Raw genomic sequence first — 278,981 nt, 5'->3', positions numbered from 1 at the left:
CAGGACATGTTTTTCATGACCATGATGGAAAGCCTTGTATCTATCAGAGGGATTTTAAATGATAAAATATTAAAGAAACAGCTTATTTTCACTTTCAAAGACATGCACAATAACAATAAACAAAGCATTGCCTAGTGGAAACTGATTCCTCCTTAATAACCTATTTATATATCACTTATCTGTTGCACATTATCCACTTAAAGTGCAAAATGAGGTTACAGTCTTTGTTAACATTCTAATTAAATTATTCCAGGAACATAACTGGTTCAGCATTTTTGGAGTATCTTTCCAAATTTGATATCTGCTTACATTTGAACTCAGGACATCAACTTCCAGGAAGCTATCCTACAGGAATACTTGCACAAACACATAATAAAGATCTAAGTGTTTGTTCAAGTATGTCTGTTGCGGCATTGTGTGGAAAAGAGCAAAAGAAATGGGGGCAACTTGATTGCCAGTTAACAGGGGACTGGTTAAAAAGAATGAGGTGGGTATTAATGCCCTTGTTTCAGAAAACCTCCAAGGCTATCATCTAGTGAAAACACAGCCATCAAACCACACAGCACAATGACATGTATGTTTTAAAATATACTATCTATATCTATTTATACTTATAGATATGTCTATACCTATATCTGCATCTATGTCTTTATCTACATATATGTGTATCTTGTGTCCATATCAAATCCATAGCTATAGCTATCTACAATATCTACATTTACATCTGTCTATAGCTATAGTGACCTTGAATAATGTGGGTTTGAACTGCACAGGTCCACATGTCCACAGAATTTTTTCAGTGAGTACTATAAGTGTATCTTCTGTTTCTTATAATTTTTTTAAGTAATGTTTTCTCTAGCTTACTTTCTTTAAGTCTACAGTATATGATACACAAAACATACAAAATATGTTAAACAACTATTTATGTTACCAGTAAGATTTCCAGTCAACAGCAGGCTATTAGTAGTTAAGTTTAGGGGAGTCAAAAGTCACGTGTGGACTTTCGACATGTGGAGTGTCAGTGCTCCTAATCCCCACATTGTTCAAGGTTTAACAGTATATCTATCTATGTCTATATCTATATCTATATTAATGTACAAGAGAACCTTGGTTCTTGAACTTAATCCATTTCAGAATGTTGCTCAAGACGTGATTTGTTAAAAAAATTGAATCATACTCATACTTGCACATTCTCTCCTTTGCCACCTGAGAGCTGTGTGGCTGAACATACAGATATCAGCAAGAAAGCATGTCAGGTTGAGAACCGAAGTTTTATTCAACAACCAAGACATTTTTCCCATGAACAACTTGGTTGAGAAACAAATTGTGCAAGATGGGAGATGTTCAAGAAATAACGTTTGACTGGAATTGTCTCAAATATTATCAAGAAACAAAGTGGAGGGGAACTTTCACTTTTGACTCTGAGCATTTCTGTTACTGGAGTTTTTCACATACTTGCACGTTACTAATGTGATCCTGAGCCCCATCATATGTCAAGGGAGGAAGTGTTTCTTCCTGCCCCACGGTCTCCCAGCCATGATCGCGCCCAGGAATGTCAGTCCTGGCAGGGGTCACAGGAGGAAGAGAAGCAGGGGTGTGGGAGTGGACTATGGAGGAGCGTATACAGCACACCCTGCCCTGAGGCCACAGCTGCCCCACAGCTCAGGGGCAGTTCCAGCCTCCCAGGAAGGACAGCACTGACCTTCCCTGCTCTTGAAAGGAGGCTTCCTGAAAACGGAGCTGCAGTGTCCCTTGGGCCCCGGGAAGTGGTAGCAGAGCACCTGAGGATGGTTCCCTCAGCAGCTGAGTCAGAGCTGGATCAGAAAAATGCCACATTAACTTGAGTGAGCCCAAAACTAAGGACCAGAGAGAAACAAGCGTACCTCAGGCTGGAAAGGTGGTGGCACACTATCAGGACCCACAATGTGTGGGATCACAGCAGCCCCACTCTTAGAACTTAGACATAAGTTAGGGAGAAGGGCCAGCAGGGACCCCACAGACACAGGTGATGGTCTACTAGCCAACAAGCTGAGGGCTAAATACAGGCATGAAATGACCTCCTGCACACCAGAGGTAGTGATCGGAGGTCTTTCCACTGCACGGTGCATACATGCACACACAGAGGCACATGTGACTTATCTCAGAAGCAGACTCTGAAAAGGGAATTCACATGCAAGTTGCTTATGGGGGTTAGGACTTCAATGTCTTTTGGGAGGCACACAAGTTAACTCACAACATCCCCCCAGCACTTCCAGCCATGCACAGGCCAGCAAAGAAAGCCTTATCCTGGAACAAAGGGGACATGGAGAGGGATATCTCTACAGCCTCTGAGCCTATAATGTGTATTCTCCTGGCTGCTCTTCCAATGCAGAGCAAATTAGTTAAAGCTGAAACAGCCATCAGTCCCTGAAGCATGACTAAAAGATTAAGAGTCATGCCTCAAAACCAAAAACCAGGTGTTCATTGGAACCATGACTCTGGCCTGCTCAGCTGCCAAGCGGTTATTGGTGCAGATGAGCAGCCACATGATGGGAAATGCCTCCTAATGGCCCTTCAAATCATTTCATTAAAAATTGCAGTGATGTTTATGGCTGAATCTGAGTCGTGCTGGGAAGGCTATTAGGTTAATCAAAATACGAGGACATCTCACCATCTACTCTTAATTAACAAATTAGGTCCCACTGCTGACTCAGCAGAACATAGAGCTGGCCAATGACTCTGGGGGCAGCCAGAATGCTCAGGGCACCCTTCCATCACTGATAGCCAATCAGAACTTAAAGGAGGACCTCAGTGCTGGCAGTAGGATTATTCTCACTGTAAGCAAATTGGAAGAGCTCCAAGACAGCTCTTTAACCGCCAAAATATCTGCCATACTGTAATATTTATTTATCTGTCTTCCCAATGCAGAAATGTAAGCTCCACAAGGCGACCACCCATCCTAGTTTGCACAGGACTGAGCAGTGTCCTATGACAATGGAACGTCAGTGCTAAAACCAAGACAGTCCTGGGCATGACAGCACAGACTTGGTCTGTTTGGTTCATGGATGTATTCCCAGGGATAATTCAATCCCTGACACAGAGCAGATATTAAATAAATATTAATTAAATGGAAACATGAGGGAGCTGGCCAAGATGGAGGCATAGGTAGATATGTTTTGCTTCCTCACACAACCAAAAGAAGGAGAACAACAACAAGTTTAAAAACAAAAAACAACCAGAACTGCCAGAAAGTCAAACTGTATTGAAGTCCAAAAACCAAGGAATTAAAAAAGAAATATTCATCCAGGCTGGTAGGAGGGGCATAGATGGGCAGCCAGGGCACAGAGGGAATGGCAAGGTGACTGACAGGGTGGACAAGTCGGTGACTGGTGGATCAGGCAGTCCCACATTTGTGTGCAGATAAACCGGGAGAAACAACTGGGGAATGAGGCAGACCATGCAACCGAGGGTTCCAGCATGGGAAATTAAATCCTCAAAACCTCTGGCTGTAAAAACCTATGGGGTTTGTGGTGGTGGGAGAACTCCCTGTCTCACAGGAGCATCCATTGGAGAGACCTATGAGGTCCTGGAATGTACACAAACCCACCCACCCGGGAATCAGCACCAGAAGGGCTCAATTTGCTTGTGGGTAGCAGGGGAAGTGACTGAAAGCCAGCTGAGAGCTGAGCAAGCAGCACTGTTCCCTCTCTGATCTCTCCCCTACATACAGTGCCACAATGCAGGGATGTGGGTTGCACCACTCTGACAAATACCTAAGTCTCCACCCTTTACAACATAACAGGTGCACCAAGACAGAGAAAAATGACCCAAATAAAAGAGCAGATCAAAACTCCATAAAAAGAACTAAGTGACAAGGAGCTAGTCAACCTATCAGATGCAGAGTTCAAAACACTGGTAATCAGGATGCTCACAGAAATTATTGAGTATGAAAGCAAAATAGAGAAAGAAGTGAAGGCTATATAAAGTGAAATAAAGAAAAATATACAGGGAACCAACAGTGAAGGGAAGGAAACCAGGACTCGAATGAACCACTTGGAACAAAAGGAAAAAATAAACATCCAACTAGAACAGAATGAAGAAACAAGAATTCAAAAAAATGAGGAGAGGCTGAGGAACCAGTGGGACAACTTCTAACATTCCAACATCCAAATCATAGGGGTGCTAGAAGGAGAAAAGGAAGACCAAGAAATGGAAAACTTCTTTGAAAAAATAACAAAGGAGAACTTCCCCAATCTGGAAAAGGAAAGAGACTTCTAGGAAGTCCAGAAAGCTCACAGAGTCCCAAAGAAGTTGGACCCAAGGAGAAAGACATCAAGACACATCAAAATTAAATTACCCAGGATTGACAATAAGAAGGGAATCTTAAAAGCAGCAAGAGAAAAGGAGACAGTTACCTACAAAGGAGTGCCCATGAGACTATCAGCTGACTTCTCAAAAGAAACCTTGCAGTACAAGAAGGGGCTGGGAAGAAGTATTTAAAGTCATGAAAGGCAAGGACCTACATCCAAGATTACTCTATCCAGCAAAGCTATCGTTTAGAATGGAAGGGCAGATAAAGTGCTTCTCAGATAAGGTCAAGCTAAAGGAGTTGACCATCATGAAGCCCTATTATATGAAACATTAAAGGGACTTATCTAAAAGAAAGAAAAAGATCAAAAATATGAACAGTAAAATGACAACGAAAGCTCACAATCAACAACTGAACCTAAAAAAACAAAAAGCAAAAACAAACTAAGCAAACAACTAGAACAGGAACAGAATCACAGAAATAGAGATCACATGGAGGGTTATCAGCAAGGAGGGGGAGGGAGGAGAATGGGGGGAAAAGTACAGGGAATAGGAAGCATAATTGGTAGGCACAAAATAGACAAGAGGAGGTTAACAATAGTATAGGAAATGGAGAAGCCAAAGAACCTACATGTACCACCCATGGACATGCACTAAGGGGTGGGGGGGAGGTGGAGATACTAGTAGGAGGGGGGGATACAGAACAAAGGGGGATAAAGGGGAGAAAAAAGAAAATGGGACAACTGTAACAGCATAGGCAATAAAATATACTTTAAAAATAAACATGAATGAACAAAAGAATTAGTGAGAATATAGATGAAGAAATAAGTAAATAAATGAGTTTGTTTCTCTCTCCAGTCCCAGAAGGTAACTAATTCAAACAGCCTGGAGTATATTCTTCCATGTTTTGCTTTATGCACACACACACAAATGAGTACACACATAATACAGAGGCTCTTTATCCTCAAAAAAAAAAAATGATGTCACAGGCATGAACCAGCAATTTGCTTTTTCATTTAACAACATACAGCCCATCTCTTGGATCAATAAATATAGATCTATCTAATTCTTTTTAACGGTTCATGTTATTCCATAATACTGAATGTGCCGTAGTTCATTATTCACCTTTGGTAAAATTATGTTTCCCAATATTTCCAGGGCAAACAATGCAACACTAAATATCTTTGCACACATATCCTAATATGCTGGTCCTTTTGTTTGTATCAGTATAGATCCCTAAACATCAAGGGGACTGTGATCTTCAACTTAAACAGACAGGGCTGACCTGTGCTAAAACAAAGCAGAAAGGATACGCTAGCCTGTCCCAGCAAAGCTGTCAGGTAAGAAATCCAGTAGGTAAGCATCTCAGATGCCCACTTCCCCAGCTCTCTCCCAGACATGAGTATACCTAAGTAATTACTTATTCCCTGGGGATACAAAGAAAACTATGTGAGATTTTCCTGTTCTGGAAAACCCCACAGTCCAAGAAAAGGGAAAGGGGCGCTATTGTACGCTGCACCCCCGCTGGATGCCAGATATCGTTCTAGGTCCATCATTTATTCTACCTTTAAATAATTCTGCAAGAGAGGAAAGATTACCTTAATTCTACAAAAGAGGAACTGTGGGTCAGAGAAGTGACTAGCCTTGCCCATGGTCAAACAGCTAGTAAGTGATAAAGCTGGGATTTAATCTTGGGTCCAGCTCCCCCCAAAACCACTTTCCACCACACCAGTGGGCTTGACTTTGGCTCTGTAGGAATCACCTGGGTAGCTCCAAAAACCCACAGATGCCGGTCCTGACCCCAGGGAGCCTGATGTAACCGGTCTAGGGATGGCCAGGCCCCTCATCAGGGCTTCAAAAAGCCAAGTCATTATGCAGCGTTCCAATGTGCAGCCAAGATTAAAAACAGCTATAGGACACCAGTGAGTCTCCCACCTGAGTATACATCAAAATCACCTGGAGAGCTTGTAAGAGAGAGGCCCATTGCTGGCCCCAAAGGCAGTGTTGGATTCAGGGGGCCTTGGCTGGGGCCCCAGAATGTGCATTTTTAAGCAGCTCCCAGTGATCCGGATACTGCAGGTCTGAGGTTCATGCTTTGCAACACTGCCCTACACCGTGGACCTGTAATGTTTCTTTCTGTGTCCCAGGTTGGGGCAAGGAGAATCACGGAGTAGAGCACGTTCATTAAGACAAATGCAGATAGCCACTGGAGGCAGTCTGACAGTCTTGCTTCACAGCTTCTTGAGGTTTTAAAGGCTAAAAGATTGTCATTTGTGGGCCCCCGGCACCCAAGCCCAGCCCCATCTGACAATTTTTTTCTGCCTGGCCTTTGTCATGTACTTAAAGGGTCTGTCTTTAATTAAAGAAAGCCCTAGGGGCTCTTCCCCCATTAATCCCTCTATAAACACAACGTACGAACCTAGAGGAGTGATAAAGGGAACACACTAAACCTCCAGGATGACAACCACCTGCAACATGGGCTGCATTTTCATTTTATTCCATTTCTGGAGAAAGGGGACTGCTACTCCCGAGTTCCCAGCTGCTGCCAGCTAGCTCCGGCAGCTCATGCCATGCCATTCTCTGAAAAAAATTGCCTACATTCAATGGGCAGAACAGACACTTGGAGGTCATCTGGGTCATCTCCCGGAATCTCCCATCTCCTGGCAGGGTACAGCCCACACGATTTCCAGACTGCAGACACCGCGAGGAAAGTGGTCCCTCGGCTCCCTCTGCTGGCGAAGTTGGGAATGGCTGAGAAGCCTGTGCGGCCAGAATCAGAATTTCCAAGGTCTCTGTCCCTTACTTGGGGTGGGCAGTTCTCCCTGCCTCCTCTTGTAAGATGCAAATTCCCCTGGATGGGGCTTCAGTCTTTCCAAAGCTACCTTGAGTACCTGCAACATACCTACATGTTCATATGCATATTCCTACCTAATTTCCACAATTGTATCTCTGAGAGATACATAGACAATCAGTATCTCAGTAATTGAAAAGCCTAAAATATTTACTCTGTTTCTTTCCAGAAAAAGTGTGCCAATCCCTGATCTACCAGAAAAAAAAAAGGAGTTAAGAGAGAAGTGGTTATAGCTGAGCAGCTACCATATGTCAGTTTCTGTGTGAGGCACTCTACACACTTGATCTCTTTCATCTCCAGGACAGCCCTATAGGCTGCCCTTCATGCCCACATGTTACAGGTGAGGAAACTGAAGCGCAGGGAGGTCAATCAACTTACCCAAGACCACAAATCTAAGAGGTGGCAGTGCTGGGTTCACACTCAGGTCTGTCTGACTTTAAAACTCACATTTATCCTATTCCCCTAGGCTTCTTAAACCACAATCTAAGCATCTATTCCCACTTCACAGAGGAGAAATCTGTGGCTCCTACAGGTTAAGTGACTTGTCCTCAAGGGCTCTCAGCTAGTGAATGATGGAGGAGACACTTGAACCCTGACATCTGACTGCAAATACAGTGTTCCTTCCTAGACTGAGTCTCCTAACATTTGATTGGGAATCAGTTCATCAGATGAATTCTCTATAATAATAAAATGCTGGAAGATAATAGTAAATTCCAAGAGGGAAGGAAGTGGTAGATCTAATGTTTTTCTGTGGGGATTACTCCTGCCAGCCCCAGAATGGTGGCTCTTCTACAAGTGTATAGCTGCTGTACCAATCCTCCAGTACAGTGGTTTGTAAATTCTCTTGTATGGAAAGCACCAAGGACTGACGGGAGGCTGGGTGAGAAAAAGAATGTCGGAATAGTGGAACCAGGCAGCTCCTCCCATTGCTTCAATCAACTGGAACAATGCTGCCTTTCTGACTTACCGTACTTTGCTGTGTATAATGCGCACCCACGGTTCTGTGCACATTATACATAGGATTATTATACCCATGGTATGTAATCATTATACCCATGTATAATGCACATCCTTATTTTTCCTTCAAAAATCTGGGCAAAAAACACTCATTATACACGGCAAAATACAGTATCGAACTGTCAGATGAGGTTTCATTTGGAAAAGACATCAGGTAGTTAAGGAAGGAAACCTTGGAAACAACCACAGGGATGAGTGCTAAATCATTGGGAGCTGGCCCCGAGGTCCTGGGGCAGAGTGGGAGTGCACATTAGTCTCCTAGGGGCTGGGGGGCTCCAACAGCAGAAATTTATCTTTGTGGTTCCAGAGGCTGGAGGACTGAGATCAAGGTATTGACATGTTGACTTCCTCTGAGGTTTCTCTCCTTGGCTTGCAGATGACCATCTTCACATTTACAATGTGTTCTCCCTCTATGTGTATCTATGTCCAAATTTACTCCTTTTATAAGGACACCAGTCATATTGGATTAGGGCCCACACCAAAGACCTCATTTTAACCTAATCACCTCTTTAAAGACCCCATCTCCAAATACTGTCATACTCTGAGGTGCTAAGTGTTAGGACTTCAGCATATGAAGGGAGGAGGTATGACACAGTTTAACCCATGACAGTGTTAGGGCAAGTGTGTCACCTGACTCCTCTGTCCTACGGGGTCCACCTTAAGGGACAGGAGGGATTGCAAGGAGGTCCCAGAGTCCACTAAGAGGGGCTGGCTGATAATGGCTAGAGCTGGGCCCAACATGGCTGAGTGAGATCCTCCCAACCTACCAGGTGCCCAGACTTCAGTGAATAGGATGTATTTCTGCAGTCACCAGGGTAATGGGAAAGAAGTAGGGTGGTGGGGAAGGTCCTGAGGACTTTACTCAAAAGTGATCTCATCCCCACCTGCCCCTCCCCAAGCCCCTCCATACTCGGTGAGTTATTGAAACTCGCCCCCCACTGTGGGCTGTGCAGAGGCAAGTATTTGTCTTCATGAAGGGCTTTTCAAGATCACCTGTCTATTGATTCCCTGTAAATTATTCTTCATTTCAGTTAGTCAAGAATCAAATCAGTGATTTAAAATATAAGGAAGCAAAAACACCCAATCAGAACAAGAAGGAAAAAAATCCGAAAAAAATGAGGATAATTTAAGGAGCCTCTGAGACAACTTGAAGCACACCAACATTTGCATCATAGGAGTACCAAAAGGATGAGAGAACAAGAAATCAAAAACCTATTTTAAAAAATAATAACAGAAAACTTCCCTAATTTTGTGAAGAAAATAGACATACAAGTCAGGGAAGCACAGAGAGTCTTAAACAAGATGAACCCAAAGAGGCCCACACCAAGACACATCATAATTAAAATGCCAAAGGTTAAAGATAAAGAGAATCTTAAAAGCAGCAAGAGAAAAGAAGTTAGTCACCTACAAGGGAGCGCCCATAAGACTGTCAACTGAGGGACTTCTTGTCAAGATGGAGGCATAGGTAGGCATGCTTCGCCTCCTCACACAACCAGAGAATTACATCTACAGTTCAAAAAGAAAAACAACCAGAATTGTCAGAAAATTGAGTTGTATGGAAGTCCGGCAACCAAGAACTTAAAGAAGCCACGTTCATCCAGATGGGTAGGAGGGGAGGAGTCATGGAGATGGGCAGAGAGGCCTGAAGACGTGGTGTGGTGTGAAGGGGTGGCAGTACCAGGATAAGTAGTCCCACACTCATGTGTGGTGACTAAAAATCGGGAGGGATACCTTGGGAGAGAGCAATCCCAGTCTGAGGCCAGACCACACAGCCCAGAGTTCCAGCACTGGGAAGAAAGATACCCTTACTCTCAGGCTATGAAAACCAGTGGTGGATGCGATGTGGAGGAAACTCCGGGATTTTCAGGAGAGTCCATTTAAAGGACTCATGAACTTAGAACATACGCAAACCCACCCACTCTGGGATTTACCACCAGGCCAACAGCTGGAAAGACACCAGTGATGTACAGGAAGTGGGTGAAGTGAATGAAAATAGGGCAAGTGCTGGGCAAACCTCCAGAAGCCAGGCAGTGGCACTGTCCCCTCTCTGAGCCCTCCCCTCACACACAACCACAAAGCGGTGAAGCAAGTTGCCCCACTCTGGTGAACACCTGAGGCTCTGCCCCACACAATTTACAGGTGCCTTTTCTAAAACAGGGAGACAAAGTAGCTCTTGTACTACACAGGAACAAACACACAGAGGCCGCCAAATTGACAAGACAAAGAAATATGTCCCAAATGAAAGAACAGAACAAAACCCCAGAAAAAGAACTAAACGAAATGGAGACAACCAACCTATCAGATGCAGAGTTCAAAACACTGGTGATCAAGATGCTCAAAGAACTTACTGAATGCAACAAAAGCATAAGGCAAGAAATGAAGGTTAAACCAAGTGAAATAAAGAAAAATCTACAGGGAGCCAACAGTGGAGAGGATGAAGCTGAGAATCAAATCAACCATTTGGAACACAAGGAAGGAAAAAGCATTCAATCAGAAGAGCAGGAAGGTAAAAGAATGCAAAAAAAAAAGAAAAAAGAAAAAGGAAGGAAAAAAAAACCAGAATAGACTTAGGAACCTCTGGGATATGTTTAAACATCCCAACATCTGAATCATAGGGGTACCAGAAGGAGAAGAGGAAGAGCAAAAGATTGAAAATTTATCTGGAAAAATAATGAAAGAAAACTTCTCTAATTTGGCAAAGGAAATAGACATAAAAGTCCAGGAAGGACTGAGAGTACCAAACAAGTTGGACCCAAAGAGGACCACACCAAGACACATCATAACTAAAATAGCAAAGATTAAAGATAAAGAGAGAATCTTAAAAGCAGCAAGAGGAAAGCAGAGAGTTACCTACAAAGAAGTCCCCATAAGACTGTCAGCTGATTTTCCAAAAGAAACTTTGCAGGCAAGAAGAGACTGGCAAGAAGTATTGAAATTGATGAAAAGCAAGGACCTACAAATTAGATTACTCTATCCAGCAAAGCGATCATTTAGAACGGAAGGGCAGATAAAGTGCTTCCCAGACAAAGTAAAGCTAAAGGAATTCATCATTACCAAGCCATTATTACATGAAATGTTAAAGGGACTTAACTGAGAAAAAGAAGATCAAAACGATGAACATTAAAAGGGCAACAAATTCACAACTATCAACAACTGAATCTAAAAAAACAAACTAAGCAAACAACCAGAACAGAAACAGAATCATAGATATGTAGATCATTTGGAAGGTTATCAGCTGGGAGGGGGAGGGGGGAAATAGGGAAAGTTTTGATGGTTGTCAGATGGGATAAGTAGAGGGATGCATGAAAAAGGTGAAGAGATTAAGTACAAATTGGTTGTTATAGAATAGCCATAGGGATGTAAAGTACAGCAAAGTGAATATAGTATCCAAATATTATATCATATATGCATGACCCATGGACATGGACAATGGTGTGGAGATTGCCAGAGGGAGTAGAGGATCTGGGTGCAAGAGGGCAAAGGGAGAAAACTTGGGACAACTGTAATAGCATAGACAATAAAATAAAAATTTTTTAAAAAAGAGAAGATTACCTGTCTATGCACCCTCCCTCCCCCCACCCCTGTCACCCTCCAGGTTGGGGGGCAGTACCTCTGCAGCACTGCAGGGATCAGGCCTTGAGCACAGTGGTCTTCAACCTTAACTGATTTAATTGAAGAAATCCCCCACCACCCCAGCTCCAGATCTGAGCAGAAAATTGCCTTCTCACAGAGAACATTCTGGCACCAGATTTTGCCCAGCTGTCCAAGCGCTTGCGCGCTCTCTTGCACTCTCTCTGTCTCTCTGTCATCACAAGCAAGAGCCACATAAAAAAATGTCCCCAGCTCTCTGGCTGGATTCCCCTCCTAGCCCTGGACCCCTCCTCCAATGAGCAGTCACCTCTCAGTCCTCAGGCTTCCATCGCTGGGTCTGCACACCACTGGATCTGGATGGCCCTTCTGGCAAAATATCTCATCAGGACCCTTTGTCCTGAGAGGTCACCAAGAAGATTGGTGTGGGGATCAGGAAGAGATGGGAGCTGTAGTGGGTTGAAGTGTCCCTCCAAAATTCACATCCACCTGGAACCTCAAAATGTGCCCTGATTTTGTAATAGCATCTTTAATGCAATAGTTAAGATGAAGCCATACTGAATTGAGAAAGGGGACTGAATCCAAGGACTGGTGTCTTCATAAAAAGGAAATTTGGACACAGACACATAGGGAGATGGAGTGAGGTAGCTACAAGCCAAGTGAAACCAATGGTCCTTATGACTTTGATTAAATTCAGTTTTAAATCCTAGCTCTATAACTCATACCTCTCTAAATATATGCCCCTCAGAGATCCAGGCTTTCCCCCGCATAATCAGCAACTTCCAGACAGCAGAAGACAGGAACCCAGACCTGATTAACAGTCACATGGTTGGGACTTCTGGAAGGCTAAAGGTAACATATTGGCCTAAGCTATGTTTCAGCTCCTGAACCCTAAGATAGAACAACCCCCTACTACTTTCCCATGAGATGGGACAGAGGAATGCCAGAGAAGACCTCAGAACTGTTCTCAAGACATAAAGGAATTATTTACCTCACTTCCAAGCAATCAGCTCCCAGCACAACCCTGCATCGCCAACCCACAATGTCTTGTGATTTTGCCCTATATAATCTGTAATGTACACACCATCAAGGAGTCAGATCTTAAGCATTAGCTCCACACCTCTCGCTTGGCCAATTCAGTAGTTAACTATTTGTCATTCCATACTGCAAACTGTTGCTTGTGCGTCTCTTTGGGCCAGTGAGCACAGGCAGACAGACTCAAAACACTGGAGTCCCAGTAACACAAGGAGTGCTTAGGATTGCCAGCACCAACCAAAATTCAGGAGAGAGGCAGGGAACAAATTCTCCCTCAGAGCCTACAGAGGGAATAAACCCTGTAGACACCTTGATTTCAGACTTCTAACCTCCAGAACTGTGAGAGAATTAATTCCTGTTGTTTTAACCTTCTCCATTTGTGGTCTTTTGTTAGAGTTGCCCTGGGAAGCTGATACTGAGCCCAAGCATGGGGTCCAATAAGAACACCCCAAACAGAGTTAAAACAAAGCTGACCTCAGATTTCTGACAACCAAGGGGAACGAAACAGCTGGCCTAACAGGTACCAAGTAAGAGATACCAGGAAACACACACACACACACACACACACACACACACACACACACACACTTTACAGGAGTCCAGATGTCCAAATGTAGGGTACCTCAAAAGGATGTAGGAACTGGGAAATTTGCATGGGAGAGCCAGACACTGCCATACTTAACCTCAGTGTCTTCTTCCTGAAATGGGGTGTGAGTGGATGGAAGGCAGGCCAGTGTGTACATGATGACCACACTGCAAGGATGAGGTAAGGCACCACTCTGGGGCAGGGAAGGGGAGAAAGCAGGGAAGGGATTGGAGGACTGTGTCAGGGTTTCATCCAGTGTTATTCTAGGACAGAGCTAAGACTGGAGCCTCCTGCTCCCATAGTGCCACGCCAGCCCATCTTTAAATTCCCAGCTGTTCTGTTACTGTTCATAGCATGTGGACACTTCATCAGTAGAATTTACCTTAAGGATTTTAATAAAAAGGGTGTCTTCTGTGAACTCCAACTGATACCTCTTAAACAGAAAGTTCATGAGTTAGTCTTTCTTCCCCAGTTAATTCCATAGAAAATAGTATCAAGTGCAATTGCTGAAAATTCCATATTCCTGTCCTTCTAGAGGAAGCTTTCAGAAGGAACATAATGGTGTATGCTTGAATGAGAGCCACACCTGTGATTAGAAAAATTCCAGGTCCACTTCCAGTCAAGATGGCAGCACAGGTAAACACAGCTCACCTCATCGCACAGCCACATCAAAATTACAACTATAAAAAAACCATCACTTAGAACTATCAGAAATTGGGTAGAATGAAAGTCTGACAACTATGGAATTAAAGAAACCACATCCATCCAGACTGGTAAGAGGGGCACAGATGCAGAACAGGCTGATCTCACATCCACATGTGGTGGATAAAAATTTGGGAGGGATGTCTTGGGAGGGAAAATTTGGGAGAGAAGAGTCCTAGCCCCACACCAAGCCCCCAGGCCTGGGTTCCAGTGCCAGGAAGATAAGTCCCCATAACTTCTGGCTGCAAAAATCAGCAGGAATTGAGTTAGTGGAAGAAACTTCTTGAGTCCCAAGTAGTTCCTCTTAAAGAATCCACACAGATACTTACTAAGGCTCACTGCCTCTGAGCTCTAGCACTGGGGTAGCAGCCTGAAAGACATCAGTAGTATACAGGGAGGAAACAAAATGTCTGACTCAAGGCAGAAGCTAGGGGAAGCTTTCTCCCAGAAAAATAGGCAAGCATAGGCCATTGTCCCTTTTCTGAACCCCCCCCCCTACAGAGCCACAGAACTGGCTGGCAGGTTCTATATCTGAGACTCCATCAATGTGGCTATCAATGTTTGCCCCACCCAGGAGATCCCCTGAGATTCCATCCCACCCAAATTATGGCCCACCCAAGATATGAATGCTTCAAGATATGAATGAGCTTGTCTTGGCTCATGCTTCACAACTTCCTAAATCCTATCAAACAAGCAACAACTAGCTTCAGTAAGTCCCCAGCCCCCGTACCTCTTGCTGAGTGGCCCCAGGCCCAGCACTAGCAGCAGCCAGGCTAGATTCACAGCTTGGCTTCACCTGGGAATCTCCAAGCCTAGCACAAACACCAGCCATCTCATATTGCTTTACAGCTCAGGCAGGGTGGCCTCAGGAAGAACACAGGTGGGGGGCAGGTATTGGCCTGCACAACTTGGGGAACCCCAGAGCTTGTACAGACCACATTGGAGCACCACCACCCTGCCCCTGCACAGCTGATCCTCCACAGAAGGCAGAGCTTCATGATCAGTGGTCACAGCCAGTCCTTACAGCTGACTGGCCTGGGTAAATCCCTCCCATTGACTTTCCAACAGCATCTAAGACTCAACTACAAGAGGAGGGTGTACTCAGCCCACACAAAGGGTGCACCTCAAGTACACAGCTTGGGTGATAGAGGTGGCTATGCCACTAGACCCTGCAGGACACCTACTACACTAGGCCATGCCACCAAGACAGGGAATCATAGCAGCTCTACTGAATACATGGAAACAAACACAGGGAGGCTACCAAAACGAGAAGACAAAGAAACATGGCCCAAATGAAAGAACAGATCAAAACTCCAGAAAAAGAACAGAACAAAATGGAGATAAACAATCTATCAGATCTCAGAGTTTAAAACACTGTTTGTAAGGATGTTCAAGAAACTTAGTGAGGACCTCAACAGCATAAAAAAGATCCAGTCAGAAATGAAGGATACAATAATTGAAATAAAGAACAATTTACAAGGAAACAGTAGTAGAGTGGATGAAGCCAAGAATCAAATCAATGATTTGAGACATAAGGAAGCAAAAACAAAAACAAAAACACAACCATTCAGAACAATAAGAACAAAAAAGAATCAAAAAAAAAATGAGGATAGTATAAGCAGCCTCTGGGACAACTTGAAGAGGCCCAACATTTACATCGTAGGGGTGCCAGAAGGAGAAGAACGAGAGCAAGAAACTGAAAATCTATTTGAAAAAAATAATGAAAGAACACTTCTCTAATTTGGTGAAGGAAATAGACATGCAAATCCAAGAAGCACTGAGAGCCCCAAACAACCCAAAGAGGCCCACTCCAAGACACATTATAATTAAAATGCCACAAGTTAAAGATAGAGAATCTTTAAGAGCAGCAAGAGCAAAGCAGTTTGTTACTTACAGGGGAGTTCCCATTAGACTGTCAGTTGACTTCTCAAAACAAACTTTGCAGGCTAGAAAGGATTGGCAAGAAATATTCAAAATCATGAGAAGCAAAGACCTATAGCCAAGATTGCTCTACCCAGCAAAGCTATCATTTAGACTCAAAGGGCAGATAAAGAGCTTCCCAGACAAGAAAAACCTAAAGGAGCTCATCATCACCAAACTATTATTGTAAGAAATGTTAAAGGGACTTATTTAAGAAGAAGATCAAAACGATGAACAATAAAATGGCAAAAAATACATATCTATCAACAATTGTATCTAAAAAACAAACTACGAGGACAGGGACAGAATCACAGATATGGACAGTGTTTTGATGATTGCCATATGGGAGGGGGATATTGGGTAGTGGGTGAAGAGTGAGAGGATTAAGAAGTACAAATAGGTAGTTACAGAAAAGCCATGGGGATGTAAAGTACACTGTAGGAAATGGAGCAGCGAAAGAACTTATACACATGACCCATGGACGCAAACGATGATGGGGGGATTGCTTGAGGGGGTGGGGTTGCTGGGTGGAGAGGAACAAAAGGGGAAAATTGAGACAACTGTAATAGCATAATCAATAAAGTATAACTTTTTAAAAAAGAAACATTTCTAAACAAGCAGGGGACAGCCAGTCTGTGGAGGTGTTGAGCTGGACCATACTGATCATAGCAGAAGCATCAGTTATGCATCAAATGCCCACTGCACATGGGGAACATGTGGTGCACTTCCTGCACATAACTTCTAATCCTCAGTCCACAGCCCAGCGGGGTGAAGGGCATGGTCCACCTGCAGCAGGCCGTCAGGGGTTACGTCTTGTAGGCAGAACTTAAAACAAGAATAAATTCCATGACAAGCTGAACTGCTTTTTAGTTATCACTATGGAAACCACACAATCCTCTTCCCTAAAAATATCTTTCATTGGTTTAAGTTCTAAACAGTTGCTGATTTGACTTGAGTTTTAATAATACAGAACTTCAAGTCAGCACCTTTGTATTACTTATCTTTTAGTAAATATCGTATCCTACACGGAAGTGCATTCTGAGAACACCCAGCAACACAGCATTTGTTTTGAGAGTAAATTCCTAGATGCCTGGGCATCATTCACGCTCCCTCTGGGTGCAGTTTGAGTGTCCAACAGTGCATGGGTGGTTAGTGTCTCTGAGTGCGGATGGCAGAGTCAACATAGACAAGGAGGGTGCAGTGATAAGGACACAGAACTTGAGTTACTGCCATTCTGTCACTCTGTCAGCACACTAAATCTTGGAATGTAGTTTACAGGTTAGGTCAGTGACATGGTGGGACCTGTAATTTCACACATGAAACAGTTATTGAATACCATCTTTAAAAATAGCACATAATGCTTCTTTTAGTCACTAATCATTTGTTTGAAAACAAAAGAACAAAACAAGACATTCATGACTGTTAGGGACTGTCAACCACAGGTCTGGTTGTTGGCATAAATTCAGCACCAAAAGGAATCCTCAATTTGGGGTGCAGTGAAGAACAAAACTTTATTCAGTGCAAAACAGCTCAATTGTGATAGGCAGCCCTAGGATCAGGACCCTCTCAAGGTAGACAGTTCCGCTCCCACAAGACATCTTCAGTATTTCAGCTCAGCTGGGAAAAGTCTTCAGTCTTCAATGGAAAGGAAAGGTGTACTCCCAGCAACAGATGGGAGATGGCTTATACAGACAGAAATCCCCACCCCTGGTCCCCGATCGATCCATCCTCATGTAAATGAGGACTCCGAATCCTTGCAGAATGATTGGTCCCAAGGCACTTTCCTGATTGGTCAGAATTAGGCTACACTGATTGGTCAGAGAGATGTTGGAGGGGGAATATAGCTGCTCACCTCTGATTGGATGGGGCAAGCCTCAGTCCTATCCTATTGATTGAAATAGGATTCCAGGAACTCCTTTATAAGGGCTTGCTCAGGTGGCAGAAACAGTGCAGGCTGGCAGTTCGGTGCAGAGGCAGATAGCTCAGTGCTGGCTTCTCCCTGAAGTGCAACTTCCATGAGATGCCCCTGTATAGAAATGGCTCCTAGGCTTTGCTGTTTTAAAATTTGAGCTCAGGTTACCACCAGGAGCCCTTCTTAGTCAGTATGTTCCTTCTCAGCATTCACTTGACAATCACAGATCATTCAGTGGTAGAGAAAATAAGGTGCTAATGTAATTAACACCACTGAATTGTACTCTTAAAAATGGTCAAGGCATGGTGCATTTTATGTGATATATATTTTACCACAAATTTTCAAATGAATGTTATATGGAAAAAAACATCAAATTGTACTTTCAATGGGTTTAGTATATGGTATGTGAGTTATATCTATCTGAAAAAAGCTATGAAAAGGAAGATCCATTGTGGGTGTCATATAAGATATATATGCCACTGGGTGGTGTTATCCCTATTTTATAGAAGAGGAAACAGAGGCTCAGAGAGGTGAAGTGGCTTGCCCAAGATCACACAGCTGTTCAAAGGCAGAGTCTGCTTTTCCAGGTCAGGTCTGTGGGTCCCCACTCTGCCCTTCTGCATCCTTCAGCTCCTGCTGTGGCCCCCTCCCTCCGTTGCTCTGGGAAAGGAGAGAACAGACAGAAGACCTTCACAGTGGGGCGGTGGGGGGGAGGGGAGTTGCTGGTTGGGGCAGTACTTCACAGTTCACCTGGAGAAGAAAGCTTGGGTCAAATGTGGGGATTTACAGAGAGGAAGGTGACTGTGCTTTGGAAATACTGTCATTAGTGAGAGTGTGGATGTCCTGGACAGAGAGCAGGCCACACTCACATTTCCGGGCAGCAAAGCTCACCTGATAGCTTAGAATTTAGATGTGACTGACCCCAGCCACATCAGCTCCCTGAGTAGGACACAGCCAAACCACAAGTGTCCCCTGAATTCTCACGGGTGGAGGCCAGGGATGCTGTTAAATATCCTACAATGCATAGGTCGGTCCCCCACAACAAAGAAATATCCAGCCTAATGAAAATATTGCTGAAGTGGAGACGGAAACAACATAGAGAATGACACACAGACACAGACACAGACACAGGAACTGGCATCATATAAAGCAAACAAAACCAGGAAGGAACTCAGGGGTAGGGGAGAAGAGTAGGGGAGGAGGGGTAAGAGGAAGGGGTAGGAGGAAGGAAGGATAGAGAGGAGAAATGGGGAAAAGGGATGGGGAGAAAAAATGGAAAAGGGCCCTGGCTGGTGTGGCTCAGTGGACTGAGTGCCAGACTACTAATCAAAAGGTTGCCAGTTCAATCCCTAGTCAGGGCACATGCCTGGGTCGCAGGCCAGGTCCCCAGTTGGAGGCATGCAAGAGACAACCAATTGATGTATTTCTCACACACATCCATGTTTCTCTCCTCTTTCTCCCTCCCTCCCCCTCTCTCTAAAAATAAATAAATAATTCTTGTAAAAAAACAAAAATGGAGAAGTGGGATGGGGGAGGATGGGGAAGGAAAGGGAAGAGAGAGTGGGTAGGAGAAAGGAGGGAGAGGAGGGAGGATGGGAGAGGAGAGCTAAGGGAGGAGAGATGGAGAGAGAGGGGAGGCAAAAAGCCCAGTTGGAGGCCCCATCTGATTCAAGTCCCAAATTTAATAGACTAACATTTTAAAGATTTGAATAATAATAAAAATGCCTGAGCTTTGAAAGGATATATTATCTGTATCATCCCAAAGTCTGGCAGAGTTCTACCTGGGGTCTGCAGGAAAAGATAAATGAACCCATTCAGCCACCAGTGGGGATAGGAGAAAAAGGGACCCAGGCAAAGTGTGGGCTTCAATCACCCTTAAGAAAAAAAATTTTTTAATCATTTCTAATAAGCAAGCCACTGGATGTTGAAAGGGTATATTTGTTCTGCTTCCAAAGACTTTCACAGTATGTTTCGGGTCGCAAATTAAGCAGACCACATACACCCTCAGAGACCCCCTAGAAAGCTCATTTGCAAACCCCCAACAGTCTCCAGGTGCAGGGCTGAGCTCTTTGAGGCCTGAACTATTCCCAAAAGCCAGCATAGTTCCTGGGACAAAGGCAGTGCCCAGAAAAAAAATGTGGAATGTATCCAATGCTAAACTTGACCTCTTTGCAAGGCCTAAGTCCTTCCAGCACCCTCTGACCCTCTCTGTCTTCACCTCCTCCTCTCTCCACTGCCCTGATCTTCTCCAGCTACACTGGTTCAGTGCTAAGCCTCAAATCTACCAGGATCACTGCTGCCCCAGGGCCTTTGCACTGTCCCTGCCATCATGTCTCACTCCCTCCTCCCCTTCAGGTCTTGTTCAAATGCCCCTTTATAAAATTGCTACTTCCTCTCTTTCCCTTTCCATGTCTTTCCCATTCTCTCTGTTTTTTTCCTATAAAATTCACATCCTTCCAACTTGCTAAATAATTCCCTTATTAATTTGTCTGATATTTATCTCTAGATAGATTCCTGTAGTAAAGGATCACAATAAATATTTGCTGAATAAATGAATGGTCTATAAGCCTCACAATGAGTCTCTATGATGAGTAATAGCATTCCCTCCATTTAACAATGGGAGACTGGGACTTAGATACCTGAAGCAAGTCAGTCACCCAAGACTGCACATCCAAGAAGTAAAGAAGCCAGGATTCTAACACGGGCGTGCCTGACTGCAAGTCTAAGCGCCTCCATGCCCGGGCTGGGCAGAGACTGCAGGACAAGGGTCACCACAGACCCTTGAAGAATGGCCCTGAAATGGACAACAATCAACTAACCCTTTGTGGACAGTCACTGAGTGGCAGGCACAGCACTAAGCACCTTATGTACATCCCCTCTTCTAATCCTATGAGGTAGGTGCCATTTGCAGCACTATTTTACACATGAGGAAACTGAGACACAGAGAGGTCATGTGACTTGAGTTCAAGAGCTAGATTCCCACTCAGGCAGGTGGCCCTGAATGTGTCCTTCTCAAGCACGAGGATGTGCAGCCTCCCAGGCAAAATCCCCAGAGTCCTGTTAGGTCCCCCCAAGTCCAGGGGACTGTAAGCAGGTTCCTTGTCCTCAGCCTTCTCACCTGGAATGGGAGCCACCTGGACTGGTTCAAAGGTCCTTCAAAGATTCCCACACTAAACACTTCCAAAGATTCATGTGCAACTGTCAACTCTCCTTTCACATCGCTGAATACTGAACTCTGGAGAAACACGAGGTGGATCATGGAAAGTCAGAGGGAGCTGGGTAGGAGCCCTGGCTAGCCACACACTTGTAGAAACTCCTGTGAGGAGGGTGGATGATTTGGATTAAATTGGGCCCCCCTCCAAAAAGATGTTAAGCCCTAACTCCCAGGACCTCAGAATATGACCATATTTGGAGATAGGGCCTATACAGAGGCAATCACGCTAAAATGAGGCCATTAGGGTGAGCCCTAATCCCACAGGGCTGGTGTCCTTATAAAAAGAAGAAATTTGAACATAAAGATGTGCACAAAGAGAAAACCATTGTAAAGACACAGGGAAAAGACAGCCATCTACCTACAAGCCAAGGAATGCCTCAGGAGACCAGAAGCTAGGCAAGGGACATGAACCAGATTCTCCCTCACTTCCCTCCAAAGGAAAAAGCCCTGTTGGCACCTTGAATTGTGGGAATAAATTTCTGTTGTGTCAGCCACCCAATTTGTAGTGCTTTGTTGCAGCAGCCCCAGCAAACTAGTACAGTGAATTACCAAACAACTTTGGGGTTCTGAGGAAAGTGAAGGAGAGAAGTGGCCAGCAAGAGCTTTCATGATGAAATCGTATCAATTCCAACAGCCAACTCAGTTCTTGATCCATGAGGCAGGGTACTTTTCCTCATTTGAACTTCAGTTCTACTCTTGAATCCTGACTGGATAAACTTTTCTCAGAAATTCTCTTGGTTTTTATTCCTTGATCCACCCAAACCCTCAAAGGTCTCCCAACAAGGCACAGGATGAGGTGTCTAATCATAACTCCTTAGATTTTATTTTTGCCCAAACCCAAGGCATGCTTTAGTAACAACCAAAAATTGTTTTCATGAATAGGAATAAAAGGACTCAGTGTCTATCTTTCAGGGAAAGGCAGCTAAAACCTTGATACAAATTAGCCTAAAAAATAATCAGATGTAAATCAAGAATAAGGGGTACTTTTTACTTAACTTTAAAAAAATAAAACATGGTTATCTCAATAAATGAAGCTAATGATTCTCCTGGATCCTAGGACTCAAACTACATTTATAAATGTATAATTCAGCTACTATTTGGTTTAAGTGGACCTGTTGGGCTAGCTGGGGACATATTATCATTTTACTATTTTCTACAGAGGAAATATTTTCCAATTTATGTATCAAACAACTCAATAGGTTTTTAATACAAGACCCATTTTTAAGTTGGAACTACCTGTACAATAGTTTCTCCATAGTTCTACCAAAAAAAATTTCCTTACTGTAAAATCAAGTTAACATGTAAAGTACAGCTTCACATCATAATAAAAAATATTAGTACTTACTGTTTCTTTTAAATTGTATCAATGTAGAATAGTATTAAGCACTATCTTCCCCCCAGATGTTATTGCTTATATTTTTTAACTTTTGTGTTTTTTTAAAACCTTAAAGATTAGTGTTCAATGTCTCTTTCCTTTCATTCATTGATAATAAACCCTGTAACAATTTTCCTTCTTCAGTTTCACTGTCTTTGTTCTTTTTCCCTTAGGATTCCTTAGGAATGGAAGCTTGCATTCTTCAGACTGCCAACGTTTTGCAGAATCAGAGAGCTTGAAAACTAAATGAGGTCTTAGAAACTATTGCATCAACAAATGTTAATTGGATATTGAATATTTGATAAATGGACCATCCAAACGATACAAAGCACGAAGTTGGACTGGGGCCCTTGACTCCTGGAAATCATTCCAACATGTTTTTTTCAAATGGAAAAAGCCAAGGAGAAGAATGCACCTGAATTGTTTTGAAAGGCTGAGTTTCAAATGTAGAACAATTGAGCTTGTGTTTATAAACACAGCCATTTAAAAGAATGTATGACTTATTTTCCACTTAAAATACCATGCTAATTTGTAAGACTGAGCTTTGTCAGCTAGAATTAGTAAACAGGAGAGCAAAAGGCTCAAATGAAATCATTTCTAGTTGAATTCGTTATTTATGATAATACTGTTTTCTTTTTCTGTAACTGTTTGGAACAAAAAAGTAAGTTGTTAACACAATCTTGGTAACTCTTCTTTGCAGAAGGACTCCCCTCTAGAATTCTCATTGGGGATGAGGGACACTTATTATAATCAGATGCTAGAGAAGCTACTAAGAAGCAGCTCACTTTTACTAAGTGTTTATAATGTGCTAGCTCTTGTAATAAACAAACTGTACTCAGTATCTCATTTAATCTTCTCAATAAATGTATGAGGTCATGCATTTATTAGAACTAAGTTACAAGTGAACAGAGACCCAAAATTACAGTGGCCTAAATAAGATGGAAGTTTACTTTTTGGTGACATAAAAATCTGATACAAAGTGTTCCAGGGCTGGTGTGGCAACTCCCTGGTGGCAGGGTAACAGCTTTGTTCTGTCGACTGAACTATCCCCTATGCCCTTCGTCCTCCAGTCCTCATGTGCCACATAACTGCTCCATCCACAGCCATTACACCTGCGACCCAGCTCAGGAGGAGGAGGAGGGAGAAGGGAAACACTCCCCAGAAGTTTCCCACACCACTTTTACCTATGTCTCATTGGTCAGAACTTGGTCACGTGGCTATACATAGCTGCAAGGGAGGTTGAGAAATAGAGTCATTTGTAGCCATATGCCCCAGCCAAAACTCAGGGGAGAAAGGATCTTTAGGGATAATGATCAGCCTTTGCCACAGGAAAGATTCTATTGGTAATCCTCTTTTACAAATGAGAAAACTTGGAAGATAGTAACTCAACCAAAGTATTAACAGGTGATGAACTAGGACTTTAAAAATCCTATTTTCTGATATTTTTTTCTCATGCACTTTGCATCAGTAAGGTATTAGTTATTAACTACTGCATGTTGCGCAAAAGAGAGAAATTATACAAAAACAGTACATGTAGAATTTTACTCTTTTACACTCAAATCCGTGCTTATTTTATCAAATAGCAATGTTTAACAGTACAGCTATCTCTGTGACAGAGAATAGTGTGCAGACTAACTGAAAATAAGGCTTCCCTCTTCTCCAGGGAATGTGGGCAAATGGGCCAGCCCTGCTCAGGCCCAGAGGGTTTGTGGACAGATAATGAGCCTCCTCCCCCATCCAGGGTTCACTGTGGCTTTGGTTGCAGCACTGTATGCCCTTCACAGAAATTAACCCAACGTGGATTTGCAGACCTAAACATAAAGTGTAAAATTATAGAATTCCTAGAAGGTAACAAAGGAGAAACCTAGACAGATGACCTTGGGTATACCAATGACTTTTTAAATACAATACCAAAGGCACAATCCATGAAAGAAATCAGTGATAAGCTGGACTTAATTAAAATTAAAAACCTCTGCTCTGTGAAAGACAATGTGAAGAGAATTCAAAGATAAGCCACAGACTGGGAGAAAATGTTTGCAAAAGATACATGCAATAAAGGACTGTTACCAAAATATACAAACAACTCTCAAAACTCAACAATAAGGAACAAACAACCTGATTAAAAAATGGACCAACGACCTTGACACTTTACCAAAAAAGATATAAAGATGGCAAATAGTCTTCTGGCCAAGGTGATAGTGTAGGTAGATACACTTTGCCTCCTCGCACAACCAAAAGAAGGACAACAACAAATTTAAAAACAAAAAATAACCAGAACTGCCTGAAAATCAAACTGTATGGAAGCCTGCTAACCAAGGAGTTAAAGAAGAAACATTATTCCACACCGGTAGGAGGGGCAGAGACAGGCAGCCAGGATGGAGAGCTGGAGGACTCAGTGGGCAAGGCGGCAGCTGGCAGACAGGACGTTCCCATATTTGCGTGCAGATAAATCAGAGAAACAGCTGGGGAGTGAGACAGACCATGCAATCCAGGGTTCCAGTGTGGGAAAAGAAAGCCTCAAAACCTCTGGAAGTAAAAACCTGTGGGAGCTGAAGTGGCAGGAGAAAGTCCCAGCCTCACAGGAGAGTCCATTGGAGAGGTCCACAGGGTCCAAGAACATACAAAAACGCACCCACCTAGGAATCAGCACCAGAAGGGCCCAATTAACTTGTGAGTGGGGGGGAAGTGACTGAAAGCTGGCTGGGAACTGAGCAAGCAGCACTGTCCCCTCTCGGATCCCTCCCACACAGAGTCACAACTCAGAGACCTGGGTTGCCCCACCCTGGCAAATACCTAAGGCTCCACCTCCTCCAATATAACGGGTGCACTGAGACAAAGAAATATGGCCCAAAAGAAACAATAGATCAAAGTTCCAAAAATAGATCTAAGAAGTGAACAGACAGCCAACCTATCAGATGCACAGTTCTAAACACTGGTAATCTGGATGCTCACTGAATTGGTTGGGTATGGTTGCAAAATGGAAGGAAAAAGCGAAGGCTATACAAAGTGAAATAAAAAAATATACGGGGAACCAACAGTGAAGGGAAGGAAACTGGGACTCAAATCAACAATTTGGAGAAGGAAGAGATAAACATTCAACCAAAACAGAATGAAGAAACAAGAATCCAAAAAAAAATGAGAAGCTTAGGAACCTCTGGGACAACTTTAAACATTCCAACATCCAAATCACAGGAGTACCAGAAGGAGAAGAGAAAGAGCAAGAAATTGAAAACTTCTTTGAAAAAATAATGAAGGAGAACTTCCCCAATCTGGCAAAGGAAATAAGACTTCCAGGAGATCGAGGAAGCTCAGAGTCCCAAAGAAGTTGGACCCAAGGAAGCACACACTAAGGCACATCATAATTAAGTTACCCAAGATTAAAGATAAGGAAGGAATCTTAAAAGCAGCAAGAGAAAAGGAGACAGTTACCTACAATGGAGTTCCCATAAGATTATCAGCTGATTTCTCAAAAGAAACCTTGCAGGCAAGAAGGGGCTGACAAGGAGTTTTCAAAGTCATGAAAAGAAAGGGCATACATCCATGATTCCTCTATCTAGCAAAGCTCTCATTTAGAATGGAAGGGCAGATAAAGTGCTTCCCAGAGAAGGTCAAGTTAAAGGAGTTCATCATCACTAAGCCGTTATTATATGAAATGTTAAAGGGACTTAGATATCTAAGAAAAAGATCAAAAACTATGAACAGTAAAGCAGGGGCAGGAGGAAGAATGGGGGGAAAAGTACAGGGAATAAGTAGCATAAATAGTAGGTACAAAATAGACAGGGAGAGGTTAAGAATAGTATAGGAAATGGAGAAGCCAAAGAACCTACATGTATGACCCATGGACATGAACTAAGGCGGGGCGGGGGGGTGATGCTGGGGGAGGTGATGGTGTAAGGTGGAAGGGAGTAAAGGGGAGGAAAAAATGGGACAACTGTCATAGCATAATCAATAAAATATGTATTCAAAAATAAAATTAAAAAATAAAAATGATGGCAAATAAGCCCATGAAAAGATGCTCCACAGTACAGGTCATCAGGAAATGCAAATCAAAACAGTGAGGTACCACTACACACCAATTAGAATGGCCAATAACCAAAACACTGACATTAGGTACTGGTGCGGATGTGAAGTAACAGAAACCCTTATTCATTGCTGGTGGGAATGCAAAAAGGTGCAGCCACTTTGGAAGACAGTCTGGCAGTTTTTTATGAAACTAAATATACCCCTACCATATATCCCAGCAATCTGGTTCCTTGGTATTTCTCGAAGGAGCTAAACACTATGTCCCCACAAAAACATGCTCATGGATGATTCCAAGAGCTTTAGTCATAAACTTTAGTACATTCAGACAAGAGAATATTACTTAGCACTAAAGAGAAATGACCTATTAAACCATGAGAACATATGGAGGACCCTTACTGCATATAACTAAGTGAAAGAAGCCAGTCTGAAAAGGCTACATACTGGGTGCTTCCAACTATATGGCATTCTAGAAAAGGTAAAAGTTTGGAGACTGTAGAAACATCAGTGACTGCCAGGGATTGTGGCAGAGGGAGGAATGAATAGGTGGAACACAAAGGACAACAAAAATACTCTGTATGAAACTGCAGTGATGGGTACATGTTACTAACATGTGTCCAAACCCACAGAATGTGCATCACCAAGAGCGAACCCTAATATAACCTATGGACTTTGGGTGATAATAATGTGTCGCTGCAGATTCACCAATTGTAACAAATGTACCACTGTGGTGGGGGACGCGGATAATGGGGGAGGCTGGGTACGTGTGGAAGCAGGAGTATATGAACAACCTCTGCATCTCCTCACAATTTTGCTAAAATTTGTCCCTAAAACTGCTCTTTAAAAAGTCTTTACAGTCAAGGAGCCTCCTAAAATTTACCTATGTGTATGTTCCTAGGAAGAAGGTCAAAGGCTCTGTGCCAAGTCCCCACTCGCATTAAATTATAACTCTGAGCTGTCTGGGTCAAAGCTCTCAAATGCCAACAGGCATCAGAATCACCTGGGGAGCATGGTGAAATTCTAGATATTCAGCAGCCCTGTTCCCCCCAGCCAGGTCTGATTCAGGGGGCTTGGGGTGGGTCCTGGATCTTTTATTTTTTTTTAATTGAGAATACATTTATTAAAGCTGGGAACCGTGAAACTAGGAAGGACTTTGGAAAGCCCCAAGAGCAGACAGCCAAGGTGGGCCTGCTGTCAGCTCACCGGAGAGTCAGAGAAAAGGGGGCCTTGGAGACAGGTTTGGGGGGTTAGCCCAGGATGAGCTGTTGCTGACCACTGCTCCCGTGGCTGTAAGTCTCCTGGGGACCCTTAGAGTTTAGGAGATGCAGGCCTGAGGCGAAGGAAGAGGAGAAAAAGGGAGGTACCTGTGGGCATGCTCCCCAGAGGGAGAGTGTGTCCTGGATCTTTATTAAGTCTCCTATGAGCTGCCAGTGATGCAGGTTCAAAGATCACATTTTAAGAAATACTGCCCCACAGGTTTCTTGATACAAGGCTTGTTGAAGGGTATTCCTAGTGTTGATGTTCTCAGGGTCTTCCAGAAAACAAGCGGCCCTCCCCAGGGCTGGAACCCTGCCTCAGAGGCTGCAAGGACGGCTGCCCTGTGGGCCAGAAGCCTCTAGATGGCAGTGCCCACCCAGAAACAGAGGCAGCAGAAGGCCCTGGGAGGAAGTGGGGGGTGGTCCAATCCCCCACCCTGCCCCAACTGGCTCACACAGTGGAACACTCAGACACACTCAGAGTGATGCACGCACGGACAACGAACAAATGATCATTGGAAAGTTTGAAATTCTTAATCATGATAATAGATAACACTTATTGAAGACTTACTGCTTAACACTATTCTATCCAAATTAGGATTATGCTGTATATATTTTTCATATTCTGAGCATTTTCTCATTTCTTGTAAACTTCTTCAAAAGCATGCTGTACGAAGGCTTCATAATTTCCCACCTAATGAAACTTATGTTTTTAATCAGTCTCTTACCATGGGGTTTTATATTCTTTCTTTCTGTCTTTTATGCCAAACAATACTACATTTCATATTGTTACATAAGAATCAGCTTCCCCAACTCTGATCATTCCCTTCTTGGTGTTAATGTTTAGAAATGGACTTCACACAATCAAAAGTTAGGACCATCTTTAAAGATGTTACTATACATAGCCAACTTATCAAAATATTTTAGCAGTTTGCCCTCTCAGAAACAGCATGTGCAAAGATATATCATCTCAGACTTTCCGATACAAAGGTATCCACTTCTCTTTTCAAAATTGTATTCAAAACACAGTATCCCTCTCAACAGGCCAATGCTGTGGGTTCGATCCCCAGTTAGGGCACATACAAGAATCAACCAATGAAAGCATATATAAGTGGAACATCAAATCGATGTCTCTCTCTAAAAAATCAATCAATAAAATTTTTTTAAAACAAAAACCAGCCTTGGCTGGTGTGGCTCAGCGGATTGAATGCCAGCCTGAGAACCAAAGGGTCGCCAGTTCAATTCCCAGGCAGGGTACATGCCTTGGTTGCAGACCAGTTCCCCGGTAGGGGGCATACTAGAGGCAACCACACATTGATGTTTCCCTTTCCCTCCCTTCCCCTCTCTCTAGAAATATTTTTTTCTAAAGAAAAACACAGTATCTCTTCTGAAAATCTGAATTTCACAAAGTTGAAACTTTTATTCATATATTGATTTGTCATTTGTATTTCTGCTTATGAAATCTCCCTGTTCATATCTTTTCTCCTTTTTGGCATATTTGGCATATTTTTGGTATGTGTGTATAGTAGAAAGCAAATTTGTCATACTCCCTTTTTCCTTTCAGTTTTATTTATTTTGAAGTTTAAATTTATACTCATAATCAAGCTTTTATTTTAAAATATTTTATATTAAAATATTACCTTTATGCTTATATATAGTTAAATATTCACATATATTTCTGTCCAACTTTTAATAATTTGTTTTACATTTAACTCTTTAATCTGGGAACTATTTTTTTTCACCAAGTAGTCAATTTTCCTAATACCACTTGTTGACTAATCCATCCCTTCCCTGCCATTTTGTGCTATTTCTTGGTGGAATATACTGTTATACTGTTGGTGCTAATGCCTAACTTTTAATTATTGCTGCTTTATAATGTTTTAATTTCTAACTTTTATTTCAAAATTTCCTTTCTATTATCAGTGAATTCTTTCAGTTTAATCTAAATACTTCTGATTCATTTCCAAATATTCCTTTGGACTTTTATTAGAACTGTAAATTCAAATACAAGTTAATTTTGAAAGAATCAACAATTATGTGTGGAGAGAAAAAATGGGTACTTGGCAGACATCATTGGAGGCTGTATAAACTGGCCTTTTAGGAAGATAAGTAGACAGTCTCTATCAAACTCCTAAATGCATGTATGCTTTGACCCAGAATTCCCACTTCTTGGTATCTAGAAATCTCACACATATATTGGGTTGGGCAAAAAGTTCAAGTGTTTTTTTTCCATAAAGTAAAACACACATCATTTTCACCACTTTATTGATTTGGATATTTTGAGTATGTTGGCTATCTTCTGCCTGGTACACCGTTGATTGTTCTCAGTTAATGTCTGGATTTGCTTGCTATCAAATTCAACTGGTCTACCCCACCATGGAGCGTTGTCCAGAGAAAAATCTGCACAAACTACTTTTGACACATTTGACCAGTCACAGCACCTTCTCCATACACTGCAAAAGTCTTTTTTTTTTTTTTTGCATTTCAGTTGCATTTTAACTTTCTTGAAATAATAAAGCATAATAATATGCCAAAAATATTGTATATTTTCTTCCATCTTCATATTAAAATGGCTATACAGAAATTCACCAATTTTGTTAAGTTTTTTTTAATGTCTGCTGATCTGACAGCTGTCACAGTATGACCTAACAAAATTGTTTCGAATGAAGTTAAAAACAACTAAGTGTTACCAGAGCCATCTTATGGGGGGGAAAAACCTTTTTGGCCAACCCAATACAAAAAAGATGTTCACTGCACGACTTTTTGCAATAGACAACACAGAAATAACATCACAGAGATCATCTAATAAACTGTGGCATAACCAAATCAGAAATCCTAGCAGCAGGCTGGTCCACATGTACAGAGAAGGAGATGCTCAGTTTAATGTGAAATGAAGAAAAGCAAACTGCTAAACAAATGCGTAGAGTATGATTCCATCTTCTTCTTCTTTTTTTTTTTTTTTTAATTATACAAAATGATCTAGTCCTGGCCAGGTGGCTCAATTGGTTGGAGTATTGTCCTGTACACCAAAAGATTGTGTTCAATCCCTAGTCAGGGCACATACTTCGGTCACAGGTTCCATTCCTGGTCTGGGCACATAAGGGAGGCAACTGATTGATGTTTCTCTCACCCCCTTTACCCTTTCCTCTCTCTAAAATCAATAAACATATCCTTGGGTGAGGATTTTAAAACAGAAAGAAAGAAAGAAAATGGTCAGCAAATGGTTTCTGTTACAGATCAGATAGTAAATATTTTGGGCTTTGTGAACCATAAGGTCTCTGCTGCTGTCAATATGTAAACAAATGAGTGTAAATGAACTTTATTTACAAAACCAGGCAGTGGGCTGAATTTGGTCCTCAAGCTGTAGTTTGCTGACTCCTGGTCCGGAGAGAAAATTACCAAAATTGTATCAGAGGTTGCTTCTGCAAAAGAACCAGAATTGGTGCTTGGGGACAGAAGGGTCTATTATTAACTCTGTTATAGGTACAGATGCTTCCATATGGTATTTATCTACCTTATTGTTAAATAAACATTTATATAATGCCTATTATATGACAAATGTTATTCTAACTTTATAAATATTAATTAAATTCATTTCAGCCTTATAACAACTTGAAATACAAACTATCATTATCCACATCTTACAGATGAGGAAACTGAGGCACAGAAAGGCTGTAAGTAGATTTGCTTGAGGTCACAAAACTCATCAGTGGTGGAGCCAGGATGCAAATCCAGCAGCCTATGTGCAGAGGCCACACATCAGCATTATTTTTAGTCCTGCCATTTTTTTAAAAATAGGGTGCTTTAATATTCTAAGCCCTCCACTTTAATAAAAAAAAAAAATTCTATTTTTATACTAAAGAAAAAGCATGAGTGGAAAAAGAAGCCATCTTCTCTTTTTATGCTGAGACTACAAAACACCGCCATTGAACTGAAATGAACAGAAAGCAAAGTTAAAACACATAAATGATGCTGAATATCACACTTCCCAGAGGATCAAAAGTTCCAGGGAAACAAGGATGGTGCCTTGATCAGGAAATCAAAGTTACACAGAAGAGAGTCCAGTTTTAGAGAGATGAAGTCCCAAGTTTGAGTCCCAGCTGGGCACCTCCAGACAAGTCACCCAGCCTCTCTGAGCAACAGCTTCTCCATTGGCAAAATAGGCACATATACACAAGCCTCAGGGTCTGCTGTAACCATGCAATGAGATTTGCATGCAAAGCACTCAAGAGCCAGTTGAGAAACAGACATTACATAAATTCCTGCACAATTGGAGGACTTCCTGTTTTGTCACCCAGAGAAGCCAGAGCCTGCTCTGCCCACAGCCATGGTTTTGTCTCCTGCCAAAGGCTAAGGGAAGGATTATAGCCACAACAGAGGCCTAAAAAGGGACTTCTGAGGCAAAGCTCTGATGGGCAAGCCCAAGGCACCACCAGAACTCCATCTGATACCGTCTGGGAATGGAGGAAGTTGGGGGTGGGGTCTAAACTCTGAGAGTAACTATCTGCAAGTTATAGTTCACTGATTCCTGTGTACCCAACCCAGGAGACCCCAAATTCCGGATCGGCAAGGGCCCATTTTAGAGGTGGGTAAGGTGAGGCCCAGAAAGCTGCATCACTGGTTCTGAAGGAACCTGGAAAAGCAGCCACCCATTCTTCTAGCTGTTCTGACTCAAGAGATGTCAAAGCCAGCCCCATAGAATGTGCTGGTTGGGCCAACAGGGTCTTTTTGAACACAAGAAATTAGGTGTCATCCTTAAGTGGATGTGCATTCTGCAGTTCACTGTCATGTTAGGGCTGCCAGCTTCAGTCATGTATCTGACCCCACCAGCACCTCAGTGTGCCACCCACCCCCCACCCCCATCCCTCACAGGGAGTTTTCATAATCAGTCTGAGGTATTTGTTATCCAATTTGACAGAAGCAGCTAAGGCCCAGGCCAGGCAGTGAATTCAAGACTAAAGAATAAGGCCCAGCAATGTGGGTCCTCCCAAAATGGCCCACCAACTGCATTGGGCATGGGGGAAAAGGTGTTCCTTAGGGCAAGAGGACTGCAGGATCTGGCATAAGACGCCCTGGGTTCAAACCTAGGCCCATCCATCAACACCCCAATCTGTACCAGGAGCCCTGCCCCACAGCAAGCCCTGCCCTGGGATAACTGTCCCTTTAAGGCTTTGGTGGGCAGGTCCAGCCATTTCCATGGCACTGACTCTGACACATTTCTGTCTTCCAAATGCCAGGCCCAAACAGGAAGTGAGTCAGCACAGGAGAATGTGTGGCTCACAGCCTTAGACAGGCTCTCAAGGCCAAACATAGGGCTCCCTGTGGGTGTCAGGCCTTTGTGGGGTGCTCGATTGGTTTGTAGGTGGAGGAACAAAAATTTCAGCATCTACTTGCATCACTAGCTGCTGTGCAACTAGAAAAAGTCTCAAACTCAATTCAAGTTCACCTGAGTTGACCAGGTCAAACATGGTCATGTGGGCTCCTTTGGGTCACTGGCCAGGCCAGGCCCCCAAACAAGAGGTTGCTGCACACACACTCAAGCCAGCTAAATAAATTAGTCTCACAACCCTAAGGCAGTTACTTTTGTCATCCTTACTTTTCAGATGAGCAAACAGGCTCAGAGTAAGGTAACTTGCCCTAGGTCCTACTACCCACCCTCCCCAATCCTCTTGAATTTGAAGCCACAAATCTGGTTTCAGATCCTGGTGTGGCCACCTCCTCAACCTTTCAGTGCCTTGTTCTCATCTGTAAAATAAGATCTCCTCATCCCTTCAAGAATTATTTACTGGATATCAACTTGGTGACAGGCACAAAGGCAGATTATAAAGAGTGAACACCACACAGACTCCAGGAAGGTTAATCAAAAGCACACCAGTAAATAAAATCACAAGACGTAATGAAAAACAAAAAAACAGAGAGAAAAACGCAGGAGGGGATGGTCCAAGGAGACACGGAAGACAAACCAAAAGTGGCTCTAGCCAGGTGGTTCAGTTGCTTGGAGCATCATCCCTAACACCAAAAGGTTATGGGTTTGATCCCCAGTCGGGGCACACATATGGGAGGAAACCAAGTTTCTCTCTCTGCCTCTTTTTCTCTCCAAAATCAATATACACATCCTCCTCAGGTAATGACTTAAAAAAATTAAAAAGTGAACAGCCTTTTCAAAAAATGTGCAGAAGGGCATCCCGGGAGTTCATAAACCAAGAATTTCAGTATCTATAAAACTTACAGCTGTAGTAAATGTTAACAAGGAACCTCTGGAGGTTTCAGTAGGGTGGCCCCCCCGCCCCAGACCCTGCAGGGTCACACCCAGGAAAGGAAATCCTCATTTCTGGCACCCACTTAGAATACCAGCTGCGGTGACAGCAGACATGGCCCAGGCCCTAGTCCTCCCCAGCCTCGGACAGCACCAGCTCCACACTCAGGGGCCTCCTGCCTTCAGGGGGCCTCGTCCACTGCTAGGTTGTGAGCCTCTGCAAGGATGTAAACAATTGGCCGGTGACTCTGCTGGCAGTTCCACATGCCCAGGGATGCACTGCTCCCGCTTCCATGGCCACAAGTCCACTGCATGGTGGACACAGAGTCTGGAGTCTGTTTACTTAGATTTTATTTATTTGTAGACGGGGGACAGGAAGGAAGGAAACTTCGATGTGTGAGAGAAACATCCATCAGCTGCCTCTCACACGCCCCCTCTACTGGGAACCTGGCCCAGGAACCCAGGCATGTGCTCTGACTGGGAATTAAACTGGCGACCTTTTGGTCAGCAGGCCAGCACTCAATCCACTGAGGCACACCAGCCAGAGCAGCAGTCGCTTTAAAACAGAATTTCACTGGGCTACTCTCATCGCCCAGATATCCCAGGCACCTTAGAGGATCCCACCTGTTGTCCTCATGTTGCATGTGGCTGTGAGCTGTCTGGAACAGACCTTGCTGGTGCAGGGAACGCCACCAAGACCATTCCTGGTGACATTCCCCACACCTCAGCACACTACTCCCCCAGAGCACTCTCCTTTTGCCTGGGGACAGCCTCCAATGTGAGTCACCACTTACCAGCCTTGGGACAATTGTACAACCACTTCAACTCCCCCTTAGAAAAATGGAGAGAATACTATCTTGTAGCCACTTCCTTGTAGCTAGGATTAAGAATTTAGTGCTTGCCCTGGCCAGTGCAGCTCAGTGGATTGTAGTGTTGTCCTGTAACCAAAAGGTTTGTTTTCATCCCAGGTCCGGATGCAAACAGGAGGCAACCAATCGATGTTTCTCTCTTCCTCTCGCTCTAGAAAACAGTGTAAAACCCTCAGGTAAGGATAATTAAAAAATATATATATATATGTAGCATTCAACCTTGAGCCAGGTGCCATTAGGCATTACCTCATTCCATCCTCAGAAACAACCCCCTTTACATATGAGGATACTGAGGCAGTGGCTAAAGAACTTGCCAGGATGCGTTAGTGACACCCTAATGATGAGGCTCTACGACCTCCAAGGACAGCAGCAGTGAAGGAACCACAGGAGCCCATGGCATGTCCAGCCCCACACAGGGCAGCAGCCACAAAGCCAGGCACCTGAAACATAAATCTGGTCCTCTGGTAAATGGAGACAACAGTACCTACCTGACAGCAGGATGAGCTCTCAGAATCCTTAGACCTTCATGACAATATTCATTACATAATAAAAGATGCACATTTGTATAGGCTGGTCAAGGAAAGACCTCGAACTTTTAACTGAAAACAAAGGTGCAATTCACGGTGTACATGGCTCCTTTTGTAGATTTTCATGAAAAAATGTAGGTCTGTAAGTAGTTTTGAAGTGCACCCAGTTAACTCTCGTCAAGGCAGGGAGATGTGGGTGGGTCTGTGGGGATGTGGGTGGGTTACACATTGCTCTGATCTTTTGGAATTGCTCCTCCTCGTAACAGGATTCCAAGTGGAGTTAATGCAGGGACCAATATGCTCCAGAACCAAGGATCTTCCCGTTTTCTGCTGGGTCCTCAAACTCAACCTTGGCCCCACGCCCCTTGCAGCAGCCAGCCACACATCTCCAGGCTCACCTGCGTACACGGCATCCTCCTCGAGAAGAGACTGCTCAGAAACACTTTTCACCCTGAACCCGTTGGAACAATTTCCCCCAAAGTGCATGTATTTATCATCAATGTAACTTTTTAAAGGCAAACAGGTAATTTTTTAAATGTAAAAAAGTGGTAGAACTTAGGAGCCATTTTTTATTCTTTAACTGGCCTTTGGGAAAAAAACAAACAATAACCCTGTCTCCACGCCCAGACCTTTGGATTTAGTACGTGTAAATAGGAAGTCCGTGAATCTGTATTCTAACCCTTTATTCCACAGTGACAGCCCCACCAAATGCTGACTCTTCTGGTGAGTCAAGATTCACCACACCCTGGGGCCTTGTGGGTATGCGTCCTCCTGCCAAGCCTAAAACATGTTGGCCACTGCCATGTTCCCTAATCAGGAGCCTGAAAACACACTGCCCCGTGTCCTGGTCACATCAATTTCCTCAAAACCTGAGGAAATGAAAGGCAGATGGGCACGCAGCCCAAGGTGAGGGGCACAGGCCCCCGACAGCACCAGCTGCCCTCAGCCTGAGGGCCATCCCAGAACCACTGGCCATCAGCCCAGGAAAAATCTGGAAAGGAGTCAAGGCAACATTCCCCTCAGGTTGCTCTGCAGAATGCACTGAATGTCCTTGGACAGTGGATCTCTACTGGCGGAGCTGGAAAAAAGCTGGTGCCTGGTCCCACCGCAAGAAGCCCCAAAGTTTGTCTGGGCACATTCTGATTCGGTGCATATAAGTTGAGAACACAGAACGGGAGGGGAGCCCAGTGCAGGACCCAGGAGAGCTCCCGTCACATTTTTGAGAAGGGAATTTTATCTAGCCAATGAGGTGACAGTTAATGACTGACATTAGTGTTTACCATGTGCCAGCCATCATCACAGGCATCTATCATCTCAGACCTCCCCTACACCTCACCGGCCCCTAAAAGACCTACTCTTATAACCATCATACCCTTCTTTTCTCTGACAGACTGATGGCCCACAAAGGAAAATAGGGACTTCTCATGGAAACTGAAAAAAAATTTCTTCAAGCCACCTTTTCTCGACTCATTCAAGAATGTCCATGTACCTACTCCGAGCTGGATGCTGCCATCCAGAGAGCCACATTTTCAAACTGGTTGTGGAATCAATGCAATAGTTAACACACAGCATACTGTTCAATGGAACAAGAACCGATCAAGGGCAGTGCACCAGACACAGTAAGAATGGCTCTCTACGGCTTGCTTTTCTTACATACGTTGGGTGTCTCTCTTTCCACATGAGGTCTTTACAGGAGGTATCTCTGTGGATTACAGTCCAAAACATTTGAAAACAGAGATGGGCAAACCTTAATATACAGAATATAGTTGTGTTAGCAAACAAGTCTGTGTTTATGTTAACCTAAGCAGCTTCAAACAGCAAATCAGAACTACTTCGCAGTTACCAATTTCTAGATGCACCTTGAAATCAACACTGCCATTGTGGTTGACAGTCACCTTGGGAGAAGAGATGGGGAAAAGCCACCCACCTCTCCCCATGGCACTGAAGTAACAATTTGGGAGGTGTTCCCTCTCACCCCAAGGAATTCAGTTCTGGCAACACCGCTCCTGAGGAGTATCAATGGTCTGAAAATACTTCCTCCCATCTCAAAGTTGCAGTGGCACATACCCTAGTGGATTTATTGAGAAAGCCATCCAGATTATGAATCCACTTGGAATCCTCCCCCCACCCCCGTGCTGACCGCAGCCCACGGAACCCAGGGGTGGCAGGCTGACCCAAGCACTGCCAATCCTCCTTTTGCAGCCTTTTGAGCCATGTTTGCTCTTGAAGATGGATAACAGCAACCCCTGAAGCTCTCAAAGGAAGCTCCATAAATGATTGGAGACCTGAACACTTTCAGCAGCTCAGAAAACACACCTGCCAGACCTATAAGGAAGGAATGCCACAGCCCTCACTAACGCGTGCACTTGTGCTGTATGTAACAGAGGGCTGCACCAAAGTCCCTGTAGCACATAGCAAAAAACATGTCAATTTGGGTTCCAAAAACATGGCTCCCTGACCTGAGGATTAAGTACCTATGAAGTTAGACTGCCTGCACTTGGTGGTCTGTGGCAGCTCCTTGGCATTCAATTCAACCTGTCTCAAAAATAGGATCTCACTCCCATGTGGACAAGTCTTCACAGCACAGAAATGTCACTATGTTTGGTACCTAACCCCACTCTGGTTTCAAAGAGCACCAAAACAAGTTGAAATCAGCCTATTTTCAAGACTGGAGTTTCGAAGTTCCCATCTCCCAGAATAACTTACATCACTAAAGTGTATTATCTACCATTAACTCCTAAATTACCACCAATCAACCAGCATATTTTAAAGGCTACACACTTGACCGATAAAACAGAAAATGATTTGGAGGGTTACTCTCCAAAACTATTATTTTTACCTTTGGAGAGGGTGAAGCTGGAGGACATTACAAGGCTTTCAGACTACTTATCTGTCACTACAAAAATGTGTTATTTTCTTCAATGGAACATTTTTTTTAAACTACCAGCCATTCCATTCCAGAGTCCTCAGGGGCTCCACTGATGGGAGGCAGACTACAAACACAGATATAAATTATCCGTGGAATTCAAGTCACTAAGCTCTGTGTCATTTTTTTCAATTATACCTATTTACCAGATGCCAAAACTGAGCCCAGAGAGGCCCAGGTTCCAACATGTAGGAAGTAGTGGAGTCAGCATTCAAATGCACATAATTTCAAGCAGATTCTTGTGATAGGGCGAAAAGCAAATGAAAATGGTAAGCTCACTTCTGCCTGCAAGTAGTAGATAGCCAACACTGGCTAAGACATAGGGGAAAAGATACTCTTGTCACCATGTTCATAGTGCTAACCACTCCTTGCAGAAGGTACTTTGTTAGGACCCACCAATATTTAAAATAGTCCTTTGGCCTTTCCCAGTAGCTCAGTCGGCAGGAGCGTCATCCAGTACACCAAAAGGCTGGCAGTTCAATTTCCGGTCAGGGCACATGCCTGGGTTGCGGGTTCAATCTTCACTCATATGAGAGGCAACCAATCAACATTTCTCTCTCACATCAGTGTTTTTCTCCCTCTAAAATCAATAAACATTTTTTTTCTAAACTGTGTACTTGGCATACGTTCTAAATATGAATTCCTTTGAACAAACAATTTTACCTGCAGAAATTCACCCTATAGAAATTTAAAGAACTAGAATATTCACTACTGCACTATTATGAAAAACTGATTCCCATAAAGGTCCACCCATACGTGGCATATTACTTGGTCATAAAACATCAACATATATACTCTGATGCAGAAAGACTTGTATTCACTGAAAGCTATTATGTGGTTTCATTTTTGCAGTTTTAGATGTTCTTTAAGGAATGCCATACAAATAAAATGAGGGACCATTGAAAACTTAGAATAGCACCAATGAAACTTCCCAGTTTTGCTGAGGGCTACCAATTTGTGTTGAACCTGTAAAATCCTCTCATGTCTTAGGCTGCTATCTGCTGAACTTGACAGAGAACATGCACATCCCATCACAGGAAAACCCTGGATCTCACTACGTCAAATGCATCAGTCCAACACAGAATAGCCCAAATACCCTATCCGCTAAAACCATCACACACCCCAGAAACATTCCAGTGTGGAGCTCGGAAGCTAGCCTTAGGTGGTAAAGTCATCTGAACTAAATCCAAAGTTGTAGTAGCTTTCAAAGGGGATGAGGAGCAGGGCATAGGTGGGCAGGCATTATAAACATCCTATCAGGACACTCTTTTTTTAATGAATCTTAATTTCTTTTAACTTCAATAAACAAGGTTTTTTCTGACCTTGTTTGGAGGAACCTTCCAAATCACTACATTCCAAGAGGATAAAATATCTTCCTGAAGACTTCCAACCTCATCACTGGACACCTAAGTAATCAACCTAACAAAGTGACAGTTGTATGAACTAAAATGCAATGAAATTAATTCACTAACGTAGTCACTACATCTCTCAAAAAATCTAGGCAGTAATCATGCCAAAAATTTTATGATTTGTTCATATTTTTCTAAAATTAACTGTGCCATCCCTGTCCCCAACTAATGGCCCCCATTTCCAATCATCTCTTGGCATTTTGCATCTTCGCTGCACTGAGGATGGTTGACCTCCTGGTCGGCCCTCAGCCATCCCCTACTACACAGGAAGCTAGCCAGCTTTCACTGCGGGGTAAGGTTCAAAGCCACAATACTCAAGATTAATGAGTTGCAATAGCCCTTAGGCGGAAAAAAATGTAGAAGGCTAGTTCTTTTTTAAAAGCCTGGACTTCTTTTGATTACAAGTTATTCAGGTGTGATGACCAAAACAAAACTGCAGACAAGCCCCATAGTTTTTTGGTTTTTATAATTATTTATTCATTGAATGATTTAAGGTGTGTACCACTACTCCAGTTGGGAAAACCACATTGAAGTATTTGACTGTAGGACTTTAGATTCAGCCAAATATTTTCCATTAATTTTGCTCTGTAAAATATCAGACATTATAATTAAGTTTTTAATGCTTCAGCCATGCTCAGAACAACTGCAGTATAAGGATGACTTCAATCCACTCATGCCAAGTTAGGATAACAGGAACAGAACTAATGAGCTATGATGTCTAAAAGAATCGGAGATCTACCTTAAGATGAAAAGAGGTTCTGTTCCCCAAAAGCAAAGTGTTAAGTTTTAAAATTCAGCCTACGTTGTTCTCGAGACTCAAAAAGGAAAAAAAAATCATTATTTAAAAAAAGTACCACACAAATACACAATCTTCCATGATTTGTTTTTGCATCTAAAATGGTACAAAGGTTCAGAAATCTAGCAGTCAGAACTAACTTTTCCTAAGAGAAATCATTTCCCTTTCTAATCTTAGGTCTCAGGGTTAATCTTGTGCTCAGGTGGTACAAGGGAGACAACAGGAAGGGGGTTACAGGTGATTAAATGCAATGGAAAAAAGTAACAAATGCTAAAGTTTTCAAAAAGTTTAATGGAGCCAGTAAGGCATATAAATTGTGTTCTGGCAGACAGTAAGACCTGCTTTCTCTTACCAAGGAAAATGGCACATGTTTTATTTACCAAAATTTGACAATTGAGAGTAAAGGGTACTGAGATTAAGCATCAGAGCACCAACTAAAACGAAAACAACCCCCCAAAATTGCCGCTCAACTTGGAAAGAGGAACTAGAACCAAGGTATAAAGGGGAGATTAAATATGTGTTCCTCAATCCCAAAAAATCCTTTAGGAGTAGGAGCTCTGGCCACTTGTGAGCAACATATTACACCACCAAACCCCAATTCCAGAATCTAAATTTACGACGACAGAAAAACACAGGTAACTCCAACTGCATTTCTTAGTATAGTCCAAAGTGCAGCTTGAAAGTATTCGTAATACAGAGGAGGCTTGTCCATTTCAGATAAAATGATAGACTGCTGGAATTCTTCCTGCTATAATATTCAAATAAAAATGATCCACTTTTGCCAAAATTTAGAAATACCTCACCTTTCATTCCTAGTTTTAGTATGATGACTTTAAATAAAGGTTTTATATATAATGATTGCAGAACTTTAGTTCACACATTTCTAACATTCTATTCACATCCCACCCAGTCAATGAATATTATGGCTAACTTAGCAAAGTTTCTTCACATAAAGGTATTATTAAATGGCTGAGGAAACTGCAAACTTTAACAAAGTGCTGTGAGTAAATTACTGGAAAAACCCTTACATTGGATTTGCAATGGTCTTTTAAGGATAAAAATAGGAAGTAACTGATACTGGACTACAAATTTGCAAGGAAACATTTTTCACTGTCCTACTTGATATATAATATGATAGAATAAATTACAGTACCTGGCAGGCTGACATCAGTTCTTCATCTAAAAAAAGACTACCATTCAGTTCAAGATATTAAAAATGAAGATGAAACATGCTCTAAAACATAGTAGCTACAAGAGGTCTTATATTTACCCAAAAGAGGAATATAGTGGAAATTTTTATTTAGGTCTACCTAACATCAAGAGAACCTCCATGCGATTCCATCTTTTCCAGAATGAGAATCCAAACTGTGTTTTTTAAGAGAGGGATTGGAGAGCTGGGTTTTGCTGTTTAAGTTGTAATCACATTATAAGCAGATAAAGATCTTTTCTTACCTGCCACCCATTCCAATGGAAACTGCACAAAGTAGGGCACTCATGAAAGTGTAAAAAACAGAACAGAAAGACTGGAATACCTACCCTCCCACCATCCATCTCCCTCGCATGAATACCAAACCACAGAGGAAGCCCACTCTCAAAGTTGATGACCTCTCTACTTTAGGTCACCTTGAGTACAGTCTACGTTTACATTTACCATAAGGATAGTACCCTGCACGGGAAGCAGTACTTGTCTTTAAAACTGGAGTTTAAAGCCTACAGGGTTAATCTGGGGGCGATTTAATAATATTGCTACTTTTAGAGCACTAACACACACAAAGTGAATCCAATAAAGTTCTTTGTATTGATTCAATATTAAGTATTAATTGCATGACCATCATAGCACCTCTTTACATCACACAATCACCAGAATTAGCAACTGCTTTGAAAACTAGAAACAGGGCACAGTTCAATAATTAGAAGTTGCACACTGTTACTATATAGAAACCAGGTGCATGATACAGTGCTGCTGTGCAAAAAATGGAAGCCTGCAGATTTGACAAGGAAGCCAAATCATGTTTTAGACAATTTTAGGAACCTGGCAATACTGTTGAAGCAAAATACTCAACACAGCAGGAAATTTTTTTAAAAAAGCATTCTATAACCAAATAAACATCTGATATTTCCTTTCCCTTTGAGAATAAATACAGTTAAGGTCACTTTTAGCCTTGGAACGGATATATGTTTGCCTATGATGATCTTGCTAACAACTACACAATATCTGATGTCCTCTGCTAGGATTATAGTTTTAAGAAAGCCATAGTTACAAGAGGCATCTACTGTAAATACCTAGAACTTCCATTTATGGCAACCACTATAGAATTCACTTGTCTTAAACAGTGAACAAGGGAAGATGGCCTCATGTTTCCTTTGCAATAATAGTATATGTTGAGGATCAAGTGGCTTTCAAGCAGCATGGTGGGTGTGAAAATGTTTTCAGTTTAGATCATTCTGTTGCGTTTATGGGTTGGTGAGTCTGTAATGACATCGCCACACTGGGCTGAGGTACGCTTTCTAGTTCCACCATTGTCCAAGTGGAGTGCCATTTCTTCTGATATGAAAGTGTTCAAATCGACATCATGGAGTCCATTTCTCCTTCGACTAGCATTCGATCCACTGCTTACATGTGTAGGAGAGCCTGGGGTACTCGAACGCACGCTTATACTAGCCATTGCACCACTAAGACCTAGGAAGAAGAAAAAAGGTTTTAGAGTTGCTCAATTATTCCACCCTTTTGAAAGCAATCCACTTTACTTTCAATGTTGCCATAGTGTCAAAGGATGTCTATTTTCTTTGTAAGGGGCCCCCAGGGAGCAGTTAAGCTTTATTCTGGAAAGAGGAATCGTCTGACTTTGACATATGAGATGCTTTATTGGTGACACTACTTACTTTTACATTATTGGGCAAGCACCATGCTAGGTGTACAAACATAGTGAAATACTCCCATCTACTTCTTAGCCAAGTATGGTATGCAATTTATAGCTGAAAACAGAAGGCGCTTCTTTCAAACAACTTTGGTTATCAAAAGTCACTGTCCTGACAGATCCCTCTGATGTGTCTGTGGGTCTAGATGACTGTGGGTGTGTGCTCACATGAATATAGGAGAACAGGCAATCATTTCCAGGCCTGAATGGGCTTGTTCCACATCCCCTCTAGATAAGGTGGCTTTGTAATTTACCACCCAAAACAGTACTCTATCAAACCCCAAAAAAAGCATCACTACTATAAATTATGCTGGGACATCAAGTACAAAATGAATCTGCCTTAGACAAAATTGGGCTGCCTGATCACCCAAGGTCTGGACTGTTTGGTAGCCCCGTCCCCCTTAGAACTACCTAACTCATTATCATCTATAATCCTTTAGAGAAGGGAGTAGGGCAAGGGTGACATAAAAAATCCTGCTGCTTTGCTTGCACAGTTAAGTTAGTAAATCCAGAAAAGACCCAGCATACATGGTTGAACATTCAATTCCTTACACTCTTGAACAGGTAAGAAGGCAAACATGTCCCCACTCCTAAATGTTCAGGATAAACCTGTAAAAGGAATGAGTGAGGCAGGGAAAGAAACCGTAACACTGAATTTAAAAACCTAACATCACTGACAGTGGATTTTCCTTCTCATGAATTTCCCCTTATGCTATTCTGGCCTCACACAGGGATTTTATTGTTGCTTGATTGAATTTATATAGCATGATCTAGTATAATCAGTGTTTCCAAAGAACAGGATTTTAAAATAAGCTTCGAGGTTGGTTTCATAGGGGCCCATTCTTTCTAATTGTATGCTCTGTAAACATGATTTAAATGTGAACATTAAGTTGAAAAAGAATTCTGCTTTCTACATATCAAATCTATTAAATTCCCTTTGACACTGTTCTTGCTCTACAAATACTCTGAACATTCTCAAACCCACAGCCTCAACCCATATGCTGATCACATTCTGCAGCCCACACCTCCCTTCTCAACTGCTCTAACCAACCTGTCCCCTTAAGGCTTCCCTGTAGAAGATACATCTACCCTTCCCACTGATGGCCAGAGAAAAGCTGATCATGTCCCTTTTAAGCTCTAAACACCTTTCCCAAAGCTAGCACCTATTTAAAAAATAAAATACGAACACTAATATTGGAGTACTTCCTGCGTCCAGCACATTAAATACTTTTCAATGTCATTCTCAAAATAACCCTATGACATCTGCGTTACCTCCATTTTGTAGATGAAAAATCAAGATTAAGTAAGCCACCCAAGGTCACACAGCTAGTTAAGAGCTGGGACTCAAACTCAAGCAGATTCTAGCCACCATCCCTCCCCTTGAAGTTTAAATTATTTAACATGGAAGCGGCTTTAGAGTCTAAGGCCTGGCCTGCCTTAGGCCCCATTTCTTTGAACAGTTACTCTCCCTTCCTGCCTTTTTCACACCCCCCAAAGGCTGAATCATGACTACCTGTATCAGACAATTTCCAGTTCCTTAAAATGGCTGGCCCTGTGCCTCCCTTCTAACATCTGCTCCCCACTGATTCCTCCAGCACCTCCTCCCCTGATTCCTTCTTTCCTGGTTCTCCTACCTCTCCTGTTTAGTCTCTTGCTGGCTCCTCTTCCCTCCTGCTTCAAACTCTCCGCTCCTTCCTTTGTGGATTTTGCGTGTGTCTCTTCTGCCCAACAGGTTGGTATCACCCAGGCCGAGAGCCTTGACCCCTTCGCTTACCCATCTTTTTCCAAATCAGAAGCAGGTATTTCTGAGCTCAAGATCCTATCCATTTTTCTAACTTCCTGGACATCTCAAATTTAACATTTTCAAAAAGAACTGGGCAATCCTTCCCTTTACCACAGATTTATTAAAAATAAATTTTAAAAAGGGAAAAGAGTTTCTAACTGCCTACCGGACATCCAAACTTAACATTTTCATAAAGAACTGCACTCCTCCTTCCCAGACCCAAACAGGTTTATTAAAAATAAATAAAAAGGAAAGCAGCACCTAGAGCTCATTTTTCTGTAATAGTAGAGTATAATCATTAGACTCTTCCTAAACAATCTTTTCATCTCTACCTAATGAATTTAATATGGTTCTGGCATATGGATTCATTGAATTCTGGGAAAAAAAGAAAAAGTAGGAATAATGCTTCAAAGTCCTATCCAGTATTTTGAAAACCACTGAAATCCAAAGTTGTTAATGTTTATTCACCTAACACCAGAAAATAAACTCAGGTAGCTCCCTTCACATAAAGCTTTGCCATCAAGTTAGCAATGCAGTTTATTCCCAAGTTGCTGGTTGGTTGTTTTTTTTAAAGTTCTTCACCAAGTCTGTAAATCCCTTGAGAAAGCTGCGCCTTCCTTTCTAATCTCAAAGCTCGCAACATACTAAAAGGTATCCACATACTTTAAACAGTAGCATTTTCATACATGTTTCATAATTTGAACCTTCAGCAATAAACTGGACTACTTCAATAATTAAACTCAGGATGCCCTTTATTATTTGAAACAATCAAAAAAAAAGAAAAGAAAAAGAAAACACACCTCATGAAACCCCACCCCAATGCCCTTCGTAAGGTAGGAGGTTCCACAACAGTAAGTTTTAACACCTAAGGACAACACCCAAGGCTCATAGGTCACTCCATCAGAAGTGAACAGGCACACCAACTGCCATTCTCCATGAAAAAGATGAGTAAACATCAGTTTGAATTTGAAAATTCCCCAGTAACTTCTGTAAAATCACAATCTTTTTTGTTGGATGTATGACGTGGGGTTTAGTTTGCAGCTAAAGTAAAATCACAATGTGCAACATTATCTATGTATTACCTACTCTCAGCAGGGAGGTTTCTTTTCAAAGTTTAACTATCTCATCTTCCCCAAAAAGACTTTTCAAGTTTAAAAAAAAATTGATTAACAACCAAAAAATATGTGTATTTTAAACAGCCCAAATTTTATTTAATAAACCAATGACAGCTACTAGAAGATGCTTTAGGAAACCTTACTAAGCCACATGAACAATCAGGCCTATACAAGTACAGAGAATCTAAACATGCTTCAGAACTGAAAATGAAGTTGTACAGCCAGGGGCATACAACTTAATTTCTACCAAAAACACACTTTTTCAAAAGGGCTATGCGAATATCCATTGACAAAAGCAGTAGAACAAGTAGTATGATTAGACAGAAAAGTCTCAGTTGCTTAATACAAGATAAATTTTATCAGTTTTAAAGTTTCTGCATCCATTTTAAATGATTAGTGAAAGAGTGAGGAAAAAAGATTAGGAGAATTTAATCATACTTCGAACGAAAAAAGCTCTTACTGGAGCTAAAACAAAGTTACAAGTCCAGGTTATAAGAATCTAGGTTACACAGTAAATTGTTAAAAAGTAGCACAAAACTATTATTTTCATACCAAGTTCATGCTTATAGTAAGAAAATCCTGTTTTAAGAATTATTACGTGATTCCAGCTTACCAACACACAGTCAAGTCACATACAGGCAAAGAAAGAGCACATGTAGAACCAATCCACTTCCTTCCTCCACACAGCAGCCCCTTGACCTGAAAGCCACATCTACCCTCTCTACTACTTGCTTTCCACTTCTGCTGCCCACCCCACCCTCCACCCCAGCCCCACCCCCACCCCAGCCCTTTGAGAACAGAGGGCTATCTCTGGAGAAAGCAGATTGTCCTTATTGTTGACCCAATCAGCACAGGTTCAGGACCGGCCCCTGCAGATCTGCTCCACCAGTTTTCTTATCTCCAGTAGAAAGGTGGGATTTGAAATCCACACAACTTGAATCAAGTGATTAACATCCTGCCTAAACCCTAAGAAACTGGTATTCTTACATTTGAAATGAATTGCACTATTCAAATGGACAACCCTCCTTTTTCAAGAAGTTGTGTTCTGAGGTTTTTAATCAAGAAGCACTTGTGTGTAAATGTGGTGCTTTAAATGTATGGGGGCGGGGGGGTGTTCAATCACTGAAAAAGCAATTCTACTAGAAGATTTTGGTAATTTGAAGTAGATACCACTCCCCACCCCAATCTGTAAATTGTAATACTGAACTTTTATTGAAGTAAAGCACACTAAATCAAACCAATTACAAAGATACATGTGTCAAACCAAGAAAACATTTTCAGTTATTGCTCACAGCCCAAAATGCTTTCAATTTTTCAAAGACAGTTTTAATGCCATGGGAAAAATGCTCACGTTAAAATGAAAAAAGCAAGATACAGTACCATATATGCAGTATGATCTCCACTATAAAATAACTTTAACATTTGTACATTGAAAAAAAAAGTCTGGAAGAAAACTCACCAAACATTTAACTGCAGTTGTCTTTGTGTACTTGGACAAGATACTGAATTTTTACTTTTAGGAAATTTTCAAATTTTCCAAGAAATTAGTATTTATAAATCAGAAAACTAGTAAAAAAAAAAAATTAAAACTTAAATGTTAAACTCCATCATACCTACCAATGGATTTTTAAGTAAGTACCAGGTGAGTAAACTGGCTTTGAGACATGGCTATGCTACACGGACTCTTTATCACATCAATGAAAAAAAAGCCCAACAAAATTTTATTGCAAGTTCAAAACAATTTTGTATTATTCATGTTGGAAGCTTCAGGTAAGTCCTTCACCACCCCCAGAAAGCTCAGTAGCTAACATAAAATCTCAAAATTTTTCCATCAAAAATTTCAATGCTGTTTTAAATTGTTTTAATTGTTCTTGTTCTCAGAAGCTGGTCACAACAATGGGCATAATTTAGAAATTCCAGCCTTCAGAGGACTTTTACTTAAAGAATATTGTTGGAAATAATCAACTTTAAGCAATTAAGAAATGAAACTGCTTTGGTGCATTAATTACATCCTAATTTCAAGTTTTTAAAACATTTTACTGTTAAAATAACTCGATAGTTCTGTCATTCAGGAAGATGCAGATCACAACATTCAAGCATCTATCAAGATTCTACTTGTTCCACACTCTGTGCTTGCTAGGAATGTGGGCAAGAGAAAAAGATGAGATTTTGAAAGATGGATGGAAAGAAATGCCCCACAAGTCAGTTTCCATTAGTCCTCTGCAACAGAGAATTCAAAGGAGTTTCTTTTGTAACATACCATCAGTTTAAGAACATTCAACCTGATTTTTACGTTAAATTGTCAAAATGTGTCTAAATATTTAACTTTGTAAGTGGAAGGGATAAAGATAGGGAACGCACAGAGAAAAAAGAACCAAGCACAATTACTTAAAGTTCTTAAATGTACTAGGATTTCAACTAAGAAATTTTACCAGGAAGATTTGTTCTCACCAAAATTTACTAACTTCTACTATCACTCTAGTGCACCCAGGCCAAAGAGTAACAAAATGACAAAACAAGAGCTGCAAAAAATCTGTGCTCAAAGGACAAAGAAAATCCTATTGTCGCTCAAGATTCACGGTTCTCCATAAACTCTAGGGGAAGGTGGTTATCAGTTGAACCTGGTGAGTATGACAAATTAGGAACTTGCCTTACACTTTTTCTAAGTAAAATTTCTGTCTGAAGATGATTTCAAACGATTGCATTTTTATTATAAGGCCCTACGCCCAGTTCCTCCAGATCCAAGAAGTTGTATAAGGATCTCCACACAGCCCAAAGACTTTGCTAGGCAAAAAAAAAAAGGGGGGGGGGGCCAGAAATGGAGCCTATTAATTACTAAGGCAATAGCGCTGTCCCTCAATCTGATTGCCTGGGTTTATAAACTTCACACTGTCTAATGTAATTCTATTAAGCTAGAAACTCCCTTGACATTATTTGATTCACCTTTGTATCACCTGCTCCTACCACTAGCCTCTAACAGAGTACTTGGTATTTACTGTGTTCAGTAAATGTTGGGCAACAGGAAAGGGTACAAAATGGTAATATAGACTTTATTTTTAAATGACTATACCTTCAGCAGAAGGATTTTAATTGCAGAAGTCAGAATTTATAACACCCTATCCACTTAAAAAAATTTTTTTAACAGAGGGTTTTCAAAACAAAAAAACCACAAGACTTTAGACTTCATTCAGTAGTTGTTTTAACTGACAAGGTTCTTCCTTTAAAAATAAAATTTCTTTCTGGGAATTCTCCGCTCTCTCATTAAAGCTTAGACTAGTTATGTTTGCCTAAGTCCCTTTCAGCACGTACACAGGTAATGCAGTAGCTGTCTTTTTGAATGTGTTTCAAACACGAAACTTAAAATTAAGCAAGGTGTCAGTAACATTAATGATTCCCACCAGACACCAGACCCTATGTGCTAGAGGCCTCTAAGTCTGAACTAATGAATTTTACAGAGGGTCATTCCAGACCTGGTAGGGTTAGTTCCTATCACAGCAGTCAAAGAGTCTGTCAAAATGACTTTTGGAACTAAAAAACAGTCTGATTTTTCTGGAACTGTATGACCCCCGCCCAGAAACCTACAAAGACCACCTACGAGATGATTTGAGAGCGAGGTTTTGAATGAAATTGTCAAATGAGTGCAGTCTGACTTGGCATGCTGCGTCTTAGTCTTCCATCCAGGTCTCCATCTTCCCCTCCATGATCACATGTTCCATTCTTACTCTGGACCCTTTCACCTAAATCTCCATGACAACACACAGAACTGAGAACGAAGATAACAGATCTCAAACTAAGGCTTTTCCAAACACAGCAGCACTAATTTGGGCCACTAAAAATCTCTCCATACAGTAGAAAGACACTAGCCTCACTGGTTTATAACAACAGGAAACAAGCTCAAGATCTCTGAAGTAGTATCACCAGTTAATAGTAAGTTTTAAGTTATCCCTCTCCTTCTGGAGCAATTTGTGCAATTTTAAAAAAATTTCCTTCCCTAAAAAGGGAAGGAAAACAGTATATTCAAAGGCCACTGGAGCTCCTGGTCTATTTTGCATCCAGGGGCAAAGAGAGCACTCATAGGACTTAAAACTAACCAGAAGAATAGGTACTTTGTGTAGTTTCTCATTTACTATGTCACCTTATAAACAAAGTGTTATCACCTTTCACAGAGGAGACTGCCTTGGCAAGGCAAACCATCTTGCCCAAGGTCATACTGGGAAAGCAACCTATGTACAAAGCTTAAAATGCTCTTCTTACTATAGTAAGGCAGAAATACAGCAGATCATAAGACACTCATCTTCAAGCCTACTTATCCACTTTCCTTCATGGGAAGAACACCAGAAAGATACAAAACTCATGTATTCTCTGATGTCTTCAGAGAAGAAAAATAAGCCTGGAAACCTATAGCATCCCACCGCCAGCCCTACCAAGGGATGGTGGTAGAGAAGTCCCAAATGTACAAACATAGAGGCACAGCGGTTAAGAGCATGCATTCAGAAGCCAGACAAATCTAGAATATCTATTCTGCTACTATCTCTTCCACTTTAGCCAAATAAGCCTTTCTTCATTGATAAAATGGCAGTGACCCAACATTAAGTTTCAGGATTAAAGTGGACCCTCCTTAGCAGGGTGCCAACACCAAGTAAACACTAAAATAGTTCTTATTGTGAATTATCCTGAGGCCCCACTCCAAGTCTCAGTTGTTCTAATTTAGGTTTACTCTGAAGCACTCTCAAGGTATACCCATTACAGTATACCCTTATTGTAGTCATGCAGGGATCTGCATCCTAAACTGTATCTAAAGGTTCCCTGCCCAAACTGTGTTGCATCAAGTCACTTAATAGACCTCTGAACCAATGTTAAGTTCAGAATACATCTACGCCAGGTTCTGTTAAAGCCAGAATCTGTAAGATAAGGTTCCTGCCCTAATGTAGCCCCAGCCGTGAAAACAATTTAAACTGGAAAAGACAATGTACAGTTCAGGGAAGGAATGAGAAAAATGAAAAAAAATGAAAGAAAGCTTCGTCAGAGAAGGGGCTTTTAATCAATCTGAAAGAATAAACAGGCAGAGTGAAAAACCTTAGAAAAGAGAATGGGAATAGTCAATAGACAGTACAGCCAAGATACCCAACCCAAGGTTGAGAGGAAGTCATAAGGGTCTTGCTGCCCTGGCTGGTGTGGCTCAGTGGACTGAGCACTGGCCGATGAACCAAAAGGTCGCTGGTTCAATTCCCAGTGTAGGGCACAAGCCTCGGGTGCAGGCCAGGTCCCCAGTAGGGGGCACATGAAATGCAACCACACATTGATGACTCTCCCTTTCTCCCTCCCTTGCCTTCTCTAAAAATAAATACAATTTTTTTTTTAAAAAAAAAAAAAAGGGAGGTCTTGCAATGCCAAACTGAGTTCTGACCTCACCCTATATGCCATAGGGAAACAAAGGTTATTTTCAGTGAAGTGAAGAAATCAGTAAGATTACTCCACTGGCGCCAGGAAACAGGGACTGGCAAATGGGTCAACTCAGGACTGGGAAACAAGAGCAGGAAGATTATCCCTAGAGCCCAGGGCTCACCTCCAGAAAGCCTTCTCTGAACCCACAGCCAGGCTGCACTATGAAATGTTCCTTTCTGCACCCAAAACATCTTAAACATGACGCTGACGATATTAAATTATTATACAAGTATGTGTCAGCCTCAAAAGAAAAAAAAAACATTCATTTATACGTTCCCAGAGATTGCATAGAATCTGCCATGTCCATGTCTGCTATATGGTTAAATGAAGGGAAAAAAGTTTGCTATAGTTGGGGCTAGGAGGAGTCGTCCAGTTTGAAATCTGTGAGACAAATGGGTGTGGGACACCCGGTAGAGATGTCCGCCAAAGACAATGGGACCACACATATTTGACAGGAGAGAGGTGGAATCTAGAAGTACAAATTTTAGGAATTAATACTAAGGTGGCTTTTGAAGTGTTTTCAAGTTAGTGGAAGAGCCTAAGAATAGAAGAAAAAGAAAAGTTCTACAAGAGAAAGGATGTCTAGAAAAAGGATTATGAGAAAAGCAGAGAACCACAAAAGGTGCAGATGATTTTGTTCTGAAATCTATTTACATAAAAATGAGGTGACAGGTATCAATTCAGCGCTCAGTAAATTTCTGATAATGTTCTTAAGACAAGGACCAAAAAGTTAAGGATGGAAATCAATTTAGCATATGCTTATGTTTGACTTCTCTGAGTTTAATATCCAGATAATCAGATCTCATGGACAGAAAATTAAATACCAAAATAAAGCAATGGATTATATTTGTTAAGCCTTAATAACCCTGAGCTGACATTTCTTTATTGAAACTGTCTGATAATCATTAACTGATGTCCTTTTGATTGAAACTGTGAACTTTAAGAGTAAAGCTGATGAGGGTATATTGATCAGAGGATCTTATAACCACTATCACATCCCTCACTGTCTACATGAACTATTCTTCAAGTATCTCACCTCTTTATCATTTTTCTATATTTTATACCTAAAATAAAGGGCATATTTTAGGTATATTTGGGCATGTTTGATGCAGGTGAGAATTTAGAAGCTGATAAAAAACTATAAAGGTAATTTTCCTCTTATAAAACAGACAACATAAAATGTAATAGGAAAATAAATCAACGTAACCTCCTACACTCATGTTTGCTTTGATTATAAAACTCAAGTAGTCTACCTCAATATACCAATTCTTTTCCTATGTCCCCTCTTGCACTCCTAAACTTCATGACTTTAAACTCTTCCTCCAATGGAGAACTCCAATAACTTCAATTTGACCACAGATTTCATATATTTGGCTAAGCCAATTGTATGCCACACCAAATCCTGACAAGTATGTGCCCTAATTAAGATGTTTCGAAATACATTTTAAAACATCTGAACAATTTTCACTTCAATTTACTATTCAATAAAATAGATCATGAGGGCACCTTGTTACAAAGTTAGTCATTAAGCTGCATTACAATTTAGTTAACAATGCCCTACCATTAAAAATCAATCCAATTACTTTAAACACTCAAATCAAGCATTTCCAATACACTGATGTTCTATAAAACCACTACAGCACAAAACTCAGTGTAATTTATGTGTCTGTATACTCCTTCAAGGGGCCCTATTCACCACAACACATGTAATTTTTAACTACATGATTTTGGTGTATGAACCCTAGGAATAAGAGTACACAGAGTCTCCAATATATTCTCAATTGGCCACTACTTGGTAAATTTATTGAAGGGAAAGATTATTTTTCTACACAGCTTTGTAAGTAAACTTATTTAAACCCTCACAATTTAAACATAAATAAAATTATAGAATCCTTTCCTAAAATTACATCATCGTTGAAACTCCCGAAGTTCAGGAAAATAAATCACAAGTTGAAGATTCAATTTAAGAAAATGTATGGGGAGGTGGAGGATATCTTAGTTATTTGGGAGAGGGGCTGGCTAGCCCTTTGTACAACTGGGCAGAAACTAGGTTTACAGTTGTGAGTACATGAAACAGAGTTTTTTCTTGTATTATTATTTATTTGAAACAGTTTATCCTTTTATTATTATTTCCCACACAAACAACTGTAAACCTACTTTGCCCACCCATGTATACAACTGCATTAAAATTTAAAATGAGTGGCATTTGTTTCTTAAAACTATTTTCTAAAACCACAGTGTAGCATAATACAGAAAAAGACACTTTAACAAGAGAAGTATGGAATGAGTCATAAATCCACTTAATAAAAGCAGAATACTTAGAACAACTACATCAAATACCACCATGCATTAAAATTAATCTGACAAACTATGTGTACTTCTAGTACACACAGTAAAATTTTCCAAATTTAATGATAAAAGATGTGAAACTCTTTAATTCAACAGGAAGAGATCAACCTGTTTTTCTGCCTGAGTTTTAAAAGTTCTGATGGCATAACTGCTCTTCCATATTAGAAAACAGCAAGCAGTCTTGCTACTGCATCCATACATTATGGAGTTTTTTGTAATAAATGTTTTTGTATTTTTAACTTATCATAAAGTCACAATCAGGAGGGGGAAAAAAAACTAACACTTTTTCAAACCCCATGTTCTGGTTTGAAGGTAAAGAATCAAAGTTTGCCAGACAGAACAATAATCTATATATAAGCATTAAGGTTGCAAGGATATAGAAGCCCTTTGTGTACCTTTCCACTGTTTTTATTACAAGGTTACTTTGCTTTAGATAACCTACACTGTGGCCCAAATGTTAACTTTTAACAGGACTCATGACCTAACTCACTAAATCACTTCTATATACTTAAGTCACTGGCACAATCTATGTTTTCACCTTGGCTTCAACCAAGTCTTATTTTGTTGTTTTATTTTTATAGCAGTATAAAACGATGTCCTATAGAAGTATTTCTCCGAGTTCTATTTGAAAGTCTGTATTAGAGAAGAACAAGCAACAACAGACTTTTGACTACATACTCCAGGTTTCTCCAGTAATACTCACACCCCTCAGCCAAGAATGCCTTTTTATGGCAGGTCTGGCCTGGGGAGATGGTGATAGACCTGTTCTTTGACAGTCCTGACTATCAAAACAAGGACCTAAGGGACAAAGGAAAGTCGATTATTCTTCTCTATGTCCACTCCCACTGGGTCATCAACTCTCACCCTCTACAGGCACATGCAGTAACTTAGGGTGTCAAAGGGAGTTCCCCTGAGAGCGAGCCCAGCAATTACCTGCCTTATTTGCCTGTCACTGACCAGGCTCCTCCAGGCAATCATTAATGTGGTAGAAGTCTTAAAACACAAGAACTTCCTCTTTGACTCAGAAGAGTAAGAAAACAGGTACAATATGAGTAAAGCAATAAATTCTAATCAACGCTGCAAAAGACTGTGTTACTGTAAAATCAGTAAGCTCAAACTAACTTTCTGAAAACATTTTTTAGAATGGGCTATCTAACATTCAAAAATTGTCCATATACGTTCTTAGCTTACATTCTATTTAAACATTTCTAGAGCAAATAGTTACTAGAATAGACAAAAAACAGACAATATATCTGGACCTAAACCTAAATGTGAAAATGGATCCACAGGCACACTCTTAACCATTTTCCAAAGAAATATGTTTAAACGGCTTTACCATGCAGAGCTATGGCTTCCCGGAAGGGTTGCAAATCAGTCTCTACAGATGAGCTAGTTTCCGTTGAAGTAGCTCGGTTAGGGGACACTACAGTCAGTCTTGGGGGAGCTCTAGAGTTTCGTGGTGGAGGAACTTTCCCACACAGAAAGCTGATCAAATCTTCTCTACGAATAGTTCTTCTGCGCTTTTTAACCCAAGCCAACACATCCTTATTGCGTCGCTGATAGCCAATCTGAATTCCAATATCAAAACTTCGCTGATGGGTATCCACGCTTTCTGTAAGGAAAAAAAGAATAAGAAAATGATACATGATGATCAGTAGAACCATGCTACATTTTCTTCTAAATAAAAATCATTTTACTAGTTAACCAAAGTATCGTTTTCTAAGTCAATTAGTAACCAGAGTATTTCGTTCATGTTTCAAATGTTACACATGACACTTAATCAACATGTTCTAAATTCAGTTAACACATCACATAATTTTAGAGCTTATGTTCTTTTTTAAAAACATAAATTTTTTATGTTCTTAAAATTTTAAAGAGACTTTACTGTTAGCCAAATTTCCATGTTTAAAGTGCTATTATTCCCTTAGAAAGCTTGTTATAATAATCCAACTAACTTGTTTAATAATGCTAACAATGGGTAAATTATTAAATGTTTATTATTACTATGTATACTCAGCTTCACTTGAGAAAAAGTAATACCATTATCTTGAGAGCAGTACTACTGTCCCCTTACTGCATATGAGGAAGCAGGTATTGAGCACTGAGTAACTTCACTAAAGTCACAAAATACATACAAGAGCTAGAGTTTTGCTCATATCTGTGATTCTTATCTACTAAGCTGTACTGCTCTCCTTCAGAAAACAGCGAATTCTCAATAGAAACATCACATCATTTAACAGGTGACTAAATATTTTGTTTGACTCAAGCCACGCTCACCAGCAGTATTCACCATGTTATTTCGGAGATGCAATCCTACTGACAGGTTCAGCACTGATCGGGGGGAACACAACTGAAGTAGCAAACATTTTAGAAATAAGGGAAAATTCTGATTTCCACAAAACCTAACAGCACAGTGGAAACAAAAGAAACTTCACTTGTTTCCCTAGGTACATTTTCATTCTTCTTCCAGTTCCCAACAGTTTTCCATAACTCATAATCATTCCAACCCCAAAGGATCTTGCCTTAAAATCTTTGGCCTCACAGTTTCCATGTAGATACTTCCTCCATATATACTGAACCTGAGTTTTCAGTGAAACGATCCCTGCCCTTTAGTGGTTTTATACAGTTGAAATTTAAGTCACTAATTTTTTCATAAGATTTTATTTATTTATTTTTAAACAGAGAAGGGATGGAGAACAAGATAGAGAAAAACATCTATTGGTTGCCTCTTACCCATGCCCCAACTGGGGACCAAACCTGCAACCCAAACATGTGCTCCAACCAGAAATCAATAAGGGACATTTTGTTTTGCCAGACGGCACCCAACCAACTGAGCTACGCTGGTCAGAGCTACAATTTATTTTTAGGTGAGCTGCTAAACCAGAAGAAAATCATAAGTGTATCTTTAACAAAATTAAAGACAGTTCCTTTCTCCCAGACCTTTTGTAAAAGCAGTCATTCTTGTGTAACGAAGAATCATCTATTACTTTTTCTGGCCTTGAATTTTTTAAAAATTCCTTGTCTGCTACAAAAGTAGATGCGGAAAGGAGGAGCAATGATCAATGAAGAGTTGTGTCCCAAAAAGAAAAACAAGAATCCAGACATCATTGGATCCAAAGCTGTATAAATCTGTATTATTTAAAAAGATGGCAGAGGGCAACACAAGCAGAACATTATTACAAGACCCATTGCTTAGGAGATGATCAGACCTTATTACTAAAAAATTAAAAAAAGAAAAATGGAAGTTGTCCATGGAAGCACTCAAAAATATTAAACTCCATCACAATGTTAAAAAAAAAATTATTCTGATTTTATAGATATAATAAGCAGCTCAGAAATATAGTAATTTCTCCAGTATCTCATTACCAGAATAGCCAAGTTATGTGAATCAATGTCTTCTGATTTCTCATTTCACATAAACAAAGGAAGCATGAACTCTATTTTAAATGTAAAATGCATGTAAGAGGACAATACAGCACTTTTTCACCTCTCAGTCTAAAGGCTTAGGATGAAGCTAGTCTTAGACGCGTAGCTATACTCTAAGGTCACCTTGTCAAGCTATATCTAGACCTTAAATGATCTGAAGAACTGGAAGTATTATAAAAGAAATCAAGCCATCATGAAAACTAAGTCCATCCCACAGGACTGACCATGGGAAAGGACAAGGGTAAAAATGTATGAACCTAGAAGCAACCAGGTTTCTACTAACCAGCCCTACACCCAAAAAGAACTGTTGTAGTCAAGCTCATGACTGGAGAAAAATGACTAAAAAAAAATTTCATTTTTCAAGAAACAAATAGAGGAAGGCTCAGTACTAGAAATATACTACAGAGGGAAAGAAGTTGAAATCATGAAAGGATACAAGAAACAAGCCTGAAGCAGGCTTGGAAATGTACCTGGCAAACCAGAAAGCAAAAAAAGAAAAGCTAAACCTGATACAAACATCGAGTCAAAGGTAAGAAGCTCCCTGAGGTGGTGTTTTAAAGAAACTGACAATCCAGGGAATGAAGAGCTTGGCAAAATTTAGTTTTCTTCTAATTGAGGGCACAAGGAAGTCACAAAAGTTACATCTGCAAGAGGCTGATGATTTAACCAGGTGTTTCAACAAAGTTGGAACACTCAATAGTCACTGATTTAAATGAAAGACAGCTACATAATTAGTTGTGACCCTCTTTTACATTGTATGCAACTGACCAATCATTTCACCTCAAAAATTCTGCACAAGTCTCAGTATCAGAACCAATCAAAGGCACCCTAAAAATTGACATGTTGTGAACATTCACATCCTAGAAGGTACAGTAGAAGAAAAGCAGATATAACATTTAAGGTCTTCAGATACATGCTTTTGCACTGCCTGGGCTTAACTTGGTTTTATACCATTAACAGCATATCGTGAAAGCCAAATGCAATTACTTTAACACCCAGATTAATCCAATCTCAGTTATTCCACTATAGAGAAAAATCTCATGTTAATACTAAACCATTTAAAATATAGTCCTATGTTTAGGACTTTAACACTTTGAATACACCTGAACCCTGACAAGAGACCCAAATTCTAGAAGTGCAACACAAACAGTAGGGGACAGTCTGGGGCCCAACACTATCTTACTGATACCAAAGTCACTGTGGAAAAGGGCCATAAATTTGAAGGTTAGGCACACTCCAAAGGCATCACAAAATGTCAATCTAACTGTTAATAATACATTCATTTCCTCACACAAGAAACACTGGTTCTTGCCAGTCACAGTAGACATCCCACGTTTTATATTTTTTAAAAATGTTTTTATGTAAGTAGCTGAAATTTAATCCACGAGATTTTTAAAAGCTGAATCATCTCACCACTGGCAGGGGACACTTGGCAAATAATCATTTCTGAGGTCAAGACCAAATGCAAAATTTGGTCTTGATAGACAATTAATCAGATTTCACTTATAGTTTTTCTGATACTCACAAATCTCGTATGAATCAGCCAGAGCAAGTATCCCAATTTCATAAACAAGGAACTTTTTAAAACTGAGGTTCAAAGGGCCTTACCCAAGACTATGTAAGTGGCAGTTCCTTCTACACAAGGCATTTCTTCCTGAACAAGAGGAAGTCAGTTCCCATTCTCTTAAAGAGGATCTACGAACCAGAAGAGCACACCACTACATCAAATAAACACTTCTAAAGAATACTACTGACTACAAAACATTTGAACTTAAAAACTGAACCTGTATTAACCAACCACTTTGTCACAAGGAGGAATATATATATTTTAAATGTTCCATTAGAAACAAAGATCTGAGTCAGTGAAAATAAAATGGTTTCCCAACTGTTTTGAGCAATAACTATGTATTCCCTAATGAGATAGTATCTACTAGGCAGTAACTTCTAGCTACTTACTTACTTAATCTTCGCCTTCCACATAAAACAAAGGACAAGAACCAAGGAAGAATCATTGCAGCCACAATAGCCTGGCATCCAATCCTCCTTCCTTTCCTAAAAGGTCCTTCACGTTTTTGTTTGGACAGCTCTGGGGGAAGCTGCTGCTGTGCATTTGTTCAAGGGGTGGAACATGTGCTTTAGTCCTAAATTAATCTGCACCACCCCAAACATAACTATGATACCAGTTCTGTGCTATCATGTGACCCAATTCTGGCCAAGAGACTGTAGACATCATTTGTTAGTAGTTTTTTTTGGGGGGGGGGGGGCCTTTCTCAGCTCTTCTAAGTTTCACATCTACCAACATACTGAAATTAGCCTGAACACAAAGCTCCCACATGTGAGCAGACAAGGGTGGAGAGCTGTAGAGCCAGGGAGCCTGAGCCACTGAATTCAGTCAACCTCACCCTCACCTGCAAGTTAGTGAAGAGCCAATCCATGTCCATACCATTGAAGCCAGCCTAACTTGTAATTTTCTGGTATCTGCAGCTAAAAACATCCTTTTTACAGAGCAGTTACAAACTGGAAAATTATTATCTTGTATAAAAAGTTAGAGACAAAATCTTAAAACAGTATTAGGAATAATTAAAGCTACTACTGCTCCTTACAAGTTTAATACAACTTAAGATAATATGGATCACAATTAGAAATCCTAAGACATCTTATGCAGTGTCAAAATTCAGTAATAGTTTTTTGCAACAAGGGGAGTCACAAAGGAACTCTAGAAGTTTTAAGGAGGTGAACCCCTCAATATGTCTCCAAGTAGCAAATGCTTTGTCTCATTCACCACTTGGCCCACAAATTTTCAGTATGTTCAGTTCACTTTCAGCTTATGTAAAGGTCCAAAATGGCCCCATGAAGTGAGACAGTGTTATTATAAACAGAATATGGCACCAACGTATCTCAAAAATAAGGACTTATATGCGTAACTATTTTTCTCACATGAAAATTTTATTTACGTTTAGCCCTTTTAGGAGGAAACGAAGAAGGAAAGTACATACCACAAAGCTTATTCCAACACAAGAAAAAAGTTAGACCAAAAAAAAAAAAAAATCACTAGAATTAACTTTCCTTAGTCTTAAGTACTGCCCACAGACATAAACATCTGAAAATAAAACTTGACCACCAAGAGTCAACCCTAACACTCACCATATGCCGGTACTAAACTAAAAGCTTGTACTAAGTTATAAATACCAATCCCCCCTTACAGTTAAGAAAATAAAAGAGAAGAGTGGTGGTGGGGGGAAGAAAAAAAATCTTGCTCCATTATCTGTCTTAAAGCTTAAGCAGGACCTTAAAGCTATGTAGTAACAACCTAAATTCTAAACTCAGGTATTTCAGCACTGGTCTCCATCAGGATGTTGGCTTTCTGCAAGCACTATTCGAATACAGACGTGCCCTGGGGCAAATGCTGTACACTGGGAGACCAGAAACATGATTAATATAAATCTTTAACGTAAACAATACGAAGAGAAAGCTCTCAACAGATGATAGAACCCAGTATGCACCTGAAGTTTCAGAAGCACTTTTAAAATGTGAAGGGACAAACGAGGCACAGCATTAAAAAAAGGACTTAAAAGAGAAAAACGTTAACAAGCTGAGAGAAACAACATTAAAAAAAATATCCTGTGGCTCTACAGGATAGAACCAAACACTGGCTCACAGGGGCTGCTGAGGAGCTAGGGCACAAGCACCTACCTCAGTCTGATCATGTGAGGCTCCCTAGGACAGCCTGTCCTAAAGGACAACGAATCCAACCTCTCTACTGAACAAGCAGCCCCCCAAGCAAGAGGAATTTGAATTAGATAAGGAGAATAGGAAGGCCTTGTCCTAGAGGAGAACCAGTCCAACTCTCTACTAAGCAAGTAGCCATAAGCAGGAGGAATTTGAAATTAGATGAGAATATGTACTTTCTAAATGAAGAATCAAGAAATGGAGACTGGAAATCTGTCAGCCAAGGAAATGTGGGAGGTACCTGGTAGATTTAAGAAGCAAACCCAGGCTTGGCCAAATATTTCCCAGGTAAGCATCAATCTGGGCTAGATTAAAATGACCTTTTCACTCTCTTCTTTAGTTGCAGACATCACAAATGTACTAATCTAAGCAAGAGAGACACAACATGACTGAATATTGAACATCACCCTCTTTAGAGTTATCAAATCAACACAGAAACAAGAACCAGCAATCAGGATTTTTCTTCCTCTTTCCAAAAAAAGAGGTCAAAGTCTGCCTCTACTTTGTTAGATGCAAGAACCACTCACTTCATTTGATTGAGTTCTGTTCACACTGAGGGGATACTCCAACATACTCTCCTCCAAATCCTTCCAGCTACAGTCCTACTCAACCAAATGAATGTTCAATTTTTCAGAAGGCCACAGGCGATCAAAAGTCTAAGCTTATACCTCAATTCTGACCATCCAATGTGCTCATTTTAAAGACTATGAAGAGGTTGGTGAATGGGCCAGGCTATACCCAGGCGGCAAAATGAGCCATTTTTAGCTTGTTATATTAAGTGCTTAATTATACAAAATACAGGAGCACTGCCTGCTTAAAGGGATGCCCCCCAAATATTTCTCCCTGTAAATTATATTTAAGTATTAATCATAACTGTGAACGTTCTGATTGAAATTTATCACCACTTAACGCTGCATACACTTTTGACACTGCCTTGCCAATTTTACTGGTTCTATTTAAGGTATCCAATTATTCCTGTGTTCTCTGAAGACCACACCCTGAAAAGAATTATTTAACTACAGAAGACTATGGATACTCTCCTTAAATCAGATAAAAAAAATAATATTGCCACACTACCCAATTCCAAAAAGCAGTTGTTTGTCTATTCTATCAGGTAAACATGCTTTTAACAAAAATAAAATACAAAATAAGAGTAGTTCAATCTAACAATCCAGCATTTGCAGTGATGCAATAACCTCATGCGATGTTCAAAAAAACAAACAACTGAATGTCTCTCATTAAGTTTCCTGAACAAAGCAGGCCAGTAAATTACAAGCAGAATTTTCAAATCAAGTAATCAAATTAAAGATTTCAAAGTTCGACTCCTGGGTCCATCTTCTTATACAAAGAATTAATTAGCACTAAAGAAAACTGCCAGCTTTAGTCCCAAAGGAATAACAATCCTGTACACAACAGCACCAGAAACTGACCAAAAAGCCAGAGCACATTCCTATTTTTGTATGACCTAGGCAAAGAGCCTGGCATATAGAAGGCACTAAAAATGTGCTGCCTTACCCTTTAAGCAAACAGCAATACAACAAGCACATGGCTAATCCGTGGTACTACCATACAACAGAATGCTACTCAGCAAAAGGAAAAAAAAGGCACTGAGCTATTTATTAATTCATGCAATGTGAACTAAATGGATCACTTTTAGAAACATTATAGGAAAGTGAAAAAAGCCAGACCCAAAAGGCTACATACTGTAAGATTCTATTTATGATATTATGGAACTGGGAAAAACCATATATACAGCAACCATATCAGTAGTTACTAAGGGCTAGAATGGGGAGATATGATTTAATAGCACATACTTGTCAAACTCAAGCTTACTTACATCTTAAAAGGATAACTTTACTGCATGTAAGTTATACTCCAAGAAATATGATTTTTTTTTAAAAGAGTTCTATGTTTTATTTCAAAATTCCCTGTCTGGATGAAACCAAGAGCCATTGCAGAGAATATTCAAGACCCTCAAAAGCACTGATGGATGTTAAAGCAAACTACTCCCGAGTCAAATTTTAAGGAACTCGGCCACAGAAAATCAAAGCTTACCACTGGGGCACCATTTAAGTATGTTTCCCCTTTCTTGGTACGCCTGGACCATTAGTTCCTCATTGCTTAAAATTAACATTCTACTCACCAGTTTCAGTTTATGTATCAAATTACCATCCCCCCAAAACTGCAAATTCTAACCAAGAAATTTCACAGTAAGAATATTTTTCCTATAGAATGCTACCATCATTTAAAAATTCTTACACAAAAATAAGAATCTAAAACTCAAGTCACTCCACAGCTTATTTTGATAATTTTGAAATGCACAAATTCCACTACTTTTATCAGCAGCTCCCAAAAGTTTGAAAGCATTTGATTTTAATATAGTTATTAATACAAATTCAAATCTTTTTTCCATAGACACCTTGCCACAGCACCGCCCCCCCCCCCGTCTCGCAAATCAAACCCAAATTTCCAAACCTTCAAAATCAGTATGGAACAAAATCTTAACCCACTGTCACTAAGAGAGTACAATATGCAAGGATGTCTCCTTAACATATCTTCATGTCATCACAGAAGGGGGAAATTAACTCCAGAAAGGCACTACCATGAAAGACAACTCTGTAATTCACACTTAGATCACAGATTTCCTGCCAGCAATGTGCAAGCAGATATAAGGTAGTTTTTAAGACAAATATTTGAAGCTGCTAGGGAAGAGCAGCACATTAACGTGGGCACAGATTATTCCAATTAGCTACTTTTCCACGCACTTTAGTGCTCTCAACTATCATGCTCTAAATTGCCTCTCCCAAGATTCTTTTCCACGAAGTTCTTGCAAGTCTCCCCGCCCCCCATCTCACTATGACACAAAACCATAAATTCTCTTCCCTCGCTGTCTTTTCCAGAAAGAAGCTCCTTCTACCCAGTCTCAGTTCAGGGCTTCTGGACGTCGGCACTAATGACATTTGGGGCGTGGACCTGAAAGAACGATCTTGGGCGGTACAAGATATTCAGATCCCCCTCTCCGTAATGACATTCAAAAATGCCCCCGAGATACTGCTAAATGTACCCGGAAGAGAGAGGGGTCAAAATCGCCTCCAGCTGAAAATCACCGATCTAGTTAGCTAGGCCACCACCGGAGTCCAAGTTGAAAATATTTAGGATTAGTGATTGAATTCAAGAACAGAAAACACTCGGGCAACCTGGGTCCAGATAAAGATGACCAATACAACTAGAACGCGAGACTTAAAACCCTGACGCAGGGTGCCCTTCCCCTTAATCGGCAATGCAGCAAGGTTATCCTTACCTTTGTAGAGGTTGGTGACGGCGGTGGCTGCGTTTTGGAAGGGGACCCAGAGAGAAAGTCCTGGCTGCTGACACACTCGGTCTGAAAGAGTGGTGTAAAAAAAAAAAGAAATTTTATTTGGGCGTCAATCACTCCGGAACGGCCATATTAGGTTTCGCCATTTTGTTCAAGGGTTTCGGGAATCTCAGAGACTGGGAAGGCGGCAAGAAAGGGGTCGCGGAAGGGTGGAAGGGGCACCGCGGGGCTCGGAAGCGCAGAACGAGACCGAGCTGCAGCAAGGGAGGTGCCCCCTCTCAGTCCCCGCCCCGAAGCCGGCTTCGGGCACAATAGGGACGGCCCTGCCGCCTCCTATCGCCATTTTGTGACTAGGGGCTCCTCCCCTGCCCTCCTCGGCCTGGGGGCGCCTGGCAGCCGGGCCTGAGGAGCGGACTAACTCCTCCGGGCCAGGTCCCAAAAGAGGACATTCCCCGCGCCGACCCCGGGCCTCCCCCGAGATCCGGGTTTCTGCGCCGCCATCTTGTGAGGAAAGGGCGGCGGGGCGGCGGCCGGAGCCGGGCAGCCGCCCCGGGGCGCTCGGCCGAGGGTCAGGCCCGAGGCGGCGGCAGCAAGATGGCGGCGGCGGCCCTCACCTTTGTAGAGCTGGGCCACGGCTGTGGCCGAATTCTGGAAGAGGTGCCACAGCTTCTGCTGCTTGTGCTCGGGCTGCGCCGCGGCCGCCGCCTCCTCCTGCAGCTCCGGGGGTAGCTGCTCGTCCTGCTCGGCCTCGGCCAGGCACTGCCGCTCCCACTTGGAGAACCAGTGCTCGGGCCCGTGTTCCTGTATCTCCGCTTCACCCTCTTCCTTCCGCTCCTCCATTCTCCGCGGCCTCCCGCGGCCTCGCCGCCGCCGCCGCCGCGTCCTCCTCAGGCTAGTCTCCCGCGGGAGCGTCGTCGTCGAGCGGCCTGGCAGCGGGGCCCAGCGGCCGGCGGCGCTCCTCGCGGCGGCCCAGGCCTCCTGCTGCCCGACGGCCTGCGAGCCCCGCCCCGCAGCCCTGCGCAGCCCGGGACGACCCCCGCCCCGGGCCTCCCCACCCCTGGGCCCCGCCTAAGTTCGCTGCGGGCCAGATGACCGCAGCCGCCCCTAGCCTCTAAGGTCCGAGCCTGTCTACCGCCGCCCCATGGCGCCGCGGCCCTCCCCACCTAGGACCGCTACCGCTGACTACCGATCCGGCCCCACAACCTTGACACCGCCACCGAGCCCACACCGAAAACTGAAGAATGTCGCTGCCGCCGCCGCCGTCGACGCCTCTGCGGCTGCTGGTCCCCGCCCTCCCCCGCCCACATGCTGACTGAGGAAGCACCGCCCACTCGCGTTCAACTCTCCTGTCTCATTGCGGCACCTCTGCTCTAAGAGGTCTCATTGGTCTGGTCTGACCGTTTCCGCGTACCGGTGTCTGGATATTGCACTGTAATTGGTTCCTCGGCCTGTCTACCTGACATAACCAATGGGCGGGGTAAAAGGGAGTGAATGTCAGGAAGGATGAAGTCGTAAAAAAGGGGGAGGGGCGGACAGTGGTTGCAGCCAGCCAACCAACCACCCCCCAAAATAAGTGCGCATGCGCACTTGCCGGCGGCCCCTCCGCCCGGGCTGGCCCCAGGAGTCACGTGACTCGACCTAGCCCCTTTACCCCGGACAGGCTCTTCCGGTGCTTCCAGCCCCCAGAAGACGGGAAATCAATCCCTGCCTCAGCGCCGCTGGGATGGAGTGGGGTGGCGGGTGACCGTCTGCTTTATTCGGTTCCTTGGGCTACAAAAAAGAGGAGGAAGAGTGGGGAAACTGAGTATCACTAACTTGAGTACAAGTGTGCTTCTGTTTATTAGTGTCCCATTTCTTAGATGGACAAATTGAGTCTCAGAGCCAAAAGAAAATCTTTTAGGTTGCAGGCCAGTGGGTCCTTCCTGTGGCCTGCGGGCGGTCCGGACACACGGCTTGTCACAGGCAGCGCTTTGGAGGGGCTCTGCGCCCCTCCCCCGGCAGACACCCCAGTGCCCTGTGAGGACACCGTCTCTGGACTAGACCGCAGCTGCCGCCCAGCCAGCCCGCAAAACCGAGAATAAATTGGAACGGGAGAGGGTGTTGAGGCCTGGACACGTTTGCGCCTTCGCGAGTGCGGCAGCCCCCGCACCTGTCCCTAAATGCACACTCCTGGGCCACGTGCGGCTGCCTGCGTCACGCGCCAGCCTCCGCCTCCTCCTGCCGGAACCTGTGTGGCTAAACCGAGTGGGAGGCCCCGCTTCCAGGGGAAAGTTGTGTGCCGGCCTCTTTTAACCCGCCGTGTGCCGTCGCCCTGTAACCCCTGCCCAGATGGGGTCTGTGCGTCCGCTGCGAGCCAAGTGCGGGCCTGCGCGCGGAAGAGAGCCACCGGTCAGGGGCTTTCCCTGGACCTTAGGTTCTGGGAAGGAAACATCCCGTAAATGAGCGACGACCGCACAGAGGCAAAACTGGCCCTCTACATTGCACTCTGGCGGTGGGTCCCTGAGCCACTGGGGGCTTGGAGAAGTCGGCGTAGAGCACCAACTCCCACTAGCTGCCCGATTATGTTCCTACAAATTTGGCTTTAAAGCCATCACGTCTGGAATAAAATCTACCTCACCAAAACCGAAAAGTCCCTGTACGATTTGACCCCACCTCCTTTTTCCTGTTGCCAGCCTCTGCTCACCTTCTGCGGCTCAGCCACAGGCCTTTCTGTTCTCCTGGGACACTGGGCTCTTTCATGCCTCAGGTCCTTTGCCCTAGCAGTTCCCCCCTCTCCGGAATCTCTTAATTCTTTCTCCTCCTCCTCCGTGTTCAATCCTCAGGGCTCTGCCCGTAAGCAGAGAGCCCTTGTCAGACCAACTTCTTTAAAGTAGTGTTCTCCCCACTCTCTTCTATTGCCCGTTTTGTTTTGTTTTGTTTTGTTTTGTTTCGTACCCCGTATCATTCCGAACGATCTGCTATTGCTATGTTTATTTATTTATGCTCCTCTCACTGAAAAGCACGTTCTTAGAGCAGGAGCGTTAGCAATCTTGTCCCTGGTTGAATCTGAAAACAAGTAGGATTTAGAAAGAAAGGGGAGGGGGGTGGAGGGGGAGTGGGAGTGGGCGGGCCTTGGCTGGTGCAGTCTGTGGATTCTGCGCCAGCCTGCGGACAGAGAGGTCGCAGGCTCGGTTCCCAGTCGGGGCACATCCCTGGCTTGTGGGCCTGGTCCCGGCTGGGGGTGTGTGAGACGGAACCGATGATGTGTCTCTGTCTCTCGCACATTGATGTTTCTCTCCCTGTCTTTCTCCCCGCCGTCTGTCTCTCTAAAGTAAATAAATGAAATCTCTTTTGAAAAAAAGAAAAAGTGGGAAATAGAGGCTATGTTGGAAAGAACGTGCCAGGCAGAAGTAGAGGATACTAGGGAACCCTAAATTCATCAGGCCTAACAAAGTGGGAAGGTGCAGCAGGCAGGAAACTTTGTCCACCCAGTATTAGAGGTACATAGCCTAGGGGCTACCTATTTTTACAGGTACTACAGAAACACAATTTATTCTATACCATGAAAAAATTTTTTCAATGATTAGAAGAAATCTGAAAATCTTCTGTTACATTTAGTTGTATTTATAGCAAAAAAAAGATTAATCTGCATGCACATTAATATATTTTCTGTAAGAAAAGATTTTTCTGAGACCTGCCAAGGTTTTCAATATGTGTGTGTGTGTGTGACTCTCATACGCAAGGGTAGGAGATAACTCTGGAGACCAAGCTACTGGCAGATGGTCCTCTTTTTTTTTTCTTCATTCTAAACTGCACTTTGTAAGACCTAAGAAACACTATTACATATCAACATTTGGCAGGTGCTTATGGCCAGCCTGCAAGGCAGCGTGTATTAAATGCCATGAGGACATAAAGTCACATTAGCAGGGAAGATAAAAGAGTACTTCCCATTGATAGGAATATGGGAGGGCTTTCCAGGGGAAGAAGCATTTTTTTCTCACTGGGCATTGAAAGCACAGACAAGGCTCCTGGAAGGAAGAGGCAAAGGGACACAGAGACTCAAAGGCTCAGGAGTGGAAAAAGCTTAAAGAGCCCAGAATTATCTGGTTTGACTGAATTACATTTTCTTTCCTTCTGGTGATGAGATGGTGCCATCTCATTTGGCTTTCTAAATAATTGTACACATGCTTCCTAAATGAGTAAACTTGAGCAAATTACTAAGGTTCCCTGAGCATCATAAATGGAGTTGATGACAGAAACTCATAGCATTTGCTCTCAGGATTAAATGAGAATAAGTGCGGAAAGAAGGGAGTACCATACCAGTACATAAAATCACTCAATAAAGACTAGCATTCAAGACATCTGAGAAAGTGCTCCCCTAAAAAAAAAAAAAAAAAAAAAAAGTTGGCCTGTATTTCAAAAATCATGGCACTTGTCACCATAAAAAGTTATTATAATACTATTGACTGTATTCCCTGTGCAGGACATTACATCCTCATGATTTATGTTCTTTTATAACTGGAAGTTTGTGCGCCTGGCACCCCTTCACCTTTTCACCCATCCCCCTACAACCCTACCCTCTGGCAGCTATCAGTTTATTCTCTGGGTCTATAAAACTATTTCTGTCTTGTTTTGTTTGTTCCTTAGTTTTTTTGTATTTTGGTGGGGGGTTGTTGTTGTTCCATGTAAGTGAGATAACGCAGTATTTGTCTTTCTCTGTCTGACCCATTTCTCTCTCTCATATCCTAATACTCCCTAGGTCCATCTGTGCTGTCACAAATGGCTAGAGTCATTATGTTGTACACCTGAAACTAATATAATATTGGTATATCAACTATATTTTTAAAAAGGAGCAAAACAAAATCATAGTAATTTTCAAATATATCCTCATGGTGTGAGGAACATTGGAAAGAATTTGTAACTGAGAAAGCAGAACTGGTTTGGAATTCTGCCTAATTACTCTATGTTTGAATTCAGTCACTGTTTAATTTCTCTTAGCTTTAAGCTCATCATCTGGAATGTATTGACAATGATATCTGCTTGCCTCTGCTAGGAATTTGTTCTAAGAATCAATTTAGGTAATCCATTTGAAAGCATACTCTAGGCTACAAAGCAGTGCCTGCAGTCTTAGTTGACTTTGTTAACAGAAGGCATTGCCAAAGAGTTACTCTCAGAAATCCAAAACTTAACCCTGGCTGGTGTGGCTCAGTGGATTGAGTGCCAGCCTGCAAACTGAAGGGTCACCAGTTCAATTTCCAGCCAGGACACATGTGTGGGTTGTGAGCCAGATACCCAGTATGAGGGCATAAGAGGCAACCACACATTGGTATATCTCTTGCTCTCTTTCTCTCTCCCTCTCTCTCTAAAAATAAATAAAAGTCATTTTTTTAATCAAGTCTTTAAAATAAAAGAAATAAAAAATCCAAAAGATGTAAATTATAGGAGGCAGTGTGCAGAAAAGAATGAAATTAAATGAATCTTTTTTTATTGCCAAAAAAGATATAACTTAGGCCACATCATTCCAGTTAATTTATAGATTTCTTAGTGTTTCTGAATCATATTAGCAAATATATTTACAATGAAGAAGCCATAATTCTGTATTAAAAGATTGACTGAAGAGTGAAAAGGGAACGTGCTCCTTAATTAGCCTCCAACCGTGGAATCGGGAGGCCTGTATGAAAATATAAATATATCTTTCAGCTAAGATCTGGAAACTTTTCATCCATTTAACATCACTAGGGCCTGATGGCTCAAGAAAAATGGATTAATATGTCCTTTCATTTTTACGCTTCCAGACTTTTCAATATGTATATGTAAATACTTCAATACAAAAAATCTATTACACAGCTTATTGTGAAACCTACCTTTTATTTTCCATTTTACAATATATCTAGGACATCTTTTCCATGTCAACAATATAGTGGCCTCATTCCTTCTTATTAAAAGTCACATAGCATCCCAGGGTATGGGCACATCTAATGCATTTAACAGTTCTCTACTAAAGGGTATTTAGGTTATCTTCTGTGTTTTAATAGTATAATATATACTCATCATTCTTGTATATTCATTTTGCATACTTGTTCAATTCCTTTGTATGGATTTCACAAAGTAGAATCAGTTGGTGAAAGTACTGTATTTTTCTGTATTCACTAGTTTCATTATTATTACTGCAAAAGTACTCCATGTTTCAGATGAAGAATTCCAATTTTACAGAACAATATAAAGGGGAAAGTAAAAATCATTCTACTGACCTCATTCCAGATCTTCCTCAATCCTGTTTCCAAGAAATAACTTGTAATTTTTGGAAGCGTGTCCATGTTTAGGTCACATGTGTTACATGTGTAACTGTATACATGTATTTCCCCCAGTTAAGGAAATAAAAAGGTGATCATTTTATTTGTACTATTATACAAATTCACTGCTCTTAACATAATTTGAACATCTTTCCATGTCAGGATATAAATTATTTTAAAATATTGTGAAATACTTTATGGATTGATTATAAAGAGATTCCCTATTGATGGAATTTAGGTCATGCCAGTCTTTGCTGTAAACAATGCTGTAATGAACATCCTTGCATGTGTATACATGTATATGTATGCAAATATATATCCTCAGAAATAGTATTTTGGGATCAAAGGTAGATAATTCAAGTGTTTTATGAGACTTTTAAAACACCCTTCAGAAAAGCAAAGCAATGGGCACTGCCTCTAATCAACAAGTGTGCTATTTTTCCACACTTGTTAGTAGTGAGTTATTATAAAAATACTTTGTACTTTGCTGATCAAGTGAAAAAAGGATGTCTCCTTGTGTTGTACTTTGATTAGTCCAGCTTCCCAGGCTGTCATGTTTGATGGAGGCAGGGGAGGGGGGTATGGTTTTTCATTTTCTTGTCTTGCAAAATTTTTTTAGTTAGGCACTTGCTTTTTACTTTATAGCTTCTGAGTTTTGCAACCAGGCTTAGAAAGGCTTTCCACACTCCAAGATTATTTGTTAACATAATTGAATTAAAATCATCTTTTTCCTCACCTATTTGACCACTGAACTGAAATGTCAAGAGAATACATGCTGCCAATAGCTTTTTTATGATAATGCATGCATTCATCATAGCAAAATGGACTCAAAGATTAATTATGGCCAGGAAAGATCAAAGTTAGAATCAAGGACATGAGTCAAAAAAGAAAAATGAAGACAGTAAAATAATATTGTAAGTACAAAAAAGCAATACAAAGAACAAGACAAAATAAAACATCTCTTAAGATTCAGCAGCATACAAATCAGTATGCATGTTTAAATAAGAACAATGGTTTTATTTTTGTTTTGTATTTTAATACATTACCTGTCCAAGTTTAGGACCAATGTTGACATATTAAGTGCACCCTTGAGTCAAGTCCTGCATTTCACTTCTGTGTCAGTGGAATACAAGTAGGCCAGTTCTGCCCATTTAGGTTTTAGCAGAGGAAAGAGCACTATTTATCCATGTTGCTGCCTTCAGGCGCAGCATCAGCAGTTACACACTGCTTTATCTTTAATAGTCCACATCTTTCTAAGTACTTATTGGTAATTTATCTTCCTTCTAGCCATTCAATTCCTGTGCCCATTTTTTAATTGGGTTGTCTTTGTATTACTGAGTTATCTAATTTCTTTATGTATTCTAGATACCAGTCCCTTATCAGATATATGATTTGCAAATATGTTCTCCCATTCTGTGAGTTGTCTTTTCACTTTATTAATGGCATCCTTGAAGGCGCAAAAGGTAGAAATTTTGATATAGTACAATTTATCTTTTTTTTTTTTTTTTTTTTTTTTTTTTTGCTGCTGATGCTTACATACCATTTGATTCACCATTCTGCCTAAATTTTAGAAAACAATTTTGTAACAAAAATGCAAAGAGCATCTTTTAAAAAAAACAGGGAAAAAACATTGCTTAAATCTACTAGTGTTGCTATCTGAAAGAGAAAACAATCATGATTATCATTTAGTAAGCATCAGGCACAGAGTTAAGTGACTTAGATCAGTGGTTCTCAACTGGGGGCAATTTTATCTAATAGAGGACATTTGGTAATGTCTGGAGATATTTGGTTGTCATAACTGAGGGGGAAGACAGTGCTGCTAGAATCTAGTGGGTAGAGTCCAGGGATACTGCTAAACATCCTACAATGCACGGGACAACTCCACAACAAAGGATTATCTGGCCCAAATGTCACTAGTGCTGAAGTTGAGAAACCCTGATCTATATTCACCGATTTTAAGATGAGAAGACCAAGGCTTAGAGAGGTTAAATAACATGTAAAACCACAAGGTCTGTAGGTGAGACACCCAGGATTGAAGCTCTGGCAGTCTACCTCCAGAATCCCCACCCCTTGCTGAAGCAAGGAGAGCAGGAAGGAGATAACTTTGTGAGAAGTTCTCTTGGAGAGGAAAAATACCCAAGTGTTACCACTGAAAAGTGCCATGTACCTAGTCCATAGTCTGATCCTTCAGTGAACTGCGAGGGTGGAATGAACAATGAGGAGTAGCTAACCTAAAGCTGGGGAGGATGCTTTCCTCTAGAAAATTCTCCCAAAGGCAGGAGAATGGGCTTCATAATAGCCTAATTATGGTTCTAGAATATGTGAATTGTTGCTCCTCAGAATTATTTGGGGCTTTTTAGGAATATTGGTCCATGAGGCCCACTCAAAGCTATGGAATCTAGTCCCCAGGAGTGGGGGTCCAGAATTCGTATTTTCAAAGTCCTCTGTTTTGTCAAGTGCAATACTCATGTAATTACTACATCATGGGATGGCTAAGTCTATTTTCAGATGTCCTGGAATCAAGTATGATTTTTTTCCTCTAGCCCGGGGAAATCCACTTGATGATGATGATAATGATTATTTTATTATTATTATTATTATTATTATTATTGTTATTATCATCCTCACCCAAGGGCATGCTTATTGATTTCAGAGAGAGGGGAAGGGAGGAAGGGAGAGGGGGGAGAGAGAGAGAGAGAAAGAGAGAAAAGAACATCAATGTGAGGAGAAACATCAATCGGTTGCTTCTCATGCATGCCCAGACTGGGAATCGAACCCACCACCCTGGCATGTACCCTGACCAGGAATCAAACCTACAACCTTTCGGTTTACAGGCCTATGCTCCAACCAACTGAGCCATACCAGCCAGGGCCCACTTAATTATTTTAATCAGAAATAAGAAACTTCAGGAAACCTAGAGGCAGAAACCAGCCAAGGAATAGCTCTCTCCATTTATTTCCTCTCATAATATGGAATGTTCAGTATATTAATTATCTGTGTAACAAACCAAACTAAATGGTATAAAAGAGTAATAAACAAAAATAAAAATTCAGAAGCAGCTCAGAGGAGTGTTCTGACATAGGGGGTCCCTCATGAGATTGTAATCAAGTTGTTGACCAGGCCTGCAGTCATCTGAAGTCTTGGCTGAGGCTGGAGCATCCACTTCCAAGATAGCACCCTCACATGGCTGGCAAGTTAAAATGCTGGCTCTTAGTGAGCGTGCTCAGGTCCTCCACAGGCTATTTAAATGTTCTCAAGATATGGCAGCTGGCTTCCTTTAGAGTGAGTGAGCTGAGAGACAATACCAGGCAGAAGCTGTCCTTTTTATGACCTCAGAAGTCATATAGCATCATTAGACCACATTCTATTTCTTAGAAGCAAGGCACCAAGTCTGGGCCACATTCAAAGGGAGGGGAATCAGGCCCCATCTTTTGAAGGGAGGAATGTCCTAGAATTTGGGAACATATTTTAAAACCACCACATCTAGATCTTACCAATGCTGCATTCAGCTCTCTATTGAAGGTGAAATTCTTTGACTGTCCATACAGCCCTAGACTTTAAAGGTGTCATGGCTTGCCTGGAGATGAAGGTAGACTCAGAGGGCCCATCACTCACATTCCATAGCCATCTTGTACAGTGACAACTAGGTGACTGTTCTGGCAAGTGTGGGAGCAAGTGGGGAAAGAGATGTATTCTTACCTCTTTTTACTTCCTTTCCTGGGGCAGAAATGGCAAGCTCATGACTGAACCCAGTCAAAACTCTCTTACCTCATTTGGTAAACTGAAGGACATGTTTCTCTCTAAACTCTATTTAAGTAAAAGCACAGCAAACAAGGTTAAATTTTAAAAAATGAGATTTTTAGCAGAAATTGGAAGGCTTATATGTTCTTATATCCTTGTTATAAAATGCCACTTACCTTGGGCAAGTAAATTCTACCTGCCTTAAAAAACAATAGAAAATGTCGCTATCTGTTATCTATGAGACAGAAAAAAGCTTTTGCCCAGAAGGGTCAAAGAATTTAAGATCTCATGGGAGAAGTTTTCCTAAGAGTTTGTCAAAACTGAGCATATAATGAAATATTATACACATACCAGAGTTGCCTAGGCCCCTTCCCCATATCCATTCCACAAGTATTCTTTTTAAATTTTTTACATTATTTTAAATAATATTTTTTCCATTACCAATTATTCCCCTATACCCTCTTCCACCTCCACCTTACCCCCAATCCATCCACAAGTATTCTTTACTAACAGAGCCTAACTTGTATTCAAGTGGGCAATGGTCCCAGCTTAAGGACTACATTTCCCAGCCTACTTTGCAACTGAGAGAGGATGATGAAATAAAAAGAGGAAGTCGTTGGGTGGGGCTTCCAGGAAAGCTATTTAAAGGGAACTGACTTGGCTTGCCCTGTTGCTCTTGCTACTTCCTTCTTCCTGTTGCCTGGAACACAAACAAAGTAGCAAGAGCTATAGCAGCCATCTTTGACCATGAAGTAACCTTGAGGAAGGAAGCCATATGCTAAGGACAGTGGAGCAAAAAGGAGGAAGTCTCTGATGAATTTGTGGACATTTCTGCGCTACTTCTAGACCTTTTTTTTTTTAAGCAGAGGAAAAAAACCTCTAGTTTATATAAGCAACTCTGGTCAGGTCTCTGTACCAACAGCTGAACACAATTCATTAGTCGTTATATAATGTAATGCTTATGGTAATTTGCACAGTGCTAAATAAATGCAATACTCTGTAGTTTGGGGAGATTTGAGGCTTTTTTTCTTCTTAATTTGTGCTTTCACTTTGCTTTTACCTACTGTTTATGCAACAATGGGTAATCCTCAGCCTGGAACTATAGCTGCAAGTTGCTGCGGGTTATCAGATAGTACTCAGGTTAAAAATGTGATCTCTCATTCTGACTGTCATCAGAGGGGTGAATCACAGGCAATTAAATGCAATTTCAGAAAGACTGCCCATGGCCTTCCCAACTTGGCGCAAATCTGTCAGTGGTCCTTAGCCTGGTTTGGAGGCACACTTCAGCACAATAGTGATATGACTATGAAAGTCATCTCGTGGTGAACTGTTTCTTAGGTCCCCTTCTTCTGACTGCTAAATGATTCCTTGATTTTCCTGAAAACTGTTTTAAAAGTGGCACAGCTCTGAAAACAAAAAAGCTCAGGTCTGTTTGCCAATGCAGGTGTCGCAAGAAAACAAGCTTCTCATTGAGGCAAGATGTCTGCACAGTAGAGTCAACCACTGATTGCGGCCTGCATCCTGAAACAGCAGTAATGCAGACCCTTGTATTCCATCCACTACTCTGTGATTCTCACACAAATCACCTGAGAATCATGTTCAAATGCAGCCTGGTTCTGTAGGTCTGCTCTGGTACCTGAGAGTCTGCATTTCTAACAAGCTCCCAGCAATGCCCAGGCTGCTGGTCCACAGACTGTATCTTGAGTAAAGGTACTTTCTGGCTGTTCTCACAATGCAGGTCCTAGTCGCTGTCAGGCTCTTCTTGTCATCCAGGTTTCCGTTTAATAGTCACTTCCTTTGAGCAGCCCTCCCTCCCTGACCAGCCAGGCCAATCAGACCCTCATCACTTTCTACCACCTCACCCAGATTTCTCTTCATGGTGCTTACCAATCTTGGGATGAACAAGACATATTCATTTTCTCACTTGCTTGTCCATACCTCTTCACTAGAGTCTTCCATAAGGGCAGAGGACATGTCTACCTCCTGCCCTGTTTATCTCTACATCTCCAGTCCCTAAAACAGTCCCTGGCATATAGTAGACACTTAATAAATACCTTCAACCTCTTTTCAGCCAGAATATTCTTCCAGAGATGAGATGATTGCCCTTAGGTATCTCAAGACTTGAAAAAATGTTTATTTTCTGATGAAAAAATTACCGTGTCTACTATGAAAAATATTTTTAAAATACTTAGGTTGGGTCCTCCACAAGCAGAATCTGAAACAAGGATCAGAGAGCAGGTAGTTGATTTGGGAATCGACCCCAGGACAGAGAAGGGCAGCAGAGAAGGAGAGGAGCCAATTCAGGGTATATTAATGGTCAGGTTACTACTATTGACAGCTGGGGTTCAATCCCTCCGAGGACCTCCAGGTGTGAGGAACCTTGGACCCTGTCCATCACTGGTTGAGACTGGGTCGTTGGTGGTAATATCCCAGCATTTCCAGCCACCTCATGAGCAGGTTGAGCACACTTCTGCAGCCAGAGCAAGGCCTCAGCCAAACCATCACAGGTGCTAACAGAGGAATGACATTCACAGGCATGATGAATGCCAAGGAGATACTAGCAGGCACCAATGGGGTCTGCCGCACAGTGTCTACCAAGAAGAGAAGCTTACTCTCTCTCTGGGACCTCCTGCCACCACTACAAGCCTAGGTCACCAAGATCAACTCCTAGAACCCTTGTTTTGGGGACCACCGTCAACCCATACATTTTCCAGCCTATGCGCAAACTAGAACAAAGTATACCTTCCTCAAATTATTTTTATTATTGAAATGTAATACACACACCATTCAATCCACTGTTTTATAGGTCACTGGTTTTAGTATATTCATTATTTTGTGCAACTAGCACCACTATCTAATTCCAGAACATCTTTATGACCCTTATAAGAAGCCCCATGCCCATTAGCAGTCACTGCCCGTTCCCCCTACCTCCACCCTCTTGGAACCACTAATCTACTTTCTGCCTATGGATCTGGTATTCTGGATATTTCATAGAAATGAAATCATAAAACATGTAACCTTTTGTGTCTGACTTCTTTCATTGATCATGTTTCCAAAGTTTATATATGTTGTAACATATATCAGTACTTCATTCTTTATGGCTGAAAAATATTCCATTATTATCCATTCATCCATCAATGGATATTTGGGTTGTTCCACCTTGGGGGCTATGATGAATAAGGCTGCTGTGAGTGTTTGTGTACAGGTTTTTGTGTGAACATATGTGTCTAATACTCTTGATCATGTCAAATGATTTTTTCCAACTATTCTATCTACTTTACTGTGGCCGTGTGGGCAGCAGTCTTGGCTGGGGGTCAAATATACCCTCACTTTTACATACTTGAAGGCATCCTAGGTCTTATATATCTCACCAGCATTCTCAATACCCCGTGCCATCTCCTCCAGGTGAAACAACCGTATCAGTTTCAGCACTAGGGTTGGAGGGAGCAGAATTGGGCCTCTGAGAAAGGAGGAGCTCATCTGTGTATATAACAGGACCACATGTCTGTGTGCTCTCCAGAGTGTATACATGACCGCCAGTCCATGAGGTTTTTTTAAATTAATTAATTTATTTTTAGAGAGCGGGGAAGGGAAGAAGAGAGGGAGAGAAACATCAATGTGTGGTTGCCTCTCACGTGCCCCCCACCTGGCCCACAACCCGGGCATGTGCCCTGACTGGGAATTGAACTGGTGACCCTTTGGTTCACAGGCCAGGGCTCAGTCCACTGAGCCACACCAGCCGGGCCATGGGGTTTTTAATGGAGGTTATTCTCCCGCTGCCTCCCCAGCAGAGGTTGGACTCAAAAGCCCAAAACCTCCCAGCCCACCTACACTCTTTATGCAAGTTCATATGTGTCTATGATGTAAATGGGCACCCCCAGATGCACTGCCTTCATGCAGCTCAGAACCCAAACACGTACACTATATGTCCCCCATGTCCCCAATATTTATGTGAATGATTCCCCCACTTCCACCACTGTTGTCATAAGATTCCCCCACTTCCACCACTGTCATCAGCTGATTCTCTCAGACAGGAATCTGGAATTTGGATAGAGACCAGAAATTGGAAACCACATCATATTAATGGCCATGTCATTCCATTCTTTCTTGGAGGACATAAACTAGACAAGAAGCCATCCCTTCAAATTCATTTGTTGTTAAGCTGAAGCTTAATGGTTTCTAATATATGCACAATCCCATTGCGCTACCATTAACATTTTAGCATTTTTCCTTCCAGCCTTTTGTTTTGTTTTATTTATTTTTTTTAGAGAGAGGGGAAGGAAGGGAGAAAGAGAGGGAGGGATGCATCAATGTGTGAGAGAAGCACAGATTGGTTGCTTCTCACACGCTCTCAGCTGAAGACCTGGCCTGCAACCCAGATATGTGCCCTGGCTGGGAATCGAACTGGCAACCTTTCAGTTCACAGGCCTGCATTCAGTCCACTGAGCCACACCATCCAGGGCCTTCCAGCTTTTTTTATTAATATAATTCTTTCCAGTGGTGTGCAGCAGTTAGCTCTTATGGACTTGGCTATCCAACTGCGTACACTTGCCCAACTCCTCCTTCAGTGACATCACGAGAGAGCTTGAAATCAGCCACAATGGGAGTCTTTACACCATGAAATTGGCAGTTGCTACAAATGAGGGATTTTATTTTCAGAGAGTTGGTTATTAAACATTTACCAGCACAGCACTGATTTTAATTCCAAGGCATCAGTTTTACCCATTCGCCTGTCCACCAACTATATAATGTTCTCCTAAAGTATACTGAGAGCTTACATCCCAGGAAATGAAAACAGACAACATATAAGTAAACATAGAAATAAGCAAGATAAAGTATGTGATAAAATATGAAGAAAATTAAATGGAACAGCTGACAGGTTGAATATATTCCTTTTATCCTTTTTGTTTTTTTCATACCATATGAGGAACAATTTCCCAAGTTTTAAAAACGTCTAAGGAGTATTCTTCTTAATTGCTGTATAATATTTATTCCCTGTGAGAATATTATTCTAATGTCTTTAAGAATTCCCTTTTAGTTCCGGGTTTCTCAACCTTGGCACTATTGACATTAGGGATCAAAAATTTTTTGTTGGGGGCTGTCCTATTATGGTAGGACATCCCTGGCTTCTACCCACTCTATGCCAGTTGCAATTCCCCACCACACACACCAGCTACGACAACCAAAATGTCTCAAGATTTGTCCCCTTGCGGGGGAGGGGCGCAAAAATCACATTGATTGAAGATCACTGCCGTGGTTGAACTTTAAATTGGGGCTTCCAATTGGGAAGTGGGTCTTAGAGTGTGGCCCATGGACCAGCGGCATCAGCACCAGCTGGAAACTTGTTAGAAATGAAAATTCTCAGGCACCCCTCCAGCTACATGAAATCAGAATCTCTAGGGGTAGGACCAGGCAATCTGTGTTTCAACAAGCCATCCAGGGGATTCTGAGGCAAACCCAAGTTTAATAGGGGGCTGAGGATAAAGGTTTCAGAAATCAAAAAAGTGTCTGTGCGTGGGTGGCATCCTGCAAGGCCTGGTTGTGGTTACATCATAGTGATGTTTTCCCCTCTGGCTGATCCATGGCTGGGGTAGGTGATTAGTGCAAATTAGTTGAGTTCAGGTGTACTTTTGACTTAAGTACTGCCTTTCAGCTCAGGATTACCAAACACCACTTATTTTTACCCCAGGGAAGCTCTGGAAGGCTAGAGGGCCAGAAAGAAAGTTAAAAATAGAAAGCAAATGGATCGTCTGACTCTAGGCTCTAACCACCATTGCACATAAACTTCAGTTCTTTAAATAAGAGCATTTTGGTCTTTTTAGAAACTGAAGAACCACAAAATGCATGGTCCAGCCAGTATGTGCCACTGGCAGTTACCTCTCATTCTTGTAACCATCTGGTACTTCAGGTTACCATAAATTCAGTTCACAAATACGGGTTCACACATTTTTATTCCTTGGTTCCTAAATAAGGGCTTATCTTTGCCTACCACTGGAAAAAAAGAACTTCTGATCTAGTGATTCTCGATTGTGGCAGCACTGCTTTATTCTGGGGGTTTTTGTAAAGGGAGTTAGGGGCTAAGCTGTCACAATAACTGGGGCCTCCGGTATTTATTTAGTGGGTTAGTGCCAGGGCTGTAAAATGTCCTATAGAATGCTTGTGGGAATGTAAAATGCTGCAGTCACTTTAAAAACTAACTCAAGAGTATTTTTTTTTATTAAGGTAAAATTGGTATATAATGTAATGTAAGTTTCAGGTGTACAATATTATAATTTGACAATTGTATACATTGCAAAGTGATCACCCCCTGAAGTCTAGTTACCATCAGCCATGATACAATAGATTCCCTTAACCCCTTTTGCCCACTGTGCCCAATGGTGTTGTTTCCCTCTGATAACCACCAATTTATTCTCTGTATGAATTTGTATTGTTTTGTTTATATTTCACATATGAGTGAAATCACATGACATTATCTTTCTCCATCTCACTTATTCCACTTAGCAAAATACCCTCAAGTTCCATTCATGTTGTCACTAATGGGAAGATTTCATTCTTTTTTTTATAGCTAGGTATTATTCCATTGAATATTAATGCATATACCACATCTTTCTCCATTCATCCATTGATGGACACTAAGGTTGTTTTAATATCTTGGCTATTGCAAATAATGCTGCAATGATCATAGGGGTGCGTATATCTTTTGAATTAGAGTTTTTGTGTTTTGGGGATAAACCCCCAGAAGTTAAAATTCCACATACACTTAGGTTAAGACATAGCCATTCCATTCCCATGTAATTACCAAAGAGAAAAGAAAGCCATATTTATGCATAAATGTTCATTTCAGCTCTACCTGTAATGGTCCAAAACTGAAAGCAATCTGAATGCCCATCACCAGGTGAACAGACAGCCTGCAGAACGTCAATAAGATGGGATGAACTATTGGGACACAACACGACATGGATGGATGAATCTCAATGTAATTATGCTGAGTGAAAGAAGCTAGACCTCACCGCCCCCTCAAAAAAAAGTACTTTCTGATTCATTCCCTTTACATAAAATGACAGAAAATGCAAACTAATCTATAGTCACAGAAAATAGATCAAAGGTTGCGTGGGGTGAGGGGGAAAGCACAGATTACAAGCAGGGCTGGCTGTTGTAATCCCCTTTGGGAAAGAAAACAGTTTGGGTAATAGTTATGTTAATTAACTCTCCTTGGGGTAGTTCGCAACCTGGCAGCTGGCTTCTTTCAGCACAGGGAGAGAAAGAGGACACCCCAGACAAAAGCCACTGTATTTTATAACTTACTCTTGGATGTGGAGTCCATCATTTGCTGTATTCTGTTCATTTGAGGCAAGTCGGTAAATCCTGCTCACACACAAAGACGTGAATAAGGAGAGACGTGGATTTTAGGGAGTCCCGTAGGGGCTGCCCACTACATTTAAACGGATGCAAACATGATGGGAATTCATGTGCTGGTTCTACCCCTCTGCCCAAACCAGGGCACATTAACCATAGCCTGGTAGATCAGAACCATTTTACAAGGCCATTTTCTTTTCTTATTAAAAAATTAGCACCATCGCTCCCTCCCCACAGGCCATAAGAGCAGATGATGCTGATACTGTTGGCAGAGGGTGTTTCTGTGGTTTTTCCCAGCACCTGCAGCATCTAGCTTGTTAGGAAAGAGCCAGGGATGAAAGATGTAAGAGGTAGAGCCCTGGGTCCTCTGAACAAACTGGTTATTTTATCAAAACATCCATCACTGTGCTGTGCTTGTCAGGATAGGTTTATGCTACTGTGAATGAGCAAGCAACAATAACAGTAACAAACACATCTAACTGGCAAAATATCACAAAAGTCTATTGCTTGCTCAGGCAAAGCTGGCTCTGGGTCCAGGTGACCCTTCAGTGCTGCTGTCCACTACAGGATGACATGTGGTGACTCAGAGATCCAGGCAGCTTCTGTCTTGTGACTCAACCCTCTCTACAACAGGCCTCCTCCACAAAGGGGAAGATGAGCCTGGAGAACCTTGCAGAGGCTTTTTGCTGCCTCAGACAGGAAATGACCATTCCTTCTGATCATTGTTCATTGGCCAGAGCTAATCATAAGACCCTACCTAACTCAAGAGGACTGGGATGGATCTCTCTACACAGCCAAGAAGAAAAAGAGAACTAGACATTGAAGAAAGTGCGAATTTTAACTATATATGGCAAGGAGTTATGCAGACCCCAATATTAGGAGTTAAGCCTCCTTATCTACACATTAATGTTGCAAAGCTGAGCTCCTCAAAATTAATAACATTTTAATAAAAGGTATCCCTGTCCCATATATGATTCCACATGTTTTCATATTGATGGTAAATCTTTTGTGTGTATTAAGTCATTTGATCTTGACAAGTCCCCAATAAAGGTGGTATTTTTATTCTTATTTTAAAGATGAAAAATTGAGACACAAAGAGGCACCTAGTATCCGTTTCTACCCACAGAACGTTTCTGACAGCAAATGTGTGGAGGTTTTTCCAATACCAACCAAATCCCCAATTCGCTGGACATCAACAGCGATTCAATTCTGACACTAACTACCTAGAATTATGGTCAGACCCCACAGATTAAAAGCTGTCCTACAAGACTACACTCACTTCAGATGCCAATCCCAAGCCCAGGCCTCCTGTACTGTTGCCAAACAAATGGACCCATGGTGGAGGTTCCCAGATGCTATTACCAAAACAACGACACCCTCCTTCCCCGGGATCCTTTGCCTGACAGCCTTGGAATTATGCCTCTGAATGGCAGAGTTGGGTGAAAAGGAAAGGAACTGTTTATTCAAAAGTTATACAGGTTTGATTAATGGCTAAATGTCACCCTTAAACCTCAAAATCCCTTTAAAACAATCACCAGCACACACACCGTCCTGCCTTCCCCCCTTTGTCCAATTAGGCCAGTCAGGCCTGTCAGGGGTACCGTCCTTTGGAAGAAAAAGAACAGAAGTCCGGGGCTCAGCTGGGCAGGCCTCCCGTGGGTCTCAGCACCATCCACTGCGTCGCCACGATCTCCAGCTTTTAATCCATAACCATGTGGCACCTTCTCATGGCCCACTAGCAAGAGTCCTTTCTCCCCTCTTTCTTCCCGCGTGGTCTTCACACTGTTCCCCAGAGTCTGTGTCTCTTTGTCTCTCCTGCAGGCCCCTGTCTCTCTCCTCTCTGTCCCAGTTACATTCTGTATTAAGTCTTTTTTAACCTCTCTGATTAGCTTTCGTGATAGGCAAAATAACCCTTTTTGCAAATGAGGAATGAAGCTATCCTGTTATTGACATGCAAAATGACTCTCATTGGCCCTGTTCAAAGCTCCCATCCCCATGGCGGCCTGCCCTGGGGTGGGGAGAATATATTTTTCTTGGATGCCCCAATCTCTGGACCCCGTTACAAATACCCTTTAGGGGGGCCCTGGCTGTGCCCCGTTACAGTACTTCTGACTGACTGGCTATATATCAGGGGTTCCCTCACCTACCTCCTCATATTGCTCTGGGCTCACAGAACTCAAGAAACAATCTACTTACCATTACAGTTTTATTACAAAGGATACAACTCAGGAAGAGCCAGACGGAAGAGATGTACAGGATAAGGTATAAGGGGAGATGGGCTCCAACCTCCCATGTATATCCAGATACCTTCATATGTTTACCAATCCAGTGCCTCCACGTACTTACCAACCCAAAAGCTCATTTAATGTTCCTCAAGAGTTGCTTTAGAATTTAATCTCTAGCTCCACTCTTTTTTGTCTCCAAAGGTCTATGCTTGGGGCTAAAAGTTCCAACCACTTTGTCTTCCTGGTGACCAGCTCCATCCTGAGGCTATCTAGGTGCTCTACCCCAGCTCCTCTCATTGGTATAAACTCAGATGCAATTGTTATGAAAGACAGAAAACCCTTCTGTCACTCAGTAAATTCCAAGGGTTTTTGGAGATCAGTATATTTCTTATTATAGAGTAGTCACCCCTACCATGGTTTCACTCTCTGTCATTTCACTTACTCATTGTGTACTGTGGTCCAAATATATTAAAAAGAAAATTCCAGAAATAAGTAATTCATAAAGTTTTAAATTGCACACTATTCTGAGTATCTCACTTCATCTCATATCATCACAAGAAGGGTGAGAACAGTACAATATATTTTGAGAGCGAGAGAGCACATTCACATAACTTTTATTACAGTATACTGTTATAAGTTTACTATTTTATTATTGTTTTTGTAAATCTTTTACTGAGCCTAATTTATAAATTAAACTTTATCATACGTAGGTACATATAGGAAAAAAACAGTATACATAAGGTTCAGTACTATCTGCGGTTTTAGGCATCCACTGGAGATCTTGAAAAGTATCCTCCATGGACAAGGAGGGCTACTGTAATACAAAGGTTAAACAACTCATCCAAGGTCATGTGCTATCTATCCTCTGACCATCCCTCCAGACCCTCTCTGCACCGTCTCTCTGCTCTCAGCCCCAGGAAGCTGACCTGCATGGCCCACATCAACAGGCCATGATTCCCTGTTGTTTCTGGTAGCTTCAGCCAATGGGTAGCCCAAGAATGGGAACAGAAGGAGAAAGAGACATGAATTGGGGTATTTATTGCCCCCGCTGCTTACCTGTGGGGTTGCAGCAGGTTGGTCTGTGTCAGGATCTAAGTTAAGCCCTCTCTCCATAAGGCTACCCTTCCTGAGTTCTAGCGACCAATCCCTCTCTTCACCCTTTACAATACAGGAGTGGTAACTCAGAGGCCATGGGCCTCAGCATGCCACCTGATCTCTTGTATTGCACTCTCTGCAAAGCACCCAATTTGAATGGCCATTTCTTTGGTGTAGGGACAATGGCTGGTACAAATAATAAAAACTAGAGCTGGGCTTAGCCTAACATAATAAGGCAGTTATTTGTTAGATTTCTTTCTAAAGCTCACATTAATGGCTAAACACACAGAAATCACTTCATTTAATATAGTAAATAAAAAACAACTTTTAGTCCTGGCTGGTGTGGCTCAGTGGATTGAGCTCTGGCCTGCGAATCACAGGGTCGTTGATTCAATTCCCAGTCAGGGCACATGCCTGGGTTGCAGGCCAGGTCCCTGGTGGGGTTTTGTGAAAGGCAACCACACATTGATGTTTCTGTCCTTCTCTTTCTCCCTCCCTTCCCCTCTCTCAATAAATAAATAAGTAAAATCTTTAAAAAAAACTTTTAAAATGAAAACTAATTTTTTCTTATCACACAATCAAAACATATTAATTATGAGGAAATTCAAATAAATAGAAAAAAGCAATCAAACTATTGGCCTCTCACCTGAAGAACAAATGTAACATTTTCATAAATATCTTTCTATTATTTTTTGTATGCAAATGCATATATGTCTAATTGCTCTACAAAATTTGAATTTCTGTATAATCATTTTTTAATAATTTGTTCCTACTTAATAAATTGTGATACTCTTTTCTTGTCTTTACATTTTTTTAAATGGTTGTTTAGCAATAGATTGTGGGATTGTATCCATTTTAAAGCTAATTTCTATTTGGACTCAGGTTATTTTCAGTTTTTATTTCCTACAAATAATTCTATAATAAATTGGATTTTTGTTTTCTGGTTTTGGCCAAATATTTGTGTACATATTTATTTTCTTCATATAAACTTCTAAATATAGAATTGATGGAAACAGGTGGCCTATTCCAAGGCTTTGGATGTGAATCGCATCACCAGATTTCCTCCCATCTTTACCCTTAGTGCAGACAGCCTATGAAATGTTTGTTTCTCTACATCCTCACCAACACTGGATATTAAATATTTGTTTAAAAATCTCTGCAAATCACTGCACTGTGACATTTTTTATGTAATTAAATGTCCTCTATCTGAGAAAATAAAAGGTCTTTACTTAAAATATGAATCCATCTCTGGCTGGTATGGCTCAGTGGATTGCACACTGGCCTTGAAACCAAAAGTTCACTGGTTTGATTCCCAGTCAGGGCACATGCCTGGGTGGCAGGAGATTGATGTATCGCTCACACATTGATATTTCTCTCCCTCCCTTTCTCTCTCCCTTCCCCTCTGTCCAAGAGTAAATAAATAAAATCTTTAAACAAATAAAGCATGAGTCCAAATCAACTAAGTTCAAACTAAGCTTCTCTATTTTAACAATATGGTCAAAATGAAGAGGAAATCGATGCTACTATCTATTGAAATCGGGGCACTTTAACAGTGGAGAAACCCGACAGACACTACCTCTGCCAGATGATCAAAGTCCACATCAAGAGTGAGAATTTACCCTCTTCGTGGCTCTCAGTTGGGTGTCATCTGAAAAACCAAAAGGCTGTGCATTGGATTCCTGGTCAGGTACAAGCCTGGGTGGTGTGTTCAGTCTCCAGTTGGGGAGTGGATAAAAAGCAACTGATCACTGTATCTCTCCCTCTCTACCTGTCTTCCCCCCTCTCTAAAATCAATAAGCATGTCCTCCGGTGAGGATAAAAAAAAAGAGTGAGAAATCATTTTAGTAGCATACACTCTCTATATGGGTGACTTCACCTCCATAGTCTCCCTCCCCAAATCCATAACCTCAGTTTAATCATGAGAAACACATCAGACAGATCCCAGTTGAAAAGCATTCTACAAAATACCCAAGCAGTGCTCCTTGAAACGACAAAGAAAATCTTGATGGATAATAGTCAAAAGTGGCTATTTAAACAATTTAAAAAAATATAAAGACAGGAAAAGAATATCACAATTTATTAAGTAGGAACAAATTATTAAAAAGTGAGTATACAGAAATTTAAATTTTGTAGAGCAATTAGACATATATGTATTTGCATACAAAAAATAATGGAAGGATATTTATGAAAATGTTACATTTGTTCTTCAGGTGAGAGGCCAATAGTTTGATTGCTTTTTTCTATTTATTTGAAAAAATAAATGAGCAGGTAAACTAAATTGTCTATTCATTCAATGGAATATTATTTAGCCATAAAAAGGAACGAAATTCTCATAGTTGCTACAATGTGGGTGAACCTTGAGAACATTATGCTCAGAGAAAGAAATGAGATATAAAAGACCACAATTTTTGTGATTCCATTTCTGTGAAATGTCTAGAATAGGCAAATCCATAAAAACAGAAAGTAAATTAGTGGTTGCCAGGAAATAGAAGGAGGGGAGAATGGGGAGTGACTGCTATATGAGTATGTGGTTTCTTACGGAGGTGAAGAAAATGTTATGGATTTAGATACCAGAATTTTTGAATGTACTAAAATCCACTGAATTGTAGACTCCTTTTTTAAAGATTTTATTTATTTCTTTTTAGAGAGCAGGAAAGGGAGGGAGAAAGAGAGGGAGAGAAACATCAGTGTGTGGTTGCTTCTATCGCAACACCCTCCACCAGGGACCTGGCCTGCAACCCAGGCATGTGCCCTGACTGAGAATCAAACTGGCGACCCTTTGGTTTGCAGGTCAGCACTCAGTCCACTGAGCCATACTAGCCAGGGTGAACTGTATGCATTAAAAGGGTAGATATTATAACATGTAAATTATATCTCAATTTAAAAATGAAAAACAGCCTTGGTCAGGTAACTCAGTTTGTTAGAGTGTCGTGCTAATATCCCAGGGTTGTGGTTCGATCCCCAGTCAGGGCACATACAGGAATCAACCAATGAATCCATAAATAAGTGGAACAACACATTGCTGTCTCTCTCTGTCTCTCTCTGTCTCTCTCTCTCTCTCTCTCTCTCTCTGTCTCCCCCCTTTCTCTCTCTCTCTCTTAAATCAATAAATTTAAAAAATTCTGTTAGCATTAGGTGATAGCAAAAATAAAATAAAATTAAAAAAACGAAAAAAGTCTCAGAAACTGTCACAGCCAACAGGAATCTAAGGAGACATGACACCTAAATTTAATGTGATGTCCTGGATGGGATTCTGGGACAGAAAAAGTGCATTCAGTAACACATAAGGAAATCTGAACAAAGTATTTACTGTTAATGATGATATATCAATATTGGTTAATTAATTGTGACAAATATAATAATAATGTAAGATGTTTATAAAAATACCAGAAAATCATAAGAGAATGTAGATGTGGGGTATGTAGGAAACCCCTGTGTATATTGTCTTTGCAACTCTTTTGTATATCTAAAATATTGTTCTAGAACAGAAAGTCAATCAAAAAAACAATCCAGGTACACCCAATAATGATAATTTGGGCCACTTACAAAAAGCACAAGAGTTCTGGCCTCTGGCTGTAAGGACACGCAAGCTATTCTGATTTTGTCACCAGGAAAACTGCCCGTTTGGAAACCAAGCCCATCTGTGGCATGCCGGGTCACCAGGGAAGCTGTTGGGTGAGGTGAGGATAAACACCAGTGATTCTATTCTCAGTAAGTGGCCCTCACCACTAACCATCCTTCCTTCTCCTTCAGTTTGTCTGTATCATGCCTGAGCCTGAATTATGCTGTCCAGCTAAGTCCTGATTCTGGGAGACTTTTGCTGCTGAAAAATATGAGGAGATGTCAGTGGAATTCCCTGGAGAAAAAATCTTATTTTTTTTAAAAACAGGTGCCTAACTTAAATATTAATGCCAATGCTTGTGACCAAGGAAATCAGATGATGCAAAGCTAAGCAAGAGCGTTGGACTGTCAAATGACATGGGACTTCAGGTGACATCCAGGACACTGGTTTACAAGTGTGCACTACTCGTCCACAGCCCTGAGGAGGTGCTCTTGAAGAAAAACTTAGGAGAGTGACACATTAAATAAAAAAATAACCATCCCAAACTTGGGAGTTAGAGTCGTGTGAAAGGTTGTATGGAATTATATTTGAAGAGCCCCAAACATGTGGGAAAACAGGATAGTGGATGTCATACCTGCGAACATTCTTAGAAATCATTTAAATTCACTAAAATTATATTTTAACAATAAAAATAGCAATGGGTAACTTTTTTGCATGTGTAGCAATGTTATGTTTGTTCCCCTTTTTAAAAAAGATTTTATTTATTTTTAGACAGAGGGGAAGGGAGGGAGAAAGAAAGGGGGAGAAATATCAATGTGTGGATGCCTCTCAAGCACCCCTAATAGGGACCTGGCCCACAACCCAGGCATGTGCCCTGACTGGGAATCAAACCTGTGACCCTTTGGTTCACAAGTCAGTGCTCAATCCACTGAGCCATGCAAGACATGGTGTTTGTCCCCTCTTTAAAAGAAATCCTGTGACCCCTCTCTCCACAAAACCATAGAGGTTGAGTACTGAATCAGTCTGGATACAACACTTGGAGAGGCCTGACCCAAACTAATTCAAAAAAGGAGAGCGCCAAAGAGCAAAATTCTTGGCTTTTAAGAGTTTCTAAGCAGTCTTTTGAAATTCATGGCAGAGATAATAATCTTGGAAGCCAAGGCTTTTGATTTGGGAGATTTGCAAAAGAAAGGTTTTTTTTCCTAAGGTCTCTACACTTTGGTTTTGAGTAACAAAATTTTGGGTTCATGGGAAAATATATTTGCCAATGATACCTCAAACAAGGGTTTGATCTCCAAAATATATAAAGAACTCACACGCCTCCACTCCAGGAAGACAAACAATCCAATTAAAAAGTGGGCAAAGGACCTGAAGAGACACTTCTCCAAGGAGGACATACACAGGGCCCAGAGACATTAAAGGATGCTCATCATCACTACCCATCAGAGAGATGCAAATTAAAACAACAATGAGACACCACTTCAGATGGGTCAGAATGGCCATCATAAACAAATCAACAAACAATGAGTGCTGGCGAGGTTGTGGAGAAAAGGGAACCCTAGTGCACTGTTGGTGGGAATGCAGACTGGTGCAGCCACTGTGGAAAACAGTGTGGAATTTCCTCAAAAAGCTAAAAATGGAACTGCCTTTTGACCCAGCAATTCCACTGCTGGGATTATACCCTAAAAATCCCAAAACACCAATTCAAAAGAACTCACATACCACTATGTTCATAGTAGCACAATTTACAATAGCCAAGTGCTGGAAGCAACTTAAGTGCCCATCAATACATGAGTGGATCAAAAAACTATGGTACATTTACACAATGGAATACTATGCAGCAGAAAGAATGAAAGAGCTACTATCCTTCATGACAGCATGGATGGAACTGGAGAGCAGTATGCTAAGCAAAATAAGCCAGAGGGCGAAAGACAAATACCATAGGATCTCACCTATAAGTGGAACCTAATCAACCAAAGAAACAAGCAAGAAAAAATATAACCAGCAACATTGAAAGAAAAAACAAACCAACAATAAAGGGAGGGAAGGATGGAGGGAAGTAATGAGGAAAAGAAGGGGACAGGTCAAATCAAGGAACATGTATAAAGGACCCATGGACGAAGCCGAAGTGCGGAAGGATTGAGGGTGGGGCGGGGGAAAGTGGTGGCGGGAAAATAGAGACAAATGTATATGAACAATAAAAAAAAAAGATTAAAAAAATTTGTGTTCAAAAGCAAATTCCTGAAGGAATATTTCAATAAGGTTTATGCCACAACAGACAATACATCTGCTGGGTAAACTGAAGAAAAGTCAGATTATCCCACCCCTGAGGCTAAAAAAATTTTCAAAATAAAAGAAAAAACCTGGGGAGGAAGAATTTAAAATTCCAGGAGGCTGGGGAGTGGGTGAAACTCTGCACCATGAGCTGATGAATTGTCAACATTGTGTTCATATTCTGTTCTCCCTTCTTTTGTATATTTTTGGAAGTTTTCCATAATAAAAATTTTGCTCGTGTTAGTTCTATTGTGGAAGCTGGGAGAACAGCAAGAAGTGGTTTCTGGACTGGGTGGCGGTGGGAGGGGGGCGGGGGGGGTCAGGGGAGGGGCTGTGATGAAAAGGACAGAGGAGCCTGGAGAGAGGCAGATGGATTCAAAATATATCTGGTGGTAACCACTGGATTATTTCAACATCTCATGCCTAAATCCCCATGCATTTTCCCTCTTCCTTCACTTTGAGAACTTAGTATACTCGGCACTTGGCTCTTGGAGAGAGAAGATGGGTTGGGAGAAGAGAAATACTGGGTTAGCCCTGGCTCGTGTGGCTCAGTTGGTTGGAACATCATCCCATAAATCAAAAGACTGGGGGCTCAATTCCTACTCATAGCACATACCTAGGTTTCGGGTCTGATTCCCGATCAGGGTGCATATGGGAGGCAATCAATCGATGTTTCTCTCTCTGTCTCTCCTCTCCTTCCTCTCTCTCTAAAATCAATAAAAATATTTTATTTATTAAGATTTTATTTATTTTTTTAGAGGAGGGAAGGGAAGGAGAAAGAAAGGGAGAGAAACATCAATGTGTGGTTGCATCTCACGTGCCCCCCACTGGGGCCCTGGCCTGCAACCCAAGCAGGTGCCCTACACTGAGAATCAAACTGGTGACTCTTTGGTTTGCAGGCTGGTGCTCAGTCCACTGAGCCACACCAGCTAGGGCTAAAATCAATAAAAATATATATTTTTTAATTCTTTAAGAGAAATATTGGGTTAGCCACTGGAGTGGGTTGCTGAGAAGGGTCTCCATCTAGACCATCTTACCTGGATACCATCTACAGCCTGAGGAACTTCAGAAATATTGTACTTGCTACAATGCGGATGAACTTCAAAAGCTATAATGAGTGGAAGAAGCCAGAAAGGCTCCCAAATTCTCTGACATTGCACGTCCTTCTATCTGTTCATTCAACAAACATTTGTTGAGGATTTGCTGTCTGTCAGCAAGGCCCCAGTGAGGTGATGAGCAGAGATATGGAGATGAAGCAGAGTAAATCCTTGCCCTGGAGTCTAGGCAGTATGGGAGAAGGGCCAGAACTTTGGAGCCAGATCCTGGACTAAAATACTGGCTTGGTCTGTAATTAGGAATGCCACATTTAGAAAAAAAAAAGTATGTGAGATAGATCTATATATCAATATATATCTATATATATCACCCACTTAAATTTGAATTTCAGATAAAGTGTGAATACTTTTTTTAGTATAAGTATGTTCCATGCCATGTTTTGTTGTATTTAATCTAGAACCTTACAGGTAATTGCTATGTGACCTTGGATATATCACTCAACCTCTCTGATCTCAGATTCCTTGTGTTCAGAATGGGATTGCTTTGGGGATAAAAGAGCGTGTTTATATAAAGTACTTGGAGTGATGCTGTGCCTCCTAACTGGTCCATTTCCATAGACAATCCACTCCAAAGTGTGCTCCATGCAGTAGCTGGCGTAGAGGTAACTTTAAAAAAAATCAGCATAGACCACTGCCTGTTAAAAACTGAGGTTTCCATGACTCCTAGACTAAAGCCCAGATGCTTCTTAGCCCTCTTGCTTCTTTAATATTTTTTTTTCTTGAGAGAGAGATAGAGAAAGAGAAAGGAAGGGAGAGAGAGCAATATAGTGAGTGATTTGTTGTTTCACCCGTTTATACATTCACTGGTTGACTCTTGTATGTGCCAACCAGGGATGGAACCCACAATTTTGGTCATTGGGACGATGTTACAAGCAATTGAGCTACTTGACCAGGGCTGTCTCTTTCAATTTTACACTCAACACACATGGTCTCCCTCATCCCAGCTTTGGGAACTGATTCCAGGAAGCGCTGAAAGGGAGTGAAAAGAGAGAAATAATGAAGAAACGGTAAGTAGAGAGTACCCTGGGGCTCCCCTGAGAGACTGTGTGGAGTACAGGTCTGAGGAGCCCCAAAGCAGGGTGCAGCGCCTGGAGGCATTTATCCAAAGATTTTATTTATTTTTTAGAGAGAGGGGGGAAGGGAGGGAGAAAAAAAGAGAGGGAGAGAAACATCAATACGTGGTTGCCTCTCTCGCAACACCCTCCACCAGGAACCTGGTCTGCAACTCAGGCATGTGCCCTGACCAGGAATTGAACCAGTGACCCTTCCACTGAGCCACACCAGCCAGGACTATTCCACCAACTTCTATCCTCACTGGCTGGGGGTAGCTCTCAGGACTTCCACTCCCTCACATTTTCAGGGTAAGCCTGTTTGCTTGAGCCGAAGAGCTCCCCTAGGTGGAGAGGAGGAGAGATGCAGGTCAAGTTGGGAAACACTGAGAGAAGTGGAAACTGTCTTCCTTGCCGCTATACAGGTGAGGTCAGGTGAGCAAGGGGATACGGATGGCATTAATAGCCTATGGGACCCTTGTGTGCGTTCATGATGCTGGATCCATGCCAGGCAAAGCTTTAAGTGCTTCACAAATATCAATCCACTGAATCCTCATGAGAGCCCCATGAAACAAGTATTGTTATTATTTCTGTTTTACAGATGGAGAAATTGAGGCATTACCCAGCAAATAACTTGCACAACAGCATACAGCAAGTCAGTGGCAGGGCAGGATTCAAACCCAGAAAGTCTATGCGTGTCACTGCCATCTACTACTCTTGCCCACTCTGTTTTGCTTCTTTTCTTTCATACTTTCCATACATACTGAGCACCAACTCTACCTGGCTGTTTTCTTTCCCTAGTTCCAGTCTCAACTTGGAGATCACTTCCTCCAAGAAGAATCCCATGATCATTTATCAAGAGTAGACCCCTCCTGCTACTATCTGTGGCAGAGTTCTATTAGTTTTCCTCATAGCACTTAACAGTTTGTAATTATTTTATGTGTAGCTTTACTTATCTATCATCTGTCTCCACCAATAGTCTGTAAGCTTATGAGGACAGAGGCCCATCTGTCTTGTTCATGATCACATCCCCAGTTCTTGTCTCAGAGCCTGGCTCAGACTAAGAGCTTAATAAATATTAAAAGCACCTGGAGCGTAGTTAAATAATTAAATAAATGAATCCAACAAACAAAACATACTGATGTCATGTTTGTATAGGCCTGACATACACAAATTATACTGTTTTCCAAATATCGATTAATGAAGCCTCTGGCATTTCCCTGAGGGGTTGGCGGGTGCTTCCATGTGGATGATCCAAGACACAAATAGAGGGAAATGATTTATTCTGGGTCACTGATGACTCAGTGTCTGGGAATAGAAACACACTCCAAAACCTTTGCTCTAATTAGTCAAGGTAATTATTAGGCACCATAATTAGGCATGAATGACCTCAGCCAGGCTGTTTGTAACCTCTAGAATTTAATACCTGTACTAATTTTGCTTTAATGAATGTATTTGTTGTGCCTTGGCACTCCCAAACGGTTGTTGCTTTTTCTGAGCAATCAAACATTTGTCAGAGACTGGGGAGGGAGAGGAATGAGGAGTTACTGCATAGCTGGTACAGAGTTTTCTTTGGGAGTACTGAAAATGTCTTGGAACTAGATAGCGGTGATGGTTGCACAACATTGTGAGTGTACTAATTGTCACTAAACTGTTCATTTAAAAATGGTTAATATACACTTTATGTTATGTGAATTTCACCTCAATGAAAAATATATAATATTTCACACACCCTACTTCCTTCCTCACTACACTGTATCTGGGGACCCTGTGTGGGAGTTGCCTTGCAACTTCTCCAGCGAGGGAAGGTCCTTTCAGTCCTAAAAATCATGTGGCACTTACTTCCTAAACTGCAAAGAAGGGGATTCATATTTATTTGTTGAGCCCTACTATGTGTCAGGCCCTATGCTAGACACTTAATAGGAACTGTCACCATCAGCCCCCTTGACCCTGTCTTTCTTCACCCATTAAATTTTTTTTCACTGTGTTTATTACCAATTGTCATTACATTATATGTAGCTATTTGTTCATTTTTGGGTTTTCTCACTAAAATATAAGCTTTGTGGGGGCAGAGATTTTGTTTGATTAGTTTACTACCATATCCCATGTGTATGGCATGCAGGAGACGTTCAATAAATACTGATTAGGCGAAGGAACCTAGCAAAATAGCTATTAGCATCTCCAGGATACAGGTGGGGAAATGTGGGCTCAGTGATTTGCTGAAGTCCCGTGGTTACTAAGTAGCAGGCACTAAATTTGAATTCTAGGTCTATCTGGGGGCACAGCCCAAACTGCAGGGAGCTTCCCTTCGCCTACTCCCTCTGCCCTTCTGGAATGAGTGAGAAGTCTGAAAATCAAAGAAAAGAAGGCAATGATGACTCATCACCTTTGACTAAGAAGTCAAAGCTGAGGGAAATCATGACCCAAAGCTGAGTCATCATTTCCGCTTTCCTCTATGATGACTTGTTCCCTCCTCCAGCTCTTGGCCTCCTTCGCTGGGTTGAGGCCAGGGGTGATGACAGGGGCTCCACAGAGTCCAGGCTCCTTTCTCATCCCAACTCTGTCCTCTTGGCTGGGATGGTCTGACCCAGATGAAACCCCAGATGTGGGCAGGCCAGCAGTCCCCAGAGAGTCATGCAGATCCAGATGCAAGAATTGAGGCCGTTGCAAGGTCTGAATGCTGGCAGTGGTTAAAACTTGAGGAGCTCTCCTGCTATGAGGTTTTCTTGGCTGAACAGCACCAGCAGTAACCTCGTGTATACCTGCCTTATTTCAAACACTAACTAAATCTAACATTTAAAAAAAAGAACACAAGCTTTACCATCAGGAAGAGAGGGCATCATTACTTGTACATAGGTCTTTGGACACTCAAAGCTTGTATTTCTAGGGATTTTTAGAAATGACAATTTAAACCTTTGAGAAATATTGGTTTGACTTTCTACCCAAAAGGATGTCCCAGTTTACACCCTATCTTCCGTGTAGGAGCACCCAATCCTCACACTCTTGCCAACATTGAGTTAACCTAAAAATAAAAGGCCTTTCAAAGTGAGAGGTAACCAGCATTTATTTGAGATCAATAAGAATCGCTATTCAGGAAACTTGGATTCAGGCAGAAGCCAAAATAGTGTTCCCATTAGAAGACAAAGGCAATGTGTATTTATGAGAAAGGGAAGGGAAACAATTACATCAGTAGAAGGAAGGCATTTCTATTGGTGCAGATAATAACAGAGTAATACTAATTCTAAACAATGTTTTAATTTTCAGTCCAGTAGTCAAAAACTGCTTTCTTGTTATCTTTGCAAACAGGTTTTTTTGGGAAACAAGGTTGCTTAGGCCCAATCCAAAGGTTATTTCGCCCTGTTTTAACATTCCACAGGCTTGAGACATCGCAAGATGTGCAAAGCCATTTCTTTGAGATGGCAGCCCTGGCTCCATTTTAAAGTGGTTCTGTTTATATTATTATTTATAACTGGATGTATATTGCCACTGGATGGGGGAGGTGGGAGAGTTATATCTCATTCGATGTTTTACTTTGAATTTCCCAGATTACCAATGTGCTCAAACATTTTTTCAAATGTTTATAATGACCATTTCTACATTATCCTCTGTGAATGACCTGTGAGATTCTATTAGGGCTGTGGATATTGAAGTTGTATCCTCAGTGCACCCCAATCCCACCCTGTAATGGCTGCTTATGTTCCCAGTCCCCTCCCCTTTCCTGTGATAACAGTGCCTGTGTCCCCCTGGTCACCAATCTCTTGTGTAGTCAAATTCACAGCCTTTGACTTAAAGGGAGCCAACAGGTTCACCCCACTGCCCAGGCCATAGTGACTGGCTTAGGGCAGAGCCATGACCCAAGAACGACCAGCCAAAGAAAGCAAGCCTCCATTCCTCGATTCCTTTAGTGCTACTGAGCAGAGAAACTCTGTATTCCTCTGCATTTGGTTCAGAACCTGCATTTGATATGAAGAACCTGCAGTTGCCAGGAATCCCCAAGAAGAGCCGGAAAATGGAGATACCACCAAGAATGCATAGCTGAGGAACGCAGTGTTATCTGAGCCCCTGATCCAGCCTCATCCAAAGTCAAACTACATACACTAGAACTTTCATTTGTAAAAGTGAATACATTTCTTTGCTTTAATGATTATTATTTTTAAATACCTTAAGTTGAGATTTGGGGGATTTTTGTTTTTGTTTTTAAATTTCCCACCTTGCATGAGTTCTAATTAATCCACATGCTGAGAATGAACAAGACAGATTCACATTCAGGCCAACCTGGCTCTCCAGCCTGCAGGGGCATGGATGTGCCTCTAGGCCTGTCCAGAAGTTAAATGCCATATTTTTTTTAATGCTAAACAAGATGGAAGGCATGAGCCCCATTGTTTTGGAGGGGAGCAATTTAAGCATAGAAAAGATGATGTCTGGCCTAGCAGATACTTAGAGACCTTCTTTTATTTTTTATATTTTTCTTTTCTAAGAGGAACCTTTGGGATCTGGGTGAACAGCCTGGGTGACAGGAATGAAAAGATGTTCTTATTACTTTGTGTTTGAAGCCGGTTTTCTCACATGGGTGAGGGGGCGTGATAAGGATAAGTGGGCAGGTGGCTTTACATTGTGAAGAGGCACAGCTGTCACCAAGAGGGTTTTGCACACTTGGTGAACAATTGTCTTTGGATTCTGATTTTTCTTTTCCAAATAAAAAGGACTAGTAAGGGGTCCCCAGGCTGGGAGAGAGGAGGCTGCTAACTGCTGATAACACTGGGGTTTTACCAGATAACAAGGGGGGGAGGGTGGAAGTGAGTGGACAAAGCTTGGGATTCCAAGTTTCCAACCCTGACTCCCTAACTTTCCAGCTGCCCCAGTTGCAATGACTGCCACACAAAGTATGCCCAAACTTAGTGCCATAAAATAACAGTTTATTATGCTTGCGGTTACTGTGGGCCAGGAATTAAGACAAAGCACAACAACCATGATGCTGCTCTTTGTCGTCTGGGGCCCCAGCTGGGAGACTTGAAGGCCACGGGCTGGATCATCTGAAAGCTCCCTCAGTCACAGCTGGACCTCAGGTTCTCTCCACATGGGTCTGTCCACACGGTTGGTTTGGGCTTCCTCACAGCATGGTGGCTGGGTTCCAAGGCCAAGCATCCTGAAAGAGAGAGGCAGCTGGAGGCTGCAGCACCAGTCATGACCTACTTTTGGAAATTACCTAGCATCACTTTTTCCATATCCTATTAATTGAGGCAGTCACAAGGTCCTGCCTAAGTTCATATGGAGAAAAAAATAGATTTTGCTTCTTGATAGGGAGTGACAAAGTCCTGGAAAGGCTCATGGGGCTAGAAATATTGCTGTGACCATTTTTGGAAATTACAACCTGCCATGCTAACTGGATGAGTTACCAGCCAAGTTGTTTTACCTCTCTGAGCCTCAGTTTCCTCATCAGTAAAATAGGATAATTACAGTGCCTACAATTTAGAGAGAATCAAATGAAATAATTTATGTAAAGTACTTAGCATAGTACCTGCAACATGGCCAAGTATTCAGTGAAATTAGAAGTTATTGTTAGTAATAGTTATTATTGAACAATGAGATATCTTGGTAGGTAGGTTGAATTGTGTCCCTGGCCCAGGAAAAATGTGTTCAGGTCTTGACTCCTTGTACCTGTGAATGTGACCTTATTTGGAAATTGGGTCTTTGCAGATGTAAATAAGATGTAAATTAAGAATAGGTTTTACTGGATTAAGGTGGACCCTAAATCCAATCACCAATATCATAAAAAGAGACACAGATGCACGCAGGGAGAAGGCCCTGGGACAAGGGGAGCAGCAATTAGAGTGATGCATGTACAAGCTGAAGAATTCCAAGGATTGCTGGCAACCCCCAGAAGCCAGGAAGAGGCAAGGAAGGACCCTTCCCAAGAGCCCTTAGAGTGAGCATTGCCCTGTGGACACCTTCATTTCAGACTTCAGTCATTCAGAACCACGCGAGAATAAATTTCTATTGTTTGGAGCCACTCAGTTCATGGTGCTTTGTTACAGCAGCCCGAGGGAACAGATAAGCAGGGTTTGCTTGGAAGCTAGGAGGATGAGTTCTAATCCCAGAGCTGCCTCTGATTAGACAAGTGATGTTGTCTTCCCTTCCTCTGGCTGAGCCTGTTTCCTCATCCGTAAAATGAGAGGTGGAGTCTGGATTTGCTGGTTTCTCAAGTCCTTCCCTCTCAGGGATGCTTATATATACACATGTAACAAAACTTCAAAATCCATTGTCTCCTCAATGTTCAGGGGCTGACACATCATTATGAAGCTGATCTTTTCAGCTTTGGACCCCGAGGGTGGTTCCCAATCCCTACTTCACAGTTTTTCACCACTAACTCTGTTTTCTGGTTTAAAAATGTTATTTTCAAATTATTATGACAAAAATAAGAATTACACTTAAAACAAACCAAAAAATATCAGAGTATACATTTAGAAGTACAGTCCTGCTATTGTCAAAAAGCCAATCCCACTCTAATGTGATAAACACCGTTAATACTTTGGTATATCTTCTTCTGTATATTTCTCTAAACATGTTCAATAACTTGTGTGTGCCCAGTACGTGTTCTACAGAAATGAAAGTCCGCACAGTGTGTGTTTTTCAACATCGAGCTCATGCTATACACACTCTTTTACCACTTATCTTGTTTCAGTGAACATATCTGGAAGATCAGATGAAGGCTGACCCCAGGGCCACTGTGTAACAGACCTCCAGAGGGCATCTGTGAAAAGAACACAATGTGAACTGGTTGGAGAGGAAGCATCGCAAGAAACACCAAGGCCATGAAGATTCAGCACTGTGGACAGGGACACGACTCTCCCTTGTGCCCAGACCCAAAATGTCCATTGTTGGCCCTAAGTTATTTGTGTGTCTGGTAGTTTTGAAGATGACTGACATATAGATAGCCTTCAGGGAGCTCGCAGTCATGGGAGAGAGAGCTATGTGGTTGAGTAATAACTTAATAATGAATGACATATGTGGATTATATTCTTATTCAAGAAAAAATAATAGCAGTAAGATAAACACTAACATCTATTGTGTGCACTGTGCCAAGCACTTTGTATGCATTATCTTGGTTAATCCTCAAACCATACAATGATGGAGATAATCTTATAATCCTATTTCACAGATGAAGAAACTGAAGCTCAGAGAGGTGAATCAACAGGGATGAATGGTCATGTCCTTACAAGTACACATGTTGCCATCAAGGGAGAACTCTACACATGGTATTTAGGTAACAAATGCCTGTGACCAGGTATTACATTCAGCCAACTGGCCTTGGGGGCTAAAACACCTTTACAACAGATTTGTTTTGTTGTTTGGCTCTTTATTTATTCATGTCACAATAAGGAACTGATGTGAAACTCACTCCGCTTCTACTTACTGCAGCACAGGGACAATAAACACGTACCTCTTGGCATGACATGGCTATATGTATGTCCTAGAGGGCCAGGGCCACATCTTGTATGGGCTTTGTGTCTATGGAAGCATCTAGAATAGGACTGGGCACATGTCCTTTCTCATTTACTTCCAGAGATGACCTCTGCTGTCTTCCTCTCGCCCCCTGCTGTCTGCTTTGCATACTACAGCCAGTGTCATTTTTAAGAAATGCACACCTGATCCTCCTTAGACACCGCTTGGATGTCTGCCTAGCCCATCGTTCCCAGGGTGCAGTCAAACCCCTCCCTTACCACCTGCCTTTCAGGCCTCCTTTACCACTGTATCTCACTGTTTTGCTCTTACAATATGCACTTTACACTGTGGTGATGCCAGCCTGCTTTGGACACTCTCACGCCACCACAGGTCAACCTCGTCAAGCCCGCCTATCCCCCAAGAGAGTGGCAATCTCCACAGGAAAGAGGTTTGCTTTCTGTGGCTCCTGGTAGGTCTCCCAGCCAATCTCACTGAGAACCCTTTGTCATAATCACCATCTCCATCAACCATAGTAACACATTACTCTGCAGATGCCTTCCCAGACCTGCAAATTATCCTCAAACAGCTTTGAAACACAGTCTTGCTTCCTCTGCAGAGCTAGGAGGCCTCATGGCTCTGGACACCCTAGCCTTGCATCCCACCTTCCTTTTTCTTCTCCCTTTTGCAAAAGTGTCTTCCAACCCATTTCTCCATATCAACCAAATCCTTGGAGACCTCAGGCCAGGGCCTGCAGAGTGTGTGCAAAGAGCTGAGCTCAAGTCATAAGGTGGAGAGAACGGCAGCAGCCACTGCCAGCTCTCCCCAACCTAAGCGTGAAAACAAGAAGTGGGCCAGAATCACAACCATGTGCACTCTGGCCATTAGGGTTGCTATAATTAAAATACCAGCCCTGGCCAGTGTGGCTCAGTTGGTTGGAGGGTCATCCCTTAGCCAAATGGTTGTGGGTTTGATTTCTAGACAGGGGACATACCTAGGTTGCGATTTGATCCCCCATCTGGGCACTTATGATCCCTGGTCCGGCGCTTACGGGAGGCAACCAATTGATGCTTCTCTTTCACGTCTCCCTCTCTCTCCTTTCCTCCCTCTTTAAAAGCAAAGAGAAAAATTTCCTAGGTGAGGTTTTAAAGAAAAAATACCACACACTGGGTGGCTTCAGCAACAAACACTGATTTTTCACAGTTCCAGAGGCTGGGAAGTCCAAGATCAAGGCGCTAGTAGATCTCAGGTCTAATAAGACCCTACTTCCCTGATTTGTAGGTGGCCATCTTCCAGTTGTGACCTCAGGTGGTGGGAGGGGAGTTCTAACCCTCGGGTCCTAAGCAGCTCCCAAAGGTCCGCTTCCTTAAACCACCACCTTGGGGAGTAGAATTTCAACATATGAACTGTGGGTGGAGAACACACAAACATTCAGTTCCTAACAACCACCTTGGAGAGACTTGTGTGTCTTTGTGAAAGACAAAGTCTTGGTTTCCTGAAGGGATGTGTTAAACTTTGTTGTCAAAGAGCTATAGGTGAGTACTTCACATCATTAGTCATTGGGGAACTGCAAATCAAAACCACAGCGAGACAGCCACTAGGATGTATATTTTTAAAAAGGAAAAAAAGTAAACATTGGTGAGGGTGTGGAGAAATTGGAGTCCTCATGAATTGCTGGTGGGAATGTAAAACAGCACATCTGCAGTGGAATCAATTTGGTAGTTCCTCGAAATGTTAAAAAGAATTACCATGTGGCCCAGGAATTCCACTCATAGGTGTATATCCAAAATAATTGAAAACAAATACATGAATGTGCGTGTTTATAGTATCATTATTTACAATAAGCAAAAGATGGAAACAGACCAAAAGTCCAAAAACACACGAATGAATAAACAAAGCAAGCTGTACCCTCATAATGAAATATTGTTCTGCCACAAAAAGGAATGAAGTTCTGATACATTCTGCAATGTGGATGTCCTCGAAAACCTTATGCTAAATGAAATAAGCTTGACACAAAAGGCCACAAACTGTATGATTTTATTTATATAAAATATTCAGAATAGCTAATGTCATGAACACAAAATGCGTATTTGTGGTTACCAGAAATTAGGGGTGAGGGGGGATGGGGAGAAACTGCTTAATGGGTAGGTTTCTTTTTGAGGTGATTAAAATGTTCTGGAATTCAACAGATGTGATGGTTGTGCAACATTGAAAATGCACTGAATACCATTGAATTGTTCACTTTAAGATGGTTAATTTTGTTATGTGAATTTCACATGAATAAAAAACAAAAACAAAAAGAGAGAGAGAACTGTGGTTTTAAGTGCAGTTAAACTTGGGCCTCAGGATAGGGCAAAACCCCTTCACCCTGCCCCACCCTGGTGACCCTGTACCCCCTGCAAAACAGCTCTCTACACTCACAGCCATATCCAGATTGTCACTGCCCAATGGGAGAAGGACACACACTGCACATGTAAGTGTAAATCAGAAGCCATATTTTTAAAAAGAAGAAAAATGTGAAGTTAATGTCAATATTTTATCTAACCCAAATATCCAAAATATTATCATTTCAACATATTTTTAAATAGTGACATATTTGACGTTCCTTTTTTGCATATCAAGTCTTAAAATCCTATATTTTGCACCATTGGCACATCTCAATTCAGAGAATCCCCACATTTTAGGGGTACATTAGCCACATGTGGCTAGTGGCTGCCATATGGGTAGCACAGCTCCAGAACACTAGTCCTCAGTCGGAAGTTGTCACCCAGAGGAACATTTGGGAAATTTGACGGGCCCTCTTGTTTTCCACAATTGCTGGAGAGCTACTGGCATTGAGTAGGCAATAGCTGGGGATGCTAAATGTCCTGCAATGCATAGTGCTACAAAATGAATTGCCCCATGTTCCCATGCAACTGCTGAATCTCCCATGGTACCTTCATGAAGGTGATAAAAAAGTTTGAACCTACCTCTATTTTATGTATAATCACAAAGTATATGTTAATATTTTGTTATACACTGAGTATTCAAGGAAGTTAGCTACCATGTACATCCTGAGAAGATCATGTTTTGTTTTGTCTGGAATTTTACTGAGAGTCATCTACCCTCTTAATAATTCACATCTCCAAATGTGATATTCAAGTAGCTACAAAACACACCCCTGTCAGTTTGCGTGTCTAGCATCTAACTGCTTCTTTAAGTCTTCTAGAGTAGTAGTTAAGGTTGGAGGGAAGTCAAAATTTATACTCAGAATTTTGACTTCATGCCCCTAATGCCCATGTGAATTATTTGTTCAAAGACCAACCTGCAGTTGTGCTAAAAAGCATTTACTTATAAAAATGCATGTTATTTTTATTATAAATGGCTCTCTTATTTTTCTTTAAAAAAATACAGTTGGGGCATTGCATTCACTTTTATAAATTATATATGGAGACTACATTTTCCATGAATTTTCATTCAGTACAGTAAAGTGAGGTTATGAAGTATTTGTATTAAAAAGGAGCTTTGTGCCCTGTCTGAGTAGCTCATTTGGTTAGAGCACTGTCCCGATACATCAGGGTTACGGGTTCGATCTGTGGTCAGGGCACATACAAGAATCAACCAAGGTATGCATAAATAAGTGGAGAAACAAATCAATGTTTCCCTCTCTCTCTCTCTCTAATAAATAAATTTAAAAATTAAAAATTAACATAAAATAGCCCTGGCTGGGTTGTTCAGTTGGTTGGAACATCGTCGCATACACCGAAAGGTTGTAGGTTGGATTCCCGGTCAGGGCACATACCTAGACTACAGGTTCAATCCCTGGTCAAGGCACAAGCAGGAGGCAACTGATCAGTGTTTCCCTCATATCAATGTCTCTCTCTATCTCTCTCTTTTCTCTCTCCCCCTTCATCTCTCTCTAAAAATCAATAAACATATATTTGGGTGAGGGTTAAAAACAACAATAATAAATATAAAAGAAAAGAAAAGAATAAAAGGGAGCTTTGGGTCTGATGAGCTGTGCACATGATCCAGACTCTGGCCCAGCCCAGCTCTCGTGTTGGCTATGAGGGACTCTAACTGTCTTTTCACTACGTGGGTTTTCTAGGGTGTCTACTGATGGCACGCTTTGACTATATGTCCCAAACCCTAAATGATCTGGAAAAAGTTGTCAGAATTAGATCAGGAAGGGCATTGAATGCCATCCTAAGGGCTTTGAACTTAATCCCAAAGGCAGCAGGAAGCCATTGCAGGATTACTATTTGTTCTTTGTTTATTTCAAAGCTCCCATGCCGAAAGTAGCTTTTCAATTTTCCCCATTTTCAATAAAATCGTAATTGAGAAATAATTTTAGATTTAAAGGAGGTCACAAAAATATACCAGAGAGACAAATAGAAAAAAATTAAAAATAAATAAAAATAATATATATACCAGAGTTCCCATATACCTTTTACCCAGCTTCCCTTAGTCATTACATCTTACATAAATGAATATAGTCCATTACCAAAACAAAGAAATTAATTTGCTTTAGTGCTAGTCACTAAACTACAAACATCATTTACTTTTACCAGTTTTTACATGCATTCTGTGTGTGTGGGTGTGTGTGTGTGTGTGTGTGAGAGAGAGAGAGAGAGAGAAAGAGAGAGAGAGTCTAGGAAATTTTATCACAGGTGTATAGATTCATGTAACTGCCACCACAGTCAGGATACGTAACTGTTCCATCAATACAATGTGTGTTTGTTTTTAACAACTGTGAACTTCACTGGTATAAAGCTAATTGAGAATTACTTGGGAGGTATTCACCATGGATCATTATATAGATTATACAGACAAGGAAAGGGAAAAATGACAGGACACTTCCCTTTTTATTTCCTTTTAACTGCAATGTTAGTCAGAAGTATTTTTAAAGGGTTAAGAATACTGTTTTCATATTTTTTTTGGTATCTAAAGTTTCATTCACTGCTCACTAATAATAACCTTGTTCCAATAAAGTTCCTTGTCTTTACCAAAGGATTTCAAACTGGAAACCAAATTATGGAAGACGGTGTGACATATCCCCTTGCTGTATCTTCTAAAAAATGAATCATAAGAATAATCTTTGAAATAAATTTGATAATGATTTAGCACCTAGAGTAGTGAATTTCAGTCTTGACTGCACATTAGAAACACAACATTGAAAATATCCTTTTTTTAAAAAAATCCCTATGTCTTGCCCCTAATTTAGACCAATGAAATAAAATCTTTTGGGATAGGACCCAGGCATCAGCGTTTTTATTAAACTGTTAATGTTGAGATTATTTTAGATTTATAGAGCACTTGTAAAAACAGTCCAGAGTTCCTGCTTACCCCTCACCTGCTTCCTTTAAGGTTAACACCTTGCATGATGATAGGGCAAGGACTAAAACCAGAAATTAACATTGGTACAATACTATTATCTAAATTACAAGTTTTGTTTGGATCCCACCAGGTTTTCTATCAATGTGTTTTTTTTTCTATTCCAGGATCCAATCTGAGGTCCCACATTGCATTTAGTCATCCTGTCTCCTTTGTCTCTTCTTGAGTGTGATGGTTTCTCAGTCTCTCCTTGTCACTTGGCTTGACACTGTGGAGAGTACTCCTCAGGTTTTTGTAGTATTTCTCAATCTCATGATTAGATTGAGTTTATGAATTTGAGGTATGAACATCACAGAAGTAACGCTCTGTCCTTCTCAATGTATTGTATCAGGGGTGCATGCTGTCAATGTATCTTTTATCGATGATGTAAACTCCAATCACTTAATTAAGTTGGTGTTTGCTAAGTTTCTCCACTATGTGAAGTTATCATTTTTCCCTATTCTCTACTCTGAGTGTTACCTAGCAATGTTTTTCTTATTCTTCAATTTGCAAATCTTAAGACCCTTGAATAAAACTGTCATTTAATTCTAAAAAACAAAAACAAACAAACATACAAAAAGACTATACTGTTCCCCTCCATCTTTTGCCCAGCAATTTTAGCATCCATCAGTGGATCTTGCCTATAGGACTTATTTCTCTTTCTTTTTGTATAGATGTAGATTCGAACACAAACCATCTCCGTCTTTGTGTTCTTTCATGCTGTGACCTTTGACCAACCTCACTTTCTAGTGAATGATTGTCTGTGTTCCGTAAAATGTAACTATAAATACTTTTGTTAATAGTGGCCAGGATAACAACTAAGATGAAGAGCAAATTGGTGACAGTACCGACCCCTAGTGTTACTGCATTCTTTTCCCTTTGTCTTGTCAATCATTAGTACCTGAGTTTTACTATTTTCTAAAGGTGCAGTAATAGGAATCATTAGCAGAGAATAATTTGCACAAAACTCCTGGTCTGATCTTCCATTAAGTAAATTACTCTATAATAAATTCTATTATAGTCTATTAAGTTGCCTGCTTTGTCTTTTGGCCTGAAGATATCTTCTTATTACTGTGGCCATTACACCTTCGCCCCACTGTTGAATACCCTCATTTGTTCTCCATTTATTAATTGGCATTCTTCAGTATGAAAGAGCATTATTTACTTACATGTATGCAATTTTGGGCATTTATTTTAGCCTATGGATTACAATCCAAGACTGTCATTATTCCCAGATTGTTCAAGCGTTGGCCGTTGGGTGCCCTTTCAGACTGGCACTCCTGCCCTTTCAACAAGTCCCCATCCTTTTCTGAGCACATTCTTACTTTTTGACACCACATGGTACTCCAGGCTCCTCTTGTGTGTTCTCTGCTGCAGCCCTGGAATTCCACTGAAAGTTGAAAGTGGAGGAATGACATGATTGGATATGTGTTGCAGAAAGATTGCTCTGGCTGCAGTGTTGAGGCTAGTGAGCGAGAGAGAGGAAAAATGTGGCAATCTGCCAGGAGTTTGCAGCACACTGTGCAATTAAATATAATAACAGCCCCAATGGGAGCAGTGACCCAGGAAATGGAGGAGACATGTGTATGAGAGATTGCAAATGCATACTGATCAGATTTGACAATGGATGAAGGAATATGGAAGAAGGGTAGGTCAAAGGTGAGTTAACTGTTGAGTTGGGTTGACTAGAAGGCAGGTGCTGTCATTTGAATTCAAGGACCACTTATGGAGCACCCACTGTGTGTCAGATTGTAGATGCCAGGTGCTGGGGATACAGAGGTCTCTTCTCCAGGGAGTTCTCAGTGTGGTAGTTGCTATGACATAAGGAAGCACAGGGACAAGTAGGAGCACAGATAAGGGAGGTAGCAGCCGGTCTCCAAAGTCATCATAGCTTCTGGCACATCCTTTTAGGAATTTGCTCTGCCTCTGCAAGCTTTAACAAATTAATGGTCTTCCTCTAAAATATCATAGGAGTTTGATCATTCTATGCATATGGTTCGGCAACATGGCATTCTTTTAAAAACATTTTTTTAATCCTCACCCAAAGATATGTTTTATTGATTTTAGAGAGAAGGGGGGAGAGAGAAAAACATTGATGTGAGAGAGATACATCAATTGGTTTCTTCCTTTATGTGCCCTGACTGGGAATTGAACATACAGCCTAGGTGTGTGTGACTTGACAGAGGATCAACCCACCTTTTATTTGTTTGTTTGTTTGTTTTTAAATTATATTTTGATTATTCTATTACAGCTGCCCCAATTTTTCTCCCTTTGCCCTCCTCCACCCAGCCCCCTTGTCCTCAGGCAATCCCCACCCCATTGTCTATGTCCATGGGTCATGCAGATATAGGGCCTGGCATAAGTAATGCCCCCCTCTTTTAATTACAAAATCATAAGCATATAATTCTGTAACATAACACTATCACACTCAAGCACACCATATGACATTTTAGGTGAAATGTTCAAATTAAAACTGTAAATTATTTCACCCATATTATTACCCTACAAACCACATTCAAGCAGGCCTTACTTCTGCCAGACCTGTAGGTTCTTTGGCTGCTCTGTTTCTTATGCTGTACTTTACATCCCCATTGGTTAGTCTATAACTACCAATTTGTACTTCTTAATCCCTTTTCCTTTTCTACCCAGCCCTCCCAATCCCCTCCTATCTGGCAACCATCAAAATGTTCCCTGTATCTATGATTCTGTTTCCATTCTGCTTGTTTGTTTATTTGTTTGTTAGATTCAATTGTTGATAGATGTGTATTTGTTGCCATTTTATTGTTCATATTTTTTATTTTCTTCTTTTCTTCTTAAAGAAGACCCTTTAACATGCCATGTAGTGCTGGTTTGGTGGTGATGCACCCCTTCAGTTTTTTCTTGTCTGGGAAGCTCTTCATCCATCCTTTGATTCTAAATGATAGCTTTGCTGGGTAGAGTAATATTGGTTGTACATCCTTTCTTTTCATCACTTTGAATATTTTTTGCCTCTCCCTTCTAGCCTATGAAATTTTTTTAAAGAAATCAGCTGCTTTTAATAGCCGCTCTTTAATTTTAACCTTTGGCATTTTAATTAGGATGCGTCTTGGCATGGGCCTCTTTGATTTTACCTTGGTTGGGCTTCTCTGCACCTCCTGGACTTGTATGTCTATTTCCTTCACTGCCTGAGGGACGTTTTCTTTCATTATTTTTTCAAATATATTTCCAATTTCTTGCTCTCTCTCTTCTCCCCATTAATGCAAAGTTGTCCCAGAGGCTCCTTATACTATCCTCATTTTGTTGGATTCTTTTTTCTTCTTGCTGTTTTAATGGTTGTTTTTTGTTTCCTTATATTCCAAATTGCTGATTTGATTCTTAGCTTCATGAACTCTACTGTTGATTCCCTGTAAATTGTTCTTCATTTCAGTTAGTGTGTTCTTCATTTCTAACTGGTTCTTTTTTATGGTTCCATGTCCTTTCTTATGCTGTTGAAGCTCTCTCTGAATTCATCTGCTCTTCACCTAAGTTCATTGATCATCCTTATAACCAGTGTTTTGAACTGTATGTTTGCATGTAGTAGCCCGCTTGTCTCCCTTTTGTTTAGTTCTTTTTCTATAGTTTTGTTTTTTCTTTCATTTGGACCATGTTTCTTTGTCTCCTCATTTTAGCAGCCTCCCTGTGTTTGTTTCTCTGTATTTGGGTAGAGCTGCTGTGTCTCCCAAGCTTAGTAGAGTGGCCTAAGTTAGTAGTTGTCCTGCAGGGCCCAGTGCCACAGCCCAAGCTGGGTACCTGAGGTGCACCTACCATGTGAGCTGTGTACACCTTCTTATTGTAGTTGAGCCTTGATTGCTCTAGGCACATCAGAGGTCAGCCACTGCCTATGTTCTGTCCAGGGTCACACAGCTTAAGCTACAAAGTGATCTGCAGCTGGCTGCTAATTGTGTTGGGCTTGGAGGTGCCCAGGTGAGGCCAAGCTGTGAACCAAGGCTCGCTGCTGCTAGTGCTGGTTCTGGAGCAACTTAAAGGTATGGAGCTTGCTGAAGCCAGGTGCTTCTTGTTTGAGAGAATTTAGGAAAATCTGAAGCATAGGCCTAAACAAGCCATTTGTGTATGTTAAAGCCACTGGAAACGACTTGGATTTGCCTGCTCGTTAGGTGGATCAGGGCCTCAGAGAATCACTAGGGTGGGGCAAGCAGTGTGAGCCAGGTTGATGGAGTCTATGATATGGAGCCCACCTGCAGGATTTGTGGCTCTGTCTATGGGTAAAGAGGTTGCTCAGAAAAGGAATGGTAGTCTCTGCCAGCATCTTCGTCTGGGAGAAAGCCGCCCCCCTTCTCTCGCCCTGATGCCAGGCAATTTAGTTCCTCTCCATATGTCTCTGATGTCTTTCAATCTGCTGCCCCTGTGCTGGAGCTCAGAGGGAGTGAGTCTCAGTAAGTCTGTGGTGGGCACTTTAAAAGGAACTTCCAGGGATTCTAGCAGTTACTGTCTTCTAAAGCCTTGGTCTCCACTGGTTTTTACAGCCAGAATTTATGGAGTCTTATCTTCCTGGCACTAAAACCTTGGACTTTGGGACCTATTAACCCACAGATTTTTGATGTATGAAGCCACACTCCAACCAACTGAGTCACCTGGCCTGGGCTGCAACATAGTATTCTAACTTAGTGTATCTTGGAGATGGTTTGATTCAGAGATATTATCTGCTTCACTGTTTATAAAGGGAGCACGGCAATTCAACCATAGTACGAATGTCTTCTGATTTATATATATAGCAAGTCCCCTACTCGTGGATTTGTACATTACGTCCAATTTTTTGGTATGACATTGTCTCAGGAACATTCAAGCAACCGTTGGACCAGGGCATGAGAAGTGAACTACTGAGTCACAGGAGAGTCTTGTTTTGACCTTTGACATACATTGCCAGTTTGCGCTGCAAAATGACTGTGCCCAATGACACTCTTCTTCCAACAGAAAATGTAGATGCCCCTTTCCCTATAACCCTCCCACCATAGTACACCATTATCAAACTTTTTCATCCTCATCAATCAAATAGGTAGAATATATCATCTTGTCATAATTTATCTTTTTAAATGATGTATTGTTACTTTTATAATAAAAATGCATGTCCTTATAAACAAATATTATTTAAATAAGTAACACTTAGAAGGTGGATACAGGGAAAAGCATCTTTTCTCCAGATCTAAGATGAAAATAGATTCATCCAGGACCAGAGCCCCCAGTGGAAATGCCACCTTCCAAGAACAGGATTCTCAACTCTGGAGTACATTAGGTTCACTTGGGTCTCAGAAGGCTTTGTCCCTGCTCCGCCAGATTCTGGAAGAGAGCCACTTGAGAGATCCCCAAGGCTCCTCTTCACCACCAGAGGACACCTGTCTAGTGTCTTGATTCCTAGAAGCTTGGCAGACCAAACAAACTTCCCAAGAAGTCAGAAAGCCATTTCAGGTCCCGGGATCCAGACATGATTTTGTCCTCAATGTACATTATAGCTTCCTGCATCTGGTAAAGACATTCCTAATACCTGAGAATTCCTGCCTCCACAGGAGGTAATGTACTGGCTTCTGAGCTAGGTGTGGAATAGAGCCCATAAGGGGAAGGGAATTATTCCCAGTAGGGGCAAAGATGCATCCAAAGAGTTGTTACTGGAATCAACCCCAATTCTAATGAAGATTTTTTACCTAATCACACTACACATAAGACAGTGTAATATACAGTCATAAGAGTGCTGTAGTAGCCAGCTTCCACAATGGCTCCCAATGATTCTCACCTCCTAATATTCATGACTTGTATAGTCCCCTCTCACAATGGAAAGAGCTAACTTGTGTGCCTAACAGGATATTAAGGAAATTACAGTGTGTGAATTCATATAGACATTACAGCTTCTGTATAGCTGTCTTTTGAGTCACTTTCTCTGAGGGGAATCCAGCTGCATATACGAGGACACTCAAGTAGCCCTCTGGAGAGGGCCATGTGGTGAGGAACTGCCGCTCCTGCCAAGAGCCACCACTAACTTGCCAGGCACGTGGGATCCACCTGAGAAAAGGATCCACCAGCCCAAGTCAAGTCTTTAGATGACTGTGACCACAGCCAACATCTGGACTACAACTTCATGAGAAACCCTGAGCTAGAACCACCCAGCTAAGCCCATTTTAGATTTCTGACCTACAGAAACTGTGAGATAATAACTATTGTTTTGAGCCACTAAATTTGGGGTTATTTGTTACACAGTTAATACACGTGCCTACCTCATAGTTTTGTGAAAATCAATATTGTATGTAAGGGTTTAGCATAGTGCCCTATGTAAGTGTTTATGTGTAGAAATAAACATAATATATAGACATGCACAGAGACCACAGACTAATAGAGACCCCTGGGACAGTGGCAGAGTGACAAAGACCATCATAATGTCTTGAGGGAAGGCCTCGCTACTGTGGCTCAGTTGTTTGAAGCATTAGCCCATACACCAAAAGTTTGGGGGTTCAATCCTGTTCAGGGCACATACCTAGGTTGTGGGTTTGATCCCTGGTTGGGACATGTATAAGAGACAACCAATCAATGTTTCTCCTTCCCATTAATGTTTCACTCTCTCTTTCCCTTCCTCTCTCTAAAATCAATAAACATATTTTTAAAATGTCTTGAGCGGTGAAAAGTACAGTGGCTATTGCCCAGAGTTCAGAGAGATAACTCAGGGAATTAAAGGAAAGAGAAGAGCAAACTGGTGGCCTGAAATCAGAATTTAGCTAAGAAATGTCTTTTTTCTTTGGCCAACAAAATGTTTTATTTAAAAAAAATCAGTCACCATGTAAAACTCAAGAATTGTTTTGACATCAAATTCCACATTTCCAGTTTCTCTTCAAAATTCCTAAGATGTGGCAACATTGTGCCCACATCTCACCTAGCAACAAGTAGCTGGAATTCACTAGTAACCGCCCCTTTAGAATGGGATTCTAGTTCACCACAATCACCATTCTTCCTACTGCCCATTTCTCACTCCCCCCACAAAGTAAGGCTGAATCCAAACCCAATTATTATTTGAACATTTGAGTTACTGTTTTTCTTTCAGCCAAGCAATGTTCCTCAGTACCTGTTTCCCAATCAAAAATGAGAAAGAAAGTTAGATGGCAAGGGTTTTTGGCATTTGAAAAATAACCCCAAGTGCTGTATTATGTAAAGAAAGATTACTCAAGTTTCCTTGGCATTTACCTCATAGTTATGTGAACTTACCTTTTTGAACTTTAGATTCTTGCAAACACTTGTCAGAAGCTGACAAGATGAGGAAGGAGGGAGCTGGGTATGGGGAAGAATGGAGTGCACAGGAGTACCTAAAACCCAATTTGCATCATCACTACAATCTCAAATGTTGGCAAATGAAAGAGCTCTGGGAGGCTATGAGGAACAGCAGATGGACAAATTGCTGTTCTCTTCAAATTCCCAAACAGAGCCAGCATTCTTGGCATGCATGGAATCATATGAGACCATAAAAGGAATTTCTCAGCCGTGTGAATTAAAATGTGACTACTTGATTCAGTGCATTTCCCTCCTCTCCAATAAGAAATTATGTGTTAATAAGAATTATTGAATTGAAAGATTTTCTTTTTTAAAATAGGAGGAAAGAGGAAATAAGGATGAGGTTAATCACTTATCTGAGCACTTAGTTAATGTGTTGTGTGTTTCTGGGAAGCTTTTGTTTTCAAAAATCTAAAAGCACATTATGTGAACAAATGGCTGATTTCAGATCTGGAGCAGGAAATGTACAAAGTGAAGGGGCAGCTTTCAAAGGCTTCTAGGGTCATATCAATAGTCTCAGGTGCCAAGTTCAACAGTCTCCCACAGGCCAAGAGGGTATCATTTGAGTATTGATAAGGATAACTGAAATGGGTTGAAACATAGCAAATATATTTATATTTATTTTATTTTATTGTTTCTAAATGTCATTTTATTTTCTTCTATTTTTAAAGTACAATTTATTGATTATGTTATTACAGTTGTCTCAATTTTTTTCTCCCCTTTATTTCCCTCCACCCTGCACCATCCCCCTCCCATCAGCATTTCCCCACCTTAGTTCATGTCCATGGCTCATACATATAAGTTCTTTAGCTTCTCTATTTCCTATACTATTCTTAACCCTGTCTATTTTGTACCTACCATTTATGCTTCTTATTCCCTATACCTGTTCCTCCATTCATCCCCCTCCCCACTGATAATCCTCTATGTGATCTCCATTTCTGTGATTCTGTTCCTGTTCTAGTTATTTGCTTAGTTTGTTTTTGTTTTTTAGGTTCCGTTGTTGATAGTTGTGAGTTTATTGTCATTTTACTGTTCATAGTTTTGATCTTCTTCTTTTTCTTAGATAAGTCCTTTTAACATTTCATATAATAAGGCTTGGTGATGGTGAACTCCTTTAACTTGACCTTATCTGGGAAGCATTTTATCTGCCCTTCCATTCTAAATGACAGCCTTGATGGATAGAGTAATTTTGGATGTAGGTCCTTGCCTTTCATGACTTTGAATACTTCTTTCCAGTCCCTTCCTGACTGTATGTTTTCTTTTGAGAAATCAGATGACAGTCTTATGGGAACTCCTTTGTAGGTAACTGTCTCCTTTTCTCTTGTTGCTTTTAAGATTCTCTCCTTATCTTTAATCTTGAATAATGTAATTATGATGTGCCTTGGTGTGTGCTTCCTTGGATCCAATTTTTTGGGGACTGTGAGCTTCCTGGACTTCCTGGAAGTCTATTTCTCTTGCCAGATTGGGGAAGTACTCCTTCGTTATTGTTTTAAAGAAGTTTCCCATTTTTTGCTCTTCCTCTTTTCCTTCTGGCACCCCCATGATTCGGATGTTGGAATGTTTAAAGTTGCCCTAGATGTTCCTAAAACTTTCCTTGATTTTTTGAATTCCTGTTTTCTTCATTCTGTTCTGGCTGAATGTTTATTTCTTCCTTCTGCTCCAAATTATTGATTTAAGTCCTGGTTTCCTTCCCTCCACTGTTGGTTCCCTGTGTATTTTTCTTTATTTCACTTTGCATAGCCTTCACTGTTTCCTCTATTTTGTGACCATACTCAGCCATTTTTGTGAGCATCCTGATTACCAATGTTTTGAACTCTGCACCTGATATTGGCTATCTCTTTGTCATTTAGTTCTTTTTCTGGAGTTTTGATCTGTTCTTTCATTTGGGCCATATTTCTTTGTCTCAGGGCACCAGCCTGAATAAATGTTTCTTCTTAGGTCCTTGGTTGTCAGGTTTCCATACCATTCAATTTTCTGGCAGTTATGGTTGTTTTCTGTTTTTAAATTTGTTGTTGTCCTTCTTTTGGTTGTGTGAGGAGGCAAAGTGTATCTACCTACACCTCCATCTTGACAGGACGTCCCTATTTTATTTATTTTTAGAGAGAGGGAAAAGGAGGTAGTGAAAGAGAGAGAGAAACATCAGCATGCAAGAGAAACATCAATGAATTGCCTCTTGTACGTCCCCAACCAGAGACCTGACCCGCAGCTCACTACCTGGAATCTAACTGGTAACTTCTCACTCTGTGGGAGGGTGTCCAACCCACTGAGCATGACAGTTAGGGCCATAACACATATATTTAAATGCATAAAACCATAATCATACTTTTTTAAAAAGCCTCACCTTGAAGAATGCTAACTAACCAACTCATTATTTTGAAAACTGACCAATACATTTTTTTAAACATCGTATTTTTTTTATTTTCAGAGGTAGGGTAGGGGAGAGAGAAAGAGGGGGAGAGAAACATTGATGTGCAAGAGAAACATCAATCTGTTGCCTCTCACACAACTGGGCCCACAACCCAGGCATGTGCCCTGAAAGGGAATCGAACAAGCAACCTTTCGGTTCTCAGGTCAGCACTCAATTCACTGAGCCATACCAGCCAGGTCCCAACTCATTATTTGGAAAATTGGTAAATCAAGGGAAAGAAACAAGAATTTGTTCTGCCTTTCTTCTCTGATGGTACCTGAAGATAATCAGAAAACATCGAAACAGAATGTCACCAGTTTTACAACGTTTAATGAATTAGAGGTCAAGGTAATGAATGGCAACCAACATGACAAAAATAGAGACAATGTGAGATTGTGTGGTTCTAGATAGAAATATAAATGCCACCCAGATGAAGCAGTCTTGCCAAAAAATGGAACTATTTTGATCAAGCCATTAGATCTACAGATTGTGAGAGAGCCTTGCACATATTACATTACTACAAGCTTTATCATACATATTAGATCTTAAGTGCCAAGTTAACAGAAGTACAAGGAAGAGAGGAATATATATGAAATGACATAACTGCAGATGCAGTCAGCAAAATCTTACAAAGAAAGGGAAGTAGGGAATGAATACTAAAAGTGACTTAGTCACATCAGCCCGTTGTAATGTATGGATTTTATTTGTATCTTGAGCCAAACAAACAGTAACAGTCTGAAAAATTTGAACATGACTAAGTATTTTATTTTTCACTATTATTTTTTAAATTCATTAGCCATTTCTAATAGTTTTTTTTTAAGGATTTTCTTTATTTTTTAGAGAGATGGGAAGGCAGTTGGGGGAGAAAGAGAGAGAAACACCAGTGTGAGCAAGAAACATTGATCAGTTGCTTCTTGCGCACTCCCAACTGGGGACCTGGCCTGTAACCCAGGCATGTGCCCTGGTCAGAAATTGAACCATCAACCTTTCAGTTCACATGCCAGTGCTCAACTCATGAGCCACATTAGCCAGGGCATGACTGAGTATTTTATTGTATTGAGAATTTTTTTTAGATTTTATTTATTTATTTTTAGAGAGGGGAAAGGGGAGAAAAAGAGCAATGTAGGTATGTGCCCTGACTAGGAATTGAACCAGTGACCCTTTGGTTCGCAGGCTGGTGCTCAATCCACTGAGCCACACCAGCCAGGGCTGTATTGAGAAATTTCTATTAAAATTATTACATATGATGATGGTATTGTGACTATGATCTTTAAAAAGAGTCCTTATATGTTTGAGGTCCATTCTGAAGTATTTATGAATGAAGTAATGAAGTATCAAATTAATCTGTTGGGAGCAAGAAGTGGGTGGGGTAGAGATGACACAAGGCTGGCCATGAATTGACAGTGGTTCAAGCTGGGTGCTGTGCACATGGTGGGGTCATTATACTATTCAATTTTGGCATATGTTTGAAATTTTCCTAAAGAAAATTTAAAAACTGTGTATGTGGGAAGGGAGAGGATGTGTAAAACTAGTTGCTAGGATATGTAGGCATTACCTCTGGAAAGCTAGAGAGTTGGTAACAATGTTGACATCTGGGGTGAGGAATTAGGGGGAGAGAGGAGAAAGAGGGAACCTTTTCACTATATCCTCTTTTGTATCTGTTAGGCAGACAAATGTCTAAACTAAAAAATTAAATGGATTTACTACTAAGTCAGACTGCTCGAGGCAGAAGGAGAAAGAAGGGTGTTGCTTAGATCCAAAGAGCAGAAAAAGACAGTTTGGACTGAGGAGAGGAGAAAGACAAGTGACAACAGCAGTGATTTGTGGGTCTTGGGGTCGAGAGCTGGAGCTGGATGCAAGATGGTGGAGAGAGATCTGCTGGGTGGTGCATCTCAACAAAAACACACCGCAGAACCTTCCTTCCCCATTTCACAGGGGAGGAAGCAAAGGCTCACAGAGGTGAAGTGACTTGCAAAAAAACAGCAGAGCTACAATTGAACCCAGGCTTCCTGGAGCCCCAAGCAGAATATAGAAGCAGCAGAGAATTCTAGACCCTTAGAAGCCATGTAAACCCAGAGAGTGGATCCATGGCAACCCATGTGGATCAGGGACAGAGGGACACTTTGGCACTGTGCAGAACTCCAGGACCACAGCATAACCATGGAGAAAAAGGGGCAGGTGTCCCAGGCAGGATGAGGGTTGGGATGAGCCTGAGCTCTAGAAAACTAAGAAAGTGATATTTTTGCACACCTGCATTTCCCTATACTATTGTAATGGGCCCTGGAATCAGTCCAGCCTAAGAGTCCATCTCTCTGTGGCTCCATTTCCTAGTCTGTAAATGGGATTAACAAGGATCCACTTCCTAACATCACTGAGAAAATTTAAAGATATAGTACATATAAAATATTTAGTCTTGGCTGGTGTTACTCAGTGGATTGAGTGCCAGCCTGAGAACTGAGAGGTCACCTGTTCGATTCCTTGTCATGGCACACAGCTGGGTTGCAGACTGGATCCCCAACTGGGAGTAAACAGGAGGCAACCAATCGATGCTTCTCTCACACATCAATGTTTCTCTCCCTCTCTCCCTCCCTTCTCCTCTCTCTGAAAATAAATAAATAAAATCTTTCGAAAAATATTTAGCACACTAGATGAAAGCGTATGAAGAGAGACCTATTTTAGATAGGGAGTTTGTCAGAGAAGATGTCTCTGAAAAGGGTACTTATCTTGAGGTATGAAGAGTAAGTAGGTGTTAGCCAGGGAATGAGAGGAGTGTTAGTTAGGATACTGGTTTGGATGCTATAGATGTAAACAATAATGTAATCGAAGCCACTTTTGAATGGAGCTGGAGATGCCATGCCAGAGGAACTGCCCTGCTTGTCTTATATCTCAAACCTTAGAATGTTAAAAACTGGGCAAAAGGCCCTGGCCAGGTAGCTCGGTTGGTTAGAGCATTGTCCTGACATGCCAAGGGTGCAGGTTCAATCTTCAGTCAGAAACAACCAATGAATGGCATAAATAAGTGGAACAGCAAATCGATGTTTCTCTCTCTCAATCTCTCCAATCAATAAATTTAAAAAAAAAAAAAAGGCAAAATAACCTTTGGACTGGGCCTAAGGCAACACTATTGCAATGAACTGTTTACAAAGATAACAAGAAAGTGGTAATTATGACTATTGGACTGATGACTACTAGACTGAAAATTAAAAACATTGTTTAGAATTAGCATCACTATGTCAGCTTATTTGCACCAATAGAAATGCCTTCTTTCTACTGATATAAATTGTCCCCCTTCTCCTCATAAATATCCATTGCCTTTGTCTCCTAATGGGAAACCTATTTGGGTCTTTTCATTTTTAAGTTAACATAACAAAGGTCAAACCAGCAGAAGGTAAAACCAGATACAAGTTTACTTTTCTCCTATTTAAGTCACCTCAGTCCAGGGCTGTTGCCACAGCTCCTCAGGGTCAGGGATCCAGATTGTTCCTCATAGTCCAAAATGGCTGGTTTATCACCTGTATCACACAATCACTCTGGCCAGCAGGAAAGAAAAATGAAGCGCATGCTTCTTTCCTTTAAGGCCATGACTTAGAAATTGGACCTATCACATGGCTCACATTCATTAGCCAGAATTTAATCAAGTGAGAAATACAGTCTTCCTCTAACTGTGCTTAATTCAATCACAGGGATCTAGTACTAAAGGAATAAGACGTGAAGGGGTGTTAAGGGACAGTTAGCAATCTCTGCCACCATCAATGGAAGACCATTCTAGACCGACGGATCTGTATGTGCACACAAAGCCCTTCAGAGCAAATGATACTGAAGCTGGGTATTAAAGCTTGATTAGGAGGGAGCTAGTCAAAGGCGGCAGCCTGGGTAGAAGCATGGGGACCGGAGAGATGCCAGTTTCTGGGGACATGAAGTCCAGGGTGGCTGAAGAATTAAGAGTAAGAAGAGAAGTCTCTGGAGAGGATGCAGCTGCCCCATCCTTCCATGTCACAGGTAAAGGTCAGAGAGGCTAAGAAACTTGGCCAGAGTCACAGCCTGATTCTGTGACGTTGGGTGAAGTGAGGACTCAGCTGGTGAAGTCAGGACTCCAAGCCAGGTTTACAGGATGCTTACAGTTTTAAAGTTATTATTCGCTCAGCAGAATTTTTGGTTTTACTCTTTTTCTCTGCATTAAATCGCACCCCAGATTTCCTGAACACGTTGCCCAGGCATCCGTTTTTTATTTGTTTTTAAGCTCCCGGGATAATTCATGTGCAGGAAGGATAGAGAACAACTGGGTGCGACCATCTTCCTCTATCCCAGAGCATGTTCTGGTGACCTTAAGTTCCTTACTCCTACTGCCTAGGTGGGTGCTATTTTATCAGACGAGGAATGCAGTATGACAAAGCAGAAGGAGGCCTGGGTGATTTATTCCCACGTCTCTGCATCCCACAAGCAAGAAAAGCAGCTAAGAGTATTCTCTCTCTGCTTCCCCTTCCCCCGCCCCCACGCCCATCCCCATTATCACTCCCACCAGGTGAGAAGCCAGAGCCAGGTCTGGCTGGAGGCGGAGCGGGGTGGAGGCGGTGCAGGCAGGCAGCTGCTGGGGCTGCCTCTTCCCCCAGCGAGCACCAATCCTGACTCCCAAAGTGGCCCAGCTCCTACTCCCTCCCAACCCTCCGGCAGCCGCGGCCCGCGCCTTACAGGTAGAGCCCCTCCCTCCGCCGCTCCCTACACCCTCTTTCCGTGGAGCAGACCCGGCCGACCCCGGCCGACCCCAGCCGGCCCCAGCCGGCCCTGAGCAGGCAAGCGGGGAAGCGAGCGGATTGAATGCTGGAAGAACGAGCAGGAACGGGCTCCTGCCTGCTGTGTGCTGTGGGTGAATTCTGCATCCTAAGGAACGAAGTTGGCCCCATGGGCATTTCTCCTCTGGAGTCACCTTTTCCATCAACATCCAGATAAGGATGTATCCATCTCTGGCAAGGGACTCCCACCTCACTTTTAAGGTTTAACAGGCTGCAGTCTGCTTTTTCAGGAGCTGGTGGCTCCTGTGCCTGCGGCCCCTTCTCACTCACCCAGGGACCCCGTCTCCCTGTCTTCATGGCCACATTACACCGTAAACCCAAGGTGATTGTGTGAAGCAAGAATATTCCCCTGGCTATGGGAGTGTTGAGGGGGGCGGGGGTAAGAGAAACCTCACATTCATCGTTACAGAGGCCCCCTAAACAGTTGACAGTTGCTCACTTCTGTGTTAGCCAGGAGTCTTCTGGTTACAAGTGAGTGAAACCCATCTAAACCGGCCTAAGCTAAAACGGGAAGTGATTGATTCACATAATTGAAAAGTCAAAGGGGGAGATTTCAGGTCTGGCTGGATCTAACACCAAGCGAGGCTTGGCGTCTTTCCTCTCCAGTCTCCTCTCTTTCTCTCTCTCACTTTGTGCTTTCTCTAACTACCTTCCTCCTCCCTCCTCCTATCTTTCTCTTCCTCTCCCTTCCAAACCTTCCACCCCTTCTTCTACCCTCTAGATGTTAATTGCTCACACACATCCCATTTGTGACAAAGCTAAATGTATCCAAACATTGCCAAAATGTGTGTGTGAATCACCCTTCCCTCCCCCCTCATTTCAGAGCTACTAGCCTAAAGGGAGAAACTTGGGATATAATTATGGGTTGGAGCAGCTCCGGAGGAAAGGGAGCTTAGGGGTCCTGAATCTAGATTTCTCTGAAGATAAGATTCCTTCTGTCCCATTTTTTAGCTCATTTGGGGAGAGCCTATATGAAATCATCTCTTCCTAGTCCCTGAAGCTTTCTGGGTCTCTGTCATTGTTGTTTGTTTATATTTTAATGCTGTGAGAAGTTAAAACATGGGACAAAAATGACAAGATTTTTTTCAAGGTCAAGTAAACCTGTCTTAGGAGCAGGGTTTGATTGTCTTGTCACATCTGCATCAAATTATTGGCTTTTAAAGATGCATTAAATTGTCCCTTTGATCTAATAATTGCCTTTTGCTGGGGTGATGCCTCCCTGCTGGAACCAAAAGCCACTGTTAACTTCTACAGCTTAATGAAAAAATGTGATTTTCTCAGAACTGATGTATAAGACATGATACTCACCCAGACTTGGTTCTAATTTGACTGTTTTCTTCCCAGAGTTTGGAGAATAATATCTGGCTCTCCTTCTGAACTTAGTCTCTTACATCTAAGAACAAAAAGCCTATTCTCTGTTTCCCTTTTCATCCAGATTCCTGGAAACAACCAAATGTAAGTGCAGTAACTTTCAAATGCATTGACTATCTTTGTCAGCGGCTCCTGGTGCAATTATTCTGTTTTCCTTTTCCGTGGTTAGGGGCAACTCTGTGGTAGGCAGTTAGACATGAGGCCAGGTACAGAATCTCACCCGGGTGGAAAAGACCCAGGTGTCTAGCCCCCTGGGTAACCTTTTCTTCCATGACTGTGGCTTTTCGCTAGTCATTTGCCAGAACCCTTGGAATGGGGACAAGAGGCCAAAGAGTGGCCTCATGCAACTCCTCTGTGGGCCCTTGTACGACCATCCCCTGAAGCATTAACCCCTATAGATAACATCTGGGCCTCAGTTGTGTTTCAGCTCCAGACCCAAAAAAGCAGCAAAACCAGACAGAAGACAGACAATGCTACAGCTGACCTCAGGACCAGCTGCAATAGCTAATGACCCCTGCTCTGGCACTGACCAATCAGTGGAGACCTGAAAAAAGACACACCTGGAAAACTGATGAATAGTCTATTGAGACCCTGCCCTGAGACCTCCCCTAAAATCCTTGCCCTTAAAAATGCTTAGGACAGAGGAACCCAGCAGTTATCCCTCCACAGAAAGGAGCACACAGGCCTGAGCCTTTCCCTGCCCCTCCCCTCCCCTCCCCTCCCCTCCCCTCCCCTCCCCTCCCCTCCCCCTCCCCCTCCCCCTCCCCCTCCTCCTCCCCCAACCCAAGCACTTGCTCCAAGTGCCCTTCTTTTGCTTCTGTAACTTGTTTTCTAAGCTCACACCCAGCTGGCTCATTTTTCCTACCTCTATGACTTTCTAAATAAACTTTCTTATAGTTTGAGTCTTGGTTCTGAATTCTTTCTTAGCCAGAACTCAAGAACTGAGGTTGTTGAATCAAGGTCCAGTCTGACCCCACTGGTCTAACAGCTGATGCTGTTTGCGCTGCCACCAAAACTCTTTTTTTTCTTTGTCTTAACATTATTGCTTGCTCTGGACCATAATATCTCAGGAAGAAATCTCTGAATTTTGGCAAAGTGAGGAAATAAATACCTGAATTGTTGGATTTTAAGCTGAATCATATGCAACTGACTTTTTGTGGATCAAAAGTGACTGAATATTAACAACTTTGTATGCTACAACCTAGTATTTATTGGGACCTGGAAAGGCCACAGAAAGAACAATGCTCTCAGCTTCCAGACACAGGAGGTCAGAGGTATCATTAGGTTAGAGATGGTCCCCAAATCCTAGCAATGCCTGATGTAAAACTGCAGCTACCAGTAGCAGCCAGTTCAGTTGTGTCCCTATTGGACCTAGGTATCAGTGGTTGCTTAGGGGCAGGGAGGAAAGAGTGGGAGGGACACAAAAGGACACACAACTTTTGAGAGTGATGGAGATGTTTACTATTTTGATTGTGGTGATGGCTTTATAAGTGTAAATATGTGTCAAAACTCAAAATCAAATTGTACACTTAAAATGTGTGCCCATTATATGTCAATTGTTAAAAAAAAGTTATAACATATTCTGAACTGCTTCAGTCAAAGTATATGTATTAATTTTTTTTTTCTAATCATCACACCCGAGAACACATTAATTGATTTTAGAGAGAGGAAGGGAAAGAGTGAGAGAGTCAAAGAGAGAGAAACATCAGTGTGAGAGAGAAACATTGATCAGTTGCCTCTCACATGCACCCTGGCCAGGGAGCAAACCTGCAACCTAGGTATGGGCCCTGATCAGGAACTAACCTGCAACCTTTTGGTGTATGGAATGGCACTCCAACCAACTGAGCACCCAGCCAAAGCTGTATTACTTTTTAATTATAAAATGATTTTGTCACACCTATCAGGATGGCCACCATCAAAAGAACAGGAAATAACAAGTGTTAACAAGGATATGGAGAAGTTGGAACCTTTGTGCACTGTTGATAGGAATGTAAAATGGTATAGCTGCTATGGAAAACAGTATGGCAGTGCCTCAAAAAATTAAAAATAGAATTACCATATGATCCAGCAACCTCACTTCTGTGTATATACCCAAAAGAATTGAAAGCAGTATCTCCAAAAGATATTTGCCCACTCATGTTTATCACAGCATTATTCACAGTAGCCAAGAGATGGAAGAACACATGTGTCCATGGACAGATGAGTGGATAAAGAAAATACGGTATACACATACAGTGGAATATTAGGCAGCCTTAAAAAAGAAGGAAATCTGTTGCCCTGGTTGATGTGGCTCAGTGGATTGACTGCCAGCCTGTGAACCAAAGCATTGCTGGTTTGATTCCCAGTCAGGGCACATCCCTGGACTGTGGGCTGGGTAGGGGGTGCTTGAGAGACAACCACACATTGATGTTTCTTTCCCTCTTTCCCTCACTTCCCCTCTCTCTAAAAAACATATAAAATCTTTTAAAACAGAGAAGGAAATCTGTCATATGCTACCATATGGATGAACTGTGAAGACATTATACCAAGTTAAATAGGCCAGTCAGAAAAGAACAAATACTAGATTATTCCACTTACATGAATATATGAATATTTCCAGGGCCAGCAAGAAATGAGCTATCAAGCCATGAGAAAACATGGAAGAACCTTAAATGCATATTACTAAGTGAAAGAAATCTGTCTGAAAAGACTCCATACTGTATAATTCAAACTATATGACATTCTGGAAAAGGCAAAACTATGGAGACAATAAAAAAAATCAGTGGCTGTTGGGATTAGTGGAGAGGGATAAATAGAGGATTTGGGGGGCAGTGGAAATACTCTGTATGATACCATAATGATGTACACATGTCCTTATACACTTCTTCAACCAATAGAATGAACAACACTAAAAGTGAACTGTTATGTAAACTACGGACTCTGGGTGATAATGATTTGTCAAAGTTGGTTCATCTATTGTAACAAATGTGCCAATTGGGTGGGGGATGTTGACAATGGAGGAGGCTGTGCATGCATGGAGGCAGTAGGTACACCTTCCCTCAATTTTGCTGTGAACCTTAAACTGCTCTAAAAAATTTTTTAAAAAAATGAGAACACATGATTCTTTTTACAGCTATTTGATAAGGCCCTGGACACCTGTGTTATACAGCACCATTGTTCTTTTAAAAAGGGATGTCTGGTGGGGGCCATCCGTTCTTCTGAGCTGTGTCTTCTGTTTAATCGGTAGTGAAGGAACAGGTGAGTCTGACTTTTCAGTGCCATCTGGGACCCAGCTTCCTAATTTCCGCTGACCTGCGAAGAAGTAGCTCCTTTCTTCTCATGGCCACTAGAGGGAGCAAGGACCCGGAGCAGCTTCTGGACTTCTGAGGAACCCAGACAGCTGGGGTCAGGGCTGTGTCTGGTGATTCAGCATAGAAGGCCCTCCCCGCTCTTTGGGAGAAGGAACAGCAGGCTCTCTGAAGTCCCAGGGCTGCAAGTAAATGAATACCCCTATATCAGAGCATCTGTTGGCATCTGGGGCAGCAGTGTCAGAAGGCCCTGAGGAACAGCCCCAGAGGGTCTTTGCTCCTCAGTTTTGCATTTCTGAGCTTTGACTCCAGGAGCCACCCCAGGGCAGTGTGAACCCTCCCAGCCCCTCTCCAGAGTGTCTGGCTGTGTCTGAGAGCACACAGGTACATTACAGGCTAGAATAACCCTGTAATGGATCAGGCTGCGCTTCCTGTGCTAGTCTTGGTTTTCATTTACTGTAAGTAATCCTGTTTCTCTGATGAGACTTGAGAGCAAGAGTAGGTAAAACGCTGGATCAGAGCTATGAGTTCGCTGAAACCAAATCAGCAGGAGCCAATGGCACCAAAGCAGCGACTGAGACCAACCTAGGCCTCTGAATTTTATCTAGCGAGCCTTGAGGAGAGGTTGCATTGGGAAGTACAAAGGACCTGGGGATCCAGAGTTGGACAGACAGGTCCAAACCCAGTTCTGCTATCTACCAGCAGGTCTAGTTATATTCCTTCAGGGCCTCCATTTCTTCATCTCAAAAGTGGGAAGGATATTCAGGAAAGTATTATAAGCCAATGGTTCCCTAGCACCCACCATAGTAGGGCCTTAACTCATGGTAGCTAAAATTGGACAGTAGCTTAAAACAACCATGTTATTATCCTCCAGTCCTATGGATGGACTGAGCTATTCCACAGCTGACATAGCTTGGGGCCTCTCGTGCTATTGCAGTCTGATGGGCTGAGGTCATCTGGAGGCTAAACTGGGACAGTGGGAAGACTGGGCCCCTCTCCACTCCAAGCTGCCTCAGGGTCTCTCCACACGGGCCTCTCCAGCAGGACTGCTGAGCTGTACATACTGCATCTTGGGACTCCCGAAAGTGCTCAAGGGGACCTTCCCAGTCTTCCTGATGCTTTGGTCTGGACTGACACCACTCATCTGTCATCATCCATTGGTAAGTCCCAGGCAGCACAGACTCAGTTAGAGTGGGAGGTGTATACCCCAGAGAGCGAACACTGGGAATGAGGCTCACAGGGGACCATTATTAGGGACTAGACACCAACATGGTGAATTCGTGTCCTATTGCTGCTTTGACAAAGTGCTGCAAACTTAATGTCTGAAAATAACATGCACTTATTCTCTTGGAGGAAAAAAGTCCAAAATAGGTCTCACTGGGCTAAAGTCACAGTGAGCCTGACTTGCATTTCTTTCCAGAGGCTCTAAGAGGGGATCCTTTTCCTTGCCTTTTCTGGCTTCTAAAGACCACTCACATTCCTTGAATTGTGGCTTTTCCCCATCTTCAAACCACGTTACTTCAACTTCTGCTTCCATGGTCACAGCTCCTTTTTCTTATGTGATGCTCCTTCCTCCTCTTATAAAGATCCTTGTGATTACATTGGATCTACCTGGATAATACAGCATAATCTCCCCATCTCAAGGTCACATGATTAACAACCCTAATTTTATCTGCACCTTAATTCCACCTTGCCATGTAACACAATGTCCTCACAGGTTCCAGGCATGAGGACATGGACATCTTTGGGGGACATTATGCTGCAGGTAGGAAGAAAGACACTTTATTGATTTTACTACATTTCTTCCCAAAACATTCTTAGAGAATAGATTTATTGTGAATGATATTTCAGGACAAATGTTCCTCATGCTCTTACACTCCCTTTTTTTTTTTCATTCAACAAACATTGCCTGACTCTCAAGCCCCTGTGCTAGAGATTGTAAAAAAACAGATGAACAAAACACCATCCCTGTCTTCAAGAAGTTAATAATTGTGGCTCCCCCCACCCCACCAGAAACCATTCCCTTTCTTCTTGCTCACAGAATTTTGTACGGACTAAAACAGACCCAACTCCAGGGCATGAATCATGACTTGTTTGAGCCAAAGGTGGAACACTATGGCTCACAGATCAAGTCCAGCCTGCCACTCATCCTTGTAAATCAAGTTTTCAGGTCTTATTGAAATACAGCCACACTCATTCATGACAGTATTATCTATGCCCACTTTTGCACTATAAAGGCAGAGCTGAGTAGTTGTGAGAAAGACTATAGCCCACAAAACCAAGAACATATACAATCTGGCCCTTTGTAGAAAAATTGTCTGACCCCTGGTTTAAGTCTGTGATGCTTCACACAGGCTGAATCATTTGGGGAAACTCTCCTTTTAGAAAAACCAAGCCCCTGGGCCCTACTCCTAGAACTTGTAACTATGAGTGGGCTCTGGGCTACCCAGGTGATTCTGTTGGGCAGCTAAAATTGAGAACCACTCATCGGAGACAATCATGGCAATTCTGTTCCCCTTTAATAGGTTTGACTTGGAGAAAAGATAGGATGAGAACCAACTCTGGCCAATGAACCATAATGGGAAGTCTCCTCTGGGGTGGAGGGGAGGGGTGCTGGTTCTGGCAAAGCTTTCCCCCACCCTTATAAAAAGACAAGCATGAGGAAGAAGTGGCTCTATTTGTCACGTTCTCTCCCTTCCGGCTATAGATGCTGTTGGCTAAGAGTTTGATTTTTGGAGTCGTGGCAGCTGTCTTTTGACCATCAGGGTATGAGCTGGAAGTTGAAAAGCCGCAATAATGAGGCTGGTGGAGAAGAAGAATGGCAAAAGCCTGGATCCTGGATAGCTGTCAGACCAACTCTGAATGGCCTTCCTCTGCACTTCCTTTTTTTTTAAGAGTAGATTTTTTTTTTAAAGATTTTATTTATTTATTTTTTTACAGAGGGGAAGGGAGGGAGAAAGAGAGGGAGAGAAACATCAGTCTGTGGTTGCCTCTCACATGCCCCCTACTGGGGACCTTGCTTGCATGTGCCCCAGACTGGGAATCTAACCAGTGACCCTTTCGTTCACAGGCTGGCACTCAATCCGCTGAGCCACACCAACCAGGGCTGTACTTCTTGTTAAATAACTACATCCTTATGATCTGAGCCCCCACTGATGGGGTTTGCTATAACTTGCAGCTAAATATATTCATAAATGACACAACATTCGGATGGAGAGACAAAAAGAAAAGCTACAATTACAATTGAGTGGGTGTAGTGAGTTGAATGGTGGCCTCCCAAAAGATACATCCACATCTGAATCTCCAGAACCTGTGAATGTGGAATTATTTGGAAATAGGGTTTTTACACATGCTATTAAATTAAGGATCTGGAGATGTGATCGTCCTGGATTTTCCAAGTGGGCCTTAAATCCAATGCCAAGTGTCCTTATAATTGAAAGAAAAGGAGACACAAAGTGGTAAAGGCCATGTAAAGACAGAGGTAGAGCCTGGAGTGATGCAGCCACAAGCCCTTATGCCATGTCAGAAGTTGCCAGAAGCTAGAAGAGGCAAGGAACAAATTCTTTCCTATAGTGCTCAGAGGGAACACAGCTTTACCAGGTTTCAGATTTCTGGCTTCCAGAGCTGTAAGAAAATAAATTTCTATTGTTTTAAACCACTCAGTTTGTGGTAATTTGTTACAGCAACCACAGGAAACTAATATAGTGGGTAAATATTACAGTGCAGCTATGAAGAGGACAAGGCATAGAACTCAACCAGGAAGAAATTAGGTTACCTTTCCATGCACAGTTTATTCTTAAACTCATCTGTTTCTCCACCAAGTATTTAGTGAACTGCTGCTCTGGCCTAACAATGAGACTGACACAGAGGATGTGGCATTGAACAAGAGAGTCATTCCTTCGTTCATTCTTTTTTTTCTTTTAAATTTAAATCATTTTTTATTTTTCAATTACAGTTGATATACAATATTATATTAGTTTCAGGTATACACTCCAGCGATTAGACATTACATTACTTCCTAAGTGGTCATTCTGATAGATCTCCTACCCATCTGATCTGACACCACACATAGTTATTAGACTATTATTAACTATATTACCCATGCTGTACTTTACATCCCCATGGTTATTCTGTAATAACCAATTTTTACTTTTTAATCCCTTCACCTTTTCACCCATCTCCCCAACCCCCTTCCATCTGGCAACCATGAAAATGTTCTCTGAATCTATGAGTCTGTTTCTGTTTTGCTTTTCATTTATTTTGTTTTTTAGATTCAATTGTTGATAGATATGTATTTATTGCCATTTTGTTGTTTATATTTTTATTTTTCTTATATTTTTAAACTCTTCTTAAAGAAGACTCTTTAGTATTTCATGTAATACTTGTTTGGTGGTGATGAACTTCTTTAGGTTTTTCTTTTCTGGGAAACTCTTTATCTATCCTTGGATTCTAAATGATAGCTTTGCTGGGTAGAGCGATCTTGGTTGTAGGTTTTTGCATTTCATCACTTTGAATATTTCTTGCCAGTCCCTTCTAGCCTGCAGAGTTTCTGTTGAGAAGTCAACTGACAGTTTCGCAGGAGCTCCCTTTTAAGTAACTGATTGCTTTTCTCTTGCTGCTTTTAAGATTCTCTCTCTATCTTTAACCTTTGCATTTTAATTAAGATGTGTCTTGTTATGGGCCTCTTTGGGTTCATCTTGTTTGGGACTCTCTGTGCTTCCTGGACTTGTATGTCTATTTCCTCCACCAAATTAGGAAAGTTTTCTGCCATAATTTTTTGAAGTAGGTTTTCAATTTCCCGCTCTCTCTCTTCTCTTCTCTTCTCTTCTCTTCTCTTCTCTTCTCTTCCAGAACCCCCATGATGCAAATTTTGGTATGCTTGAAGTTGTCTCAGAGGCTCCGTACTATCATCATTTTTTTTTTCCCAATTCTTTTCTCTTCTTGCTGTTCTGATTGGGTGTTTTTTGCTTCCTTATATTCCAAACTGCTGATTTGACTCTCAGCTTCACCTACTCTACTGTTGATTCTCTGTAAGCTATTCTTTATTTCAGTGAGTATATCCTTCATTTATGACTGGTTCTTTTGTATGGTTTCCATGTCCTTTTATATGCTGTTGAAGTTCTAAGTTCATTGAACATGTCTAGAACCATTGTTTTGAACTCTGTATCATCTGGTAGACTGCTTGCCTCTATTTTATTTAGTTCTTTTTCTGGAGTTTTGTTCTATTCTTTCATTTGGGACATGTTTCTTTGTCTCCTCATTTTGGCAGCCTCTCTGTTTGTATGTATTAGGTAGAGCTTCTACATCTCCCGGGCTTAGTAGAGTGGTCTTATGTAGTAGGTGATCTGTGGGGTCTAGAAGCACAGCCTCCCTGATCACCCTAGCTGGGCACTCCAGGTGCACCCCCCCCCCATGTGGGCTGCGTGCATCCTCCTGTTGCAGTTGAGACTTGATTGCTGTTGTCTCATCAATGGGAGAGATTCACCACCAGGCTGTTTAAATGCAAGGACTGGTTGTGAACCACTGACCACTGACTTCCAACCACGATAGAGGATCAGCTGTGCAGAGTCCCACCCCACAGAGCAGGACTTAACTTCAGCAAGACTCTGATGCCTGCTGAGTCCACCCCTTGAGTGTGTTGCTTTTTTGAAAGTGGTTGCTGGTGCTTCAGTGTGGACTGAAGCTTTCCACAGTGTGCACTGTCTCTGGGACCTCTTGAAAAGTACAGGCCACAGTCAGCTGCTGCCTGTGTTCTGCTTGGGGCGATATGGCATGAGCTACAAAGCAATCTGCAGATGGTTACTACTTGTGCTGGGCTTGGAGGTGCCCAGGCAAAGCCAATCTGAATCAAGGCTGGCTGCTGCTAGTGCCAGGCCTGGGGACATTTAGCAAGAGGTATGGGGTAACCTGAGGCCAGATGCTGCTTATTTGAGAGATTTTAGGAAACTCTAAAGCAGGAACCAAGACAGGCTATTTATATGGGAATTCCACTGGAAACAGCTTGGGTGGGCCTACAAATTGGGTGGAGCAGGGATTTAGGGAATCACCAGGGCAGGGCAAACAGTGTAAGCCAGGTTGATGGAGACTTATATGGCACTGCCTGCCAGCTCTGTGTGTGTTGTAGAAGGGGGATCATCAGGAAAGGAACCATGGCTCTGCCAGTGCCAGCACTCTTCTCTGAGAGAAAACTGCCTCCTAGCTCTTGCCCTGATACCAGATGATTCAGTTCCTGCCCATATGTCCCTTGTGCTTTTTGAGATGCTTCCCCAGCACTGGAGCTCAGAGGGAGAGAGTCCCAGTAAGTCCTTGTATGGGCCCTTTAGGAGGAACACTTGGGAATCCAGAAGCCCTCCATCTCACTCAGCCATAATTCCTGCTGGTTTTTACAGCTAGAAGTTATGGGGACTTCTCTTCCTGGTACTGGAAGCTTGAACTGGGGATCCTGGTATGGGACTGGGACCACTGACTCCTTAGGAGGTACTTCCACAGCTGAGATAAGCTTCATGATTTTTATCTGCCACACGTGGATATAAAATCAGCCCAATGTGCATCTCCACCCCTCCACCAGCCTCAATGTGGCTTCATCTTTATTTTTATAAAGATTTTATTTATTTTCACAGAGAAGGGGAGGGAGGGAGAAAGAAAGAAACATCAATGAGCAGGAGGAACATTGATAGGTTGCCTCTTGTAATGGCCCGCAACCCAGGCATGTGCCCTGACCCGGAATCAAACCAGCAACCTTTTGGTTCTCAGGTTTGTGCTCAATCTACTGAGCCATGCCAGCCAGGACATGGGTTTTTCTTTATATCTCTAGCTGTAAGACTTCCATTGAGTTACATTTCAGGCAGTTCTGAATGATGGTCATTCTGTAGTTTAGTTGAAATTTATTTTTCGTATCCTTACCAAGGACATTTTCCTTGCTTTTTAGACACACACACACACACACACACACACACACACACACACACACTGATGTGTGAGAGAGAAACGTCAATTGGTTACACACTGACTGGGGGTTGGGCCCACAACCTAGGTCTGTGCCCTGACTGGGGATCAAACCCACAACCCTTCAATTTATGGGACTATGCTCCAACCGACTGAGCCACACCAGCCAGGGCTAGTTGGAATTTTGATGTGGTTGTGGGATGATGCTAGTACCACATTTACCTATGCCACCATCTTGACTGGAAGTCCCCTCGAGTCCCCATTTCTGAATTCAGAGAGGAAGACAGAATGTTAAACAAGCAATTATAACACCATGGTGAGTACTATAATAAGGGGCGTTGGAACTACACAGAGGGATATCCAGTCTCTGGTAGTCAGGGAATGCTTCCTGGAGGAGGTGTCATTTGCACTGATAAATGACCAAGTAAAAGTCAATCAGCACAAAGTATGCTCTCAGATGGTACTCCTTTTCTTCCTTCATGTTGTGTTTATGTTTGGCTTTGACATATGAAAAAGAATGCTACAGGTGGACCAGACACAAATTTAAACCACAACAAAACAGAGATTCCTCTGAAAGCACAAAGCAAGTGCTGGATGTACCCAGAGTGCTCAGCTTCACCAGGACTAGCCTGAGATTCAGGGGAATCTGAGTTCAAGTCCCAACCCTGCCTGACACTCAGATGTGGCACTGGGGTTCAACTCTCTGAACCCCAGTTCCTTTTTTATTATTCCTTTTTGAACCCGTCCCTGTCCTCCAGGTCTAGATACAGACATTGGATTTCATTCGATGCAGACCAATATCATCAAGGCTAATACCTTGGTTTTACAGAGGAGGAAACAGACCTAGGGAGAGGAGCAGCTTGCCGTTAGTGGTGGGCTTGGGAACTTAAGCATCCTGCCTTTTAGTACAAAGCTCATCCGCAATCATTTGTCTCTTTCCCATGAAGAGGGAGTCCAGTGGGCTCAGGATCTGACAGGAGGTGGCATGTTTTTGGATCTTTCTATCAAACTATGGCAACTTGTAGAGAGACCAGATTCCTCTTGAGACATCTGCCTAAAAAGGCACTGACAAATATTGAAAATGGCAAAAATGATGGACCAGCCATAGTAGGGAATACCATCATTTAAAAAGCTGATGTGGCACAAGATGTTTACGATATATCTTTTAAAATAAAGTATATTTAGATATGCAGAGAAATTACAAAGGTAGTACAGGAAGTTTCCATATACCTGTATTCAGTATTCCTGATTGTTATCTAAATCAGTATAATGCACTTGTTACAGTTAATGAACAAATATTGATACATTATGACTAACTAAAATTCATTCTTTATTCAGATTTTCTTAGTTTTTACCTTATATCTTTTTTCTGTTACATGGTCCTATCCAGGGTACCACATTATTCATCATATCTCCTTAGGCTGCTCTTGACTGTGACGAGTTTCTCACACTTTCCTTGTTTTTGATGACAGTTTTCAGAAGCACTAGTCAGGTATTTATAGAATGTCTTTCATTGGAGTTTGTCAAATGTTTTCCTCAGGATGAGCCTGGGGTAATAAACTTGGAGAGTGGTAACACATATGAGTTACCATTCTCATCACATCAAATCAAGGATGCATATTGTCAGCATGAATCTCAATGTTGATGTTGACCTTGATGATGACATGGATAAGGTCATCAGGTTTCTCCACTGCCCATGATTTTGATTTTGTCCATGATATTTTTTGGTCCAACTTTATTGAGATGTAATTGTCCATAATATTTATATGAATGAAAAACACTAGTTTCAAAAATAAGTGAAAAGTATAGACAGTTAAAAAAAAATAGCTGTAGCAAACATGTTATTCTTTACCTGGCCAGCACTGATTCTCCTTTCTTCTGGTAACACCTTCACCCAGTTCCCTTTAGGGAATGACCAGTATGACCAGCCCTTTATTCTTTTTTTTTTTTTTAAGATTTTATTTATTTATTTTTAGAGGGGGCGAGAGAGAGAAAGAGACAGAAACATCAATGTGTGGTTGCTTCTTGTACACCCTCTTCTGGGGACCTGGCCTGCAACCCAGGCATGTGCCCTGACTGGGAATCAAACCAGCAGCCCCTTGCTTTGTATGCTGACACTCAGTCCACCGAGCCACACCAGCCAGGGCCACCAGTCCTTCATTCTTAGCTGATGGGGTTTATGACTGGCTGATCCTATTCCTAGATGTCTGAGGTGGGCACATGACCCAACTTAAATAATCAGAGAAGCCAATCCTTTGGATCATTACTAGTTCAGAGGGTAAACATGTGACTCTAGCGTATCCAATGAGCATCAGCTCTAGAAAGAAAAATTGTCTATCTGCTAGCATTACTAAGCTGGTAGGATTTGAGCTTGGAGAACCAACCGGAGGAAAGCTGAAATGAGAAACAGAAATAGATTCCAGATTCCTGAAACATTATTTGAGCAATCACATCCAACCATGCTTGAAGCCAGTGTAGCTAGTGTTCTGCTCCTACTTTATTTTATTTTTATTTTTGTGTAGGGGAGAGGGCAAACACAGTTCCCCACTACCACACATTATGCAGTCAGGTTTCCCACATTTGGGGGAATCACAAGTGTCAGCACATCCAGAGTGCAATGGACAAGCCTCGCCCTGGGAAAACCACCTTCCTGATCATGGTATCTCCCCTGCTCCTATTTTAACAAATATTTTTACTATGATTTCTTTGGTTCTCTACTTATATCTATCATTATTATATATCTACATTTAATTTATATGTCTATTATCATCTATGTATTGCTGAATCATATCATCTGAGACTTACTCTGATTAAACACTCTGTCCCTAAATACTTTAGTGTTTATTTCCTAAGAATAAGGACATTATACTATGTAACTACAACACAATTGTCGTATTTAAGAAATTTAACAGCTCTGGCTGGTGTGGCTCAGTGGATTAAGCGCCAGCCTGTGAACTGAAGGTTGCTGATTGGATTCCTGGTCAGGTCACACACCTGGGTTGTGGGCCAGGCCCCCAGATGTGGGTGCATTAGAGGCAACTGATTGGGATATTTCTCTTGCACATCAACATTTCTCTCCCTCTCTTTCTCCTTCCCTTCCCCTCTCTATAAAAATAAATAAATAAAATCTTTTAAACTATTTTAAAAAGGGTATTATAGAAAAAAAAGAAATTTAACATTAACACCATACTATTTTCTGTGTATAGCCCATGTGCAAATTGCCTCAGTTGTGCTAATAATGTCCTTCTTGGCTCCAATTCAGGATCATGCATTGCACTCAGTTGTTGGATCTCTTTAGCCTTCTTCAACCTAAAACTGTTCTCCAAATTGTATTGCCCTTTATGAATGACATTGATGTTTTTTTTCCCGGACAGTCATTTTACAGAATATCTCAATTTGGATTTGTAAAATTATTTCCTCTTGACTGGATTCTGGTTAAGTATTTTTGTTGAGAATACTTCCTAGGTGATGCTGTGTCCCTCTCAGTTCCTTCACCAAGAGAAGGCATTTGGTGTTGGTTTTTCTCATCATTAGTGATGCTAAATTTGGCCATTTATATAAGGTAGCATTGTCCAGATTTACCCCTTGTAAAGGCACCTGATATCATTTGTAGTTAATAAGTAATCTGTGGGGTGATACTTTGGGACTGTGGACACCCCAGTCCTCCAAACACACAGGATTTTATTTTATTTTTTAATCATATTTTATTGATTATGCTATTACAGTTGTTCTGATGTTTTCCCCCTTTGCTCCTCTCCACCCAGCAAACCCCACTCCCTCAGGCAATCTCCCACCATTGTTCATGCCCATGGATCATCCATATAAGTTCTTTGGCTACTCCCTTTCCTATACTGTATTTTACATCCTAATGGCTATTCTGTAATGACTTATTTGTACTTCTTAATCTCCTCATCTCTTCACCCATTCCCCCACACCCTCCTCCCATCTGGCAACCATCAAAACACTCTCTGTATCCATGATTCTATCTCTGTTCTTCTTGTTTGCTTAGTTTGTTTTTTAGATTTAATTGTTGATAGATATGTATTTTTTGCCATTTTATTGTTTGCAGTTTTGACCTTATTCCTTTTCTTAAATAAGTCCCTTTAACATTTCATATAATAATGGTTTGGTGATGATGAACTCCTTCAGTTCTTTCTTGTCTGAGAAGCTCCTTATCTGCCCTTTGATTCTAAACGATAATTTTGCTGGGTAGAGCAATCTTGGCTGTAGGTCCCTGCTTTTCATGACTTTGAATATTTCTTGCCCATCTCTTCTAGCCCACAAAGTTTCTTTTGAGAAATCAGCAGGCAGTCTCATGGGAACTCCCCTGTATGTAACTAACTTCTTTTCTCTTGTTGCTTTTAAGATTCTCCCTTTATCTTTAACCTTTGGCATTTTAATTATGGTGTGTTTTGGAGTGGGCCTCTTTGCATCCAACTTGTTTGGGACTCTCAGTTCTTCCTGGACTCTCATGTCTATTTCCTTCACCAAATTAGGGAACTTTTCACTATATTTTGAAATAGATTTCCAATTTCTTGCTTCTTCTCTCCTCCTCCAGGCACCCCTTTGAGGCAAATGTTGGACCTCTTGAAGGTGTCCTAGAGGCTGCTTATAATTTCCTCATCTTTTTGGATTTTTCTTCCTTGCTGTTGTTCTGGTTGGCCGTTTTTTGCTTCCTTATGTTCCGAATCATTGATTCAATTCTTGGCTTCATCCACTCCATTGTTGTTTCCCTGTAAATTGTTCTTCAGTTATTGTATCTTTTGTTTCTGACTGGATATTTTTTATGCTGTTGAGGTCCTCATTAAGTTCCTTGAGCATCCTTATAACCAGTGTTTTGAACTCTACATCTGACAGATTGCTTATCTTCATTTTGCTTAGCTCTTTTTCTGGAGTTTTGATCTGTTCTTTCATCTGGGCCATATCTCTTTGTCTCCTCATCTTGGCAGCCTCGCTGAAAACACACAGCATTTTAAAAAGTGAGTTTGAATTGGGTGTCTATCACTTGCTACCAGAAGCACCATCATCATTATACTATGTACCAGTTATTGAAATTCACCCTTTTTACCTGTTCTGTGAAAATGGATCTGGGCCCTTTAAATATTTTTTTTTCCCTGTGCCAGATGATGCTGAATATTTGCCAGTAGGGGCACTAGAGAGACATTTCAGGGAGAAAAGATTTTACTTCCTGGTTCCATCTGCTCACTGTGTAGGCTCTTGGAGTATGCCTGAATGTTTCTAGTGTCCAGTTCCTCCAGTGTCTAGCAGCATCCAACAGCCATCACCTGTGCCTAGCACACTCCTCAAGTCATTTTGTAGTAAAGTGCCTCTAGCTCCTGTAGCACTTGCAGCCTCTCCTGTGCCAGGCCCCTATCCTGCTCCACAGCCAGCAGGACCCAGTGGCCAGCAGCTTCCCTCACCACTCTTCCCTGGGTAGTTTTTCAACAGCATTCACTGTAGCTCCTGCACTTCACCCAGTTCTTCTAGTGCCTGCCTCCTGCAGCATACATGGCTTTCCCAGAGCCAGTTCCTTTGACATGGGCTGTTTCTCTCGTACTGGTCACCTGCAGTACATGGTGGCTAGCAGTACCCCATGGCCATCAACTTCCCCTCATAATCCCTTGTTTGATTTTTTGTAATCAAGAGCTTCCAGAGAGACACCTTCCTGTGATCAGTTTTCCCCAGCACCCTAGAGAGCAGATTTCCAGAAAGTTCCAGAAGGTAGATTTCCAGAAAGGTCTACAGCCTCACCAAATTCTGTATCTCAGCTCTGGGGGGCGGAGGGACACCACCTGGGGTGTTGTATCTCATCCCTGGAAGCCAATACCTCCTTATTTCAATCACCTATTGTAATTAATAATTCTTCATATTATTCTTGCCCTGTTCTAATTGTCATATGGTTTCTCTCTCCTGGCTTAACCCAAACTTATACACAGAGTTGCGTGTATGTGTACTAAACTGAACTACCTGCCTGCACTATGTTTCTGCCATCTGAGCCAGCCCTTAAAAAGGAGTTCCTGGAATTCTTTTTCGACCAGTAGGACTGAAGCTTTCCCCAGCCAATCAGAGCTGCACAGCTCCAGCCAATCAGAGTGGCTCTATTTTGACCAATCAGAGCAGTGCCTTTGACACCAAACTGAAAATACGGAGTCCTCATTTGCATGAAAATAGACCAATCAGGGATTAGAGGCAGGACTTCTGTCTACATAAGCTAGCTCCTCCTCTGGTTCTGATAACACATTTTACCTTTCCACTTAAGACTGCATTTACCCTGAAGATATCTCATCAGAGCACAGTGGAGCAGACCAGCACAGGCCAGGGCAGACGGGCACAGAACAGAGCAGACCATAGTATACCAGCATGGAGCAGAGCAGAGCTATCCATCCAGAGAGGGACTTGGCCCAGGGCTATCTCACAGCCATGCTGTATTACAAATGAGCTGTTCCACATCTGTGCTATTTTTATAGCCATGCTCTATCACAATTCAGTTGTTTTTTTTAAGTGTATTTTATTGATTATGCATTTACAGTTGTCCCATTCTTTTTTTCTCCCTTTTTTCCTCCTCTGATCGGTACACCCCCTTTCCCTCCAACATTCCCTGCCTTAGTTCATGTCTACGAGTCATACATATAAGTTCTTTGGCTTCTCTGTTTCCTATACTATTCTTAACCTCCCCCTGTCTATTTTGTACCTACCAGTTATGCTTCTTATTCCCTGTATCTTTTCCCTCATTCTCCCCTCTCCTCCTCTGTGCTGATATCTCTCCATGATTCTGTTCCTGGTCTAGTTGTTTGCTTAGTTTGTTTTTGTTTTAGGTTCAATTGTTGATAGTGGTGAGTTTGTTGTCATTTTACTGATCATAGTTTTTATCTTCTTATTTTTCTTAAGATAATTTAATATTTCATATAATAAGGGCTTGGTGATGATGACCTGTTTTACCTTTATCTTGTTTGGGAAGCACTTTATCTGCCCTTCCATTCTAAATGATAGCTTTGCTGGATAAAGTAATCTTGGATATAGGTCCTTACCTTTCGTGACTTTGAATACTTCTTTCCAGTCCCTTCCTGCCTGTAAGTTTTCTTTTGAGAAATCAGCTTATAGTCTTATGGGAACCCATTTGTAAGTAACTCTCTACTTTTCTCTTGTAGCTTTTAAGATTCTCTCCTTATCTTTAACCTTGGGTAATTTAATTATGATGTGTCTTGGTGTGTTCCTCTTTGGGTCCAACTTGTTTGGGATTCTCTGAGCTCCCTGGACTTGCATGTGTATTTCCTTCATCAGAATGGGGAAGTTTCCTTTCATTATTTTTTCATATAAGCTTTCTATTCCTTGATATTCCTCTTTTCCTTCTGGCACCCCTGTGATTTGGATGTTGGAATGTTTAAAGTTGTCCCAGAGGTTCCTAAAACTCCCCTCAATTTTTTGAATTCTTGTTTCTTCATTCTGTTCCAGTGAATGTTTATTTCTTCCTTCTGTTCCAAATCATCGATTTGAGTCCTGGTTTCCTTCTCTTCACTGTTGGTTCCCTGTACATTTTTCTTTATTTCACTTTACATAGCCTTTACTTCTTTCTCTATTTTGCAGCCATACTCAATCATTTCTGTGAGCATCCTGATTATCAGTGTTTTGAACTCTGCTATCTCCTCGTCACTTAGTTCTTTTTCTGGAGTTTTGATCTGTTCTTTCATTTGGGCCATATTTCTTTGTCTCAGCTCACCTGTTAGATTGTAAGGGGTGGAGCCTTAGGTATTTGCTAGGTGGGGCAATCCATTTCAGTGCTGGTTGTCGCACTGCATGTGGGAGAGGGGTTAGAGAGGGAACAATGCTGCTTGCTAGCTTGCTTGGCTCTCATCCCATTTGCTGTCACTTACCTCACTTCCCACAAGCAGATTGTGTCCTTTCAGGTTCTGATTCCTGCGTGGGTGGGTTTATGTACGTTCTAGGTCACCATGGGCTCCTCCAACTCCACTCTCCTGTGAAGGTGGGAGTTTTTCCCACTGCCACAATCCCCACAGGTTTTTACAGCCAGAGGTTTTGAAGCTTTAGTTTCCCACACTGGAAGCCTGAGTTTTGTGGTCTACCTCGCTCCCCAGTTGTTCCTCTGGGCTTATCTGCATGCCGACTCTGCTGTCCTCACCTTATGGTCTGCCAGCTACCACCTTATTTTGCATCCTTGCTGCCCTGGCTTTCCTTCTCTGTCCCTCCTACCAATGTGGATGAATGTTTCTTCTTTAACTCCTTGGTTGTCGGACTTCCATGGAGTTCAATTTTCTGGCAGTCCTGGTTGTTTCTTTGTTTATAAGTTGATTGTTCCCTTCTTTTGCTTGTGGGAGGAGGCAAAGTATATCTACTGACACCTCCATCTTGGCCAAAACTCTCACAGTTCAACTATTTTGTATTGAATGAAGTTTCCTTCTTCACTGCATCTCAAATTAGGGATTTTTGATGGTGTCAGATTTGCACCAACAACCATCAGCTGGCATTCCGTGGCACCCAACATAGGGCTTTGAAGTGATGGCTCAATCTGACTCCATGCTAAAACCAACTGGTCTGGCACCTTCACAAGCCTCTTGTGCTAGAGTTGTCATCCCAGTGGCACTTGAGGACCTCAGGTAAGTCCCCTCAGATCCAAGACCTCCCACACTTGTGGTTGAGGTCTTGGAGACTTTATTTGGTTTAGGTAGGGGACCTACAGAGGAGTTTTCATCAATTGCAATTGGCACTTCAGGGAGGGCTTTCCTTTGTTGCATTACGTATCTGGAAGCGGTATCCTCTTTGTTGGGACTAAGCCATGCCTATAAGGTTTGTGAGGGCATTCACACTAAGGGTCATGGGGTAGGGGTGGGATGGGCAGGCACCACCTATACGGAGGAGTGCAAAGCATGTAACCCATGCTCTAAATTTTCACATGATTATCAACCACCATTTGAGACCTTGGCTGATTTCCATACACCAAAATTATGGTCCAGAGAATTGTAATTGGTTAGGCCTCTGGACAAAAACCACATGAGATTTGTTGGCTAAGATGGGGTTCTTTTGCAACCCCAAAACTTGTTTATCAGCATGTTCAGTGAGAACAAAGAAAATACTGTTCTTCCCAGAAATGGTGGGAAGCTTTCAAAAACAACAACAAAAAACTGGTACCTTGAGAACTCTAAATGAAATCAAGAGGCTACTATTGCCTCCCTTAGGAAAAATTATTCTAAGTTAGGTAAATGTCTTGATAAATTAAAAATGAAGCCACTCATGAAACTAGAACAAAAGGGGGATCATTAGAAAACTTTTCCTCTGTCACTTGTGCTTGTGATTTGAAAACAAGGTTTACTAAAACAACCCCAGAAGACCCCTCATTTTCCAGCCCCATATGCTTGCCTATCACCCTGCCTACCGTCTACCTTTTTCCCTTCCCCATCTTTGTCTCCAGATGGGCAGCAGCCATCTGATGCTCAGGCTTTGCATCTGGAGTTATATTTCAATCTTCTCCCAAGAAAATATGCCCCTTTTGGGGGAGTCCATTCCCTTTACTTTTGGATCCATAAATTTTTTTTGAGTTTGGTATTATTATGCTGCCTGTCTGTTTATGTGTGTCTATGTATGCACATAATAGATAAGGTGTGTTTCTACTGCTGGATGGCATTGCCAAAAGTTGATTTGTAAGTCCTGGCTGGGTAGTTCAGTTGGTTAGAGCAGCATCTCAACATGCCAAGGTTGTGGGTTCAATTCACAGTCAGGGTACATACAAGAATCAATCAAAGAATGCATAAATAAGCAGAGCAACAAATGAATGTCTCTCTATCCTCCTTCTTCTCTTTCTAAAATCAATAAATTAAAAAAAAATTAAATTTAAGTAAAAAATGTTTTAAATGGACTTGTAAATTCAAATTTAAGACTTTATTCAATTAGCTTAAAATAAATGAATGCCCATATAAATTGAAGAAATAACAGAAACTAATGCAATTGCGTTTAAAGTCATGTGATCTAGGATTAATCTTTAGTAAATATAAACTAGCGCAAGGATGCTGGTTTAACTAGGGACACACAGTTGTCCAGTGCCCTTTAGCTTTGGAGCTAACAGACCAGGTGGAAATCCAGGGTATAAGGTAGAGAACTTGATGATTCATTTTGCAAAGTTAGAGGAATACAAGATGCCTCAGTTTGGGATCCCAGCACTTGTGATAGAGGCTGATTAGGATGTTATCGTGAGTAAAAATGATTGCATAGAGAAAATAAGATGTATATTTGGTAAAAGAAGGTATGAGGAATGGAAATACATTTTTATTAAAAGAAAAGTAATTTTGTCCTAAAGCAAATGATTGTCCTACAATAAGAAAAGAAAAAGGACAAAACATGAAAAGTTTACAAAAGTTGCAAAAAATTTGTGTATGTTACAGAAAGTTCATAGAAAAGTTATCTTGGAAAAAAATTTATGTACGGTCCAACTAAGACTGGAACCGATTTATTTACCTTCAAGTATGCTGATACAGAATTGGAATTTAGGTTTCTCTTTGTTAAAAGGACATAAGTGGGTTTTTTTTCTATTCTATTGGTATGTCCTTAATAGAAATTATAAAGGGAAAGTAAGTATGGACCCTGCATCATCAGGTCCTTGACTGTTTAGGCAAACCAAACCTTAATGTAATTGCTTGTAAAGTTTTTTTTTAAAAAACTGAATGATTACATGCATGAGTAAAATAAGGGAACTTCTCCTTACAAAGAGGGGAAATTAAATGTGGTCTATCTGATGTTTGGAAGGTGGATTTCAATCCAATTACCTCCCTCCCCACCCCACCCCCATATAAAAATGTATTAATTATGATCCACATGTATTCTCATTGGGTAGACGCATTCCTATGTCCAAGGGCTACAGCCACAGTATTTACTAAAATACTTCTAGAAAAGATTTTTCCTGCTTGGAAACTCCCCACGGAGTCTCATAAAGAAAGGAGAACCCATTTTACTAGACAAATTCTATACCAGGTATGCAAAACTTGACTGATATTGTAGTATTCCCATTGCAATTATCATCTCCAGTCCTCTGGTGGTATAAAACAAACTGACAAGGTAAGTACAATTTAATTGGTAAAATTTGTTGAATCTTTTAATCTGCCTTGGCCTAAGGCCTTTTCTTTGATATCATTTAACTTAAGACCTTTTTTTTTTGAAAATCAAGATGGCAGAAAAGTGAGTGGAAGTCACATTGACCTCCTCCCAGGACCAATCTGGAATTCCAACTAAATTGTAGAGAAATCACCTGGAACAAACAACTGAACAATAATGAGAGAGAAGCCTTATAACCTCGGACAGACAGAAGAATGGCTTTAGTACAACCTAACTGATAAGGAGTGCAGTAGAGACTCAAGAAGGTGGGTGGGCGCCCATGGGTGGCAGCACCAGAAGGACATTGAAATGGCCAGTTAGATCCCCCTGAGAAGAACAGGGTCTAAACCATAAGCAGGGATCTCCATCCTACAGCACCAGAGTCCAAAAAGTACACAGATAACAGCCAGCTGCAAAAAGAAGTAGGGTTGCTCTCTGCCAGAGATAGGCAGCTGGAGACCCCAAGAGCCTTTCTGACACCAACACATAAATTTTTATTTGCAACCACTTACCCTAGGCTCTGACAAAGTGGGGGCAGAATGGGCTAGAGAGGCCTGAGGAAAGATTGAGGAAGGAGGCTTTGGGGAGACAACTGAGAGAATAGTCAGTGCGATCCCAGTGCTGACTCCTCCCCCATACAGCAGCAGCCATCTGGCTCAGGCAGACCACTCCCCTGAGTGGCAGCAGCCATGAGAGGACCTAATAACTATGCTCCCAGGAAGGACTCCACCTTGCCCTGTGATGTCTAAGCCTGACTGCTGAGTGTAGAATGACTAGATTAACAACCGAAGGAGACAGTCACAGACAGTAGATTCCTGGAAGTCTCGAACAGACTGCTGAAGGTCACACAGGGACAACATCTGACATCATCAGAGGCAGATCCAGAAAGAAAAAACAGCGGTGTCCTACTACAGAAGTTCACACCACAAAGTCAGGAAATGAAGACAGATCAATTTAAGAAGCAGAAGCCAAAAATAAGAGTCTCACAAATAATGGGAAGACAAAGAAACATCCTCACTCAAAGAGAAAAGAGGAATCCCCAGAAAGGGAACTAAATGAAATAGAGGCAAGTAAACTAACAGATACGGAGTTCAAAACAATGGTTCTAAGGAAGCTCAATGAGCTCAGTGAACTCAGAGAGAATTACCAAAAACTACAGGGAAACTATGAGAAACTTACTGCAAATTATATCAGCATAAAAAAGGACATAGAAACTATCAATATGAGACAAGAGGAAATGAAAAGCACAGTTTCTGAACTGAAGAGCACAGTACAAGGAATCAAAAGCAGGCTAGATGAAGCAGAGGAATGAATCAGTGAGCTGGAGGATAAGGTAGAAAAAAGCTCCCAGAAAGAGCAAGAAAATGAAAAAAAACTAAAAAAGAATGAAGAGGCATTGAGGGAAATGCAGGACAACCTGAAACGTAATAATATCTGTATAATAGGGATACCAGATGAAGAAGAGGAGGAAGGGATAGAGATCCTGTTTGAAAAAGTAATGATGGAAAACTTCCCTAATTGGAGGAGAGAAAAAGTCACACAAGTCCAGGAAGTGCAAAGGGTCCCATTCAAGAGGAACCCAATGAGGCCCACTCCAAGACACATCCCAATTAAAATGGCAAATATCAAAGACAAACAGAGAATCCTAAATGCAGCAAGGGAGAAAGAGGTAGTAACATATAAGGGAGCCCTGGTACAGCTAGCAGCTGACTTCTCAACGGAAACACTACAAGCCAGAAGGGAATGGCAAGAAATAATCCAAGTAATGAAAAGCAAAGGCCTGCAACCGAGACTGTTCTACCTAGCAAGGCTCTCGGTTAAAATGGAAGGCAAAATAAGGAGTTTCTCAGACAAAAGAAGGGTAAAAGAATACACTTCTTCCAAATCAGCATTGCAAATATACTTAAGGGACTGCTTTAAGAAGATGAAGAAAAAGATTCTATGAATACCCAGTCCCTTTCACAGTCACCAATACTTGATATTACCAATATTTTTAATAGTTATTTATCTGATTGTGACAATGTTGTATTATTTTAATTGTTCCTTTGTTGTGTGTTGAAACTAAACCTGTTTTTGTATATTTCTTGCCTATTTCTATTATTTTTTTAAAAGCTTTAAATGACTTTTTGGTATTCTTTATCCATTTTTTAACTAAATGTTTGTAGAATTTTTTCCCTAAAAAAAATAAAACAAAAAAACTACTAACTCTTGTTTAGATGTGCTGCAAATGTTTTTCCTATTCTATTGCTTTTCCTTTAACTTTTTTTATATGCATATTACTGTATAGTCTTAAATGTTTAATATAGTCATATTGTGAATATTTTACTTTATAGCTTCTGGGTTTGAATATTTTACTTCAGGGTAAGAAAAATATTATTTTGTATTTTCTCCTGAAACTCCTTAGATTTTACATATTGATTTTTAACTCACCTGAGTATTTTTTGTATAATGTGTGAAGTAGGACTCTATATTTGTTTTTTTTCAAGTAAAAATGGTTCATGCACCTTATTTGTTGAATAAGCCTTATATTTCCCATTGATTTGAAATATCAGTTTAATCATGTATTACATTGTTAGATTGATATGTACGTTTGTTTCTAGAATGCTCATTTTATTTCTTTGATCTACTTGATTATTTCTGTGCTGGTGTCATCTTGTTTTAATTGTTGAGACTTTATAATGGATTTAAAATTTTTAATATTTTATAATGGATCTCGGCATTTAAAAAATAAATAAATAAAATCAATCTGCATTTAAGAAAAAAAGAAAGAAGGAATGCCTACCTTTAGCGACAACATGGATAGAACTGGAAAATATTATGCTAAGTGAAATAAGCCAGTTGGTGAAAGAAAATACCATATGATCTCATTTATAAGTGGAATCTATTCAACAAAATAAAACTAATGAATAAAATAAACGTCAGGCATGGAAACATGGAGCAGACTGAAAGTGACAAGAGGGGATAGGGAAGAAGGACACTGGTGGAAAGAAGGAGAAGGGACTAGACAAAGAACATGCATGAATGACCCATGGACATGGACAATAGTGTGGGAATTGACTGTGGGAGCGGGGGGGTGGGAGTGCGATGGATGGAGGAGGGCAAAGGGGAAAAATTGAGACAACTGTAATAGAATAAACATGATTTAAAAATATAAATAAAAAAAGACTTTTTTTGTATACATCAATTGTCTCCTTCTAAAATTGTTACTGGAAGACCTATCCTGTGAGGCTAGATCAGGGAATGTGCGAACCTGTGTAATTAAGGAGACCTTCTAATTTATTGCAAGGAACTTATAGAGGCTCTTGAAATTAATGCAAGCGCACAGAGCAATCTTCACTGCAAGCTCCCAGGAGATAAAGGCTCAAAACATCATGGCTTACAAGCGGGATACATGGTCTATCAAAAAAGATATCTTCCACAAGGACTCACTCCAGCCTCTCTGGAAAGGGACCCTGAAGTTGCAAGGTTAAAAAGGTATTGATACATGAATTTATGTTTTCCAGTTTAAAAGGCTTTCACATTTACACTACATTCGCCTGATTGAATGCTACAGCCTATAGGAGATCTTAAATTAAAGTTATCCAGAATAGAAAACCACTCAGACAAAAAACAGATGGTACTGAAAACATGGCTTTCCCCAGGATCTGTGACTTGGCCAGTGAAGTCAACTTCCACTATGTATAACTCTTATGTTTATGTCATGGTTGGATACCATTTATTTTTTGGATATTTTAACAACTGCTCTCTCAACAAGCTGGTCACCTTCCCTGCATTTCCCTGTCTGAACTGAAACACTAAAGATGTCTCTCTGGAGCAGACTGGGGCAAAGCAGTGAGGATTAGAGCAGACCAGGGCTGACTCACAACCATGCTGCATTACAGCTGAACTGTTCTGCCCCGAATAAAGTTTCCTCTTTCACCAAGCCCCAATTGGGGATTCCTGTTGACATTGAATTGCCACCAATGACTGACCATCAGTTGACACTGGGATAGGCACAGAGCCAAGGAGTGGAGACCTGGGTGGGCTAGGTAATCAGGAAGGACAGTGTGGAGGAGATGACTTTCCAATAGGGCCTCAAGGAAGGAGCTGAGAGAATCAAAGAGAGCTTGCTGGGGTAGGGAGGAGACAAGTGCAAGTGTGATAGAGTGTGGCTGAAATCCAGAGCTCTGGAATCAAACAGTCTTGGGTAATTTCCGTAGCCCCAACTCTAAAATGGGCATAATAATATAGTGCTGTTAGAATTTTGTGAATTTGAAATAGCACGATCAACCAAATATTAATGAAACTTGCTCAGTGCAAATTACTTGAAATAATTTGAAATATTATTCCTCCTGAAATATAAGTGCATCAGAAATCTTGAAATTTCCAAAGGTACTAGATATGAGGAATTTGAGGTTCAGGATATTGAATATGATTTGATGATCCCTGCTACATGTATGTTTTTTTGGTAGATGGAAACAGTTGCCAATTTGAGTCCAGCTTGGTGGGAAGTGATATAAATTTAAAATTACACCAAGTCTTTAGTAATGAATCCTAGACATAAAAAGTTCTCCATCCTGTCCCTGCTCCATGGGACTGTTGAGATAACTAAATGAGACTGTGTTTAGGACAGTTAAAGTCCAGGGCCAAATTCTCCATTAGAAACTATAGGCACAGAGCCGGGGTGCCCTGATATTTTTAGGGGCCCATGGAAATATTTTAATGTATTTTATTATCAGAAGAAAATAAAATTGTCTTTGTACTAATACAGTCATAAAATATAATATCTTTCTCTTGGAGGAAGGACCCACAGAAGTCATAGTGTAGTCTGACCCAGAATAAGCCTCAATAAATATAAGTTGTTTTATCTTCCTCCTTATTGTTGCTGATATTGGCAAGAATGGGCCACTCCTCCTTAGGGTGTGGTCATCAGACCAGACTAGCCAGATGAAAGAATAAATACAGCCAAAGTAATAACAGGGACCATCAGTCCTAAGTGATGAGTGATGAGTGTACACACCCTGCTTTATGCTAAAGGCAATCATTGTCTTGCCTTATCCTCCCAAAGTCCTTATGAGGTGGGTATTATTAACCCCATTCTACAGATGAGGAAATGGAAGCCATAGCAGTCTAGTAATTTGCCCAGGATCACAGAATTAGTAAGAGAGAAGGCAGGATTTGAGTCTAGGTCTCTGGGATGCCACAGCCAAATACTCTATATGCTGAGTGGTGATACTAATCAGAAAAGAGAGAAATCCTCAAATGACTGTCATGGGGATTGGATTTTTATCATAAGATTCCAACACTGGGAGGTTTTTGGAAAGGAGCTACGTGGCTTTTAGAGAGACACATTTGGAAGTGGTGCTTGAGTAACAGGGTTCAGAGGATATTCCCCAAGAACCTTGGCTTGGGGGATAGGGAAAACAGAGGACGGCCATTGAGAGGTACTTTGCATATCTATGGCAATTTGGCTAGCTTAATAGTTAAGTTAAAAAGCTGTGCCGCGCCTAGGGCCAGGGAGATGGGTGTGACTTTAACTCAGGATGTAGTGGGGGAGTTTACAGAGCCTGTGTGAGAGCCAGGGAGGTGTTTTGCCCTGGCTCACTGGGCCTTATCTGCCCTGACTGATAATGGCAGCTAGAAAAAGGCAGAAGATACAGGGACCTGACAGATGTAACCCAATGTAGGATGAGTTGTAAATGGGCTCCAACCTGAAGTTCTGAGCTGGGATTTAAGCTAGGCATGACAGCCATGAGGCTTGCTAACTCTCTCTCTCTCTCTCTCTCTCTCTCTCTCTCTCTCTCTCTCAGCCATGTGGTTTGGGAAGGAGTAGGGGGTCTGGAAGGGTCCCCACCAGCCGGCCATGAGGTTTGTTGTTTGATGTGTAAGGAGGTGCCACACAGTTTTGGATTAAGAGCTGGAGAACACGGTGCTATGGCTGATGGTGCTGGGAATTGTGGAACATACCCAGCTGAGCACGGATTACTGGGAGATGCCAGGAAATGCTGAACTCTGACCGAGAACGCTGAGCCACCGACTCCTGCTTTTTGGTTTTTGGTTTTTTTTTTTCTGAAAGACGGTACCTGTGACTGGCATATTCTGAAGCTGGCCTGATTTGGCAAAAGGGAGACAGAAGTATGTGAGTGTTTGTGGGTATTTTAAAAGGAGTGGGACTTAATGGCAGAAGTCTGCCATCATTCTAGATCTGTATAACTTTTAAATAAACAATTCCTTTCATTTTCACCAGGCTCTGGCTTTGGGAGATGCGCTTTTCTTGGCGGCAGGCAATCGGACCCCTCACAACTGTTTCAGAACCTCATAGGCTGGGGTTCTGTAACACTTGGGGTCTCAGGGGATTGTCATAATTCCAGGAACATTACAAGAGTTTTCTAAGATTGGTGAAGGGCCCTAGACATGCAAAAGTAGGATTCATTCTTTCTGGAAACTGTCCACCTGAGGCACACTGTGGTTTAGTATTACAGGGAAGTAAGAGGTGCCGCCAGCCCAACCACCTACTCAGCAGTCAATCAATTGGGTAACTCTACTTTAATACTCTGACTTTGTGGTGGGCAAAATGCTATCAACCTCACTCATTACCTATATGATGTATCTTCTAGAAATGATTTGGCTTTAACAAATATTGATATTTGAACAAAAATTTAATGTATACCTGTTTTGTGCCAGGAACTGTGTCAGGTAATGGGACACAGAATTTAAAAGACTGTCAAGTCTTCACCCTCTCAGAGCTTACGTTAAAAGGAGAGACTGTGTCCCAAAGGAAACAGATAACTAAATAACAGATTGTGACCGGTGCTCGGAAATAAAGAGAAGGCTGCATACAGGGGATGGAGCAGAGATGACTGGTTGTCTTCACCATCTCTCTACTTTTGAAGCCATAGATCTCCTAATTTGTAGCTGGGTGCACAGCCATGCAGCATTTCCTAGGCTCCCTTGCTGCAGGCATGGCCATGTGACCAAGTCCTGGCCAATGGGAAGGAAGCTGAAGTGGTGTGTGCAATTTACAGGTAGTGTTCTGAAAAAGGGGTGGATCCTTTAGCTGGGAAGGGGGCTGTTGCAGCACCCTTCCTAACCATGCAATGAAGGCCTTGCACAGCACAGCAATAAGTAGAAGGTGCATGGTGTTCCAGACACATTGAAACCCCATCCCAGCCTTGCATAGCCCACTTTCAGACATTTAGGTGACAGAGAAATACCTGTGATTACAACTCACCAAAGGTGAGGGTCTCTCACCTTGGCCAGTGGAAGTCAGTTCTAAAGCACATTTCTCTATTTAGCATAGTGAGTAATTTACAGTTGGAACCCCATTAGCTATGTGACTTTGAACAGGTTGCTTAAACTCTCCATGTCTCAGTTTCCTCACCTGCTAAATGGGAGTAAGTGTAACTATTTACAAGAATAAATGCAGGTGAGTTCCTTAGACAGTACCTGGTGGGTAGTAGACATTTAACAAGTATTGTTATTATTACCATCATCATCATCATCATCATCATCATCATCATCACTGGTATTCTTAATATTGTCATCAGTTGCATTGCAGAAATGGGGGTGGTAGGGCATAGATGCTCAAGTTAATCCTCATACTGGTGTGATTAAGAAATTAGTATGGAAGTCAGAGAGACCCAGATCAGCCACTTACTAGTAGAGTGACTCATTTATATTACATAACATGTTTGAGTTCAGTTTTCTCAAATGAAAATGAAGTTAAATATCTACATGCATCAGCCAGATGTTTTTAGCTATAAGGAACAAAAAGTTATATCAACCATAAGAAAATATATCATCTCACTTAGCAAAAAGCCCAGTGGCAGGGTGGCCTTCCGTAATGGCTAATCCAAAAGCTGAATCTGGTCGTCAAGGACCTGGAAACTTTCTTCCTCTCTATCTGCTTGAATTTCTTTGGTGGTTACTAGATGGCTTCTGTCTTCTCAGTGGTAATTAAGGCCACATGTCTTATTGTTCATATCCATTGAGCAATAGAGAGTCCCCAGTCCCCCTTCCTTCCATCATGGAATAAAATTCCTTTCAGTATAATTGATTCAATTTAAGTCTCATACCCACTCACGGACTGAAAACCCATTCACAAGGTAATGTCTAAAGCTGATTGGCTTAGGCCTGGATTCCTGAACCAATTACAGGCAGGAAAATGGAGTTACCAACTTTAGCCAGATATAGACCAAGGAGAGCCCACCCTTGCAGCTGAGGATGGAGTTGGACTGCCCTCAGCCCCATGGGTTACATGCATTTCTGGATTTCAAGAAAATACAGACTGGATACTAAGCAGCAGATCAACAGTGTCCCACCCCCCTCCAGACTGTCTCCCATTGTGATCAAAAAGATTACATAAGAAAATGTCTTTAAAACACTTAGCACAATGGCTCGCACCTATTATTAAGCTTACCTATGTTGTTAGTGGGAACTGAATTGAGTACAGAGAACCACTAACTGGTTTCCAAAAGAGAGAGAACTCACAGAATTGTGTTTTTCTTTTCTTTACTTTTTTTTTTTGCAGAGGGGAGGTGGTGATACAGTTAAAAAAGAAAGAGTACAAATATTCTTAACCATTTGCCAGCTACCAGGTGCCCTGTAGACAGACTTCAGAGATGAATGTAGTCATGAGTCAGTGTGTGATCTTATCTGATACAATATCCAGAGAAAAAGTACTAGATGCAAACAAGTAAACTTACTGATCTTAACTGGGTGCAAACAGAGGTGTCTTAAAAGTGAGGGTCATGCAACTTGAGTTGGGAGCCCTATCTTATTCTTTCCTAAGCCCTGGGAGGGGACCTAGTAATTTTTATGTTTTAGGTGTTTTATTTTAAGTCATATGTCCCCCTTCGATGCATTAGATCAGGGGTCAGCAAACTATAGCTCTTGGGCAAATATGGCCTGCTGTTTGTTTCCTACTAATTTTACAATTGAAATTAGACTTTTTCCTTTTTACTTGAGAAAGGCTATTCCATATCACATAAACTTGAGGCCCCACAAAATGTGACTTTCTCATTTGAGTGAAATCCCAAACCTAAAGAGTTTGGCTAGAAGGTAATTGATAAATTGTTGGGTGAAATCCACTGGGAACTTCAGAGGTAATAGCTTTCTCTTTTTCCTTTGCTCTCTCTTTCTCTGTTCTGTGAGTTGCTGCTTGGCTTTCTTTGCATGGGTAGTCTCTCCAGGTAGCAGAAACAATGACCTCTGGTGCCTTTAGATCCCCCCCTCTCCCCATTTCAGCTGCTCATTAGACCTTTTGCATCCCGACATCTATTAATCCTAGAGAAGATTCTGACTGGCCCAGTGTGGATCACATGCCTATTTCATATGCCAATCCAGTGGCCCAGGGGATGAACTACTCTAACCAAACTAAACCACTTGGAGAGAAGAAAGGAAGGGATAACACATGAAGTTCTCCCAGAGGAAGTGGAGAAAGGGAGGTGGAAATAAACAATGGTTAATTACATAGCAATGTCAGACAAGGACTGCAACCCTTTGCTCCATCCCCATCATGGGTATGTGCCCAGACAGAGAACATGTTATTTATTTATTTTCAGAGAGAGGAGAAGGGAGGAAGGAAGAAAGGGAGAGAAACATCGATGTGTGAGAGAAACATCAATCACTAGTCTTTCGGAAACCCCCAACTGGGGATCTGGCCAGCAACCCAGGCATGTGCCCTGACCAAATCAAACTGGCGATCTTTCGGTTCGCAGGCTGGTGCTCAATCCACTGAACCACACCAGCCAGGGTGAGAGGAGACATTTTCACTTACACAAGGTTAACCTATATTTGCACAGTAGGTCAATCAGTATTATGAAATCACGGGCCTGATATTAAAAAAATCTTACCCCACATGCCAGGGAAAGGAGAAAGAGCCACATTTACCACGTTGCTGGCTATTAACTCAAAATCCTGGGCCTTATGGCCTAGGAAAACAGGAAAGGCCTGGAGTCAGGTTGTTTAGCAAGACTCTTTTAGGGCTCATTGAAGGAATTTCTTTTAATATACCACAGAGGCTTCTCCTTATAGAAGCCACTGTCGTACCAGAGCTGCTTTCCTAGAATGGCTGTGGTTCAGGTGAGGGGGAGGTAGGTAAATTCTCATCCATCAACCACAGAGACTCAAACATCATTATTCATCACAGCTTCCAGGGACACCAGCAACACCACACCCCTTCGGATGGTATAATCCGAATCTCACCTCCCTGGGGTGTTTGGCAAAATTGTCTTCCTGTCAGCCCAGGGGAATGATGGCTGTAACCAAATGCTTCCTGGGTTGGGAGGAGCCTGCTGAAGCAGGAATGCAGCTACTTTAAGAAAAGGGGAGGGCTCACTATAAGGACGTGTAGCTGCTTGCTGAACCTCAGGAGGGTCCAGAATTGGAAAGCCATCCGAAATAAGGACTTGATTTGCATTTCAGGAGCCTCTTGGCTTTGTTTCTGTCTTCATGTTGGATTCATTCTCTCTTCAGCCTGACGTCCTCTGCTTCTGGATTACCCCAAGGACTGCGGCATCTCCAGAGCTCAGTCCTGGCCACACAGTGTCCTTCTCTCTCTGTCTGTGTGGTGTGGTAGAGGATATATGGAGGCCGTGGGTGGTTAAGCAGTTTCCTCACTACACAAGGGCCCCTGAGCATCATGCCCAGCGTTCACGCTCTGGGCCAGTATTAGTTTCTTATGGCTGCTATAAAAAAGTGACAAAAACTTAGTGGCTTCAACAACACAAATGTATTTTGTTACAACTCTGGTGGTCAGAATTCTCCCAGGGGGACCTCATAAAGCTAATAAGAAGCTTTCATCAGGGCCATATCTTTCTTGAGGCTCTAGAGGAGAACCTGTTTTCATGCCTTTTCCGGCTTCTCTAAGGGGTTATACACATTCCTTGGCTCATGCCCACCCTTCCATTTTTCAAAGCCAGTGAAGGCTGGCCAAATATTTCTCACCATTTCGTATCCCTGGTCTTGACTCTTCCACCTCCCTCTTCCTTCTTTTAAGAAGCTTGTGATTATCTTCGTTTTACCTGGATAATCTAGGATACCAACCCCTATTTTAAGGTCAGCTGATTAGCAACCTAAATTCCCCCATGCTATGTAAAATAGCGTATCCACAGGTTCCAGGATTCGGATGTGGACTCTTTTGAGGAGGTCATGATCCTGCCCACTATAGTGCTTCTCTTAGGAAGTCATAACAGGGGCAGCTACACATCAGCTCTCATTCTGTCTGTTTCAGAGAAAGAAGAGGTTGTGTCTTCTCTCTCTGCCATGAACCACCCTGTCATACATAGTACATGTGGCCATCACAAATTGTAGGGGACAAAAATAGGTATGATCTCCCTGAGACATCTCTGACTTCTGCAGAGGCGAGAGGGGACCACCAGGTAGTGATCCTGCTGCCCATATTATCTTTCCACTCAGGCCAACCTGATCTCTCTGTCTGAACATATATAGCAGTAATATCTACCCTCTTCTAGGTGGCGCCATGCTGAAAACAAACCGAATGCCTTTTGGATCCAAACTCCAAAAGGTCCTGACCACCCCAGCTCCGTGCATCAAATTCCTAACCAATTCAATCTCCACCAACATTCAACAGCATCCTAGGAGTTGAAGGGGTGTCTGAAAGAGGTCTCTGTCATGGCTGGAGCAAAAGACAAATGAGGTCTCAATGACAAATCTATGTATGCTCTGGGAAATATTTTCCCAGGGGTGCCCGCACTTGCTGTTCATCTTGCATGTTGGAACTTGCCACCTGTTCAAGGTCTCTGGTGTATGAAGGAGGCATAGCATGGCAGTTTCGCACGCAGACAGCCTTGAGTTCAAACACCAGCTCTGCTTTTTATCAGATGGGTGACTTTGGACAGGTTATCTGTTTCCTCCTTTGAAAAATAAAGATGATAATTATAGTGCTGTCTCCTGGATGTGTTGTGAGGATAAAAATGCAAATGTAGATGCAATGTTACGCAAATTTGCCTAGTAGATCCTGAATAAATGTTTGCTCTGGCTTTTACCATTATCTCAAGAGGAGTGATAGGAAATTAAGAGCTCAGACATTTTCTAGACCTAATTGATTCCATCTAAATGTGAATAAAGAGAGAAGAATTCACACCCAGCTTAGCTATCCCCATTGGAAATAAAAATAGCATTTTATATTCCTAGGATTTCCCAAAGAGTGATCCAACACCAGCTCTATCGGAGTCATTTTGGGGGGGTCTGGGGAGGTGGGAAGGTGTCTGGTAGGAGGGCTGGTGGAAACTAGATGTCCAAGCCCCAGCCCAGCCTGATCTATGGTGGAACTGAGGAATCTGTATTTTAACACTCTCCAGGGATCTTGTGCTCACTGACTTTGAAAACTGCTCTCTCTTTGTAGAGAACCTCAGCAGGGAGAAGAAAATTACAGTCCATATTAGGGATGTCGTGAGCATCTCGGCATAAGGTCAGGGTTTGGGGCATGCTGTCCTGTTTCCTTTCTCCTCTCAGCTGTGTGCCACCCCTCCAGTAGCAGATGTGCCCAGAGGAAGATGAGTGCGGGGTCTGCTGGGTCTGAATCAGCTGCCATCGTGCTCACATCAGGATTAAATGGGTGCTTAGTTGTTTCTACTCCAGCAGCTCAGCCCATCAAAGTCTCAGCTGGTCCCTCAGGCCCCTGGTGAATGAATGGAAGAATTTGAAGACAAGACATGAGCAAAGCCCATGCACAAGACATGTGAATGTGCTTCTGTCTTGGAAGTGAAATAGGACAGATATCTGACTTCCAAGGACAGAGAGGACCAGGCAGAACATCCACTCACTCCTCCAATGCACATTTCTTGAATGTCTGCTCTGTGCTGCCGTACGGAGACAGAGAAGGGTGGAGGAGACCCACACCTTCCCTCTGCCCCACCCTCACCACCCCAGGCCCTGCCTGGTCTTATTCTATTCTAAGTGGCTTCCAAGGTAAAAACACAACACAGGACATTTTCTCACATCTTGTCTTTAAATTCGTTCATTCATTCATTAAATAGTCTTTGAGCCCCAATTTTGTGCAGGCTCTGGAGAGGTGGCAAGGAGGCTGAGGAAGCTCTTTCTGCTTTGTGGAACTGACAGAGTGGGAGATTAATTACCTGAACAAATTATTATTATTGTTATCTTGGACTTTCTGAATAGAGGTGAGTTGATCTTTCTCAGTCTGTGGCACAATGTCAGAATCTGAAAGAGATGTCCTAGAAGCGCAGGGCTTCCAGCTCTGTCAGTGTACTCATGACAGTAGCGTCCAAAGCTCAGGTTCCCTGTGTGGCTTCCTTCCACCTGAGAATAACTCCAGGGACTATCATCGGCGTCTCCACTTCCCAGAATCCAAAGGCTTAGGCGCCAAGAGGCCTTCCCCAATGGTAGCGGGGCTGGTGGTCAGTGATACCAGGGCATCTGACTCTTAGTTTCTATGGCTCCTCCTTAGGACCACCATCTCTGAAAGCACCCCCTCTGCCACTCTCTTCCTTCCACCTGCCTTGTTTCTCTTCCTGGCACTCAAAGATACAGTCACTTCTTGTCCGTCTCTTCTATGAGAAAATAAGGCCAAAGGAATGCTTGTAGATGAATCATCTCCTGCTGGTGGCATCATGTACACAGCTGAAAATAATTGGATTTAGAAAGAAATGAGTTCAACTGACTTTGGTTAGCCTGTAAACCCTCTCAGTTCCAGGAGCTCGCCTATTTCTGGAATGGGTTGCTAGATTTGTTTGGCTCATACTCTTGTTCCCAGTGTCCAGCACAGTGTCAGACACATATGAATGTTAAGTAAACACTTGCTGAAGAAATTAATGAATGAATCCACATTGTCCTCTCTCCTTCCCGCCTGCCTGTCCTCCTTCCTTCCTTCCTGATGCCCATGCTTTAAGTCCCCCCAGATGTCATGTAGTTTTACAGCACCTTGGGTAACAAACTGAAAGTGACATGAAGCTCAAAATAGTGGGTTCGAAAGATATATTTAAAAAATTTTTCTTTGAAATAATGTGCAAAGCACTGTTTTGTATTTATTTTTCTATCACATGCTTTTTTCAGCTTTTTTTGTATCCTTACTGTACAAAACTGGTACATATTTAATATATACATTTTGATGAGTTTATATATTTATACCCCTGATACCATTGCCACAATCAAGGCAATAAACATATTCATCATCCCCCAAAGATTTCTTGTGTCCCTCTGCTCCTCTCTCTCTCTCTCTCTCTCTCTCTCTTTCTTTCAGCAAGAACGCTTAACTGGAGATCAACCCTCTTAATTTTTTTTTTATTGAATTGAGAGAGAGAGACTGATTTTCTTTGTTTGTCTTACTTATTTATACACTCATTGGTTGATTCTTGTATGTGCCCTGACTGGGGATCAAACCTACCACCTTGGTGTATCTTGGGACAATGCTCCAACCAACTGAGCTACTCAGCTAGAGCCTACCCTCTTAACAAATTTTTAAGTGCAAACACCATGTTTAACTACAGGCTCTATGTTGTACAGCAGATCTCTAGAATTTACTTATCTTATAGTCAGAACAAAGCAAGAGGTGAGAATAATCAGTTATTTGTGGGGGTGGGGAGGTTGAGAGAGGGTATAGAGAGTAAGGTCTCTAGGGAAGACATCAAAAAGAGTAGAAGTCTGAGAAAGAAACAGAAAAAATGACAAGGATTCCACCTGCAGGCCATAGAAATGACCAGAACAAAGGTGTACAAGTATGAGAACAGCAGAGGGCCTATGGTAGCTAGGTGTGAGGGATTTTAGAGGGAGTAGCAATTTGTCAGGCCACAACATCCTTTAAAAATAAATAAAAAGAAAAAAGATCGCCCTGGCCAGTGTGGCTCAGTTGGTTGGGCATCATCCTGCAAACCAAAGGGTCACAGGTTCAATCCCGGTCAGAGCACATGCCTGGGTTGCCAGTTCAGTCCCCGGTCAGGGCACCATACAAAGAGCAACCCAGTCAATGTTTCTACCCTTTCTCCCTCCTTACCCCTCTCTCCAAATAAATTAATAAATAAATTTCCCCCATTAGTTTAATTAATTAATTAATTAATTTCCGAGTACCATTTAGTCCCTTTATACCCTCCCCCACTTCACTACTACAATCACCACACTATTGCCCGTGTCCTTGTGTCCTTGAGTCCTTCTTTCTTTTTGCTTAATCCCTCCATCCCCCCACCTCTCCCCAACCTTTGCTGTCATCCTGCTCTCCATCTATGAGTCTGTCTCTATTCTGCTTGTTAGTTCAGTTTGTTCATTAGATTCCACATATATGTGAAATCATATCATATTTGTCTTTCTCTGACTGGTTTATTTCACTTAGCATGTTCTCAAGGTCCATCCATACTGTCACACAAAGGGTAAAATTTTCTTATTTTTTATAGCCAAGTAGTATTCCATTGTGTAAATCTCCCATGTTTTACCTACTCATCTACTAATGGACACTTGGGCTGCTTCCATATCTTGATGATTGTAAATAACGTTGCAATTAATATAGGGGTGGTTATGTTCTTTTGAATTAGTGTTTTGGGTTCCTTCATATAGGATTCCTTCCCAGAAGTGGGATTGCTGGGTCAAAAGACAGATCAATTTTTAATTTTTTGAGGTATCTCCACATTGCTTTCCACAGTGACTGTACGTATCCACATTCCTACCAACTGTGCAAAAGAAATAAATATTTTTTAACGAATGAAAAGATTTTTATTTATCAGAGAGAGGGGAAGGGAGAGAGGGAGAAAGGGAGAAAAACAGTGATTAGTTGTCTCTCATGTGCGTCCAAACCAGAGACTGACCCTGCAGCCCAGGAATGTGTCCTGACCAGGAATTGAACCCACGACAATTTGGGTTTCTGGGATGATGCCCAACCAACAGAGACCCGCCAGTCAGGGCCATAGCATGCTTTTGTAAGTAGTTATTATTCAAATAGCCGCATGCATATATAACTAATAGTTATATCTGCAGCAGATTTTATACATCAACATTGGAAGTGCTTTATTTTTTAATTTATTGAGGTATAATTTACATGACAAAATCAACCCATTCAAAGTGTACAATTCAATGATTTTTAGAAAGTTTATAGAGTTGGGAAACCATCATTATAATCTAATTTTAGAACCTATCACTCTAAAATGATACATTGGGTCCGTTTACAGCTAATCCCCTTCACTCCACCAGCCCCAGGCAACCATTAATCCACTTTCTGTCTTTATGCATTTGTTTAATCGGAACCTTTCATAGAAATGAAATTCTATAATGTGTGGCCTTTTACATCTGGCTTCTTTCACTTAGCATCATGTTTTCAAGCTTCACACATATTGTAGCTGATATCAAAACTTTATTCTTTTTTTACAGCTGAATAATATTCTATTGTATGATAGACCCTGTTTTATTCCATTCACTAGCTGATAGACATTCTATTGCATCCAGTGTTTGGCTATTATGAACAATGTAGCAACAAGTGTTTGTGCACAAGTCTGTCAGGTTGTATATTTTCATTTCTTTTGGGTAGATACCTAAGAGTGGAGTGACTGGTTGTACGGTAAATTTATGCTTGTTAAGAAACCGCACTTTTACATACACACACAAAGAAAAAAGAAGCAGCAGCAGCAGCAGCAGCAAATATTGTTTTAAAAGAGGTTTTAGTTTTGTTTTGTTTCTTGGTTTTTTTTTTTTAAAGATGTAGAGGGTATCTTGTCTCAAGGCCTCACAGCTAGATTGTGGTGGAATCATGACTTGTCGCCCTCATATCAAATTCATGGTGCTACTATGGTCATTAATAGACATGTGCAAAGCAGTAAAAATGACTTGCTGGAGAGGCAAATTCCCAGCTGAAGGTGAACAATGTAACCAACGATCTGCCTTTTGTTTTCCGCTCTGGTAATGTAAACAGTGTCCTACTTGTGATCTACTTAGTGCCGCATTATTTTTGCATTTTTAGATTATTTATTTATTTATGTATTTTTAAAAGATTTTATTTATTTTTAAAGAGAGAGTAAGGGAGGGAGAAAGAGAGGGAGAGAAACATCAATGTATGGTTACCTCTTGCATGCCCTGTACTGGGGATCTGGCCTACAACCCAGGCATGTGCCCTACACTGGGAATTGAACCAGCAACCCTTTGGTTTGCAGACCAGCACTCAGTCCACTGAGTCTCATCAGCCAGGGAAGATTTTTTATTGGTTTTACTGTTTAAAATGGCTTCCAAGCCAACTACTGTGAATAACAAGAATGGACTTACATACAGTACAATGCACTAATCTTGACTGTACTGCTTGATAATTTTCACATACATACACATCTCACAATCACTATGCAGACCCACACCAACTAATAGAACATTTCCAGCACCCAAAAGTTCTCTCATGCCCCATCCAAAACAGCACACTCCCATCAGATGGTCACTGTGATGCTGAGTTCTAGCACCATTGATTAGTTTTGCCTCTTCTTGTATTTCATGTAAGTAGGATCATACATGTTTGTGAGAGTCATTCATGTTGTTGCATGTGTCAATAATCAGTTCTTTTTTTATTTCTGCAGAGTTTTTCATTGTATGATTATACTTCAAGTAATTTAGCCAAATGATCAATGTTTCTCTTTCACATTGATGTATCTCTTCTTCTAAAATAATAAAACATATCCTAGGGTGAGGATTAAAAAGAATTATAAGGATATTATCTAAAGTGGGCCGATTCGGTAGCCACCAAGGTAAAAGGCAGAAGCCAACAGTAGGCCCCAGTTAAGAGCTAAATCTTCAGAGAATGAAAGAGAAGATGAAATGCACATGTGTAAATAGCAGACATTTATTTTGACTATAGCTTAATTTATTCTAACTATCTATTTATCTATCCCTTTAGCAAGGTGTCATAGTGAATATTTGGAGTGAAAGTTCTAATGCGGAAGTTTTTGCACCATATTTCAAAAAAAAGGCAAGGCTTCAAAATTTCTTTAGAGTAGTAGTCTCATTGGTTGTTTTGTTCTGGAGCCACGCCTTAAGTAAACCTTTAAATGCAAATGAAGCAAGGATTTCAGACCCTCCTTTTGGACCCACTGCGAGAGGGCCTATAAAAGGTTGAGGGTTGTGAAGCTGAGGAACAGATCCCTTTCCTTTCCTTGCTAGGTCCCTCTTAATGGGTGGAGGGCTTGCTGTAAGGCTCCAGACAACTTGATTTCATGAGATTCACCCAGCAGTCAAGGCTACCTGGGAAACAGATGCCTGAGCGCAGGTTTAGGCGTAGCCGGAAGCGCAAAGCCAGGTGTCTTCCCAGATGTCTGAAGGAGCTTCCCCCTGAGGTCCCCAGCACCAGCTTCCAAAACAGAGTGTTACTGGCTAGCTTTTCCTGGAAGGACAACAGCAAAAAACCAGGTATGTTTTTTAGAATCCTATTTTCCAACTTTATTGCTAGTTCATAAGAAAACTGTAAATTTCAGGGACTAGAGTAGATTTTGTCGTTGGCCACCTTATGGAATTCTTGCTGCTCAGAGCTGGTTTGTTTTCCTCTGGAAGGTTTTATGTACGCAAGCATGTGATTAGCAAATAAGCATTGGACCTCATCTTTTGTAGTTCAGCCTGTGTTTTTTTCTCTTGCCTTTGGCCTTGTTCCTTTGGAAGTTGATTGGATTGACCAAAATGGGATTGGATCTTTGAGCAACTAGTGGAAGGATGGATGGATGTGGGGGTAGAGCCTAGAGGCAGGGTGGAGAACAAAGAAGGGTGAGTTGTTATCAGGTCTAACCAGAACAATGGCTAAAGGGCTTCTACACAGAACCCCAGCTTCGAGATCTGTAGAAATGCTGAAGTGTGGGCATAAGTATAAGTACCCTTGAAAATCCCTTAAGTCACCTTTGCAATCTTTTAAAATCCATTTTCTTCCAAGCCAGGAACAGATCATCTGATTGGGGACTGCTGAACTGACTAGTATGTTTAGAAATGTCATTACATTCCCCTTCACCATGCAAAAAAATAAAATCTTCAAATTTGCTAATCACACCAGTCCAGAAATGAAATCATGTAAGTTAACATGGAATGACTGAACATTTGCTCCAGTTCCATAAACTTGCAAGATGCTTTCCCTCCCATGATTTCATCTGACTCTCAAGGGTCCTTATTCTCATGCCTTTGTAATTGACACTGTAGTAGACTATCAACCACCATCTTCAGATTCCTCCTGCACTTATTCTCATTTCATCATGCAGAGGATGCCCTTTCTTGCTTTGCCTACTCAGAGAATTTATCTTTCCAAGCCCCAGAGACAGGGAGAAGATAGGTTGTGTGGGTTGTGCGGGGTGTTTGGGGTTGCAGTGGAGGCATTGGAGGACGATGCCAGTTGGGGCAGCTACCCAGGCTACCTTCCACACCTGCCTCAGACATCCTGGCTCCCTGAAACCTACAAACGAATTTCTTTGTTCCTTTGGCGATAATTCAGTCTTTCCTCTATGTAAGGGCAAGCCTCCTACCTTATGAAAGCTACATTCTAAAGGAGACAGACTTAAAAAAAAAAAAAAAACTACTTGAAAAAAATGAGCTCACATACAAGCACTTGTGTGTGTGTGCCTGGCCCTGGGGATAGGGGCATCCATGAGACAGAGGGAATCCTGCCTCTTCAAGAAAATCTCACCTAGTCGGAATAATACTGTTACCTCAAAGCTTTTAATCAGTCACATGCAAATGGTTACCAACTGTATGTGCTATGGAGAAGTAAAAGATACAGTGATGAGGTGAGACAAGGGGACAACTAAGTGACTGGAGTCAACTTGGGCAAAGGTTGTTAGAGGGAAGAGGCTCAGGTACTGAGGAAGGGCCCTGAGGCCAGAGGCACTTCCAGATCCTGGCTGGGGTAGAAAGGCAGACAGGCAGGAGGGGCCAGATCTAGCAAGGTCAGGCCTGGGTGTAAGAAAGGAAGTTAATCCATTTTATTGCATTTTGAAAGGATGAGGCTGGCTACTTTGTGGAGGAATGGCTGAGAGGTGGAGAATTTGTGGGGATGCCCTTAGGGAATTTGCGCTGCCCTTGGAGGGTGGAGGGGAAAAGGACAGGAGGGCGATAAGAAATGGTAGCCTGAACTTGGGCTAGCAGAGGCAGATGCGGGAGGTGGCATTGAGGAGCTCCTTTAGAAGTAGTTAAGAAGCAGAATTGGGTTACAAGTTGCAAGGTAGAGGGAAAGTCATGCTTAAGAGGCTTAGGCCTTGCCCTGTCATGAAGGCTGGGCTACCGAGAGGATGCAGCAATGAAATAACTCCGTGGTATTAAGTGTTATATTAACAACTGGACAGACATAGTGTTAAGTACTTAGGTCCATCCGTTTCGTTAATCCTCACAATAACCCTCAGAGACTGTGCTGCCACCTGAACTTTCTGCGATGATGGAAATATTCTATATCTGGGCTGCTCAGAATAGGAGACATGAGCACCCTGTGGTAATTTAGTCTTTGAAATATAAATAATGCTACTAAGGAGCTGAACTTCTCATTGAATTTAATTTTAACTGAAGTTTAAAAATGGATGCTTGATTCTGTTTATCGGAAAACTTTAAGTATGTTTGGAATAACTTGGATACGTTGTCCTACTTTTTAAAAATTAATATATTATTGTCAAAGGATATTGGAAAAATATTTAAGCATTTAAACAGCTCCTTATGACATTTTGACTACTTTTTCAAAAGTAAATTTTATGAACTCTAAATGCAGATCTAGTATTTTCAATGACATTTTAAAATTTCATTGAAATAATCTGTGTGAAATATATACCAGATTTTGCAGACTTGGTAAATAAAAATAATGTAAAATGTCTCATTCATAACTTTTTATGTCAATTACCAATTGAAATATTTTGGATATAATTGGGTTAAAATTAATATCACCAGTTTCCTTCTTTTATGTAGACTCTTAATTGAGATACAACTCACAAGCCCAATATTTACCCTTTTAAGATGTACAATTTGGTGGATTTTAGTATACTCACGAAGTTGTGCAATCATTTCCACAATTATAATCCCGGAATATTTTCATCACTCCTGAAAGAAATACATATTCATTATCTTTGCTTTCCACTGTTCCACCCCCTACCCAAGGCAACCAGTAATCTACTTTGTGTCAATTGATCTGCCTGTTCTGGACATTTCATATAAATGGAAGCATACAATATGTGTTCTTTGTAACTGGTTTCTTTAACTTAACATAATGTTTCCAAGGTTCATTCATGTTGCAGCATGTATCAGTATTTCTTCTTATGGCTGAATTGTAGTCTATTTGTAGTTATATATAAAATTTTGTTTAACCATTCAAAGGTTGATGGACATTTGGGCTGCTTCCACTTTTTTGCTATTATGAATAAAGCAGCTGTGAACATCCATGTACAAGTTCTTTATATGGACACGTTTTCAGTTCTCTTGGATATACATCTAGTAGCAGAATTGTTGGATCACATGGTAACTCAATTTTTTGAGGAACTGTGTTTTACTTTTTAAAATGTGACTCCTAGAAAATTAAAAATTACATTTGTGCCTCATATTACACTTCTATTGGATAGCCAGCCTAGAAGTCTACTTTGGGCCCAAGTATGCTGGTGAAAGTTTAGAAAAATACGCTGGAGGTTGCAATGGGGAGAAGGAAAGCAGTGCTGGGCAGTGAGGTGGAACCCTTTGCTAACTTTCGTATTTTACTTTCTGTACCTTCCTCTCTCTTGATAATTGCCAAAGCCTGTTAACTGGTCTTTGCTCCAGGGCCAAATCTCCAGCCAGCAGCCAAAGAGATATTTTTAAAGCTGTAAATCTGATCATGCCTTTCCCTGCTTAAAACCCTTCAGGGGCTTCCCAGTGCAATGATATCAAATGAAAATTCTTTCCTATGGTCTGGTATTCATTTAACACTCATGATATATTTGTAAATAAATAATGGAAAATATTTTGTTATTTTGTTTCATATGTATAATTTTTTAATAGAAAGGATTTAGTGAAATACTGCATGTATAGAGGGAATGGTGGTGTTTTATTTCATTTCATTTATTTAAAAAAATGTTTAAATATGTTTATTGATTTTAGAGAGAGAAGAAAGGGAGGGGAGACAGACAGACAGACAGACAGACATTGATATGTGATAAACATTGATTGGTTGCCTCTCATAGGTGCCCTGACCAGGAATCAAACTCACAGCCTAAGTCTATGCCTTGATGGGGAATTGAACCCCAACCTTTTGTTTTAAGGGACGATGCCTTGACCAATCCACACTGGCAAGGGCTCATTTTATTTCATTTTTTTTTAAGGTTCTCTTTATTTTTAGAGAAAGGGAAGGGAAGAAAAAAGAGAGGGTAGAAACGTTGATTGGTTGCCTCTTGCATGTGCCTCGACCAGGAAACTAACCTGCAACCAGGGACTGAGGCCTCAACCTTGGCCTATCGGGACGACACTGTAGGCAACTGACCTAGCTGGCCAGGGTTTATATTTGAAGACATTTTAAGTTAAAAAAGATGAAACAGGTAAAATTCTTTACTCTTCAGAGAAATATCCCATTTGCAATACATGTCCATTTTTCTTTTATCTTCTCCATCATTGAGTATATACCTTTTTAATTTCTATGGCCAATCTGCTGGGTGAAAAGCATTTTGTATTTAACTTTGGTTTCTTTGTTACCAACTAGGCAGAGCATCTTTTGTTTGTTCACTGTTTGTTAATGATTATAAGCTTAGTTGGTCTTATCTAAAAACATTCCTTTCACATCAAGAATCTCTGTCCTTTGATTATGTCAGAAGTATTTTTCCTATTTTTAATTTACTGGGTGAACATTTTGAAAAATACCTTTTAGAAGAAAATGCATGTTCACAGGTGAATCTAATAGTTCTCCCTGATCCTTGTGGTTCATTTGGTTGGGTGTTGTCCACCGAAGCAAAAGGATTCTGGTTCAATTCCTGGTTAGGGCACGTTCCCTGAGTTTCAGGTTCAGTCCTGGTTGGGCGTGTACAAGAGGCAATCAATCAATGTGTCTCTCCCTTTCTCCCTCCCTTCTCCACTTTCTAAAAATAAATAAAATCTTTAAAAAAATGAATCTGATATTTCAAAAATAGGAGGTTCAAGAAAGTTTTGTGTGTATAACATTGATAATGAGGAAGAATAAATAATAGCTGATATTTGTATGGCATGTGATATTTTACCAAGAGCATCCTTTATCCAGGGGCCAGCAGCCTTTTTTTTTTTTTTATAAAGGTCCCACTAGGAAGCAGTTGGGATTTTGCTGTGGGCTGTTACAGTCTGTGCCAACTACTCCTGCTACTGTACCAGCCATAGACAGTGAGTAAATGAAGGGTTATGGCCATGTTGTAGTAAAACCTTATTAGTGGTTACTGAAATGTGAAATTTACATAATTTTCACATCATGAAATATTATTCTTCTCTGATCTTTTTTTAACCATTGAAAAAAATGTGAAAACTAATCTTAGCTCCTGGGCTATACAAAACGGGAAACAGGCCAGACGTGGCACAGGGGCTGTAGTTTGTCAGTCCCTACTTTATCCCATTTGAACCTGACTATGGCTCAGTGAGGTGGACAGAAAGGGACGATTCTCCTCTTTCAATACATGCAGAGGCAGGTTCAGAGAGGTGAGGGCACAGAGCTCACGTGGCCTGGCTGGGTCCCGTTCCATTACCTACACAGGCACAAAAGAAAAACAAAAGAGAGCAAATGATTCCATGGAGGCCAAAAATTATTCAAATCCAAACTGTTCTAGGTTTTAGAAACTTAAAAGTTCCTAAGTTTTTCTTTTTAGATTTAAGAAAAAAAGTTTTCAATTACAGTTGACATTCATTATTATATTAATTTCAGGGATATAGCACAGTGATTAGACAATTACATAGCATACAAAGTGATCCCCCTGTAAGTTTAGGACCCACCTGACACCATACATACTTATTACAATATCACTAGCTATTGCAATATTACTGACAATATTTACTATGCTGTACTTTACATTCCTGTGACTATTGTGCAACTGCCAATCTGTACTTAATCCCTTCACCTATTCCCTAATCCCGCTCCCATTGGGCAACCATTAGCTTAAATGCTAAGTTTTTAACAAATCTAAGGTTTTAATAATGTCATCCTAGACCAAATACTTGTAGGTGGGTGGGTGGGTGGGGGTGTGTGTGTGTGTGTGTGTGTGTGCGCGCGTGTGTTAACCAACCAAATACTTTAAAAAAGGAATACCATGTCCCTTTGAGAGTGGCTGTTTCAACACTTGCCCAGACTGGATCCCATCAATGCTTTCCACTTAAAACTCAGAGAGGATGAGACTTTCAAATGACGGAGAGAGCTGGAGGGAGGGGAAGCTCTGACATCAGACCTGGACAGACTTAGAATCCTGGTTCCATCACTTATTTGCTGTGTGATTTTGGACAAGTTGTCAAATTCTCCATAAATGAAAGATAATCATATCGGGCTGTCATTTTCAGTGCAAATTGAATCAACGCAACCAAAATGTAGGTGAAGTCTCACTTTTTTACCTTGAAGTGAAATAATGCAAATTCCTTACCCCACACATTAATTTAAGGATCCTGTAACCTTAGGGAGGGTAGGATCAAGAGGCTCACAAAACCCTGTGTGCGCAATCTTACCACTAGGGCAGCCCCATGGGGCTGGTAAACAGAAATCTACACCCTCCATTGTCAAGGTTAGTGTATATGTTAACAAGTCTTCAGGAACACAGTCTTCCTGGAAAATATGGGAGCCTGGAACCTAACCTGCCCCGCTGGCATGAAAAGTGGATTCAATGTAAGACACGGACCAGGCCGCCCCCAAAAAAAAGAAAAGAAAAGAAAGGCTCTTTGTAAATTCAGTAGCAGAGGATTAATTTAGAATTCCTTGGATGGGTTTTGAAATATTGACAGGACTGCCTGGGTGAAGCGGTGTACAGGTTGCCAGGGTTGAAATTTTTTTTTCTTCTTTTAAATAACAGCTTTATCAAGATATAATTTACGCCCCCTAGCCAGATAGCTCAGTTTGTTAGAGCGTCGTCGCAACATGCCAAGGTTGCAGGTCAGGACACATACAAGAATCAACCAATGAACGCACAAATAAGTGAAACAACAAATTGATGTTTCTGTCTCTCTCTTCCTCTCTCTATCTCTCTGTCTTTAAAATCAATATATTAAAAAAATCAATAAAAAAAGATAATTTACATACTACACAATTTACTTATTTTAAGTGTATAATTAATTCACTGGTTTATAATGCATTCAGAGTTGTCCAACCACCACCACAGTCGATTTCCAGCACTTCTATTGCTCCCCAAATCTCATGCCCGTTGGCAATCACTCCCCATCCTCCCCTCCCCCCAGCCGCTGGCAACCGCTTACATACTTTCTGTCTCTGTGGACTTACCTATTCTGACATTTCATATAATTATAATTGTACAATATTATGGTTGAATAATATTCCATTGTAGGCTATACCACTTTTATTTATCCAATCATCTTTCGATGGGGATTTTGAGCTGTTTCTAGAGGTGAAATCTTGGTGCTTTCTGGACCTGTTTTGGGGCCAGTTAAACTCCTGCTGTCTTGCTTTTTCATCTGTAAAATGGGGTAACAATAGCTCCCTGAGCATAGGCAGAGCCAGCTCTGGCCTTTTTTTGAATTAGAAAGAGGTGTTCTTGATAGACACCTGTCTCATCACACAACAGCGTAAGCAGATGGAGCCTTTGTTGCCAGGGGTTCTTGGGTTAGATTGCAAACCAATCAACCTACCTTCCTTTTTTCCTTCCTTCCTCCCTTTCTTCTTTCCTTCCTCACCTAAGGACATTTTTTTCATTGCTTTTGGAGAGAGAGAAAATTATCTGAGAGAAAAACATCAATGGTTGCCTCCCATACTCACCCAGGCCGAGGATCGAACCCGTAACCTTTCGGTTGTGGGACAACATTCCAACCAACTGAGCCTAACCAGCTAGGGCCAGCCCCCTCTTTCTTTAAATGTACAATTCTTTGACTTTAGTTTTATAGTTTCCATTTAAAATACCATTTTCCAAAGTCACTTATCTCCTTTTTTCCCTCCCACTCTCTTTGATGAAGTTATGGCCTATACTTAGGGTACAGTCATATTCATTTGTGACAGTCTGCATTCCATCCTGGGATTCCCCAGTGTCCCTTTTAACTTTTTTAAAAAGATGACATACGTTAAAGTTCATATATGTTGTAAAGTTATATGGACTTTACAAAGACATAAGCTCATGTATCCCCCTTCCCCGCTATCAAACTGAACACATCAAAATTCCCCGCTGGTCCCCCTGCAGTCAAAACCTTCTCGCCAACCCCTGGAAAACAGTGATTTGTTGCTCCATTTTTTGTATAATTCGCAAACTATACAATTTTGATCAAGGCTCTGCTCATGGGGTTGTTGTGACATTTAAATAAATTAGTTCATGGAAAGCATTCAGAACAGGGCCTGGCACATATTAAGTGCCCATCACACGTGAGCTGTTGTAACTATCAGACATTTTAGAGGCCATGGGCAGAGCCTTTTCCCCTGGGGGGTGGGGGTGGGGTGCTAGGAATAAGCAAAGTGACTCTGGGGGAAAAGGGAACCAAGGAAGTGTCCAAGGGTGCTGGCTCTGGCAGAACCTGGGCAGCCTGCTGTCCCCAACAAGGCAACCAAGGAAATTGGTAACAGGGCTGTGGTCTCAGAGAAGAGCCACCTGAATTCTCGAATACCAGCCCACTCTGAACCCCTGGGTAACTGCTCTCCTCCTGGGGTCTGGGCCTTCTCACCTCTGAGGTTCCCCGTAACTCAGCTTTATTGCAGGACAGCAGAGGTCAACAAACTTTCCAAAAAGGACCAGATAGTAATTACTTTTGGTTTTGTGGGCCATACAGTCTCTGTTCTCTGTAGCCACTCAATTCTGCCTTTGGGGTGGAAGAGCCATGGACAATGCATAAAATAATGTATGCTGTGTTCCAGTAAAACTTTACATTAAAAAACAGCGCACGTAATTTGCTGATCCCTGTAGAAAAGTGTAAAGTAAAAAGTATACATGAAACCTCTAATTCTTCTTTCATTTCTGAGAAGAAACTATTTTTAACAGTTTCTTGTGCATAGTATTGTGACTAAAAGTGTGGTTTGGGAGCCAAACTGTCTCAGATCATGTTTGGGCTCATGTATGCCTGTGTGTGAGCTAGTGTATAAAATGGGGATAGTATTAATAGCGGAGTTGTTGTATAAAGTAAAATAAAACAAGCAAAGTAACATCAGAATTTATGGTGACATAGAAAAAGCCCAACCCACTTCCCTCCACCTCAGAGCCTTGAATATAATAGACTTTTAAAAATATATGCACTGCCTGGCGTGGCTCAGTGGATTGAGCGCTGGCCTGCGAACCAAAGTGTTGCCAGTCCGATTCCCAGTCAGGGCACATGCCCGGGTTGCAGGCCAGGTCCCCAGTAGAGGGTGTGTGAGAGGCAACCACACTGCAATGTTTCCCTCTCTTTCTCCTTCCCTTCCCCTCTCTCTGAAAAAAAAAAAAAAATGTTGAATTGATAAGCCAAATCAGAGAGAGTGGAGAAGTGAGAACGGGGATCCTCTAACATAATGGGTTGATATGTTTAGGGTGACACCCAATGTAACAGGTATTCCAGAAATGTTTAGTTCCCATTTGGCCCAGAAGATTAAATGCAAAATTTGAAGCAGGATCATAACAATGATATAGATTTATTAATTGCACATTAATCCTTCCTCTCTTCTTGGATTTCTACCCTTAGATATACCTAAATATTTAGTTCTGTTTTCTTAGTTGTATTTTTACTACTGTCACCTTTTATGTTTTCTTTTACAGGTCAATACTACTTCAGGTCAATAGTGGAATTAACTCCTAAATGAATATGTAAAAAACAAAGTGGGAAAAGTAGGAATTAGCTAACAAGATTACTTTTTTAAGGCCTCGAGTTTTCTTATTGTGAGAAAAAAATATTTAACACCAAATCCTAATCCAAGTTGCTCTGCGCCATTTAAAAACATTGTTGATATTGTTTTTAAAAAATTAAAAATGCTCTGTCAAATTGGGGATACTTGCATTATAGACAAGAATTTCCTTTACATTTTCCTTTGGTAGATGCGGGGAGGAGCAGAGATTATTTGTGAACAAGAATTACTTTCTAAGGGAATATGATGGTTATTAACATTTTACTTTATCTTTCTGTATTAAGTCTCTGGAGATTCTAGATTACTGAAGAAAAAAAGCCAGGTAAAATACATCAGGGTGCCTGGCACATAGTAAGTGCTAAATAAATGGCCATTGTGTATGTGTGATTTTCTTTAACACAAAAGGGATCTTCTTGTTCCAAAGTTTGTTTGTTACCCTTAGAACTTGAGACTGGTACTGTTTCCCTACCAACCCTGGTATCAAATGCCATTATTTTAATTAATTTAAATTCCTGGAGTTCCCATCTGGCAGATAAAATCCAGTTGCTGCTTGTAGCAGTCACTGAAGTGTTGCAAAAAAAAATCTGCCTGGAACTGTTGCCAATGTATGTATTCATTTATTAGATAAAAAATATTTCTTAAGCAAGAGCTATTGGAGAAAGGACTTGCTTCTTGACTGACACGCAGTGATCAGTAGCATAGCTATATCCTGCAGGTAGGTGTCCTATGAGATGGGAAGAGGGTTCTGAGAAAGGCATTTTTAGCTGGAAGCGTGAGTCCCAGTCTCATGGGAAGGGGGGCCCATCTTAATCCCTCAGAGTCCCCTTTCTCCTGGTAGAGTGACCTCCGATCTAGACTTTGAACATGGGGCCAGGAGAGGCATTCTGCCAATACTTCTTGAATGAATGAATGAATGAATGAATGAGTGAGAGGTTTAGAAATGTTCAGTGAATTTTCTTTTTTTTCTTTCACTTTTTTTTTTTTTTTTGGCTTGGGGAGACTTTACTGTTGTTATTCACAGATGTGATCCACCCCCCCACCCTCACCCCATGCACAGATATTCTGAATACTCATTATCAAATGTCTTTGAAAATAGTTCAGTTTTCCAGAATAGCAGTTTATTTTTAGGGTTGTTAAAAGTTGAGTCATTGAATAAAGCAAACAGCAGGGGGTGCCTTGACTTCTGCTATGTGCAGAGTTAAGCTTGAATCCCATTTCCACCAATTTCTAGCTTCCCTCAGTTTCCTCTTCTGTAAAATGAGAATAACACTTTCTACCAGAATGTAAAACATGGCATAGTGGTTAGATGCATATTTTATGGAATGAGAGAATAGCCGGGTTCAAATATTTACCTTGCTATTTTTTTTTTAAGATTTTATTTACTTACTTTTAGAAAGAGGGGAAGGGAGTGAGCAAGAGAGGGAGAGAAACATCAGTGTGCATGAGAAACATCGATTGGTTGTCTCTCACATATCACCAACTGGGGACCTGGCCCACAACCCAGGCATGTGCCCTGACTGAGAATTGAATTGGCATTCTTTCGGTTCACAGACTGGCACTTGATCCACAGAGCCAGACCAGCCAGGGCTACCTTGCTATTTTTTTGGAGTAAAATACATGTAACAAAATTTACCACTAATGATATTATGTACATTTACCATGTTCTGCAGTCATCATCAATACCTACTTCCAGAACATTTTCATTACCCACAAAAGGAAACCCCATATCCATTAAGCAACCACTCCCCCTATACCCATACCCAGCCCCTGGCAACCATTAATCTGTTTTCTGTCTCTATGGATTTGTCCACTCTGGATATTTTATATAAATGGAATCATACAATATGTGGCCTTTTGTATCTGGCTTCTTGGCTTCTTTCATTTACCAGAATGTCTTCTAGCTTCATTCATGTTGTAGCATGTGTCAGAAGTTTTTTTTTCTTTTTAATCTTCACCTGAGAACATGTTCACTGATGAGAGAGAGAAACATCAATGTGAGAGAGAAACATTGATCGGTTGCCTTCCCTAGGCGCCCCTACCTAGGTTGTAGATGCTAGGATTGAATGTACAACCTAGGTATGTGCCCTGACCAGGAATCAAACCTGCGACTGTTTGGTGTACCAGACAATGCTCCAACCAACTGAACCACCTGGTGAGGACAGAACTTTTTTTAAATAGCTGAATAGTATTCTATTGAATGGATGGACCTCATTTTTTTTTTTTTTTTATTCATTCATCTGTTCTTGGTCATTTGGATTATTTCTACCTTTTGGTGATTGTGAATAGTGCTGCTATGAACATTTGTGTAGAAGTTTTTGTTCGAGACCCTGTTTTCAATTCTGTTGGGTATATGGCCAGGAAACCCCTTGCTGTTTTACCTCTGAGACCCTGAGCACCTTCCTTCTCTGTGCCTCAGTTTCCTCACCTTTAAAGAAAGTTCATGACAGTTTATTTCACAGAGTTGTTGAGAGGAAATAAATGAGTTAATATAAAGCCTTTGGAACGTGCCTGGCACAAGGAAGCACTCAATAAACATTAGCAGTTATTATTTCTCTTACTGATTGTGAAGATTAAGTAAAATACCCACATAGAGCATGTTACCTGGCTTAATGAGTAGTTACTTATTATTTGGTTACAATTCCTGGTGACAGAATTCTGTCAAGAATGTATGTGATGTGGCAAATTTCTAGGCTAATATTGGCCAGTTAAAAATACTAAGTGGATGCCTTTTAAGCAAAGGATAGTTGCTAAAGAAGATTTTGGATGATTCCAGAGCAATGCTGCTGACAGATGGCCTGTAGCTATTTTCTAGCTAATGTGGATAGGAAAATAGTCTAAAGACAGGTGTGAAATTATAGGATTCCTGATTCATGGTTTTAATAGGGAGGGGCATTTCACATTTGGGGTATAAAGTAGATATAAAGTCTCATTAATATTCTATTGTGATACACAGACCTGGACATCATGGGTTCATATTTGGTCTTCTCTTTTTACTATATGTGCCCTCATGAGCTAGTTATCTAATGTGGAGACTGTGCCTCAGTGACCTCATCCATAAAATGGGGGTAATAGCACCTGCCTCATAGGGTTGTTGTGAGAATTAAATAAATTAATATACAAAGTGCTTTAAGAAGTCCCTGGCTTACCATCGGCTCTATTTAACTGAGCAATTCAGTGAAAAAAAAAAAATCGCAGTAGCGTATTTTGCCACGTATAATGTGCTCCCGTGCATAATGTGCATCTACACTTTGGGCCCAAACTTTCAGGGGAAAAAATCTTTCGTTTTAGTTTTTTAATTCAATTATTTATATTTAGAAACAAAACAGATTATCATATTACAGGGTTTTATTTTGCATACGGATATCGTTATTGCTTTCTAGAGTTACACTTTTAATACATATGCATAAATAAAAGAATTAAAAACATTTATATAGATATGGAATTAGTGCTACCCATGTATAATGCACACTCTTATTTTTCCCTCAAAAATTTGGGCCAAAAAGTGCGCATTATACACAGCAAAATATGGTAATTAAAAAGACCTCACTGTTCCATATACTTACCCTTTTAAGAGTGTCTGACCAAGAGGAGTAATAGTTTAATTTTCCTAAAAACAAACAAACAAAAAGGAAGTCACTGTTGTCTACTCATGTTCTCAATACCTCTCATTGCTGCATCTTTGTTTTTATTTTATTTTTAAAGGTTTTATTTATTTTTAGACAAAGGAGAAAGGGAGAAAGAAAGGGAGAGAAACATTAATGTGTGGGTGCCTCTCACATGCCCCCTATTGGTGACCTTGCCTGCAACCCAGGCATGTGCCCTGGTTGGGAATCGAACCCATGACCCTTTGGTTTGCAGGCCAGCACCTAATCCACTGAGCCATACCAGCTATGGCTGTATGTTCATTTTTAAAATTTGTGTTAACCCAGTCACACTACCAAAGCATCTTTTGTGAGATTTTTAAAATTGATTTTCTTGAAAGAGGAAGGGAGGGAGAGAGAGACAGAGGGGGTAGACAGACAGAGAAAAACAATGATTTGTTGTCCCACTTATGTGTGCATTCATTGGTTGATTCTTGTATATAAGTCGAACCCACAATCTTGATGTATCTGGAGAATGCTCTACCAACTGAGCTCCTAGGCCAGGCCAGGACTGTTTTTGAGTTTATGAGCTTTTTTTTTCTTTTCTTTTCTTCTTCTTTTTTTAATAAATAAGAACCCAGCATCTGCACGCACACCTGGCCAACCATGAGCAGTCATTCTAGCAAAAAGCTTGCATTAACATTTTGCTATTTCACAGCAGAGAATGTTGATCACATGACTTTAGCTACCCTGTGCTCATTTCTGCCGTTCATCTAACATCAGGTAGCGCAGTCCCTGACACACAGCTACTCCACCTATAAACAGTTCTGAGTGAAAAGGTGGTAGGTGAGGAACTGAGGGCTGGGGTATCATCTCATTTTGCCCTTGCTCTTAAAATAACCATTTTATAACCTCTGGATTGTGAGTGTTTCAATAAAGTGTTAGTATTTCATATGATTTGCACAATAGTCCCTTTAGGCAGAAACTTTTTCCCATTTCCCTGACAGGAAAGTTAAGTTTGGTGAGAGGTTAAATCAACTTCCCCAGTTCAAGTTTGCAGAACCCCCACCTGGATCATCTGGTTCTGAATCCTGTAGCTCCTCACCTCCCACCCCCAAAATTGCTTCTAGCTGCATAACCTTGGCAAATGTCTTATCTCCTCTAAACCCAGATCCTTTTGACTAACCTTGTGGTTGGGGTTTAGGTCATCTTTCCAGGTATGGGTTTTCTAAGAATTTAAATATCCTGAAAAAAAACCAGAAAACAACTCTGCTAACTTCCATTTCTTCTCTGACACTTCCATTTAATTATTTCAGACCCTGACCAACATACTTTCCAGGTAGATAAATATTTTGGTTCTCAAGAAGAAAAACCAACCCACTGTTTATGCCAAGTCATGGCACGGGCCCTGGGAGCAGCAAAATATGTTTTGCTGTGAGAGTAATGATAGGGTAGTCCCTTCCTACGTTTGACTGACTCTACTTAATGACAAGTCAGCTACTCCAGCGGTTCCTGTCTTCCTGGTTTTCCCTCTTGTTCTTATGTCCCTGGTTTCTGAACTAGGGTAGTGGGTATGAAATTATAAAAAACTGACAATGATCAAAAATGGTGCCCTCAGTCCTATCCCCCTTTGGAACTCTCCAGGTCCTTTGAGCCATCTTGGCATTAATCCTCCCAGGAAGCTAGCATTACTCAGCTGATTCCAATCTTCTGTGGAGTTCTTCAATACCCCTTCTGCCTGCAAATGGACTTTATGGCTAATGCAGATGTAATTCCACCAAAGGAAGAAGAAAACAGGCTAGCACAGAACTCTGGAATAATTGAATCCAGGCCTTCTTGGTAGGCCTCAAAGGGCGCTCATATTGCTTTTCTAGTAGCTGTGGTGGCCTGGAAATGAACTCTACACTCGAGTCAAAAATCTGAGAGTGATGCCTGATTTTTTAAAAAAGATTTTATTTATTTTTAGAGAGAGAAGAAGAGGGGGAGAAAGAGAGTGAGAGAAACATTGATCAGTTGCCTCTCTTACGCACCCTGACCGGGGACCCAACTTACAATCCAGGCCTGTGCCCTGATATGTGCCCAGGAATCGAACCAGCAACTCTTCACTTTGCAGAACAATGCCCAACCAACTGAGCCACACCAGTCAGGGCATGATGCTTGATTCTCCTTTTTCCCTTCCATGAAGCTCCGGTGTATCTGTAAGTCCAGGCAATTTCATCTGCCAACTTACCTAAACCTGTCCTCTTTTCTCCATCTCCAGTACCCTAGTCCAATCTATCTCCATCTCTTGTCTAGACTGTAAACAGTCTCCATTCTCTTCTTCCTTACTCATTATTTTCCTCTGCAAGATACTCTTTTAAAAAGTTTTATTGTGATATGATTTGCATACCATACAATTCACCCATTTAAAGTGTACAATTCAATAATTTTTAGTATATTTACAGAATTGGGCAACCATTACCAGAATCAAATTTCAGGATATTTTCATTATCCCCAAAAGAAATCCTGTATCAAACCCTTAGCTCCCCAGTCCTCAATCTACTTCCTGTTTCTAGAGGTTGATTTACCTGCTCTGGACATTTTATATAATTGGAATCAAACACTACATGGTATTTTTTTCCTTCTGGCTTCTTTCACTCAGCACATTGTTTTCAAGGCTCATGCAGTTGTAGCCTCTGCCAGTGCCTCATTCTTTTTTATTGCCAAATAGTATTTCCTTGTATGGGTATACAACATGTAATTATACATCATGCAAGGTATCCTTTTTACTCCTCATAATTTCCTGCTTGGTTTTGAACCCAGTGATGAAGATCAGGTGGACCACTGTAGAACTCAATAGGCATGTATTCTCCCTGCTACCCCTTCTGCTGCCAAAGAGTCCTTTCTGCCATCCCCCAAGTCTCTAGAGAGCTGGAGAGGATTCCTTAGACTCTGATGAGTGTCTATTAGCATTTGTGAAAATTTGTGTGAATAACAACACCTCTTCAGAATCTGGGGGTGACCAGGGGCTAGAACTGAACCATACTGAAGTAACTACTTCCTCTCTTTGCTTACTTCTTTCTTCCAGAAGGAATTTAACTAGTGGGTAACCTTCAAGTGTATGAAATGCTTGAGGGGATCCAGTCACATTCCACAAATATTCCCTGAGCACTTGCTGTGTCCCAGGCAGTTGGGATACCCCAGTATCCCAAACATCTTTTGTGGGCAGGGATATGGACAGTAAATAAACTGAAGAAAAATACAGAAAAAGGAGATAGAAAGTTGGCAAGTGGGACAGGAACAATTTCATGGTCTTTTAGCGTAAAATTACATCCTAACTTGAGACAGTCACTTAGACATACAGGAATGTAGAGATGTGTATTCTTTTCCTGAATTCTCTCATTCACCCATACTGCCTTGGTTGTCATGGAAAAGTTGAGATCCTAAATCACCAGTCTCTCAAGGATCGGAGTGAGGTGATAGCATGGAAAATAATCCGCTGAGTGTCTCCAGGAATGAGGGAGATTCTAGGTGAACCATAGCCAGACTGGGCTGAGGGAAGGGAATAGGCTAATGCCAAATAAAAGGTATTTGGACTGGTTTTGAGGGACTAAACTTTTCTGGTTGGTGAGAAAGTAAGTTCTCTCAAGTTAGGTATTAGGTGAATAAATCATAGATCGGTTTAGGGGTGCTAAATAATAACAGAAACTGCTAGCAGGGCCTTGACTCCTCTCTCTGTTCAGGGCCCTCTTCTAAGCAGCGTAGGGCAACATCAGCTACTTGCCCAAGGTCACAGGCTGGGAGCAGGTTTTCGGCCCCTACCTCTGACCACCACTCTGGCTCTTTCTGGCTGACCAAATCCCCGGGATAGGACAGATTCCGGGGCACTCACCCTCCTAGGGTTGGGGGCTCTGGATTACCCACACTGAGGGTCTCCGGGCCCAAACAGACCTCGGGGCTCAGGGGCAGGCACCGAAGGCCGGGGCTAAGCGCGGTGGGCATCGCTGGGGACCGCTGACCTAGGAGGCAGCGGTGGTGGCGGGCGGGCCACTCTCGGCTCCACCTCCTCTACTCCGCCTCCTGTTCCCGCCTCCGCCCCGCCCTCCTGCCGGCGTCTGCCCGCCCATCGACTCTCTTCGCTCGCTAGCTTGCTCTCGGCCCCCCATGCGGATGTGACATTTCAGGCCGCCGCCATTTTGAGGACGAGCCGAGCCGAGCCGCCGGGCGCCGCGTCCGCTGCCGAAGCCCCAACCACGACGCCGAGGACGCGTAGGCCCCAGCCCCCAGAGCGCGCCCGGCCCGTCGCCCGCCTGCGCCGCCGCCGCCGCTCCCGCCGGCCCCAGGCCCCGCAGGCCCGCAGCACCAGGCCAGGCCTCCTGCCCGCCGCGCCCGGCCCGAGGCGGGGCTGACTCCGCGGCCCCCGCCCGGCCGCCCTCCGCCCCCGGCCGGCCCGCAGCCCCGCAGCCCCGGCCCCGGCGGCGGGAGGCGGGCCCCGCGGCGGCAGCGGCGGCGGCGGCGGCGGCCGCATCCAGCGACGAGGCCACCCGGCCCGGCCCGCCGGCCGTCCGCCCGCCTCGGCGCCGAGATTGGGCGAATCGCGAGCAAGTACGTGCGCGTCTCCCTGCCGCCGCCGCCGCCGCCGCCCGCCGCGGGCCGCCCCGGGGCCACCTCCGACGACGCGCGGGAGGAGGAGGAGGAGGCCGCCCCGCCGCCGCCGCCGCCGCCGCCGCCGCCCCGGCTCGCCGTCTCCCGCCCGCCGGGCTCGCATCCCCGACCCCCGGCCGCAGGCGAGGCCCAGGCCGCGGCCGACATGAACCACCAGCAGCAGCAGCAGCAGCAGCAGAAAGCGGGCGAGCAGCAGCTGAGCGAGCCCGAGGACATGGAGATGGAAGGTGAGGCCCGCGGGCGGCAGCGGCGGGGCTGGGAGCGCCTTCCATTGTGGCCGGGGGGAGCCGCGGGAGCCACGCGGGGGGCTCGCCATCTTTAAAGCAGGCCCGGGCGGCTGGCCCGACCCGGCGAGGCTGCAGCGTCATGCCGGGCCAGCGGGCCCCCGCCCCGCTCATTGTCCGGACACCGGGCGGCCTCCCCGGCACAAAGCGCTCGGAGTTGTAAATTAGGGCGCTCCGCCCGCGGAGCGACGCAGGCGTTTTCTCGCTGCTGGCGGCTGCCCCGCCGCCCGGGTGGGGAGCTAGGCTCCCGGGACCGTCCCGCTTGTCGGGCGTCTCTGGGGCCTGCTGGTCTGGCCTGGTTTTGTCTGGTAAGCTCGGAAACTCGATCTCCGTGTACGCGGAGCTCGCCGGCACCTGCTCCTCCGGTGCGCTCCGGAGAGCCCACCGGGATTAGCGAAGGTCCCACAGATCGCTTTAAAACACTTGCCAGAGTCGGGCTTCGTTTTGAAACAGCTGCCAGGAATGCAGATGTTCTCAGCCTTTGGACTGGCCCAGAGTTGGGAGCCAGGCGCTCGCGGTTTGTAAGTTAACTGCGTTTCGGGGAGTTTGGTCCCCTGCTGTGAACGGTGCAGTCAGCATCCGGCCAGGTGTGTGTTTGAAACTACGCGAAAGCCCCGCCACACATGGCTGCGTACATCCGCATCAAACCTGACTCGGAAGGTAACTAACTTTCTGCCCATGGGGCAGCCCTTTTCCAAGGTACTGTACTTTGAGGTTTAAGGTCTCGATTAGAAGGTTTGTAGAGGCACTGAAAGGGAAAGGAAAGAGTCTTTGACTTACATTAGCCCAAGCAGAGTTGGTCATTGGAAGGCATTTTTCATTTCTTATGGCGCCAAGTATAAGAGGGTAAAGTCAAAACTGTCTTAAAAGTTTCCTTACACCTTGAGAAGCCAGACTGGCAGCTGTCAAAGGGGGGCACTTAAATGAATCTGGCATTGAATGTTTCGTTCTTGATTTGCTTTTAGCAAGGGATCTTGAGTTGCATAAATAAATGGAGGTACTAAGGAAACTGGGGAAAGAAGCTCTTGTCGTGTGGGGTGGGCTGCACGCATCCGGCGTCGTGAGCTGGTTGGTGGGAATACTTACCATGACTGATACTCCCCTGTGAATAACTTACTGTCAATAATTGGATGTTGACTGAAAAACTGGCTTGCCAAATTGAAAAAGGCCAAGTGGCAGAGGTGCCTGCAGAAAGCACTTCCCAGTGGCACTGACAATGGCAGTAATGGGGGCAGGAGAGCCGAGCCCGCGCCAAGGACTGGGCTATCTATTTCATTTGGCCCCAGTAAGGCGTCGCTTTTGCAGAGCTTTTGGCTAGTGTGATTCATCCAATAGCTGAAAGGATACATTGCTGGGAGAATTTTGTATATTCCTTTGACGCTACATAACAAAAAGGATAGCTTTTCAGTTTCTTTTTCAAGTATTACCCAGTCAGGACAAATCCAATACTGCTAGCATATCGATTTCCCACCTACATTGCCTTACCTCTTTTCAGGTGTTTTTGAATACTAATGAAAGAATTAATAGTAAGCACGGAAATCACTAAAGAGTGTATGCAGCACGAAACTTTGTCTTTGGGAGAAATGTTCATGTCCACAAGTTTCAAGGACTTTTCTATAACACTAGAGAATGTTGAGTAATGGAAGAATTTTCAGAAGTTTGTACCTGCTTCCAAGACTACATTATTTTCTTGTGGAGTTTTATTTTCATATCAGGGTTTGCATTGGAAAGGTCACCCCCCAAAATGATTCTTTTGCAGATTTACTAGAATCTCAAAGTGAATGGCAAATGTTGCAGTTAACACTGATTCCTGAAATGTAAGAAACTTGTTTCTTTTGAATGGGGCTCTCATTCAGATTCATCATCCAGAAGTACCTTGTCTTTGTCAGGCTTGGGGTTTTTGACACTCTGTGAGCACCCAGGTGTGTGTGGTTGAAAAGCTGCTTGTGTATTAGGCAGACTATTTCTGCCTTTCTTAGCCTTCCCAACTCCTAAAATATGGTTCAAAGTTTATATACAGTGTGGGGCAAAAGTAGGTTTACAGTTGTGAGTATGCAAAAGCATAGTTTATTCTTGTGTTATTATTTATCGTATTTTCCATATGACTAGCTGTAAACCCACTTTTGCCCCACCTGATATTGTAGTTTAGGATTAGGAAGATCCTGCTGAAAAGCCAGCAGGATGGGATTTAGTTCTTACGACGTCTTTTTGGCTCCATATGCCAGGCTATGATAGTTACTTGCACCTGTTTAGCATCTTTGCCTAGATTCCAGTAGAATCAGCAGCTGGAATCTCAGGTGGCTGATCAGCTTGAGGAAGGGAAGGCTTTGTCAGCTAGCATTCTGCCCGCCCCTCCTAGGCAGTGTGGTTTCGAAGAGTCTGGAAGACTGGTTTGGTTGGTTGTTTTTCCTGTCAGTAGGTCAGTGTTAGTATGAGCTCCTCCTGGTTCACTTTATTGGGGTTGCATTTGCTCTTGACTGAACTCCACACAGTCCTTGCATATCTGCTGGAGAAGAACAGCACTGAGGATTAGTTACGTTAAAAATTGCTTTCTCTGAGCAGTAAGGAAAGTTATGAAAGATGAAGGGGAGCGAGGGAAAAGATGGGGCATTTAGTTGAGGTCAGTACCACGTGCTTCCGGTAAGGCCTGAAGCAACCAATAACATTTCAAGTTGCAAGGCATATGGAGCTCCGGAGGTGGTAGCACTTGTAGGTCTGGCCAGGAATGAACTTGCTCGGCAGTTTATTTATTCACTAACTCAGAGGCGGTGCAGGCTGTTGAAAGAATGACTTGCATAGGCCTCTGCCCTGTAAGTACTTTGGTGTGAGTACTTTGGAGAGGTGATAATCTAGGCTGTGTTATGCCCTGTCAACAGGAAGTTTTCCCAAGGCCTTGTTTCTGCTGCATAGACTGGCTAGCACAAATGTAAATATCTTCATGTTTGTTCCCTGTTCTGTTTCTTCTGCCCTTGTGAGCAGTCTCTGTTTCTGAGCGTAATCTCTGAGACTAATTGGGACAGACAATTTTGTTTGACTTGTACAGCACTCAGACCACTGCTCTCAGGGACACCAAGCTGGGGGCAAATCAGTGAGTCAGTCATCTGCAGTTTCTGAAAAGTGACCACTACCTTCCATGTTTTTTGTTTTGGGAGGTAACAGTGGTGAGTTTCTTTTTCTTTCAAACTTGTGTGGGTTGATGGAGCTTTAAGTTACTTTTCTGCTAATGAAGGTTTGGGAGTAGAAAGTGAGTTCTCTTGCACACATGGACCCAATAAAAACAAACTTGTGCATTTTTTTAAATATGTAAGACGTTTCCTTTTCAAATAGCACTGTAATAAGACAAATAATATTCGATTTACCAAAAAGTCTGTTTAGTTATTTCTATAAAATGAAAGACACATTTTTCGTGTTCACCAATAAATAACTATTGATTGCATATTTTGAGAGTGTGGTCTGGCTTCTAGTGGGTAGAGGCCAGGGGTGCTGCTAAATGTCTTCCAATGCTTAAGACAGCCCCACAGAAAAGAATTATTGGGCCAAAATAATCAGTAGAACAAGAAACATCACAAACCACTTTTGACCTGTTGGATCAGTCGCAGCTCCATCATACAAGGCATAAGTTTTTTTTTTGTTTTTTGTTTTTGCATTTCAGTTGTGTTCTTACCTTTCATGAAATAATAAAGCATACTATACTAAAAATGTTGCATATTTTCTTCCATCTTCACTATTAAAATGGCTGCAAAAATTGTCACCAATTTTGATTAAAAAAATGCACACTGATAGGACACCTGTCACAATAAAATTAACAAAATTGTTTGGAATGAAGTGAAAGACAACTAAACACTATTAGGGCCATCATACAGGGAAAAAAATGAACTTTTTGGCCAACCCAATATGAGAATGTTGATTTTATTCACAAAGTGGCTTGTGTTGGTAAAAGAATTTTGTGAAGTTACAAAGTGAACTGCAACATGGAGAACTCAGAAGAAACATAGAAGAAATTAGGCCAAACCTGGAAACATAATCTGATGTGAGCCTGTCAGGTTTTGAACAGATTGGAAACTACTCCCACAGGCATCTTCATTTCAGGCTGCTGATAGTGATTATCTGTAAACAAATAAAAGATTGATATGGCAGCAAATATGTAAGAAGAAAGTAGGTACTTTCCCTTGTTTTTCGTTCTTTTGGAATTGGTTTTGGGGGAAGAGGCCCTTGAAAATTGTGGTGGGGCAGCATGGTGACTGAGATTACCGGTTTAGAGCCAGGCCTGGCTTTTAACGTGGACTTTGCCTTCTAATTGTTGTGTGACTTCATGCATGTTGCTTAAGCTATTGGTGACTCAGTTTCTTCATCCTTGAAAAGGAGGCCAATTCTGTCTTGCAAGGTTGTGAGGGTGAAGACAGCGTATGTAAAGTGCCGGGCACCGAGGTGGGAGACGTGCAGTCGATAGTATCGCTGTGATAGGCAAACCTCTGCACCTGAGGAAGGATAAAGGCTGCCAGACCCAGGTGGGGCAAGTTGATTTTTGGTGGTACGCAAGGACGTCCCAGGGTAATTACATCCTAGCATGAATTAGGAAGGAAACATAACCAGGCTCAAACTAAGCAATATTATTTATGAAATTTTGGGCTTGATGTGCCTAAATAGGTATTCAAGGCCAGTGGTATAAATAGTTTGAGAAAGATTAAGTGGATAATAGGGGAGGTGAGTGGATTTGGTGTGTTGTGACATTGGTACTGAAGCTTGGTCAACTTCACAGGGTTCTAGAGTATTCTTGTTCTTGCACTAGTGTTGGGTCTTCTAAAGATGAATTTGAGGTTGAGCATCAGGTTGAAGCAGGCAGCCAGGTCACCAAGCCTCCAGGCTTTCAGAGTTGGCCTTGAATTCTCTCTGGATCCCTATATCCCGTTACCACGCCCTTTTGGTTTTCCAGCACCGCCCTACAGCAAGGCTCCTGTTGGCTCCCGGCAGGACCTTGCAGTAGCCTTCTTACCCGGGAAGGGTGGTCTCCGCTTCCACCCTTCCTGATTCCCACACAGCTACGAAAACAGACTGCCCACAGGAGTGCTTGGCCCTGTCACTGCCCTGCTTCAAGGGACTCCGATGTGCTGCCTTCCCTGTAGAGGGTCAGTCACACAGCCCAGTGTAGGCCGTCCGGGTCCTCGGGATAGCCTCAGTCTCCTTTGTACTTCAGGCTCCCAGCAACACAATGCGTTGCATAGGGTATGGCTCTGGGTTCTGGGCCCCACAGTGGCGTACATGGCGACGCGATAGGTTCTGTTCCTGGAGCGCACAGGACAGACAACCCAGGAAGAGGTCAACACCCACTCAGGTGCCACCTTTTCCCTAAACCTTCCCGGTCACCTCAGCTACGTCCCTGCTCAAGAGCCATGACAGCCTTTTGCCCCAGGTGCTACCTGTGAAGTTGTCACTCGTATACCCATCTTCCTCACTGTTGGATTGTTTGTGCCAAAGGTGACCATCTCAAGTTTCTTTTTTGTTAAGCGCACTTGTGGATGATACTCCTCCAGGAAGCAGTGACTCTAAGGGTAAACGGTACTAGAGGAGTTGGCTGGCTGGTTGGCTGGCCAGCTGGCCGGCAAGGTGGTATGTGAAAGAGAGCGCCGAAGCCATAAACCAATATTGCTCTAATAGCTGCTAATTCAGTTTTATTGCTTTTAACGTAACTTGCTTCAAATGACCGTTTTGATCCTTTTGGAAGAAAAAGTTTGCTTTCTAGATAAAGACATTGGCCGACTATCATAAATTACTGAAGATTTCTTTTGAGTATTTTCAAATTTGTTTTTGTTATTCTTGGTTTTGGGATGAGCATTTTGTGGCCTGGGTTCTCCTGCTTGATTTCCAAGGCAAAGAAATTTTATTGAAGACTGAGAGTTGTAGCAGGGTATTTCTTGGCATATACTGTGACAGATTCAATACTAACTGTCACCTGCTTCATAAACTTCTTGTTCTGAGCAAATTTGGACTTGGGGAAGTTGGAGGAAGCGGGATTGTAAGTGTCATGTGTAGGAAAGAAAGTTATGCCATTTGTCTAGTGTGAGTGAACACATGCTTTGGCTAATGAGAAGTCAGATGTGTTGAAATTCTCTTGAGGAGAAGCAGGCTTCCTTCTCTGTGAGCTGGTGATTTAAGCTTGGAAGTTGGGAACGGAGGTAATTAGAAAGTTTCTCATGTAGGGAGATACACTAACCCTGGCAAGAGCCGAATGCCTCCAGAACTTGATGACAGGTTAAGTGAGGCCAGCAAGAAAGAGGGGCCTCTGGGAGAACAGCCCCTGAGAAATAATGTCATTGTCTGCATTGTCGGGTGGACAGGAGCTGGGAGGAGAAGACCACATGGGTTACAATGACGGATGGTTCACTGCCTGGTGCTGGCTGGGCCGGGCCCTCACCAGGCTGTGCAAATGCCACATTGAAGGCAGTTTAGTTCTTGGTCAGCTGTTGAGGCGTGGGGACAACTGTTGGGAGGTCATAGCTGTTAACATTCCCAGAGATGCATCGGTGTCCTTTCAAAGAGCCCAAACTATCCGATTGACTGGAGCTTTATCTACCGAATGTGTGAAATGTGAGTGAATATTGCCTGAGTCTCAAGGTGGTGGTCTTTTTCTCTTTTTTGGGTCATTGAGAATTCAAGTGCTATGGAGAAGGAGGTTCCCTTGTGTGACCACAGCGGTTCTGCCTGCTTTTCCTGCCTGGCACAGAATATTCGAAACCGGCCCTGCCTGTTTTGATTTCATGCCAGCGACTAAATTGGTTTTCCTGACATCCTAATACTGGGAGGGCAGCGTCCTGTGTTATGTTCCAGCTTCCAGAATATCGACCGGGGGAATGCCTAGCTCTCGCAATAAGTTGTTGAACTGGCGTGTGGTTTGGAACGCAGGTGTTGTATGCATTTGTTAGGGTGGCCTGTACTGCAGAGCGAGCTACTCCCTAGGGCGGAGCCACAGGTGTCTGGGTGGTAATCTCCCCTCTCTTGGCCGTCCCTCTTGCCACCGCACTCATGGGTCTTTCAGAAAGAAATGAAGGGAGCACTTCCAGGGGGAAACCATGTGGCATTGCTCTTCTGTGGTGTCTGAGCAGACCCCACCACTCTACAGCCCCTTATAGAGGGCCACTTTTAAAAGGCTTTGGGCTATTTACCGAGAGTTGCAAGTACATTTCCTCCATGTGACTTTTGGGGACTAAATTATATTTCAAGGCCCTTAGTCGACCCTGTGCAATTGCTGTTTTATTTTTACTTTATAGTTTTGAAATTTTATAGAAGTTTATTTGGGCCAAACTGATGACATTGTGGGGAAGCAAGATCTCAGATGCTCCCTGCAATTGCTGTTTCTAAAAGAAGCACGTGTTATTGGTCCTGAACATGTTTAGGTGGTCCAGCTCCTTTGAAAATGTAGGGTAGGTATTTTGAAGTGCTTCTCCTTACAGTTGGTAGTTTATATGAGCTTGGAGGAGACATTATTCAATCAAGTGAATGTGTGAAGTTGCTAAAAACATTCCATAGCCCAGATCAGTGTTTTATAACCATCACAGAATCTTACCGGAAGTCTTCTTCCCAAGGATCTCAGCCTTTTTCTGTGATGGCTTGAGCTTGTGAGGAGTAATGGTGAACAGATAAGGGCCGGAATACCTGACTTAGAGAAAGCCCTCAGAAGTAGCTGGTGGAGTGAGGGTTCTGCGGTTCTTTGTGAGGCCTAGCCTTTGGGCCGTCCCTCCTGTCAGGAGTGGGAGCAGTGGCCTGTGGCTGCTTCTCCAGGTTGGTGTGGTATCTTGTGTGCCCTAGCCAGAAGGGGTCCTCATTTCTCTGGTCTCCAGGTCCCCTGCTGCTGGTACTGGTGGGAACAAACCGAGGTTGCTTTTCTACTTGAGGCCCACCTTTGACCAGAAAGCCACTTGTTTACATATGGGGCATGGGGAGATGACACGTGGGGTACGGTAAAGACTCTTAAGGGCTATTGTGCTGTGCAGTATGGTAGCCACCAGCCGTATGGCTGCGATTTTAAGTTTAGAATAAAATTAAAAATCCCATTCCGCAACCAACTGGCGGCATTTTAAGTGTTGAGTAATCCCACGTGGCGGTGGAAGGTTGCCAGTGAACCCATCAATGCAGAACGTGTTAGTGGCCAGCGCTGGCCTAAACACAGCCCTGGTCTGGTTGGATCTTTGGCTAGAAAGTGTTTCCGGTAGCATTAGTGTCACACTGAATGTTGGAACGTGTTCCAGTATGTCCTGGAGAAGTAAAATTAAAATGAGTAAAAACACTGAAAACTTAGAGATGAGTAGTTCTTGGGCAGACCTTTAGAGCTTGGCTCCTCCAGTTATATGTGGTACAGAACCAGGTGGTTTTCTTTAATTTTGAGTCCACTGTGGACAGACAGCTTCTCAACTGTATTTTGTAGAAAATACAACAATTATTTAATAGTGCAAATTATTTGAGAAGTGAAATAAAATGGACATACAGAATACAAGTCCCAGGTTATTATTAAATTCAAAAAAGATAAAGTTCCATTTTAACAGTTAGAGTTAGAACAAACATACATGGGAAGAAAGGAAAGTATTGCACAAACTATGTTTGTTGAAAGAGTGTGTACAGGCCATTGATAGAAAGAAACGCTATTGCACTCCCCTATATTAGAAGCCTACATGCACACTTTGAAGAGTGCAACTTACATGAATTTTTTTTAAAGGTTTTTTATTCATTTTTAGAGGGGAAGGACGGGAGGAAGAGTGAGAGAAACATCGATGTGAGCGAGAAACATCTATCGGCTTTCTCTCCAACATGCTCAGCCTGCACCCCAGGCCTGTGCCGTGACGGGGAATTGAACCGGGGACCCTTTGCCTTGCAGGACAACGCCCCAGCGATTGAGCCACACCAGTCAGGGCACACGAATAGCTTTTGAAGTGACAAATAATCTCGCTTCCTCCTTGGATGGACAGCATCCCTGCACCGCAGAGAGGATGATGTCTATTCCGACCGCGTCTTTGTTTTACTGATGCTCACGTGAATCATGTGAACCCAGTGCTACAGAGGTAGCAATGAGCATGAGAGAGGTCTTTAAAGAGACTTTCCAAAATTTACCTGTGGACAGCTTCAGCTGTAGCTGATGAACTTAGAGATAAGTGATCTTCCTTTGAACGAAGTGTGTTCTGGGTCCTATCTACTTTTGGATTACAGTTAACAAATTAACCCTAAAGTCTGCCAACTGTAACGTCCTATGTGGCATATGCTACGCCAGTCCCACAACACCCCAGCTGACCCCAGCTGGCCCGTGTTTGGATGTTGCAGGGAAGTGAGATTGCTAAAAAGTGCTTGTTCTTTTTCGTGCAGATCTGCAGAGGGGCACCTGTTCCGAGTCCGCAGAATATCTTTGTTTTCAGCCCACCCCTTTTGCTTTCTGGTTTTCCTTGTGGAATGGTATAGCAGAGGTGACTATGCCACGGGACTGGCCTGAGCTGGGGAAGGGATGGGTCAGCTAAGGAGTCATAGCTGAGTTTGAAAAGAGGGAGTGTCTGGAGAGGTCAGAGGCTGGAGGAGTAGAATGGCAGGATGGGATACGGACCTGACTAGAGGTTTATGATCTGTGGTCGGCAGAATCGTGTCCCCCAAAGAACCCAATCCTCAGAACCTGTAACTGTCACCTACATGGCAAAGGGACTTTGCAGATGTGATTAAGTTAAGAATCCCTAGATGGAGAGATAGTTCAGTATTATCCAGGTGGGCCCACTGTAGTCAGAATGGTCCTTACACATGAAAGGAGTTTGGCGTGCCAGAGTGCGGTGTGGTGTGGTGTGGTGTGGGAGAAAGCCATTGCTGGCTTTGAAGATGGAAGGGGGGGCGGGCAAGGAGTGCAGATGGCCTCTAGAAGCAGGAAAAAGTGAGGAGACAGCTGCTCCCCTTGAACCTCCAAAGGGGACCAAGCCTTTCTCAGACCACAAAGTTAGTTGAGTGAGTCATTTTCAGACTGTTGACCTCTAGAACTGTAAAAGAGTAAGTGTGTGGTATTTAAGCACTAAGTGTGTGCTAATTTGTTTCTGGAGCAGCTGGAAACTAATACGGGATCTACAGAGGTGGGTAAGAAGCAGCAGGTGGGTGCCCAATACTTAGCAGGCTTTTTAACATTAGGGACTGCAGAGAGGCTAGATGAGTACGAGGCCACTAACCTTCACTGTGCCAGGACATGAGATGTGCGGGCTGTACCTGTACTGACTCCTTTGCTCCTTGCTACAACATTGAGATAGATGCAGCCAGAGCAAAACAAGACATTGAGCAAGTTGCATTTCTCAGGGGCAGTGATGAGATTTGAACCCACAGCCATTTGCAATTCATCATCGCCCGTAGACACCGTTGGCCATAAAGGTCGTGGACACTGCCTTTTACATTTTTTAAGAAGGTTTTATTTATTTTTAGAGAGAGGGGAAGAGAGGGAGAGAAACATCCAGGTGCGAGAGACAAACATTGATCGGTTGCCTCATGCACGTCCCCACCCTGGGACCTGGCCTGCAACGCAGGCACGTGCCTTGACCGGGAATTGGATTGGCGAACCTCAGGGTTGCGAGCTGATGGTCAGCCCACTGAGCGACACCAGTCAGGCCACTGCTTTTTAACTTAAACACCTCTGCTGCCCTCTCCTGTATTTCTTCCCTCACCACCCCGTACTGGTAAGCTGCAGCTGGGCTTCCTAGTCTGAACATTGCTGTGTGGTTCACCACATGCTTTGAATATAGAAAGTAGCTGCCTGCCCAAGTTGCCTGGGGCCAGCCACCCCTACAGTCAGCAAGTGGAATAGGGTGGCAGAAGACACAGAACAAGATATTGTAGTATGAGTTTTTGGAGGTAGATGATTCCTCCCTCCTTCCAGATTTGAAATAACTGAATCAAATAATCAGTAACATGTTAAAAGACCCTGAGCTGAAATGAATCACCGCTAAAGCAAGCCAGGCGGGGGCTCTGGGTATATGGAGAAGGACCAAGTCTTGTCAGGTGGGGCTCAGCGCGCAAGGGGGCTGCATTTCTACCCAGTTCTGTGGATCTACAGGGTTAGCTAGTGGGGCACCTTAATCCAAGCAGGTATAGACTTGTTCTACTCGGATGCTCCTGTTCCCACAACAGCATCACGGATGAGCAAGCCCGCGCAGATGGGGTGAGCCTGGCTGCTGCCCCTTCTGCCCTGGCTTTGACCAGCTGTGTTTTCCTCCTTTCTTCTAAACCATCTTGTTTCTTTCCCAGTGCAGCACCTTTCACCAGGTAGAAGGGATGCTGGGTCGGAAGTAGCAGAGCTCTGGGGTTGCTTAGCTGGGCGGGGGGTCGAAAGGAACGAGGTGACTTCAGAGGCCTGGCGTCCTTGCCTCACTCACCCCCAGCTCGCTGTGCAGTATTTTTGTTTTTGTGGTATATTTTGAATGTTTTCTTTTGGGGTGGCTTTTCCTGACAGGGAATTTGAAAGTAGGACCTCTGTCTTCACAGGTAACTTTGGTAAGCACGTTTAGTCTATAAAGTGATTGTAGCAGTCAAAAACGGTAGCAAAACAGTTTAAAATGTGCAGAAAGGCTCACTTGGCTTGATGCCAGTGTTTGCCTGTTAGGTCACTGATTGGAGAAAGCTTAAATAAATGTGGCTTTTTGTTCTTAGTTTCCCTGAATATTGCCTCTGCTCTCACAGTGCAATGTGAGACCCATCTCCCGTGCATGTGTGAGCAGAGGGGTTTGGGTTTAAGTTTCTGTGATTGCCTGTGAAAGGATGCCTTTTCTGGACATTGCATCAGACGGGTGACTTTAGTCATTGTGCAGGTGGTAGATTTAGGATATTTATTTATTGGCCATCCAGTTGTGAGTGAGTTTCCTCAGGGATAAGATATGCAGATGGGAGACAAATCCTGGCCTCAAGGAACTTGGTGAGGAGTGAAGATGTCCTCAGAGTAAACGATGACACCGAATAATTGCCAATATATTGAGCAGTGGGTTGGCATAGTCTAGATTCTTGGGGGTGTCTGGAGAGGATACAAGTAAGTGAGGTGACCCGTGCACCTCCTAGCGGGGAGCAGAATTGCAAATGGTCCTTGGGGTGACTAGTTCAGCTTCAAGGCACATGGCAGCCAGCTGCACAGCTTCTGTATGTTAGACACAGCAGTGCAAGTTAGTGACAGGTGGCGGTCGCTTGCTTCAGCACTCTCATGTCACTGGAATTGTGATGTTAAAGGTGTGGTTCCTGCTGACTTTTTTAAACATCTGCAGGATTATTCTAAAGTTGGTTATTAATTACATTGAGAGGTGGGGTATAAAGAAAGGGAGAATTAACTACTGCAAATGTAAATGCTTCCTGTTATGCCGGTATTAAAATCTGGTTCCTCTTTTGGTGAAGTCCTGATTGTGTTTTATAAGAAGCCCTTTATTTTTCTTAAAATTTTTTCATTTTGAGTCTGTTGATGTCAGAAGGCACTTTGGTTGTATGATTTTTGTTTTAGGGGAGAGTGTATATTATAGGCTCTAAAGTGAAACCTAGGCTTTAGAGGATGAAGTGATTTCTACACCTGCACTGTCCAGTATTGTGACCTCTAGCCACCTCTGGCTGATTAGGTTTATATTAATGAAATCTACATGTAATTAAATAGTTCCTTAGTCTTCTAGCAGTATTTCAGGAGTTATGTAACCACACCTGACTTGTGGCTTCTATATCAGACAGCACAGCTGTAGAACGTCTGCATGATTGTGGAAAGTTCTATGGCCAGTGCTGCTCTAAACCCAGCTTGTTAATTTGGTTTTAACTTTGCCCTTCTAGCAGGCCTTTTGCCTGGAGCAGGAATGTCTTTGCCTAAGGAAAGTCGGCAGGATATTGATATGTCATGTGCATGCTTTATTAATGCAAGACAGAAAGTGATGAATACAGGTAAAGAGACAGGGTTCTGGAAGTTGAGGAGGGAGAGATCACACTAGCAGTGGAAAGCGGGAAGGCTTGGTCAACTGGTGCTTGCAGTGGGTTGTGAGGGGTGGTTAGGATTTGAGTTCAGGGGAATTTGAGGTAAGAGTGCCAGAGGCAAGAACTGAGTAGATGAAAATAGAGGTACCTTCTATATCCAGTATGTTGTCAGTAACTCTTTAAGTTGTGTTCCTTTGCTTTCCTCTCCCCCACCTTAGGTTTGGGTCAGAAGAGGAGCTACTGGAGCCAAGGGCATTTTCTGTCCCTTGAACAGTAGTTTGTCCTCAGTACTAAATGCAGTGCATTTTTACATTTTAGTTTCTATCAGACTGGAACATGGCACAATGTTAAATGCCAATCAACCTTAATTTTACCTGCCTTGGTAATCTTTATAAAGGGTTAGATTTGCACCTGCCCTTCTATAAGTCGCCTTGATAAAATGTTAGTAGTTGCCATGATTTTAAAAATAGCTTATATTGAGATGAAATTCACATACATCACAATTCACCCATTGAAAGTGTGTAATTCAGTGGGTTTTAGTATGTTCACAGTTGTTTAATTATCAACACAGTCAAAATTAGAACCGTTGCATTAACTCCAAGAAAAACATCTTGTTTTCCCAAGGGGGGGACTCTTGTCTGCCCCAGCCCAAGGCAGCCACCAGTCTGCTCACTTGGGATTTGCCTGTTCTGGAACCTTCACATAAATGGAGTCATGCATTATGTGACCTTTGTCCGGCTTCTTTCACTGAGCACCGTGTTTTCAGGGTTCACTCAAGTTCTGGCAGTTAACAGTGTTTCATTCTCTTTTATTACAAAATAGTATTTTGTCTCTGGAACCTCACGGTAGTGGATCAGAAAGATGTACAGGTTCTCATGATCTTGTCTGTAATAGGTTTTATTCCGTTTTTTGTAAAGGGACTTGAATTTTGTGGTTATGAATGTGTTTTACCACTAAATGAAATTAACTGGGTGACTCAAATCAAGGGCATCTGTGTAGGTTGAGGATCCAATCAAAGCAGCGTGTAGTAGGAGAGATGGATAAAGAAATTTACTTGATTTTTTTTTTTTTTTTTTTTAACCGTGCACAGCTGTGGGAGCTGCTGACAGTCCACGGATTGTGGGTCTGGGGCTGCAGCTGGAGTTTATCAGGCACGCAGTGTGGAAGGGAAGAACCAGGTGCATCCACTCCAGGTGCCTGTAGAGCTTACAAAACTAAGGGCCCACAGGCAGAGCAACCCCAGATATAAAGGAAGGTGGGGCTTTGCCCTCCAAATTGCTGGCAGAGGGCCTCCCAACTGGGAACTCTAGGGGCCTGTCATTCCAGCTTAGCTAAAGCGTCACACCACCAACCCACCAGTCAGTCTGGTCTTTGGACTGCCAAACTTTTTGTTGTCAGGATGCTGTTGCCTTTTCTAAGTTGATGAGAACCCCAAAGAGCTTTTGAGTAGGTGATTCATATCATTATTTGCAACATTAAAAATTCAAGCTAAGATCAATCTTAGGTATTCACTTAGAGATTATAAACCGGTACATGGTACCAAGAGCACACTTTCTAGGAAATAATTATTCTTCACAAATTTAATAAAGAATGGCATTTTTCCAATTTGGAAAATCTCTTTAATTGTCTGTGTAATAGAAGACAGCTGGATTGTCATAGCTGCTTGCGCCTTCATCTGCTCTGTAATTGCAGTGGTAATGTGAAGGAAGCCCAGTCTTACCAAGGGTTCTGGTTAGAAGAGGGAGAGCACTTCAGGAGCCTTTTCAGACGCTTGCGGCAGTTCTTTGATGCTACACCAGACCTTAGCTTTTTAAGGTTGATAGCAACATGCAGTTTAAAACCATGTGAATTAACTTTTTATGTTTTAATACATTAAAATTCGTTGGCCTGTCTTGTAGTTTGGATGGCTCTGTTTAAATGCCACGCGTTGGTCATTTGGGAACTACTGAGTTGCTGTTACACAGATCTTCTGAACATTGATGAATTTCACTATGACAGTTACATTTTTAAAAGCTGAGTGTAAGTACCTACGGCATCACATTCATGTGTGCGGCAGCCTCTTGCTGTCCCCTAACTGGGGACAGAATCGTAGTTCTGACTCCAGAAAGCTCGTTGGGACCAAAAGGGCAGTGACTTTTTTTGTTCCATATGTAAGAGTCGTAATAGTCCTTGGCAGAGTGGGTGAAGATGGTGGGATAGTGTCTGGTGGCAACCCGGTCGTCTGTGGAAGGGGGTGGCCACTTCGGTACCAGCTAGTGCCATGGGGATGGGAGCAGGCTTTGTTGGATGGTCCCTGCAATGGCGAAGAGCTACAGATCGGGGAGTGAAGATCCGAAAATCTTTTTCTGCTTAAAGGTGTATAGAAGATGGTCTTGTTAAGATGAATAACAGGCATTTCATGAGTGTTTAAGTGGAGAGAGCAGAGTCCCAGAGGTACTGGGCTGGCCAAAAGTCCGTCACGTTTTTTCCGTACGATGGCCCTAGCAGCACTTAGTTGTGTGCAGAAAGCTAAGTAACTTCATTCTAAACCATTTTGTTAGATTGTATTGTGACAGCTGTCCTATCGGCGTGCATTGAAAAGAACTTACCCAAACTGGTGAATTTTTATGCAGCCATTTTAATACTGATGATGAAAAAAACTATGCAACATTTTCGGCATATTATACTTTATTATTTCAAGAAAGGTAAAAATGCAACTGAAGTGCAACAAAAGATCTGTGCAGTGTATGGAGAAGGTGCTGTGATTGATCGAACGTGTCAAAAGTGGTTAGCAAAGTTTCTTGCTACTATTGATATTTGGGCCAAGTAAGTTTTTGCTGTGGGGCTGTCTTTTGCATTGGAAGACGTTTAGCAGCACCCCTGGCCTCTACCCACTGGAAGCCAATAGTAGACAGCACACACACTCAAAATAGCCAATCAGTGAAGTTATTGGTGAAAATGAAAAATGTGTCCTTCATTTTATGGGGAAAAAACTAAACGGACATTTTGGCCAACCCGCTAATTTCCTTAAAATTTTTAATTTATTCTTAGAGGGGAAGGAGGGAGAAAGAGGGAAAGAAACATCGATGTGTGAGAGAAACATTGACTTGTTGCCTCTTGCATGCCCACAACCCAGGCATGCCGCCCTGACCGGGAATTGAACCAGCAACCTTTCGGTTCATAGGCCCACGGTCAATCCACTGAGCCACACTGGCCAAGGCAGGTCTATGGCTTTTCGTACATGTTTAGATTGTAACTACTACCACCATCAGGACACTGAACAGTTCCCTCATCCCTCAAACCTCCCTCACTCTGCCCCTGTGTAGTCACACCTGCCCCCCAGCACTAACTCCTAGCAACTGCTGATGGGTTCTTCATCCCTTACAGTTTTGTTACTTTGTAAATGTTGTGTAAATGCACTCATACAACATGTAACCAGCAGTGCCTTTGGGATTCATCCATGTTAGGTGTTATCGGTAGTTTGTTCCTTTTCATTGTTGAGCAGTCTTCCACTGTAGGAACATACCACAGTTAGTTATCCCTTCTGCCAAGGAAGGACATCTGGGCTGTTTCCAGTTTTTGGCAGTTGTAAATACAACCACAATAAATACTCAGGTACAGGTTTCTGTGCGAACATGCGTTTTCCTAGAGTTAGATGTGCTTAACTTTATAGGAAACGATCAAACTGTCTTCTGGAGTGCCCGTACAATCCTGCATTTCCACCATCAGGGTACAAGCGATCCAGATGATCCACATCCTTGCCAGCAATTGATATTACCAGTATTTTTAATTTTAGCCATCCTCATAAGTTTGATATCTTAGTGTGGTTTTAATTTTGCATACATCTAATAGCTAATGGCCAAACAGGTTTTGTTTATTAGCCCTCTTTGAAGTATCTGTTCACGTACTGGTGTTTTTCTTTTTTATTACTATTGAGTTTTATGACCTCTTTATATATTTGGGATACAAGTTACTTGTGAGATGGGTGAATGCCAAGTATTTTCTCCCAATCTATACTTTGTCTTTCTGTTACCTTAACAGTGTCTTTCCAGAGCAGAGCGTTTCAGTTTTAATGAAGCCCAGTCTATCAAAAATTTCTTTTATGGGTCTTGCTTTTATTGTTATGTCTAAGAATGCTTTACCCCACCCTATTTGTTTTCTTCCAAAGTGTTAGTTTTAAATTTTGTATTTACATCGACGGTCCACTCTGATTTAAATGTTTGTATAAGGTATGAGTGGGGGGGGTCTTTGTTTTGGCCAGTGGATGTCCACCTGTTCCTTTTCCACTGACCTGCTTATATCTCTCTCAAAAATCAAATTGTCACGTTTATTTGGATCTGTTTTTGCACTCTGATTGGCTGTGTGCATCTTTGCTAATGGCAACATTGTCTTGATCACTGAAGGTTTATGGTGAGTCTTGAAATCAGGTAGCGAAATTCCTCCAGCGGAGTCCTTAGTTACGGGGGACTCCTCTGGCTGGCGAATCGAGTCCCCTGAGTCCCCTGATTCGTTGCAGATGAAAAGAGTCGTTCAGACACCGTTTGCCTGTCAAGGAAAGGGGAAGGCGATCCTCTCTAAAGGAGACTGCCCGGATTCCCAGTGCTCTAAGGCTTTGATTGAGAGGGTTGCAAGCACTGGGAGGGGTAGCAGGAATGTATAGGTGATCTAATTACACCAGTAACTTAAGCCTGTGGAGAATAGGTGATGTTTAAAGGAGACAAGGAAAAGAACGCTTGGGTGCGAGGTGAGCAAACATTATGGTACCAGGTGGGATGTGGGTCAGGGTCCAAGAATTCTGTAAACTTCTTTCCCAGCCTCGAGCTGGTTACCTGGTATAAGATTAACATAGCTTGAGGGAGAAACAAAGCATTTTTCAAGGAGTGTAATTTACTTCTAGGTCTGATTTTCCCCGCGGGCCCTCAGAGTTATTACCGGGTCCTGCCTATCAACTGCATTACCAGTGTTCCAGCCAAGTCTTACGGGTCCTCTCTCAGGCCCCAGCTTGTGCGGGACTACAGTCCCCCATACCACTCAAAGGGGCCCCCTGCACTTAGTTGTCGCCGTTGTTTGACTTACTCTTATTTCCTTTGCTTTTCCATGTAAGTTTTTGAATCAGCTTGTCCATGGGTATAAGAGTTCCTGCTGGGATTTGATTGGGACTGTGTTCAGACACACTGGTTAATTTGAAGGGAACTGACGTCATTCCTGTGTTTCTCATCGATGAACATGGTATGTCTCCTGTGCGAATGACTTTACCTCTTGACATCCAGTTTTCACAGGGGACATTGCTAGTGCACCAGAGATGTCCAAGGGCTGTCCTGGTTTGTGCACTGAAGGGTCCCCTCCTCCTCAGGAAAAGGAAAAAAAAAAAAACAAAACCCCAGGTTTTCTTTGCTACTGTTAGGAAACTAGTCTTCTGCCAGGAGGTTTTAAATGATTTCTTTGGCCCCTACTTTTTCATAAGGTCTTGAATGGGGAATGGGGGTGCTCCTTTACAACCCACAGTGGGTCCCTTCCAAAGGAAGGTAGGACCTGAGTGGTGGTCTGCCAGCACCAACATGTTAAAAACAAAACAAAAACCCAGAAACAACTGTTCTAGGTTGTTCTGTTTGTGGTTTTATTCAGATAAAGGAATTCATTGGCAATTGGTTATGTTTGACAAGCTGTTAAAAGAGTTTTAATTAGCACAAGAGCTTTTTTAAAATCTCTGTACCTCTGATCTCACCTACCCAGCAAAATCTTTGAAAATAGTTTTAAAGGAAAGTCCAGGCATTTAAGAGAGGATGCTGCCTTTTGCCAGGGAGTAAACTGACCTTCTAGGTCCAATTGTTTAGATCTCTTTGTTCTGGGTTCTGTTCCAGGACTCCCACTCCCCTCCTGACTCCAAATAGGCAGCTGATGCATCCTCTGTTCCCTTCTCCAGTACAACTTCTAAGGGCTGTTAAGGAGGTGTCATGCTTGGGCAATATTTTGGTTGTGCCTTTTTACACTGTGATTTGCTTTGCTTATATATGTGTTTTCACTTTTGTTGTGAGGATGATGCATATTCACTGAAACATTCAAACAACATGGAAGCTAGAAAGAAAGACTCCATTCCTCAGAAGTGTAAACATTGTATCCGTCGTGTATTGTGGATATTGCCCCAGGTCCTTAACTGCAGGTTCATTCATTCCGTAAAGACATCGTTGTAATTTATGAAATGATTCCTCTTTGGTGGACGTGCCTATTATATAATTTTTACTTTCCTTAAAATACATGAATGTAGAGTAAATTTATACATATAAGTCAACTTTGTAGATAATTGAATTGTTAAAACACCGAACAGTTTCATATTAGTTTCAGAGAAATACTGCAGAAATGGAACAATTTGTACACGACCCCCATTGCTTAGCAGGTACATCATTGCTTTACAGAACTCTCAGAAATTTGATTTGTGGGAGTATTTGTCTGCAGATGAGATAGCCTGTTTCTATTAACTTCTTGTGTCCTTTTCATTTTTTAAAATAGAGCTTTATTGAGATATAATTCACATACCTTGCAACTCACTCATTTAAAGTGTATAGTTGAATGGCTTTTAGAATAGTCCCAGAGTTGCGCAACCATCACCGCAGTCAAATTTAGAAGATTTCTTATCACACCAAAAAGAAACTCGTGCACCACTAATCCATCATCTCCCCGATCTCCCCACTCCCCGCCTACCTACTTCCCCTGAGCTCTAGGCAACCACTGATCTGCATTCTGTCTGTAAAGATTTGCCTCTTCTGGACACTTCATATCAATGGAGCCATATGAGCCATATAATATGTGGCCGTTCCTCTTCACGGGCACGTAAGTTTTCAGTTTTTCTCTGTAAAAAAGCGGTATTTCAGTGTCAGATATCTGCCGGTGGATATCTTTGGGCATGTATGCTAATTTTCTTTGGAATGAATTTCTAGACCTGACTCGTGTGAAAAGATATTTGACTTTTGTTTTTACTGAATAGAGCCTTTGGGGAGAATAACTTGATGGTAAATTTACGCTCCAGCTAGCCATTCGCCACCGCCCATTTTGCAAGACCCTCTGTATCAACGGGCATTTCCAGTATTTTTCACTGTTCATGTGGGAGACGAAAAATAGTATCATGTTAATTCGGGAAGGTGGGCATCTTATTAGTTGTTTTCAATTTCTTAGGAATTGCTCCTTTGTTGTAGTTGGGTTGTTTCTTCTTAATTTTCAGGAACTCTGTGTATTCTGGGTATTGATCCTTTGGCTCTGACGTGTTGCAGGCATTTTCTGCCTTGGTCCTGTAGCTTCTATGAAGCTCTGCCTGTGCCCGGCATACTGGGACTTCCTTTTCCACAGGTGGCCCGCACTCCACAGCTTAGCAGATAATGCCAGTTCTCTCTTTCTGTGGAACCCGACCGGATGTGTAAGAAAGCAATACAGACACAGCGTACTTCAAAGCTCTGCGGTTGTGCATGATTGCACAGCCCCTCACGCCCAGCCAGCATGATTGGCAGTTAGAGGAGGATCCTCCAGGGAGTGGATGGTTTAGACATGATCAAGCCAAACAGGAAGCCCCAAAGAAGTAGTTTTATTTAAGGAACACACATTTATATGTGGCCTTGTCTGTGGCTTTATTTTCATATAGCTGACTTAAATTGGGATTGTTTTAGAGTATGGAGCTAATGGTCAGGTTTCAATGCAGAGGGTCTACTTTGAACCTTCAGGCTCTACTGCTTGGCAGCTGGCCATTCACTGACTTCAGGCCCTGTGGTGGCCCACCAACAGTAGAAGAGCAAAGAGGTCGCGACGTACTTGAACAGGACTGCCCCCTGGGCGTGGGCTCCCAGCCAGTTGATGGGAGATGCATGTAGCCAGATTGTGGCAAAATCATAGAAGCAATAAAACCAGAACGCTTTAGAGTTGTGGTACTGATTAAGCCATGATTTCGTTGCTAGTAGTATGGCCAGAGGACTTCTTAGAGCTACCAGGGGGCCGCCCGGCTAACCTGGCAGGCTCTCCCTGAGGGACCCCCACATCCTCTGCACAACAGCAAGGGAGCGTCTGTCTGTGATGATTAGGACAGGCTTGACCAGATAGGGGTGTGGGGTTGGCAGCCAGGGTCCAAACACCGCGACCCTGTTAGCTCTGACTGCCCGGAGAGCTGTGTTTGAGCAGTGTCTTCAAACCCGTGGTGGTTTTCAGTTTTCATGTTCTTTTCTTCCCTTTTTCTTTCTTCTTAAATTTTTATTGAATTTAATGGTTAATCCAGTTGTATAGGTTTCAGGAGGTCCAGTTGTGTCACACATCATTTGTGGATTGTATCTTGTGTTCAGGACCCAAAGTCATGTCTCCTTTCGTCACCATTTATCGTCCCCTTTTCCTTTTCCTACCTCCCCTCAATGGTGGCTCTTTTTTCATTTGGTGAGGGGGGCACATGCCCAGAGGGGAAATTTGGGAATGAAATTCAGAGTCCATTTCAGGGCCTTCAAGGCCTCCACAGCCTTGGCCCTGCCCACCTCGTGTCGGAGCCTCCTCCCTGACCCTCTCCCCTGCCACTCTACGTAGAACGTGTGTCTCTAGGGTCTCTGCCCAGCTGGCTGCTTTTCAGCTGTGGTTTAGACCTGGCTGTTGCCTCTTCCTTCATGGCCGACGGTATGTCTGCAAGCTCTGCGGCTCGGTCCGTACTGGTCTCCCCTCCATTGCAATTGTCCTGTCTTGTCTCCTCCCATAAGAAAGTAAGCCACAGGAGAGCAGGGAGCTGATCTTTCTGTTACCACCTGAGGCCCAGGGCCCAGCCCAGCCCTTGGCCCACAGAAGGCACTTGATACGTCAGTTGACTGACTTCTGAGAGAAGAGTGTGGGCCTTGCCTGGCCCCGGCCGAAATGAGATGAGTGCCTTTACCTCCCAAGTAGTTCCTGTCTGGGAAAGACATGTTAGAACTGATTAGAATGCCCCCGTTGTTGTTGTTGTAACTGAGGCAGGTCAGGCGTGTCCACCATTCAGGGGGTGCTTGAAGTCCTTGGTAATGGAATGAAAAAGGATTAGAAGTGATGTTTTTGAAGTTAGGGCCACATTCAGATATTGCTCCCTGGAGGTTTCACTTTCCTAGTCAGGCACAGAGAGAGTGTGGGCTGGAAAGCGTTTTTGTTTTCTCAGGGACACTGGGCAGTGTGGTGTTGGTGACTCGATGGAGCTGGTTGGCCAAGAGGGACAATGTTGCCTGATCGGCACCTTCTTCTCCTCTCTTGGCGTGAGGGTGGAAGACTTTGGGAGCCAGTGCGCCCTGGAAGGGAGAAAGGACTGATTGTCAGGCCTGGGCCGAGGGCACAGTAATTCAGACCCGCGAGTCCTGCCCATGTCGGTATCTTTGTGAGAACTGTAGTCCCCCGTTACCGGCAGGTTCTGTCCAAGGACCGACTGTGTTCCATGGTCTCGTCTGAGCCACAGCGTGGCCTCAGTTGACTCCACAGTTACCCCAAGTTTTCCCACAGAATTGTAAGTTTTCTCCGAGTGTCAGGAAGTTGTTTCTCAGCTCCGAGGAGGCTCTGGTTTCTTTGGGAGTGTTGCAGTTCCCAGCCGTGTGTCCCTCATGACTTCCTCTCCCTCCCGGTTGCTCGGACCCTGCTGAGTCCCACAGGTCAGCGCTGCCCTGTCCCTTCCAGGTGCCCTCCTTTTATAGCTGGCCCAGTGGCTGCACCCTGCTTCTCATTGGCCTTAGTACACCTTCTGTCTTTCTCTGGTGGGTGGTCAGCTGCCTTTTTGCTCCTCGGTGAGCTCGTAGCTAGGTTCCATACATTGAGGATTTGTTCGGGGCCAGAAAGTCAGGAAGCTGTTCGATCGTATTTGAATGCCTTCAAATAATCGTTATGGAGTTGTGTGTAAGAGCTGGGAGAGTGCTCTTGAACAGTACATGACTTTGTGGAGGGGTGGGTCTTGCGATTATGCTGTTCAGAGCCATTTGGTAGTGTTCTGGCTCTTGGATGCATTGTTGTTAAATGCTGTTGGAAAGAGCATGGCAAAGTACTTGGGGGAAACAGAGCTGTTTGACAAAGACGTGGTTACAAACTGTGCAGCATGGCAAGAGTCAGTACAGAGTTGTTTGCAGTTGGACATGCGGGTGGTCAAAAGAGAAATCCCCCCAAACTGGCATCCGTTACCTGCAAGGGAATGGTTGAGTAAATCATGACATCGTGTTATGGTGCTATTCAAAATAAAATCCGTGGAGAAATTTATGCATATGTGTATGCATGCTGACTCAGGATAGCTGTCATTTATCCATGCAGTGTGATTAGGGTAGTATTTTTCTGTTCTGAGAAAAAAGTGCACGCACCTTGTGCATCTGTGTCTGTGTGTGAACATTGAGAAAGCCTAGGAGGTGACACATCAAACAGTGTCTTTCTTCACATTAGACTCAGAGGGGGGAAGGTCGTTATTTCCCCTGATGCATCTCTGCATCCCTTGCCTTGTTACTGTGTGCATTTCATTCTTTAAAATCCAAAAGTAAAACTAAGTAGGGACCCAGGACCTGTAGGAAAGTATTTAGAGCGGTTCTATTGGTACCATTCCCAAATTGGAAACAACCCAGATGTTCACAATGTGGGTCTCAAGGGAGTTATGCTGAGTGTCAAAGGCCTTTGAAAAGGTTACATACCTACATATTTTTTCCCGTAATTTCTTTTTATAAAGATTTTATCTACTTTTAGAGAGGGGAAGGGGGAGAGGGGGGGAGAGAAATATGAGTAGGTTGCCTCTCGCGCACCCCAACCAGGGCACCTGATCCGCACCCAGGCCTGAGCCCTGGCAGGGCATTGAATCAGTGACCCTTTGGTTCTCAGGCCTGCACTGCATCCACTAAGCCACACCAGCCAGGGCAATTTTTCTGTAATTTCATTGAAGTGACAAAGTTCAGATATGGAGATTAGTCATTGCTGGTGGTAATATTGGGGGTGGGCGGGCACATCCAAGGGACGTGGGTGTGGCTAGGAAAGTGCACTCGGAGGGTCCTTTGTGCTGGGACTGTTCAGTATTGACTGAGAATTTCAGACATGCCTCTGTGGATGATTCATGCTGAAATTTTTCCCGTATAAATTTAAGATTATGTTTCTCCTTGGGCTTGAGGGTTTGCTATGTTGTCTTTTTTTTTTTTTTTTTTTTTTTTTTTAAGTAAATGTTAGCCCTGGCTGGGTAGTTCGGTTCGTCGGAGCGTCCTGATGTGCCAGGGTTGCAGGTTCCAGGTTCCAGGTTCCATCCCTGGTCAGGGCACATACAAGAATCAAACAGTGAGCCCCGGCGGGTGTGGTGCAGTGGGTTGGAGCGTCGTCCTGTAGACTGGCAGACCGTGGGTTTGATTCTCAGTCAAGGCATGCACCCAGGTTGCTTGTTCCATCCCTGGCCCAGGCACCTCTGAGAAGGCAACCAACTGAGAAGCTGGTATCCTGAGTCAGCATACAATCCATGTTTGTCTCCCTTCCCCCGACTCCCTTCCTTTCTTTCTGGAAGGAAGTTTAAAAAATGTTCTCCGGTGAGGTTTTGAAAAAAGAACCAATGAATGCATAAATAAGTGGAACAACGAACGATTGTTTCTCTCTTTCTGTCTGTCTGAATCAATAAAAAAAATGTTAAACAGGTAAACTTTAAATTTTGGATTCACTTTATAAGAATGTTGGAAAGCTAGTGTAGCTTGTCCCCATGTACCCCTCACTGGGTTTCCCGTTGTTAACAGCTTAAATGAACTAAGGAACTAGCAACCAGATCCTCCCCCCCCCCACCCCTCGCCCCACCCCTTAGCGTTCTCTTTCTGTTTCTGGACTACTTTGCCCTTTTAAAAAACTGTTATTGGGCAGTCATTTATTTAACATAGCCTAAATACTTACAAAAATCAAGTATAGCTCTTGTTTGTCAAGTGTTAAAAAGTTTGCTATAGAAAATAGAAAGAACCTTTATAAACTAAACATTACAGTTCAGCTACATCAAGTTTAATAACTGCACACCGTTTTCTCTTGCGGTTGTGCTTTAGTGCTCTACGAGTTTCCAGACTACTTTGCAATGTACAGGTTCACAATACGAGTGTATGCTTAAGACCACATACACACACTTTGCATAGGAACGGTTCTTGTTAAATGTACCTATAGAGAACGTAACACAGGAGTATCGTGCCCTAAAGGCCACCCCATAGAGCCAGATACTTTGCCTTTGAAGATGAGTATTTAAATGATTGAAGTTGCTGGAATCTGTTTCTGGTCCCAATTTTGTGGGAGCTTTAAAAACAGAATGTTGAGGGGTAGCGCTCCTAGAGATTCTATGCAGTCACTCTGATGTGGATGAGAACCCTCCCTTCCCCCAGCCCCGTAGTTCTGCTGCAGAGCCATGCAGACATGGCAGAGAACCACCTTGGACAGGAAGGTGACTCAGAGTTCAGAGTGGGGTCTTTATGCTGCTTGATGGGTTTCCAGAACCAGTAGTGATACTTCTGAACTGTTTTTCTGAAACTATATTTGGGATTGCCAATTAAGACATGAGTATGCAGAAAGATTCCAGTGTTCTGTTTTACTTTGATAACGTCCGTTTTATGTAGTCCTTTTGAAAGCGGGTTCAGGGCTGGGAGAGAGATGAGAGGAGGAAGACCAAGCAGAAGGGCAAGGGGAGGGGAGAGCACGCAGCACAGAGGAGGTGTTTGACTTGGAATTCAACGTGAACTGGTAGGGTTGAGGTTAAGATGGGCAGTTAAAGGGTCGCTTGACCAATTCAGGGACTGAGTTGGTAATCTGTGTTTTGCCTTTTTCACTGAGTTGTGGTTTTGCTCAGTGGGTTGTGTCACTAGTTGGAGAATATGAAGAGGACCCTGGGGGCTGAGTGGAGAGCTAATCTGAGACATGGCTGGCTCTTTGTGTACCAGGATCTTTGTGGAAGAAGGCTGTGGAGTTTTATTGTGGTGGTTGGTTTCTCCAACCCCAGCCTTTTTGGGAGAGGTTTGAGAAATCTTTATGAAGTGACAGGCAGTGTCAAAGCCAACAGACTGTACTAGTGTTCTTCATCAGTTAGCTCGTCTAGGAGTGAGACTCAGGTGCTTACTCAGTGCTGCATCATTTCCCTATCAATTGGCCATGTTCTCTGGGTTAGTAGTTCTGTTATGACATCACAAATGAAAGTGAGCGGGAAGGAAAGCTGAATGTAAGCAAAGGCACCCTCCATGACAGAGGAGGATATAGAGGATTAGTAATGACCCCACTTAGCCTCTTGGGTGTTTCTAAAGTCACAAGGTATTTTGTAGCTTTCTACATATATATTAAAATTATGCCTCTGATACTTATCACAAGGGCTGTTGTCAAAAGACTTACCAATCATGAGCGGTAGAAAACGATCTGTAACTTTTCTGAGTGTCGTGTGTATATTTTGCCTTGAAAGTTGCTTCTTTCACCCTGCAGACTTTTGGCCTATCAGGGACATTTTGTCTGTTTTTTTGAGGCATTCCATATTGTCATTGGCATTTGCCAGACGTGTCTCCATTCTTCTTTGGGATCATTGTGTATCAGAAAATTAGTGTTGTGCGTAAAGGCCAAATGAGAGTTGACTCATCTGGGGAAATCCCAGCTCGGTGGTATATAAAATTCAGGAAAAGGATTATTATATACAGGGACAAATACATGCACCCACCAACGTTGCACTTCTTTGATGCTGAAGAAGGCAGTTTATTTATCCTTGAGCATATTTCTGGGAGCCTAGTAGAGACTTTTGTGGGCATTGGGTACTTTGATCATTTAATTCTGGTCCAGGAATTCACTGTCTTAATGAAAATTTTAATCCTGCCTTCCCTTCTAGGGCCAACTGCAAAGAAGTGCTCAGCACAGGATCTCTCATTTTATAAAATAGTAGGCTTTCTTCATTCGCCTCCTTTGCAGTTAATTCTCCTGGTGAAAAACTATGGTCCAGTTTATTCATTTTGCTACTCTACCCAAGCAAGGTGTTACGGTTGGTGATCGATAAGATCTCTTGAATTGATCTTGACTTTTTTTAAAAAAATTATTTATTTATTTTTTCAAATACATTTGTCTCTGCCTTCCCCTCACCACTTTCCCTTGCCCCCTCCCTCCCTCTGTCAACTCTTCCCCTTTGGTTTTGTCCATGATTCCTAGATCTTGACTTTTATTACTACTTTAACTTCTGGTGAAAAAGTACTCTGTGTCTCAAGTCACCAAAACAGACCTTTAGAGATACTTTCTTTGAGAACAACGTGAGTTCACTTGGGTCTCAGAATCTTTGGGATAATGGATCAGGCAAGTTTACGACTTGCCACAATTTCGACCACTTACACTTACATAACATCCTAATTTTAGGAGTAGTGCTATATTTTGTGCACAGAGATTATTTTTCATTTTTCCACTTGTGCATTATATGCCATATTGTAAAGAAATTGCAGCGGGACCGATTTTAACCAAGGAACTAAATGAAAAGTACCGGGCCTGCATCAAGCAAATTAAGATTCAAAGTGCGTTCTGTGATATGAATGTGTGTATAGTTGGTGAATACTCTCCTGCTTCTGTAGAACCTCTTCATTGTTTCTGCTTATACTCTCAGTGTTTATTTGTATGCCTAAAGGGAAATAACAATTTATATATTTTGATTTCAGCGTACCTTATCTCTTCTATAACTAAGGTTGTGTTATTGTTCAGTGTCCTGATTTTAACTTCACCTGACTTAAATAATTTTCCATATAAGTACTTAAAATAACTGATGTTTAGTATTCCATTTGGTTTGTGTGCCATTGATTTCATAGGCCAGAGATTTTTTTATCGTAAAACAGTTTTGCGGTATTTTCATGTAGTTAACTGATAAACGTAGATGAAAGACATTTCGGTCAAGCAAGGTGCCTGTTTTTTTATGGCTTTTTAAGCACATATAGTTTGCAGTGGTGTCCAACCTGTGGCTCTCAGGTCAGATGTGTCCCAGGTAGGCTATGAATGCAGCCCAGGCCAGAATTTTAAATTCATTTAAAACAGTATCAGGGTTTTCTTGGTGTGTGATTACTTGTTGCAGTGTCTTTAACATGTGGCCCAAGGCAACTCTTCTTCTTCTCCTCTTGAGGCCCAGAGATGCCCAAAAGTTGGACATCCCTGGAGAGTTTAGGGTTTGAGCTAGTTAAGTGGTGGTAAAAATAATTTGTGCTTGCCATACTTCCCTCCCCCAATTTCTCTGTCAGGGTGTGTTGGTTGAGGGACTAGTTTAAGAACCATACATTTTTATTTTTAAGACTAGCTTTTAACACATTGCTAAGTGTGTAGATTGATATCTAATAAAAGAACTAGCAAGACTGGCAATGGTCTGTCTACATGCGGGTGGTAATACCTGTTCTTTGCCTTTCAGGGATTTCTGGGGTGTGTGTGGGGTGTGTGTGTGTGTTCCTTAAGAAGGATAAAGTGCAGCTTATATTCAGGAATTATTTGAGAGATGTAACCTGAGAGTTTGGGGTTCTGAGTGTGTAGAGGTGGAGGAAGAACAGCACTGCTATCCATGGTGCTGAAACCGACTGTATATGGTAAAGGCTCTGAAATCTGCAGGCCTAGGACACACCTATGTAGATATTTTTAAAACCACACCTCCTGTCTGTAGCTGAGACTCTTTAATTTCTCTCAAAGTGTCTGGTGCCCCAGGGAAAGCTGAGTGCACTGGCAGCTCGGGGGCCAGCACTAACTGCAGTGAGCTGTTCTGATACGTGGAAGAAGGAAAGGATCTAAAAGTGTGCAGTATGGTCTTTTTGGCTAATAGAGACCATTAAATCTCGTCTTGCTATAGTTAAAAAAAATTTTTTTTTTTTTTTTTTTTTTTTTTTTTTACTTATTTATTCATAGAGAGAGAGGGGAAGGGAGGGAGAAAGAGAAGGCAGGAAACATCAGTGTGTGAGAGAAACTGCAACCAGTGCTTCTTGCATGTCCCCAACTGGGGACCTGGCCTGCCAGCGGGTCATGTACCCTGACATGGAATCGACCGGCGACCTTTGCATTTGCGGCACGATGCCCAACCACTGAGCCACACACCAGTCAGGGCCATTGCTTAAGCATTTTGAATCTACACTTCTGATCACATGTAAATGTTTTTCAAGCCAGATTTCAGCAAGCATTCAGAATAACAAAACCAGTTTATTGGTTTTGCGGTCCTTTCTGGACTCTATACGCGGCAGTCCTCCCAGAGACCTTCCTCCCAGCTCCCTGTGCTCCCCAAAATACCAGTCCTGTTTTTGCGTGGATTTCTACTTCAATTATACAGTGACTGTCCAGAGACACTTTGAGAATGACAGTTTCTGTCGAAAGGCAGTGGCATGTATCTGTGGTAAAAAGATCTAGCGTACTCTGTGTTGTGTATATTTAGTCAATGTTCAACAGTGTTTTCCCTGGGATTGATTGAGTTCCAATGAGTAGGAAACCTACTTCAAAATAAATATCATTGCAGATGGAGATTATTGTGTAAAGTGTTCAAGTACACTTAACATTTTGGTATCAACCCAAGTTCATATTTAGTAAAATACACTTGTAAGTACCTTTTGGGTTTGAGGACATTAATTATGGCACAGCCGGAACTTATTAGTGCCAAGAAGTTGTCAACAGTACTGAATATTTTTGCTTGTTTAATCTAAGCCGTGAAGGTAAAAACGATGGAACTTCTTTGTTTTCTTTAAAGCTGGAGATACAGATGATCCACCAAGAATTACTCAAAATCCTGTTATCAATGGGAATGTAGCCATGAGTGATGGGCACAACAACACAGAAGAAGATATGGAGGATGGTAAGTACGTGTGGCTTGCTTAGTTCCGTTGGGCAGAAAACTGTGTCATGAAAGACAAATAGATGTGCTGTGTATTTCTTCCTCAAGTACTTGTGAGTTTCTTAAAAGCAGCTAGGTTTTTAGGAGGGTGTATCTGAAGAAAAATGAGCCTGTTTTTGTTGTTGAATTTCAAGATTACCTACAAGTTCCAAGGTAAGTTGATTGTCCCCAGCCTAGGTGAGGAGGTTTAAATACAGGAGTTTATTATAATAGATGGGTATTTACTCAGGTCTGCAGTTTCCCAGCCACTGTTAGTATTCAGAATAAATACACGTTACTCTCCTTTCCTTCTTGTTTGCAGCAAGATAGTTCTAGACATTGGAACTTGGCTTTCCATTGCAGTCTCAGTGTAGTGTGTGTATCAGTTGTCTGTACCCCACTCCCGTTAGGTATGAAATCAGACCGAGCTTTGGGCTTCATTCTCCCACACTAACTTTTGGTCTATACCTTCTGTGCAAAAACCATGTGCATATGTACATGCATGGCCATTTTGTGCCCAGGGAATCACTTTGTTTTGAGGCAGTTTCTTCCTTGTAATTTATTGGAGTATGTGACCTGTACATTGGGAAGGTCAAAATCGTGAGCAGGTAGCAGCCCGTAATCACTTTATGCAGCCCCTGGAATCTTGCAGTGTAATATGAAACCATGTTCTGTCAAAAGCATGTCCATCAATCCTCATGAGGGTTGTGTCCTTCCCAGGGGTGTAACGGGGCAGTTGAAAGAAACCTCATCAGCCACGGGCTGCACCACCAGAAGGACTGCTGTTCAGACCTCCTGCCAAAAGTTCAGCCTCCATGAGAAACTGCAGCCGTAGTTGAGAGTTCTCTCACAGTGCGGTTTACCCCCTGGCAGCTGGCTGAGGCAATATCTGAGGAAGGTAAAGAGGCGTGGTTTAAACCCCGCTGCTTTGTTACCTGTGGAGTGTGCTTTCCACTCTAGACCAAGGGCAACGGTGTGGGTGTGGTGTCTTTGGTTGCTGGGCTCTTGGTTTTATTTTAGACACCGGAGATGCCAAAAGTGATGGAGAGAACGCAGTGGGAAGGCACAGACAGGTCTCGTGTGCCAGGTTTGCGTTAAGGACCATTTCTAGCCACTTGTGGAGGAGTAGCTGGCCCAACCCAGTCACAGCCCTGTCAGTCTAGTTCCCACAGAGCAACTTCGTACTGCTATTTCCCTTCGTGTTTTTCGGGTGGAGGGCTTGGGAGAAGGCACCAGTGCAGACGAAAGGGCAGGGTGTCGCAGCCTCGGCGCTGTTGCCTCTCTGGGTGGGTCATTCTTTGTTGTAGGGGGCTGTCCTGTGCATTATGGGGTGCCAGTGTTATCCCACTCTTCTTCCCTCCATCTCCCCCCGCTCCCTGAGTCGTGACAACCAAGTATCTAGACACTGCCTGACGTTCTTGGGAGCCGGCATTGCCTCATTTGTGGACCACTGTTACGAGATCATAATGTATGTAAAATCCCTTTCTCTTGAGGCAATTCTGCTAAATAATTTGTAGTAAATAACGATGCTGAACCGTAGAACTAGAAGTGGAAATGCCTCCATTGTGATTTACCAAGTGGAAAAAGGAATCGTAGAAGAAAGAGTAGAGTGGTCTGCAATAGCGCTTTCTTCCTGGGTTGGATTTTAGGTGCCTTTTGGGAGGCCCAGGAGTAAGGGAGTGACAAAGTTCATTTCTAATGGCTGGCAAAGGGGGCGGGAGGGAGGCGGTTCTGGTTCTAGGCGTAGAAACCTTCTTTAAGGGGCAGCATTTTCGCAACCATGACGTGTATTTCAAAAACACTCTTCTGCAGGACATGTGTAACGTGTTGTGAATCTAGGAAGTCCGAGGAGCGCTAGGTTCAAGAAGTTTCCGTAGTGTAGTACTTCTCCGAGCTGCCGTTTTCCAAACACCCCTCTCCAAAAGAGTCTTTGTTAATGATTCCCCAACAGTCTGGACTTTAGAACTCCTTTTCCCTCAATCTCCTTTTAAAACGTCTTACTCTGAAAAACCCTGGATTACAATGATCAATGCCCTAACTGTGCAGAGAGGCCTTGTAGGGTATGATTCCTATAGAAAAGTGAAATAGCTAATCGCAGATTAGAAAGATGTTTGTGAGGTAGAGAGCCTTTACAAATCCTGTTAACACAGAATTGTGGGCAAGTGTGAAAATCATTGTCTAGGTGTGCTTCCTCACTGTCCTTTGACTTTAGTTCCTTACTGTTTTGCCTGGGATGACCAGGGGAAGTTTACAGCCAATGCAGCCTCTGCAGATGTAGATGGATCTGGATTGAGATTGATGGTACCCGTGAAACAAAAGTAGTTTCTGGGAATTAACTAGGACTTGTGAAGACTTGTATTTGGATGAGTAATTGAGGTTTGATAAAAATTAACTGCCAGGGTGCCATTTGGGAAAACTTCAGGCTCACCTTTGTGAGTCAGAAAACCAAAGTATGATATCGTGCTCTACTTTTTCGCACAGCCGAACCCCAAGGCGGTGGGGGTACATTGGCCTTTGCCCTGTGAAGATGAGACTGTTGTAAGAATGGGCACAGGTAGCTGTGGACTACGGGAGCTGCTGCTGCTCTTTGGGGACAGGATGGGAAGGTAGCGGGCTATCAAGGTTCGTGACTGAGAATGTATGATGGCAGCAGTTAACGCAAGCTCCGTCATCCTATTATTTACAATAAAAAGATGCATGGGGTAGCGAAATAGGTGCTCTGTGGCATCTTGGCAGTTAGGAGTTTCTATTTGGTTGAAATATTATAGTGGTGGATATGGGGCACCGTACCTTCATAATCTCAGGTGTACTGCTTTTTGAAACCTTTTTAATTTTGAAGTAGTTAGAGACACCGGAAGTGGCAAATCTAGTACATAGGATGCTGAGTACCTTTCACCTGTTCTCTTGGGCAGAGTCTTGGATTAGCCTCTCGTAATTCCTCGTAGGGGGATATCAGGCCAGCTGTGCCTGCCGAAGATGGGTTTCAGTCAGCTTCTCTTTTTTTGTAGGCTCTTCAGTTTTGACCTTTTCATATTTAATATAATTTTTCAACCATTGAATTAGTGTAAAGAATTTCCAGCCATGGGGTGAGATTCTAGTCCCATGACATCTCATGTGAAATTCCCTGACTGGTGTGTTTCAGACGATTAGCCTGTTCTAAGGCTGTGCCTTCAGTGTGAGGCAGAGTCTCACATCGAGTGTACAAGTCAGCGAGTGTGAACTGAGTACCGGGCGCCAGGGTGGCGCCAGGCCTGGGGCACTGAGCCTCTGCCTGTGCTGGGCCTGCCATCTTGTGGACTCAGTGCCACACTGACTTCACCATTGTTTGGTCCTATTTAATATTTAAAGATTAATTCACAAATTGACTGAAGTGTGTGATGGAAGTGGAGCAGCAAAGTATTTATAGTATGTCTCCCAATTTTTTTAAAGATTTCACTTACTTACTTCTAGAGAGAGGAGACGGGAGGGAGAATGTGTCAATTTTTATCCACATAGAATCTAATGCCGTAGGGAGCCGAATTGTATCTGAAAGCAAAATAGGAGAATTAGAAGAGAGTCCGAGCCCTGCTATGTTGAACTCTTTAGAGCCCTGTAGTTAGTGTCCTGGAGTGATTTTTCATTTGGTTCCCTTCATGTCTTCAGTCTCTGTGTAGCAGGCCGATTTTATTGGGGCCCGTGTTTGGCAGAGTGTTAGAGTGGCACTGTACAAATCAGAGGCATGGTCACTGTGCTTAGTGTCGTCAAATCTCGGGTGTCGAAACGGAGAATTAAGTAATAGCTTCCCTTGCCTACCTCACAGGATTTAAATGCCACTCTGATGTGATCTGTGAGTCTATGAAAAAGTGGCGTACTTTTCTCGTAAGTCATTCTAGACATCATTCTCTTCAAGAAGTTTCTTGCCTTCTCCGTGGAGTTTTATCTTCCCTCAAAGGGAGATTAGGGTTGCCTGCCTCCGGGAGAGGCTCAAATTCAGGATGCACCTCTTAGTTGTGACTCACCCCTGCTCAGTTGCTTTCTTTTCAAAGGGCTTCTTTGTAAACTGCCGAGCAGTGTTACATGTAGGAAAATAAAATTAGAGATGAAGAAAGAGTTTAAAGGAAGGTAAAAAAGCTAACTGTCACGCATACTTTGGGATTTTCTTTCTTTGGTGGAAGAATATTGCCTTCTCATGAGGACTGATGGACATGTTTTCCTAAGAACAAATTCAGTTAGTCACAAATTAAGCAGTTTGTGTACCCTGAGAAGTCTGCATCCTGAGCACTCAGCCGTCTCCGCAGTTTGCCCCCGAAGGATGAAGGAAGGTCATGTGCTCTTAACATTTTCTTCTTCCCCTAAGGCTCTAGTCTCTTTGGTACCTCAGGAGCCTAGGGGTCGGCATGTCAAAATAGCACCTGATTCTTCAAAAGCCTTCCAGGTCCTTCTATTCTGTAGACCAGTTTGTGTCCTCATGGTGTGGCCCTTGGTCCCCGGCTGCCTGTGAACCGTTCCCATTCTGCAAAGAGATAGATACTGAAAGCCAGAGAAAGCATTTAGAAATGTGTACCTTGCTGTGGCAGTTTTATGATGTTTCATTAGGAAGCACTGGCAGTGACAGATTTGTGGGGTGGCCTTGGGAGGAGCACGGCGTCACGTGAGGAGCCAGAGAAGCATCAGTGTGGACACTGCTGGGTTTGTCAAAGCTAATCGGGGCCTGTGTCACTCATAAATGGATAGCCACCATCAGTAAGAGCTGGAATTCTGAAGTGTGTGATGTTGGTTGAAAGTCTACTGAGAGGCATTGTGTCAACACTTTGCTTTTTATTGGAGAAAACCATAATTTCTTAAATTGGCCTTCAGTCTCATGAGTAATAAAGAATACCAGATTCTTTTTGTATTTTAATAGCTATTCTTCCTAGGTAATCCAGGCTGTCGTTTCCAATAATTGTGAACTAAGAAATTAACCTTTACTTTTAGGCTAACTTTATAGCAGTATTTTTGTTTCTAAGCAGAACTGCACTTCCTGGGAAAGCTTGTTTCCACTCCCCCCAGGGGTCTCCTTTGTTTTTGCAAGTTCAGCGTCCCCCCTTCATTTTTTTCTCTCCAACTCAGCCTGAGTCTGAAACTTTTTTCTTTTCATCTATGAGCCCTGTTCTTGAACACCTGTTATGTTTCATCCCTTCTCTCTAAAACCCCTGTAGGCACAAAGGATTATGTGGGAATTAAGATAGAGTAGAATAGTTGTTCTTATCACACTGAACTCTTAAATCTAGGAAGGAATGCAGGTGTGTGTCGTCAGCCTTCTGAGTTTGGGGTTTCAGTCACACAGAACTCTATGTCATTGTCCTGCTTTAGGTTATTTAGTAACTTGGATCTGATACTATCATTTTCCCAGAGGGTTGGGTTTTAGCAGCTAGGATGTGGTTGTAGAATAGCTTATGCCCCCTTGTTGGTGCTTTCAGGGCTCCTTGATTGTGCACAGGCTCTGATTGACAATGTTTTCTTGCAGACACGAGTTGGCGCTCCGAGGCGACCTTTCAGTTCACTGTCGAGCGCTTCAGCAGACTGAGTGAGTCGGTCCTTAGCCCTCCGTGTTTTGTGCGAAATCTGCCATGGAAGATTATGGTGATGCCACGCTTTTATCCAGACAGACCACACCAAAAAAGCGTAGGATTCTTTCTCCAGTGCAATGCTGAATCTGATTCCACGTAAGACAGTTTAAATGATGCAATTACAAATCCACAGATAGCCTAATACATTGGAAGCCAAATTTGATCAGCCTCATTTTGAATTTTAAAATATTTCTGGATCTTCCTTGCTGCTTGTACATAGCCCTTTGATTTTATATAAGAGTCTACATTTTGCTCTTTAAAACTTATAACTAGGTACTGTATCCAAAATAGAGATGATTGATGTTTATTCTTGTAAATAAAAAGTAAGTTCGTATGAACATGGAATCAGGGCCCAGTAGACAAGCTTACTGCTGGTTTACTAGGCTTAATTCTTGTTCACCAGTTACTCTTCAAGAGGAAAATTTTAGGTAAGAAAAATTGTTTAGGCTGACATCTTTCTCATTGTGTGTGAATCAGTTCCTATACATTATTAAAACAAGTCAGAATGAAACATTCGAGGGTTCTGTAGCATGTGCCAGCCTAACTTATTTTTTTTTAATTTCTCTATTCATGTAATTTATATAAAGAGATATACTGTAAAATGTCCTTAAAATTAAGTTTCTTCATTGTTCCTCTGTTCTGATGAATTCAAAGTTGTTTGGCTCTTCTTCCCTTTGATTAAAAAACTATCACTGTTCAACGATTAGCATAACCCACAGCTGACAATGTTTGAAGGGATTCCAGACCACTTTTGCTGCCAAGCCACCTCCCTGGACCACATCTGCCCTGTCTGCCTGCCACGTGCAGACTGTGGCCCTTTGGTGCCCTCAGGGAAGCTTGTTCCCCGCAGGACACTGGCTCTAGCAGTTCTATCAAAACTCCAGGGAATACAACTCATTTTATTTTCCTTTTCACTTGAATGTTTAAGAAGTGCTAAGCCCATTTTATGGTACAGTTGGGGCTGTATGTAGGTTAAGATTTTTCTTCCTCTGTTCAAGTTACGGTCTGATCTGATGAGTGTTTGGACTAGATTCTAGCCGTAACAGCTAGCCTGAACAGTGTTTGGAAACGTGGGGAGTCGTCCGTGTTCAGCGTAAGGACCCTGAGCAAGTGGAAGTGCCGACGTGCCGGCACTGCTCCTCTAGGCGTGTCAGTGAGTTTGCAGTCCGTTCAAAGTTCGGTCCTCACATTCCTTTATAAGCTCTGCTTTCTTTGTAAACCTTGCAGTGGGCTTTAAAAGTGGCCTATCTTCTGGTTTTTCAGCATTGATCCAGAGGCCCCAAGCGTGACGGACAGCATCTGCGGTCATGTCTCTCGTGGCCGTGACTCCGCACCCATGCTCAGCGTTTCTCAGGAGCCCCTGGTACAGCCCTGCCCAGAGGCCTGTGTCCGAGGTGCTTTTGAGAACGTGACAGCCACAGTACCTATAAGCTACCAGGGGCGGGAGTGTCGCTTAAAAGTGACACCTTTGTTAGTAGAACCTAGAGCTTTAAGTCTGTTCATTTAGAAATAGGAGTTTCGTCATTCTTTTTTTCCTGCCCTTTTAAAATGATATCCATAGAATTATAATCTGACCCAAAGAGTATAGTCTCCTATAAAATCTCGACGTGTATTTAAAGATAGCAAATGAAATACTTGACAAGCTTTTGAAAAATTCAAAAATAAATAATGCCATAAGTTAAGTAAGTACATATTGGAACTCTTAACCCTTCTTAGCCCTTTTCTCCTCTAAAGGTACATATGCTTCCCAGGAACCCACCCTGCCCCTGCAAAAAAGAAGATTAAAAAATACAGGAATTTTTGTGCGCTGTGTTTTTAAAAATACATAAACATCAATGAAATATGTCACCGAAGGCTTAGACTATTTTCTTTAAACAGGTCGTGGTCTTGTCATGCACAAGCAGTGCTGAAGATAACAAATTACAGAGATGAGGAGAAGTCATTCAGCCGTCGTATTAGTCATTTATTCTTCCATAAAGAAAATGATTGGGGATTTTCCAATTTTATGGCCTGGAGTGTAAGTAACAGTAGATTTATATTGAATAATTATCTGAGAATAATTCTTTGTTCCCTTACATCTGTTATTAGTAGCCCTCCATTCGATTAATTTACAGATTATTGATTTTGGAGAGATATCAGTTTGTTGTTCCACTTGTTTATACATTCATTGATTGGTTTTTTTGGTAAGTGTCCTGACTACATATTGAAATTACTTCCTTGTTATCTTGGGATGACGGTCTAAGCAGCAAAACTACCTTGACATATTGCCTTCTATTCATTTTAGAATCATACTATTTGTTTCATAAGTTGCACAGTCATCTGTATGTTGTTGTTGCTTTTGGGTTTTTTTATTTTTTTCCTTTTCCTAGCTAATTCATATGCAGCCAGCAGGACTCAGATCTCAATTTTATCAAACATTGTAAGGCAGCCAGTACCATTCATGATAGGTAAATTTCCTTAAAAAACAAATTATACCAGTTGGGGTCCCTCCCTAAGTCAGGCAGAGTGTGGGGTGGTTTCATGAAGCTTCATGAGTTATCGAGTTTATGAGTTTACTTTGGCTGTTTTTGCAGAGGTGGAAATGTGCTTAGGATTGTCCTGCTCAGTCTCCTGCCATGGGTTCTCTGGAACCTCCCCAGCCCTGCTGTGATGAGCTTGCACTCGCCCCTCAATTTCCATGCTATGGTGTTGCACCCCCAGTGCCTCTGGGATGCTTCCTCTTGGTCAGAGAACACTTAAAAACAACCAAAACACTGCAAAACTAGAAGCATAATTTGGGTGTTTGAAAAGTTGTATTTTAATTTACTAAAGTACATGACACTAGGATAATTGTCTCTTTGGAATGAAGTGAGCATTTGTGTGATTTTATGTAAGTTAGATATTCTTATTTTTTAATAGGAAGTGACTGATCCTGAGAAAGGATTTATAGATGATGACAAAGTGACTTTTGAAGTCTTTGTACAGGCGGATGCTCCCCATGGAGTTGCGTAAGTTTTTCCTTATTTGGGTGCTGTTAAGAAACATGTTTTGTGCTGGAGGGAGAGCAACATTTGCACGTGATCAGAAATGCATGATTCCACAGATAAGCACGCTCTCTGTGCTTGCCCCTTGGCACACGTGGAACGTACGGACCCGTATGGCAGCTTCACATTCCCTGCTGTGTTTAGCGATTTATTGAACAGTTTCTGTATGCCAGACCCTGCTGGGCACTGCTAATATAATCATATGGTCAACAAGACAAGACAGCGTTGGGTTTCTGTCCTCGAAGGTACAGGCTGCGCAGGTAAAGGAGCAAGACCAGTACATAAAAAACGACAGCAGGAGGTGCGCTGTTTTTATTTTGAAGAGGTCAGGGATTTCCATGCGTGCTGGTGGGAGCGCCGCTGCGCGGATGAGGTAGTGAGTGGGGTACCATAGAGCTGAGAGGTGGGCCTGCAAGGAGATGCTTCTGCTTCTGCTTCCGTCACTCGGCCAGGAAGGTCTGTGCGCAAGAGGAAGCTGGCCTTAAAGAGCGTATTGGGTTATTGGTTGACAAGGTGGGGCAGTGGAATTCAGGGCAGGGAGAACGACACGAGTAAAGACACCAGCGAGAAAGACTGGGATTGGGCGGAACGTGAGGAAAGTTGAAGAGTGGAACTGAGGTGGTAAGTTGGGAGCAGGTTGTGGAAGACCAGCCTTTGAAGGCCCAGGGTGAGACTGTAACACTCTATCTAGGAAGCAGTTAAGTGACAGGTACCACTCTCTGGGTTGCTGTGTTTTGTTTCCACGTGGCCTTACTCTTGGTCAGGAGCGCATTGGTCGACCCTGATGGAAGAGGGCAGGAGCAGTGGGGTGGCCATGAAGGAGCTACTAGTTAGTCCAGATCCTGGCTAACGTGGCCGGCGGGTGGCGCGGGGAATTTCTTTTTTATTTAAGAGCAAATTACATTTCTTAGCTTTATGTTAATTGGACTGATACTGGAGGAATCAGGCTTCTCTTGAGTAGCCTTTTCAAAACATGCAGTTATGTTGTATTCAAATACCAGAAGTAGGGGGTGAAAACAAGAGAGTTCTAATTAAAATTTTGTGGGTTCCTGTTCCCGCTTCATTTAAAGAAATTTTTGCTGTATTCCTTGACTTCAAAAAGTAGATTGGGTTTTCGGCATTACCAATCAAAAGAGATTTATTGGTTGAGCCAAACTTGTCACAACTTATTCAACCCTTATCTCCTAAATCTTTATGATTATACTTTTTCAAATAACCATCTGTAATTCAGGATTCTTGCTTTCTCTTGACATTTTAAAAACTATTTTTAAAATAATTATTTTTACTGTATATTTTCCATTGCCATTTATTAAAAAATGATGTAAACACGCACATGAACTTTAACTGGGGCCGTTTGACACATCTGAATGTGTTTGCAGGGATGTGGACTCACAACCCCTGGAAGCAGTGTACTGTTGACCTTGACCTCACAGTAGGATTGGTCACACTCAGTGCTGATCATGTTTGTTTATGGGCTTTGCATTATAGAGGACTAATAAGAAAAGGTTCTAGATGTTTGAAATCTGCATTAAAGCCTGCCAGTATACATGTGTGTCTTTTCCTGGGTATTGCCTAGAGAAATGAGGGGTCTCACCGGTTTCCATTTCTTGCTGGCTACCTGCGGCCTAACGTGGATGTACTAGAACTACACTGGGGGTCAGTTTGGTACAAGTATATAGAATGTAGTTTGTACCTGTGAGTGCTGACCTTGGTAAGTGATGGCCGTGCTGCTCTCAGCAGACGGTGTTCTAAGGTGCTTCTTGAAAGCTGGGGTTGAATTAGCAGTGGTCCATGCACTTGGGCGGACAGAATCAATGACCATTAAAGGGAGCCCTGTGATAAGACCTCTCGGCCTTGGCGTCCTAGTGCCACGGGCCTGGTGATGAGGTATTAACTTGGAGGGGTGCTCAGCCTTCATTCCTGTGTCAGGATGGTGGGAAATAGCAGTGAAATGTCAGCCATAGCTGAATCGCTCCACACACGTTGCAGAAGCAAGGAGGTGTCCTGTGCAGTTTTCCCTCAACCTCAAACTGATCTTGTAGGTGGGATTCAAAGAAGCACACGGGCTATGTCGGTTTAAAGAATCAGGGAGCGACTTGTTACATGAACAGCCTGCTGCAGACTTTATTTTTCACAAATCAACTACGAAAGGTAAATGGATGGTATTTCTCTCCTCAACCTTCCACCCACCCTTTTCTCTCAAGTATTAAGGGACAAGCAAAGTTCTCGCCAAACTTTGCCTTGTCCTCTCCTACTACAGAGCTGTCTCCAGAGAGGCCCCTATTTTGTGCTTGCGCATATCTTTAGTTCTCAGTGTTTGGACACTTACAGCTAACCGGGGTGGTGAAAAGTTCACTATAGCTAGCAGTCTTAACTTTGAGCTAGAAGTATTTGGATTCCCTCCCCGCAGCCCCGTTCCCCGCAATATAAAAGCCATTAGCAACATTTGAAAAGTTTTGTATGAAAAATTGGTCAGTCAGAAAACTGGCTACGAAATCTAGTTTTCCCCATTATAGATAAAACTTATTTTTTGTAAGACTATTTAAATCAGAATAGACTTCCCTGGAATGTAGTGTAGGCGAAAGAGTCATCGTAGTTTAGGAAATCATGTGAGCAGCATGGAGCAGTGCAGAGAACACGGACTCCTGGTTGTAGGGGCAGCGCTGGCTGGTCTGCTGGCTTTCCTTTTATGTTTGCAGTGTTCTTCTGGTCAGTTACCATGGTAGGATATATCCTGGGGCTAGTAAATGTGGGTAATGTCGGTAGCATTTGTTTCACTAAACCTTTTGTTTATAAGGAATGTTAAGTTTAAAAATGTTGCTCTGAGAAGTAGGACATGAAAGTGGTTCTCTTTGGATGGTGAGCTATAGGTAATTAAAACATAATTGTTTTTTTCCATCTTGTGTTTTCTAGAATGTCTCTAAAGACTTTCATGACTTCAAATAAAAGAAACTTTCTGACCTATGTAGGGCATAATTAAAAGCCTTAATTAAAGCACAGTAGCCATTGTGATATTAGGAGTGATACTGTCACATCCGATTTCATTTCTCTCTCTTAATTCTTTTAGGCCGTTTACATGATGCCAACAGAGGGTGATGATTCATCCAAGAGCGTCCCTTTAGCATTACAGAGAGTGTTCTACGAACTGCAGCACAGCGATAAGCCTGTAGGAACAAAGAAGCTAACAAAGTCATTCGGGTATGTATTGGAAATCTGCCTTTCCTTTCTGCTGCTTTCTTTAAGGATGAGTGAGTTGAGAGAAGAATTGCAAGCCCAGTGTAGGTGTCTGATTATGTCAGAGTGTTTTTGTCATTGTATTTCATTTGACCACTTTGGAAATATCAGCTTGCTTGAGGAATAATCTACCACTTAAAGGACATGTATAGTTTTTAAACAAATGTACAACAGGGTACGCACCCTACCAAAACTGGAATTATCTTCTGGAGGGCAGTCCCCTTGTAGTACAGGTTTCCCCTGCTAGGTGAGTGTTCTGGGAACCCATCTAGATCAGTGCACCAGGTGGTGGTGTGAGAGGCTGTGTTCGGCCTCAGGGAATTTTATTTCTGAAGACTCTCACCGTGTTTGCCCATTTCATGGCGGGGGATTTATGGGTGCACCCGCCCATAGCGCTCTGAGTGTTGAGCAGTTTTTGACCAAAAAAGACCTAACCCCTGTGCCCCACCTTCCCTATTCACCTGATACTACCGCGAGCGACTTTTTCGTCTGTTTGTTTCTGTGGATGAAAAAAGTCCTCGAAAGGAAATGTTTTGAGCATGTGGAAGAGGTGAAACAAACAAACAAACAAACCCCAGAAGCACTAAGAGGCACCAAAACCGACACGTTCAAAAACTGTTTTGAACAGTGGAGAAACAACGTCTCGATAGGTATATGCATCCAACGGAGGGTAGTTTGAAGGTGACTGACGTTTAAACCTGTAAGAATAAATACACAATTTAAAAAAAATAAATTCTAGTTTTGTTGGGGCACCCCTCATACACTTACTTGCAAATGCGCCTTCCCCTTGCAGTAAGTTGTTTAGGCCAAGATAGAGTTGTGAGCATTTGGATGTCCTGATACATTGGATGTCACTTTATCTTTGAATTATAACCCCCAAAATAATCTTCTCAGAAAATGAGTTTAAGAGTAATGGCCAATTCTACAGTGTAGTTTTTGAACCTTAGCTGCTTGTTAGTGTACTCTTATTTGAAATTTGGCAGTTTTGACGTAAATGTACATTTTATCTTTCCAAGGTGGGAAACTTTAGATAGCTTCATGCAACACGATGTTCAAGAGCTATGCCGAGTGGTAAGTTTTCAGCTGTAATTATATACTACTGACATTTAATATTTGGAAGCACTGTCAGAAGTTGTTACCAAGTAAAACCTCAGACCTGCTTCAGGTCGCCCTAATTCCGATACGCCCATGTGTGTCCAGGGCCAAAACTAGGCTAGAAGGGAAAAAGCAGCGTTTATATAGTTGAAAAGCCAGAAAGAATGAAAAGAATGATCTGAGAGGGAAGTTTGCGGGGGAAACTTGAGTTTAAAGAGCAGTAGGATGAGGTGTTCCTTGGACTACCTACTTGTTAGGTTGTTACTGGCTTAAGTAGCTGTTCTGGCTGTACCCGGCTTAATTTGCAAGAGTGACTTCTGTTATTACCCTGCAGCATCCAGACCCCTTGTTTGCACAGAAGTCCTGATAGAGGCAGACCTCTGTGTGAGTGATTCTCCCCAACACCAGCTTTAGTCAGTAGCAAATTCCCATTCTTTCCGTTGTGATGAAAGACGCACAAACACACGTACAACATGACATGGCTATTCAAGGTGATTGGCTGGGCAAGGTGTGTTTTCTTTTTTGCAGCACTAGCTGGATTGAATCCAGTTCATTAAATATCCATGGACAAACCAGTCAATCCTGTTGACAGGCTCAACCTCATTAATCTCTTGGTGTGGACCAATACGAGTTAAGTTTAGTGCTCAATTTACATGCTTTTCCACAGAGGTAAAATGAATATAAAAAATGCTTCTAAAGGCACTACAGATTACTAATTCATTCCGAAGGCTGTATAGAGAGTTAATCTCAACTGTTGCATGTAGATATTTTTGTAAATATCCAACCAAGAAAGAAGATTTTGTATGTTTTTGATAATTGCATGCCAAAGGTCATACTATGTACATAGTCTTAGAATTTCTTGGGCCATTGAAATTTCCTAGCGACGTTGCAAATTACTGTATATTAATGAAGCATACCATTTTCTTAAAGCCAAAACTTTCTCTTCCAGTTGCTTGATAACGTGGAGAATAAGATGAAAGGCACATGTGTAGAAGGCACCATACCTAAACTATTCAGAGGCAAAATGGTGGTATGTGATCATCGCTTTAAAAGAATGGTTTTAAAAGACTTTAAAATGTGACCAATTTGCTGATTAGTAATATTTGTGCCGTCTCTCCCGTGTTTGCAGTCCTATATCCAGTGTAAAGAGGTGGACTATCGATCCGATAGAAGAGAGGATTATTATGACATCCAGCTGAGCATAAAAGGAAAGAAAAACAGTAAGTTCTGTGCACACAGTGGCCTGCTGACCTTCTCATCATTTCTTTGCGGTTTAATATTTTATCGCACCAGTGCTTCTGATTAGACTTCGGCATCGGCAGCAAACTGCCACATGGTGAGCGTACAGCCCACGGAGTGAAGAAGCAGGTCAAGAAATAACTTTGCTGGCACACCCGGCCCTACCTCGGGCCTTCCCAGTCGCTGCCTCCGCCTCAGAGGAAGCCACTGTTTGGGTTTCTAACACCCCGGTGCACGTTATATTTGCATGTTGAAAATATTTACATAGGAGGTACTGTCTTTCTCATTGATTTTGCTCTGCATTATGTCTCTGCAGTTTCACCTATCCTTGGAGTAACAATAATTTGGTCATTTTCATTGACTTACGATATTCTACTTTGAGGATACATTACAAGAGTTTTGGAATCCGCTTTTCTTGAGAGATACCTGAATGGTTTTTAGCGTGAGGCTGTTAGGCGTGAGGTCCTTGACCGTGGCTTTTTCTGTTTCTGGTGCACATAATTTCCATTTACTGTGAGTGGGATTGGTGGCTCACAGGGCACACATATGTTCAACTGAATAGATAAAGCCAGCGAGTTTCCCCAAGTGGTTTATCACCTTCACACACCCGTCCTCCCCCAGGAGTGTGTGAGAGCTGTAAGTTATCAGACTGAACATTTTGGTGAGAGTGAGGCGCTATCTTGGTTGTCGTTTTACATTTCCCTGATGGTGAGGTGGTCACCTCTTGATGTGCTTATTGGCATCTCGGTACCTTTCTGAAGTTAATGGCATACAGTTAGTGATGAGTTAACGTCCTTGTCTTCAAATTCTGTCACCTCTGATTTCTGGGTCTGTTTCTGTTGAGTCACCTTTGTCTTTATCACGGGCTGTATTTTCCAGCTTCGTTGCATGTCTGGTCATGTTTTAATGGATGCCAGCCACTGTGATTTTGATCTTGTTGGGCGTTGACTGTTCTTAACCTTTGTTGTGGGGCACAGTTAAGTTACTTGGCAATAATTTGTATTTCTCCAGGCTTCCTTTGTAAGCTTTGTGGGGTGGGAGCGCAACAGTTTTTAGTTTGGAGCTAATTCATCCCCGTAACGGAGGCAGCACCTGTCTGAGTTCTCAGCCTGAAGTGCCGTGACTTAGGAGGCTTTTCCACTATGGCGTGAGGGAACACAGACGAGTCCCGTTCCCCCCATCCTTGTGGTGGTGCTTTCTCCAGCCCCAGATAATTTCCTCACTCTACTGGATATTGTGATTAGCACTCAGCAAAGAAGCCCACTCCAAGGCACATAATAATTAAAATGCCAAAGGTTAAAGATAAAGAGAGAATCTTAAAAGTAGCAAGAGAAAAGTAGTTACCTACAGAGGTGTTCCCATAAGACTATCAGCTTATTTCTCAGAAGAAACTTTGCAGGCTAGAAGGGATTGCCAAGAAATATTTAAAGTCATGAAAAGCAGGGACCTACAGCAAATATTGCTCTACCAGCAAAGCTATCACTTAGAATCCAAGGGCAGATAAAGAGCTTCCCAGACAAGAAAAAACTAAAGGAGTTCGTCATCACCACACCATTATTACATGAAATGTTAAAAGGACTTATTTAAGAAAAAGAAGATCAAGGCTAGGAACAATAAAATGGCCAAAAATATATACCTAACAACAATTGAATCTAAAAAACAAACTAAGCAAACAAGAACAGAGACAGAATCATGGATACGGATTCTGTTTTGATGGTTGCCACATGGTAGGAGGTTGTGGGGGAATAGGTAGAGACATGAGGGGATTAAGGAGTACAATAGGTAGTCACAGAATAGCCATGGGGGTGTAAAGTACAGTATAGGAAATGGAGTAGCCAAAGAACTTATGCGCATGACCCATGAACATGAACAACAGTAGGGGGATTAACTGAGGGAGTGGGCGTACTGGGTGAAGGAGGGTAAAAGGGGAATATTCAGGACAACTGTAATAGCATAATCAGTAAAATATAATTTAAAAAAAAGAAAAGAAAAAGAAATTTTACCCAGAAGGTCTATGTTGTCTTTATAGGCGCACTAGTTTGCAATCAGGCATATCTGGGTTTAAAATCTGGCTCCTTTGCTGCTGCTCACCTTCCCAAACTGCCTTTTCACATGTAGAAAATGAAAATAATCATATCTTCCTAAGTTCAAATTGTTTTGAGTTAGGGTTGCCAGATAAAACATAGGGTGCCCAGTTAAATTTGATTTCAGATAAACAACTTAAACTTTTTAGTGTAACTATGTGCAAAGATTGCATGGGGTATACTTTTATGCTAAAACAAAGATGTCGCTGTTTTTAAAATTAAACTGGCGCCCTGTGTTGTCATTTGCTAAACCTGGCACCCCTGCCTGGGGGCAGGGGGTGGTCCCTGGAGCTCCTGCCTCTGCCCCCGCTGGAGGAGCAGGTGCGCTGCCATGCTGACGGGCTCAGATGCTGCCCTGGGGACCGTGGGAGCTATGGGTGGGGTCCTGAGAGAGCTGAGGTGTGACCGGGCTGGGTGGGTACCTGGAGATCCAGCAGCCCCGTGAGTAGGGCCTTCCCAGCATGGGCTGCGTTACTCAGCAGGTCCTCTCGCTTGATGACATTGATGACCTCGGCCAGCAGCAGGTTCTTGGATGGGTCTCCCAGCCAGGTGTTAAAAATCCGGTACGGCTGGAACAAGGCACAGGGTGTTGGAAAGGTTTACACATGGGCACACCCTTCAGGGGCCCACTCCCCCGAGGCACACCTTGTCCCCCAGTTAAGAGAGAAACTAACCCAATGAGCATCTACTAAGGGCTGAGGAGGATTATCTCATTGAATTCTCTCCATAACAGCAGTCCTGTAGGAGGTTTGATTATTAGTATGACTATCACAGAGACTGATTCCTCGTGTGCCGGGAAATCCCTCCGTCCTGGGGAAATGAAGACACTTGGCTCTTAACTCTAATCGTTTTATAGAGGAGGAAGCTGAGGTTCTGAGAGGTTAAGCGATTCTTCCAGAAAAAAATATAGCGCATAGGTGGTGGACTCAGGAGTGGATTGATGGCAGTCTGGCCCTCAAAGACCACCCAATTTATTCTTCCATGAATTATTCAGGGTGTCAGTGCAGTCAACTAAAACATACTTCCCAGCTTCTCTTGCAGTTAGGAGTGGCCATGTGACCAGAACTGAGTGACAGTGTTAGAAATAGAAGAGTTGTGGGATCTCTGGGAAAGCCACTAAAGGTAAGGAGAGGGTCACTTTGTGCTTCCCTCCTTTTTCCTTCTTACTGCCAAGAATGGGGATGTGAAGGTTGGAGCTCTAGTAGCCATTTTGGGACATGAAGCATCCTCAAGGATGGAAACTACATTCAGGAATGGTGGAAGGAAGGATCCTAAGTCCCTGGTAACTGCGTGTGTATGTGTATGAGAATCCATATTACACGTGGTAGTACAGCGTACTAGCTGAGAGCAGGGCTCTCTGGGTTTGAATCCTAGCTTATCAGTTAATGGGCTATGTGATCTTGGCCAACTTACTTAACCAATCTCTGCCGGATTCCTCATTAATGACATGGGAGAGAAAAATAACAACCACCTGGTTAGATTGTTGTAAAGATTAAAAGTACATGAAGAGTACTTAGAACTGGGCCAGGCACAGAGGAAGCGCCCAGTTTCCAGCAGCAGTTATTAACACACAGAACAATTAGAAGGCTGACAACAGACTGATATGAAATCAGCCCTGCAGAGATCAGGAGTGATTGTAATCACTGGCTAAATAAATCGATAAGAATTGGGCCTTAGAAAACTTTGGTGACACATTAAGTGTCCACCCAGTGCCTGGTTTGTGAGAAAGGCGCAGTTTGGAAGAAGCAACGCTGCTTCACCTATCTGCCTCCCCCGTCCCGGAAAGGAGAGAAGGGTGGAGTTGGCACTCACAGCATTGGGCCTGAACTCCTCCTTGTGGAAGAAGCCCCCGGTCATCATCTTCTTGCTGAAGGTCATCACATCTGCAGGGTCATCCAGGCCCCAGTGCTCGTGGGCCCAGAACTTGCCAGTGCAGCCCCCTCCTGTCTGGACCTCATCCACCAGGAAGGCACAGCCATGCTGGAGGGAGAGGAGGGAGGAACACACACCCGCCACAATCGACCAACCGCCCACCCAGTCATCCAGCCAGAGTCCGTGCTTTCTAAACTGCAAGCTAAGTCCATGTTTTGGGGCAAAACTAAACAAATGCTTAAGCAGGCAGTGCCACCAGAGCTGTGTCCGAACACTTCCTCCAGCTGCCGAGCCAGAGCCAAACCAGAATGTCGAACAGGCCCTGATGCAAAGCACGGCAGCATTCCGCTTGGCTTCAGTCCCTGAGCAAGCTGACCTACTCCGGAGGAATCGTGGCCCCGCAGTGAGTCCTGGCCCTGTCTCCCAAACATCTGCTGTCACGTTTGGCAGTTCTGCTCATCACCAGAACTGTCCTTTACTTAGCGTTTGTGTTTAAGTCAAGCCATGTCGTATAACCTTCATCTGTGAACTTGCTGGTTGGATGTACCATTTGTACATGTAAGACATTAAGGTAAACACGGTATTAACATAAAAGTCTGTTCACTTTGCCTCTGCTGCATGTGGGCCACACTGGGCTGAAAGGTGAGGGGGGTCTCTAGAAAGGAAGGGGTGGAGGCTGAGGCCTTCCCAGGAATATCTGGATTATAAAAAGCCACTGACAAAGGCTGCAGGCTGGATGGAGGCTGGTTTTGCAATAAGATTTCAGGGAAGAATTCTCTGTACTGTCCCCGTTCCTCTCACTCCTCTCCCCGTGAGGCCAATAGGCAGCCTCTGAACATCTGAAAGTTTACAAGGATCCCAGAACTAACCCTTTGTTTTGGGAAACCAGCTGGAAATGGCCTGTGGCCCCATCCAGCCTTGGCCGGTGCACTGACCTTCCTGGAGATGTCTCTCAGCTTCCGGAAGAAATCGTCAGATGCGTGGTTGTCTCCCCCCTCAGACTGGATGGGCTCCACGATGATCCCAGCCACTGTCCTCTTCTTTTTCCGATATTTCACAATCAAATCCTCCACCTGGATTCAGAAGCGAGAAATGACAATGGGTGTGGAGGCTCCTGGAGCAGCACCCAAGGGTGGGCATGTGGGGTCCTGCAACCCCCTGGAAGTTAAGTTGCAAAGTGTGTGTAAGCACTTCCAATGAGCACTGTGATATCCATTCCAAGCCACACATGTGGATGGTGATGTGTCCTGCTTAGGATTTGTGCTAGCCTCTGCGTGCATACAGATTGCTAACTTGGAGCAAGTTATTTAATGTAGAGCCTCACTTTCCTGATCTGTACCATGGACATGCTGACAGAATCTATTGTTGTTATTGTTGTATTATTATTATTGGTAGGAGAGTACTTTCTGTGCAGAAGCTGGGATGAATATTTGTTTAAAAAGCTGAGGCAAAACTCATCTATAGTGATAGAAATCCAAGCAGTGGTTGAGCAGAGTGGGGTTGGGGTGGGGTCCTGGACTGACTCTTCAGATGGATCCAAGGACATTTTCCAGGCTGATAAGATGCCCTTGATTGGAGTGATGGTGACATGAGCATATTTATTTATTTGTCAAAACTTATCGAACTAGGCATTTAAATGACTGCATTTTATGGCATATAAATTATGTTAATAAAGTTGAAATTGATTTTTAAAATATCTGTTAACAGTGACAGGGTTGTAAGAAAAGCACCTGATTGTCTCTAAGTGGTTATAGTTCTTGAACTCTTGTTGCAATATGGGCACCATCTTATACATAATTAAAGGGTAGTAACTGTGACACTCTATTAATAATTTAATAATTATACATAATTAAAAAACCCCAAACTATACACTTAGATAGGAGAACAAAGGACAGTCTTTCTCTGTTACACAGAACTGAGGAAAAAACGTTCAGTTCGGATGATGTGATTTAGGCCTTGGTCTCCACCAGTCCCCCATGGGAGCTCTCGTCTTTGCTTTCAGAGATACATGTCTTTGCTTTCAGAGAGTCGTTTGCAAGTTGTCGTTAGGTGCTTATTTTCTTACTCGTCAGTGCTGTGTTTCCTACTACTCTGCACTCTCCAATAAGATGGGCACAAGCCATGTGGGGTTACTGAGCACTTGTGATGTAACTGGTCCAAACTGAGATGTGTCTGAGTGTAAAACAAATGGGATTTCAAAGATTTAACATGAAGAAAAGAATATAAAACTATCTCATCAATAATTTTTGAGTATTAATTACATGTTGATGTGATGGTATTTTGGCTGTATTGGGTTCCATAAAATGTTATTAAAATTAATTTCACCCATTCCTTTTTACTTCTAAAAGATGTGATTATTTGAAAAGCTATAATGACATCTGTGGCCTGCTTTATCTTTCTATTGGACAGGCTGTACTAGACTCCATTATGTTGTCTCTTTTTTTTAACCACAAAATATCCAGCATCTTGCGCTCTGCTTCACACCTAGTACCTTGCTTCACACCTGGTAGGTATTAACTATTACCTGAAACAACTGATGTGCCTCAGATGCAAACCAGCCTCAGATTAGCCTTATTTGAGCTCAAATCCCAGCCTGAAGAGTGAAAGCCATTTCCCCCAGCAACAGGATCGTTCTAGTGTCTTACATGGAAGCCCAATATATGGAACAGATCAAAGGAGGTGCACTGACCTTTCAGGCTCTTCTGGTTGAAGTGGAGTCCCTCCCCTGCCCCTTGCACCCCTAGGCTCCCAAAGCAGCCATGGGATTTGGGAGAAGGATGGAAAACAGTGAACTAGAGAATCCTGTGCAAATTTTTCTATGAGCTGCCCCATATTCTTCACATAAATTCATTTTCTCTTATTCTAGAGTCACCGATGCTTGCCTTCGAAGAAACTCGAATGATACTGAAATTGGTACCAGAAATGGGGTGATGGATACTGGGTGGCAAAATCAATGTGTCATTGCCTTTCCCTGTATGGAACATCAAAATAGGAGGCCTCTCTGTCCCTAGGGAGTGTCCTAGGGAGTGCCATGCAGGCCCGAGATAAACTGTTGGGTCCTATTCTTCAGAGCGAAGTCTTGGGGTGGCGAGGGTAAGTGAATGGGGATGTGGGAAGGGTCTGGAAAATCTGGGTGTTACCTCTTCTAGGCAGCGGGCCTCTTCTTGTTGGTTCTCCTTCACAAACTCCTCCAGAGGATACTTCAGCCGTGGGAATGGTGCAATGGGCCAGTCAAAGGAAGGAATGTCGATCTTGTGAATAGCTTTGGAGTGCGTGGTCGCTAGGCAACCTAGGCCCCCCCAAAACAGAAGATCGGTTGGTTGGCTTAGGAGAACACAGTGAACAGTCTTCAAAAAGGAGATGATGAGCATTTCAAGCCAAGACCTCACCTGCCTCTAGAGTTCCTATAACATGCTGAAGCAGAACCTGTGAGTCATTTGTGTATGTGTGTGTGCATTGTCATTCATCACAGATTAAACATGGGCTTTGAAGGCAGGGGGACAAAGGTTCATCCTGGCTCTGCCACTATATGGCCTTGGAACGTTTCCTTGCTGAGCTTCTATTTCCTTATCTGCAAAATGGCAACAACGATCCCCACTCTGCAGAGCGGTGTGGAGTCAATGAGACAAGGTGGGGAAAGTAAGATCAAAGTCAGCCTTCGCTATTGTTGCTTCTATTATCACTCTGTCACCTGGGATCCCAGTGGTCTCTCCTTACCCATGGTCCTTCCGTGGAACGCGCCCATGAAGGAGAGGATGCTGTAGTCTGGGCAGCCAGGGGCCTAGAAATAAGAAATTGCAATCATCAATCACAGCGGTGAGAATGGGGAACTCTGGTTTGCCCCAAGGGCGTGAAGGAACACCAAAGTCTATTAGAAGAACTGGGGGTCTCTCCTCAGACCGAAGTTACAAACTGGACCCCTACCTCTATAGTCAGCCAACAGGTGTTTTACCCACATGGTCCACCAAAATATTCTTTTCTAAAAATTATTTTTAATCAAGAGATTTCACATGAATATCTGAAATACCTTCTCTCAAGTTCTACACCATGTGGGCCCATTTTTGTCACCTGAGCCTGAAGTGTGGGCAAGTGTGCAGCTCCACGGCCCACTGCCCACCTTTCTCCTTCACATCACCTGCTGGGCTGCTTGGGCCTTTTGAATATTCAGCCTCTCTCTGCAGGCTCTTCCAACTCCTACAGGCTCTCCTCCCACTCCAGACTGCTCTGGCTTCCACAGCAACCAGGTGGACCAGGTGGGCCACGACAGGAGGCTGAACGGGGCACCTCACAGGGAATGAATGCCCCAGGCCTTTGGACCAGGTCTGTTATGCCAGAGCGGGAGGCTGGCCAGGGGGGACCCCCCTCTCCTCTTTCTGTCTTCCCAGGGTGGGTGTCCCTGTGTTCAGGAGGGACATCTGAACTCTCAGTCCCCAATGGATGGTACAGCTACATTGTTTCCTGACCCTCCACCAGGCAAGGAATCAGAATTGTTTCAAGCTGACTCTGGGAGAACTACAGAGGATGCCACAGAGGCAGCCACGGGGACCCCCTTGTTTCTGGAAATTCGATGCAGCATGCTCCTAGGCTGGCTGAGCTCCACCAGGCACCTGAGACCCCTGGGAGAAGCTCTAAGACCTCCTCCCACAAACTCCAGTATACCGTCTTGTCATTTCCCTTTGTTAAAGAAGGAAAACATTTCCTTTGTTCCCTTGTATACATGTATTGCAATAGACACACATCATCACACATCTTTGGCTGTAGGCATTGAACAGGAGGAATGATATCTAAAAGTATTGGTGGACTAGGATGTTCACAGACATCAAATGAGAAAGAGGTAGGGCATGATCCATTTCTTTAAAAAAAAAATGCCCAGAAGAAAAAAGAAAAAGCTTAACTTGATCTAAGTTTGTATGAATGTGGAGAAAGGTATAGGTCTATTGCTAGCAAGAGGCGAGATTAGGAATAAAAAATTAATAAAGCACAAAAGGAAAAAATGAAATAAAACAATCTTACCACCGATAGGCATCCTATTATAAACATGTCAGCAGGATTTCTTGTAGTAATTTCCTGTACATTTATTTACATTATCCATACAATTTACATTCCACTGTTTTCACTAAGTTATAGTATGCGTGTCTCCAGGCAAAGAGCAACCCTTTCTAACTATTTTTGCTGCAGGATATTGTGGATGTTCACAGTGCATCATTGAGTTCAGTGGCCCTTGATTCTTTTTTTTAATCGGCAGACATTTCTGTCTAAATCATAATGGGACTGCATATCTGAAAGGGGGCAGGGCAAGTGTGCTCTGGTGGAAGCTGTCCGCAGAGCTTGGATGTACCTACTTGGTTTTCCCTGTGTTACCCACCACCGCTGTGCCCTGACAGTGGCCTCCTCGGTGTCTCTGGGAACCCCTACACTTAATTCCTCTTTCCTTATTAAGTGGTCTCCAGTCTTTTTGGTTATTGTTCCTCTAAACAATAAATGGACTGAAAACCCCTGTACATACATTTGTGTTGACATTTTGGATTACTGTAGAGACTACGTTAAAGCCCCTCTTAGGTTAAATTCAGGCAGTTGTCCTAGATCAGGAAGAGCTCCACTTTGCCTTGATACATAGGGAATGAACAAGGGAGGCAGAATGCTTGGGGTCCCCTTGTTGTGGACTGAATGTTTATGTCTCCCCAAATTCTTATGTTGAAGCCCTAACTTCAGTGTGATGGTATTTGGACATGGGGCCTTGGGAAGGTGGTTAGGGTTGGATGAGGTCATGAAGGGGTTCTCATGATGGGATTAGGGTCTTTATAAAAAGGGGCAGAAGAGAGCTTGCTAACTCTCTCCCTGGCATGGGAGGACTCAGTGAGAAGGCAGCTGTCTGCAAATCAGGAAGGGAGCCTGCCCTAGGAAACCAAATTGGCTGGCGCCTTAGACTTCCAGCCCTCATAACTGGGAGAAAATACAGGTCTGTTGTTTAAGCCTCCACCCCCCACCCCAGTCTATGGCATTTCTTATGGCCATCTGTGCTGACTATTTGAGAAGGACAGGGTCCATTAACTAGCTGACAGGGACTGTGGCAGCTTCCTCTTGGAAGAGGAGAAAGGGCCCACTCCACTTACCTGATTGACCATGCACGTCTCCAGCTCCTCTTTGGAGAAACCCGTTTGACCCCTTTCCTTGTTCTGACAAAAAAGAACAGAACAAAGTCTTAGAGACGTTCTGTGGTAGGAGCAGATTCCATTTTGCAATCAAAGCCATAGTTAGTCCAGACGATTAGAGAATGCTCTCTCAAGAGTTGGTCTTATACGTTGATTGGAGGAGTGAAGAAATAAAATGGAGTCACTGTGGTCAAGCTGCCACATTATTAACTTCGAGTGGGCTGAGGCATAAGGAAGTGATTATTCTTGTTGTAACTGACTCTGGGGACTTAAACTTTCAAATTCCCCAGTCCCATGTCAATACCTGGATGTACATTAGTGCATTCATTGTGCATCAATGCCTGGACATATATCAAATCTTCAGAGTGACCTCAAGGAGAAAATGTTGAATTGTCTCGACTGCCAGACATCTGACAATTACCATCTTGGACCAATCCAGGGGCTAAGAATAAATACAGAGCTCATTCTTCTTAAGAGTGTACTTTTTACTTGGCTCTTTGCACCAGTCCACACTGGGATGTTTGAAAGATCCCATCCAGGCAGCAGCCCCCTCTGGATTTTGAGAATGGTCACTGTGTCCACTACTCCAGCCAGTTGGGATAAACAGTAGCACTAGGGGATAAGTGTGTGGCTGGGTGGTGGGGAACCTCAGTGTGTGTGTGTTTGTGTGTGTGTGTGTGTGTGTGTTTGTGTGTGTGTGTGTCTTTGCGCCTCCAACCTTACCCGATACCACATGAAGATGGTCTTGAAGGCGTTTTCATTGGAGCAGGAGCCACAGGCCATGGTAATGAGCTGGGACATCCCTTTGGGAGCCACCTGTTGGCAGAGAAATAGCTGTGGGCTCAGCTCCCTCTCAACTTTCCCTCCTTCAGCTGGAGCTGTGAGAGGCAGAGAGAGGCTGGGAGGGAACTAGGGACATCCCAGAAGCAGTCAGCCTGGGGAAGTGGACTTAGGCTCTTCTGGGGTGCTGGAGAAGCCCAGGCTGGAGGGTAGAGAGCAATAAAGGGTGAAGCAAAGCCCAGTCTACCCCTCCTGGTGCAACTGCCACCTCTTAAGGCACCCACATTTTGCAGATGGAACATTGAGGTTCTGAATAATTTTAATTGTAACGACCGAAACAGAAACATTGATGCAGGCTGAATCACAGGCAAACCTCCTGTCATGGAACAAATTATTAATTTTTCCTGAATTCTGTTTTTCTGGCATACGAGGTATCCTTTCTTTTCTTCAAAAGGAAAAGTAATGATACTTTTTGTGGCAATATCAACACAAAGAGCAAGACTAGAGAAACACCCCATCCTAATTGTTCTGGATCTCAGTCCTCTCCTTCTCCTGCTGGTGCTGCCTCCTAGAGGTCAGAACTGCCTTTCCTGTGTGGGCAGGGGTGGGGGGTGGGGGTGGGATCTGGGGCAGAAGGTAGAGGTGAGTCCCAGCAGCAGAGGGTTGTTCCCATGGACTCACCACTCACCGAGAGTAAGGACTCCCGCAGCTTCTCCACGAAGTTCTCTGGAGGCAGGATTCCCAGGGCAGGTCTGTTGATGAACGTGCTCTGCAAAGAGGTCCAGAGACAAACAGTAACTTCTCAGGCCTGACCCAGCTCCCGGCCCACCAACCATGCTGTTCATAGGCATGGGGTCCAGAGGCTGACGGCACTGTGTCCATGCCGGAATGATGGATTTTCCCACACTTTTAGAGAAATCAACTAGGATTGCTCTGGGTTTTAAGAAGAAATGCCAATTTTTGGTTGTGACATTGCACTGTAATTATACAAGATGCTACCTTTGGGAGAAACTGGATGAAGGGTACATGGGACTTCTTTGTACTGTTTTTTGCAATTTCCTGTAAATCTGTAAATTTTTTAAAAACCCATCAGAATGGCTACACATTAAAAAAATGGACAATACTAAGTACTGGTGAGGATGTAGAGCACCTAGGACTCTCATCACACCTGGTGGGAAGGTAACATGGTACAACCACTTTGGGAAGCTGTCTTGCAGTTTCACATAATGTTAAACATGCACGCACCCTATGACCCAGCAATGTCGCACCGAGGAGTTTACCTAAGTGAAATGAAAGCATATGTCCACACAAAGACACGAATGGACACAGATATTTATAGAGGCTTTTTAAAAAATTTGCCCAAACCTGCAAAGAACCCAAATGTCCCTCTACTGGGGAAACGATAAATAAACTATACATGCACACCATGGAATACTACTCAGCAATAAAGGGGAACAATATACCGACACATGCAAGGACAGGAAGAACATGGTAGAATCTCAGAGTCTTGGTGCTGAGTGACAGAAGCCGGAATCAAAGGGTTACACACAGCATGGTTCCACTGTGTGACATTTGGGAAACGGAGAAACTATAGGGACGGAAAACAGCTCATGGTTTCCAGGGGATGGGGTGGTATTGACTACAAATGGGCTCAGGAGAATGTTTGCGGCCATGAATTATACCATGTCTTGAATTTTTTAAAAAATGGTAAAACACATGTGACATAAAATGTACCACCTTAACCATCTCCAGGCGATAGTTCAGGAGTGTTAAGCGCATTCACATTGTAATGCAGCCATTAACGCCCCCCCCCACCCCCGCCCGCCCCCCCCCCAATTGTTTTATCTTGCAAAACTGAAGCCCTAACCCGTAAGGCACTAACTCCCCATTGCCCCTCCCCCAGGCCCTTGGCAACTACCATTCCACTTTCTGTCTCTGTGGCTATTTCTTTATGTCTTTCTGACTATTCTAGGGACCACATGTAAGTGGAATCATACATTACTTGTCCTTTCATGACTTAGCATTATGTCCTTTAGCATTATTTCCTTAGCATAATGTTCTCCAAGTTCATCTATGTTGTAGCATGTGATAGAGTTTCCTTCCTTTTTAAGGCTGAATAATATTCCATGGCATAGATAGGCCACTTTTTTATTCATTCATCTGTCAAAGGACGCTAGGTTGATTCCACTCTTTGGGTCTTATAAATAGTGTTGCTATGAACATGGGTGTGCAAATGTGTCTGGATTCTGACAGTGAGTGTGTGACTATGCATTTGGCAAAACTCACACAACTGCACATTACGACAATGGATTTTACTGCATGTAAATTATACTTTAATTAAATAAGCATGGAAAAAGACACCCAAGGCAGCAGCAGTTCTTGAATTTCTAAATGGAGCAGGGCTTAGGAGAGCAACCTGATGAGGGAGCTGACTAAATAAACAGGGTGGGCTGAGTATGAGAAAAGCAACGTTAGAAAAATTGTTTGACTCTCTTTGTTGACTTTTCCCCCCCTAATTCTGATAGATGTCGGTCCAGAGAAGTATTTCCCTCTGCAAGAAAACTAACAGTGCAAGCCTGATGCTAAACAGACTCGCTTTTGATACTCTGGAAACAAGAGGGCGTGGTGGTTACTAAGATCTCGTTTGTCCGAGGGCCAGTCAGCCCTGCCCTGTGGTTACAGAGCAGGGACGCAGGCCGAGGGAACCAGAGCCTCCAAATTTCAAAAGAAAGGGGAAACGCAGATTTTAATGGGAAATGGCCAAATTTAAAATGCTAGCCAAACTTTTCTTAAGACAATCTCTGGCCGAGGAACAGTCCCACACTCATGGTAGCTGGACTCTTGAACAAAAGCAGCTGCTGCCTTCCTGGCTTCAAAACACAGGCATCGTTGCTAGCTGTTCATGCGACAGGGTTAGGTATACACACAGGGCCAATGGTCCCAAATCTCCCCACCAGCTGGGCGTCAAATATTTTCCTAAAGTGAAGAAAAAGATAATGTTCGGTTCTGGAAGGGCACTGATCAGGGCAGAAGTGTCAATCGCAAGACACGTTAATGTGTGTTAAAAACCTTACAATGTTTTGCACTCTGATCCGGGGATCTCATTTCTAGGTCTCCTCTAAAGATACAATTTCAGAGGTGGACAAAGGCTATATATTTATTTATTCATGTAGCATTATTTATAACAACAAAAAGGAGAAATGCTCTACATGTCAACAGTAGGTTATGTAAACTAAGTCACTGTAATTCATGGTGATGTTCTGTGGCTAGTAAAATGGTATTTAAAAAGTTTTACAGTTTTACATCAGGGTTCATGCTTGGTGTGATGCATTTTATGGGTTGTGACAAATGTATAAGGGCAGGTGCCCACTATTATAGAAAAGACAGGTGGAAATGCAGATGGAGTAAGAGCAGAGCCATCCCATCCCTCGAAGTCCAGCCAGTCCCCCTGGCAGGACTGGGAAGAGTCTGGGAGGGGCTGAACAGCAGATGAACAGTGAGATCCCCCGGAACTGGGTTTGGGTTACAAAAAGGGATTATATTAAATGCAATGTGGCATCCTAGACTGGAACAGAAAAATAGACATTAGTGGAAAAACTGGGAAAATCTGCATAGAGTCTGTGGTATGTAATACACCAAGGTTCCAAGGTTAATTTCTTAGTTTTTGTGAGGGTACCATGGAGAGATGAGGTGTTAACATTGGGGGGAACTGAGTGAAAGGTAGATGGAAACTGTCTTTACGACTTGTTTGTAAATCAGAATGAGTCTAAAATAAAAATATTTAATTTTTAAAATATTTAAAAAAAATTTTAAAATATTTAAAAAAGAGGGAGGATTCACTGAACCTGGAATGTGGGGACTTCTTGGGTACCTCTCTTGGACACAGCTGGTGCAATTAACTCAATGTAAATCCAAATAGTGGCATCACCGCACAGGAGGAGAGGGATTCCCCCAGAACTCAACCTTCCGGTTGCTGGGGAATTTGGCTCTGAATGCTAGACATTGTGGCAAATTCACACTCCAGACTAGGATTAAGTGGTGGGTGAAGTGAACACGTCTCATTGTAGAGCTGGGGAAACTGAGAACCAGAGAGGTCAAGCAACTTGCCCCAAGTCACACTGCCAGGAAGGGGCAGAACCACAACTCCAACCCAGGTTTGCTGACTTCAGATTCTATCCTTTGCCAGACACTGCAGGCAGCCTATGCCTGATAATGTTAAGGATGAATATGAGTTTGCTTGGTGCAACCCAGGGACCTTGGCTGGCCTGTAAGGGCTTCAGAGGGTATTTCTTTTGGCTCTGCTCTGAGTGGGGCTCCTGAGAAATCAAGCCCATTATGAGATAAAGGTAGAGCCGAACTGCCATCATTGGCAGAGGTGAAAGAGGCTCACACTGGGGAAGGCCAGGCTGGCTGGCAGCTTGACTGCCTGTGTGGGCCCCGGGAAGATGTGTGGGTGATGTTCTTGTTTAGTAAAGCATGACATTAAGAATAAAAGATATCTGGGACATTGGGTAGCAGAATCAAATGAGGACAGGTTTCTAGAACCCTTGCTGTCAGACTCAGCAGCCCTAAAGTGCAGTGTGAAGAGAATGGGCTTTGGTTTAAGTGGCTGTACAACCTAGGGTGAGTTACTTAAACTCTCTGGACTTCAGGGTCTTCATCTACCAGAACAGGGACCTCTCCCTGGGTGTGTGTGAGGAGCCACTGAGATGGCATAGCACTCAGATGAGGCAGGAGCTCAGTCTTGAAGGGCAGAGTCACATAGGTAGAAAGGCCTGGAGGTCGCAGGGATGGCACATGTCTTACCTGACCTGCCCGGCTGTCCTGTGCCCACACCAGCTGCCATGGACAACAGGATGTCAGACTGCACCCGTCATTCATTAGTGTGAAGGTGCACATGTAGTGCCCAATAATCACTGCATAACTTGTGGGCGTTGTAATGAGGTGGCCTGGGCAATGGAAGAAATTGTAACTGGAACCCAGATAATAGATCCAGAAGACATGGCTTCATTTTTTCCACCCGCCTAAAATAATGATGCGGGATTTTCAGGCTGCTTTGACTGGGGTACAAAGAGTAGATAAAGTCCTTCCTGAGGACTTCAATGACTTGGCAGGAATCTGCCAGGACAGGTAAAATACCATAACCACCACCTGAGCTCTTCCCCAGCCAAGAATTTGGAAGACACTGGATGTCAACCAGTGGTCCCCCAGCCCGATGCCCTGGGTGTCCCTGCTGAGCTTATAGCAGGCAGATGCCATTTCTCTAGGACTGTGACAGTCACCCTGCCCAAAACCAGTCGTCTGCAGAACAAGGTCAACATTGTGATCCAGGCTGTAATCTAGACTGTTCTAGACTATAATCTAGACTGTAACTTCACCAGCCAATACCAGCACCAGGACAGCGTCCAGCACATAGTAGGTATTCAATCAATAGTTGGTAAATAAACAAATGTCAAGAAATGAGGCTGAAGAAGTGGGAGGCAGATCACAAAGGGCTTTGTACTTAACGTGGGATGTGTCCAAAGTCAGTGGTTACCTGGAAAGGGTTCCATGCACAGGGTAGTTTAGGTGATGGTTTGGAGGAGATGCAAATAGACATGGAGGGAGAAACAGTTGGAGAGGAAAAGAATCCATAAGTGGAAGATGCAGAGCTACGGCGGGTTCTGACTGGCTGAGAGGGGAGAGGTGAGGAGGTAAGTGGTAAGTGTGGCATCCAGGTTCTTGGCAGGGACAAGTGGAGGCAGGGCATCCCCCAAAATCAGAATCCCTGGGCCTTGAAGTCACGTGTCGTTGGGGATGATTCTGCCTCCGAGGCAGCTGACACTGCAAATGTGTGTGACATGTTTGTTGACACATTTTTTCCAGCACCAACTGCTGAGGCATCTGGGATCTGCACAATGTTTCAAAACAAAGTTGGGCTTTGAATGTAAACACACCCTCCGAGCCTGCACACCCGAGATACCCTCAGGAGTCCTCTACTGCAGCCCTTGAACTTGTTGACTAATCGACTAATCGGAGGGGAGAAATGTCCCCAAGTCCCTCCCAGGCAGGGCACACCTCTTTGTAAAGAAGGAAATGTCTTTCTTTTCTATTATCTCCCACTGTGCTGGTTAAAAGGGGAAAAAGTTTAAGGCCTGGAGTCAGTTCCTAATAGAGTTGAGCTCTCCACCCTCCTCTGCCTTTCTTAGATTTTTGACGGGACTCACATTCCTTGTCATGCGTGAATGCCTTTATCACTCTCCGAGTAAAAGGAAAGCACCCCCCACTCTCCACCCTCACCATTGACACTCGGTGTTGGTGAGGATGTGGAGGCACCATAACTCACCCCACTGCTGGGGGGTGCGGTGGAAATTGACAACCGGTTTGGAAAACTGCACTCTGTGATGGCCTGCAGCTCCACTCCTTCCCTTGTATCCCCTGGAGACCATGGCTGTGGTCACTGGAAGATATACACTCCAATGCTCACGGCAATGGCTTTTGGAGGAACGACCCAAATGCCCATGAACAGGGGGATGAACACATTAGTTGCAGTGTGCTCACTCACTGGAAGGCTCTGTAGCCAGGGAAATAGATGGTGTGTGGCTCGGCACGACAAGGATGAATTGCACACACAGATTTTGAGTGAATAAGCCAGGCATGACGAAGAGTACACACTGTGTGTGATTCCATTTATGTGGCAGGAAAGAATGGAAGGAACGCACCTATGCTGTTAGAATAAGAGAAGTGGTCTGGGGGAACAGTAACGAGGTGAGGGCATGTTGTGGGGACCACCTGTAATTCATGAATTCTCACTGGAGGTGAAAAAATCCTACTCTGTGACATAGAGAGCACAGATGGCTATATAGTATGACTATAGCATATGCCATACCTGATATACCATATTATACACATGTATACCATATTGTATAGGTGTGTTACCCACACAATCTGGCTCCCAAGAAGATGCCAAACCCTGGGACCATGAATATATTATAGGGCAAGAAGGACTTTGCAGGTGTAATTAAGGCTCCCAATTGGCTCAGATAGGGAGATTACTCTGGATCTTTTGGATGGGCCTAGTATAACCACATGAGCCCTTTGCTAAGAGCAGAAACAGTGGTGGAAGACAGCAAAGGTTTGGACCAGGAAGATGGTGGGATCATGGGGAAACTGTGGCAATGAAGTGAATTCTGCTAACAACCTGAACAAGCCCCAAGGTATATTCTTCCCCATAGCCTCCAGCTAAGAGATGATGTCAGCTTTCTAAGACCCTAAGCAGAGCACTTGGCTCAATCCATGTCCCAGCAGGAGACTTCAGCACACTACTCAGAACGGTGCAAAATTTAAAACTTATGTATTGTTTGTTTCTGGAATTTTCCACTTAATATTTTTGGACCACGGATGACCATGGGTAACTGAAACTGTAAAAAGTGGAACTGCGGCTAAGGGGGGTTACTATATGTATGATGCATTTAATTATTTTTTGTCATTATTATCATCGTTTTATGCCCACACAGCACTGCTTACCTCACTCCGTAGCACTTCCTATGGTTGGGATTCTCTGCTTATGTGTAGAGAATTAACTTAATCGAGTGCCTCCATGGGAGTGGGTGCTGTGTTTTTGCTCACCAAGGTATTCCGAGTGACTAGAGCGTAGTATGTGCTCAATAGGTATTTATGCAATGAATGAAGGGACCATTTCCAAAGATGCCCCAATGAGCCTCTGAATTACCATGCACACATTTGGCTTTACTCTGTATAACCCAGGGACTTACCGCATTTTGAGGCTGTTGGACGAGTTTCATTAGTGCAGGATGGCTGTAACCTGGGGAGGGGCGATATGGTTAGAGACCAACATCACATCTGAGGGTCCCTGTGCTTCTCCCCCATTGCCTGCTTCTCCCCTCCTTTCCAATCTTTTCTTATGCCAAGGGGTCTTTTTATCCTTTGCAGACAAAAGACCCATTCCTGGGCTCACCCATATCCCCTGACTCAGAATCTCTCAGGGAACAGCCCAGGAATCTTCAACAACTTCTCTTGGTAATTCTGGGATTCAGGTTTGAGACCTACAGAACTAGACAGACATAAGATGAGGTGAATATAGTTGAAAGCATTCTTCAAGGGCTGGGGTGGTTCCCTCGGCCCACATGATGAATCACAAATGTGGTCCTTGCTTTCTCCCCCATCGCCTATTGATCGAGTCAAATTGCAATAAATGTTTGCTTAGGAACCAAAAGAGTGGAGTGAGCGGTGTGAGTGGTATCATCTGCAATCTGTGACCAGAATATCTATCTCTGCCTTCACACATTTGATTATTCCCAGAGTCCTGCTGCATTTATGGTGCAGCTTGGGCCTGACATTCCATGACAAGGTTTAAGACACCCTTTCATTCAGCAGTTACTCTTCTATGAATTTATTCTACACATGTGTATAAAGACCAATGTACACATATCTTAATTGTGCCACTCCAATATCTTTAGGCTAGAAAGCAACCTAAAGTCCATCAATAGCAGATGAGTTGTTGCCAGGTTTAGCAATAATGAAGAAAAAGGCCCATGCACATAATAGATATTCAATAAATGGAAGCTTTTATTGAAAAGGAAGGAGATGTAAGACAGGACTGCACATCACTGAAGCCAGATGCCCTGGGTTCAAAGCCTTTACTTCCATTGATTATCTTACTATGTGCAGGGGGCTTTCTGTTCACTATATATATTGCAAATCCTGATAACAACTCCTATAGGATGGTCAGGTTTGTAGGACGCACCAAGGTCAGGAGACCAGATTGTAAGACTCTTAAAGGTAGTGGCAAGTGTTCTGCTCAATAGTTGAATGAATGGATAATGCCGAGAATCCAGTGACATGGCAAGAACCCAGAACTGTCATATGTGAGAAAAGACAGACTCATCTATGAATCTTGGAGCAGGAAGTAGAACTTAGAAAAACTCTCAGTCTTCAAGTATCACAATTTTTTTCATTCTTTATTTCTCAAGTCTTTATATATTTATACATAATATATGTAAATATATAGTTTAATGTATATGTAAAATATATATAAAATAAATATACATATAAATATACATATATTTAAAGTCTCAAGTTGATTTTATATATTTATACATTTATATTTATATATATAAAATTGATTTATGCTATTATAGTTGCCCCATTTCCCCCCTTTATTCCCCCCCGCCCTGCATTCCTCCTCCCACCAGCATCCCCCGCTCCCTTAGTGCGTGTCCATGGGTCGTACACGTGAGTTCTTTGGCTTCTCCATTTCCTATACCGTTCTTAACCTCCCCCTGTCTATTTTATACCTACTATTTATGCTTCTTATTCCACGTACTTTTCCCCCCATTTTCCCCTCTCCCCTTCCCCTCTGATCTCTATTTCTGTGATTCTGTTTCTGCTCTATTTGTTTTTTTTCAGGTTCAGTTGTTGATAGTTGTGAGTTTGTTGTCATTTTACTGTTCATAGTTTTTGATCTTCTTCTTTTTCTTAGATAAATCCCTTTAACATTTCATATAATAAGGGCTTGGTGATGATGAACTCCTTTAACTTGATCTTACCTAGGAAGCACTTTATCTGCCCTTCCGTTCTAAATGATAGTTTTGCTGGATAGAGTAATCTTGGATGTAGGTCCTTGCCTTTCAACTTGGAATACTTCTTGCCAGCCCCTTCTTGCCTGCAAGGTTTCTTTTGAGAAATCAGCTGTTAGCCTTATGGGAACTCCTTTGTAGGTAACTCTCTCCTTTTCTCTTGGTGCTTTTAAGATTCTCTCCTTCTCTTTAATCCTGGGTAATGTAATTATGATGTGTGTTGGTGTGTGCTTCCTTGGGTCCAATTTCTTTGGGACTCTCAGAGCTTCCTGGATCTCCTGGAAGTCTATTTCCTTGGCCAGATTGGGGAAGTTCTCCTTCATTATTTTTTCAAATAAGTTTTCAATTTCTTGCTCTTCCTCTTCTCCTTCTGGCACCCCTATGATTCGGATATTGGAACATTTAAAGTTATCCCAGAGGTTCCTAATCCTCTCTTCATTTTGAATTCTTGTTTCTTCATTCTGTTCTGGTCAAATGTTTCTCTCTTCCTTCTGCTCCAAATTGTTGATTTGAGTCCTGGTTTCCTTCCCTTCACTGTTGGCTCCCTGTATACTTTCTTTTATTTCACTTTGCATAGCCTTCACTTTTTCCTCCATTTTGCAACCATTCTCAACCATTTCTGTGAGCATCCTGATTACGAATGTTTTGAACTATGCGTCTGATAGGCTGGCTATCTCTTCATCGCTTAGTTCTGTTTTTGGAGCTTTGATCTGTTCTTTCATTCGGGCCAGATTTCTTTGTCTCAGAGCACCTGCTAGGTTGTAAGGGGTGCAGCCTTAGTTATTTGCCAGGGTGGAACAACCCAGGTGACTGCGTTGTGCTGCTATCCTTGGAGGGGGCGGTCTGAGAGGGAATAGGCCACTTGCTCGGCTCTCGGCAGGCTTTCAGTCACTTCCCCTGTTACCCGCAAACAAATTGGGCCTTTCTGGTGCTGATTCCTGGATGGGTGGGTTTGTGTATGTTTTAGGACCCCGTGGGCCTCTCCAACGGACTCTCCTATGAGGCTGGGAGTTTCTCCCACTGCCGTATCCCCCACAGGTTTTTTATAGCCAGAGGTTCTGAGGCTTTCTTTTCCAACACTGGAACCCTGGGTTGCACGGTCTGTCTCGCTCCCCAGTCGTTCCTCCTGGCTTATCTGCATGCAAATGTGGGGTCCCCGGTCTACCAGTTGCTGCCTCACCCCCCCACCCCCGCCAGTCCTCCAGCCACCACCTTGTCGGGCGTCCTCTCCAGCCCGTCTGCACATTTCCGCCCCTTCTGTCGGTCTGGATGAATGTTTCTTCTTTAACTCCTTGGTTATTGGACTTCCATTCAGTTTGATTTTCTGCCAGTTCTGGTTATTTTTTGTTTTTAAATTTGTTGTTGTCTTTCTTTTGGTTGTGTGAGGAGGCAAAGTGTATCTGCCTACACCTCCATTAAGTATCACGTACCTTGTACTTATTTTCTTCCAATCAATTCAATTTTTAACTTAAATAAATTTACTTTGAAAGCAAGATGACTTTATAACACTATGGTGAGGGCCTGCCCAAGGCTCTGAGCTTGGGGCCTGGTGCCTCCAGAATAAGAGATTAGCAAGTTTAGACAGGTATAAAAGACTCAGCATCAGCTATGGGAGAACTTCTCCATGGAATCAAGAGTGAACAGATGTGAAAAGCTTGTGGACCAAGGGGAGAAGGTTGATGACAGTCCTTCTCTACTGTCCCCACCCCTCCCCATGCCAATCCAAGGTAAGCTGGGCCCAAGGCTGGAAAGCACTTGTTGCTAAAGGAAGCATTCCTCTGCAGGGCTTTTCCAACTGTTTTCTGGCTAGAGGTCTTTTGGCTCTGGCTCTCTATCATGCTGCCTGACTTTTCTGCCTCAGTAGATAAGAAGGTTCAGGGAAATCTCATTAAGCCACAGATTCAGCTTGTCTATTGTCTTCAGGACAGATGAAAGTAGAGCTGGTCCCTCTGATCAGGGTAGTCCTACCTCTGGGCTTTCAAAACTGTGGACTGCCCTCCACAGCAGGTCAGGGCAGGGCTGGGCAGGGGTGGCTCTCTGGGAGGTTGCAGTCACAGGAGGAAGCTAAGAAGCACAGAGGCACTGTTTCAAATCCTTTGGCTTCCTGGACACTCTGGGCAAACCCTGCACTTTCTCGAAAACTGGCTTCCCCTCAGTAAACTGGATGTGATGTTAAAGGACTTGACGCATTATAGGACTGTTTAGGGATTTAATGGGATAACATGTAAAGTGCTTATAATATTCCAGGCATACAGCAAATTCTCAGTGATTATTAGTTTAAAAAAATCATGTCAAAGAACACAGAAACGGGAGACAAAATGGTCAGAGAGAGAAACTTAGAACCTGTAGTCTTTTAACAAGTACTTTCGGCCTGAACCCCACACCCTCAACAGATACACTGGCTGACGGGACTGCAACTGAGGGAGCCCTGGGGGTGAGGGGGAGGATGGAGGAGTCAGCTGGGAAGACATTGCCCACAGTCCCACAGCTAATATATGGTGGAGCCAAGATCCAAACCCATGGCAACTCGAGATCTAATCCATTTCACTTGGATACAAAATGGAGATTGGGGTTATAAATTTTAGCATCCAAAACGCCTCCAAAGGCCAAGGCATCTCTGAACAATGGGACTTTCCAAAAAGAATGAGCCACCCACTTACTGTCTAATTGCATCTTAATGGGAAATAAACAGGTTCAAGGGACTGTGATGGGGGAGAGCCGAGGAGGAGTGGAGACCTAATTCGGGGTTTGAGGCTGCTAGGGGTGCAGAGCTGCTGATGGGGAGCTAGGACAGCCCAGCATCATCCACGAAGGGACAGGCTTCACCGGACACTCAGCCTACAGACCAGTGAATCCAAGGGGAATCCACAGACCAAAGAAACATCAACCATCCAAAGTGTAAAGATCAGCTGCTGCATGTTCAAATCAGCCCTGTCCATCCTGTCATCTGTGTGCCTTCCTACAGCAGCAAGTCATGCTCTCTGTGACCAGAAGGTGAGCCTTGTGAGGCAGATGCTGTTGGTGTCCCACTAGGGCACCTTTACAGCTCAGGACACCCCTCGCCCAGCTGCTGTGCATGTGGCTGATAATGGCTCCAGCTGCCTCTTCCTCTGGAAAATTGCCCTTGGTGAATGGAAGCCACTTTACTCCAGAGATGACATGTCCTCCCTCCCGGCAGCTGACAGACAATGACTGACTGGCACAGGGGTAGAAAAAGGCAAGTCTCTTTGCCCCAGGCTGGGATCAACTCTGGGGCGCAATACATGCTCAAGGGCCCCCCTGGGAAGCAGGTAGTGGTTGGTCTCTGGTTGACAGCTCCTCCCTCTGAACTTTGCCCCCTGCCCTATGCCATTTTCATCCCTCCACTTTCTGCCCAGAGCTCTCCTGTAATAAACCATGTGCACAGAATCCATGCTGTGGGCTCTTCTTCTAGGAAACCCAGTTGAAGACAGTGCATGTCAAACTCCGTGGTCACACAGACCTGGGTTCGCATCCTGGCTGAACTTCCTCTGTAAGCTGCTAATATTCACCTTCTCTACCTACAAAACGGACAGCTAATGCATACTTACCATGTAGGTTTCTGGGGAGGAGCAAATGAGAGAAGACATGAAAAGTCCCTAGTAATACACCCTGTTCCTTTTTCCTGCCCTTGAGGGAAGTGTCTGGTAACATGAAGGGATGTGCCTGCTGGAGGCGACTTAAGTCCAGGGGGCCACAACTAAAAGAGAGGTAGATACATTCAAGGACTGATTCTCCAGCTCTTACCTATGGGGACAGAGGAGATCTGGGAATAAAGATCCAACATTCGGTTGCCATCCACATCGACTAAGTAGTTGCCTCGGCTCTCTTCATAATTGCAGAAGAAATGCACAGCCTCTGCATTCTTGGGGGGAAAAACAGACTGAGTCAGGCTCACTGCAACTCCCTAGATTCTCAGTCTTTAGGATTAAGCTTGAGTTAGTGAAAAAACCCATGACCTGACCATTCTATGGACACATGGAAGGTCTCTGTGGGTCCTGGTAATGTCACATTTCTTGCCCTGGGGGTTATTACACAGGTGGTTTGCTTTGTAATCGTTTATTAAGCTATGGATTTGTATTATATGAAGTTTTCTATATGTGTTTTCTATATCACAACAAAAAGGTTGATATATAACTCTGAAGATGATTCTTATAAGATGTATATGGTAAGCCTTAGAGCACCCACTAAGAAAACTAAAAGAAAAAATAATAATTAGGAAAGAAATAATAATGTTACACTAAAAGTTGCTCACTTAATGCAAAAAAAAAGTAGAAGTAAAAAGAGGAACAGAGGAACAAAAAGGATATGAGACAAAGAGAAAAAATGTAAAATGGAAGATGTAAATACAGCTCTATCAATGATAACATTAACTGTGGCTGGATTAAACAATTTAATCAAAAGTCAGAAACTGTCAGGCTCCATTAAAAATATTCAACTATAAGCTGTTGACATGTGACATACTTTCGTTTCAAGAATAACAAAGAGTTTGAAAGGATGAAAAAAATATGTGATTCTCACAGTAATCATAAGAAAATTGGAATGATTTATACTAATGTCAGACAAAATCGTATGTAAAACAAAAAAAAATGTTACTAAAAGAGAGGCATTTTATGATGACAAAGGGTCAGTCTACTATGAAGATATAACAATTATAAATATAGAAGCAGCTCCTAACTGAGCTCCAAAATATATGCAGCAAAAACTGACAGAATTGAAGGGAAAAAATAGTTCTCCGGGAAAGTTCTCTATGTATTGGAGATTTCAATACATGGCCTTCAATAATGGATAGACTAGGCAGAAGATTAAAAGGAAATAGACTTGAACAATGCTTCAACCAATAGATCTCACAAGCATCTATAGAACACCCCACCCAACAACAGGAAGGGACATACTCTTCTCAGGTACACATGGAGCGTTTTCCAGGACAGACCATATGCTAGGCCATAAAAAGACTCGGTACATTTAAGAGGGTTGAAATCGCACAAAATATATTTTTAACCACAATGCAGAAATTGGAAATCAGTAATAGAAAACAAAACATGAGTTCACCAAAATGTGAAAAATAAACCACATGTAAAGAACCAATGAGTCAAAGAAGAAATCACAAGAAAAATTAGAAAAAAAGGTTCAGAGTAAAAGTCAGCTGCATTTTTTTTTTTTTGAAAAGAGCCAGCACAAGGAAAGCACCTGTGTCCCTCAGCTAACCTGTAATAGAGAAGCAAAGGAAGGAATGCTACCTCATCCCCACTCACCTGAATTATATTCAGCTGTTTCATTAACTCCTGTGGGCAAGAAAAGCAAAAGCATTATAGCAAGGACACATGTTTCCAAAGTAGATTACAATCTTTTGTGTCTTCCCAAGGCTTGGGGCTCCTTTCCTCTTTATGCCAATATCTTAATAGTTACTTAGTCAACAATATTATCAATATTTTAAAATTGCTTAATATACATAGTTGGTGGGGAACTACTTTTGACGGTTAAATTACAACAGAGAGACGGGAGATTTAGACACTTGGAAGATAATCAAATAAAATATTTAACTAAAATATTTAACAAAGAAGGTTAAACGGAAGGTGTTTACCTAGTGTCTGTAAAACATGGGTTTTCTTTTTATTTAGGAAAAGAAAGACTTTAATAACATGTTAGAAAAATAAAATCAACTGAAAATATAAATTTGCACACCAACACCCATTTACAATTATAATCTGAATACTCCATAAACCACTGAGCAATTCTGTATAGAAACTGGGAGCTATACACCAGTTGCTTTAATATTATGATGATTTAATCTCTAAAAATGATTGAACATAAACTTTGGCAATTAGTGTTATAAAGTTATATATGTCTACATCAAAAACAGAAATATTAATGACAAAAAATAAAAAATTATTTCAAATATGTCACTACTATTAAATTAAAATCCACTGCTTCCTAATAGACATATGTATTAAAAAGTCTCTCCTTTTGTTAGCAGACACTCTCCATAATAACTATAATCATTTATTAGTACAAAAATTTCTGGATTTATAAATAGTTGCAATGACAAAAGGGGTATATTTTGACACTAAAAATGTTTACACTGTTATTTTTTAGGTGCAAACATTAGAAAGAGTATTACATATCACTCACATACTCAAGATTAGTCAGCCTTCCAAAATGTGCTATATGCAGATTTTATAGCATCTTTGAGTAGAATCTCCAGTCTCCCTCAAAACTCAACTTGTGTCTCTTCCATCACACACTGACATTTACTCCAGGGATTCAGAGCTCTCTAATGTCTCTCATAGGCCATGTACTGTCACCATGCATGCCTCTCCAAATATCATTTCCCTTGCCTAGAGCAGAATGTACTCCTTTGGCAGGTTCCTTCTCTTTGTCCTTCAAGATCAGGCTCAAGATCATTTGCTATCCATGCCCTGTGCCATATAGAATTGCCACATTCTTCCACTGTTGGTAGAATGTTCTGCACCAGCCCTTGACTTGCTTTGGCCAACAGAACAGGGTGAATGGTGGGCCAATGTGGGGCTTGGGCTTCAAGAGACCTATAGCATGCTCTCCTCTACCATCACCATGAGAACTAGCCCAGCCCAGCTTGCTAGAGAATGAAGGACACATGGAGCAAAGCCAAGTCACTGCAGTGACCAAGTCAAGCCTAGCCTAGACCAGCTGATGGCCAGTCATTCCCCAGGCATGTAGATGGGCCTGACAGAGTTGCCTAGCCACCTCCCAGTTAACCCCAGTTACATGAGCAATCTGTATGCTACTGAGATTTTGTGGTTGTCATGCAGCATTACTGCAGCAGCAGATACTAATTCAGCTCCACCGAGAAGCCTTCTTTGACTTCTTGTGATAGAATGCCCTTGCTTAATGTCCCAGATCTTTGTTTCGTCAAATCTCTGAAAGCAGCTAAGAATACAGTTCCTAAGCTCAGCTGTGTTCTTGCTTCATTGACTCATTCTGCTCTTTTCCAAAAGCCTCATTCAGGTGTGCTCAACTCACCTGAGATCTAGGCCCTGGGACTTCTGTCTTCATCAGAGGCCCGTCATAATCAAATTCAACGTCGACTTTAGCTGCAGCCTGACTGATATGTCTGGATCCTGCAGTAAATGAGATAATGAGAACCCCTGGTGACAGTAGATATAGTGATAATTCTGTCCTAACAGACACCCAATGTTCTCAACAGAGGCAGTCCCAGGACCTCAACCCATCCTAGCCAGACCACCCCAGAACACTGAGTCTGGCCAGACCTAGGCACCACAAAAACACAGAATTTTTTAAAAATGGGAAAGCCCAGTGCCAACGATGTTGTAGGCAAGTAGGCATGCTTGAGTCCTGCTGGTGTGAGTGTAAGCTGATGCCAGCTTCCTATTCCTTTTGACTGAATAATCCCATATTTTGACTCATCCTAAGAAAATAATGGGACCAATGCACAACGATGTAGGTTAAAAATATTCGTAATCGTATTGCCTCAAACAACAAAGAGAAAATGACCTAAATGTTCGACAATGAAGGGTAGCTCAATAGAATACATATGACATATTCCACCATTTATGGACAATGGAATATTGTGCATCCATTAATAGCTGCAAGACAGACATATTGAATATTTATGGATATGGAACGATGGCCATGATATTAGCATGTGAAAGATGATAAAATCATCCAAATTTTGTAAACATTTAATTTATATCCAAATGTATTAATATCACAGACCAGAATTTCTCAGCCTTGGCACTACTGACATTTTGAGCTTGGAATTCTATGTTATGAGGGCTGTTTTGTGCATTGCAGATGCTGGGCAGCATCTCTGGTCTCTACCCACTAGATGCCAGTAGCACCCACCCCGAGTTGTGTCCCTAGTTGTGACAATCAAAAACCACCTGGGAGAAAACAATCAAATGTCTAAATTCAGGTCACCCCCACTTACAGATTTGTTGTTGTTAAACAAAGTTGGGGGGACTAGTAACTTGCTTGAAACTCATTTCACCTTTTTGTATAGTGATAAAATTATAGAAGGTGTTTGAATTTCCAGGCTAACCCCACGAAGCTTTTCAGCTCAGCATGTTGCTGAGACATAGAGGGTAGCCTCAACCCCCAGTCTCATTGACCCCTGAGGGACAGTCTAGGAGTCTAGGAGAAGTGTGTAATGATTTATAATTTATAATCAGTAACCCCTAGAAATCCCTGTAATATCCCTGGGTCATTTTTTATCTTCCTGGTATATATTTGGTTGTTGGGAAATGTCAGTTCCTCTTATTTGGGTTACCATAATTGCATCAAACTAGGGAATCAGTAGTGACTTTCTGTAACTCATACACCTGATCTCATTTCATCTATACACAGCCCTAAGGGGGAGCTTCCATTACATAGGAGAGGAAACTAAAATGCAGAGGTAAAGAAACATGCTAGTATCTCTCTCTCTCTCTCTCTCTCACACACATACACACAAAGACACACACACACACACACACACACACACACACACACACACACACAGCTGGCTAAACCATATAAAGCCATGATACTAGAAAACATTTAAGTTTATTCTTAATTTCCACAATTACTTTGGATATCTGAATTAATTACATAATGTAATTAATTATGTTGCCCTTTGAATGTAAAGTCCAGTTAAAATCCAACTCTATCCTTATTTTAGGGCACGAAGAAACCGACTTCGTTTGATCTTAAACAAAGCTTCTGTTTGATCTTAAAATGAAAAGGAAATTCCTAAAGAGTTTATTATATTAGCAGAGAGTTAAAGGTCCTGGGACACACTGATGACATTTTTTTTTTAATACTCAACTGTTTATCTCTTCCTTGGCCAGAACTCCATGTTACGGGTCAAGGCTGATTTCAACTAGACCTGCATAAAACAGGGATGCATCCGTAGATAAAAATAACTCTTAACTGGTGCTGATCTTGCTTTGCTTCAGCAAAGGGGGAAAGTTAAAAATCTAAAATTAGCAAGCTGTCCTCCAAATGAGAATGTGCAACTAACTGCCTTCCTTCCTATCTCCAGAAAATGCCTTGATAGCACATTGCTGCAGATTTCTTGGGAATTGGAAAGTGGGAATACCAGGAATGGAGGCAGTTAGCAGTGGGAGCTGCAGCTATGATGATGCTAAGACTCTGCGTAAACAGGAGCTGGGAGGTGGGGTAGGGAGGGGCAGTGGAGAGAGGGCAAGAACCCGTTCATTGGGAGCAGATTGATGGGGCACAGGACGGGGATGCCGAGGGCCAGGTGCAAGGCAGACAGGTCTGTTTCAAGCACTTCATCAGTTCACCATGTTCCAAGTCTTAGTGGGTGTGAATGGAAGAGAGCCAAAACCATTGAGCAGAGATCCTTAAAGTCAGAGCCTTGTAAGTTTGTTGGCAGCAGCGCTATCAGAAAAGAAGAGATGGGGAAGCTAACACGTGAGCTAGGCAGGCCTTACTTAGGCAAACTCTTGTCTTTTGTTTTAATAAATCCACAATCCACTTGTGAGATGGTATTGTTCCCATTTTTCAGATGAGAATCAGAGAGGTTAAGTGTCTTTCCCAAGGTCACATAGCTAGTGAGTTGCAAAGGCAGGATTTGAACCTGGGTCTAATACTTCTGCTTTTCCTACTATAGCTCACTTTTCAATTCTGTAGAGAAAAATAATGAAAAACCAATACAATACCAATGGTGATACATAACACCTTAATTCTCTTATTGATGATATATAACATCGTAAACCACAAGAGAAAAGAACAAGATTTGAATGGTCAAGGAAGGGAGCCTTTTCTGGTATCTAGTATATCAAGTCACTCAAGCACGTATCCATTTATCAAGCACTTACAGTGAACGTACCAAGCATTATCCTGAGCACCGTACAGGGATTACCTCATTTAATCCTCACAACCCCCTAGTAGATTAATGTTAGTTGCATGTTACAGAAGAGGACACTAAAGCTCAGAAAGGTCAATTAATTTACCCAAAGCTCGTAAGTGGTTAAACCAGAAATTTGTCCACCGGATCTCTCCTAGATGATTTGAATATAACTGATGCAACCTTTGATCTCATCTAGTGGAGATCTTCAAAGTAAAACATTTGCAGCAAAACAACTTGCTTCCCCCAGAGGCAAATTACTATCAGAAGCACAAGGAAGCAAAAAAAAAAAAAGGTATGAATTAATACTGAATGATCCAGCATTTTCATTATAAATAAAGCAGTACACCCAGAAGGCAGGGGTCTGCCTTGACACATGAGACCAGGCACAGTGGGTAAGTCCTGCCCAGCCCTCGGGCCCGATAGTGATGCTCACCAGCCTCAGTTCCCATGCCGATCCACAATCAATTTTTTTTGAATTCTCACCTGAGGACATGCTTATTGATTTTAGAGAGAGGGGATGGGAGGGAGAGAGAAAGGAAGAGAAACATTGATGTGAGAGAGAAACACCGGTCACCTCTCTCACATGCCCAGACTGGGGACTGAACCTGCAACCTAGGTATGTGCCCTGATAGAGAATCCAATCCACAGCCTTTCCGTTTATGGGACAATGCCTCAACCAACTGAACTACACTAGCCAGGGCCACAGAGTTAATTTTTAACTTCAAACTATAAAAACAGCCATCAAATGCTTTTAATGTCCTCTTGATCTCTATATTGAGAGTAATAAATGAATGTCATTTTCCCAGACAGTAACGGTGTGAGCCTGGTCAAAGTCAAGGTCAAGCTCACCTGGAATCATTGCTCTACTTCTTTTTTAAATAACCTTATCTCTCTCCCCACCAGCTATCCATCCCACTTAGTTTTTGATAACATGTTAACTGAGGGAATATCTATGAGCAACAATGAAAAAAAATCCACATCTAATTCTCCCACTCAGGGATAACCATTTTGCAGTCAAGCCTCCCAGTCTCTGTATTCTATTTGTCAATGTAACATTATAAACTTTTCTGGGGTGTCATGAAATGATGCCATGGGGAACACTGTCTCAGGCTATGAACTATCCTCACGTTTACTGGCTTTATGGTGATACGAGGATGGAGAAACACACAGAAGCATCTGCACACAGTGGGCATGGCACCAGGCTGTGGCTTCTGACTTAGGCGCTCTCCTGCTCTCCCTCACTCAGAGGGAGTGGCTGCCATGTGGTGAGCTGCCCCAGGAAGAGGTCCACTGGGTCCTGAATCCAGCACAATCACATGAGTGAGCTTGGAAGTGGACCCACATCTCTGACCATGAGCCTCAGATGAGCCCAGCCTCAGCTAATAACTCAGCTGCACCCCCATGAGACACCTGGAGCCAGAAGATCCAGATAAACTCGCCGTAGATTCCCAACTCACAAACACTATGAAATAATAAACATGTATTGTTTTAACTAACTAAGTTTGCGGGTATTTATTATAAAGCAATAGATAACTAATATTTTGATTAGGGCGATGAGTCCTGGGGCCACACTGGCTCAGGTGAAAGCCTGGTTCAGTCCCTTGCTAGCTCTGGGCAAGTGACTTAATTTCTCTGAGTCTCAGTTTCCTCTGTTTTATGGAGCTGTGGCAAGGACTAAATGGGTTAAGGATAAGCTATTATTCCTATAATTTTAAAACTATTCTCCTATTGTTACTTGCCCATAAGCAGCGCATGAGAGTGCATACATTCTGCTATCTTTGTCAACACTGCATTTTAGTATTAAAAAACTCTATCCATCCCTCCATTTATCCATCCATCCATCATCTATCAATCCTACTGGATGTGCCAAATTGATAGGCCAAAAGAAAAGAAAAATATCTCATGGTATGGTTTTCTAAATCTTGCACAAGTGTGCCAAAGATTCAACTCCAGCCAAGAAAATGCAGAGCTGAGTAACCCTAATTTAACCACTTCCATTTTTAATTGCATTGTGTCTCCATATCCATGCTTGTAAAAATGGGAGTTAGGATACTCCTCACCTTTTTGTAAACATAAATAAAGTGCTTTCACATGAACCATTTCTTCTGATACAAGTAACTTGTGAAGCAGAGAGGATATCATTAGTATGCCCACTTTCCTGATGGGAAAACTGAAGCTTGGAATTCTTCCCATTGCTTAGTCTCACTGGGCTAATAGGCGGTGGATGGAGCCAGTAGCCCATCTTATGAGTATTAATCCATTGCTCTTTCCTTTATGCCTCCTTGGGAAGGCTCAGATGTCCTTGAGAATGACATTCAAAGGCTGAGCCACATGTGCTCAGCACCCAGTACAGCACTCCACACCTAGTAGGTGGCTCAACAATACTGGTTATGGAATGAATGAGTCTTCCATGCTCACAACCCTCCCTCCTACTTGGTGCACACCAGACCTAGATTATTCTGGTTTCAGTTTATTTTTAACTTAATAATGGGTAAGCATTTATATGCTTCTCTTATAATTAAAACAAAACCTCACAACCTACTAATAACCCTTCAAGGCAATCAAGGTTGAGAACAAGAAAAGACTGAGAAACTGCCACAGAGCAAGGAGATGAGGGAGATGTGACAACATGCAATGGGGAAACTTGGATTGGATCCTGGGACAAAAAGGTATTAACAACTTGTGAAATGCAAAGAGAAGCCTGGAGTTTGGTTGGTAGCGAAGTACCAAGGTCAGTTTCTCAGTCTGGATAAGAGTATCCTTGTGATGTAAGATGTTAACCCGGAGGGGAAACTGGGTGAGAGGCATATGGGATCTCTCTGTACTATGTCTGTACCTTCTCTGAATATCTGAAATCACCCTCAAATAACACATTTATTTTAAAATAAAGCCTGCTAATACTCCCGGGAGAGGAGCAAACATTCCTGCTTTTAATCTCACCCAGGATACAAACATGCAAACCCAGGATGCGGCCAGCAATTTGCCTTCAGAAGGCAGACAGGAGTGACGACAGAAGGGGACACGGAGATGACAAGCACAGGGCTCTTAGAGAACTGGGGATAGACCAGAGGCATAAGATGTCCCAAGGGAGGCTAGTGCTTGCCTCTCCTTCTCCCAGAGCGACGTGGAGGCACACAGAGAAGAGGTGATTACTCGCATTCAGGTGGCTGTGTGACCTTGAGCAGGAGGCTCTGCTTCTCTGAGCCACGGTTTTCTCATCCATACAGTGGGATTCACTCCTGCCTTCCTCCTGGGACCACTGGGAGCGAGGTCTCAAAGGGGATCCTGCAAGCAGGGTGCTCTCTGATGAAGCTTACTTGGCTAAGCCACCTGCACTCAGTGAGGCAGAGAGAAAGGGGAGCATCTGAGAGAGAGTGGGGGGCAGGAGAGCTGGTGGTGCTGCAGGCAGGCTGGGTGGGGGTGTTGAGGAGGTGAGGGAGAGGGCAGTGGGCGTGGGGCGCTCCAGGGAGGCCACCTCCTGTCCAGGGCACAGCTAGCCTTTACATCAATTACAATGACTTTTGCTGCTTTCTTTGCTTCTTGGCAGCAGCTCAAGCTGTGTGTTTTGCCTGATGGTCCCTGTGCAGATAGCCCGGGCCCTTCTAGCTCTGGGGCCGCCAGCTCCATGCAGGCAGGTCAGCTCCTCGCCCACTGCAGGGCCGTCTGCCCGGGGACAGAAGCATGTGGCAGCAATGGGGGAATGGGAGGGGTGGGGATGGGGGCTGTTTCATGGGGGATGGTGGGACAGCCCCAGAAGCACTGGCTGGGCAGTGCCTTTGTCCCCACAGACTCTTCCAGCCCAGAATCCCTAGTCTGGATTGCATCTTCTGCTAGGACCAGTTCATTTTTGCCAAGACCCCAGGGCTTACCGGGCACAAGCAGGTGGTAGTTGTGCTGGAAGCAGCAGGCCAGCCGCCGGGTGAGCAACATGGAGGCCATGATCCCCTCTTTCGGGAACAGAGAGCCCTCTCACACGCTCCTACCCTGAAAGAGGGGGAAACACAGAATTAGGCCAGTGAAGACCACTCCCCCTCTGGCCAAGTATTCCACCCCCCACAATTTCCCACGTAGTGGAGAAGGTTCTTCTGACATCAAATCCTTTGCTTTTACACTGAATAGACACTTTAAATCAAATCTCGTGTTATTTCATTTGACCTTGACCATACCCCAGTGTCAAAAAAATAATAAACAGAGACACTTTAAAATGGAGCTGTGGCTGCCGTGCCAGAGAAGCTGCCTTGCATGCCTTATGGCTCAAATATTGAAATGTTAAAACAGGGCAAAATAACTTTTGGACTGAGACGAAAGCAACCTTGTTTCCCAAAAAACTTCTTGCAAAGATAACAAGAAAGCAGATGTAACTATGAGACTGACAACGACGGGACTGAAAATTAAAAACATTCTCTAGAATAAACATCACAATGTTATGTTATCTGCACCAATAGAAATACCTTCCTTCTGTTGATATAGGGGTTTCCTGTGCCCTCTTGTAATGTCCATTGCCTATGTCTCTTAATCGGAACACTATTTGGACTTCTCCCTGAATTAGTATGTGTGTCCCAAATAGCTATTCTTACTAATTTTAAATACATGCTTGTGTGCCTCTCACTTTGAAAGGCCTTTTTATTTTTAAATTAACATTAGGCAGAATGATTACACCCATTTTCTAGATGGAACAAACAGAGAGAGGAGATAGAATTTGCTTGAGATGCCTCTGTAGACGAGCGCAGTGCATTACCCACCTGGGACAAGCTAAGCAAGCCTGTGTTCTGCGTGATGGAAGGACCAAGACGGAGGAAACTTCAGAGCAGATGCCAGTGTGGGAAGCCGGGAGCTTCCCCTGTATTGCTCCCACAAAGAATATTGGTTGTTGGGCTGTCTAGGAATCCTGCAGACCCAGGGGAGTATCTGGTGGTCCATTTTGGGGGGATATGCACATCTCTAGCATGAGCAACCATCCTGAGCTTGCTTGAGACTGAGGGGGTTTCTTGGATGGGGGATTTTCCAATTTGAAACTGGAACAGTCCTGGCAAACTGCATAGTTCCCCTACACAGAATCAGGGATCAGGGTTCTCAGCTCCCACTTCACAGGAGTGTTGGTTGATTCTCTCCGGGCTGTTCCTGAACCTTGCCCCATATCCCTGAGCACAGCTTTGCCGGAGGCCTTTTGCATCATGGGCCAGCAGCAACTCTGCCCCCGCCATTGTCCGTTTCTTTTTATCACCTCTTCCCATTCCCCTTCCCCTTTCTCCAAGCTGCTGTTCAAACTTGCTTTCTGTGCACCTTTTTGTTTGTGGGCCTTCTTGCTAAATACCTGCTTTGTTATTTGGCACATGTGTTTTCTGTTGTGTTGTGTCTCAGAACAATGATGGAATCATTCATTTCTCACTACTACTTGTGGACCCTGTTTTCCTGAGTCTTTCCTGTGTGCCACACATCGTGCTAAGCCCATTGCATGCAGGACCATTAATTTTTGTCATTATTATTTACACCCACAACAATACTGTCCTCTTTATACAGTTAAGGAAACCGAGGCACAGAAAAGCTAAGTAGTGGATCTGAAAACAGAACTCAGGTCTGTCTGACCCCAGAGTCAGCAACCTTTACCACTATGCAATACTGAGTCCAAACACTCCATAAATGTCCATCCATTCATTCTGCAATAAAGTATTCCATTCAGCACCAAGTTGATGACGGCATGAAGGAAGCATCAACTACAGGTGATGGACAGAGATCCACAGAGATCCCTCAGTGCAGAATGGAACAAGGATGACGGGTTGGTTTCAGAAAGCCAAGTGTACATGGGCTTAGCAGCACAGATGAGGAAATGTGTGGGTGTCTGGCCCTGAGCTCTGGATAATGGGTTGGCAGTACCCCCAACCCAGGGTCCTCACAGCTAATGGGATGTCGGGCTGTATTATTAGAAGCAAAGAGTGAAGGAGGGAGGTGGTTGGCATTGTTTGGAAGATTTACTTATTCTGTGAATATTCACGGCGCACCAACTATGTGCTGGTCCTCCACTGGGCTTTGGCTACAGGGGTCAATCAGATGCCGTCCTTGTCCTCTGACCATTGTCACGTACTGAGCACTTACTATGTGCAGGTTGAGGCTAGACGTCATCCTCAGAGCCTTAGGAGGTAGCTGCCATCATTAACCTGTCTTCACAGATGAGGTAATTGAGGGCGCCCCGGGGGTGGGTACAGGAGACACCTTTTGGGCTGTCGGCTCAGCACACCACACCTCTCTGCCCTCACAAACCTCCCCTGGCAGCCGTGTCTGTTCTGTGTGACCCACTGGCCCAGGTGGACTGGATGGACATGGGCCACAGCCCTGGGAGCTGTGGGTCAGCTACCTGAGGAGCCAGCTTTCAGACAGGGTCTTTGGATGGAGTAGAATGCAGCCTGTGTAGAGAGAAGCAGTGCAAGAGAAGGAAAGTGGGTCCTGGACATGAGGACTGTTTGGTTTCATCTCAAGCCTGTAGCCCAGCTTGACACTGGATGCAAACAATCACTCCTGAACCTACTGGGGTGGGAGCTTGAGTCTCCGCTGGGAGTGAGCGGGTGAGGGCGGGGGAGAGCCAGGAGTATTAGGCTCGCAGATGTCCCTCCACAAGGAAGGAAACAACAGGAACCAGGGAAAAGTGTTCCCATCCTAGTAGTGCCTTGGTAAGAAAGTTCAGAAAGTTCATAAAGTCCCTCTCTCTTTGGCTTGCTTGTATTACCTTGAGTGGATTTCTGTTGCTTACAGAGTCTCAGCTAATAGCATGGTTAGAGTATCAGACTGATGAATCCCAAATCTTGGGAGTGCACGGGGAGTAACACTGCCTCTTCTGCTCAGCACTGCAGGTGGACGAAGGTCCTGCAGGGCAGTTAAGGACAAAGGCTTCAGGGCCAGAAAACCTTCCTCTCTCCTGCTGGGGGATACAGGATTCCTCCTGGGTGCAAGGGACTGAGGTGTGCAGTTGCTGGGTGAGTCTAAAGGGCACGATATGCCCCTCAATCTGCTCAGCCATCCAGCAGGTAAAGTATCTCCCCATTTCCGATATGAGGAGATGGAAGTTGGAGGGGTTATGGTATTGTCTTTGGTCAGAAGATTGTGTGGGGCTGTGTGACTCCAAAGCACTTTCATTTTAACATATCAATTAATTCAGCAAATAACAAAACATTTAATGGTAGTAGATACAGGGCTGGAAGAATACTAATGATTTAGTTCAGAGAGAAAATTTTATTGCTCTTCATCAGAGGGAATATTATTGAGAAAAGCACAGGTTTGGAAAGTATGACATAAATTAACTAAGAAACCATACTCTTTCCTTGATAACTCAATAAATTTTTTTAAATCTCTTCCAGAATATTCAGCTGAAGGCAAACCTGTTAATTTAGCAGCCTGGTAACTATTTAGAGGGAGCAGTTGCTGGCTCTCATTTAGAACCATTTGTCTCAAACGGGAGCACTTCAGACTCCACACAATTCAATTTCCATTAATCGTGTTTTTAAAAATTCGAGAGTCCCAGAGAACTCGAATATTAACATTTGAATGCTCGGCCAAAGAGAGGGGTCGCACCGCATACTTTCACTTACAAAATGTCACATTGTGACATATCTCACAGTGACATTTTCGTGGCCCACAGTTGAAATTGACCTTAAAACAAAACTTGATCTCCATCAGCCATCATTTCTTGGCTCTATACACTTCCAACAATCAGAAGAATTAATGTCATTTGTTCACCTTCTCTAGCCCATTAATTCAATCAACAAAATTAATTAGCTCCTGTTACAGGCAAGACACTGCATTAATTTAGGCATAGGAGAAACTAAGATAAATAAAATGCTTCTCTCTTTGCGAATCTCATAATTTAATGGCGGAGAAATGAGGGGGGATATGGGAGAATTTAATGTCCTAGGTTTTGCTTTACCCATCATGTCAATAAGTTGTTAAAATAACCTGGCAAGGTATGTACAGTGCATACAAATTTTCCAGTTCACTGTCAACTAATTCTGCATAAGAATAGAATAATGGAATCATGACTATTTGCTGGTGTGAACAAGGTGCCATGGGAACACAGAGATTAATTCTGGCGGGAGTTTTGATGCCAATAAGGTGTCACCTGAGCTGCATCTTGAAAGGGTGGGAGATTCAGAAGCCACAGAGGAAGGGAGGTGGGTAAGGCCCACGCAAATGCTTGGAGGTGTGAGAGGACGTGGAATGGTCAAATTTGGGTATGAAATTATAAAGCAGTGGAAGGGAAGATAAAAGGCCGATTCGGGGGAAGGGCCCAGCACACAGGCAGACTCTCCCTGAGGACTTCCTCTACAGCCCCTCAGACACAAACCAGCCACAGGGAAGGTTCCCTTTCCCAGCAGGGGCATGAGAGGTGGGTGTGCCCAGGGTTCCTGGGGCCCTGTGCTTGGGGGCAAATCCCTAACTGGGCTGGTGCAACTTACCACCATCTCTTTCTTGTCTGGTCAAGGGCTATGATAAGCACAGTTGCCCCTCGGCTTTCTCTCCTGTTCTCTTTCTATCTGTTTTTTACTGGGTTCCCAACCTTTTTAAGGATAATTCATCTCACATCACTCTCCTGCCTAAAAACACTCCAATCGCACTTACAGAAATGCATTGTAAACCCTGAGGGGGGGGGATCCAGCTTTTCTGAGCTCAGCAGAGTTCCTGGAGTCAATTTATATGAATTAACTCAACAGGTCTGAGCTGTGAAATGGGGACAGTACCACCCTCCTTGTAAGGTAGATCCGAGCATTCATATTAAAATGTGTGAGCAGGGCGGAAATTTGTGCAACTTCACAATATTCCCCTCCCCCAGTCTGAAGTCACTAGGTGCTTTAGACGTACTACTCTTACCCTTGAAATGGCACGAGCTCACACTCCACGCCCTTTGCAATCTGCTGGACCATGGATTGCACCTCTGGGAAAAGAGGCGGGTGCTTTGGGGGATCCCGGGTTGAGGGGGTGCTTTTGGGGGCACTCCCAAAACCAGAATGGAAACAGGCTGGTAGCTGGCACTCCTGTCTCTGAAACCCCAAGTCTCCCCGTGTTCTCCAAACCTTGGCTCATTACACAGCACGTGACTTCTCACGTTCTTAATTCTCATACGACATGTATTTGCTTAACATATTTCTTTAAAATCAACTTGCTTTTAAAATTTAAATAAAGTGTATTTCCTAGAATCTCTTCTAATCACTACCCAACAACCCCTACCCCCCGCAATGTTTCATTTGCTACAAACAAAGGTGATTGGGAAAAGAATGTAATAAAATTAAAGCAGGTTATTAAACTAAAAGCTGGGCTCAGTTGACTGCCCAAGGCTTCGGGCCTCAGCCTGGTCCTGTCTTTTTGCTGGAATGGGAGGCAGGCCAGCATCAAACAGACACTGTTTCTTTGATCTATCAGAACCGAAAGAGAAATTTAAATCAGTCAATAATAAAACAGAATAGGAACCATTAGACTGCATGGCAGGTGAGGGCGATTTCTGTCTCAGGCAGGAAGTGGGCCAGCAATAAATGCTCTTTCTTACTGCAGGTCTTGGTCAGAACAAGTTGAACACCCTGGTCCAACCAGATAACGAGTCCTCCAGTGGACCCACCTCTCCCCATCCCTCTCCCTTTAATTAAAATGCTAATTAGTTCTCTCTGCTACCTCTTATCTGTCTCCTGCATTTGGAATGTTTAAGTCTATAGGGTGAGAGGATTCAGGTAAAAGGGCAAAACATAAATATATAAACAAACCCTTCCAGTTTGCCCTGGAGGGAGAATAAATGTTGGAAAAGAATCCGCCACTGTTTAGTGCTCACTTACTGCGTGCCATGTCCCTTCCACACGTAAGTTCTGTCATCCGCAGTGTTTGCCTTGTACGACAGGCTCAGAAGGCCTGTGGGCTTCTCCAAGGTCTCAGAGCTCACGAGCGGGTGGTCTGGCTGGGAGCTCTGCACTTGTGAGAGGGCCCCACCCAGAACAACTAAGCCCCGGCCGCACGGGTCTGGTCCGGACATGGGGGAGACTCCTGAGGTAACGCTGACAACTACCATCACATGGGGTGGATGGTGGACCCTGCACTTGACCCAGATCTGCACAGCGCCCATGGCCCTGGAAGGGGAGGGGGTCTCACTTTGAACGTTAAACATCTGAAATACACAGGAAGAAAGATGCCATGGTGGCCATTTGAGGAGTTGGTGTGCAGGGTGTTAAATGTGAAACCACCCTTCTTTACCTGCTGTGTGACCTTAGACATGTTAAGTAACCTCTTTGTACCTCAGCTTCCTCACCTGGAAAATGGAGATAATGCCAGCTGAACCTATCTCGTGGGTTAGCAGAGGGTCAACCGAGATTGGGGACTTGGGTCCCTGCTGTATCCCCAGCCCCAGAGTGGTGGGTGCTTGGCTGCAAACAACGATTGAATAAATAGTAAACCCTCCACAAATGTCCTCTGAAGATGGTGTTTGACTCATCTCTCCAAAATGCTGCCCTGTGAACACGAAATCTTTGCATGCATCGTTGGCTAGATATGGACCCCCCACCCCCACCCTTCTGGGGCTCCAAAGAGGTTCGTTCTCATTCTCCTTTTTGCTCTCAGGGCAGAGACAAAAGCCCTGGCAGGGGCTGGGGACATTTCATTCCAGTGTGCAGTCCCAGCCATTGGCTTTGCTGCACACTCAATAGTACACAATAACACAAGTGAGCCTTGGTTGTCAAGGCCAGGGATTGTCATGGCAACCAATAAAGCTGGAATCTTGGGCCTTTGCAGATGGCTAACAGGGCCCCATTCATGGGGCTGTGATGGATGGTGGAGAGTAGCTGGCGCTGGGACAGAGGCTTTATCTCAGACCCGGCTTCCCTCCTCCTACCCCAGCTTCCTCATCCCCAGCTATCTCTGCAGCTCAGCCGCAGCCCTTCTTTCTTGCATTCTCAGTTTCTTCCCCATAATCTGCCTTTTGGGTCATTATACAATCATCAGTGACTTGTATAAGGGGAGAGAAAAACTGCTCTTGGAAACAGGCAAGTGTGGGCTCCTAATAAAAAGAGAGGAGGCAGTTTATAAAGTTGCAGGAGCCAGAAATTGGGTCCTAATGTGCCATATATTAGTTTGATGACTCTGGGCAAGTTGTTCAACTTATCAGGGCCTCAGTTTCAACATCTGTCCAATGGGAAGAATAAAGCTTACCCATGAGGCCATGAGGCACTTAGTTTGGTTAGTGCCAACTGCAGAATGAATACAGGACAAATAAGGAATGGTTCGTTGCAGGCCATGGTCTCAGTTTCCAGAGCACCCTCTACCTTGTAGGGAAGGCATTGCTTCTATAGCCTGAAGGGCTGGAGCTATTTGCATGTGGGGTGGCCTTGAGATGAACCTGAATTTCCAGGTTCCACAAGACAGGAGCCGCTCTGCCCCAACCTCGCCCACCCTCAGGAATCTGGGTCGCAGTTCATTCTGCCTCCCTGCCCTGTCTCCCAGGCTCCATCAGGAAGAAGGAGGTGAACTTAAATCATGCATGCAGAGATCATGGACATAGCGTCCCCAGAGGGCGGACAGCTCCCCAACTTGTGAGCAACGTGAAGGGGACACAGAATATACAAAGCTTCCAGTATCTGAATGTGAGACACACTCGGGAATATTCAGAAAGAAGCATTGTGAATGGATGAGCTAGTTTTGGATTTCCGACCTTACAAGAGAGAAATGAAAGAACAGTCTGGTTTGAGAAGGACACTTGTGCTAACGTGGAAGAATCTACCCCAGGCCAAAGCCACAGAAGATCTGGCTTTTAAAATTGGTTTGTTCAGCTCCACAAATCTTTACGGAGCATCTGTGCTAAGCACCAAACAAGGACATGTCCTGCTCTGTTTGCTGGAACAACTGTGTCCCATGGGAAGGGACAACAACAAACAAACAGATAAGGTCAATGTTATTGGAAAAGGTGAATTTCCTGTTTAGAAAAAAAACAAACCATTTCAAGAATTCCTGGAACTGCTAAGTATGCAAATACCACAGCATATAACAAATCGACTATTTATTTCCTCCAAGGTCTGCACAGAGGGTGACTTGGAAACACAGTGTTGGTGGTCAGAGTTAGGATGTGTGCCTGACAGGCCCTTGGAACTACCTTAACTTTTCAGTCATTCAAAGCATCTTTCATTTATGTGTGTATAGAGAAATCTGCCATGATTTAATGAATGAATGCCTCCTGCATCAAGCCTTAACACACTCTCTCATCTAATCCTGGAAGGCAAATACTTCTATTCAGGTGAAGGGACAGGCTCAGAGAGATTTTGCCATTTGCACAAGGACACAGCTGGAGACAGTGGCGCTAAGTTAGAACTAGGGCTGTCTGGGCTTGAAGACCAAGATCTGGGCACATTACAACTGGTGGTTTTGCTTCTTACCCAAAACCTCATAAGACAACTCAGACCAGCACATATCTCTTTTCTGGGAACAAAGAACTTCAAACCAACAGCTATCACTGTTTGCAGTCTTCCTGAGGACGCTCATCTTTTGGCCCCACACTCATTCTTAATGGCCTATGATTGCCCCAGCTGAGCAATTCCAACCTCAGCCCACACTTGGCCCCCAAATGCTGTCCCCGCTGTCCCTTTCAGGTACAGATGCCCTAAGCCCACAAGGAGCCCCGTCCCACCCAATGGGTGGAAGAATTGGCATTTTTATAGCTCCATGGTACTTAGGACAGTTCCCAGTAATGCAGAATGCTTGCTGGGTGTTTTAAACATTAATCCGTGAAAAAGAGTTGGCCTCCCTGTTCTTGTGCCCTAATTCTGCTAGTCAACTCTTTAAACATTTTGGTGCAGGACAGCCAGCAAAGCGGAGATCCAAAGATATGGCAATGAAAAAGCACCCTGATCCATTGCTTCCAAAAAACACTGTTTCAGCCATTCTCACCCTTGCTTTGGATGTGGCCATTATAGCTGTCAATCACATGACCCTGGCCAAACAGTCTGGCTTTGTGGATGGATGGCACTTGTATGTCAATTTCAAAGGTCCTCATGCCCAACCCTATCTCCCCCCATCTGGCGTCTTGTTTTTCTCAAAACATAAAATGTAACCTGTCCACTAGAGAGGGCTTGGCAGTGTCTTCCCACAGGACAGCAAAGGGCAGATGGCTGGAGCCATTAATGGTGCAGCTGACGATGCCTTGTTTAGCCTGTTTATAGCAGAAGGAGTGGGCCCAGAGGACAAAATATGGTACCAAGGAAAAAGCTGGGACATGAACCTGGGGAGGAGAGTCGATCACAGAATGCTCGTAATTACTGCATGTCAATCAATTGCTTTCTTAATGTTTTGTCCTCCCAGAGACAAATATCCGGAGTAAATAAAATTGTGATGAAATTTATCCTGGTTGGCATCCAATCCTCCCTGGTGCCTCGACTCTCATCAGCAGGCGTTCTCCACATTGCTGCCCTTTGAGAAAAGGACTCCACTTCACGACTTTTTGATCCTTTCAGGGGAAAACAAACTTGCTAAGTAAAAAAAGCAAATATCTAAACTGATATTTTAGAAATATCAAATTTCTAAAATTAGAAATTTTTTTCTTATGTTAAAAGGCAAAACAATAAGAGCTGCTAGGGATAGCGGAGGGCGTTAAATGTAAACGATGTTGTTTTTTCATGTAACAAAGCTGAACCAATCACTCTCTTGCTTGAACATTCCCTAGCTCCCCACTGTCTGTGGGATAAATCCCAGCTGCTTGGCTGGGCACACAGGCCACCCCTCCATCCCCCTACATGTATCTCCTGCCCTTCCCTGACCTCTTGACACTGACCTGCATGCACTCTGCTCTTTGCTTCCTCCAGTTCGTCGCTCATGTGGTAACATCTGTTGGAATGTCCTTTTCTGCACCCACCTCCTGTTCACATTCCCTTAACTGTTGTGCACCTTTTCATATGCCTTTCCAGCCACCTCCTCCAGGAAGCCACTCTGACTCTCAGTTCAGGGTTAGATACCACTCATCTGTATTTCTCCAGCGCTCTATTCTCTTTAATGAACACCTTTAAACACATTGGAGAACCTGACTATACTTACCATCTAGTTTCAACTGTCAACATTTGTCACGTTTAGATTATCCATAAATATATATACATATTCTTTTCTAGTTCATCTGTAATATGACAATCTGTTCACGTCTCTGTCTCCCCCTGTAGCCTGTGAAATTCACTCATTTATTCATCCATGCATTCATCCATCCCTCTAATCATTCATGGATTTGTACTTGGGCACTGCTATTTCCTGATGGCCTGCGGCCTGAAGACACAATACCGAATCCTAAGGACCCAGGTGCGGGTGGTAGAACCAGACAGCAGAGTTCCTGCATTCTGTCCCAGTGGAAGAGACAGACAACAAATAATAAAGAACATCTTTTCATATTGCGAGGAGGGTCATCAGCATAACTTGACAGTAACCAATGTGGTTTTGTACTCTCAGCATCTAGCACCATGTGACATGCAGAGTACCTAACAACTGTGTGGCCCTCTGGGACCTGAATGCTCTGACCACTGGGTCCCACTGAGGCAGCCTAGGTTCTGTGGTCACTATGTCAGCAGTCCTTTCCTTACTAGCCCCTTGGAAGGGGACAGGAGGGGGACCATGAGGACTGAGGATCCAGCCCAACTGCTTAGCACTGAGACAACCCCTGTTCCGCAGACAGCTCTCAGGGTGGCTTTTCAGGTGTGTGAACATCTGGCTGGCAGAGCCAAAGAGCCATGAATGAATGTATAAACACTCCCTGTCTGGGTTCTTTCTTGATCACTCAGAGGACTTACAATGTATGTCACGTATAAGCGGCAATAGCAGCACAAAACAAAATATAAAAGGTTGGTTCCAGCCCTGTGAAGTGGATCTCAAAGGTTCTGGTGAGCTCCTGTGTTTGTGGGCTCCCACTAACAAGCGTGTGTTTCCTAGGCGGTCTTTACAGCGCGCTGAGTGACTGGTTCACAGCGGGGTTATGGAGGGCAGTCCTGAGGGGGTCGGCACAGGGGAGAGGTGGCACGAGGATAACTCTGACCTCCCCCGCCCTGGTCCCTGCCTCTCCTGCAGCCATTGAGAGGCCGCCTGCCAGAGGCGTGGACTAGCCCAGGGGCCAGGTCTAGAAAGCAAGCCAACTCTGGTGCAGAAGGGAAAGATCCTCCAAGTTTATCAGTGGAGGGGGTGCGGGGGTTACAAAAACAAGAATAACAACAACAGTGATGACAAACATTTACTGATCACTTTTGGTTGATCCACTTTTGGATCACACAAACCCTGTTTTAAGCTTTTTACATTAATAGTGCCTTAATTTCCAGAACAAGCCTCTGAAGTAGTTACAATTATCACCCTCCTTTACAGAAACAAAAGGTAAATGGAAGCACAGAGAGGTTATGTGACTTGCCCAACAACACATGGCCATAAAGTAGCTGAGCCAGGATACAGACCCAGGCTGGCTCTAGATTCAGTGCTCTTAACCTCTATACCACAGTAAAGAGTTGAAGTCCCTCAGACTCAAATCATAAATGTTTCTTCTAGAGGCACAAGACTATTGAGCTATCCTTGGTAATTTCCTTGGTAATAATGGTGGGCAGTGGGGCAGTGGAATTAATGTGGGTTTTGTCTTGGGCTTGAATCTGGCTTTGTCTCTGTTTTGTCAGCTAGAAACTAGAACTCCCTCATTCCCAGGCTGCTCTGAGGATTAGAAGAGGCAATCCATGTACAAAACTAGGCAGATGCCCAGCACATAGCAGAAAATTTTAAACCTACAGAAAAGTTGCAAGCATAGCTCAATGACCACCCGTAATTCCAGAACTACCAACGGTCAATACTCTGCCACATTTGTACTCTACCTATCTAGCTACCATCTATCTTCTGAACTATTTAAGAGTTCGTTGCAGACATTGCAAAATTTCATCCCTAACTCCTTAGCCTGTATCTTCTAAGAACGAGGACATTCTTCTGCATAATCTCTGTACAAATTATCTGCAATACAAGGTGTTTCAGGCTCAGGAAAGTTATCATTGATATAATACTATTATCTTCTATATGGTCTTTGTTGAAATTACCCCAATTGCCACCAAAACGTGTTTTGTGGCTGTTTTTTGTTCCCTGGATACAGGCTCCACCCCAGGATCACATTGCATTCATCTGTGTGGCTCTGTAGTGTCTTTTAAACCTGGAACCTTTCTCAACTGCTTTGCCTTTATGGCATTGACATTTTAGGATTCTAGGCCAGTCGCTTTGCATGTATTTCATCTTAACCAATGATTTTCTTTAAGTCCTTGTAAAATAAACCGCAGCTCATGGGTCAATGGAGAAAGGGGTCTGGAGGGTACACGATGCCAGAGGTACAAGGTATTTGGTTGGGGCAGGAAGAGGAAGGCAAACAGCGTCTGGTCTGCTTGGGTGGAAGCTATGGATTTCGTAGAAGCAGTGACAGAGGACGTTTAAAGGTGATTAGGCCTTTGGCACGTGAACCAAGGTGGTGGGGCCACTGCAGACAGCGGTCATGGTGTGTGGGAATGAAAGTGGCATCCCGGAGGAATCGCAAGTGGCAGCAATGACTGAGAGTGAGGGCACTGCACCAAGTGATCAGGGTCTGTTCCTACGTGGACTGGAACCCACCCAAGGCTGGTCCTCATCTCTGGATCTGTCCTCTCCCCCTAGGTGCCAAGGGTGTGCCCAGCACCGTCAGCATTTACCGAGACTGACTGGCTGCCAAATCTCCCAAATATTCAGGGACAGGCGAGTCCCTCCAGGGTTGACCTGGCTTGCTGGCTCTCACACACCAACTGCAGGATCTTAAACAGCAAGTCATCAGGATTTCCACATCTTGCTCTGCAAATGGAATTTTGCTTTTTAAACCTGCTCCTTTTCTTGCTGCCTCTTGGGACATGGGCTGCTTCTGTGAAAAAATTCAACATGAATTTCTCATTGACTGAAGAAGTAAAAGATGCAAGGGAGTCGCTACCCTAAGTTTCCTCATACCTGCTCTTGGCATAAGCCATGCAGGTTGTCAAGCAAAAGATTCTCATTGCAGATCTCTGCCCCCCACATCATGTGCCCCTGATTGAGCCCTCCACCCCCCTGAGTTTCAAAGAGAAAGGGGGGTGTGTGTGTCTTAACCTTCCTTAGAATGGAAAGGAAGGGTTTATTTTGGGGCTTGAGCAAAAATGCCTTTTCAAGGTGACCCTTACTTCATTTCTTGGGGCCTGAAGGCAGCTGTCTGACAAAAGCAATTCCTTATCCATCATTTCATGCCCATCTTTCTTTATTTTGCTCCTACTTTAAAGGGGCTCATCTCGCTGTGTTCTCTTCACAAAGCATCCTTGAAAAATCTGTCATGTACAATTGTGTGTCCTTCAGACTGAAAGTCACACACAGGCTCACTTGCACACACACATTGCACACCCAACATCACAGATAATAGTCGCTGGCACACACTGAGACACACCCCCACATGCCTGCAGATATACGCAAATACATGAAAACACACACACACACACACACACACACACCCTGCACTCACAGAGCCAGGTCGTCAGGGTCCGCAGCAAGCCCAGCTCCGCCTGCTTAATATGCCTCCTCTATGCCATTCTGCAGAGCCCTAGGGGCACGACTAGCTGGTCCATCCTAAGAGGCGCTGCCAGGTCCCAGTTCCCCTCTGGAGGATGCTCCGGACTTCCAAGCAGTCCCCAGAACATGGGCTCAGGTACAGGAGGGAGGAAAGGACTCCTTGGAAGCAAAAAAGATGTGGGAAAAGGATGTGCCCAGCTGGTTCTCAGCAAGGGCCAGAGGCAGAGGGATCGAGGGAAGGTGAAGAAGGAGGGCAAGAGAAGGAACTATTGAAAAATGGGGGCGGGGCAGGGGGTGGAGAAAAGGCGGGGGGTGGGGGGGGGGAGAGAGAGATGGGACAGAAACAGAAAGGAAAAATCCATACAGAAACAAAGAGAAAGAGACAGAAAAAAAGATAAATAAAAAAATAGAACACGGATTTCTCAAACAGATGTCTTAAGCTCAGCTCGGTTTAAGCTGGAGGAGACATGATCTGGGACCTTTTGAAACTGGCTATCTGCTTCCCCTTTCTTCTTTCAGGGGCCAAGCCTAGGTTTTCCTCTAACAGCCTCAGGAACTCCTAAAACTACACAGCAGATAGCCAAGACTTCAGAGCCCTAAATGGCTTCCCCAGGAAGGTGGTGGCACTGGTGGTTGCAGCAGATCCAGCCTGTGACAGCCAGAGTCGTAAAGGGGCTCTCAGGGCGCCAACTCATCTCCAAGACCTCGGCGGCCAGAGAGGTAGCTCTGGCTCTGACAAGGACAATCTGCCTGACCTCTCGGCGGGTGGGGGACATAGGGGAATCATTACTCTAGCCTCCCCCATTAAAGCTCGCCCCCATTACAGCCCAAGCTGGGGTCAATGCCTATCCACAAGGCGTCCAGAAGAGGAAATGGGAATGGTCACAAGAGGAGGAAGATGAATGGGGCGGGAGTGGGGGGTGGGGGGAGGCGGGGAGCAGAGCTTTCAGTCACGTGCAGCTCATCAGTTGCCATGACGACGCCATGGGGGTGGCGGCGCCCAGATCCGAAGCTGCGAGAGAGACACGTTGGTTCTAAATCTCCGCGACAGCTCTTCAGTTGAGCTATTACGCCGTTACCGTGGCAACCAATGGGATCAAATCGCAGAGAAAATCTATAATTATTACAGCCAGCTACCGGCAAACTCCACGCAGTAATCAGCACTTTAGGGCAATTCAACCTGAACCCTGTCTGGGAGCGAGGAACGCCGATCCACAGCACCCCCAAGTCTGGGAAGAAAAAGGCCGAGGGAGACTCTGCAGATCTGATGCTACAAAATGGGAACCTGGCCAAATGAGGAGTAAATAGTAGGTAAAAAACACATGAACTTGCCAACATTTGACCATTAGAAAACATTCCCCATGAATTTATTATGGAAATTTCCAACATACAGCAAAGTTGAATTTGACAATGAATACCTGCTTACCCACTGCCTAGCTTCTGCTGTTAACCTTTTTACTGTGCTTCCTTTATCACAAATATACCCCATCCATTAATTTTGATGCATTTCAAATTAAATTACTGGCATCAGAACATTTCCCCTTCAAATACTGCAGCCTGTATAAAATGAAATACTTGATAATTTTTGAACAAAAACAGCAAGTTCGTATGGTTCAATCTAAATAGAGTAAAATCTAGATTTCTGTCTGTCTGCCCATCCAACCAGCCCTCCAGTCTCTCACTCAACCATCCATCCAGCTGTCCAAGCATCACTGGGAAATCTCATACACACTCATGGTTTCATCTCGGAATCTTCCTTCCATGTCCAGTAGATACCACTAACAGGATGTCCTGCATATTCAGTTCAGTATGTTCTCAGCTAAAATCATCATGTTTCCTTCACAACAGCTATTCCCTTTCTTGTGTTCAGCATCGTAAACAGAACCACAGTCTCCCCATTTGTTTAAGACAGAAACCCAAGACCCATCCTTGATTCCTTCCTCCCATTACCTTCACTCACCACCATGACCTGGGATTTTACTTTCCCACTAGCTCTCCTTCCCCCAGCCACCCCCGCCCCCGGCCTACTTGAGGTACCCATTATTTCTTGGCTGGATAGTGGCCCCAACCTCTTGACTGGTGTCCCAGCTGCCATCTTGCCCTCTCTGTGTTTCCTCAACACTTACTTATTACCATGAAATATCTGGCCATGTTGATGGTGTGGGGGAATTGTCGCCTCATACAGTGCTGGCGTTGGCAACAGTTTATATATCTTGGAGAACAATTTATCAAAAAATATAAAACTTTCAATGCACTGGCCATTTTTTTCTCAGCATAATTCTACTTGAAGGAGTTTGTCCCATTGATATAAACTGAAGGCAATCTAAATGTCCACCAGCAGGAACTGGCTAAAAACATTTTGTTCCATCCATAATACAGAATAACATTCATTCAATAAAAAGATTTAGATAGCGCTTTATGTACTGACAGGAGAAAGTGTTTAATGTATTAAATAAAGCAAGTTGCAAAGGATCTTGTATGGCATAGTGTCTCCTGTGTCCCTAGTAGCTCCTCACTTGGTTATCAAGTTGGATTGAAACATAATAGGTACTGAAGCATTCAGGGAACATGGCTTTGTAAGTTGCCTCTTTTCCATCACAAGTGTCAATACTAGCTCTCCACCAGGCTGGGGAACACAAGAGGCCCAGAACTGCCTTTCTTGCCTTCCTAGTCTCCCTAGATAATATACAGCACAACATGATCAGGCAAAGTTGGCCCTGGGGCTGCTGGGTTGTACTGGGTGTTGGTCTTCTTTCTTGTCCAGGGCAGGACTGCAGAAGCCATCTCTAACTAGGGGGTAGAGCAAACACTGAAACACACCATGGAGGCAGACAAGTTTTAAGAGACCACAATAGGGTTGGTTCTAGTTCCTGCTCAGATCTTGATGGTCTCTTGTGCCTCAGTCTCCCCAGCTCTATAAAAGGGGCTGACAATACCTCCTAGAGTCATTCTGGAGGTCAGATGTGGCGATAGAGATGAAAACAGCAAGCCAAAGTCGCCTTGTTAAACAAATGAATTATTGTTATTAATTCATCTTCAGGATCTGCTCAGCCCACTGCTGAATACTAAACACCCCCAGTGCATGTGACAAAACCTAGAACCTTCTTTTTCATCTGAGCACCTATTTTGTGCCTATGACTAAGCTAAGCACTTCCCATACACGATCTAATTTAAGCCTCAAAACAACTCTTTTGTGATAGGGAATCTTGCTCCCATTTTATAGATGAGAAAGAGGAGGCACAGTTGCTAAAACTTCCCTAGTGCCATAAGAGAGAGATGCTACCCAGATAACATCCAAAACGTTCTGATTGCAAAATCCCTGCTTTTCCCATTTCTTACTCATTCCTGCTTCTTAAATCAGACCTTTCAACCAGCACTGTCAAAAGAAATATAAATGCGAGTTATCTATGCAATTAAAACTTTTTCTAGTGGCCACATCAATAAAAAGAAACAGGTAAAATGAATGTTAGTTCTATGTCTGATTTAGCCTGGTATATCTAAAATATCATTTCAACATGTAATCAACATAAAAAGTAGTTAATGAAATTTTAATTTTATTTGTTATACTATGTCTTCAAAATTCAATATATACTTTATGTGTTTAAAGCACATTTCATTTCAGACTAGCCACATTTCAGTGCTCAGCAGCCATGTGTGGCTTATTGGAGAACACAGCTTAAGTAGTACTGATATGTACCTGGAGTGGGTCCAAACCTTAAATGGTATGAGCCACCATTTAGTGATCACTTGCTATATTCCCGGTCCTGTTCTACCTGTTTCACACAGATTAACTCCATCCATTTGCATGACCCTGGGAAGTAGGTGCTCTTATGAGCTACAGACAAGAGAAATGAAGCTCAGGTAGTTTTGGCAACATGCCCAAGATCATAGAGCTAATTACCCGAAAAGCTGGAGTTTGAACTGAAGTTCATCCAGAAACCTGTACCCTCCTGTAGCCACACTAAAGCCAGACATCCTATGACAACATGCTGGTCTCACAGGTCTGTAAATATTAAGCTCCCGAGAAAAGAATTTGACTGGTAGCACTTAATTTTAAACAATCTGATTAATCAATAGATAAGATCAAATAAGCATTAGTTAAAAAGTATGCAATACCTGGTGGACTTTGTAACAGTGTGAGAGCTCAAGAACTGGCAATAAACCAGACAATGAATGAATTCCCCCACTGGCATGCCCTCTCTTGTGTCAGTGGGATGTGAATGAGGACACAATGGCTTCATTGTCTCATGGGATCTCTGCGGGAAGGCCAACTGATTCCAGCTCTCTCCTCCCAGTCAGGCCAAATGCCACTGCTGATTTTAAGTAGGACATGTGTATACTGGCTATGCTCTACTGTGGATGGAGATACTGGTAATTTTATGACTAGTTCTGAGATGATCTAGTTAAAAGCCCGAAAGATGCATGATCTGGGGTTGCCAACATCCCTAACTCCTGGCAAGGGTGCATCGGTGTTCAATCCAGCCACCTTTTTACTCCTATAATTGTGGCTGCTGCTTCAGAAATGCAGGCTTCTCTCTGGCCTCTTGCAAACTGGCATAAAAGTCGACCACATGTTAGCACTGACTTCTTGAACATGACCACCATTACCTGGTTATCAGCTTGAGGATGAAACCAGAGAAGGGAGGTAATCTGCCTCTAAAATACGTCTCTGATTCATCTGCTTCTCTCCCTCATTTCCGTTAGCTACTCCAGACCTAAACACAGTCATCTTCCTGTTTCTACAGCCTTAGCTTGTCATTCTTCAGGTCCAAGTTTGTTCCCATTCTTCCATTAGGCTTCTGAGATGCGGCCCAAGCTACACTTCCCTCCTCATCTCTCCTAACTCACATCATGCCACTCTGCCTCTTGCTCACTCTCTCTGGCCATTCCGGCCTCTGATTCCTGGAAAGCACCAAGTCCTGTGGCCTCAGGGCCTTTGCACTGGTTATTCTTGCTGCCTGGACTGCTTCTTTCACTCCTCCTTGGCCAACTTTTATGTCCTTAAGTCTCAAAACAGTTCTTTAGAGAAGCTTTTTCAAACCTCATGGAAATACATTTGTCCTCCTATAATTTCTAATAGCTCCCTGGTTGTTCCTTTTCACATATCACAGTTTGCACTTACATATTTATTTGTGTGTGTTTCTCCTTAATGCATGCCTTCCATGCTGTTCCTCATTCCCCTGAGGTGGAGGGTCCTAGCACATGGCACAGTGCCTGGCACATGTGATGGGCACACTCAATATTTGGGGAGTGGATTCCTACTATTCTCATTTTACAGATGAGAGAACTGATAGTTTGGCAGAGAAGATACCACCCGAAATGACACAACTATAGAAACAATTACTGGCATCCTGTTGTGTGCCAAGTCCTAATCTGAAGGATCTAGGGGCTTTACTGAGAAACGTGGCCAATTCATTAGCACAAGTTATTCTCAAGAAATAGCATCATTTACTGCAGGAACTATGAAGCCTGTCTTTTCTCTAAAGTGCTTTCTGCAACTGACCATGTGTATTAGGTGTAAAGTCAATTTCCCCTCTTTGAAATGAGACCCAGAAAGAAAAAACCAACCAACCAACCAACCAACCAACCAACCAACCAACCAACCAACCAGGAGTCATGTTAATTGCACTTCTGATCTCAGATCTGGCAGTGAGAACATAACCCAGTCTCCCTCTCCACACAGACACTACTGGAGACTATCTGAGTCCACCTCTTTTGGAAAACAAGGTAGCCACAAGGAATCAAGAGATATTAAGTATCTGAACTCCTAATAATTCCACCTGCAGAAATTTAGCTAATGCACTTACTCCTAAATACGGAATAGTTCTGTGCTCAGAGATGTTCAGAGCAGTGTCATTTAGAAGAACAGATGGCTGAGAACAACATAAACAACCAACGGTTGAGGACTGCTCAATAAACTATGATATAACAATTTAATGATTTCCTAAAAATGATGTAAAAAGGCCAGAAAATTATTTTTTAAGCCATATAAGGGAGGAAAAAAAAGGCCATACAATGTTATAGGCAGTCTGGCTATAATTTCATAGAAGCACAAACACTAAACCATAAACCAATACATGAGAAAGGAAGGCTGGAAAGAAATGTATTTTCTGTTCAACACTGTTCTACCTTGGATATGGGGCTATGGCGTGGAAGTGTACTTTTTTCTAATTTTTTGTATTTTGTGTAACATCACTAACAACCTGTGTTATTAATTTATTCAAATGTCTGGAGGAAGGAAGTATCTCTAGCTTTCTCAAATAATATGCAGTTGACCAATGAACAACATGAGTTTGAACTGCATGGGTCCACTCACATGGAGATTTTTTTCAATATATACTGTAAATGTATTTTCTTTCTCTTCCTTATGATTTTCAGAGTAACATTTTCTTTCCTCTAGCTTACTTTAGTGTAACATATAATACATATAACATAGAAAATATGTGTTAACTGACTGTTTAGGTTACAGGTAAGGCTTCTGGTCAAAAGGAGGCCATAAGTAGTTAAGTTTTTTGGGTAGTCAAAAGTTAAACTCAGATTTTTTGACTGCGAGGGGTTGGTGCTCCTGACCCCCGTGTTGTTCAAGGGTCAACTGTACAGAGAGGAACTGAGAGGAAGTGAGTGCAATCTCAGTTGACAAGGCAGCAGGATGTGTCTAGACATTTAATTATAGGAAAACAATTACCGAATAACTTGACAAGGCATTAACAGAGAGCCCAGAGGCACTTGAAAATTGATCTGCATTCAGTTTGGTTTCCTAAAGTGTGCAAAGAGGAGATGAACTTCCAAATGGATTATTTTAAAAAAAAACAGGACATTAGTGTTCTGGTATAGAACCAGGTCAAACTGGATTCCAATCTCCAGCATGAAATACTTAAAAGTTGAAAGTAGGTCAGATAGGGTGTTTAATGCATTTGTAATCAACACAAGGAGAAATTTCTTGACTCATCCCGAGCCAGTGGAGGAAAGTGAGGCTTACAGTTAGGAAGACTGAGATTTCTGGAAGGACAGGAAAGAGGACATTCCGAGGCTTTGCTGCTCTAGGAATTCAAATTCTAGGCCAGGGGTCTGCAAACTATGACCAGCTGCCTGATTTTGTAAATGCAGCTCTATTGGAACACAGGTGCGCTTGCTCATTCACGGCTGCTGTGGCTGCTTTTCGGTGCAGCAATGGACTAGTCAAGTACCTTGACAGGAATTGCATGGACCGCAGTGCTGATAATGTTACCCGTCTGGCTCTTTACAGAATATGTTTGCTGAACTTTGATCTAGGCGTCCCATGCCTTGAAACCACAGGCTGGTCCTCCCTTCCTTACAACAAGCTGGTGATCCCTGTCACTGTATTTCTAGGGGAGTTCGGTTTTCTCGGACACCGCGCATACCCTGGTTTGGCAGAGCCACTTTGAGTACCAGATGCCGTCTCCTTTTCCTGAGGACACTGGCAACACTTGGAGGCGAGTGTTTCTCCAGGGCCAGCAATTACAGACTACCTAGTTTTTCTGTATCTCTCAATAGTTATAACACTTTCCCCTTGGAATTATATTGTTTTAAACAGAAAAGTTT

General features: G+C 42.7%; 3 protein-coding genes and 1 non-coding gene across 4 annotated transcripts; 1 reads left to right on the top strand and 3 right to left on the bottom strand.

Annotated features, from left to right (window-relative positions):
* Positions 1-40,202: 40,202 nt before the first annotated feature.
* HAPSTR1 (HUWE1 associated protein modifying stress responses) lies at positions 40,203-65,903 on the bottom strand. Its single transcript, XM_054589567.1, has 4 exons — positions 65,242-65,903; positions 64,613-64,693; positions 55,493-55,768; positions 40,203-43,226 (listed from the first exon to the last, which is right to left on the bottom strand). Exons 1-4 carry the CDS (start codon positions 65,465-65,467, stop codon positions 42,982-42,984), a joined length of 828 nt encoding a protein of 275 aa, XP_054445542.1. The 5' UTR covers positions 65,468-65,903; the 3' UTR covers positions 40,203-42,981.
* A 68,808-nt stretch (positions 65,904-134,711) lies between these two features.
* On the bottom strand, positions 134,712-134,870 carry LOC129083956 (U1 spliceosomal RNA). The gene has a single exon (XR_008530527.1). It is a non-coding gene; the product is annotated as a U1 spliceosomal RNA (small nuclear RNA).
* Positions 134,871-156,443: 21,573 nt separating this feature from the next.
* LOC129083299 (ubiquitin carboxyl-terminal hydrolase 7-like) lies at positions 156,444-224,038 on the top strand. The gene is made up of 12 exons (XM_054589145.1): positions 156,444-156,635; positions 178,887-179,054; positions 179,207-179,594; positions 209,221-209,325; positions 214,829-215,027; positions 216,810-216,948; positions 217,830-217,918; positions 219,997-220,105; positions 221,022-221,152; positions 222,205-222,259; positions 223,233-223,313; positions 223,413-224,038. Exons 1-12 carry the CDS (start codon positions 156,444-156,446, stop codon positions 223,587-223,589), a joined length of 1,833 nt encoding a protein of 610 aa, XP_054445120.1. The 3' UTR covers positions 223,590-224,038.
* Positions 224,039-225,406: 1,368 nt separating this feature from the next.
* Positions 225,407-271,523, bottom strand: ABAT (4-aminobutyrate aminotransferase). Its single transcript, XM_054589144.1, has 15 exons — positions 271,372-271,523; positions 257,732-257,846; positions 251,009-251,106; positions 249,262-249,291; positions 247,754-247,871; positions 242,165-242,214; positions 235,099-235,179; positions 234,354-234,446; positions 233,592-233,654; positions 231,196-231,259; positions 230,619-230,767; positions 228,414-228,551; positions 227,419-227,586; positions 226,029-226,175; positions 225,407-225,427 (listed from the first exon to the last, which is right to left on the bottom strand). The coding sequence occupies exons 2-15, from the start codon at positions 257,799-257,801 to the stop codon at positions 225,407-225,409; spliced, it is 1,290 nt and encodes a 429-aa protein (XP_054445119.1). The 5' UTR covers positions 257,802-257,846; positions 271,372-271,523.
* Positions 271,524-278,981: the final 7,458 nt, after the last annotated feature.

Source organism: Pteronotus mesoamericanus, unplaced genomic scaffold (assembly GCF_021234165.1).
Source record: "Pteronotus mesoamericanus isolate MK-2021 breed Mesoamerican mustached bat unplaced genomic scaffold, CSHL_Meso_final scaffold_167, whole genome shotgun sequence".
Taxonomy (NCBI): domain Eukaryota; kingdom Metazoa; phylum Chordata; class Mammalia; order Chiroptera; family Mormoopidae; genus Pteronotus; species Pteronotus mesoamericanus.
The sequence above is the reverse complement of the archived record's forward strand: the minus strand, read 5'-3'. Positions and strand labels throughout refer to the sequence as shown.

Coding starts and splice junctions, on each gene's coding strand:
- ABAT (XM_054589144.1), bottom strand. CDS start 257,801: ATGGCCTCCATGTTGCTCACCCGGCGGCTGGCCTGCTGCTTCCAGCAC. Junction 230,768..231,195: donor GTTCCACGGAAGGACCATGG/GTAAGGAGAGAC, acceptor GGGGGGGCCTAG/GTTGCCTAGCGACCACGCAC. Junction 225,428..226,028: donor CGGGGCTGCTGGATCTCCAG/GTACCCACCCAG, acceptor TCCTTCACCCAG/TACGCCCACTCCCTCAGTTA.
- HAPSTR1 (XM_054589567.1), bottom strand. CDS start 65,467: ATGGAGGAGCGGAAGGAAGAGGGTGAAGCGGAGATACAGGAACACGGG. Junction 55,769..64,612: donor CGTCACCAACCTCTACAAAG/GTAAGGATAACC, acceptor TTTTCCTTACAG/AAAGCGTGGATACCCATCAG. Junction 43,227..55,492: donor GGAAGCCATAGCTCTGCATG/GTAAAGCCGTTT, acceptor TCTTCTTCCTAG/GTCTTAGTGGTGCAATGGCT.
- LOC129083299 (XM_054589145.1), top strand. CDS start 156,444: ATGTCAGAATCTGAAAGAGATGTCCTAGAAGCGCAGGGCTTCCAGCTC. Junction 209,326..214,828: donor AGAAGAAGATATGGAGGATG/GTAAGTACGTGT, acceptor GTTTTCTTGCAG/ACACGAGTTGGCGCTCCGAG. Junction 217,919..219,996: donor GATGCTCCCCATGGAGTTGC/GTAAGTTTTTCC, acceptor CTGATCTTGTAG/GTGGGATTCAAAGAAGCACA.